The sequence below is a fragment of the Macrotis lagotis genome, chromosome X, assembly GCF_037893015.1.
Source record: "Macrotis lagotis isolate mMagLag1 chromosome X, bilby.v1.9.chrom.fasta, whole genome shotgun sequence".
Classification (NCBI taxonomy): domain Eukaryota; kingdom Metazoa; phylum Chordata; class Mammalia; order Peramelemorphia; family Peramelidae; genus Macrotis; species Macrotis lagotis.
The window spans coordinates 235758511-235999330 of NC_133666.1; the positions used below are offsets into that span (position 1 = coordinate 235758511).

Below are 240820 nucleotides of genomic sequence, written 5' to 3' on the forward strand. Positions count from 1 at the left end.
ATCCAGGAAAATATTTGTAAAATCTTTAGCACAGTATGTTGTACATAATAGGTGCTTAATAAAAGTAAACTATTATTATTATTATTATTATTATTATTGTTATTATTATTATTATTATTGTTATTATTATTAATTCTTATGGCAGGCATTGCTGTAAAGGTTGATTTAGTTCTTATGTTGCTACTTATGGGCTTGTTTGTTTGAGTTTCAAAAATTAAATGCTTTATCTCTCCCCAATATCTGCTAAGGGTAATAGCAACCTATAGGTACATGATACAAGAAGCACTTTATTCTTATTATTTCATCCTGAATAATTGAACCTAATCATCCCTTGAGGAGATATCAAGTAATAGGATCAGAGATGTGAGTTTTGCTCCAGTTCACCTGCCTAGTTAATGTGAGAAGGAGGAATCCAAGCACCCAGTTCAAGAATCTTCTATATATTGACCATGGCTTGTACCATTGAATCTTCCTCTAAATGTATAAATATTTTTAGGCTTCAAACAGAGCATCTTCCACAGTATAGGTATTCAATAGAAAAATGAATTGTATTGCCTGGTCCCTAGCCAACTAAAAAAGGGTAACCAAGAAGACCAGACATTTCTGTTAATTGACATTTCTTGAACGTCATTTCTCTGAATACTGGATATGTAAAATATGTATATCAATTGCAGTGTGCATGTGGTTCAAGCAAGAGGTGTAGCAATCCACATTTTATGTGATAGAGGTTCATCCCAGTATTTTTCTGATACTCTGACACTCCAATAGAACTTTGTTACTTTCCTATATTTCCTCTCCAGGAATTTATAGCACATGATGTGAAAAGGGAAATGAAGGATAGCATAAATAGAGGAAACCCATCTCCACAAGTAGGAAAGGGGAGCCTAATATAGATGAGATGATGGTCACGTGGAGTTGGAAGCCTGCTGACCATGTTCTGGAAGCCTTGGTTTATAAAAGGTTCATTTACATTTTTTCTTTTGTCCCAAAAATATCATGAAAAGAACAGAAATGTCTTGTCTTCTGGTGAGGCTAGCTCACTCTTGGGGAGTATAATCCCCCAGGTAAACTCATATGCTGCAGTATCTTCTGTTACTGCCCATCTTCTCATGGCAGTTTATATCACTGATGTTGCTGATGTGACTGCTGCTACTAATCTCCCTTAGGGAATCAGTGACTTCCAATTGCCTTTACTCTTTCTTTCCCTTAACTTCTGATAACCACAGCAATACTTAAATACACTTTTTTGTCCCCACCCATAAATCCTCCTCCTTCTTCAAAAACAAAAATAGAATGAGATACCCATTTGACACTTTTTGAAAGAAAAAAAGTTATAGTTGAAATTTCCAAGGCATATCTAGATTGGAAATTAAGCTAGACCTTCCAAGCAGTAGTCAGCAGGTTTCCAAGAGAGATTAATGAGTGGCCAACCAATTTATCCTCTCTGACTATGCTGAGAAATGGACTAGGTTTTTTTCATTTCCTTTTTTGAGGTGAGGAGGGGGTAAAACCTGACTAGGTTCTTTTTCTCATAAAGAAGCTCCAGGAGAGTTGAAGAGGGATTGGACTCATATACTTACATCCCTGGTGAGATAAGAGGAGATGAGATAGCTTGCTTGGTTATGAATACTGGAAGAGCTTGCTAATGATGTATTTAGTAATTCTTACAGTTTTATTAAATTGTTCTATCTTTGTAACACCCATCCTAGAGTCCCACTATGCTGATTGGTAAATGCGTCATATGACTCATTATATCAGACCACACTGGATATATTTATGCCTCACTATGCTCCCTGGTTTTTTCCTTGTCAATCACCTTGAATCTCTGTCCAACCTTTTCCACTGCTGGTCTTCCTTGGCATTTTTCCTATTTTCTGGTTCTGGAATTATGTTCATATCAATGTAGCCTTACTGCTATTTATTGTGTGTCAATCTACTTCTCTCTGGATCTAGTCATCAACCTTTCCAAACCAAGATATCTATTTGGAGGGCTTCTTGATTGACAGCTAAAAAGGGGCAACCAGAGGTGTAGGAGCTTTTGCTAAATGATCTAAAACCCCATGTGAAGAACATCTCTCTGCAGAGTGGTAGAGTACAACATACTGATTGCAAAGGGAGTTTGGGTAAGAAAGGACTATAGGAAATTATATGCCACCACTCCCTTTTAGGATTGTCATCATGGATTAGAATTCAAGTTCTTTGAGGCCAGGGACTGTCTTTACTTTTGAATTTGTGTCCCTGGCATTTCACTCAGTGCCTGGTTTATAATAAGCATTGAATATTTTTAATCCATTCAAATTCTTTACTTTTTGATATAAAACTCAACTAATTTGTTAGCATTAAACAATTTCCAAAAAGACTGAGTTGTCGTTGGGTGTAAACTGGGTCAGAGATTATATGGAATTTGAGGCTATAGAAATGATCCTTCCCATCCCATTCCATCCTGAGTCAATTGTGAAGTCAATGTGAAAGGAAAGGCTTTATGATACTTGATCACTTTGTAAATGACGTCACCTTTGTTCATTTAATATTACCATCTTGTTGTTAGATGATTCTGGGAAAGTTACTTGACTTTATCTGCCTCATTTTCTCCATATTTAAAATGAACTGGAGAAGGAAATAACAAACTACTCCAGTATTTTTACCAAGAAAACCTCATGTAGAATCACAGAGAGTCAGACAAAACCTAAACAACTGAACAACAAAAAGAAGAGATGATAGCTTTGCTTGAAGGGAAACTGAAAATGGAAACACAAGTATACCTTGATAAACAAAGATGAAACATTGTCAGACTTTGATATTAACTATGGAACATGAAATAAATATGGAATAAAAATAGCTACACTTGAAGATTGTGAGACAATTATGATGTACCATTTTTTCTTTGTTCCCAAGTTTTAACAAGTACTTTTCAGATGCTGGGAATGCCCCTGCATGGTCATGAGAAGCACTGTGAGCTTAGTCTAAGATGAAGATTCTCAATCAATAATTATTAGAGAGATAAGATTCTTCTAAGAATTATCAAGTGAAATTTCCAAATCATTTCCATTATTTAGCAAGTGAGGAATATAATTAAAGCAGGCAAACTTTTTTCTTCAAAGAGAAAGTTATTATGTTAATGTAAAATATACACCTTTGTATTTTCAATCTATTGATACAGGAATTTTCAAATGCTATTCTTAAATTAGTGGCAGCTAGGTAGCACAGTGGATAGAGCACCGGTCCTGGAGTCAGGAGTACCTGAGTTCAAATCCAGCCTCAGACACTTAATAATTGCCTAGCTGTTGACCTTGGGCAAGTCACTTAACCCCATTGCCTTGCAAAAAAAGTTTAAAAAATTCTATTCTCAAAGGACTAACTCAACTCATGTTATAGAAATGTACACTAGTTGATGTTCTCTATTAGCACTACATCTGGATACCCAGTCTAAAATTAGTCTTTTTTTTTTCTGGGGCATCATCATATTGATTGTGTCTTTTTTCCCCTAAAAGTATAATAAAAACACATGAATCGTATCCATACACCATTTCTTGGCTCAGTTTCATGCTTGAATGCAAAGAGAATGTCTTGGCACTACATCTCTGAACAATTACCAAGACCAAAGTGTCGTTCAAAGAACTCTTTATGTTCTTCCCTTTCAGATACACAAAAGATTAAGTAACAAAGAACTTTTATGGTATGTTAACATCTCTCATTTTAAAACATTTTAACTGATGTAGAAAAAAATCAGTTGCAGATTGCTCATTGCAAAAAATAAAATAGAAAGAACATGTATCACTACTAGATGAATTTGCATAAAATTATATATTTTTGGTGTGTAAAAAAGCAGCCCTATGACATTTTATAGTTGAATTATTCCCACCTAAAAACAGATCAGATCTCAATTTTCTAGAATAAATATTCCTTCTCTATTTCCAATCCTTTTTTTCAGTTGTCAAATTCCACAATCTTCACATACCTTCACATACCTTCAATGTTTTCACTTAAAACAATTTCCTGAACTTAAGAACAAGTCTTATCAAACCTAAAGGATGCATAGATTTTAAAAAGTTCTTGGAAAGTTCAATAGTGAACTTTTCTCCCTTTTATGCTTAGTTTTCAAAAAGCCTATTTGAAAACAATGTAACAGTATGGAATGACAAAAGAAGAAAAAAAATTGATCAAAGAATAGTAAAGAGACTAGAGTCACCTTGCCAAGACACAACTTCTCTAAGTATCCAATTCTACAATTTCAAAATTGGGTAATTTGCCTCTATGATGTCTGTGATCTTTGACCATTTCATATTTACTGTTCTATGATCCAATGAACTCTTTAGTTCTTCGTATTCCCAGAGATTTACTCATGTACTGATTCACCAAAGAAAAATGATGATGTAAATCTGCCACCCTCAGACAAGCACAGAAATTGGTTGGTCAAAAAGCACTTATTAAGTGTATATTTTATATTTCCAATGGTTAAGTTCTGGGGAAAAGCAGTCAGTGCAAAGAAAAGCAAAGGGTACTCCCTGCTCCAGATGGAGAAATAAATATAAACCTTATCTCTAAATAGTGTTTGTTTAAAAAAAGGCTCTTACTAATAAGTCAACAAGTATTTATACAATCTCTACTTGGTGCCTGCAGGCAATGACCCAAGCATTGGAGAGACAAGTAGAAAAGATAAAACAATTTCTACACATAGGACACTGACATTGTAGTGGGTGAGACAAGTAAATATATTCATATATGAATTTCATTTAAATATACACAAAATAGTTAAATAAAAGATAGTTTGGGGGGACCCAATATTTAGGAGAATTACAAAAAGTTTCACACACAAGATGATATCTGAGCAACGTCTTAAGGTAAGAGGAGGATTCCATGAGGCAGAAGTAGAGATGCGGTGCATTCCATGGATGGGAGATGGCAAAGGAATGGAGATCAGATGGAGTACGGTGTGTGTGAGGAAAGATGAGGAATAACAGTTTGGTTACAATGTACACATTGTGTAGATGTCAGTGATGAGTTAGGAAACATTCATGAACTGCTGTCTATATGCTAGGCACTATCTGTTCTAAGTGCTGGAGAGACAAAGAAGTAGGGGGGAAAATCCCTGCCTAAGGGAACAGGGATTGTTCTGCTACGAAATACAATATATAAATGACTTAAGCATGTAAAAAACATATACAGAGTGGATGAGGGTAATCTGAAAAGAGAAAGCACTAACCCCAGTGGAAAGAAGAAAGGACCACCCTATGGAAAGTAGGATTAAAGGAAACCACTGAAACTAAAGGAAATGAGGAGAGAAAACATTGCAGGTAAAACCTGGAGATGAGAGATGGTCATAATTGATTGAACATAATGTTTAGGGAAATACAAATAGGCCAGAGTAGCTGGGTTATGGCAGTTTATAGAAGAAAAGAAGGAAGCCAGTTGTAAAAAGACTCAAATTATTGAAAACAACAAAATGAAAATATGTCCAACAGAGGAGTTTAGGAAGGTAATAGAGACTAGAAGAGGATAGATTAAAGTAGGGACAGACTTGAAGCAGGGACAACAATTTAAAGACAGGTGAAAAGGGATGAGTGGAGTTGTATGAATGGAGCGATGTTCTGAAGATATAAATGACAAGATATGGCAAAGGATTAGATATGCAGGATGAATGAGAGTAATGAGTTGAGGATTTTATTGAGATTATAGGAGAAGGATAGTATTCTTGAAAGTAATTTGAAAGCTTGTGAGGTAAAAAATTTAGGGGGAAATGGCAAGTATTATTTTGGACATGTTGAATTTGATATTCTATGAAACATCCATTTCAAGACGGTTAAGAGACGTTTGGGGATATGTGACTATTTCTCCACAGAGAGACTAGGGTTGGATATATAGATCTGGGAATTATCTACATAGAAATAATTGAACCAATGGGAACTAATGAGATCACAGAATGAATGAGTATAGAGGAAAACGAGAAATCCCAGGGAGGAAGATTGGGGAGACTCAGTGAATGTGACATATATGCAGGACTAGCAAAGGAGATTAAGAAAGAGATGTTACATAAAAAACACATGAAAATCTAGAAAGGAAAGACTATCCAGAAAGAGAACAATAGAATCACATATTACCAAATATTTGGAAGATTAGGATTGAAAAAAAAACTATATCCAACAATTAAGAGAAAAACAGATTACTTTGGAGAAACAGTTGCAACTGAATGATGAGGACAGAAGATAAAACAGGAAGAGTTTAAGAAGAGTAGGAGAAGAGAAAGTATAAGAACTAATTTTCAATAGCTTTCTGAAGGAATTTACCCAGAAAAGAAAGGCAAGCTCTAAGGTGATAACTGGTGGGGATGGTCAGACGAAGGGAGGATTTTTTTTAATGTGGAAAAAATGAGTATGTTTATAAGTATCAAAGAATAGGCTAGTAGTTAGAGAGAATTTTAAGTTAAAAAGAGAGATTGGGGATGATAGTGAAAATAACTTGCTAGAGAAGTTGGTAGGCACTAAGCATATAAGTAATGGTTTGTTTTGGAAAGTATAAGGTCTATCTCTTAATCTGGAAAGGAAATCATGTCCAGTGAAAGTAGAAAGAAAGTGCAATTGTTATAATAGACTTTGTATAATAGACTTTAAAGGCTAAAAAGAACAATTTTTATTTTATTCTATAAGTAGTAGGCAGTCACTGGTGTTGGCTGACTAGAGAGTTATGTCTGAATTTAAGGAAAATTAGTTTAGAAGCAATATGCTTTTGTTGTCTAGTCATTTCATTTGTGTTTAACTCTCCATGACCCTATTTTCTTGGCAGAGATATTGGAGTGATTTGTCATATCCTTTTCCAGCTCATTTTATATATGAGGAGCGAAGATAAACAGGGTTAAGTGACTTGGGTAACACAACCAGAATGTGTCTGAGACCAGATTTGAACTCAGAAAGATGAGTCTTGCTGATTCCAGGCCTAGTGCTCTATCCACTGTGCCACTTAGTTGACTAGCATTATAATGAAGAAAGAGTTGAGGCTGGGAGATCAATTGGTAGGTTGTGGCAATAATCTAGGGAAGAAGTGATAAGACCTTGTACTAAAGTGGTAGCTATATAAATAGAGAAAAAAGATTAATGATGTTATGTTGTAGAGGTAGAAGTAAGATTTGCCGACTGAATGAAGATATGGAGTGAAAGATAGTGTTAAGAACTGAGGATAATGCTGAGCTCATAAACATTGGAGAATGAGAGACAATAAGTTCACTTTGGGATATGTTGAGTTTGATATGTCTTCATGACATTCAGTTTGAAATGTCTAAAATACTTTGGCAATACAAAGTTGATTCTAGGGTAAAGAATGACTCTATGAACTCCCAAAGAACAGAGACTAACTTTTGCTTCCTCCCCTTTTATTATCCCCAATCCTTAGCATAGTGCCTGGCCCTATGTTTAATAAATACTTCTTGACTTTTATATGTATATATATATATATATATATATATATATATATATATATATATGTGTGTGTGTGTGTGTGTGTGTGTGTGTGTGTATAGGGGATATACATGCATATATAAGCACATAAAATTGTTCTGGAGTTATCAGATATATATATATACATATATATGTATACAAATATGTATAGATATACCTTTATCAATATAGACATACTGTGAGTTTTTTATGTAGATGATAATTAAAGTTATCAGATTATTGAAAAGGTGTTTCAAGGAAAGAGAAAAGAAGTTCTAGAACAGAACCCTGTAGAAAATATATAATTAGGGGGCACAATATAGTTGATGAGCAAAGGTGACTCAGGATTGGTCAGACAGGTAGAAGGAAAAGAAGGAAAGATTGATGTAATATCAACCCAGATTGTAGAAAGTTTCTGGGAAGAGAGGGTGATCAAATATAAGAATTGTAAACACTATACTGAGAGATATGAACTTAGAAAAGTCCCTCAGATTTGATAATTAAGAGATCACTGGTAATTTTAAAGAGAAATGGTTTCATTAGAGTAATAAAATTGGGAGTTGAATTGCAAAGAGTTGTTAAACGAGTGAAAGAAGAGGAAGTAAAAAGAGAAAGTATATACAGTCCCCCCCCCAGAAGATTTAGCTGAGAATGGGATTGGAGTGTGAGAGAGAGTTAAGAATTGATAATAATGCTGAAGTTATAAACATTGCAGAATGAAAGATAACAAGTTCACTTTAGGATATGTTGAGAGGATTTTAGAACCTACTAAAGATGGGGAAGACTTGGGTATGTTTGAAGGCCTTAAAGGAGAAACCAATAAATAGAGAGGAGAGCTAAGGTCATACAAGATTCCTTGATGAATAAACCACAGAGAACATTATTTAATAAACTTCTAATTATAAAAATTAAACAAGCAATAAAATAAGGAGAAGTAAGCACACCAAAAGTATTCACCACTGTCATGGAAGATACCTTGTACAAGGATTAAATTGGGCAAAAAAATTATTCCCCATAAATCAAATCAAGTCCCACCATTATAAAATCTCAAGGATATCAAGATAAAGAATTCCCAAAAAAATCTTAGTCAAATTTTCTATTATTAAAAGTTTAATGCTGCAGTAAGACTTTTGGAATACCCTGCATAATATCCTAATAGCTCATATTGGAGAGTCAAAGTTGATGGAAAATGTCAATATTCCAATTTATGACATGCAGTTGGATAACTATTCCAATGAATTAGTATATCAGAATGTTTAACTAGCATAGTACATAGACCTAGAGTTTCAGTCTATGAATGAGTATGTCTCGAATTTAAAAGGAAGAAGAAAATGATTAAAGGACTCAGCTTTTCTAAATATCCAGTGGTGATAAATGGCTGAAAATTTTAGAAAACTATGATTTCCACAAGATCAAAAGTTGTCGAAAGGCAAAGGGTAATAGAGAGATACATGGTGGGTGCAAATAGACTGATATCTAGTTCCAATGGTGACTTATAGGCAAGAAGTGGCATAGGGAATATCACTAAGGAAATACATGAAGGGAAAAGGAGGTAGGCTGATTAAGTAATGAGAGTGCAAGATAAGTGGAAAACCAAGAACTCCATTAATTTTCAGGAAATATGAGAAGATGTGGGTGAAGGCCTCCAATATTGGAGAATCTCTGGAAGAGTGTACACAGGTTAAGAAGTCATGAATGAGTTGTACTTTGCACCAATGGAAGGAATACTCAAATCAATAAGATCTCTGATCCATTGCAGTATGGAGACATTGATCTACAAATAACATGCAGAACTAGGTGTAAAGATCCCAGAATCTGCCTAATACAGACTCTATCTGTACTAAAAAATCTACCATTTGTAAATAATGCTATAAGCCATATCACTGTATGAGAAATCCTTTTTAAAAATTCAAAATCAATAGAACCATTGGTTCTATCTTGAAATAATTAGAATAATTCTCAAGTGATTACTTCCAATGCCTAACTGCACAATGTTCTCAAAGCATGAGAGAATAATGGGCTCAAAACAGCAATTGTCAATGGAATTTAAATTATGGATAACTTTGTTTCAAAATAAGCTGATACCTTGATTTTGCATGTCCTTGTCTGTGGTCCTTAATAACATTCATTTTTTTTCCTGCTATCCATTTGAAGATTGGGTAATGTATCTGTAAATTGGTGCATTTTCTATTGCTAGCTGTCTACATGAAGATTTAAGGAGTCTTTACTCTTTGTTCCTCCTGTAAATTTTTCTTTTTTATTATTATGAACTCTGAACCTCTTTTAATAGAATGGAAAGTACATTTTGGGAATGAATATTTAGAGCAGTGTCATCTAGTTAGATCTATCCCATCTGTCAAAACCCATTTTCGATCACAGTTCTGTCACCCAATGAATCAGTCATCTTTCCCAAATTTCTGTCAGCTACAATGTCATAAGCATAGTCTCTATGCTTCCAGTAGAATAAAAGTTCCCTTAGTCCAGGAATTGTCTTTGTACTTGTATCTCCAAGTTAGTGGAGTGCCTCACATTCTGTAGGTATTTAATAAATTCTTATTGACTGATTCATCCAACTTCTTGATACAAATATTGAACAAGAAGACAGTTATGTGTAATTTAGAAATATGCATATGCATCTGCACGAATGTTGAAAAGCTTTCATAACATGTAATTGGAAAAAAGAAAAGAAAATATCAATTGGAGAAAAAAGAAGACAGCTGAGGACAAAGTTTTGCAACATGTGAGCAAACTTTTTTCCTCCCTCTCTTATTAGAGTGAATTGTCTTGTTAATAAATTTTAATTGATGTCAGTCAATTTCCCTTCACTGGGGATATCTAGGTTTTCCATAGACAACTTTCAGACCATAGCTTTGGGGGTGGTGGTAAAAGGGGGACAGATGCAAAAGTAAGAATTTTTCAATAATTTTCTTAAATCATAATTGTATGAAGACTGTATACAATCTTTGATCCATTGCAGTATGGAAATATTGATCTAAAATAACATGTAGAACTAAATGTAAAGATCCCAGGGAAAATTAACATAAAAGAATATATATATCACAGGTTATATCTGTACTAAGAAATCTTTGTTTCAAGACAGCAAGATGGCATTGTAAATAGAGTGCCTAGCCTAGAATCACTAGGATGTAAGGTCAAATCCAGTCTCAAAGACTTACAAGTTATGTGACCCTGAGCAAGTCACTGCACCCTGTTTTCCTTAGTTTTCTCATACGTAAAATGAGCTGGAGGAGGAAATGACAAATTACTCCAGTATCTCTACTAAGAAAACTCTAAATCACAAAAAAGTCAGACATGACTGCAAATGACAAAATAACAAAAATGATGACTAAACTGAGATTTCCTTGGATCTCTCTTAAAGACAATAAATTATTAGATCTCATTTCCATTTAGATTTCACCAATGATTTCAAGTTAATTTATTTTTGACCCTCTGTTTCTCAATCTTCAAAATGGGACTGGAAACATTTGGCTTACAAATACTTTGGTGCCATTTAAAGTATCTCATTCTCATAGCCAATTATACAGACACCTATGTAGAACTGCCTAGCACATCATGAAACATTTATGGTTTATGGATCAACATGACCAAAGAATTTCTCATCAAATGGTCAGCCTCCTGGTGCTTAGGCTCTCTGTGGTGAATTAGACTGACCTTCAGAAAGTAGATGAAATCTATTGTTGTACCCATACTCAAAGCCTGTGTAGCATTGCAGAACCTGGAAAAGCTGAAGCTCCCTTAGAAGAGCCTGCAAGTGAGCCAGGCTCATTTCTATGACACAATTATATATTTTAGTAGTTCTCTGGGGAGAGAGATTTTTATTATTGCTGTGTATTTCTATGGGATGTAGAAAGGAGACCTTTTTTTCAAGAAGACTAATACTTTAACAATGTTTTAGATTTTTTTTCCAAGTAGAAAAATTAAAGGCAATATAGATGTAGCCAAGGTAAGTGGAAAAATTACTGTCAATCTATATGACAGATATAAATAAACCCAAATCAGGTAAATAGATTACCTCAGTCTCTCCTTCACTTTTTAGAACATGTGGATTGTGTCACAATGACTCACATGTTGAGTTTCATTTAAGCTAATATTCAGAACACTAGTAATGACAACTGTGAATTTTAATATTGGGTTTCTTCCAGGTAGATCATAAAAGACTAATGAATGCCAAAGATAGCCAATTCTCATTTAACTTAGCAAGGAATATAAGATCAAAGGAAACTGGATTTTTTCTGAGCTTACATGTAATACATTTCCCTAACTTGTAATACTAGCACCTGGGACAAATTCATTTGAGCTGGACTACGAGTGGGCAGTTATACATATGTCAAGTTAGTCTATACCTCTCAGGAGGCCTCAGCTGAAACAGTCTGACTATGAGTCAGATGTTGGAAAAGTCATGACCTGAACTGATTCTTTCCTCTCCTGAACTCCCTCCCTTAGTCTCTCCCATTGGCTATCTTTCCCCTACTTTTCTCAGATGTATGGGCTTACACATCACCTATATAAAACATCTGACTGTCCCACATCACCTGTATAAAACTCCTGGCTTTCCCACCTTAGTTTTAACTCTGATGATCAGAATATTGGAAAGACAGGCCAACGTTGGATCTTTCTTTGAAGCTATTTTTTTAAAAAAGTTAACAAGCCAGGAAAAAGCTCTTGAAGCCATGAAAAAATTATTTTAATAATTCATTATTCCTCAGCAAAAGGTAATCTGTTTTGAGGAAAAGGCACCCCATTCCATTCTGAGGAATCTTTAGATTCACTTTTAATCAAGACAAGACAAAAATATTTCTATCTATCTAATAGAAATTAGGCCCTTAAATATGGTAAGTATTTATATGCCAATTTCTATAGGAAACCATGCTTTCAGAAGAGAATGACTGTTTTTTCTTTTCTTTTTTTTGGTTTTTGCAAGGCAATGGGGTTAAGTGACTTGCCCAAGGTCACATAACTTGGTAATTATTAAGTATCTGAGGTCAAATTTGAACTCAGGTCCTCCTGACTCCAGGACCAGTACTCTATCTATTACAGCACCTGGCTACCCCCTAGAGAATCATTGCTCTTAGTAGGCTGAGTAAGGTTTTGAAATGAATAATGAACCATTAGCTAACTCCTAGTTTTCACTTTTGTAAAGAAAGGGAAGAAATGCCATGGATGATTGCTTAGGAGATTAGTTCCTTCAGGGACCTATGAGGAAATGTGTTCCAGGTACTAGTTCTGAGAAGGGACATTTACATGTCACCATGGCAACCAAGAATAAATACCAACATCAAATTCCATCTAAAAAAGGCACATGGTTATGTGAATTCTCTTAGTAGGGGTGGGTAGGGAAGGGGAAGGAGAATCTAGGGGGGACCAAACCAGGATAATGTAGGTAAGAACAGTTGGTTAGGGGAACAGAGTGTGCAGAAAGGATAGTCCTAGATGTTTCATGTGGTTATCTGGTCCCTAGATATCTTTTCTTGGGCAATATGCTTTATTCTAAGGACAGAACTGAGGTTTGGCTTCTCCTGTTCCAAATCTAGAGGTTATGTGTTACCTAATAAAATCACTTACATTTGGTTCTTCAATTTTGAAACTTCAGATAATTTTAGTTTATATATCATTATATATCATAAAAAGCAAGGCGGAATCCACAAGACAATCGAAACTTCTTTATAACTAGAGAGAAAAAAAACCTGATTTTAAGGACCTGCAGCCTTTTCTCTTTATCTCTAATTGCTTAACTGCACTTAGATTTCTCCCTTCCCCCAGTAGATCTTAATTCACAGCAATGTAGCTCTTGATGACCAAGGGACTTGGGGAGGGGGCAAGATCAGATGCTATAGATAAAAAGGTTCTAAGTCTTATAGCTCTTCAAGTACCTGGGGGATGGCATTAAAGATGACAACCAGGACTGAATTCATCCCCCAAACATGAGGAATTCAGAGTTGCAGAAATGTTCCTTGGGAAGTTCCCAGTCCTTTCTGCTTGGTTGTTAGAAGCATGCACACCCTTTGTATACTTATGGAAGTTTGCGCAATAAACCCCCTGCCTTGATGCAAAATTCATCATTTTAATTGAGAACTGTCATTGCTGCAACAGGATCTGAAGAGTGAGAAGGAACATGTCAGCAGCACAAGGAGAAAGGAAAGTCAGCCTCCCCCGGACTCCACCTCCTTTTCTTTTTAAGTAACGCCTGCTTGGATCTTGCTCTTCTCTAATGACTCTTGTTTTCCTTTGGAAGGGACCCATCATCAAGTTTTCTGAAACAATACGTTCCTCCCAGTTATAATGAAAACCAAATGGCATGTTCTTTTAGGAAGGGATATGCTTTCTGTGAGGCCTGTGTTAGAAACCACCAAGTATTAATTCAGAAAGGAAGATTAAATTTTAATACAAGAGAGGGAGGAAGGGATTGTTTTCTCTTACACTGCTAGATTAAAGAGATTATGTTTGACTTTCTATCCTGAATACATGAGGAACCTGTAGGGTGACCAAATGCAAACAAATATATTAACCCATTATAATGAACACCAAATGGCAAATAATGGTAATAGATTGACAGGAGAGAAGTTTTCTTTGGGCTCAGATTAAATAACTACAAAATATCAAATCTTCTCTTCAATTTACATCACTTTTGTTTTAAATAATTGATGCTTAATAATGCAGAATACTTTAGAAAGATCCAAATACAACTCAGGTCTCAATTACCTGTCACTCCAAGCTTCAAGCAAAGATTGCCTTTGAATAATTAGCACCTTAGCATGTAATTAGCTATGGAAGAAAACCAAGTTGGTGGCATAGGAGGAAAAAGATCAATGTAGTCAGTGTTGGCACAGAAGGATCTCAATTTATGTAGCTTCTAATTTAGGACTATTCAGCTCATGCAAACTGAGAAATTTGTAAAAGCTATTTCTTGGAATAAAGTCATGGGGAGGAGTGATCTGTTTTCCAGTGAACTGGGGTGATGGATACAATGCATACTAAGCTACAGTTCAGGGTCTCCTATCAGGGCTCCCCAATTTGATGTCTAAGCTGGTGAAAAATATTTTAGGACTTAAAAAATGTTTTTTTACTCTTAAGTAAGCCTAGAAAAGGAGCATCTAGGTAACATAGGGGTCAAAGCTGAAGTCATCAAGACTCATCTTTGTGAAATCAAACCTGACCTAAGACATTTATTAAGCATGTGACCTTGGGCAAATCACTTATTGTTTTCCTCAGCTCCTCATCTGGAAAATGAAATAAAGAAGGAAATGATAAACCACTCTAGTATTTTTGCCAAAGAATCCTCAATTGAGATCATGAAGAGTCTGAAATATATACAATCACCAACATCTATAATCCCTTAAAAAGAAGAAATGCAAGACACAAAAAGTCCCTCATCTTTAATGCAAATAGACATTAAATGTTACTTATTTACAATTTTTTAGAGAATTCTACTGGGACAAGCACGAGGAAAAGGTATTATAATAATTGCCATTCTCATAACACTTAAAGATTACAAAATGATCTGTTTATAATAATGATGATAGCTAACAATTAGTGCCTTATAAAAATTATTTTTTTACCTTCACACCAATTCCATTTTACAAATGAGAATACTAAGGCAGACAGAAGTTAAGTGAGTTTTACAGGATCATACAGCAGATGTATTTCTAAGGTCAAATTTGAACTCCACCTTCCAGATTCCAGTTTAGGGTTCTATCTACTGCATCATCTAGCTGCCTCTTCAAGATCTCATTTTAGTTTCACAAATAATTGACAGTCAGGCAAAACAGATATCATTAACCCTATTTTAAAGATGGAGAAATTGAGACTCAGAAAAATTAAGTTACTTAGATGTGTGGTTAATGTTGGTGTTTAAACATTGGTTTTCTGAATTCCAGATCTATCACTCTACCCTGAATGCCCCTCTGAATATAAAGGGAGAGGAAAAATAAATAGGATAACCATAATCTTACTTGGATGTAGAGGTTAAAATGGGGGTGAATTGATGCAAGTTACAAAATGAATAAATAAAGGGAAAATACAATAAACATTTTCTAAGTGCAATTTATGGGAAAGGCACCATGTAATTAGTTTTGTGAAAAAGAAATGGCAAGGTCCCTGTCAATGGAAGTGTTCAAAGGACTTTAAAACTGCCAATTGGGTTCAGTTTTAAGCTTCATATTTGGGTGCTGTCAAAGGTCCCTTCAAATTCTAAAACACAGACCAATATTGGTATCATAGTACCAATTAAGAAATGTTCTCTGGTCTTTAGAAATCAGCAAAGTGGTCTCTAGGTTGCCTTTATCACTCACTGTTTGTTTCTTAACTTGAAAATGAATAACAGGTAGTTAAAAAAAAAAGCAATACCTCTCCCTCAAGAAGATAGTACTCACAAATAGAAACAAATATTTTGATAAAATATTTTTATTTTATCAAGAATATGCACTATTATCTAAGCCTATGTATTTGTAGAACATGTTATTTCTTTGAATAAAGAATCTAAATATATAATTTTTAAAATTCTGTAACATATGAAGTCTACATTGCTAAACAAATAATTAGCTTTTGCCTGAGCATACTAAGCAGATTTTGGGTGAAATGGAACCCAGTTCAAAATATACTTCAAATAAATCAAACTGTAGATATTAGATCTGACCAATTCAAGATACCATTAGGACAGTGGTTCATTAATTCCTTCTTCTTGAGTGATTATTGAACTGAGAACTGTAAATAGATCTGCCGGTTTCCTCTTTGCAAAAATCTTTCAAATGCCATCCCCAAACCTCTTCTTTCTTCTGATACTGCTTCTCATTACCTCATGCCTTGATTACTGCAATAGCCATTGTTGGGTCTACCAGTCTCAGATCTCTTTTTACAACAGTCCATTCTCCATTCAGTTGCCTAAATGATTCTCTTAAAACATAGGTCTGATCAGGTCAATCACTTCCTCTACCCCCTTCCATATACAGCTCTAGGGGCTTCCTATTATCCTCCAGGAGCAAAACCAAAATGCCTTGTTTAGCATTCAAAGCGATTCATAACTAGTCCACCCCCTCTTGTTTTACAGTCTTCTTACACTTTATTCTTTGATGCAACAACACTGATCTCCTGACTATTCCATGAATAAGGCAGTTCATTTCTCTATTCTAGGTATTTTCTCTGGCTGTCTTGAAATGTCCATTTACCAATCTGACTTCCTACTGTCCTGGCTTCCTTGAAGATTCAACTAAGTTTCATCTTCTACAAAAAAAAAAAAAAAACCCTCTCCAATCTCTCTTAATTCCAGTGCCTTGCTTCTGTTGCCTACACATATTATCATATCAATATTATGATATCGCCTAATCATACTATACATACATAGCTTCCTTTGTATTTGTTTGCATGTTGTCTCCCCCATTTGAAAGTTTCTTGAGGGCAAGAAATGTCGTTTGCCTCTTTTCTTTTATCCCCATTGCTTAGCATAGTGCTGACCCATAGTAGGTATCGAATAAATACTAATTGTTTGATTGATTGAATATGTAGGCAAGAAGCAAGAGATGAGATAGAAAAGTTAGATTGAAACTACATAGTGGTTGGCTTTAAATACTAAGCTAAGGAATTTGCATATGGTCTTCAAGGAGATGTAAATCCACTGAAGATTGTTAAACTATTATTATAAAGGAAAAAATACTCAGAACACACAATGTATTGTTGTTATATGTTGATATTATTACACCTTTACACCTGTAAAGATAATTTTGACAGCTGGGTAAAAGATAGATTGGACAACAGGAAGACTAGAGACAGGGCAACCAGTTTGGAGGCTATCATTATAGTCCTCAACAATAACTGTTTAATATAGAGGTGATGATGGGTGATATGAAGAGTCAAGGTAAAGACACATAGATTTTAAGTTTTCTGGAATATTTCAACATAGCATCAAATCTGACCCTTTGAATCTTCACCTTGTAATATACCTGTTAATAGAGGTGGGAGGGGAAGGTATGGTATGGTGACCCATGAGAATTAGTACATCTTTCAAATCAAAAACATGTTAACTAGTTGATAGAACTCCCACCAAATATGTATATCTCTTTGTCCTATCTTTGCATAAGACTTTCTATTTGAAAGTGGGCATTTAAGTGCTTCAGTGTAGTCTACATTTCTCGTAGGTTACTTGATAAATGTAGGATCCAAGTAAGTGGGTTATTGAATAATGTTGAATTGAAATGAGGAAGATCTAGATTTAAATCCTGCTAACTGCTTCACTGCTTGGGAAATCACTTAACTTGGCTCAGTCTCAGATTCTTCATGTCTAAAATGAAGACAATAATAGAATCTACATCATAAGATTATGGTGAGTGTAAAATAAGATATGTAAAAAGAACCCTACAAACCTAAATTTGCCAGCCAATATTATAAATATCAGGAATACCTAGAACAAATGATATAAGCCTGTCGGTGAACACTTAGAATATTACATCAAAGCTGTGATTTGAATTTGCTTAGAATTTCATGAAAATGATTGAACAAGCTAAAATGGTTTGATGGTGTGGTTTCCTCTCACACTTGGCTTTTAAAGCAGGGTTTTCCTGGTTTTTGAGCCCTTTATTGTAATGGATGAGATTTTTTAAAAGAATTATCCAGTCTGAAGTGACTGTGGAATAACCTGTACATACTGGTTTTATCTCTTCTACAGATCAAATATCTCTGACATTAACCCTCAATGCAATGCAGAAGAACTCTATACGTGTTTTGTTTATGTTTATCCTTGTAATGTCATAGAAATGCCAGTGGTCATTGTTTTGGTTTGTGTACCTAATTTTTCCACCTAGGTGACAGGTGAATATGACAGATTTGTTTATTTGTATAAATTCAATGAAAATTTAATAAAGTACCAGACTTGGAATCAAAAAGACCTAAGTTTAAATCTTGTCTTAGATATTAGGAAAAGCATTTAATCTCTTTGACCCATTTCCTCATACATAAAAGGATGATAATAATATCACCTGTCTTTTAGGGCTTAGTGAAAGTCAAATGAGATACAACACTAGATGCTATCTATTGACCCCTTTATTAGCCAGAAAGTTCTTTGAGTTCTTTGTGATCTGGTTTATTCAATTTTGGTTCACTCCCCCTATGAGTTAGTTGACTCATTTTTCTGGCCCCCAAAATGGTATCCAGGATGTAAATAAATGGGAAATTCTAGATGGCATTCCTCATAAGGGCTGGAGAGATTTTAGTTATGCAAACCTTAGTTTTAGTAGAGTAATATCAACATTATTGACAACCTTAAATGTTAACAAAAGACAGAGTACTAAATAGAGTGTTGGATTTGAAATCCAAATTTGAATCATGTCTCAAACAGGGTTCTTTCCATCTGACGCAGTTCAGCAATTCAGCACTCTGGCAAGTCTTATGCATTGAAACTAGCGACTTAATCAAGGTCTTTTGAAATTCTGTGGCATCATCCTTCACTATCCTAAAGCTTGTTCAGAAGTGATGAATCCAGCATAAACAGTTATGATGAGGGTCTCAAGTTCTCTGCCATGATTTATTTTCCAGTGTCAACATTATGGTTTATACTTGATTTTAGCACCTTTCATCTCTTTTGTCAGTATCCTCCTTACCTCATCCCTCCTTTCTCTTATGTCTTGGGTTGTTTTCAATCATTAGTAGGCATGTAAAAGGTTTTATTTTTAAAATTCATGTCTAATCCTGGAACTCCCAGTTGTGTTTCTGATATATTTTTAGATGAGTCTATGTCTCCTCAAATGTGATTATATTTCACATGATTCTTATATTTTCACTTAAACTGTCCTCTCTTTTTGCAATGATTACTTATCTGGCATTTCCACTCTCTTAATGCCCTTTCATGTTGTATCTCATTGTGCTATCAAATTCTCTTTTCACACCAGAGCATCTCCAAATCCCAATCCTATTTTTTTTAATGGCACATTTTTGGCTTCTCTTTCTGAATCTAATCAGTGTCCCTTTAGCTTGGACTATCTTAGTCCTTTGCCCTTCTTAAAGAACCATTTTTATTTTTCTGAGAGTACTATGATTTTCTCCTGCCAAAATTATAACCTTCTTCTGCACATTGGGAATAATGATAAAAAAAAATAAAACAAGTGATGGATGCACTTGTCAGAAAATCTGAGTTTGAATACCAACTATTATTTCCTGATTGTTCTGAGTTTTAAACATTGTAGTTTAGGAATATAGAGGTGGGGAGGTCCATGGTTTCTTTTCAGTCTTAGAGCTTGTAAAAAAGTCCTGGGTGGATTTCCACCTAAAGCCAAGGTAAATAGAAACCCAGTAACTCAGAGAAAGGTTTGCCTGCACCTTTTTTTCACAGTAATCAAACTTCCTTGGCCCCTAAACCTGCTAAGCCATCTTTTGTCTTGGAAAATCAGGGCTCTAAGATTATCTGGATGAATCCCCTTATTTTATAAATGAGGACATGGGTTAAATGATTTCCCCAAGGCCATATAGAAGTGAATGACTAAACAAAAATTTTAACTTGTCTCTTGACTCCAGATCCCATGTACGTATGACTCATCTTTCATATGTTTCTAATACATTAAGCATTTTGAGTATCATCATGGTCAATGATAATTTCATAAAGAACAAAGGAAAATGAAATAAAAATATTGTGTTCTAGAATTTCAAAAGTTACCGTACCTCTGAAAGAACTTTTAGATCAGCAATTCCCAAAAAACAATTTGAAGACATTTCATTCAGATATTCTATTATTTTCTCAAGGAAATGATGTGATTTTCTAAACTAAAAATTTCTATTAGTTTTAAATTAATTGTATGTCTTTGTGGCATAAGAAAATTGATCTTTTTTTCTGGTGGAGCAAGGGAGTCTAAAATCAAGCATAATAGATAAGTTGTAAAATCCAAAGTGTTTAGTAATCTATTTTCTAACTTTTTATTTATATAGAGAGCAGTTGGGTGGTAAAGTTGGATAGACTTTGGACTTGGAGTCCGGAAAGCATAAGTTCAAATGCTCCTTCAGACAACTGTGATTCTGGGTAAACCACAAAACCTGTCTACCTCCACTTCCACATCCATAAAATGGAATGATAATAATAGCACCAACCTCCCAGGATTGTGAAGATGAAATGAGACCATTTGCTATGTTTTTTACAAATACTAGATATCATATGTGATTTATGTAGCAGTTTTACCTGACAATATTTCTCATTATTTCTTCCATTTTCTCACAACCCAATTCATAAAAACCTACAACTAAAAAAAATTAATTGACTGATAGAGGTCTCTGCCATTAGATAATATTACATCCTAGGCAAGTGACAGTTCTCACAGTCAGGTAAAGCCTTAAGTATAAACCTTTAGAAATCAGTTCTGTTCTATGATAGCTCTCTGGAGCTTAGACTTAGAGAAAGGTGTTCTCTCCTTTTGGTTTCCTTCTGCTGTGGCTAATATATTGTGGGGTTTGGGCTTTATTTTTGTTTTTGAGGCAATCAGGGTTAGATGACTAGTCCAGGGTCACACAGCTAGTGTCTAAAGGTCAAATTTGAGCTCAGGTCCTCCTGACTCCAGGATTGGCATTCAAGCTACTGTGCCACCTAATTGCCCCTATTTTCTTAAACCATGTAAATTCAGTCTTCCAAATAAAACCCTTATAAATTCATGTAATTTAAACTTTGTTTGTTTTTTCAGTTTTAAGGGGAAAAATGATACTTCTAATTCCCTTGGTTAACTTCTTACCTTTTACCACCCCCCTGCCATAGTAGAATCTTCCATATTAGGGCTTGTGCAGGAAAGTGTTCTACTGAACAGATTTTGATCACAAAATATTTGAATCTGTCATTGAACCTACCAAGAGATTAGAATGACTGGATAAGTAAATGTCCTTCAATTGGGGAATGGCTTAGCAAACTGTGGTATATGTATGTCATGGAACACTACTGTTCTATTAGAAAACCAGGAGGGATGGGATTTCAGGGAAACCTGGAGGGATTTGCATGAATTGATGCTGAGTGAGATGAGCAGAACCAGAAAAACACTGTACAATCTAACAGCAACATGGGAGTGATGTTCAACCTTGAAGGACTTGCTCATCCCATCAATGCAACAATTGGGAACAATTTTGGGCTGTCTGCAAAGGAGCGTACCATCTGTATCCAGATAAAGAGCTGTGGAGTTTGAACAAAGTACAAGGATTATTCCCTTTAATTTGGAAAAAAAAAAACAGATATCTTATTGTCTGATCTTGTTACTCCTGAGAATTCTATTCTCTTTAATGATATGATTTCTCTCTCATCACACCCAAATTGGATCAAGGTAAAACATGGAAACAAAGTAAAGACTGACGGAGTGCTATCTGTGGGGTGGGGGTGGGGGAGGGAAGCAAGATTGGGGGAAAATTGTAAAACTCAAATAATATCTTTAATAAAAAAAAAGGATTTTGAAAATCAAAAAAAAAAAAGAATGACTGGATAAAATGTGAACTTTTGACATTTGCTAAGACTCAGTTGAGAGCTATGATCAGAACACTAGATTTTTGAATCAGAGACTGTGGGTTCAAATCCTACTTTTTTGATGACTACTTTGTGATTTTGTGAAAGTCAGTTCATCTCTGTGAGGTTCAGTTTTCTCATCTGTAAAATCAAGGAGTTGGGCAAGATGGTCTCATAGCTCCCTTCCAAGTCTAAGTCAATGTTTTCATGACTCAGGTCCAGACATCTGAATCAAGTTCCAATGAAAACCTGGGATCCGTTTATTCTGGACATACTTCAACAATAAGAATTCTCATACTGTTATGGAACTTTTCTTTCTAGCCCATTTGGAGTATAGAGAGATGAATAATAATGAGGAAATAAGGCAAATGATTCATTTATAAACCAGAAAATTTCAATTTAAGCTTGGTCTGTTTTAGAAAATAATTCAAGCATATTTTGATTTTCTTTTAATTTATTAACATTAATTTGTATATTATTTATATATATTTTCTTTCTTCCTTCTTCATTATTTTATGAGTAATTCAATTTTTTCTGATTTTCTTTGATTATTTTGGTTTCTTTAATTTTAGCTCTTGAGACATATATAAACTACAAAAACAAGCACAAAAATCAGAGACCTCCCCATTTCTGAGTACCCTTATGAGTACTTAGAAGTGAAACTTTTGCTATTTTTCTTCTTCTACAAGCATTTAATTATGTTACTATTAGAGACCAGAATAAAAAATACATTATGATTCTCTTTTGAAGAGATTCACAGGAGAACTAGTATCGGTAAATATTGTACCCATTCAATTCACTTTTGTTGATGTCACTGATGATAAGACAACATATTCACCAGCATCTATGCTTCTACTTGGTTTTAATATACTTCTTAAATGGTCGTGGTGGTCCCCTGCACTTTCTCATATTTATCTTGAATGTCTTATCTTCCCTCATCTCTCTTTCCCCTCCATGTACAAAAACCCAGATCAGTTGTGCTTCTGAGATCTTAAAAACAGAATGACTTTCACCATTAAGTTACTTCCTTGGTTTGCCTTCTTTCCATTGCCGAATTCCTAAAATCTGTTTCCATGATTTAATTCCCTTTGTAGTAGCATAGAGACAACTGAGTGACACAGTAGTCAGAACACTGAACCTAGTGTCACTTAATCTCTGCCTCAGATTCTTCAATATAAAATAAGTATAATCATAGCACCTACCTTACCTGATTGTTGTGAGGAACAAATGAGATAATATTCATAAAGCACTTCTCAGTTCATGACACATGTTATATGCTTCCTCTCCTTTCTCCATAGTAGTAATCATTTATTGGCAGATAGTGTGGTATAAATGGATAGAGGGCCAACCTCAGTTCATGCCCTGCTGGTGACATTAACTAGTGGTCTAGGCAGGGGTAGGGGCAAAATATTTAATCTTGGTGGTTTGGGCAAATCTTTAGAAATTATATGTATGTGTGTATGTATGTATACATATATATATATATATATATATATATATATATGTGAAATATGAATCACTATCTGCTTTGGTGTTGGAAATTTCCATACAATCAGGAATTACTACAGTGATGAAATCAAAAATTTAGATTTTTTTAAATCACCTGCAGAATATATTTTTGATTCTATTTGCCTGTTGAGAAATAATGATACTGACTCAAAAGAAATCCTGAAACAAACCCTATGGATCATAGTTTGTATTGTCCTAGCAAGTTGACCTGAATCATTGATTGATTGATTACCTTCACACTAATTGATCAGGCAGGATACTCAGGACTCTTTTCTCAGCTTGGAGATTAGAATGTCATGTATTATAGAACCCAAACAGTGAAAATTAAAATTATTTATACTGTATCTATTGTTGACTCTTTATGGAACTGAGATAAATGTGTGTTAAGGGAGAAAAGAGGAAGAATGTCTGAGAAAGTCCTGGAAAATATCTGTAGATTATCAGTTTTACACTGTGCTTTGCATTATCAAAGATATAAATTAAATCACCCCCTTTCCCAATTCCCTAAATAAGGGAATTTAATTAATCTCTTTTAGCTAATCAGTACCTTCTAGAAATGATTTAATGGCAATGCATCGTGAAGGCATTCACAATTGAATTCAGTCATGAAAGAACAAGACAAATCACAGTATAGCAAAACAAGATTTTTAGGTTTCTTTGGTGAAACAAAAGTAGATATAAAAGTTACAAAGATTTTAGATTTTCATTCACAAAAAAACAGACATTCACATTATACACTATACAAGTTATAATATAAATATAGGAAAGCATTATGTGCATTGTAATGGAAGAGAAAAGAAAACATACAGGTCAACACTAGTCGTATTGCCTTCTAGAACACCCAAAGGGTGTGAATACATTGAGTGCAGCAGCCAGTGGAAGTTCTTTAAAGATGATGCTTCATTGTAGCCACTGTACCCTCTCATAAGCCATGGTAGGTATTCTCTGTTGGAATTACTATCCTACTTCAACTTTTGTATTTGTTCTCTATTCTCACAGTCTTTGTACCCTAAAGGGAGGAAGATCCCATTGCCTTCTTTCCATTACAGGTTGTTTCTTTTTTAAAGGTTATATTTAGTGGGTGATGTTTCTAAGTCACCTTCAGCAGTTAACTACCCAGATAAAAGGGAGTGGACTGAAAGGGGAAGGATAAAGGGAAGAAGTCCTATGCTCACTCCACCTAACATGAAGAATTGCCTACACTATTTCTGAGTATATACTCTTCTTGCTTAGACTTGAACAATACCACCTTCTGTAAGCTATACACAGTTTTCACTCTTTTCATAATAAACAAATGATGTACTGTATTCATCACATTATTTTGTCAGGGACAAAGCACGCACATTACACGGAACCAAACCGGATGAGGGAAATGTGGGGACTAACACTGAAAAATAACCACTAAACTAGGTCAATTTTCTGATCATGGGGGAAAATAACATCCAATAAATTAAATCCATATGGCTTACTTCATTTATTTATGTATGTGTCACAGCTGCAGCATTCATACATAAACATTCATAACTTTATAAAAGATTAAAAATGGTTATATATACAAAATTATTTTCTGTATCTGTGTGTCGTTGTTGTTGCTGTTGTTTATAATCTTTAAAAAAGCTTCAGGTCTGTATCCATTTGAAATGCAAAAATCTGTAAATGAAAGCTAGTTAGTATTGTGAAAACCATTAGAAAGTGAACCTGGTTGAGTTAATAATTAGCACTTTGAGCCCTAAAAATGCTCTTGGCCATCGAAAAGTCCTTTCTGCAGTCCTTTCTTGTTAAGTAATGAAGATAGAATGCAGTCAAAAAATGTTCCATGTTTCAGTCCCTAGTTGAGCTTTTTGATTCCACTTCACGTGCTACTGTCCCTAGCTTCACAGGGAAGCAAACTGCACCTCTGGCGGAAACTGGTGCAGTCTCTTACAAGCTTGCTTAGCTGTGTCCAGTAATAGCCATTCTCAGGCTTGTTGACATATACAGGGTAATTGAAACCATTTCCAGCCTAAACAAACTACATAAAAGCAGCTGAGTCAATGATTAAAGACCTCTGAGGCCATATAATCATCATTAAATATGCCTGAACTTAGTGTGACTTTTCATTTTATATACAAGATTAAAAACATCATTAAATCATCTTATTTACATTGTCATTGGTGCTGAAATTAAGCTGTTTAAATAGTACAGTAGGCTGGTATACATTATAAAATGGTCCCCACTGGAGGCATATAGAAAACTAAAGAAATTGAATAGGCTGGAAATAGTTTATTCTTACCTCATTTTTCTTTTTTTTCTCTTTTTTGCCTTATTTTTTAAACTTTCCTGTTAAAACTCCAATACTTTCATTTGAAATGTATTGTGGGCACCATAGCCCAAAGTTATTGGATGCTGATCCAAAATTTCAGAATAATCTGATAATACTTCTAAAGGTGATAGGAAAGGCACAGTAAGTTAGGACTTTGGCAGAAATGATGAAAATCGATGTTCACTATTTGAGGGATCAGCGCCTTGAGTCCTGCCACCTCCTGCTCCAGCGATGATAGTGTTTCGGTGAATTTATTGAATTGTCCTTGGCTGATGAGGAATTTTTTAAATGTTTCTTAGAATAAGTCCTTTGGTATGTAGATGCTATATGAAAGGAAAAAAAGAAAGAGAACATAACAATATTACTTGCTCCGTACCTTAAACTACCGATACCGCAGGTGGAATATTGTGGGTGGCTAATAGTTGTTAAAGCAGGGCTGTCCATTCTTTCTAAATAACCACTTACGGTTCTGGCAGGTAATTTTAGGCAAAGCCCATCTTCCATTTCCTAGACACCGGATAGTTGGAAGGTGGCGTTGAATGAAACCATCTTTGCAATGGTATCTAATCAGAGAGTTGATTTCATAACGAGGTTTCATCTTTCCAAAGGTCTTGGCATTTTCTACAACAGGGGGTTGACCGCAAGCAACTAAAGAAAAATAAGAGTCATTTCCAAATATATTGTAAATACAATACTTCATATTATTTAATCTCAGAATTTTAGGCATCAAATCTAATAATCTATAAGTAAGAAAATCATTTGGAATTCAGAAATTTATGCTAGAAGGCTAGTTTGAATCATGAATTATATAATTTTTCATTCTGTTTTTGTGATGGGACCATAGGATTTCATGTTAATATAAGTTCATTCTATAAGAATGCTCTGAAAACATTTCAAATAAAAAAAGTATGGGATTTGAGCTTATATTGTAGATTTTTCCTAATGGAAGCGAAGGGGGAACATGGCAGAGGTCAACATAGTGTTGTCCTACAGAACACCCAAATGTGTGAGTTCAGTAGTCCATGGAATTTCCTTAAATTTCTTTTATTATCACACTTGTGATAATATCTCAAATTTGTGTAATGCTGGAGGATTCCCAGAGTACTTTTCTCACAGCTACCTTTTTTTCACTTCAGGTTATAAATGAGGAAACTGAGATTAGATATGTAATTTAACAATCCTCATATGGCTAGGATTTGAACCCTAGTCTCCGGATTCCAAGTCCAGTACTTTTTCCACTGCACTAATATAACCCATTTATGAGTATAACTACTGTTTTTCCTTAAAGACCACAGCAGATTTACTTTAAAGAGAAATCAGTTGAGGGCTAATCACTGTTTCTCATCACCATCAAAGACAGAGGCTTTCTTTATTTAATACCCACCTCCATATGGTACTAGATAAAGCAGGGTCAACTGTAATAGTGCTCACCCTCAAGGAACTTAGAATATAAAACAAGCCCATAGCTTCACAATCTGGAAGCCCTTTTTCATTTCTGATCAATAGCCCTTCTGCTTCAATTTAATTCCCCATTTCCTCTTGTTCTGTCCTTAATGGAGAGAGTGAACACTGGTCATCAAAATAATAAATAGCAATCCCAAACAAAGAGTTTTCAACTTCTGAGTCAACCAAAAGAAAAAAATGGACAAGGAAGCCTATAAACATTGGTTATGATTTTTCATTTTTAATATGAAATTCTACCCACCATCAATCTATATTAGCCAATAGTAACACAACAAATAAACTTTGCTAATTTGAAACTCTAGGGGCTGGAAAGGAAAAACAAAACAATTATTAAACTAACAGGATTTGAAATATGCAGTGAAAAACAAGCAAATACTTAGCTTGAAAATAAGTTTAAGTAGTTTTGAGTAGTTAAATTAATGACAGACAAGTGAATTGGATTTAAGTGAAGCTGACTGTGCAAAGTCAGCAGCCTCACATTTTCCTTAAGAAAGGAGATGGCACTGGATACAGTGGGAAAACCTTGACCTTTTTAACTGTTCTCAGTTTGACTGAGGCAACACCCATTTAATGATTTAGGCTAGGTAAGAAAGAAATGATGCAGAGAAAGTTCTCTTGAACCTAGACACACACACACACACACACACACACACACACACAAACACACCTGGAAGGGGAAGACTTCCTCAGGATTTCTAACCAGAACAGAAACAATTGTTATTTTCATTCACTCTCTGTCAATCAGAGCCCAAACAATGACCAAGTGGAACCTGACCAATGGATGAGAGTGAAAGATTTGAGGAGATATCTTAAGATCAAACCCCAAAATAAAAATTTACATTCTTTTGGCCACAGCACTCACAAGTAAGGATGTGATAACTTATGTGAACAGAAAGGAGGAAGAAGAGATCACTGTACTATTGAACTGTTGCTTGCCATTCATTAAACCTTATTTGTTATCTGTACTTTTATAATATGTCTACCTACAGATCAAAATCAGTTTATTTTCAGTGAAGTTTGGTTTGCTTGAATGTGTGTATCACACAAGAAAGGGAGAACAAGTAAAAGAGGATTCTCCCAACCCTGAAATTACAATGGTTCCCCTGCATTTACTTCTGGGTCCTATGGCCTCCCTTTCCTAAAAGAATACACATATACATAAACACATGCATACATACATACATACATACATACATAGTAGATAATGCTTAGCAAAGGAGTAAAAGAACAATTTAGCAAAAAGGACAGGGAAGGTAGTTCCTTCAAGAAGCGGAGGGAAGGAAGACCTTGTAACATTTTCTTAGTTTGAGGCATGAAACTTATCAATGAATGGTTGAATAAAAGATATCTGAGTACCAAAGTAGCTATATCCACTCTCCAAAAAAAGGGATAAAAATAATTGCATAATTATTGAATTTCAATTTAATATTCAGAAGGAATATGTTTGCTATATTTGTACAACAGTTGAAAACTGAACTTAACTAAAAAGTTAAGTTGGTCTAATTTGCCACACCCTTGATACAAGGGCTAGGAGAAATACTAGACCCACCACAATAAAAACCTCAATGATAACAAGTTTTATGGAAGGTTTTATGAAAAACAAATATGTCTGGGAAACAATTTTACTATGGAAATGGTCCATCATTAAAAATAAATCGGAGAATTAAAGAAACTAGAGTGAGAAATGAGTTTAAATGTAAGCTCTGCTTGAGTATCAAAAGAGTAAAGTAAAGGATATGAGGATGGAATAGTTTCCCAACTACATTCAATTTTGCTGAAGCCTTGAAAAATAAAGTGGCTAAGTCTCTCACCAGATATAAGTCGATTCAAATGCACATTAATTAAAAATGTTCTTTTTTCATGTAGGGAAAATTACCTGTTCCTTTCTTGCAGGTATAAGTAAGATGGTAATTGCAAGGGACATCATTCCACTGACCATTTTCATGCCAAATTATTACTACACAGTCTTCTCCAGAAGAAAAAAAGCTGTCTGGCTGATTTGGTCTCCAGTTCTCATATTGCTGTAAAATAGAGGGAGAAAACGTGACTTATCAGTTCAAAGATACTTACATTCTTTAAGAAACTCAAATAAATCTGAAATAGAAGGTATTCAGATACTCAACAGAACATGTAAGAACAATTGCTTATATTCCCATATCACTTTGTGACTACAATGTGTTTTCTTGTAATTGAGTTCATCAGATCCTTACAATAACCCTGAAGGATAGATAGTTCAAGGATCATCACCCCCACTTTGCAGATGTTAAAACTGAGGCTCAGTTTCATGACTACACAAGGTTATACATCTTTAATCTGCACAAAGTAGTTTACTTTCTCAGTGGGAGGAGTGGAGTGGTAAAAGGGAAAGAATTTAGAATACAGGGTTTTGAAAGTAAATGTTGAAATTTGCTTTTGCATATATCTGGGGTAAAAAAATTAAAAATAAAATTTGAAAAATTGAGGCTCAGAGGAGTAAAAAGATTTGAACTGGATCACATAGCTGCTGGTAGCAGAGGCTACCCACCTCTTCTGATGTCAAGTCCAGTGTTGTTTCCACTACATCATACAACCTCTAAAGACCTATTCATCATAAATTGATGTAGGGGTGTTGAAGAAAAAGAATTTTGAATATTTAATGGAAAATATATATTATATACCCCAAATTGCCTGTTCACTAAGTTTATATGCCCCTATAATAAAATTCCTTGTCTTTAGGGATATTTGTTATTATATATGGAATTTCTTTGGAATTTATAATGATTGCTGTTCATACACATGTTATGTCTCATTTCCTAGAGACCCAGTTGAAGTTGATTCCCAGATGTCTGAAAATGCCATGTTTAATCTTTTCTTACCTTTTGATTTTTAACTCAGAAAGAATATCTTTTATTCTTGTTCTTCTAGAAGCATTTTAGAGACAAATGCTGTTTCTATGGTAACTATATTCAGATATATAGACTGATAGAACATCATTCTGATGCTCTGATTTTCTCCTACTAAAACTGATACTATAGAAGGAAGTCTCACTAACAAGCAACCAGTGTGAATGATGTAGTAATCATCAATTTTAAGAAAAATTGACAATGATTAGTGCATCCAAGCATCTTGATTCTAACTGTTGGCATGATGCCATAAATTTGATGACAAATGAAAAATTCAATAAATCATTTATCTTTTTATCTATATAATATCAAACACTTGGCCACCAATAAATATCCTAATAACAGTTTTTTCCACCTTTCAAACTGATAGGCAGTATTGTATAGAGACCGGCCACAGCTCTATGCTACGTAAAATTATGATTTCTTTATTTTAACTTTAATTCATTTTTATTACAACTTAAGTTCTGAACTCTCTCTCTCTCTCTCTCTCTCTCTCTCTCTCTCTCTCTCTCTCTCTCTCTCTCCCTCCCTCACCACCCTGCACTATAGGTCACCATTTGACAAATGAATATAGATATTATATATATATATATAAAGATAGAAATATGGAGATAGAAATATAATAGGTAATTTAAATATAAACCTACACACAGTATGGTTTCACACACACACATGTGTGTGTGTATGTGTGTGTGTGTAAAACCATATTATGCATACTTCTATTTATCAGTATTGCTTTATAATAGACTAGTTGATATAGCTGTTTCCAGAAGAGGTATAGTCATTTAGGAGACCTGGTTTCTTGTTGCTGCTCTATAAGTAACTAATTATGTGACCTTAGACAAGAAATTATTTTTCCCTCCCTCAAGTTTCTTGCATCAAACACCAGGATATTTGATTTGATTAAATGTCCTCTAAGGCTTGTTCCCAATTCTAAAATTCTGAGTCAGTGCAAATTTACACACACATTTATTTTTGGTCTTGAAATGTGATATCATTAGTGCAGAGAATTGCCAGAGAGGAAATTCCCTCTTTAGAGTCCAAGAGAGCTGCCAAGGAACACTGAGAATTAAGTGACTTGCGCAAAATCACAGTCATTATTATTAGAACCCAGATCTTCTTGACTTTGAGGCCAACTCTACATGGACTACATCACATTGCACTTCCCATATTCATACATAAACTATAAGAAAATAGGAATTCTGGTTTGATTTTCTATGTGCCTTCAACAAAGGAAGGCTGTGGCATTGGACATTGCTTACCCAAGTTATTTTTAAAATGAGATATAGGGAAAGGCTTACTTTTTTGATAACCATCCTTGCCTATCACCTCATATCATGCTATTAATGATTTTTGCTTTTTTATATAAACACTATCCATTTGCATCAATGTGTGGTTTAGATCACAGAGTCAAAGGCAATTGACTATTTAAAAATGTCACCTTTTGAAAATGACAAATACATAAAATATTATTTGGGTTTTTTTAAAGTTGTGTAATCAGTTGTATTAGTGGGGCAGAATGATTCTTTTTTTTTTTTAGATTTTTTCAAGGCAATGGGGTTAAGTGGCTTGCCCAAGGCCACACAGCTAGGTAATTATTAAGCATCTGAGGTTGGATTTGAACCCAGGTACTCCTGACTCCAGGGCCGGTGCTTTATCCACTGCACCACCTAGCCGCCCCAAAATGATTCTTTAAAGACAAAGACTGAAGCTGAATTCAATACTAACTCCTGTGACTCTTTTGTCAATATGACCATGCATCACAAAAAAAGTTTGTCATTTGAAATTGTTAATAGATTCCTCATAGAAGAATAAGACAATCAAGGTACTCAGTAACTCATACCCTGTCACTGCCTGCCTGAAGAATGTATCTTTCTATCTGTCTCTCCTCTTCTCTCATTTCTCTTCTCTCCTTTATTTTTAAATGCAGTAAAACTACCCCAAATCATACACTTAAGCCAGAGACAAATAATTTCCATTATTCAAAAGATGATATAAATATCCAGAAGCAACAAGAAATCTCTTTAGAAGTACAGGTTTTAGCAACTATACCAGGAAGGATGAGTTTTCCTCTGTAGGCAGTCATTCTTTCCCTCCATCCTGTGCTTCCCCAAGGCCTGGGAATATTTGTCTAGCATTGCACTATGAGAACAGTTAATTTTAACTGCATTATGACAGAGCTCTTTTGTCCCTTCCCTCCCATTTCTTGTAATGGCAGATGTTATAGAACTCCTCCCTATCTTACCTCCCAGGCTGCCACAAGGGAAGGACCAAGAGGAAGGAATCTCTAATCAACATCTCTTCTCTCAGAAACCAACATTTTGAACTAACCTTTGTTACCTCTTAATTTCCACTATTTTCTTTTGTTGTGTTTACCCTTCTTCCCTCAACCCTAACCCAGACCCTCAGGCTTTGCTTTTAGTTTTTCTCCTTAAAAATAAAGTTAAGGAAAAACAACAACAAAATTTTTTTAAAGGTGGGAAAAATTATAACATAGCCATTTCCTGATATGTCATTATTATTAGAAAAATAACTTAGAACAATTAAGGATAAAGACCTTATCAGAAGTAGTTTTATCTAAAGACTGAGTATAAAGCCATAAAAAATACCATTCTCTAATCAAAGACTTATCTTTTCCAGAGAACTTATATTTTATCTGAAAATTCAGAGCCTATTTCAGACTAGAAAATGACCTTTTAGGTTGAGCAATTTTCCATCACCATAAAACTACTCCTATTGACCTTTGTATATACATTCTAGAAGAAATGAATCACAAAATCCAAGGCTTACCCTCTCTGATAATGATGAACTTATTAAGAAGATTTCATGTATATAGATATACATACATACATGCATATATATGTATATAAATATATATATATATATATATATATATTTCCCCTACATGACCTTTTCTTAGAACATATATCAGTTAATATGCCATCTAGTTATCATACTCAATGAACTTAGCTACATCACTCCTCCACTTCTTGATCTTCTTGAATAAGCAGGCCCAGTTCAAGCCTCTGGCTAAAGGTTTAATAGCCTTTGGTAGGAATTGTTCTTGGCACTAAAAGCTGATTGAAAACGTGTGTTCTGGGTTATTTGACAGAATTGTGGCCTTGTGGTACAAGACCAAATCTCAGCTTTGTGGTTTTTTTTCAAGAATGTCTGATATCCCCAGGCATGTCACATTGTTGTTACCTCCTCCCAGATAGCAGTATCACTCTGCAGATTGATCTTGGCTAGGTTGCATTGACTTTTCTTAGCAGCACTGCCAAGCTTGGAACCTTAGAAGTCCTGGCTGTCTAAGCAAATGACTTTCTTCTTTGTCTTTACCTGATCTTCTGAATTCATTAAAACTTCATTTATGTTACTTTTTGAGAAGAATAAGCATATAAAAACCCCTAATATGTGACTTAGCATAATAGAACCTATTTTTATGATAAAGTGAGCCTACTACTAAAATTCTGTCCTGAGGTATACTAGTGGCCTTGGGTTCTAAATGACTCTAGGAGCATCACAGATCCTACCAAATTAAGAGGTTAAAGATAAGAGGGATGACATGCTTATTGTCTGAAAGTGAGAGAAGCTTGTCACAAGGAAGAGTATAGGCATGCCCATTGCATTAAACCATCTACCTCAATATAGGAGAGTATTGATCCATCTCAGTGATGGAAAAACTTACACAGATTAAAACATGGACAATTTATGTATTCAAGTGCCTAAATAAAATTAATTGAGAATAAAACTAAGCCAAAGTAGGGTTCATAATATCTGTACCATCTATATCTCAAAATTTGGGTGAAAAAACAACCCACAAACACTGTTACATTATCTTTTCATTTTGTTTCAGGGAACATGTACTTCTTGGGAAGACCAGAATTCCTCCTCCACTTTGTTGTCTTTGTTTCTTCCCTTGGGAGAGAAATGATTGACTAAAGAGAAATCAGCACCTCTCCCACAAAAATCTCTTTTTCCCCTGGGAACAGAGCCAAAAGTTGTCTCCAGGTGGTGTCATATGGATCTACCCCCTCTTATCAAGCTACATGAATATGTTCACAATAATTCCAAAGCCTTTATTTATACATGGTAAATGTTGGGGTGTAGAGGTCTAATAAAATAGCAATGTTCATTCCTTCCATTAAACAGGTGCTTGCTGGCCATGCTTGGGCTGGATATAAAGACCTCAAAGCTTCTCCTTCCAAATGGAAGATTAGAATTAATTTATAATTATGTGCATAAAATTAAACCCCAAAATATAATTTTCTGTTAGCTCTTTTGCATAAGATAAGAGGAAAAATGGTCCCTTTAATCCAAAATCAACATAAATATAATATTTGTATAAATTGCATCCATTCTTTGAATGGGTAGTAATCCCAAAATGTGTTACAGAAGAAAACCAAATTTAGATGAAAAATTTGGTACAACTAATTAGACTAAATAATACACATGCAGGTTATTAAGAATTGACTTGGGTAAGTACATTTGTATATGAGTAAATATGTAAATTGCGTGTGCATGTATGTGTAAATGTAAAATGTTTTTGCAACTGATAATTGTTACCTAATCAAGTTAATTTATTTTGTAATCATTAATCTAATCTCCCATATTTCACTGATCAGGTCATTTCTTTCTGCTTACAAACTTTAGATTTCATTATACTCTATTAGTGATCAGATTCCTTTGCTTAGCTTCCCAAAACTTCACAATCTGACATATCATCTTCTTTCCTTCCTTGTCTCACTGAAACTTGCTTTAGTTTAGCCAAACTAAACTCTATACTTTCCTCCAAATACATGGTGTACTTTCCCACTTTCATGCCTAAAAATAAGACATAGGCTGACACATCCTTTTCCTTGCTCAAAAGTACTTCAGGGGCTCCCTATCACCGCAAGCATAATGTAAAAAAGGCTCCTCAGCCTGGAATTTGAGGACTTCCATCTACCTTTCCCACTTTCCCTCTCATTACTTTTCTGCATTCCAGCAAAGCTAGCAACTGTCCATTCCTCAGTCCCAGGTGCCATCTCTAGCTCTCACAGGTCATTCTGTGGGCTGGAAGTCATTTCCTCCTCACATTCATGGATTCATCCAAAGCTTAAGTCAGGTACAAACATGCTCTGTAAAACCATCCACAAAGCTCATTAGTTCCTTCTTTTCTCTTGAATATTTCTAGAAATCTGTAGATTTTCTCCTTTGTATCTTGCATTTTCTATTATATATTAAATTTACTTATATTTCAATATTTCCTCTATAGAAGACAATCTCCTGGAGGTCAGGAACTGTTTTGTGGTGAAGTTTTTTGTGTTGTTTTTTTTTAATTGTTGCTGTTCTTGCTTGTGTACCCTCCCAGCACCTAATCCAGAGTCTTGCATGTAAAAAGGTATTTTAGAAACATTTTTAAATTGGTTCAGTTAAAGCTATTTTATTATTCCCCATACTTGGTTATAAAGAGGTCCTGGTATCCATGATTTTGCCCTGTCTTCCATGACCAGAATGTTCTTCCTTTCTGCCTCTACATTTTGGAATCCCTGGGGTCCTTCAAAACTTTAAGTAGGGGTGGCTAGGTGGTGTAGTGGATAAAGCACCAGCCTTGGAGTCAGGAGTGCCTGGGTTCAAATCTGGCCTCAGATACTTAATAATTACCTAGCCGTGTGGCCTTGGGCAAGCCACTTAACCCCATTTGCCTTGCAAAATCCTTAAAAAAATGTTAAGTACCATCTTTGCAGAATGATTTTCCTGGTCCTCACAGCTGCTAAGGTCTTCTCTAAGGCTATTATCTTGTTCATCTGTCTGTCTGTCTGTCTATCTATCTATCTTTATATTTAATTTCTATTTATATTTAATTTATCATATTTATTATTATTATCATTATTATATTATAGTTAATTCCCTGTTATAATATAAGATCTTTGAGAGTAAGAGCTGGTTTTTTTCCCTTTGTATCACTAGAGCATTTATCAAAGTGTCTGGAACATAGGAAGAGCTTATGAAATTCTCCTTGATTAATTGATACATCTTTCCCTTTTCCCCACTGAATGCTTATCTACCTTTTTAAGTCCAAGTCAAATAGTACCTTCTTCAAAAAACCTGACCTGATCCCTCTATCTACCTTGGTGAATCATAATCCTCAGATCTCACATGTCACTTGATTTTTTTCTGAATCTTTCTACTATGTAGATCATGTATGACTATGTACTAAAGTTATGGATCTATGTCTCATTCTCCCATGAAGAAAAGAACTATGTCTTATCTAAACTTTGGGTTTCTTCTAGCCTAATACAGTCACCTTTATACAGTAAGTTACAAATGTTCACTAAACTGAATTCAACTTAGCTAAAAATGCTTTACTTATTCATCTAGAAGAATGATTTTTATCAGTGTAGATAAATGCTCTCTCCTCCCTCAATTGTAATTTATAGCCTTAGAGAATTGACTGGGGCACTAAGAGGTTAAATGAATTGGCCTACAATCTCATAGTTGGTATGAAAGAAGTAGGATTTGAACACAAGTCTTCTCACTTCAGACACAGCCCTCTATCAACTACATCATTGTACTTCTCTGCACAAATATGCTGTGCTCCAAAAAGATGATTATTTCAACTAAATTGGTTTCAGTCACTATTCATTTCCACCACTCTGCTTCCTTACATCTGTCCAAAAAGATCAGTTGCCAAATCATAAAGGATCCAAGAAACACTGGCCCAAATCCAATAGCTCTGCTATATAGTTATATCTTCATGTGAATTCTCCCTGCCTCTATAAACCAGGGAAATTATTACTGATTCCTATTCTGGACAACTCAAACCAGACTCAGGCTAGCTATCATCAAAGCTAGTCTTAAACTTGACAAATGTTTATACTCTCTTATTCCACAGGACCTGTTCCATGCTTCAGAGAAAACAAAAATAATACACTTGAGTTTCCCATTAACTTAAAAAGCAATAATAATCAAGAAGGTCTATCCACTGCAGAGATCACTTTTGTCCTGAATAACATTGTTCAAGGGTACTTTGAAGAGTACTCTACTCTAAGAAAGGAGCTTGAATGGCAAAAAAAAAAACAAACCCTTAAATAACCATCATAAATGAGATAATATGTAATTCTCATTCAAAAGTATCTCTCAATAAAGATTTTTTTTTTATTGTTGCTGTTCTTGCTTGTGCAAGATACTCCTTAGGAGTATCTTCAATCAGTATGTGAGATCTACTCCTAAAGATAATAAATAACCCCTTAAAACCAATCTGTGTTTGTATTCTATCAAAGTGAATTTGTGCTTCCTCAGTCTCCCATGTATCTGTTGGCTTTGAGAATTATTAATCATATTTTTATCCCTGAAATATATGATAAATGGATAATTGTGATAAGTGGCCAGGATTTTAAAATTTCAAAATGGTCAAAAGACAACCTGTGGGATTAATGTCAATAAAACAAACGGGTTGAAAAGAAAATTTTATCAGGGGATCTTTTCATTGAGCAAAGGTTCATGACTCTACCTTTAAGACAAAGAAATGATCCACCAGAAATAAGATTAGTAGCCAATCTTAATTTTCATATTTAAAAACTTATAGAAAGAAGGTCATTTGGGAAAAACATCAAGTAAGACTTTAGGAAACAGATATTCCTTTTTTGCCCATCTAAATATGAATCACTATTAAAACTCTTTTGCCCAGAGAATTCATTATATAATACAACTTTGTGGGAAATGAGGGAGCTTGGTGGTACAGGAGTTAGAGTTATATAGACTTGGAGTCAGGAAGATTCATCTTCCTCATTTCAAATCTAGTTTCATACACTTAGCAGCTAAATGACCCTGGTAAAGTCACTTAACTCTATTTGCTTCAGTTTCCTCATCTATAAATGAGTTGGAGAAAAAATTGGCAAATCCCTCTAGTATCTTTGCCAAGAAAACCCTAATAGGTGACAAAGAGGTAGATGTACCTGAAGAACAACTAAACAGTTAAAATGTAGGAAATAGCTTTTCATAGCTTGCAGAGTCTGAAAAAGGTAGAGTACAAATGAAAGATTGTCAGAAAACTCAAGAACTTTGTACTAAAAAGCACCTCCTACATTTCTCATTGCTTTGATGGATCTGCCATCTCATCAATAAAGCTCGTTTTGTGAGTGATGCAGATCTTAATTCAGTCCTTCTCTCTCAGCATATACAGCTTTTTATGTATATCAATACATGATTCACTGTATATCTTGCCAGAACAGATATTTAATAATTGTTCACTGAATTGAATTAGATGGAATATATATATATATATATATATATATATATATATACATGTCTGTATATACATTCACAAAAGTACACAGACCAATAGATACAAATATACACATATATTTATATATATAAAAATATATCAACAGACTTATATATACTTATACACAGGTGGTATGTATTTATATGTTTGTATTATATATGTATACATCTCTCTCTATTTCCAATGCAGCTAGCTAGCACAGTGAATAGTTATAGGGCTGGAATTAGGAAGACTCATCTTTTTGAGTATAAATATGTCCAGAGACACTTCTTAGTTGTGTGACCTTGGGCAAGTCACTAAACCCTGCTTGCCTTAGTTTCCTCATCTGTAAAATGAGAAGGAAATGGAAAACCACTCCAATATCTTTGCCAAGAAAACCCCAAATGGGATCAAGAGGAGTTGGACATGACTGAATATGATCAATAATCACAACTGGTATAGAGTAAGTACTCAATAAGTCTATATTTATAAAAGAGATGGGGTAGGAATATTAGTTTTGGAGTTATATAAAACCAGTGGTATTCACCCTAATGCAAAGGAGAAATACCTTAAGAAGTTTAATACACCTTTACTTACTTACCTACTTCAGAGAATGTTGAAGGAATGGAATTGCTAACACATCAATTAAATTAAACTTGCCTGCAGAACAAGAAGGGTTTATCATTCTCCAGTGGTATAAAGTAGTTTAGAGGACCAGCAGACTAAATAAACTTCCACAAACAACTAATCATTTCAAAATAAAATATTGAATATGAGAAAATGATAGGTTAATTGAAAATTAAGACCACCAATTTTCTTCCATTGTCTCTTTATTTGATTGTTTTTTTGGAGAAGCAATCGGGGTTAAGTGACTTGCATAGGGTCACACAGCTAATAAGTGTGAAGTGTCTGAGGTGGGATTTGAATTCAGGTCCTCCTGACTCCAAGGTCAATATTCTATCCACTATGCTACCTAGCTGCCCCTAAAGCCAATAATTTTGGTAATTGGTAGATTTTTGCTTTTCATTTAAAGTGATCAAAAGAATTGAAATGAAATGGAGATTTGAATTTCAGCAAAATAATTATTGTGGGATTTTTTTGGTTTGTTTTTCCAAGAAAATTACAACTTCAGGTAATATGTATGCATTAACATGGCATTTTTCTTGAATGGTTAGTTAAGCACCCTATATTGTAGAACTGAGAAAAGATTTCACTGAATAGTTAATCATTACAAATGATAGGATATCCATGTATTATACCATTAACTAAGAACAATAGAAGTATATATAAGTCTAGTACTGGACAGGGCTACAAAAGCAATTTAGTACAAGATGCCAATTTTACAAATGAGGAAACAGACCCTGATGTGACTTTCCTGATATGCTATAGGTAGTTAGTAGATATAGCTAGTGAAATAAACATATAGGATATATTATTAATAATATTTTTACAATCATCTAGTTAGTGAAGTGGATAGAGGCTTGCACTTGGAATTTGGGTGACTCTGGACAAATCACTTAACCTTTCCTAAGTAGGGTCAGTTTCCACATCTCTCAAATCAAAATAATGCAAACATTTACTTCCTAGGGTTGTTAAGAGGATCAAATGAGATGAGTGTAAACTCCTATCAATCCTAGACATTATTATAGTTAGCTGAAGTTTTGAGTCATAGTTTAAGTTCTAATCATTGTTTTCTTTTGAACAGAATGGCCTAGTTATTGATGTTTTCTTTATTTCTCCCACCACAGCACAGCTCCGCTCATTTATAACACTCTGAACCACTTTCACTATAAAACCACCAAGCCCTCCAGGCTCAACTGGTTTAGAGCCTGTCAAGGAATCTGGCCAAAGAAAGCTTTTCACTGTATCCAATTACAGCATCTGAGTTCAAGGAATAATAAAGTTATCGCTTAATTTCCCTCTATTGTCGAGGATTTTATCAACACTCATTGATTTCAATACATATTTGATAAATCCTTTGGCTTCGTACTGAATTTTTAGATTTATGATGATATAGAGAATCCATAGTGAGATTTCATAACCTGAAACAAAAGCAACTTAACTCATGATAAATGTCTCCAGAAAAATGTGAGACAGAATCAAAAAGGTGGCATTTTAATCAATAAAATTTGCAGGCTTGGTAAACTGTAGCATGACCACTAGGTGGTGGTGTCTGGCCATCATTAGGATAAATCTACTACTCAACCTCTGGATCACCTTGTTAGTCACAAAGAAATTAGGACTAAGAGAAAATATTAAGGTTTTGATTGGTACCAATGACCAAAGTGGATAAACAAAAGATTTCCATATTACTTATAGCAAGGAGTCATCAATTGATAACTCATAGAATGTGAGGAAGCATTGGGAGTGAATCTCTAGTTCTATCATTTAAACCCTCCAAGTTTAACAGATAGATCGTAAGTGAAACAATTTAGCTAGATTTTTGGTCATATGAAATTTAATCCATGGAGTCTCGGAGCAATTCTCCTCCATTTCGAATTAAAATGTCAGTGAATTTCCTCAATGACTTACTTCCTTATTTCCATATTGTTAAAAAGTCAAACATTTTTCTTTTCAATTGGAAGTAAAGCTATATTCTTAAGTCTTAACTTGCTGCTAGTTTATTTTTATATAAATCTTAATCACTTTGGACAAGAAACTATTCAAAATGATAGTAAGTAAAAAATAGGAACCCTTAATTTCAAAATCACAGCTCTGAGTGCTATTATCCATTGCCAATTTTGCATTTTTATGTGATGGGTGCTTGAGTCTAAATCCAAACAGAACAGAGTCCCAAAGAATGAGGTAGCCTTCACAATAAAAAAAAAAAGTAAAATGTAAGCTGAATTTTTTTTGTTCTTTTTTTCTAAAAACACTTTCTAACTTGAAACATTCTGAGATAAAACCGTATCTCTACCATTAAACAAGGTAGTTTGAATAATAACTCTGGGCTACCTCCAGCATTCTGAATATAATAAAGGTCAGATGGTTATCTTCAAGGGGGTTATAATGACTACTTATTGCTGAAATCAAAATATTTGGTGAGTTTGAAATCCCTTTCTCCCAAGAGGGCCATCACCATTGCACAATAGGCATGTTGTTTGCAGGCTGCCTATGGTATATTTTCGTTTGTTTTATTTAGCTTGTTCAGACAACTGGCCTCTCCCAAAAAGCAGCTATAGCCTCTTCTGATCCCTCTGCTCACTGAAAGAGATTTTTTTAAGAAAGGTTATAGTTTTTCTGCTGTCTTTTAATTGAACACTCCGATTCACTAACAACCTAAGGGAAAAAAGAAAGCACTATATTTGAAAGGAGAAAGAAACTTTTGTTTGGAGGTCACCACTGAATACCAGCAACCAAAGTCCAGTATTACAAACATGAAGCATAACAGTTCCTAGCTGAAAGGAAGAAAAACTATCTTGGGGTCTCCTGACAGTTGTTAAAAATGGCAATATGCCATTATTTTCCTAGCTGGCAGCCCCCTGTGCAGGAAAGACAATCTGGCCACAGACACTAGCCAGCTCTTTAGTATAGCACTAATCTTGTGTAATAGAGTGAGCTCACTGCCATACAAAGCACTAATTATCAACAGCATTTTCCAAAGGATATGAATAACTCCCACAGTGAGATGGAGGCCTCAGGCACAGCCTGAAGTAGCTCTATGCACTTAATCTATAACATGAAGGGTTCCAGTGGACCCTTTTACTGCTGTGCTTGTTTGCACAAGTAAGAATGGTGAAATGCTAGTGGGCCAAATTCAATGGAAAAACTGCCAAGAGCAACACCACATTTTCTGGTCTTTCCCATAGTTATGCTCTACACCAAACTAATTGCAGTATTTTAATCCTATGACAATTCAAAGTCCATAGAGCAGTCTTGGAAAGTCACTGTGGGTACCCACAGTTGGGTCAAGATGATTTTTAAAGAGTATCTGAATTACAAAATGCAGCTGCTCTACTTATCACTGGCCAACATATAATAAAAGGCTCTTCCAGATATATATCCCCTTAGAAATTCATATTTGGAACATTTTGGAATAAAGAATAATTTGTTTTGCTTTTTTTTTTTGCAATTTGCTAGATGACTCCTGCAACATATTTAAATATATATGCATAAAGAGAGAGGAGAAAGTAGGAGGAAATGGAGTAGGAGAAATAAGGGAGGGAAAGTGAAAGGGAGGGACAGAAACCCTCAGAGAAGAAGAAGGGAGGAAAGGAAAGACAGGGAGGAAGAAAAGAAGAGAGAAAAATTACATATATATATATATGTATATATATATATATATATATATATACATACTAGATGTTAATTCCTTTAACAATTATGTAAGTATATCTGTATGTATATAGATTTATAAAGATATGTGGGTGTTTGTGTGTATGTGTGTGTGTGTGTGTGTGTGTGTGCTTGAACTCATCCTTCACCCCTCAGACAAAATGGCTGACATCAGTTCATAATGGAATACTTAGCTTCAAGTCCTGACCCTGTACCTTCCTCTGACCAGGACAGGTTAGTTTACCTTTTCTGAGACTCAGTTTCTTCCATTATAGAATGAAGGAATCAGACTAGATTACATATATGATCTCCTGCACTCTAAAATGCTTTTCATATTATTGGACATGGATCAGAAAGGGAACAAAAAAACTCTATTATTATGTTTTGCCAAATTCTTGTTAAATGCCTATTCTACCTTAGTATGTCTATTAGATCGTGATATCTCATAATTGAATTAGCTTTCATTTGCAGTGAAATTAATTTACAGAAACTAGGACAGAACTTGAGCACTACAACCATGTGGTACAATATGTTAAAAAAAAAAAAGTCTGTATCACCTGACTGAAATATGTGGAAATCTTTAGGTAGTGTGTATTTAAGAAACTGTAAATATATTTTTGTCAGATAATATGACATTGCACCATTCTTTCAAAATAACAGAAGCTTATGGGTGTGGTGACATAGTAATCCCTGCTACTGAGGAGGTTAATGGCCTTTCTCTTGTTTTCTATGCTGTTTCTGGTTAAGTTGAGTGTCTGCACTAACTTTGACATTAATATGGTGAGCTCCCCCAGAGTGAGAGGTCCCCTAAGAGGGTCAATCTGGCCCAGATGGAAAATGGAGCACATCAAAGCTTCTTTGCTAGGATTGGGGATATGACTAATCCTGCATTCTTAGTCTAGGTGGGATGGTAAGACTAATTAAAGAGAGAGAATTACTAATAGTAGCCTACTTAAAGAGAACTATAATTCCAGGAATTTGACTCAAATTTAAGATATTCTACAACTTAATATCAAAAACTAGAATGCATATTGCTTCAATTTATCTTATTAGATATATTTAAACAGTAATTATTTAAAACAAGTGATTTTGGAGGGAAGGGGTAAGGACTGGAAGGTGAGATCAGAACCTTTGTTTTTATAAAAAGGAAATGATAATACATTCTTGAATGAAGGATAAAGGCTTATGGTTAGTGTGTTTCATTCCCTCCCTTTCTACTATCTTCATCCTGTAATAGATTATTTCTTCACTGCCTCTAATAAAATTGTTTTTTTTCCTCACTAAACTTTCCTTGGCAACAAATCAGTTTATCTCAGGAACAATAGAGTCTCTGGGTGGCAGCAGATAGTCCAGCTATCCTGTTTCCCCATCTTTCTACCAGACTATGAGCAAAGAAAGCATTTCTCCAACTTTGCTTTGTGTAAGCTTGCCAATACCAAATATTTTTCTTTTTAGTTTTTGCAAGGCAAACGGGGTTAAGTGGCTTGCCCAAGGCCACACAGCTAGGTAATTATTAAGTGTCTGAGACCGGATTTGAGCTCAGGTACTCCTGACTCCAAGGCCAGTGCTTTATCTACTATGCCACCTAGCCACCCCAATACCAAATAATTTTTACTGAAGAACAAAACTCCTATCATTTTCTAAGAATGTTATTTTAACTATTGGACTGTGTTACATAGTTATTGAATGCTATGAATCAAAAAGAATAAATACTCCAGTATCGTTGTAAAGGAAGCTACTCATCGATGAGGACTTCCAGCACTTTGATTCTACTACCAAGTACAAGAATATCAGTGTAGCGGTAGAATTGTAGAGTGAGGATGAGCAACAGAAACAGAGAAGCAGAGGTTAGAGCAAGAGGAGTAGAGAAGTGGGAGAAGTGAAGAAGGGTTAGAAGAGGAGAAGTAGAAGTAGAGGAGAAAGAGCAGAGGAGGAAGAGGTGTAGAGAGGCAGGAATGAGAGCAGAGTAGGGGCAGGAGGAGTAGAAGCTGAGTAGTGCAAGTGGGGGGGAGCTGAGTGAGAGGGTAGGTAGAATGGTATGCGTTAGGAGTAGAGCAGCAGTGGAGGAGGTGAGTACTGGGACTAAGAGTAGAAAGAGGAAGACTAGAGAGTAGGAGCAGTAAAAGAGTAGGAGGAATAGGACTAGAGGAAGAGAAAGAGGACTAGAATAGTACAAATAGGAATCGAGGGGCAGCTAGGTGGTGCAGTGGATAGAGCACCAACCCTGAAGTCAGGAGGACCGGGGTTCAAATCCGGCCTCAGACACTTAATAATTACCTAGCTGTGTGGCCTTGGGCAAGCCACTTAACCCCATCTGCCTTGCAAAAACCTAAAAAAAAAGAAGTAGGAGTAGAAGAGGAAGAATAGAGTAGGAAAATGAGTAGAGAAGTAGGAGCAGAGAGGTATAAGAAGAGTAGGAGGAGAGTAGTAGGAGTGGGAGTATAATAGTAGAAGTCAGAAGAGAGCAGAAACAGAGGAGGAAGAGTGGGAGTAGAGCAGGTGCAAAAGACCAGTAGAGTGGCAGGATAGAAGTGGCAGAAGAGTAGGAATAGGAGGAGTGGAGGAAGAAGAGGAATAGAATAATAATAGTGCTAGTATAGAAGAGTAACAAAGAAGGAAGAGGAGGAGGAGGAAGAGTAATAATTCACTTTTATATAAAGTTTTAAGTTTTGACAAGTGTTTTGCTCACAAAAAACCTGAGCAGCCAGTAGTGCAATTGATTTTATCTGTATTTTCCTGATAAGAATATTGAAGTTCAGAGGTAGTCATTTGTTATCTAAAGTCATATCACTAGTCAGTACCAATGCTGGTATTTAGGTCTGTGAATTATATTCCAATGTTTTCCCTAGACATGACTTCATAATTTGATTTATTTCTGAGACTTTTTTTTGCTTTTTTTATTATAAGAAATCAGGAGCATGATGTGGTCCTTCAGAAAAGAAGCATAGGCCTCTCTGTTCATTGCCTAGTTTACTTTATTACTTCAACTACCAAAGTCACCTTGGGGTAGCTATGACAACTTTCTGAAAGAGCACACACAGAGTAAGAGCCTAGCAGAGGGACAGCATCAAGTTCTTAGTCAGTTAAGGAGTTTAATATGAACAATTTATTTAAGGAGAAAAAAAGGTAAGGATAAAATTCTTTATTTGTTAATTATACCAAGCTTTCTAATGGATTTCATAAATCTTATGTATAGATATAGATACAGATACAGATATATAGACATAGACATAGACATAGACATAGATATAGATATAGATATAGATATAGATATAGATATAGATATAAATATATAAAAAATTATAAAAGTAAACTTGGGCTTTCAATTAAATTATTAGTCCTAGTCCTTCTATAGCAAGGATTTCTTATCTACTTCAGATATCCCCAAGAAACATGGAAAGACAGTGTGAAGATATATAGAATGAAAAATGCCAAACCAAGAAAATAATAATATAATAATAATTATAATCATAATAACAATTATAATTATAACTGGCATTTATATGTTGTTTTAAGGTTTGCAAAGCACTTTACATGAGCAGCTAGGTCACTCAGCAGACAGAGTGCTGGGGCAAGAGTCAGGAACACCAAGTTCAAATCTTGATCTTCCTAGACATTTACTAGCTGGATGACAATGGACAAGTCATTTAACTTTGTCTCAGTTTCCTCATCTGTAAAATTAGTTTGGAGAAGGAAATGGAGGTTATCTTTGTGAAGAGAATTCCAAATGGTGTCATAAAGAATCATACAAGACTGCAAAATGATTAGATAACACTTTACATGTGTTAAATATCACTTCGTCCTCATAACAACTTTGGGAAGCAGGTACTTTTATTATTACCATTTTATAAGTAAGAAAACTGAGACACACAGAGGTTAAGTGATTGTCCAGAGTCACATAACTGGTACATTTTTGAGGTAGTCCTTTGGACTCCAACTGTATCCATTGCCCCATCTACTAAATAAAAACACAAGATTTCAGAATTTAGATTAATTGAAATAATGGATCATTTTTTTCAGAAAATTAAAATAAAATATGTTTCTTTCCTGTTGACAGAGAGATTTTAGATCACAAGTACAAAATGTTGCACTGTATGTGTTCTCCGGGTTATTGATTGGTTTTCTTAACTATTTTTCTTTGTGATAAATTTTCTTTTTAGGATATTGGAAAGTTAACTGGGAACTTAGGATGCTGGGAAATTAGGTTGAAATTTTTTTTAAAGTTTCATTGAAAATCTTTTTTAAAAAAGAAAGCTTTATGATTCTTTTAGAGTAGTATCCTTTTCAAAAATAAAGAATGAACAGCAATTACACTACTCTAAAAGAATCATAAAGCTTTTTTTTTTAAAGTTTCAATAGGGGCAGCTAGGTGGCACAGTGGATAGTGCACCTGTCCTGAAATCAGGAGCACCTGAGTTCAAATCCTGCCCCCCCCCCCAGACTCTTAATAATTACCTAGCTGTGTGGCCTTGGGCAAGCCACTTAACCCCATTTGCCTTGCAAAAAACAAACAAACAAAAAACTTAAAAAAAAAAATTTCAATGAAATGTAAAAAAAAAATTTCAACCTAATCTCTTAATTTGCAAGTGAATTGAATTTAAGTGAGGTAGAGTTGCATAAAGTCATCAGTCTTAGTCTCTCCTTCAAAGTCATCAATCCATTAGCCAAGAACAAATCAGGACAACCAGAATGCAGCTGGAAACTTTTTAAGGTAATGTCTTTCTCCAGTATCAGTTTGTGTGAGGCAATTCCCATTTAATGAATAAGGGCTGGTAGTAAGAAATGAGACAAAAGATGGTCTCATTTGTCATCACAAAAGAGTGAGAGGGGAAATACTTTTAGTAAATTCTGGGACCTGCTGAAATCACCAGTTATCAAGAGAGAAAATAACAGCAACATCTGATTGAGAGAAAGACTTGGAAAACTACTGAAGAATTGTGACTGTGCTTTTGGGAGTGACCTGACTTATAGAGGAACATGACTTGCAGGTATCTGCTTATCAAAGCATTATAAAGAATGGGCTTTCCTTATAAAAAGAAAAATAGGTAAGCAAAACCATCAAACCAGTTTGAGAATCTATCTAATCAAAATTATTAGTATGATTCTGCCATCAGACACCCATATAGGCTTTAAAATGACCCCATTAATACCTTTGCTGTCTGGTTAACTCTGTCAATGGAAGAACCATGGGAACAAATAAATGATACTCTGAAACTGTGGCCTACAACTCCATCTTAACTGGGGTTCAAAAAGGAAACCATCTATTGCGGAATAATCTCGAAAAAAAAGACTTGGAAACATTTAGAAATTATTATTTGGGACACAAATAAAAAATGTATGATTGCTAACAGAATATGTTGTTTGTTCTTGCCAACAGGGGAAAATCTTCCTTCAACATATTAAGTAGTTGTTAAATGTTTCCTCCACTCCCCAGAAAAAGCGTACCCAAGTAACCCAAGCACAGAGATAGCTATGGTTTAATATTTTCTATTTTTCCTACTGGAAATAAAAGTATAATTCAGGCTAGACTAGTGATAATGTGGTCCACATGGTTTCCAACAGTGGTGCCCTTGGGACAGCTATTGATAAAACTGTGGTATCATTTCCGTGATGACTACTTTTTTCTGGTGAAAGAGTGGGAGAGGACATTAGAAAGCTTCAGAGGTAAACATTTATGCTGAACAGAAGCACTCTGTTTCAAGGAGTACATTTTCATTTTTTCCAATAAATTTGAAAATAAACTTTATTTTTACATTTGAAGTTGTTTATAATGGTGTATAGTGTTGGAATCTCAATATTTTCTCTATAATTAAAAAATAACAGCAAAAATTCCCTTCATTATGATGAATAAAAGATGTCAGAAAGAAAATAACCAAATGACAACCTTTGTAACTGAAAAAATATCAGTGAGCCAAACAATTCTATGAAGGTTAAAAGATCAAAGATATATTTAGCTATTAAGGATATTCTATGAAGTTTTCAAACTCTCAGAAAAGAGATTTTTTTTCTTAGAATTCTAGTGGTAATAATCAATACAAAATATACATGTATTTTTAAAACAGCCTACACTTATGTTAACTTTGCTAAATATCAATTAGGAACATTCCAAGAAGTAGCTCTCATCTAGTACCTTGTCTCAACTCAGCATCATTCACTCAAGTTGGAAATACATCTACAAAAATTATTTGGTTATATATTGTTAAACAATACAATAGAATCCATTAAAGAGGTAAAGGAATATGTATATGAGATGATAAGAGTTTGGTATTTTTTATTGCAAAGTATTTACATTTATTTATATTTTATTGTTTTAATCTGAATGACACTGTAATGTCTTACAGATAAGCAAAATGAGAGCAAAGGATATTGAGACCTTACTAATAAGTCAGAAGCAAAATGAGAATAAGAATTAGAAAAGTACTGGGAGGAGGGTAAAGTTGATAAAGGCTCAATAGCAGAATGAGTTGTTTTGCTATTTGCCTTTGCTATTGAAATGATCATCTGTATAGAAAACACTCATTGCCTTCATGTTTGTGAAGTAAAATTGTATGGATGGTGATGGAAAGCAGATTTCCATTCATTTCTGCTTAGGTAAGAATAGGGAAGGAGATGAAAAACTATTGCATGAAGCACTAAAAACAGAATCAAAATGAATGGTTCAAGAATGACTTCTTCCACTGGCATTGGAAATGTCTTCAAATTTCTCATATTTCAGATTTTTTTATCTATAAAAATGAGAATAATAATTGGCCTTTACCTACCTAAAAGTAATATTGTAAGGATAAATGAAATGAACTATGTGAAAATTCTTTGAGTTCTTATGAAGAAAGCTACAATGTATTGAAAGGAGGTAACTTGGGGAGTACTGATACTAATACTTATATGAAAAGTTAGATCAGCTTGCTTCCAGTCATGTTTTAGAGTAGAGCATTGCTATTAATGTTCAATTGTACCAGTCACATCCAAGTCTTCCTCATCCCACTTGGGGTTTTCTTGGCAAGGATACTAGAGTGATTTGCTATTCATATCTCCAGCTCATTTTACTAATGAGGAGTCAAACAGGGTCAAGTGACTCACTCAAGGTCACATAGTGAAATGTCAGAGGCCAGTTTTGAACTCAGGAAAATGAGTTTTCCTGATTCAAACTCAGTGCTCTATCCACTGTACACCTAGTTGCCCAGAGCTGAGATTTAGTCACCAACATTACCAAAAAATAGACTTATCCAGCCTCCACATTTGAGATTACATCAAACAAAATGTTTTGCATGCTCAAATGATGGAATTCCCATTAGGCAGCTCCCTCCCTCCACTTCACATTCGCATTACTAGGAAACAATCTTGTTCAAAAGAGTCATAAACTAGTGTATTATGATACAAAAGAGCTAAGAAGAACTTCATTTTAAGCTATTTAAAAGAAAAAAAGTAGTAGCTAACTTTCAAGGATCATTTTAGTTAAGTCCTGTTCAGGAGGATGTAAAGTACCAGGTAATAACTACTAGAATTTTATGAATCTTTTCCTCTTATTTCTTAAATTCTTATATTTAGTCTGCTTAAGCTTTTTATTTTGTAAATAATGTTAGATTTTAAGACATGTTGGTTGTGGATACCTGGTAGATAGTTTAGTAGCTAGAGTGCTGGTCTTGGAGCTGAGAAAATTGAGTTCAAATCTGTCTTCAGATACTTCTTACCAATTAAATTAAGTGTTATCTGCCTCAACTCTCCTACCTACTGTCCATGGTAGTTATGATGAAAAAAATGAAATAATACTTATTAGGCACTTTGTATATCTGAAAACACAATGTAAGTGCTAGCTATATCAAAATAATCTCTGCCATCAATTATGCCATTGTATATTATATTAAGAGAGGACAGGGAATAAGTATTTATATGCCTTCTACATACAAGGCACTGTGCTAAGCTGAGCTTTTTTTTTACAAATATTATCTCATTAAATAGACCTTTCATTATGTCTGTTATAAAAATGATATGATTGACATTTTAAAAATTCAATAACTTTAGAAAAGGCAATTTCTTTTTTAGATAAGTATCACAAAAGAGTTCAAACTGAAGAATTTTAACTAAAAATGGAATGAGGCAAATATTAGAGAGAGAGAGAGAGAGAGAGAGAGAGAGGGAGAAAGGGAGAAAGTCACCTGATAGAACAAAAGCTAGCTAAGTGAAGTGTGGTTAGGTTAGTCAAAAAGAATTCATATTTAACTGGCTAATTTAGTTTGATGAACTCTTTGAAAACATTATCACTGTGATAACTTAAGGCAATTCAGTGTAGACATTGTAAAAGTTATTTATTAGAGTTTACAATAAAGCATTAGCCAAGTTTCCCTGTTGGAGATTAATGGCTAAGTTAAAGAATAACAGGTTAAAAGAAAAAGTGACAGAAATGAAAATGCTTTAAGAAATAATAAGCCAAGTTGGCATTTCTCATTTTAATATTAATTACAAGGCAAGCTTGGAACTAATTTTATTCATGAGTGCTCTTTTGTGAAATGCCTGATGTGATCTACACCCCTCCAAAGAAAATAATTGGAAAGTTCCTTAAAAGTATAACAATAAGAGGTATATGATCTCTAAGCAATTTAAATGGTATTATCAATGATTAGACTTTAGAATTTGTCAATGATAATTTAATTAATGGACCAAAAATAAGGAACATGACAATCAAAAACAGAAGACTATGACTAATTTAGATAGCTTGGCCAGATGCTAGCAGATAGTTTAATACATACAAATATAATTTAATTAATATGGAAATGAACACATTTATTTATGGCAAGCAAGATACAATTCACTCTGCTTATCAGAAATGTAATTTGGAAATTTCTTTAAAAGAATTTACTGAAATTACGAATCCCTAACACAGCTGCATAGAGAGATAAACAAGGTTGCAGCAAGAATAAATATCACTGATACGTCATGGTTAATATGAAAGATACTCATTAATACTTTCCTCAGAAAAACAGTGCTGCCTTACCTCCAAAAAGGATGCTAAAGTAATTCTCCTACATTAATAAATAGGACAAAAAATCCAAAACAAATTAGGAGTGCTGTAAATAACACAATGAAGTTCTCATTCTAATAGAAAGCATATATTACTTTTTCCAGCAAAAGACTATTAAGAAGTGAGAGACAAATAGACAGACAGAAACAGAGAGAGAGAGAGAGAGAGAGAGAGAGAGAGAGAGAGAGAGAGAGAGAGAGAGACAGGGGGGGAGAAGGAAGGAAGGAAAAAGGGAAAAAAGCAAAGAAAGAAATGAGTACTATTTGCTACAAAGTCGTGTGTGTGTGTGTGTGTGTGTGTGTGTGTGTGTGTGTGTGTGTGTGTGTGTGTGTGTGTGGAATAAGTTATAAGGATTAGTCTAAGCTATAGAAATAGCTACAGATGAGTTCAAGAAACACCTAGGCTGTCTCTAAAGGAAGGAGAGGACGAGATATGTGACTAAAAAACAAGAATGTGAAACTGAGATCAGTCAAAAAAAAGGACAACAGTCTGCTGGGCAGATGGTCTTTTCTTGCTCCAAAATGTTCAAAGTTAAGGGACACTTCTTAATGAACTTTTATTTTTCACAAAGGAAGAATTAAAAGGAAAGTAAGTGTCTGTCAACTTTAACTTTTCTAAATAAGTTTGTAGGGTTTATTTGAGGGAATTTGATTTTGTGCATATTTCATTTGATGTTTCAGGGGATAAGTCAGTTTAAATACCTTGGAAAAGATGACAAAGAATCAATCTTTTACCTGAATTCCTTATTTGCTTCTCTACCACTTCTAAAACCATTCCCATTTAAAAAAAAATGTTCACAGTAATTTTTCTCTTTAATTAATAAAGTTAAATAAGACTTTACTAAGATTATAGCTATATGATTTAATTAGATAGAATTAAAATCAAATGTTTCAAGATAATCCATTTATCCTGTCTCACCTGCATCCTATTTCATATTTTTTTCCTAACACAAAGAATTTTCAACTACCTATGAAACTGATAATTTTGCTTTGAGCTAGTCATCTTGAGTAGAAAGCACATTTGTATGTTTATTTATAAATTTATATGAGTATCTGTGTACACATATAGACAATGCTGTATGTATGCACATGAATATATAAATAAGTGAATATGTGTACAGATGTGTAATATACATTTATGCATTTGAGGGGGAGAGATAGAATAAAAAAGATTTTTACTCTTTTCCTTCTAGATGAGAAAGAACTGCTAATGTTTCTATATGGAAATCCCATTGTACTGATTAAAGATCTGGAAGATTTCAAAACTTCTTAAGTAAGATCTATAAGCATTCTAAATGGTTTAACCTAATTATATGCACAGGAAAAACCAAGTAAATGAAGACGATCTATTTCCAGGTTATGAAATATAGTTGGATGAACAATTCATAAAGTTTATTCATATATTTGTAAGTGTGTATACACACACACACACACATACACACACCTCCATATATCCAGTCAGAGAAGAGTTATCCAATAGAAAGCTTCCTGAGGACAGGGAGTCTATGACCCAGAGACTAGTGTAGCACTTGACCCATAAACCTACTAGATGTTTAAGAATGAAATAAGTTAAATTAGCTTTTCTATAATTGTCTTACCAGGGTACTGCCATCTGTCCAACGGAAGTCATGCTCAAACATCTTATCATTGAGACCTATCCACTGATAATCATGGCCCACACCTGAGAGACAGGAAACACCACAGATATATTTTTTTAATCAACATTTCCATATATGGGAGAAAATTTATCAAAAGAAAATTATTTTTGGAATAAATCACATTTCCTCTTCTCTGACTGGAACTATTTTAGGGTTTCATAAAAAAGCACTCATGGGCTACCAGCCACTAGTCCAGTTATCTTTTTTACCACTGATCCATATGTTTTAAACTGGAAGGCTGGCTTAAAAACTCATTGTGGAATTCTATAAAGTCAGTCAGTTGCAATTAGTTGAGAGAAATCATTTCAACACTTGACTGAAATTAAATAAGTATTTTCTCTCAGTTAAAAATAGAAATTGTTCAGTGATGTTTTTAGTTAACATAGAGAAAAAACAGCACAAATATTAAAGTTGTATTCCAAATTCCATGCTAATCTGATCTGAGGAAGCAAAACATTTGTTCTCACCCAAATCAGAAAATGAACACCTAGAAAAGACATTTTCTGCCCATCAAAAATGTATCTATCAAACTTTTAACAAAGACCTTCCAGTCATCTGGAAGAAGAGTAAAATGGATTTTGTGTCAAGACACAAGGTCTGTCTGTACAGCTTGTAAAATATAATTAAAGGATCTTAGGCTAAGATCTGGAAGGAGCCTTGGAGGCTCTGTCTACTCCAACTTCCTCATTTTACACATGAGGAAACCAAGTACCAGAGAGACCAATTAATTTGTCTGAAGTCATATAGGTCAAAAATAGCAGAACCTGGTTTCAAATCCAGGATTTTTGACTTCAAATCTAGGACTCTGTATCTTGCCATAAGGTATCTGAGTGATGTCAGATATCTCTGGGAAGTTGCTAAGGAGAGCATGGAATCATATTGCAAACAAAACTACACCCATGATCCACCTAAAAAGCATTCTTTTTCTCTGCTATTTAATGAAGTGACCTGATGTTCATTTCATTTTCATGACTTTAAATCTGAGGAACATGAGACATGTCTAGAACATAATTTCATGCCCTTCAGGCTCAAATTATTTGTTTGATGTATACAGAGACTCTCCCTGGTTTAAAGGTATTAATAATTAATTCACACAAAGTAGAGTTTCTTAACCTTCTTTCATGGTCTGGACCTCCTTGATACTCTAGAAAAGTCCAGGGCCTCATCATATTTTTGGTTTTAAATAAATAGCATAAAACAATTATTGCAAAGGAAATCGGTGAAGCAAAAACATATTGATCCAATGTTTTTAAAGGTAAAAAAAGTTAATTAAAAATAAGATTAAGATCTCCAGGAACAGAGAATAAAAGCAAGATGTTTTCTTTTTCCTTTCAGTTGGAACTTAATCAGTGGAATAAATGAGATAAAAACTAAATGGACAAAATATTAGACATTTAAAAGGAATGTCATCAAGGATGTATATTTTAATATATATTGAATCAAGGTGCCCTCTCTAAATATCTAGCTGATACGTACGGTTCACAAACAGTTGCTCTTCATGGGACAGGATACTGGTCAGATGGGCACCTTGCAGCCGACACTCTCTTTCAGCAGCATCCCATGTTCGGCGATGGGCAAAGTATTTGTAACACTGACCTTGGAATTTATGCCAGCCATAATCACAAGTCTCTGTGTCTAGAGAAAAACAAAGTAGGGATTTATAAATCTCATTTCAGACATTCCCTGTATTCACACAATGTACCTCTCAATGTTAAGTTGTGAAGATTCAAGTTGTGTCTGAAAAGTGTCATTGAATCAAAGAGAATGAAAAAGTTCAGTCACCATCCTCACGTGTAGTGGTGAGATTCATATGATTTGGGGTAAAACTGCTACTGAATTGAGAGCACTGCTGATGGACATATGTTTAATCCTTTCATGCACAACCCCAGTACACATACAGACACACACAGAGACATGGACACAGATACACACACACACACACACACACACACACACACACACACACACACACACCATAGAGCATTTCTCAAAATTGGACAAGTATCAGATTGGGGCTACTTTTTGTAAAATAAATTATGAGATCTAATTCATGTATATGACAGGACAACAGGCAGTGTTTGTAGCAGAGAGAGAGAGAGAGAGAGAGAGAGAGAGAGAGAGAGAGAGAGAGAGAGGAGTCAACTACTTCTTTTGGAGTCAGAAGCATCCTGTATTTGAGTCCCAACTCTGATCCATACTGAATGAATTCCAGACAGGTAATTCTCTAAGCTGTCAAAGTGGAGAGCAGGTGCCAACATGTCTCATCGGAGGGAATTTCCTCACTAGGAATTCTAGACACCAATGAAATCAAAGGGCTCCACTCTCCCCCCCGGAACTCTAATGTAATGGGGGAACACAAGCCAATGAAGAGACTATCCTTCAAGAATAATCATTGTTTTGTCTGCTGTAATCCTCCTTGCAGAGTCTCCTTAAGACTGATAACAAGCATGAACTTCAGAATAAGCACAGGTATGCTATAACTGTTTCCTAACTACTTACTCTGTGGTAAGGAAAGGCTTTTGGATTGAATTCAATCTATTCTTTTCTCCCTGGCTGCATTCAAGTGAGAAAAATGAAATACTTGGAGCCTGCAGGTGAGGAGAAAGGTCTGATTCCATTAGTGCATTATCAGGATGAATCCTTAACCATTCCATCTTATGTATTAATAGCCCTGCCATTGCTTCTGTTTCTGCCGTATTTGTCCATTCTTTCATGATCTCTCATGAAAAAGTGTTGGGGGAACTTGTGACTTTTTCAGTTTTGAGACTTTTTCAGTTTTGAGAGATCAGAAGAGTGAACTGCCCCAGAATTTGCTTGTGGCTAAGCCTAATAAACCAGTGCAACTCTGATGAATTCTGGATTCAACCCTGTAGTACATCAACCTGTTGCTTGAAATACCATATTCTTCAGCAATGGGATGACTTGTCCGGGAGGTATTCTGAATGTGGAAGTGAGTTGGGGGGGGGGGGGGGAGGGATCTTTTACAACAAATACTTCAAGTTTAAGCACTTTCTATCTAGGTATCTGGGAGACAGGAGTGGGCTCCCAATTTGGAAGCTGTTCTGTACTTTGGTTCTTGCTATATCTTTTCAGCAAATTTTTTTTTTTGTAAATGCTGGGGTGATCTCACTAGAAAACAACCTCTCAGGGGTAGATGAACACAGAAGGGGAAATTTTGTTACCCAGCCTTCCGTGCAAGAAGGAATTAGGAAAAGGACCCTTTCATAAATCAATCAAAGATAAGGGAAAACACTATATATATGTATATATATATATATACATACATATATACATATATGTATGTATATATATATATATATCAGTATGAGTTACACACATAAAAACCTCAAGAGTCTAAATCTTCTTTTTTAAAGTCCCTAGCATGATAGCATGAGCTCACTGTTTCAAAGAGAATAACTATTCTCTTGAGTAAGAGGAATCTGGAAGATTACTATAAATATTTTGTCCTTTCTAAACTCGAGGATGTGAAAAAGGTGAATCTTTCTGAGATAATTCCAAGTCTTCATTCACTGAAATAAGTAAGAAGAAGGAAGACATTGATTTGTCACAGGTGAAATTACCAATTTTTATGCTAATCAATTAAGAATTAAAATAATTAAGAAACTTTGTGTTAAAATTTAATATGAAAATGTAGCCTCCAAGAAAAGGAGGAGAGTGATGTTCAGGATAAAAAAGATAAATAAAGCTAAATGTCTGCCCTTCAGACATTTCTGAAAGTCTGGGGAAGAAACAAATTCAGTGAAATAATATAAATAAATTTAATAATCCAGAAATTGTTCAGTATAAATAAAAATTACTCTCAATTTGTTTAATTAAAAAGACAATTTAAATTTGACTATAATGTTATATCATGGTGTATATTAAGACAACACACTTTTCTACCCATTCTGTTGAATATTTCAATTTTATCCTAATTTTTGGCATTTAATACAGCCCAAGAATGATATTTCTGAAATACAGTTATTAAATAACTAAAAAATGTTTAATTGAATAAATGAATGAAAATTAATAAATATAAGGAAAGTGAAAGAATATTTTTAGAGTTGATTTTAATTATATTAAAAAGGCATTAAGGAAATTATCAGAAGACTATTATGAAAATTTGATTTTAATAATCCTCCTTATGGGATAATATGAGCCAATATGAACAAGAATCAACAATATTGGAATGAGAAGGCATAGATAGATGTCAATCTTTAAAGTATAATAAAAAAGAAATAAATTTCACTTTTATTGATAATATCTCATGGAGTTTTACTTCTTCTTGAGTGAAAAATCCAATTCAGATGTGAGTTGAGACATCACCCCATGATGTCATTGACCCTCCTCAAAAAGATGAGCAACAGCTACAACACAGACATGAACTAATTGAGTTTCAAAAGTAATCAAACAGGATAATCATAGAATTGGAAGGAACATTAAGAATTATATTTTCTACCCCTTTTAACTATATAGATGAGGGAATCAAGCCCATTTAAGGTTATTTATGCCAGACATCAGGTCAGTTTTTTAATTGAAAAAATGGTTGTGAATCTCAGATACTGGACTCCCAGTTCAGTGTTTTTTCCACGACTGTGTGAAAATACTGTGAGGGATTTCACTTTTTAAGTGATTCATACTCTAATCTTGGAGCAGATATAGCTTATCTTTGTAGACCGACTTTTTCTTTTCAGTTTAGTATACCTTGTTATTGTTTGGATATAAGGACTAACTGCCCTGAGGACTGTGTGGTTGATATTTTGACTTTTATAATAATTCTTACTTGGATAACATCAAATCTCATAGAAAAAGAATTAAAAATGCAAGCAGATTTGATATAGAAACAATAGTCAGTGTTATAAGAATCAGAAGGAATTTTACGACTCTAATCCTTTAACTTCCCACTGGAGAAGTATATATAAAACTCTTAGAAGGAAACAAAACCATATATGTGGATGGTAGGCTGCGTAGGAGGAGAACAAGTTTTAGAAATTTGGATTTAATCACCTAAAGCACAGAGACAAGTGAGTAGCATACAAATTAATATTCCACTTTGACCTTAGAATTATGATTGATTTTGTAGACAATAGGGACTCATTTATTAAAAAAAAAAAAGAAGTCACCCTTTCTATCTCCTTGCTCCACAAAGAGCCCCAAATGCTTTCTTTTCATTTAATTTGATTTTATTTTGCCTATTATTGTTGTTCATTTGTTTCAGTTGTGTCTAACTCTTTGTAATCCCATTTGAGGGTTTCTTGGCAAAGACACTGGAGTGGCTTGTCATTTCCATCTTAAACTTATTTTATAGATGTGCAAACTGAGAAAAATGAAAAATGGGGTTCAGTGACTTGTCTAGGGTCACAGCTAGTAAGTGTCTGACACTAGTGATGTCAGAAAGATGAACCTTCCTGACTCTGGGTCAGGAACTCTCTCTATATTTTTTTCCTTTTGCCTATAACCATGTTATTTTGCTTCACCAGAAGATTACTTCACAAAGAAACAAACTATCTTAAATTTAATTTCTAAAGTGATAGTATTAAATTAAATTCAAATGGAAGGCCACTAAGCACTATCTCTCTCTCTAAGCTCTCTCCATATATGTGTATATATGTATATATATATATATATATATATATATATACATATATATATATAAAGCTTATTGACTTAGAAAGGTACATATTAACATTACCTATATTTCACAGTAATTTTATTTATTTTGTTAAATATTTCCCATTTATATTTTAATCTGGTTCCAGAATATTGCAGGAATGCTTGACTCTTCTGGCTTCTAGTATTCAAGCAATAGCCCTCCCCATCATGGTCTTAAATTGGTTTTAAATAATGTCAATGGAAATTACATTTCTAAATCCAACTAAAAATAGATTTAAAAGTAGAAAAAGGTCCTATTAAAACAAGATGTGACATCCAGTTTTCTTTGGCACACTATCTAAATACTCACATTTGCCTATATTTGGTGATTTAACATAGTTGCCCAGTGTAACTTGAATGCTTGCAATAGATACCATGGCTGTAATCACTTAGAAAATTTAACACTGATTCTGCAACCTTCACCCTAAACTCATAATGCCAATTGGACATGAGTTAAGCAAAAAATGCCATTCATTCTTTTTGCTAATCTGAAGAATTTTGAAATAAGTATCATTTGACTGAAACACAACTACTTTGGTTGTGAATTTCAAATAGACTATTGGAATTATAGAAAGTTTTTCTACACTTTAAACTCAATCTATGAGACTTTCAAGATGTCTTGATTAATTACTAAACTGGGTCACATATTTAGGTATATGGGTGGATTTACTAAGCCAGCTCCTGTTCATGACAAGAGCAGCAGATACAGCTCTCTAAAAATGTTTCCCCTAGGTACAGAAGAATAGTGGGGTGGCTTCTTCAGTGTCTTTACATAATGAATATTTTGTTTTCATTAGAAACTATAAAAAGCAGAACAAAAGGAGAGAATTTCATTGTTTCTTGAATGTTCCGTAACATTTCCTTAAATGCTCACTACTCAGTGGTCAGATGTATCTTTGACTTCAGATAATGCACAATTTCAAAAGTCCCAAGAGAATACATTTGAATGTGAAATTATCTCTTCTAAGTATTCTGAGAGATTCTCCCTACTTTGCTGTTTTTATTGTACCTATGTGCTCTTCTATTCCTGAGTTTCCCGGAGCTGAGTACATACTGATAACTGGGTGGCCTTAAGCAAGTCGCTTAGCTGGGATAACTGTTTCTCAGCTGTAAGAGGAGGCAATAAGATCAGATACCCTGTGGGTTCTTCTCCAGCTCTAGGTCTATGATCTTACAAAGTATTTGAAAAAGACTTCAGTGGACAGATGAACAAGTGAACTGGACCAAATCACAGACAAATTGCCCTAATATCTCAGACTATTTTCAAACAAAAACAAAACACAGTTGACCTAAGAGTTCTGATAAAAAAAAAAACTCTGCTTTAAAACCTGTGTTACTATTAATAAAGAAAACATTTTTTCTTAGAGCAACCTGGACAAAGCAGTATATTAATCCCCAATGTGCCAGCAATAAACTAGAAGATCATGGTTGGACTTGGTAAACAGTCTAGGATACCTATTCTTCAGAAACTGATTTGGATGAAGGTTAAACTTTGCCCCAAAACAAGACAGAACCAGATACCTGGGAAAGGGGAAAAAAGGGAAAGAAAAAATTACTACTATTTCTTAGATCTCAAAAAAAAGTCTCACTAAACTATATCTAAAAGCCTGACTGAGTATATTCCCACATACACACATCACCAGGTCCATATTCAAATAATTTCCTGCTAGGTAAGCCCTGCCAGGGTTTAAATTCCACAGATACAATCAGACATATGAGACGTATTGAGAGAAAATTGTAGAAGAGGGATTAAAAACGTTATTTTGACTATATCATAAATCAATTTATTTTCATAATTATTAAGGGATGGGGGATGACTCATGATTATTATATACTTATTACTATAGGGAACTTCCAGCAAGGAGATGAGAAGAGAGGAGAGAAAGGGAGGGGAGAGGGGAGGGGAGGGGAAGTGGAGAGAGGAAGGGAGGGGGGAAAAGAGAAAGAAAAGAGAAATGAAAGAGATTACCTAACAGAACTTTTCAACATTCTGATTATATAACCTGAAGTTTTGCATGCATATATGTAAATAAAAAGCTTCCTGTGATCCTTTCATTTCTTATTCATTATATTTCCATTCTCTTTAGTCCATGTAAACCATACATATAGACTCCTCCCCCCAAAACCTTTCACATATTCTTCCCCAGTACACTACTTGCTATTCTTCTTATTACATTCCATGTACTTTCCAACCTCACAGATGATGTCCTTGTGAGCAGAAATGTATGTTCCTTCCCTCTTTCTGCACCTTTTAAATATCTAACCATTGCTCAAAGCCTTACTCCAAAGTCACACTATTAACAATTCTTTATTGATTCCCTCCATTAGGTAATGGTGGGTCAAACTTTTGGCCTCTTAAAATATTTTGCTTGCCTTGCTAATACTTTTATTATGTATGTTGTTACTTTTCAGCTACTGACCTACTGACATACTCTATGACTCTATTTTCTGAATCTTCGTTAATTTATTTGGAATTTTCTTGGCAAAGATACTGGAGTGGTTTGAGGAGATGAGGAACTAAGGCAAGCAGAGTTAAGTGACTTTCCCAGGGTCACACAGCTAGTGTCTAAGGCTGCTTTTAACTCAGAAAGATGAGTTTTCCTGGTTCCAAGCCCAGTGCCCTCTCTACTGTGTCACCTAGCCACCCTTCTCATGCATAACATGATGAATAGAGTGAGAGACTTGGATTTCAGATGACCTAGATTCAATTTCTGACTCTTTTACTTCCAAACTATAGGAACTTGGGCAAGTCATGAAGTTTCCAAATGTCTCTGACAGCTTCTGAGAACTTTTCTTCTAAGCCATAGACAGGTTACAATATGTCTTACTATACAGAAGAAATCATAAATCTTTCTTATATTTGTACTTTGCAATTAACTATAATTATGAGGATTATATATGCTATTTCCCCTTATTAGACTTTAAGCTCCATAAGGACAAGGACCAGTCTCTTATCTACTTTTTATATTTAATACAATTCCTGAGTTCAGTGCTCTATCCATAACTGACTCTTTCAATCAGCTATGGAATTGGACTGAATAATATATGCTGAATCACTATCATCACTTGGTCTAAATAAAAGCCAGAATCCTGATAGTGATACAATTGGAATGCTTCACTCCTTGCTAATCCTCAACTAATGTCATCTTTCTCCAATTCTTTCTCCCAAGAGGAAGATCCTGTATCAGCCATGATTATATTTACGGTTTATTTTTTGAACAGTGCATGCCATGCAATGAAATAAAACAAGACCCAGACTCATCCCAGAAGGACATGCTCTGTTGTTGGGCTGCCCTTTAACTGTGTTAAAGTCAGGGCTGATGCTGAGAAAGAAAGAATGGTGCCAGATAACTTTGTCTGAATCTCTAATACATTTTCATTTTGTCTGGAATGGAAATTTGGCAGACCATGCTTTTCTCAGGTCCCAAAGCACTCCGTGACTTTACATGGAGGAAATTTAATTCCAAAGCCAAGTGTACAAAGAATGCAATCTGTTTTTGATTGATGAATGAAAACATGTTACCATTAACCACCTAACATGCACTCTCAGGTTGGTCATAAAATGCAAATAGTGTATCAGGTGCTGAAGTCATTATGAGCTTAGAATTTTCTGGAAGAAAATAGGCATTTCTTCTGTTTGTAAAATGTCATCGTGCATTCTGATTATCTTATATGCTTCAACCTAAGCCACACTAGTGAAATGATGAATTATGATAACATTTGTGGCAGGTTATTCCTCAGAAATTTTAATTAAAAAACAATCTATCTTTTAGCATTCCTTGTGAAAACAAAACAAAAATATCCAATAAGCCCTACTCTCCCAAGTATCCAAACCATATCCTGAACTTAAGGTAATTTTTACTTAAAATAATGGAAACTGTAGCTATAATACTATATTATTAGCTGGTGTTCTTTCAGCATCTCATTGTAGCTGTCTCAGTGCCTGTCTGTCAGGTAAAGAGTTATGAACAAGGCAGATGTGTTCATGAGGGTCTGAAAATGCATCACTTGAGCTCCTTAATATATTAGTTGCTTCATTTCACAGTGTAGTCTAATTGGTGAGGGGACAGAGAAAGATAAATTTTGTAAGCTGCTTTTAGGGAGTTAGGTGGTACATTAGATATGGATGTTAGATCTTCAGTCCAGAAGTGCCAAGTTCAAACCCTGTACTATATATGACTGAACAAATTACTTGCCCTTTCTCATCCTTGATTTCTTCTTTTATAAAATGGAGATAATACTAGAAACCCATAGAGTTGTTTTATCAAATGAGATAACCCTTTACAAAATTTAAGTACAATAGAAATGCTAGGTATTTATTATTATTATTTTAGTTACTATGCAGTCTTCATATAATCAGTCCATCAGTGATCTTAATTACACATTTACTATGTGAAGAACATTGTGCAATTTAAGGATTTGTTTTGTTTTATTTTCAAAAGTGAATCTAGATTTAGTAAGTCATTCTTCTAAGCAGCTGAAGATGAACCATAACTTAGCAATGTTAGAGCAGGGAAATAAATGAGGCTAAGAGCTGGGCCAGGAACAGGTGTCCACAGAAAATAGGCCCCAAGGGGAATGGCTATCATTTCATCTCTACCAGCTAGATGAAAGCAAATAGAGGTCCACATAAGGTCTTAGGGAAAGAACAAAGGAAATCCAGGCTAGTAAGAATATGAGGAAACCAAGTTCACAGAATGAGATAAATAGGATAAGGAAATGAGAAGACCTAATGTGTAACTGAAGCTTATGGTTTCCAGAGAGAAGAAGGTCCCTATATTCAGAGGACAACTTCATGAAGGTCAAGAAAGTCATTTTATCATTCAGATTTGTTTCAGATGACTCACTCGGAGAGAGAGGACATGCCCAAAATTAGATAAAGAAAATTTCCAGGGCTAGAACATCAAGATCCACAGGAGAGAGGATGACCACAAGATTAGGGACTGGATAAAAAACTGAAGAGTAAATATCATGAGAAAATAATTATAGTCAATGGAAGAAATCAGAAGAAAATCATTAAAGACAGGTCTTTCTCATGTAGGTAAAAACATTAAAATCAGCAACAAAAACAGAACTTCTGAATGCCCTTGACCAGAGAGTTGGAGGTGAAGCACCCTGCTGTAAAGAAAGTATTATAACAGCCCTGTCAATTGAAATCTACCAAGTCAATAAAATACAATAAAATAAAACAAAATATTTGGCACTATTTTCCAGAATGGAAAGGAAACATTCAACCCAGAGGGAAGTGGATTGGATTATTGACTAATATCCATCACATGGTACCACAGTAAACAAAGAAACTGAGGTACCCAGATGACCTGTGATTTCATTATTGAAAAGACTATGTGACTCTTTGATAAAAAACTGCTGGGATAATTGGAAGTTAGTCTGGAAGAAACTTAGATTAGAACAACACCTAACACCCTTTACCAAGATAAGATCCAAATAGTTACAGGATTTAGACATAAAAAACAATGCTATAAGCAAATTGAAATATCAAGGACTAGTTTACCTGTCAGATCTATGGAAAGGGGAGCAGTTTATGACTAAGGAAGAGTTGGAGAACATCACCAAAAACCAATTAGATGATTTTGATTACATTAAATTAAAAAGCTTTTGCATAGATAAAAACCACTGTAACCAAGATCAAAAGAAATGTAGTAAATTGGGAAACAATCTTTACAACTAATGATTCTGACAAAGGACTCATTTCTAAAATATACAGAGAACTGAATCATATTTTTAAAACAAAAAACCATTCCCCAATTGACAAATGGTCAAAGGTTATGCAAAGGCAATTTACAGATGAGGAGATCAAGCAATCCATAGCCATATGAAAAAATGCTCTAAATCATTAATTACTAGAGAAATGCAAATTAAAGTTTCTCTGAGGTACCACCTCATACCTCTCAGATTGGCCAATATGACCAGAAAGGATAATGATCATTGTTGGAAGGGTTGTGGGAAATCTGGGACACTATTACACTGTTGGTGGAACTGTGAACTCATCCAACCTTTCTGGAGAACTATTTAGAACTATGCCCAAAGGGCAACAAAAATGTGCATACCCTTTGACCCAGCAATAATACTACTGGGTCTATATCCTGAAGAGATGAGGGAAAAGGGTAAAAACATCACTTGTACAAAAATATTTATAGCAGCCCTGTTGGTGGTGGCAAAGAATTGGAAATCAAGTAAATGTCCTTCAATTGGGGAATGGCTTAGCAAACTGTGGTATATGTATGTCATGGAACACTATTGTTCTATTAGAAACCAGGAGGAATGGAAATTCAGGGAAGCTTGGAGGGATTTGCATGAACTGATGCTGAGTGAGATGAGCAGAACCAGAAAAACACTGTATACTCTAACAGCAACATGGGGGTGATGTTCAACCTTGATTGACTTGCTCGTTCCATGAGTGCAACAATCGGGATCAATTTTGGTCTGTCTGCAAAGGAGAATGCCATCTGTATCCAGATAAGGAGATGTGGAGTTTGAACAAAGTTCAAGGACTATTCCCTTTAATTTAGAAAAAAACAGATATCTTATTATCTGATCTTGTTACCTCTTAGACTTCTTGTCTCTTCTTTAAGGATATGATTTCTCTCTCATCACACCCAATTTGGATCAATGTACAACATGGAAAGAAACTAAAGACTGACAGATTGCTTTCCATGGGGCGGGGGAGGGAAGTAAGATTGGGGGGGGGAAATTGTAAAACTCAAATAATATCTTTAATAAAAATAAATTTTTTAAAAAAAAGAAAAGACTGTGAAATAAGGATAATATTGCCAAAAATACTCATTTTCCTTTAATAATCAGAAGAAACCTTTAAAACGTAATCATGAAAATGATCATTGTTAAAAATAATATAGTAGGACTTACCTTGTTCACAAAGAGCACCAACATAGCTTGGAAGGCAGAGACAAGTGAATGTATTAAAACCATCAACGCAGGTGGCTCCATTTCTGCAGGGATTGGACTGGCATTCATCAAAATCTACAGGAAGATCACAAAAACCCTCAAGAACACATTTACAAAATGGAGCACTGGGCAGGGGAGTTGGCAAAATTCATTTCTATTTAGTTAGAAAGGATATCATTAAACACCAGAGGATAGAATTGACTTCTTCATTGGTGAATCATCTGAGCTCTAATTGACCTGTAATCTAGCTTTTAAATAAGAATCAATCACCCTACAAATCCTGTATTGTAGGGAGCACATAAACTGCCAGAGAATCTCTTTGCCTAGCAAGCAACAAAGGCATCTTTTCTGAAAGTTACCTAAGGAAAATTATCTAATCTCCATGTGCTATGTAAGGAGATTATACATATACATAAATATATATGTGTATGTTGGTATGTATTCTCACAAAAGAGCTGAGCCTCTTCCCTCTTCCTTTACAAGTATGGAACATTTGATCCCAATCAAAGTAACTTTTGAATATGGTATTTTGAGGAAAATAAATATTACTCATGATTTACTAATACATAAATGAACTGGAAAATACATTTATATGTGTAAAATGCATGTAATATTTTATTTAATCAATACCATGGTTGAATATTCATTAGCAAAGTGAAATATTGGAATAATTGTACTATAATTCAAACAAAACAGTTGTTTCACCTGTAATTATGACTTAACTTCTGCACTTTGCTTTGTTAGTATCAATATTACCTCTATTTATTAGGATCTCTCTGATTCTCAGAAACCTTCATACTAAATGGTAACTTGTATCTGGCTTTAAGAAAACACTTTGAGTCAATGGCATCTTACCAAATTCACATTGGTCTCCACTGTATCCTGGTACACAGGTGCATATGTAAGTAGTATCTCTGGTATAACAAGTACCTCCATTAAGGCAAGGGTTAGTTTTGCAGAGATCACGCCCTATGATGTTTGGGGAAGAAGATAAATAATTAGTATCATCCTTAATATATTTACATTTTTTAGCATTCAAATATCATGATATTCCTAAAATAACAAAAATTTTGTGGTAGCAATTAGGAGATACTGCACAAGTAATGTTACTTTCTGGAGTGTTTTTTTTGCAATTTTATTTATTATAAATTATAATAAATGTTCTGAATAATTTTTCACTATTATTTTTAAATTAAATTTTGCACTATTTCTGACAACTGAAGTAGTCTATGGCAGATTTAGTTGGCATGATATGGCAATTGATTTTAGTCAAAAACAATTAAACATGTGCACAGTGAATGGAAATGTATTCTTTTAAACAGGGTTAGTTCATGTGGAATGGCTGGATACACAGAACATGCATTCTTTTTAGCAGATTGGCTTGTTACCATCATTTGAATTATTATTGCCTTTTACCACTTATTGCCCAGAAACTGTATTTCTTCGAAAGTGTGCACTGAAGTCTCTTCTGCTACATTAATATGCTTTTCCCAAAACACGTTCCAAATGTATTCCTTTAAACTATACTTGAAGAAAAGCAACACATGAATTAAACTCTAATTCAGGAGATTAAACCAAAATTCAAAAACCTCCCCTAAAAAATGAAAAGTCAACTTTTCAACTTTTAAATACAGTACCTTCCTCACTTAAAAACAAAACAAAACATGATTGACATGTTGCCCAAAATTCAACTTTTATCATATAAATAAAATGCAAAACCAAACATGTACTTATGAAGAGTCATCTTTTCTATAGACCATCAGCTTTTACTATATTTTCACAAGACATTTTGTTTAGTTAAAATAATTGGGCAAATAATTTATTTTCATAACTTGGATTTTTTTTATTAGCGTGTACTTGCATGTATTTCACCACAGTTGTTTAAGTTCAAAATGTTTACATGTCTAGATGGGAGATACAATACTTGCTGAAAATATTTAAATAATAAGTTAATAAATATGAAATACAAATGTAATCTAAGGATTTCTCAATTTGAAAATATTGGAGTAATTACACCTGAAAAGAAAAGGTTAAAATATTTGTAAAACTGTAAAGAAAGGGATATGTTAGGATTGAAAAAAAAAATCACAGTAGATGACATTAAGCCCTATCTAAAAAGGGAAATTAGTTAAAAACTAAACTCAAACTTTCTGAGTGTTAATTACATTCAGAAACCTAGGGGAAAACTTTTAGAGACATTGCATTAACTGGGGATTGTTAGGTTTATTGAGATGTATGTTTGAACTCCTAAATTACCCTAATTTTACTGAGTTTCTTTGTCTCACATCCCTAAAACTATTTTAAATATTATTTAGATCTTGTCTATTCCATTTAACTTTGCAGTTCTGCAGATTGCAAGAGGGAAACCAGGGCCATAAAGGCCATGTTCACAGTTTGAGTCTGGGTAATGGAATGTGCAGACTAGGGTTTGGCAGGGATGAGTACCTTTCTTTGAAAGTGAAGCAGATGAGACTCAAGTCAAGAACAAATGTTTATCATAAAAAAGTTCATAGAAAAAGAAAAATTCATATTAACCTACAGTCTATTTTACATGAGCTCAGCTAGCCAATTCAGATCTAAGAAAAAATTAGGTCTATTAAAAAACTCATTAAATCAAGGTGGTAAATTGATTTGGTGGCATCTAGACTTCATCTCTAATTCTTCATGAAAGTTGTGAAATAAATAATATAATCTATTTGGAAAGTAAAAAATACTTTTTCAACACATGAAGCATAATCACTTATAAAACTCAGCACCTGTTGTTTATAACAATTTTTTCTTCTAAATTTCTAGTCAAATATAAGGGAATCACTACTAATCAATTGAAGTATTTGGTGGTACATTATTAGACATAACCAAAAGACAATAAAATGAACCATTCAACTACCTTTGATCTAATTTATTTGCAGATTGTTATAGGCAGTTTTTAGGCTTCTGTTTTTGCTCTTGCATCTATGATTCCCACTGAGGAAACTTCCTCTCTCAATGCAAATAGCAACTGTTCTAAAATGTACAGGTTTGGCAAGCTCCCCTGGGCATACAGGAGTGTGATTTATCCAAAGTCGCACAGCCAGCATGTCTTAGAGGTTGAACTTGAAAACAACTCTTCCTGACTCCAAAACCAATTCTCTATTTGTTATGCCACACTGCCTATAGAAGAGTTTTGATTTAAAAATAAAAAAAAAAAGTTTCCATCTGACTGAAGCAAATAAATCTTATTCTCAAGGTCAAACTCAAAATGCAGTATTATTTATTAGAACAATAAAAATAATAAAAAGACAATATAATTCTACTAAAAATCATGAAATAAGTTAATTTGACTAGAGCAGTCAGTCTAATATTCATTTAAAAGGGACACTATTACAGGTGCTACTGTACAAGAATATTAAATTGTTCTAGTGTGTCAATTACAACTGGAGATAAAAATTGTTATTTAAATAACTACTTTCTCTAATAAGTATTGTAAACATAGATGCATATATACAGACATAGATAGATATACATATACTCAAAATGTAAGTCACCTGATTATGTGAGTAGTTTTTTTTTTTTTTGCTGTAGTGAACTATTTGCTATGTCTACCACTTATGCAAAACTAAATCTGACACTATGAACACCACATCGTCTATTGTTTAATAAGTGTTAAAACTTTTTTAAAAATACATTAATGACTATTGCTTATTGTTTTGATGATTTTTTAAATAACATGTATCTGAGGAAAAACACAACCCAGAAAATTTTAACAAAAAACTTCAATATCTATAGTGGCTATTAGGCAGAACCCATAAAAAGTCTGAATCTGTAATGTAGAAATTGTGAATGATTTCTCATGGTAGCTAGGTAGCTATTGTGCAAAATATAATTTTGTTCAAGATCTGATGGTGCCACAGTAGAATCTATAATAGAAAATAAAATCACAGGAAAGATTTCTCTACTTTCAAAATGAATGTGTGATTACAATATAGAAAATAAAGGGGTTTTTATTTACTGGAGACTGAAAATCAGTAAAATTTCATGAATTACTGTTATAATGGAATCCTCCTCTATATTTTATAAAGTCTTTTATCATTATTGCCCAAATGTAGGTGATATCATTTACTGTTACTAAATTTCATGTATGAGTCATGACCTGGACTAGTATAAGAAATATATACTCTTCAACTTTAAAACCACAATATTTCAATATTATGAAGGAAAAATATATGTATATACATAAATATAGAGACATATTTATATATGTATAGTATATGTACATATATACATACATATGTTATTGGATCAAAATGTATGTTCCTAGTTTTTTGGAACAAGTCTACAAGTGTTGTGTTCTTACCTGATAAATATACAGCCGTGCCTTCTACTGAATCTTCATTAGTGCCAATCAGGAAATCAGTTCCATTTGAAGTTTCCGGAAGAAGAAATGATGAAGTTATATGCTCGGTATTTAATTCCTCAGAGCTTATCATTGCCTGATCATCAGTATCAGGAGTTCTCACAGGTATCTGGTTGTTTGCTATTCCATTGTGACCTGATTGTGTTTCAGTGTTTATTTCTATCAATGCTAAGGGTGTAGTTGGGTTTTCAGTGGTCTGCAGGTCAGATTGAAATAGTACATCTTCTACAGCACCATGATTGCTAGAAGTGGGAATAGAAGGCAACCCCTGCAAAGTATCACCTTTAGCTTCTAGAGATATGCTATCTTCTGATAGATTAAACCCTGGAGGTGCTTTAGTTGTTTCTCCAGAAAATGTCAGATCAGTGAAGATTTGAGAATGTTGGGGAGCCTTAGTTTCTTCCTCAGTAATTAAAACCTCTGTGGCAGATGTTTCTGTCTCCTCTATCGCTAACCTAGAACCAGGGGAAGCCAAGAATGGAAAATCAGTTCTGTAAGATGATACTTCAACTGGTGGCTTGAAAGTTGCTTCAGTATTTGAATTAACTTTTTTAAAAGTTTGTTCAAGTGAAATTTGGTAAGTGTTGGAATCTGTAATTGAGGCAGAACTTGGGACTGTTACTTTAGGGTATTCAGATGCACTGTTAAGTAAATGGACAGTTGCTCCAGATGAAGGAGTTTGAGAATACAATTCTGCAGATGCTGAATCTGATGTTTCAATATACTCTGTGGGATTTGATCTTTCAGTCAGCTCAGGAGTTTCAGTCAAACTCTGAGCAATAAATTTGATGGTAGCAATATTCATGTCCACTGTGTCATTGATCAATTCCTCTTCTACTCCAGAGGATAACTCTGGCTTGAAAGAAGGACTTATGAATTTCATCCCATCATCCTCAGACTGTGTCCCTTCCAAATAACTCAAAGTGGAAATTTCTTCACTTTGATCTGCAACTGGCTGTCCATCTGACAATGTGCTTGATTCAAAGAGATCATCCTGGATACTCTCAGTGGAAACATATTTTGCTTCCAATTTTTGTTCTTTTGTGTCTTGATTGATTGTGGGAGACATACTAGGAATGGCCAAGGATGATGCTGTGGGGAGTAAAACACCTAATTCAGCTGCCATGCTAGGAATGGGGATTCCAGTTGTAAATTGTACACTATTCTTTGATATGTAGTCCTGATTTAATCTGATTCCATCCTCAGAAGCTGCTGATTCATTACTTATTGCCTGAGTGGGGCCAGTCCAAAGATTATCACCAGATCCCTCTGTTTTTCCTTCAGTGAAAGGAAGATTTAATGCTGCATCTTCTTTCTCTTCAACTTGCATACTTTCTTCATTACTGCCATATGGGACTGATTGTAGCTCTGGATCTGTCTCTGTTTGCACTCTTAATATGTCTTCATATACTGTTTTTGTGTGATCTATGTCTATGATAGTGTTTTTATCAGTTGTAATTTCAGGTAGTATTTCAAAAGCTGTGCTCTTGGTAGTGGGCAATATTAAATCACTGTCTTCTTTGTCGAGATCAAAAATAATGTTTTCTGTAAATTTTCTTGTTTCAGGTGTCCAAGTGATGTCTTCAGACTCCTTGGAACCATCTGGGGAGTAACTTGTAGAACTCTCAATTGTTATTGGATTAGTCTGGGTGCCAGGTAAGTCTTGGGAACTTTTATTTTGTTCTAGAAAAGTTGGTAACACCTTTGTTGGCAATTCATTTGTATCCAAAGTTTCTATACTTGGAAACGCAGAAGATTTTCCCTGATAGCTATTTGGAACTACTGTGGTAAATGCTACTGCTGTCTGAGCAATTCTGCTAGCATGAACTGAGTCTGTCCCATCTAACCACCCAGATCCTTCCCCAGAATTTTCATAAGACTGATCAGGAATTTGAGGTGCTGAAGATACAAATGCTTCAGCAGTTTCAAGACCTGAAGGTTTAGTGAAAAGTATAGTAGAAGAAGTTACTCCTCTAGTTTCTGACTGGGAAGAGTTTTCTTGAGATAATTTTTCAATGACAGCTTGATGTTTACTGGTCTGAGCTTCTTCTACCCCATTAAAAGTTTGGTTTTCAGGATCTTCTATTTTTAAGCTATGAGTTATATAGGACAAAGTAGATTCTTCATCATCATTGTCCCGAGAACTTTCAAATAATAATGCTACTGTGTGACTTGTTTCTGATGCACTATTTGTTTGAGAATCATGGTGTCTAACTTCTTCATGTGTTCTGTTGAACTCTTTTCCATGCTCTTCACTTTTTTCAGGTTTTAAACTTGATTCTAGACTTTCAGGCTGATGTGTGTCAGGAATTAAAATACTGGTATTTTCTTCTGTTCCGATGAAACTGGATGGAACTGTAGAATGACTAGGAGATATTTCATCCCCTGACCCCGCTCCAGAAAATATTGCCTCAGGTTGAAATTCTTGAACAGGTGGCCTTATACCTTCAGAACCATTGTTTCCTATAAGATCATTTTCAGCAAGGAAAATTCTTTGTTTTGTATTTTCTTCCTCTTTGTTTGCTGGCTCTGTATCTTTGTTTTCAGATACATGGGATTCAGTCACTGAGATACCATCAGAGGAAGAGGGTGATTCTTTGGTGGTCATTAAATGAGGAATAAAGATACCCAAACCCTTTTCTTCCAAATCTGGAATGATTGTACTAACAAAGGAAATGTCTCCTTCTGCGGGACTTAGTTCTTTGCTTTCAATAAAAGTCTCCTTTGTTGTTAAAATGGAATAGTCTGTGGTTTTTGGTTCACTTTCAGCAAATATTTCTGTGGCAGAAATTACTCCTGTTGTAACAGTGCTTTTTTCTGATTCAAAAGGTTTTTGTTCTGCCATCTTTTCTTCGATGGATCCTTTACTTTCAGTTCCTAATCCAGTGCTGTTGACTTCATGCCCAACACTTATTGCTAAATTGGCAGACAGCACAGTGAGAGAATCAGTCATAGAAACTGTACTGTTAATCTCTTCTTCAACTTTACCTACCGGTACTTCAGTACCTTCAGGGACTAACTGCAGTGAAGGAATGTGTCTTGCTTCAGATGGTGTGATAAAGTCCACATCTCCAGAACCTGAATAAACAAATGGTAAATCGGTACTGAATGTTTTTTCTGTGGTACTTGAAGGTATGTGATCTATGGAACTGTCCATTTTAATTGGTTCTTCTCCTGAACCCTCAGTCCCAAATGGGAATTTTTCTGGAAGGTGGACCGGAAAACTAACCATTGTACTCTGGGGCCCTTCAGAATCCATTCCTGATTGTGGTCTAGCTAAAGTAGTTGTTTTAAAAGGTAATATTATTCCCGGCTCCATTAATGTTTTTTCCCCAGAACCTTCTACCACTGCTGTTTCCACTTCAGTTATGAGATGAGCTACTGTTGAATAGTTTCTGAGTTGAGGAGTCACAGCTTCTCTTAAAGGAAATTCTGTGGCGATGTCACTTACTCCTGCATCATAATTTGGCTCTTGTGGTTTCTCTGTGCTTAAATTTCCCCTGGTCATTTGACTTACAATCTCAACATCTGATTCATCTGTGACAGAATTCAGAACTGAACCTGCTGTCTCCAAAGGCACAGTATGTGCTACATAGGATGGTAGAGTGACAGTTATTTGTTTTGCTTCAAATTCAGTTTGTACTTCATTACCATTAGTCACTTTCAAAATGACCGAAGCTAAAGGTTTAGCTGTAGGTTCCATGGCAGAACCAAATTCTCCTGAGCCTTCTTCAAGAATAAAAGATTCAGAGCTAACTCCCATGGACTCAGTAGGACTTCCTGGAATTTTGTATTGAATGGTGCTGCTCTTCTCTGTATATTCTTCCTCAGACTTCTTTGAGAACAGGGGTTTTGTGGGGATAGGATCAGATTTAGTGATGTCCCTCTCAGACTGTGTGGATCTGTTTTCAATGGTGGTGGAATCAAGATTGGTAGACTTGGAGTCATCAATATTCCTTGATTCAGAAGTGAAAACTAACCACTCCACTGTGGGCTGTGTAGATGGCACTCTCATAGATGTACCCAATACAATTGTGGTCCCTCTTTCCTCATCTAGATTCTTTTCATCACCAGATGTGTTTATGCTGTTTGTTGATGATGGTAATGTTGATTTGGGAAGTTCAGTTTGAGTTTCAGATTTGGTAGTCAGTATTTCTACAGAACTTTCTTCCCAAACTGGATAATTATCACTTGTAGAAACACCAAAAATACTTTCTGTGGGGATGACCTTGCTGGCATCTAAGGTAACACTTTTTAATGGTATCTCAACTGTGGGTGTATGATGTAATAGGCCAGCTACCACTGTGGAATTTTTATTACTATCTTCTTCTACAAATCCAGAACCTTCTGAATTTCCTAAAAACTCATCAATGGGTCTAGGAGTTGTTTCTTCCCAGCTTCCTACCATGGAGATTGTGTCAACCTGCTGATTTCCTGAAGGAACAGACAATCTCTCTTCTAGTGAGATGTGTACAGATACTGAATCAGGAGCAGTCACTGGAGCAAATGTGACCATAGAATCATGCCCAACTACTTCTTTAAAAGTCACTTCTGTAGTCCTTGAAAAGTCTGCTCCCTGCATTTCCTGATTAACAAGAACATCTCCTGAAGACTCCTCAGGAAATGAAGGTGTTGTTTCATTGTTTTCATCTGAGTGCTTGAGAAGTTCAGGGCCATTCTGTATCACTTGCTCAGTCACTTCAAATGATTCTCTCCTATTTAAGGCAGTTGCTGCATTCTGTTGGTCTATGGGGAAAATATCTGCCTCACCACCTGAAAAAGGTTCTGTTGTTTCAGGATATATGTCTGGCTTCCATGTAATTTCAAAAGACTTGATGCTTTCTTTGGATTCATTTGGTTGCAACATGGTAGAAGATTCGATTTCAGATAACCCCAAAGGGTCGGTTTCACTGCTGTGAGAAAAATCTGGAGAAGGTGCAACACTTTCAAACTGTCCCCTTCTGGCTTCGGCAGTTTCTGGGTCTTTGGGAAGAGTAGTGACAAGATGTTTTCCATTTATATATTGGACAGATGGTGTCGTTGTCACTTCAGTAGAATTTTCACAGTCATCATCTTCTTCATCTACAAAATATGGTTCTAATTCAATGAAGTCAGGTAAAAGTGTAAGAAAGTCAGCCTGATCTTCAGATTCTTCACTGCAAGGTTCATCTTCTTTTGAGTTTGAATCTAATGGTGGATCAATTATACTCAAATCACTCATTCGACCTGAAAAAAACAAAGAGTTTTTCACAATACTTACATAGAAGAGATGGCAGTGCACTACAGTGAATATGGCTAGCATTGATCACAAGAAAAGAAAAGAAAGAATTAAAAATCAAATAATTTCAGAACAGGTCTAGTTACCATTGAACATATGTTGGTCTTGGTCTTCAATAGTTTTCCCTTTTTCATGAGTCAGAAGGAAAAACAAGTGCAGTTCTAGTATGATAATAATAGCTTCTAGATCATGGCAACTATTAATAGACAACATTTTTCAGTGGACCAATCTATGTTTCACTAGAATAATTCCTTTAAAAATGAAATTTGAAGTCAAGTATAATATAACCTAAACCAAAAAACATACAACAATCAACTCAACCTTCTTTTGTCAGAAAAAAAATCACAGGGAAGACAATTATCTAGAGCTAAATCCTCTCATTCCCATTAAAATATGGCAACACCAGGAGCACACACATAGAAAGAAAATATTCTTCATAAGCAGATAACTAACTCTAAGAAAACTAAACATCCCACAATCAGAAATCAGCATAGAGAAATTTGGAAACCAACAACTTCTGCCAGTGAATTCAGGAAGCAATGGGTACACATCTGACAGAGCTCTTATGCATGCACCATTACTTATGAACCAAAAGCATACCACCTTGTTCAGGAGCATCCCAGTACTGAGAGAGGGGGTATGAGAATCTCTTCATGTAATTATAACATACTCTACCTTCTGAGGGACAGAGTGAAGCTGAGTCAAGATCAAAATTGTAGTTCTTATCATGATGTTCACTGAGTTCAAATTATTATCAAATAGTTTTCACAAAACTCAGAAATTATAATCAAATGATTCTGGAAGCATATCTCAAATAGTAAATGTTATCCAAAGATTTCTGAGATTATTAAAGTATATGATATTGAACACCCCTTCACTTCTTAGAGCTTTTATTCTTCTCTCTCTACTGCCCCAGAGAACAGTCACCCTTTTCCTTTCAGGCTGAAGTCACCCTTCTAGTTATACTGTAGTAAAAGAAGGGCAAGTCTGTATGTATATGTGGGTGAAGAAATATTCAAAGGACTAGGAAATAAGACAGAGGCTCTTGTGGTAAAATGGCTCCAGCACTGGCTTTACTGGAAAAAACATAAATAGCATGAGATGTCTAGGGCTTTGCCCCAGGCATTAAGAGTATTGAACTTGGTGAATTTGTGGCAAATCCTTCCTATCCTTGAGAGCATAGAGAATCATGAAATTTAGAGCTAAAATGAACCCTGCAAGCTATCATGTCAACATTTACTCTACATCTAAGGAAACTGAAGTACAAAGAGTTTAACAGATTTGACCAAATAGCTAGTAAATATATGATTTGAATTTGAATCTTCCTGAAATCAAACCTGGAGTCCCATCCTCTGTCCCATGTTCCTTTATCAACCAAAGGTCCAGAAATGGTGGCAGAAGGGAAAAGACCACTAGCACTGATTGATCATCTTCCACAAGTCTGACCCTCCCACAAGACATCACCACCTCTATATTAGGTACTGGTGAAGTCAGGGTCAGACATCTCCTCTTCTTCCAGGCTATCTTTGTTAGGGACTGTTGTGTGTGGGAATACTGTAAATTATCATCACCTTGTGCCTTTGAGCATCAGAACCTTGTTTCACTAAGTGCCACAAGAGTGGGAATGGATTAGGGTCTGGGAAGGATATTTAAGCACTTGTATTCTGGAGAATAAATGGAGCACTTGGAGATCTTGATGGAGTACTTGTCTCTTTTGTCCTCCTTGTCTCCCACCCCTCCAATGCTCACCTGGGGAAGATTGAGGGAGTCCAGAACTGGGACTCTACATACCTTGACCCCAATACCCTGGTCGACACCCATCAACTTCATGGTTAAATAGGGGGTTTGAAGATGTGAACAGCAGAGGATCCCTAATCTTTAAACCCCACATGAGACATATTAGATACCTGAGTGGGAGGAAAGTATGGGGTTTACTTATTCCCAAGTGGTAAGCTTGAGCAAATCCTAGGACACATGATATCCTTACCATCCTGGTCCCAGTGGACAGTCAGAGCATTCCCTCTGCAGTGGAAGAGAGGTCTGGACTACAATTGTGGGGATTGAAGCGAGAAGACTCAGAAGAAGCATTCTCAGATCATAGATGGCTTGCATGACTAAGATCCTCTCCTACCACTGCACGTTACTAACTCTTCCTTCTTTGATTTGAACTAGTGTCTCAGGTTCTCTGTGACTCCCTGCCATGTGAAGAATTTCATTGCCTCTTGCTCCAGAAATAAAGCAGTAAATGGAACACTAGACTTGACATCAGAAAAAACTGAGTTCAAATTCTTCCTCAGACAGTTATTTTCTATGTGAAAATTATTTAAACATCAAGGAAAGTTACTTATTAACTCCCAGCCTCATTTTTCTTATCTGAAAAAAATAATAAAAAAGTAACTACAGTTATTAACTCTAAACTACTAATTCTTTTGTTGAGGTCGCCTTACCCAATTAAAACATCCAAAAATTAGAAACTAGTTGTATCTGTCAAATTCTATTCCAAGGAATCCACAATTAATCTTTCAAGATAAATCACAAAGTTTATCTTCTAGACATTTAAAGACTACTGAATAAATTTATCATTTAAAAAATAAATTAAAAACTTTGAATCCAATTAGACTTTATCAAGAATATCCAATTTATTGAAAGGAGAAACAAGGTCTTTTTGTAGATAATAAAAATAAGATTTTAAGGAAAGAATATAAAGAGAAAAACCAGCCCACTGTTATGGGAGTCAAGTTTGTACAATAACTGAGCTCCTGAAGAAAAAACTTAAACTGACAGTGAGTGACTGGTTTCTACTCAATAAATGTGACAAATCAAACAAAACGCACTGATTAAAAAACTCAGTTTTCCTATAAAGTGCCTAATAGTTACATTAGAAAAGAAACTTTTTAATTCCCATTTGGGGTACTTAGATAACTAAGAACTGGTAAATTGTTCTTGCATTTTTCACAACAACTGGTTATAGTTAAATGGTAGTTGAAAATATTTTTACATCTATATTTAACTTCAAAATAATTGGATGCTGACATCATTTTCCCTTTAATATTTGTGTGTGATAAATAGGCTAAAAAGCTTTTCCCCTTAAATATTATAAAAAGTATCTTTTATACCATATAAAATTATATTTAGCATGGATGAATTTTAAAACCACATTCTGATTGTGGTTCACAAACAAGGGGGCTAAAAATAATCATGCTGAAATATGCACATACTTTTAAAATATGAAAAGCTATTTATACAAATTACCACAGTTGATCCTCACATCAACCCTGTAAACTAGGCATCATAGTTGTTTTTACTGTTGCTTTACAAATAAGGAAACTGAGGCCCAAAGATTAAATGGCTTGACTATGATCCATCAAAGGCAAAAATCTCAACTAGGGTTTCTCCTGACTTTGGGCTCAATAATCTTTCTACTGTGGAAGCATATTTTTTTTAAGGTTTACATAGTAAATAGATAATTCCTCTTTTCCCTAAACTCCAAACAAAGATTCAATAGGCAATATGTCAATAAAAACATTTACCTCAGAAGATGACCATAGCTGATTTGAGACTAAGAAAGAAATCTTAAAAGAGAATTAGGCTTTACTTCTTAGTCAAAGAAAAGAATTATTCTTTTTTCTTTTCTTTAACCTTCCATGCAAAGCAGAATGAATAGGTAACAAAGAAAACCAGATCTTATGAATCATGCCAAAATTTCTTTTCATTAAAAAAAATTATTGATTTCTCAAGTTTTGAATTCAGAATTGGTAGACCCTCAGAGCCTATCTAATTCAAACTTGGAAAAGGATCTCCATCATGATATACCTTTCTAAATGATCAGTTTAGTCTTTGCTTGATGCCCCCAATGGTGTTGGTATGTGAGCCAGGAAAGGAAAATCTACTACACTCCTGAGCAATTCCTTACATCAAGCCCAAATTTGACTCTTGGCAAATTCTACCCTTGGCTTTCTAACTTGGTCCTCTAAAATCAAACAAAATAAGCATAATTGCTCTTCCATTAGGTAGCCCTTCCAATATTTGAAGACAGATATCATGTCTCTCTAATGTATTCTCCAAAAAAGATTTGTGCACATATACTGTGCAAACCAAATACTTATCAGTCCTTTTTGTGAATAACTCCTCTGTCTATATGAAGATATTTATACTAATGAGAAAGGACCTAACTACAAAATCAACCATCATGACTAAAATATATTTCATTCAATTGAAATCATGATGTAAAAATAAATAAACAAAATGATGATGACTATGAAATTACACATGATTATACTAGACTGTTTCATGTATTCTTTGGTCAGGTCTTCACAAGTATGTCAAAGTACAAGTCAGAGCAAATTCTTTTGAATAATTATGTCCTTCAATAGACTTTGCAAACTATATTAACCATTGCCATTTTTGCATCTTCTAACTTTAAATATAGAACTTTTGCAATGTTACCATCGGAAGATAAATAAATAATAAAGTGGATTTGTTTTCAATTCTCCTAAAATCATTTCAAAGACATATTATGATTTGTCAAGATTAGGACCAAAAGATCTATCTTTTGATTATTCACTTCAAATAATTAATTTCAGCAGGGAGATACATAATGAGATAAAATGTGATCTATATTTACTCATCTCTATTGCAGTTTTTATTCCATATTTAAAAGTGATATATCATGATCTGTTTATATGAAATTCATTTTAGGACACTTTCTGCCAGAGTAAGAAAAAACTTTAACCACAGACCCTATGGAGAAAATCAAAAGCATAATCTTTCCATTTCTCCTGTTCTAGTTTAAAAGGATGTTAGTATACTTTTAAAAGCTAAATAAAGAAGACAATACTCATTTTTCTATTCTTCAGAGGGAAAAAAAAGTAAGTCCATCCATGACTTTAACAGAATTCAGACTGGAAGGGACCTTTGAGGTCATCTAGTTCATTCCATTTATTTTAGAGATAAGGAAACTAATTCCCAAAGAGAATTGCCCAAGGTCACAACACAAAGAATTCACAAAACTGGAACTAGAACCCAGATCTTTCCAGGCCAGAGCTTTAGTACTGCACCATGCTGCATCAAACAAATATATGGGAACTTCTTCTCTGCAGTTTTATATTATCTGAGTAAATTACTTCATCAAAAACTAAATTGTCAAATGCTAGCTATTGAAGCTGTTTTCTAATGTGCTTCCATCAAAACAATGTCACGCTAAAGAAAAAGAGCTTTTGTCATGATCCCTTTTTGATGTATTTATTAATTACTCTCCAATCTCTATTTTTTTAACATAAGGTAGAATGAATAGTTATGGATGCTTCCTAACACCATATCCCTCCCCCTATACTCCACAGATTTAAATTAGTAGTTCTAACTTTAATTTAGGAAAATAGATATTCATGAGCCCTTAAATATATATTGATACCTATATCTGACATAAATATTTAATAATTGGTCTCAGAAACTTCATTCTGATATTATTTTTAAAAAGAATCTGTAATTTCCTGATTTATACAACCAAAACATCTGAACCACAGAGGGAACTTTTATAGAACCCTGGAAAAGACCTCTAATTCTCAGTTAATGAATCATAAAGAGGCATCCTTCAGTCAATGAAACCTAGCTAGTAATACCCTAATGATTATGTTTCTTCTCCTTAAGACATGCCCTATTATATGGCCCTACATAAAGAGACAGCTATAACCTTGATTGGAATAGTCATCAAAACCATCAGACTCAGCAGATTACTTTCCCCCCTCCCCAGTAACTTCTAACTCCCTACTCCACCTATTTTCTCCACCATCACTGCTCCACACACAATTTTGATTTATAATCGATCATTAGACTGTGAATTTGTTGGCAGCAGGGATCTTGCTTTTTCCTTTTTTTTTATTCCTGTCCCTCACACAGTATCTAGCATTTAGTAGGTACTTTAAAATTTCTTATTGTCTTGTCTTGCCTTATTATTAGTCATTCTACAAGATTTCATTAAGCACTTACTATGGACCGGCTACTCAAGTGAACACTGAAAAGTCTTGCCTAATACATAATCTTAGTTCAGATCACATTCATTTATTAGCATTTACAATTTCAAAATTCACAACCCTAAAATCTGTGATAATGCTACCTAAAAAGCAGTGAGAAAAATTGTTTACTCATCAGTAATGTCTAGAAAGGACATATAGAACAAAGGAACAGGTAATTAGGTAAAAGCATATTTCCTCCTCTCCTGTCTCCACACCTTTACTCATACCAACCTTCAAGACTTCTATGAATGTCACCACCCAGCTCTGACTTGTGAAGCCTCTCCTACCCTTCAAAGTTCAACTCAGCTATTCTTTCTCATCTCACCATGGAAATGAAAATATCATGTCCCTCCTTATCATTCTTAGAACATTTTTCTTGAATTGAGGCAATCAGGGTCACTCAGGTAGTTACTGTCAAATGTCTGAGGTCAGACTCAAACTCCTGTCTTCCTGACTCCAAAGCCAGTGCTATATCCACTGCAACCTAGCTGCCTCACACCCAGGGCCATCTCCAGTCATCCTGATTCATATTTGATCACTGGACCCAGATGACTCTAGAGGAGAAAGTGAGGCTAGTGACTTAGAACAGCCTCCCCCCCCCACTCGAATTCAATTCATGTGTTTGTTATGGCATCACCTCCCTGATGTCATAGTCTTCTTTGAGAAGGAAAGACAACATCATCATGCTTGAATTGATGTACATTTCACTCACTCTCCCTTGAATCAGTTGTTTTTGCTTTTGTCTTGCTCCAATCTCACCCATTAGACTATTTGCTCCTTAAGAACAGGTCCCATAGCATGTTCTCTTTGTCCACCTTGCACAGAGTAAGCATTTTAATGAATTAAATTGTACAACAGAGATTCTTAATTGGAAGCAAAAATATAACTTTGCCTACCCTTTTCTTGGGCATCTAGGAGACAGTACATAGAATTTTGAGCCAGAAGACAGAAAGACTTTTCTAGATTTTAAAACTAGGTTTGAGATCCTAGGCAAGTCACTTAAGCTTATTTGCCTCTGTTTCCTCATCTTGTCAAATTAGCTGAAAAAGGAAATGGCAGAGCACAGTACCTCTGCCAATAAAATCCCCAATAAGGTCACAAAGAATTAGACATGACTGAAAAAACTGAACAACACCCTTTTCTATTTTCAGAATCTTTGTGGAACACAGTAAATGAAACCTTTGTGTTTAAATAAATGAACTTGTCCTTGATGAGATTAATTTGACTTCCAATGTTTTGACAAAAGGGAAAAGAATCATCATGCATTGGCTTTGAACAAAATTTACTTCTCAAAAGAGGGTGTTGGGTCTGTTTCTATACTGAGGAAGTTACTATCTATGCAAAATATACTTTCTATAAGTAAAAGAACCCTATGTAGCTAACATTAGCATGCATAATCATCTCACAGAAGAAACATCAAATCCCATGAAATAAATAGCTGCCTTGTTTTTGTTCATTACATAGCTAATTCCAATCACTTAGAGTCACTCCCAGATCCTTTATCTGAGCCTTTCATGTCTCTAAAAACAAGAGAGAAGGTTCGCAACCTTGTTACAAAGCAGATCAAGGCACTGAGGTGGTCCAGTAAATAAGAGTGCTGGACCTGGAATCAAGAAGACCTCAAATTAAAACCAATTTCATATACTTCCTAGTTGTGTGACCTTGGGCAAGTCACTAAACCTCTGTTTATTTCAAATTCCTTATCTTAATGGCAACCTACCTCCCAGGTTTGGTCATGAAGCTCAGATGAGATAATAATTTTAAAACACTTTACACATAATAAACACTATGTAAATGTTAACTATTATTATTAAATCAGTAGGGGATGAGGAAGTACACTGTGCTTGTGTGGAAATCTGAATTTTACTATTTGTGTAAAAATAAAATTCACTTCTGTAGAAATTTGTTGGAGGCAGCATGATTTAATGGAAAAACTAATGTCTATAAAATTGACTTTTTTTGTTTTCACACAAAAAGTAAAATACAGATTTCTACACAAGCATAGTGGCACCTTCCTTATCCCAAGTACAGTGAGTGCCCCTCATGAGACCTATATTCAAGTCACAATTCAGATATTTCAACTAGTTTTGTGGATAATTTGCTTAATGTCTAAGTTATAGTTAAGTCTTGTTAGTAACTAAAGTCTATGGCTTTCAAATGAAAAGAACACGTTATGAATACAAATGTATATCCCACATGTCTAACCTAGGTAAAGGATTTGCTGAGGGGTTGGGGAGGGGTTTTGCATCCATTACATAGTGATTAAAAATCATGTGCAAATTTACTCTAACACTTGAAGCCTTCAAGAGCTAAGAGAGAAATCAGATTAAAGATTCTGAAATTATCAGGTTCACTGGTCCATGTATCTCCATTAGCACTATTAGTTGTGCTTCACTTAATGGCATCCCTCTGGCTCTTTATCTTTCATTGACAGCCTACTCATGTTGAGGCCAAAAATCTGACATTCTCCAAGTCATGAATTTTACATCTAGAGGGTATATAATATGTGTGTAAAAATATGTGCCTCATTGATAAACTCTCTGTTAGAGATAGGCATGCACTGGACAGGAGAAGTGGAAAATCATCTGGTTTTTTTTAATAATCTCCATCTGATGCTGTTTTTTAGAGAAGGGAAAAGTAGTTTAGATAAAGTCCTCTGGTCTAAATCTGGCTTTGATTCTTATCTTCAAGTGTGGGCTCTTCTCACTTATAGAAATGACTCAAGACTCCAAAGCCCTCATTTAGGATGAATTAAATACTTTACTGCAGATTATAATCAAGCAGTTTTAGGTTCAGGAATTTGGTGAGTATCTGAAGAACAAATAAAAAGCTGAATGAAATAGGAAGACATCCAGGTTACTTCCATTTCTATAAGATTTGTTTAGGTATCAAGAGCAAAAGGAATTAACCAAAACTAAACTAAGATCTATACTAACATTTCCCTGTTTATCTGTGCTTTAAAAATGGCCTTAAGACAATTTTATGCTTAATTAAGCATCTTAAAATGCATAAAAAATGCCCTAGGCAAAGATAAGAATGTTAACAATAAAGAACAGGTCTAAACAAAAAAAAAAATGCTCAGGGAAGTATTTTCAGTAGATAAATTAAGAAATTGTTGGGATGATCTGACCACTAAATTGTTTCACTCATAAGTTTGTGTAAGTGGGGGAAAGAGTAACTTGTAAAATGTAAACTTATTATAATTATGGCAAAGCATTTCTAAGCCCTCACAGACACAACTAACAGGATAATCTCTCAAATATTGCTTTCATCATTATCCTTCCTTGCCTAGAAATCCACAGGGGTTCCAAATGACCTTTCTGACTTAAATGCCTCAAGTCCTATCATGTGAACTAGACTAGATGACCTGTTGTATGCTTCCAACTCAGAGATTCAGTGATTAATCTGCCCAACATCCAGCCTGATTACTCAGTAAAAATGAATAAATAAAATTAAAAGTACTAGACTGGGAGTCATTAAACTTACTGTGCTAGTTTGGAAAGCCACTCTGCTCTCTAGGACTTGGTTTCTCTGTTTGCAAAATGAGATAGGATTGGGGGATATTTAAAATCCCTGTCAGCACTTTCACTTGAAATTACTTTCATCCTTATGGTTCAATTCTCCCTGACCTATAACCCCACCCCCAATTTGCTCTTTCAATTTCTATGTCTTTGTTTACAGTATTCTGCCCTAGCTGGAAAGTCCTATGGTTCCTGAATCTTTCATTTCCCTTAAAGGCTTCATCTCCTTCCAGCAACAATGGTGTCTTTGACTTTCCAAACGTTAACATTCCTAGTTACCTATATGTTTGCCTTCCCTCCCTTTGAGGCAGGCATTCATGTTTATTTTATTTTTCTTTTAATACCCACTGATCATTTTCTGGTCTATAAAGGTAAGCATATTGTTTATAAATATATATGTACACTACATTGCCATGACATTATCCATCCATCAGTATAACAGTGTATAGTTTTTGTTGCCTACAATTTCATTGGGGCAGTCAATGCCAGATGAGGAAATTACCTTTTTAAGATCAGAATAGCAGCTATGCCTCAATTTAGATTTTTAGAGTTGTCTGGGGCACTGAGAAGTGAGCTGCCACAGGTCAGAGGTATGATTTTGGCAGAGATATGGGATTTGAACCCAGGTCTTCAGGAAACTGAGGCCAGTCCTCTGTCTCCTCTACAACATTACCTCCCTGGGTTTTAGACAACATTCAGTTAATCAGTTTGCTTGTTGTTGTTGTTTTTATTTAGGCTAGGCTGAATGGTGTAAATATTATTATTATTATTAGTGAGTCTGAATAAAGTCAAAAAAAAAATCACTGCATTCTGTTAGCCAATAAGAACACATGCACGATTAGATCGGATTCTTCTAGGATTCCCTACATCCTATAGGTAGTTCAAGAATTCATGAATTGTAGAAATCATTTACTTTGACTTGGTCTACACTTACTAGAGTATTGGGCCTGGAATCAGAAATATCTAAGTTCAAATATGGCCTCAAACACTTACTAGCTAAATGACCCTGGGCAAGTCACTTAACCTTGTTTAGATCAGTTTTCTCATCTGCAATGGGATAGAAAAGGAAATACTCCAACATCTCTGCCAAGAAAACTCCAAATGGAGTTATAAAGAATTGGACACAACTGAAAACAACCAAATAACACACTTTACTTAGTAAAATGTATAACTATGCAATTATTCCGATAATTCAGGCAAAAATGTTTCCTGGTCTGGAGAATTTAGGTAAATTATTCAGTTCTCCATTTCAACTATCATACAGTCTTCCTTTGGTTCATAATTGATTTTTTAAAAATTCATCAAATCTCATGAATTAAACAATTTTCTCTCCCTTCCCTTTGAATGAAGCTCTTATCAGCCCTCCCCCTTTAAGAAATCCTAAAAATGGCATTTGAACCTATGAATACTCTGTTTATTTGTAAGACTAATTTAAGAACTATTAAGCAAGAATAATATAACCACTTTGTCAAGAGCTGGGGAAGAAAAGTCAAGAGAATGCATATGCATTTTGTTTATATGTAATTTGAATCTATTTCTTTTTAATACCTGAGGAAATTTATAAAGAAATGAGAAAAAGAATCATTTTCCAGCAGAAATTAGATGAGTAGTTATCAAAGGCAAAAAAGAAAGTTCTTACATACATGAGGCACATTGAGCAAAACTAATGAATTTTATATTTGCGTTGCCTTGAATCAGAATTGCATTTGTATATTTTAACTTGCAGCTACAGTTGATTTCCCATTACATTGATTAAACTCAACATGATGAGGTGAACCTTTGATAAGATAATACCATTAAATGACTACTTCTGCTAATATAATGTTATTTGATTTTTAATAGGAGAAAGATCTTAATTTAAAAAAAAGAAAAGATTGCCTTTAGCTATATAACTAATGCAAAATCAGACCTAGATTTTCCTACTCTGAAGAGCTCAGCTTGAAATTACCCCTCAAGATTATACAAACAAGGTGTCCAACAAATGATTCAGTTCAAGTCAACATTTATTAAGGGACTAATATGAATTATCCATTTTCACAGGCATCTGAATAAGAGAAAATTGGCCAAATTATAGGAATACAGACTTAAGTTAAATGGACATGGCATTTTTTCTATGATATGAATTTATTAGTTAAAACAACCAAAACTAGCTTACAGTGGTAAGAAATCTTTTGAAGACTTTTGCTTCAGCATATGGAAGTTTGTTTTGCTTGCCTGCATGATTAGTATGGGAGTTTGATGTTTTGTTGTTGTTTGGTTTGGTTTTTCCCCAGTGGGGAAGGAACAAGAGGAAGGGAGGAAAAATAAATGTTTGATAATTGTGGGGGTGGGGAGGAAATGAGCCAAAATGACAATTGTCTTTGATATTTTTTGTTTGTGTTTCAGACCTGACCAAGGATTCCATCTGCAGAATAAAAACTCCACATAACAGAGCAGATCAGCATCTTCTCTACAATTTATTGGTTTAGAGAATAGTTGAAGCATTGAGGCTAAGTGGCTTGATCAGGGTCACATACTTTCAGAGGTAGGACCTAAATGACAATGAATTAGAGAGCTGAATGAACTTGAGCCAGGAAGACTGGAATTAAAATCCTACATCTGATGCCTCCGTGGCTTTGGATCAAATAATCGTCTAACCTCCCCAGTTTCCTCATCTATAATAGGGAAATAGTAATAGCAGTTATCCTAGTTTTGTTGTGAGGATCAAATGAGGTAATAAGTGTAAAGCCCTATATAAATGTTAGCTACATTATGATTGTTTTTATTGTTATTACTAATCCTGATTCTCAGTTAACCTGTCTCTCTGTCTCCAGTCCTATGCCTCTTTTATGCCTTAATATTTCTATGTTGAAATCAGAGTGAAATCCCTATGTCCAGGGAGTCCATGTAGAACTGTGGAAAGAACACAGAGAGGGTCTGAGTTCAGATATGGCCTCTGCTATTTATTACCTATATGACATGAATGGACAAATCACTTAACCTCTCTGAGGATCACTTTCCTCATCAGTAAAACAAGGAATTTGGGGAAATTACACTCATGGTTCCTTCCATCTCTAAATCTGTTATCCTCTTATACTTTCTCCAACTCCAAAGAGTCTCTATTAGCTGGTATGAGAAAAGTCAGAAGGCTCCTCTGCAATCTTGACTCTCCCATTCTCATACACCTCAAATAATCAAGACACATGGGACTATATCACTTTATCCTACTGTCTCATCTAGAGTCGGGTTGGGATGAACCACAATGTGTTTTGCCCTAAGCCTTCCAACTCAGGTCTGAGTTCCCTATAAGATGTGAAGGGGCAGTCATCCTACTGAGAGTTATTTAGGAGACTATATAATTATAGTCATTACATCCATTTTAGAAGCAACATTTCTGACAGAGAAATTAAGAACTTGCCGAGACCACCCGGCAAATAAGAGCAGAGTTTTGTTTTTGTTTGCTTTAACTTATAATTAAGCTTTGAGAGGATTATTAAGTATAAGCATTCTATGAAGATTGACTTAGGTCATTACTTCATTAGTGCAAAATTATGAACTGAAATAATAGATGTGAAAATATTTTGAAAACTTAAAGGCTCTTAAGAAGTATAAAAGGGCAGTATTATAAAGTATGAGAGAATTAAGTTTAAGTCATTTGCAAACTGATGCTAGAAAGAAGCATGGATTCATTAGGGACAATATCAAGATTATCTGGCTAGATTTGTTTAAGTCTTTTGTAATGATTAATTAAGCTAAAAGATAAGAGAAAGTTCCTCCTTTACTGTATTTCTAAAAGACTTGCTGGTTCCTGAGGGTCTAGGAGTAATTTTCTCTGACTCTATCAGTCACTCAATCAACTAGCACTTATTAAGAGTTTTTAATGTGCCAGGCAAAAACACAGTTCCTGCTCTCAATATTCTAATATGCTCTTGTATTCTCATAATAAAAATAACATTAAATAGCTATGCACACATATATGTGTTCATGTGTGTGTGTGTGCACTCTATAGATATAAGATGATCTCAGAGGAAAGGCAGGAGACAGGTAAAAGGAAGCAAGAATGGCTTCTCTATGAAGGTGGGATTTGAGCTAAGTCTTGAAGGGAGTCAGAGATGCCAAACAGCAGAGATGAGGTGCAAAGCACCCCCATCAGAGAGGACAATAAGTATAAAAGCATAAGGTTAGGAAATGGAGAAGAGCAAAAAGGTTAATGTCACTGTACTTTAGAGCAAGTAGGGGAGGAATAAAGTGAAAGAAGACAGAAAAAGTAGAGAGGAGCCAAGTTGGAAAAAGACTCCCATTTTGAACCTGGGGATAATTGAAAGACACTCTTCTTGTGAAAGAAATGCAGGAAGACAAGAAATAATGAGCTTCAGGACAGGCTCTCCCTTTCCCCATCACCATTCAGGAGAGTAGTTGATAAGAGATAAGATTCCAATTGTTCCATCTGACAGCTAGGCTTGAGAAGAACCAGAGATATATTTGCAGATCTACACTTGGAGAGCAAACTACTAATACTTTCCTCTTCTTTATTTCAATGCCTGTTCATTATTCAAAGACAAATTTCAAGTCAGTAAAGTTGATCTAACCCATTTTAATATCTCCTACTTCTGAATTGCTTTATATCTTCCAATCCCACAATTTGTGCTAAAGTATACAGGCTTGTATTATTCTTTGTCCTCTCCCTTTAATTGTAAGTTTTTTTGTTGTTATTATTGTTTTTTGCAGAGAGGTATTTTATGCTTCTTTGTTCCCTGACCCTTATTCTAAAAGAGTCCTGAATTTGCAGTTCATGCTTAAATATGTTCAGTTCAAATGATTATGCTTTAAGCAAGAAAGATTTTGCATCAATGTTTATGAAGCTGGCAAGGGAACCTTGCTTAGCAAATGTAAAGAATAGTTTCAGGGGGGCAGCTAGGTGGCGCAGTGAATAGAGCACTGGCCCTGGAGTCAGGAGTATCTGAGTTCAAATCTGACCTCAGACACTTAATAATTACCTAGCCCTGTAGCCTTGGGCAAGCCACTTAATCCCATTTGCCTTGCAGAAAACTAAAAAAAAAAAAAAAATAGTTTCAGGAAGAAGAGATTTTCCTGTGATGGAGGAAGAGAGGGCAGATATATCTATCTCTTTGCTAGGGGGCAGAGTTGAATTTCTCTTTTCATTTGTCTCTTCAAACTCCAATTCCATACTGTTAAAACTTGATCTTCTCCCTTCTAATTATAACGCTGTTTTCTAATAATTTCCTCTTTAATCTTTCCTTGTAGGTTCTGTATAATCACTAAGGTCACTCCCCTACATATGGTGTGAAGATTAATGAGGGAATAACTGGAAACTTTTTCAACAGAATATTACAATAAAATGATGGACATTCATTTATATGTACTTCACCAAAAAGTTAATAGATTTTCTGTCTGATAGAGTGACAAATTCAGGAAGTATGGATCCTAGAAGAGGCATAGATAGGAAATCTAGGGACGCAGTTATAGTGCCAGCTTAAATACTAAGATGCTGTTCAACTTTGGGCAAGTCATTTCAAAATTTCTAGCACAGGTGTTCTCAACTAGTGGCATATGTAAGCCCTAAGATTGAATTTTAAGGAGTTGGCAATCTTGGTTAAGAAAAAATTATATCTTTACTCTCATTCATCTATGGCTAAAATTTAGAATTCCTTTCAATTATAATTTTTAAAGTATTATTCTGAGAAAGGGAACCACATACCAGAATGTCAAAGGTTCTCTGACACATTAAAAAAAAAAGGTTAGAAACCCCTGCTCTGGCTAATCTGTTCCCACATATGGAACTCCCATTACTGACATTATTCTCCTATTTTAACAGATTTATGATTAATGGAAAGAAAATCTCTCCACAGTTATAAGTTATTATTAGAAAAAAGACTGTAAACAGAAGCAAAGGGAGAAACAGAGGCAGAAGAAAATGAGAGAAACAAATGAAGGAAGGAAGGAAGGAAGGAAGCAAAATAGAGAAACAAAGGGAAAAAAGAAGGGAGGAAAGGAGGGAAAGGGGAGGAAAGGAGGGAAAGGGGAGGAAAGGAGGACCAAGGGAGATAGAGTGAAAGTAAGCCACCCCAAAACAAATCCAAAAATGACATCACTGTATTTCTCTTCCCAAAGGGTAAGAAAAAGTTTTCCCAGAGAATGAAGCTACATTAGCTGCTACTGCTACTATTTACTACTGCTAATGCTGCAGCTGCAGTTTGCTGTTCATTTTGTTGTTGTTGATATTGTCAGAGGCAGGGACAAAATGCAAATCTTTCTCATTCTAAGTCTAGGATCCTATCTAGTATGTCACACTGCCTCCTGACTTCATTTTATGTATAAACAAAATGTTCATGAATACAAAATATTATGCTACAGCAATTCAAAAGACATAGTCATTATTTGAGTCCTACAAGGCTGGTTCATGTAAATATTACTTTAAAAAAAAATTAGACTACACAACACAATGTTTACATACTGGAACAAACCCAAACATTTCCTGTTCTTTTCTCTGAAAATGAAAACTTCAGTTAAGGTTACTTTCTATTCCTGAATCACCTCCCAAAAGCCACAATGTCAGAAGAAAAAAAACTTAGCTGTTTTACATTCTAGGGCACAGGAACCAAAATGTAGAAGCATAATAGTAATCAGAGGGAAATTGCTCCTGACTCTTGTAAGCAATTATTCCAATAAGCAACCTGAAAAAAGTTTTAACACATATAATTTCCTGTTCAAAATATACCCCAATAGAACAAGTTAAACTACCTTGAAATATTACCTCTATTTAACAACATATGTTGATTTTATTTAAAAATCTGTATATCTCCTGTCTTGGATCTTTGTTAATGGTTTCATACTTGCAGTGAAACCAGTAAAGTCACCACTCCATATCTAGTCCTCATTGGATTTGAAATTGCTTGCTGAACCTTGCCAAATTCTTTGATAAAGAAAGAGGCAACTAAGTCATATGCCTTAGACCACAGAATAATAATGAGCCTGATAATCTTCAAGTAGATAAGCAGCAGGCAATACAATTCTATTAACCAAATGAAAAGGGAAACAACTTTTAAAACTATCACTCATAGGGGCAGCTAGGTGATGCAGTGGATAGAGCAGCTGCCCTGGAGTCAGCAGTACCTGAGTTCAAATCTGACCTCAGACACTTAGTAATTACCTAGCTGCGTGGTCTTGGTCAATCTACTTAACCCCATTAACTTGAAAAAACCGTAAAAAGTAAATTTAAAAAAAAAACTGTCTCTCATAAGAAAAAATCCCAAGAAAGATAAGCCATCTAAGAAAAACCATAATCCACTGGGGAATTTCTGGTAGAGTCAGATTGTATCTGTAAAGTAAATGTTCACTATGCTTAAAAATTAATAATCACTGACAAATTACTGAGGAATAGTAGTGATCAATTCAACTAAACTCAATGCTTAGCAACTAGACAAATTATTCAAAACTGTTAAATGAATTGATTTATAAATATTTTCTCTCATCTTTAATGTCTTCATGAAAACCAATCTCATTTCTAATGAAATTTTTCTGAGCAAAAGAATGTATCAAGAGATTACCAAGACCAAAACAGAGCAAACATCAACACACTTATATGTTCTATTATAAAATACATTTATGTAAATTAATTCATATATACATTTAGTATGTTTATATTCATATATATATATATATATATATATATATATATATATATATGAACACATAAATACATACATTTTAATTTGGCCACATCATTGATTTCTCTGGCATGATAACTCCATTAACCACTGCAGACTTTAGTTTCAGAAAAGTTATTGGGGGGGGGGCAGCTAGGTGGTGCAGTGAATAGAGCTCCACACCTGGAATCAGGACAACCTGAGTTCAAATCTGACCTCAGACACTTAATACTTACTTAGCTGTGTAACCTTGGACAAGTCATTTAAACCCATTGCCTTGTTAAAAAAAAAAAAAAGTTGATTGAGACAATGAAAGGTTAAGGGACCTGCATGTGGCTGTGCAACCAATAAGTGTCAATACAAATAGGACTCAAACCCAGGTCTTCCTGACTCCTACCTGCTTCACATAAATACACCAAAAGAGAAAGCAAGGATATTTGTTCAAATGTGTGTATGTATGTGTCCACACACTCACACTCTTGTGATCTTGGTAATCTTGTTATCTCTCATTTCTTACTGAAAAAAATCCCATTAGAGGTGAGATTGTTGGTGAATGACACATATATCCTCAAGTCCTACTAACAACTCATTTCAGAATTCTACCATTATCCTATTATTATATTTGAAATTAATATCTATCTTTACTAATCAGATATAGCTAATATCAGTACATTTAAACACATTGTGACAACAATACATGCTAGCTGTCTGTAAGTGAGCGTGTGTGAATTTCTGTGCTAACCTGTAATTCAAAGAAGCCTAATGACAAAAACCCTTCACATAGAATGGGACTGACCGTAGAAACAGACTCCGATTATCTTCATATGTTCACAAAGAAAACCTTTCAATATTTTCTCAGAATGCAGGTGTGCAAATTACTCTCGCAATAGACAGAAGTCATGTTTTTAGTAACCCCCTGAACCTCTGTTAAACACCCCCTGTAGCATTTTTCAGCTCATAAAAGTTTTATGAGCTGAAAAGTTCCCTCAACCTTTTAAGCTGCTAACCACTGTTCCCATAGAGCCCCAGCAGCACCAACACCCAAACTTGTTATGATCCCTGGGAGTCAGGGTAACATAAAACTGTCTCAAGAAGCATGTTTTCTTTCATGGAAGTGAAAAAATAAGAATGGTGGTACTAAGAACAGTGAAAAATGACAAATTTCATCATAGTTCAAAATCACTCACATATAGTCCAGTATATCACTGTCTATTTTAGATGACATATAATGTTTAGACATTGATTATATTAAGATGATTTGTATTTCTACAGAGATTAATGAAATTCCCAGTGATTATACAGCTTGGGGTATAATCTTTTTTGAGTTTTTCTATTAAATAGGTTTTCCTGAAATGCTATATCCATCTACCCCATGCCCCTTAATAATGTGACATCTTCCTTAGACAGGAAATTAGATTCTTTCTTAATTTTTTAACTGTAAAATAAATGTAATGCTTTGCTTTTAATTTCATATCTGTTTTAAACTTTCGGGTGTGTGTGTGTGTGTGTGTGTGAATGTGTGTGTGTGAATGTGTGTATGTGTGTGTGTGTGTGTGTGAAAGATTGGTATGATTGAATAATTAGCTCAGGAAAAAAAGCTTGAAGTTTATACACTCAAACAGAAGAAGATATCTGAATAAACCCTCTCTTCTCAACAAAGGATCCCTGCTCTGTGTCAAGAAGAGCAGATCTGGGCAAAAAGACTAATCAAGTATTTTTTCCTGTTGGATGACCAGGTGCTTCTTGTTTTTCTGACATTTTGTCTCAATGCTATTTTCACAGTAATTTTCTATCCTTTTTAAAAAGAGAAAATGATTATTCCTCTTTCCCTGGGTTGAATTCTTCACTCACTATTCAATTCTAAATCCTCACCTTTTGGTGTAAGCTGCCTCAGGGCTGATTGGGATGCTCAAACATGCTATTCTGACTCCCCTTTTATCTCAAGTCTTAAAATCCTTCAATCATAGGAAAATTTTTTTTCCTTCCTCATTTTTGTAGTCTGGTCTTCCATCACAAGTTTGAGAGTTGTCAACTGGGACACATATTTACTTTTTTTTTCAGTTAGCTTAACTTAAAGGGACTTTTGTTTGTTTTGGTTCAATTCTTGTAATTTCATCCTAGTAGGGAAATCCATTTTCCAATGCAAGTTAGTACCTGTTTTGAAATTTAGGTCTTGGAGAGTGGCCTGAAAGAGTCTTGCCTAGAGTCACACTGTAATTATGCATTTGAGGCAGAATTTGAGAATTTGAGGCAGTTTTCCTGATTCTGACCCTACCTCTCTATCTGTACCTTGTAGACAGTCAGACTTAAAGAATACACTTGCAAATTAGTATAATAAATTAAGTAAGGGGATCTACATATGCTTCCAGGTCATAAATTAGATGATAATAACTCTCCATTCCCTTCCTGCCCAACAGATAGATTCTCACTTATATAGCAACCCTTGTTCAATCCTGAGTATTGAAGAGGTTGGCAAAAGGTAAGAAGTGTGAAGGGGAACAGGAATCAACATGATCCCTAGCAAAATCATATTTCCTATTTATGTTTCCTTTAAATAGTCATTCATTAAAGAAAAATCAAATAGAAAAAAATGTTCACTAAGAAATTATAGTCATATGATTCCTCTCCAGGTTGCTCTCCTGACTCTGACCTTTCTCTTTTGTGCTTCAGAAACTTTAACCCTAGAAAGTTTATTTTACTCCTGGACTTACCACACAAAAGTATCCCCTGGCCTGTGGCCTCTCCTGATGGACTAGTTCCTCCCCTAACCTTCATTTTAAGGCACAAAGCCAGACCAGTCATATTTTCTTTCCTCTCCAATAGACACTCCACTCAAACAGTACACTCAAACAGTTCATAGAGAACTTTTTTTTACCATGATCCAGATCAGGTACCTCCTTTTCCTCATTCTACCAACACACTTTTTAGCTGGTTTGTATATGTTGTCTTTCTCTATTAAAATGTAAACTCCTCAAGGGCAGGGACTTGTCTTTCTCTTTGCTAGTATTTGTATTCCTCACATTTAGTCCAGTTCTTAAAAAAAAATGCTTACTGATGTTATTCAAAAGTACAAGAAAAAGAGATAGTATGGATTTATGCCATTCTAAAAATAATGATTAATTTCACTGCATTCAATCTCTGCCTCTGTCCAAATGAAGATATAGATGTCTCACACACATACATATGCACACACATACATACATACACACATACACACACTTACACACATACACACATGGGAGCAGGAGAAGAGAGAGAGAGAGAGAGTTCTATAGTTTTCATTTCAAATAAATATTCATATTTACATATTCTTTTCTCATATGAAAAATGTAGAAGCAATTGGAAAGCTTGAAGAAATTTTGAACTATTTCTGCTTGAGATTTCTATCATCACCTTACGTGAAGAAACAACTGGTTCACTGATTCAGTTATCATTCACCTCACACAATTGGGAATCCTAGCCACTTTGTGAGCAAAGCATTGTTATTAAGAAATCAACCACTATCATCAACATCTCTAAGCAGCAAGTAGTTAGATTGTAATACATTTTCTAATACTGACATTCTTTCAATCTTCCAGATCAATATAGAAGTATTAATAATTATCTTAGTTCCTTGTTAAAATCTTTATCTGTAACCTGATCTAAAGAAAACTGGAAAAATATATAATACACTCACAGCTCGATTACTGACTGTAAATGCTATTGCATATTCTTCTTTTGATGAGGGTTTCACTTTCAATAATTGGACTTATAAATACTAGTCAATAGAAGGATATTTAAAGAATTATTTCTCAGAGAAAAAAACATATTCAATTGAAAAGTGTTACAAATATACATATAGAGAGAAGACAAAGTTTAAAATGTTCTTGGTTACCATTTGAATACCAGGTTATGAAGCATTAAAATCACTACCAGACTATCTAATTTAGGTTAATAAATAGAAATTATAATATTATAAATGGTCAGTACTGTATCCATTTCTGTTCTGTATACCCATTGAATAAAAAGCTACATACATAGGCATAAGGACATCAGCTAAAAAATGTGTTGAATTAGCATTTAAAAAATCACTTTTAAGCAACAATTTCTATATAGTACTTAATGATATGACCCAACACCGATTACAGTGAACCTGCAAAATCCCTCCTCCCTCCACAGAACACTCTGAAATGAGCTCCAGATTCTACCTTTGTATGTGTGTGCTCCATGAAGATCCAACACTTTTTTAGCTGTCCAAACTGTAAGTGCTGATGTTAATAATTACAGACTAATGGAATGTTAACACAGTCTAAATGCTACACTTAAGTAGTAATGATGGAAGGACACTGAAATTAAAACACTTGATTCCACATGTTTTGAAATGATGTATAATAGATGATTTGGTTATATTAGATGACAAAGCGAGTTTCTTATGACTTTCAAAATCAAATGCTATCAAATATTCTTCCAATGTACTAGCACCATCTTCCAACATACCACTTAGTACAACTTATATGCAGCTAAACATCATTTTCATGACATATTTTACACTCCAGTTATCTTCTAATGGCAGCATCTGATATGTTCATGTTTCAAAAAATAACTGTCATGATAAAAATGTTGATTGCCTTGAATGGCATGTGTAGAAAGGATAGACTTACCTGTCTCGTTGCCTGTGACTGTAATAACATATACATTTATATCAGGATGGATTGTTTCCCTTGCCTGAGGCTCTGAAGTAGAGACTTCCTGAGATCCTAATGCATCTTTGCCTTCTTCAGTTGTGGGTTGTCTTGTTGTCTGTGCAATGGAAGAAGTACTTGAGGTTGTAAAATATTCTCTATCAATATCTGTTTCTAATTCTTTAGTTACCATGTCATCAGAAGGAGTGGGTGTAAAATGATATGTTGATTCACCAATTATTACCATGTCACTAGTTGTTTCCTCACCAGGTTCCCTATCAATTATTGGTGGTTTTTCTTTAGTGACAAAATATTTGGAGGTTGAAGTGGAATGAATTTTATCTAGTGAGCCAAAGAGAGTAGTCATATCACTTTGCACTGTGGTTTTTACTGTTGCAACTTCAGTGAGCACTTCTGATTCAGTGCTTTTGGACTCTTCCAATAACCCAGAGCCAATCTCTGTATAATCATGGGAGGTTTCTTCTTTTCTTCCAGAAGTTGTTTCCTCTTTGCCCTGAAGTGTGCTTTCTGTAGTGAATAGGCTTAAAGGTGATCTGGATTCCCAAGTAGAAGGACTGCTAGCCCTTCTTTCAGGTTCCTTGTCAGGTCCAGGACTTAAGTGTCCTCCTGATGTAGGGCTGAGTGTCACCATTTCTACTTCCGTCTTCACTTGGTGCTCAGTCACAGACTTTGGATAAGATATACTAAGCTCTGTTGTTCCAACAGTAGTTTTAAAGACTGGAACTTGCTTAGAATCTGTCACTAACCCATATTCAATGGTTGGATATGCTGATCCATCAAAGTCATGTTCATCAGTGTCCTTTTCTTGTGGAGTTGTCAGAATCTCTGAAGAAATGGTGGTCACAGAGTCAGTGGCAAATCCTGGATGCTCAGTAAGTTGTTCTTTCTCAGAAACAGGGAGCTCAACAGAAGTTACTTCTGTACTTTTGCTTATTGCTTGAGTGGTCTCTAGAGAATGAGTTACTTCAAAAGGAGTCTGATCAATCAAGTGCATATCTTGGGTGGTTTTACCATCTGATGAAACAGGAGGAATTAAAGATACTGTTTGATCAGCTTCTACATGAGCAGGAGGCTCCTGGGTGCTGCTGCTATAATTAACAAACTCTGGTCCTTCCCCATAAACAGTTTGTGAAAATTGATGGACAGTAGTTACTGATTTTGGTGTGTCCAAATCTAACTTTTCATCAATAGCACTCCCTTCCATGGTTGTATCAACAACTCCTCTGGGGGGATATTTAACAGTTGGTTCTTCTTTAATGCTTGTTTTAGGAGTTGAACGTGAACTCACTGTGAATTCTTCTTTGTCTTTCCAAGATTCTTCTGTGAACTCTACCATTGGTCTCTGAGTAATATCTATTGTGAGAGGAAAAGTTCTTCCAGTTTCAAAATGCTTTTCAGTTGTTTCTATGGTTGTAAATAAGGCAGTAGGCAATGCTGTAGTGTCTATATGTTCCGTTGATACCAAAGGCTTGGATGTCATGTTATCTTCATCCAGTGGCCATTTGGATACTGTGATAACCTCCAGATTTAAAGTGCTGCTTGTGGGCTGAACTTCAGTTGTAATTTCTTCCAACTCTGTTGAATCAAGAATGCCATCTACTTCTAAGCTGACTGGTGTACTTAGAAATTTGTCTTCAACATCTTTTGTTTTTGACTCTAAGGTTATCTTTGTTGTAATTGTTGCTACAGAAGTATCAAAATACTTCGTCATTTCATCAGGCTTCATCCCAGAGAATTCTTCTTCCTCTGTTATCCCATTAAATGGATCTTTTGTCACATCTTTCTCTGTTTCTTCAGTGACATGAATTGTGGTTGTTTCTGGCTTAAGTATTTGTTCCCTTTCTCTGCTTTCTGTTTGTTGATCAGGGTAAATAAGTGTGGGTGTTCCCTCAACTGAACCCTGTGGTGAAGTAAGATCTTGGGAAGAAGCAAACATTTTTACTCCTGTATGATTTTCTAATGGCAAAGCTGTGGACATATGTTGACCAGAAAATTCTTCAGTCGACTTGCCACTGGTTTGTGTCTCTTCCCCACTGTCTATGGAGGAACTTTCCTTGGTAGACATCATTACAGGTAAGGTGACTGTTGTTATAGAATCAGTATGCTCCATCAAAGTGAGGTTATTCTCTTCTGAGATCTTTGACACTGTAACAACTTCTGGAATTTGGCTAAAAGCAAAGATGTTCTGATCAGTTTTAATAGTATGTGTTTCTTCTTCATCTTCACTTGGAGTGAATTCATAGTGATCTGTAGGCCCTAATCCAGAAAGAACAATGTTTGTTGACTCTTTTTCAGTTTTACTTTCCATTTCTGTTGATACAACCAGAGTCCCAAGTGTAAAGGACTCCTCCACTGGAGGATGCTCTGAAGCTTCTAGATATGTTACCAAGGGTCCCACCTCAATTTCTTCTGTCTGGGTAATCACTTCTTGTGTTTGAGTATCTTCTGTGTTCCTTTCCCACAAGACAGTGGCATGGTGAGAGGTGGTAGTTTCTAGTTGGAGTACTTCATTATCTGAAGAAGTTGGTGGCAATAAAGAAACTCCTTCTTCAGTTTCAAATGGATCTGGTTTCTCAAGCGGTCCTGATGCAGATGGTATATATTCCACATCCCCCAGGCTTTCCGTACTTCCAGCTGTTGAGCTGCCTATGGCAGCCTCAGGTTGAATTGTGACTTTTTCAAACTTCTCCTCAATTACTCCAGGTGGAAGAAATGTGCCTTTTTGTTCAATATTCACTATTTCTCCCATAGGAGGGATATTTGATTGAGTGACAGGTAATTCGGTGATTAAAGGGATGCTGGGTGTAACTTGGAGTGGAATTATTTGTGGTTCCTTGGACAAATTGGGCGGTGCAGTTTCCACAGGGATATTCAATTGGATGGTTGTTGTCTCTGATATGTTCTGTTTAGCTAGAAAGATAATTTCAAAAAGTAAATTAGATAAGCCACTGATTTTTCAAACAGGGTTTGCCCGTCCGGTGTTTGGGGTAGAGGGAACTAAAAACTACACCCCAGTTAATTCAAAAATAAATAATCATGCAGATGAATATTCCGTGCTCATAAATCAATCCATTGTTTTATTTGGCAAAGGATGATTTTATTATTGCCCCTGCAGTATGGCTAAGTTAAGAAAAATTGATAATTTTATGACTTTAAGTAATTGGGAGATCACAAAAAAAAAAAGAAAAATGTTTCAGGTATAAGTGTTTGTCTACACAGAGTAAAATCACATATTGGAAACAACAACAGTAATTAAAAATCTAGTTAGAGGGTTTTGTACTATCTTGCCAGGGTTGGGTTAAATTTTCAGGCCTAGACTTTGCACAATCCCCCACCCTGTGGCCCAAGCTGAGAGAACAGTGCAGGCAGCATGGAGCCTCCTGGGAGAGGGAGTGTCTAACATTACTGAAAAACAAAAAGCCACATCAAATGCAATTGAGTTACTAATAAATAGCTAGATTGTCCATAATTTGGAGATTTTGATAAAAACAGGATATGAAGTTATTATTTTTTTTAAAAAAGACTCTTTACTATATTCCAGGTGTTTAAACATTTATCTTCATCTTCCTGTGAACTGAAGCATGGCCTTGTAAATGGTCTTCTTGCATGTTAGTAAAATGTCTCTGGAACATTTTGCCTGACATTTGTTATGGCTCTGTCTTTGTTCTGCACTTAGTCTGAGTCACACTTGTGGGGGCTATTTCCAGGCTGACTTTAGCATAAAACGCAAATATAGAACAGGAAGTAAAATACCTACATGGTATATTTTCAGCCTATAATTGCAAATCACCAAAAGAAATCTTGAGAAGCAGTAGGAGTGTATTTAGGCCATAGAAAGTAACACATCATCATAAAATACTATATTACAATGCCTCAAGTTTTACCAGCAATTATCTGAACTTTCCAAAAGAATATAGTACAAATGTGAAAGTAATACTTTACATAGGATTCCATAGTATTACGGTAAACAAGGAGGCTTGAATTTGGAAAAATTAGAACTTTTAACAGTCAATGACTCATCATACCAAGGAAAGTCTAATATTGGGAAGTCAATGGTGCTCTTCAAATCTGTTGTAGAATTAAGGTCTAATGGTTTTATAAAATATCTCTTTCAGTGATAATAGTTGTAATATTATTGAACTTATTTTGTAATAGTCCCAAAACAATTTTATACAAATAAACATATATTACTATTATCTATCAAAGTTTAATAATGAACATAGCATATCTTCTCTGCCAAGGACAGAAATTTTAATGGGTTCTTCATTTTTGATGGGCTATATGGTTTCATTGACTATTTTTCTCCAGTGCATTCTAAAACTATAGATGCATTATTTTTACAATTACAAAAATTCCTCAAAGTCCATTTAAACAAATCTCTGTTTAAACATTATTGGATCCTGCCTATTTGTGTCTGTTAATATTGATATGAAAAAGATTAGGATTTTTTTAAACAAATTAAGCTAAAAGTTAATTGCTATTTTGTTTTCTTGTTTTCCTAGACAGTGTATTTAATTTCATCACACTAATTTCTGAGAAACTTTCAGACAACTTCTGGTTATATCTATTTACCTTATAATTTCTCATTTAACTCTATCTAGATTTGTCTTACGAGTTTTCATATGTCAACTATATTTTAGTTTCATGTCTCAAATTTATCTTTTTATAACTTTTGAAGGGAAAGTCTAAGAAAAATAGCTATGGCAAATTCCTATGAAAATATCATGATAAAATTTAGTGACTTTCCTAAGGATATATTTTTAAATGTTTAATGATATTTTAAATTAATCAATTATTAATAAATCAATGGTACTCTTCCCCTCCCCCCCAGTGCCATTTTTTTTCTTTGCTACTGAGATTAATTTAAGAGGCAGTAAATATAGGTTTAGAGTCAATTCAGAGGTCAGGAGTCAGATACTCCTGAATTCTCACTTTGACTACAATCCAATCTCTGGAGATATCTTTATGTCATAAGTCATATTCTAGGCTTTGACTGTGTCTTTTTCAACTTCTTTAGAATTTTGAAATAAAAATAATTCCTTCCAAGTATGCTCTAAATATAAGTCATTTCTTTTCTCTTCCCAAACAAGAAGCATCCATTGATTTTCAAGGCTATTCTAGCAAGTCTATACAAAACTTACATGAAGGCCATGCCTATAGGAGGAAAAACCCTTCATCTATGAGAGAGAGAGAGAGAGAGTTTGTGTGGTTGTCAACAACTGAGTCAGATCACAGTACAGTTTATCTGTTCTATCATACTACCTACGACAACCAAGAAACTAAATTAATTTTATTTGAAAAGACAGCATAAATTATCACATAAGGACATGGTGTAAGAAGATGCTTCATATCTAAGTTGATGCAGAATGTGAAAAGAGAAAAATAGTGAAATATAATTGCATACATTTCCCTTCCAAGGGGGAGTTTTGGTGGAAATGTGTTCTTTTAGAAAATAACCACCAGTATTCTCTCAATTTCTTTACTAATGAAGCTTATAAAAAGATAGCTTGCTTTTTTCTTGAAGGCTCCCTTCCAGCCTATATAGCCAGCCTTCCACACAGATGTTTCACATTACTGTACTTGTTGCTTTCTGTGTCCACCAGGCTATCTTGTTTTGTGCTTCTGATGGGAGACATGAAGCAGTGTTTCCTAATAAAATGTAAAACTTTATCAGCAATATGAGAGTAGATTAGCTTACCAGCAGCTGCCTCACATCAAAGGCAAATCTGTATTTTAAAAAATGAATTGTTTGTATTACTGACAAAGAATAAGGATTGTTTTCTGTTTATTTCTAATTGGGTTTCTCAACTTTTAGAGATGCCTTCTTATTCTCAATGATTATGTTAGGCTACATACAAATCAATCTCTTATTGCACAATGTTATTTAAATACTATTATTAGGAATAGTTGTGAAATACTATTATTAGGAGATATGTACAAAGGGTTCAGTAGAAATACATTTAGACCTATTACAGGTGAAGGTAGAAGCTCAAATAAACCTTGGATGTACAAATAATATGTCATTTAAAATTATTTGACAATTGAGAGAAGTTGTTAGAAATAAACAATTTCAATAAGTTCTAGAAAGACAAATATAAAGGAATAAACTTGGGATGAAAAGACAAACTCCCCACATAAGACAAATGAGTAAAGATCGGTCATGTAGACAAGTAGCATAAAAAGATCTGGGGTGGGGGGACAGTGGAAAATTAATTCACCATGGGTAAAAATTTAACACTATAGTTAAAAACACAGCAGGCAAATTACCAGGATACCTACATAGGTAATCTTTTTATTATGTACAGCACTGATTAGTCTTTTACTAGAGTACCATGTTCACTTCCCAAGGAGGTTGTGAAAAATTTGGAGACAGTTCAAAGAAAGATCATAAAGATGATTAAAGCCGTACAAAATAAGACATCAAAATAAAAGAACTTTTTAGCCAAAAGGCCGGAGGACAATTTAGGGAGGAACTTCAAATGTATGTAAGTTGGTCACCAATTATTCTCTACCCTCACTGAGGAGAAAACAAAATGAAAAAAAAAATGGGTTTAAACTACAGCATGAGTTTCCTAGGTTAGATCAGTGAAGACCTTTTCTGTTAATGGTGGGACTTATAAAAGTATCAAAATGTATTACCAGAGAAAAAATGTTATCTACTTTTCTGGAGACCTTCAAAAACTTTTAAAGATGTGACTCCCTAGTGTCAAAAGTAGTCTAAGGGTTAATCTGAAATTAGAGATATATGCTGAAGGACTTTTAAAGATCACTTGCAACACCTGAGTTTTATGATTCTTATTAAGATCTAATCACTATAGTGTATAGAAATAAATTGTCTGACTCAGGAACAACTTGCTAGACTGAGGTTTGCTTTATTTTATTTTTAATGAATATCTAAATTAACTCCTGGAGGGAAAATATTTAGGAAATCTATTTTATAAATATACTTATTAACATAATTACAAAATCCATTCAGTTTTTAGAGAGCAAGAAAAGTTTTAAAGTCCATGTATTATTAGTTATTCTGGATATTTTGTCCCATTCTTTCATAGAGAGAAAGAAGTTAGAAAAGTCATGCCTATCATTTTACAATCGTCAATGATATAACTTACCATATATTCTCAATGAAGTATATAATGCCAAGGGAGATAACATAGATTACTTTGCTTGAGAATTAGCTGTAAAAATCTGTGATCACTTTAGCTAAAGTCATTCTTGGCTGAAACAGATTATAACTGTGACTGAGGATCACAAACCAGACAGTAGTGTCTACCTTTTTTTTACCCCCCCACATTTGAGATTATAATCTCTCATTATTTAACAGCATGACTATTTGGGGAAAGTAGACAACAATTACCAAGGGTTTGAGACAATTGCCTGAATCTTTGAAATATATCAAAAGTTACTTCAAACAGTTCATATGAACTGGGGGGAAATAATTGACATTAGGGCAAGTCTTTCACTTCTATTTGTAGACAGTCTATTCTTCACTGAAAATGTTTGAAGATCATAGGTTAGCTGCACAAATCACAAAATGAGTTCAATGTTCCAATAATGAATATATTTCATCTACTATATTAAAAGAACCTGAGTGATGCTTCAAATGAAAATTGGGCTTAATATATCAAAGTTTATTGGGTTTTAGATTTGAAAGGAGTAGTTCTATCAGAAAGGAAGAAAATGTCTTTTTATTTCCATTTTTCTCTATCTATTATTAATATAAATTTCTTAGAAAATGGCAACTGTATTTATTCACAAATGGGCAGGGAACTGCTTTGATTTTAATTCACATTAGTTTTGTTTTGTTTTTGGGGGGAGTGGTTGCCTTGAAGAACGCATCCTAGTTATTTAACAAAAAAAAAAAACGCTTTCTAATGTCAGGTACAAATGGTACAAAATGTATTCAAGCAGTAAAGCCTGGGTAACTAAAGTCTGGGTAATTCTGTCCCTTCACCACTCTTGTCTTCACCCACAAACACACTCTCTCTGTCTTCCACCAATCCCAATCTGTTCTTTCCTTAATCGTATGAGTAATTCAATCTAAAGCAGGCTTTAGAGCCCAATGTACTTTGATAATCATTGTGTGAACCTAGTTTGAAAAAAGGGATGTCTTTCTCCTTTTATAAATACAGGGTTTGTTTTGAAAATAATTAAGAGTGACACCTTCTCTGGCAGAGCTCAGTTGCTTGAGTGCCTGTGAAAAATCTAGTCTTCCCATTGGCTCCGCGTTGATTGGCTGTCTTGCCTCAAGCTAAATATACAACATGTGGCTTTAACACTCAGAAAGTTTAGTCAGTGGGAACTGAACCAGCCTTTTGGCAAGAAGTGGAGGCAAACTTAGCTGGGATAGAGCAGCATGTGACATCACTCCTCTCCACTACGTGAACATCTGTTCTGCAGACTTTAGATTCTGGGGCTACCTAGTTATCTCAACTTGATTTCTTCCTAGTCATTGAGTAATGCTAATGTTTCCAATTTAAAAGATCACTGATGTCTCCAATTAATGAGCTGCATAATTCTTTATTTTTATTTTATTTCATTTCTCTGCAACAAGAAACATTGGAGCCTCAGTATATTAAAGCTAATGATAGTATGAAATGCAAATAGAACGGGGTTCTTTTTAGTTCTTCCCTACAGAGATAAGTTCTGAGATCAGCATTATAGCAAGGTGCTAATGTACTAATTTGTTCAATTAAGTCTTTATTTGCTTACCAAAGGATTTATTTTGGTAAGAATAGACCTAGAATACCTGAACTGAGAATCAATTAGAGTTTTTAGAAGATCTAGAAGCTCTAAGAAATTTGAATAATCACCTAATTAACATTGAAAATGTGTATTTGCAAGTAGTTTTCATAGACTAGAAGTCTAAGTATTAGATTTAGCCTATTTAGATAAGACAAAATATATATATAAAATCATATATACATATATATCAATGATATATATAACTATAGAATTGTTTATTGGAAGTCATTCTATTTTTATTAGTCATTTTCTATTTTAAGAAAGATAATTAGGTATTTACCTACTCAGTTTTGGTGAACTATAATAATATTTTATTTTAGGAAGTTCTAGTTATTCACCTAAAAATTACTTCCATTAAAAATGCTATGCAATTCAAGATAAATGATCAGTCCAGGAAATGACATAAACCAAAATGGAAAGGTTTTAACTTGGCCACAGTATGCCTCAGCATCACAGCACCAACAATTTCTCATCTCTTCCAACCTGGAGAGTTATTCAGAAACATGGGCTGAGATTGTAAGACATGATAGGGCACAATTGGGACCTGAAGTTGGCATTTTCTCCTGACTCTAACTTTGCTGTCCACTTAATTTTTAACTCAGTTACTGCTGTTTAACTATTTTCTTTTCCAAAACTATTATAGTGAATCATTTTCCTGAGCAGAAAACATGAAATGAAATCTACTACCATGGAGAAAAAAGTCTTCAATTCATAACTTTGACGCACTCTTCAAATTCATAATTTAATTTAAAAAATAGGAAAAGACTTACGTTTAAAGCAGTAGGCATCAAATTTGCTATCAGGTAAAGGGAAGCCTGTCTGGTTCTCAAAACGATACAGGGTTCTCACCCCAAGTAAGCCACCTCCACACTGGGCCCTGGCCACAGTCACAGGGTGGCGCACGCTGGCATCTGACAGCCAGCCATAATCACATTTGTCATAGCCATTCCTCCAAGCAGCATGCAGCTCTCCCACAGTAGCAAGTCGAGCATCCTGGTTGGTACACTCTTTTATTGCCTCTTCAAAGGTGAGTTTGTTGGGACCGGTGACATGGAAGACATCCCCTAGGAGAAAATTTGAGGGAAAAAAAATTTTTAACTAGGTTTTCATTTCTCTTTCCTATGTTGAGAATATAGTAGGAAAATATTAATTCTAAGGCAAGGGAGGGATACATTGGAAAAAGAAAGAAACAAAGTAACAAGGAAAGAAAGAAAGAAAGAAAGAAAGAAAGAAAGAAAGAAAGAAAGAAAGAAAGAAAGAAAGAAAGAAAGAGAAGAAAGAAAGAGAAGAAAGAAATTATATGACCACACATGAATAACAATGACCTGATATCATTAGGGCTAGAGAAAGAGTTGGGGGAAAGAAAGAGATAGAGAAAGGGACAAGGATAGGGATAGGATAGGGGTAGGGGTTGGAGTAGGGATAATGGTGGAGGTAAGGTTAGGACCTGGACCAGTAACTTCACTGGTAAAAGGAATTTTACAGTGCTTCCTTTAACAATTCAGGTTTCTATAATTTTTTTAATAGAGAGTTTCCTAGGACAGTAAGAGCTTAACTGACTTACTGAGGCTATATAACCAGCATTCTTCTGAGTTAGAAGTGGAATCCAGATCTTTCTGATGTTGAAACTAACTTTCTTGATATTATGCTTCCTCTCACTATTATAGAAATGCATTATTGTCAGAATTATTATTAAACCTTCAATAATAGTTCTACTTCTGGACTTCAGCATGATCTCCACATGTCCTTTCCAACTAAACTCAATTTCTAACAGATTCTCTTAAACTGGGAGGGCCTCAGGTACCATTCCATAGTGGATGACACATCTGTCCCTTGAGGAATAAATTAGCTGTTTTCCTCAAGGTTCCTCCCAAAAATTAGGCACCCAAGTTTGAATATCTTTGGTTACAGTAATTAATGAGAGTTTCTATTAGCATATGGGGAAATGTAATCTGAGTGACAAAAGTACTCACATATCTGATAGCATGGAAATTTGAAGTAGTATTAATAATATGTATAGATAATTTGGAATAATTAAATAATAGAAAACACTTTTGTCTATACAAAAATCCCACTGTGAAAATTTATGCACAAAGTTATTTCCATAGCCATAGAAGAAAAAAAAATCATCCATCTGGATATAGCAAATTTTGTTCAACAAGTAATACTCTATATGTACTTTCTCTGATTCCTGTTCATGTGAGCTATTCACTTCATGAAAGGGCTTTATATACTGCCAGCATTATAGAAAGGCAAAGAAGTGCTGACTTCAGTGTAGCTTATATTTTTATACTTTTGTCGTCTTCTTCCATCAAATAGTAATTATCTATCAGTTCCTGGTTTCACAATTCCCCACAACACCTCTGACATGTCAAGCATCCCAACCACTCAAACCAAATGGACCTAAACTCCCAATCTTTGGAGCAAAATAAAAGTGTAAGAAATTATCCCAGAGTTTGAAGAAAAAAAAAAGGATGAAGGTGGGGCTTAATAACAACTTCTTTTTCCTATGAAGTGAAAGCAATGGTTTTTAATTTCTTGATTCATTAAAAAGAAAATGGAAGTTACCTCTATTTTATCTTCAAGTTTTGCAGAATATGACTTCTGGCAACAACAATAACAGTGAATGACTTTAAATAGAATTTTTAAGTTTGCAAAATGACTGGTAGAAATCATTTCACATGAGCAACTTCAGTATAATTACTAAATCCTGCTACTATAAAATAATTTGAAATTTTTCTGGAGTTTCTGATGTTAACTTACATTTAATAAATAAATATTTAATCATAATTCAAATGAAAAATATATATTTCTTGAAAGAATGTGTTGCTGAAATATTAAATAAGATAAAATTGAGGACAACCACAGAAAAATTAAAAGAGAAGGGATGGTAAACAAAATAAAAATAATGGATGTTGAGGAAGAAAAAATATAAGACTCCATGTCTGGAACTCTCTATCACCTCTGCATTCCTGCTTCTTTGATTTCCTTCAAGTTCTTTGCTACAATACCCCCTTCTAAAAGAACCCTTTACTGATTTTTAATTTCTACTGCCCTCTTCTGATGATTATTTCCAATTTATCCTGTATAAAGCTTATAAATACATAGCTATTTATATGTTTCCTCCCCAATTGGACTGAGTTCCTTAAGAACAAAGACTTTCATTTATCTTTCATTGTATTCCAGATCTTAAGACAATGTTGATTATCAACTTATTGAAAAAGCTATCCAAGCTTTCCTTCTAATGCTGATGACACAGTTATTGATTATTATTGATTATCTCCAAATATGTAGTATAATAGACCTGATGAATTGCAGTGTAATTGGACTCAAACTATACTTGTCAACTGAAACGAACAAAGATTTCTATTTCTAAAGTAACTATTTAAGTTTTCAATGAAAAGTCTTCCCCTTCATCCATTTTATTGTAAGAAGATGGTAAGTAATATTGGGAAGGGGGAGGGGGAGGGGGAGGGGGAAGAGAAATGGTCCCAAACCTGCATATCAGCATATCAGCTTTAGTGTGATTGATCTCAGTATAAATCTCAAATTGTCCCTGATCAGACAGAAAACCTTGATTGTTGTCTGACATGGGAATAAATTGGGTATTCAATAAGATTTTTGACAATAAGTTATTCAGTTTGGACCCTAAATAATGAGTTATATTGTAAAAGCATATTGTGCTATATGAAACTGGAGTATGATTGTGTATAGAATTTGTGCATTAGTGTGACTCCTGGAGTAGTTAGGAGGCACCTAAGATATTTTTAATTGGTCCAGGAGGGCAGGCAGGGAAAATATTCCTAAAGTTTTTGCATAGCATCAGCAGCAGTGGCAGCATTGCTAGCAATAGTACCCACGCTGCAGGGCAAATTTTTGCATTTGATCCTTACAAGTCTGAGAGGTAAGTGCTATTATTTTACCCATTTTACAGATAGGAACAATCACCCACCAAGGATTCACAAAAGTGAAGCATTTTTTTTCCTCAAGGAGTTCTTTTTCTAACAAAGAGACAACATATACATATATAGGTATGCTTGTGTGTACACAAATATGGGTGTGCACATATAGAATATGTACAAATATATACAAACAATGAGTTTTAGAGGAAAGGTGGACATAACCATTGGGAGGATTTGAAAAAACATCTTATAGAATGTGGCTCTTGACCTTGGTATTTTTGTTTGGTTTTTGTGAGAAAATAGGGTTAAGTGACTCACGCAAGGTCACACAATTAGTAAGTATCATATGGCTGAAACTGAATTTGAACTCAGTTACTCCTGACTATAGGATCCAGCTGCTCCTTGGTCTTAGTTTTGAAGAAGGATATGAGGTAGAGGTTGGCAGGGAGTATATTTCAGACATAGATGAAAGGCTGTATAAACACTTGGAGATAAGAAATGAAGTATCATGTACAAAAAATGCAAGTAGACAAGCTTTCTTGGACCATGAAGTGTGTCAAAGAGAGTACCAACAATTGTGTAGAATTATTAAGGTCCTTAAATGCCAAACAGAACAGTTTATGTTTGACCCTAAAGGTAACAAGGATCAGTTGAGTTTATGGAGAAGTGACTTGGTAGGTTTGTGCTTTTAAGAACATTATGTTGTTAGCTTTACGGAGGATCATTGAAATAAGGAGAGACTAGGGTCAGGGCAACCAATTAGGAGTCTCAATAGCCTAGTTGAGAGGAAAGAAGGTCCTGAATTAGAGTGATGGTATTGTTAGAAAAGGAATGTGAGAGATGCTGTGAAACTAAAAATGATAATTGACTTATAACAAACTTATTGGTTCTACATGATGAGTGAGAATGAATCAAGAAATAACACTGTTAGGAATACCAAAAGTTATTATAATCCAAAAGTGGTAAAGAAAGCTAAAGACAACAAAAATGGGTGGGGGGAAGAAGCAACTGGGAGAGATGGAGGGATGCCACAAGACTGGAGAAGGGCAAATGTCATCATCATCATCTTCCTCCTCTCTTCCTCATTCTCATCCTCATCCTCATCATCAAAGAGAACCATTAAACTATCAACCAGTGAATTTGATTTTAATTACTGAGAAAATAAATTTATTTCTTTTTTGACAAGATTACTAAATTGTCAGTGAGGAAAACATTGATATTTTTTACTTAGATTTTTAACAAAAAGTCTTGCAAAATTTTTGACACTATTGGGAAAGAGGAATGATAAGGAGTAGATCAAATACAATCAAATGGATCCAAAATTGATTAGATGTCTAGACTCAAGAGTTATTAATGACTGAATGTCAACATGGCTAGTGGTCTCCAGGGGAGTACATCAGGGATCTGTACTAGACTCTGTGCTATATGGCACAGTGTCTTGATTAATTAATATCTTGAATCACATACAGGTGGCTTGCTTCTCAAATCTGAAGATGATATAAAGTTAGGAGGGTCAGCAAACACAGGGCAAAAAGAGTCATAATCCAAAAAATACTTGACTAGAGTACTGAACTAAATCTAAGAAGATGAAATTCAATCAAAATAAATGTACAGCCTTGCAATTAAGTTCTAAAATAAATCAATTTAAAATTGGTAGTATAGAATGGGAAAGTTACGGTTTATTCCATAAATTAAAAATAAAATTTAGAAATATATCTGTTATATATGTGGGTATGTTTATAAGCTCAATTTGAGTCTAAAATTTCAGAAAGTCAAAAAAGTTAACACAATCTTCTGTTTCATTAATAGGAGTATTTCTTCCAAAGGAAGGTCATCAGACCTCATCTAGAGAAGAGTGTTCAATTCTAGAGAGCAGAATCTGTGAAGAACATTCTGTAGAATCAAGACAAAGACAACTAGAATGGGAAACAGGCCTTGAGTCTTTGTCTTATGAAAATTAGTTGAAGGAACTGGCAATTTTTATCATGAAAGCAAGGGTCAAGGGGGACATGGTAACAGCCTTCAAATGTTTGACAGGCTATCATGAGGAAGAGTGGCATTGTTCTTCTTTGGCCTCAAAGGGCAAATCTAGAAATAATGGATGGAAGTTATAAAGAAATAAATTTAAGTTTAATATTAGGAAAAACTCTTACAATTAAGGCTGTTCAAAAGAGAAAGTGTGGGGTGTTTACCCTTCTGAGAACTCTTAAAGCAGAGGCTAGAAGATTACTTGGGTAATTAGAGTAGGAATTCTTTGTCTAGACATTAGAAGTCCCTTCCCAGTATCAGATTCTGTGATTCTGTAAATTAAAGATGACATTGAAATTTCTAATTTTTTAGCTGAAAATTGAAGTGATGACCTTAATAGAATTAAGGAAATTTGGAAGGGAGACAAGTTTTGGATATGTTGAGTTTGAAATGCCTACTAGACACCAAATTCAAAATAACTTGAGCTGGTCTAGATCCAAATAGGAATCAAAAGATGTCATTGCAAACACCAGGGTCTTTTATAAAGAAGTGAGCAACTGTTTCTCATCTCTCCTTCCTTGACAGAAAACAAAAGTTAGCTCTGGTTAGCTTTCTGGGACATGTGATCCATCTCACCAATGGACCTTTGCCGCAAGACTGCATGGCAGACTGAAAGACAGCATCACCTTGAACAGATCCATTCATATCAACATTACACTTGTTTTAGGTCTGAAAGGAATGTAAGTGTGAAAACAGGCAGCATGCCAGTATTTTTCCCCTCCTAGGTAGAACATTTGGGTTTGTTATTACAGCTGGAATATCAATTTCATTGCCTTCGTTTCCTTCATAGTAGGGAGTTTCTACTTTGTGGTAAAACTACTATACTTCCTAAATGCTAAGAGTATTCAACACATTCAAATACAGCAGAAAAATACAATTAGGAAGCAAGTCCTATTTCACCAAACAACACTGTTATTCTATATGCTGGAGAATAAACAGCATGTGCCTCTCAGTAGTTTTCTTAAGGAACCAGTATCCATGCTGAGCCAGACCAAAGAATTTACTTAGTAAAATAACCTAGTGGGATTTACTAAGTAACCAACCTCAAGTTTTATACAACAAACATTTTGTTTGAGATCCTGGCAGGTGTTTGTAAGGTTTAAAAAGGAATATATAATGGGTTTTTAATAAATACAAAACCATTTATATTATGTTGAAAGACTTCCTATACTTTTTCTTCCTTTAAAAATATCAATTATTTTCATTTGATTCATGTGTCATGTTTTCATTTATCCAATCAATCTGCCTAATAAAAGAAAAAGCTTATAGAAAAGTTATTTGTTTTAAGTATTCCTCTGTCAAAAAAAAAAACCTATTGATTCCTAATTCCAAATATATGAGCAGAGAACATTTCAAACACCACAAACCAAAGAAAAAAAATATATGAAAGGAAAAACACTATCAGGTTAAATGTGTTGCAAATGGAAAAAAGTGGGCCATTATTCTACTACCACTTCTCTGTTATTGCCTGAGTTTTCTTTTTAGAGAAAAGATTAAGATAATTCAAAAGGATGTCCCCAAATTCTATAAAGGTATTTTATTGTCTTTGCATTATATATTGTATGATGCCTTGTGGAACATCTATTGTAAGCAGAGGAGAAAAGGGTTACATGGAGGAAAATCCAACAAAGACATTAAGAAATGACTAAACAGATAGTTGAACTAAGTGTCATAAAAATCCAGAGAAAAGAGAATAGTAAAGTATTACATAGAAGTCAAGACGGATTATACCTGAAAAGAAGTATTAGTCTGAAGTGTCATCTCACATTTATCAGATTGGCTAACATAATAGAAAAAGAAAATAATAAATGCTGATGAGCATGTGGGAAAATAGATACATTAATGAACTGTTGGTGGAACTCTGGAGAACAATTTGAAACCATATCCTAAGGGCGATTAAAATTTGTGCATACCCTTTGACCCAGCAATACCACTATGAGATCTATGTCCCAAAGGGATCAAAGAAAAAAGAATTTGAGAGATTCCCATCACTTGGGGAATGGCTGAACTATTGTAGTTTATTATGTGAATGGAATATTATAATATTGTAAGAAATGATGAACAAGAATGGTTTCAGAAAAATGAAGCTTATATGAGATTATGCAAAATGAAGGGAGTGGAACTAGAACATTATCCACAGTATTAGCAATATTTTATTACAGTCAACTATGAAAGACTTAATTATTCTTATCAATACAATGATCTATGTGCAAAATGAAATATACTGGGTACAAAGTAACAGCAATATTGTAGGAAGATCAGCAATGAAAGACTTAGCTTTTCTCAATAATACTGTGACCCAAGACAACAAAGAATGCTGTGGATCCCCAGAGAAAGAAGTAAAATGGTGTCTGAAGGCAGATTGAAACATACTTTTTTTAAACTTCTTTTTCTTGAGAGTTTTTTCTTTTTTTTTTTTGTTGAAGGGGAGGGGACTGTTTTCTTTCCTAAGATGAATTTTATGGAAATGTTTTGCACAACTACACATTTGCTTGCTTTCTCAATGAGGGAAGAGTGGAGAAGAAGGGAAATAATTTAGAACTCAATGTTTTAAAAAAATCAATGTTAAAAATTCTTTTTATGTGTTAACTAGGGAAAAATAAAATACTAAATAAATGTAAATACAATTATCTATGACAGTTCCAAAGGATTCATTATGAAAAATGCTATCCACAACCAGAGAGAACTGAGGAATCCTGAATGTAGATTAAAGAATATTTTCTTTCCCTTTATTTTTCTTGCTTTTGATTTCTTTCACAATATGGCTAATGTGGAAATAAGCTTTGCCTGATTTCAGATATATAATGGGTATTGTATTCTTTTCCTTCTGAATGAGTTGGGGAGGGAATATGTGGGAGGTAGTGAATACAAAACTGAATTTTTTAAGAAGCCATTATATTTGTCAAACTGTAAAGAGAATAGTTTCAGTGAAATGATGAAGTTAGAAACTAGATTGCAGAGGATGTATAATTGAGTGAAAGGAAAAGCTATGTAGGAACGTAGTGAAGATGAATTTCTTAAGCTTTGCTAAGAATGAATGGGAGGGGAGATAATGTACTTGACTAAGAAGTATATTAGAACCTAGTGATAATTGCCTTTTGTTTTTGTTTGTTTTGTTCTGTTTTGTTTTTAAAGCTGGGGAGCCTTGGGTATATTTATAGAGTGGGGAAAACAATCATAGATCAGATAATAAGGACTGAAAGGCTGGAGGAGAGGAAATGATGACAATACATGAGAAATTGAATGATGAATGTAGGAAAAATCATTTATTAGATAGTTACTATTTGCCGAATACTGAACTAAGTTCTAGGGACACAAAGAAAATAGAAAGTCTCTGCTCACAAGGAGTTCATGTTCTAACTGGAGGAGATAGCATATATAAATAAGTTCAACTACAGGTTTTATGGGAAGTATCTATCTGTCCTAAGTGTCTATCAGTGGTACATATGGCAAGACCTAGGAGTCTTTTAAGAGATATCAGAACTGAAGATGTGCTCAGAATGGCAGTGACCACAGGTCTGGAGAGCGTAATGGTAAGAAATCAATTATGGCCTAGAGGATCTGAGGATACCAGACAAAGGACAGATGGTAAGGCCCTGGAGGTCTTCAATATCACTGGAAGGACTATGTAGTTGGTATCAAACTGATAGAGAAGAAGGAGTAAATCAAGTACGTGAAAAGATGTTGGCCTTGGGCTCATTATCAAAGACTATAGTAAAAGGAGACTTAATAAATGTAGATATCAAAGGAATATGAGATGAGAAGGAAAAAAGGAAGCTTATGATAAGTGGTCTAGTTTGGGTTTTGGGTTTTTTTAGTGAAGTCCTCATTTTAGATTGGGGACAATGAGGCTCAAGAGAAAGGGTTTGAAATAGCAACTGGGGTTATAGGATAAAGAATCAATTAGTGAAGAGAGAGATTATCTTGATACAGTGAAGATGGCTCAATTAAGATTAGAAAGCATAAATTTATAATGAATCTAGTCAGAAGTTTCATGGCTTCCTCTAGCTCCCTTCAGCAGCAAATGAGTAGGAGAAAAAGAAACAGAGGTTAAGAATAATCTGGCTAGGTGGCCTGGGGCGGCTAGGTGGCACAGTTGATAAAGCACCAGCCCTGGAGTCAGAAGTACCTGGATTCAAATGCAGATTCAGACACTTAATAATTACCTAGCTGTGTGGCCTTGGGCAAGTTACTTAACCCCATTTGCCTTGCAAAATCCTAAAAAAAAAAAAAAAAAAAAAAAAAAAAAAAAGAATAATCCACAGTTTGAGTTTCATAAAGTACAAGTGGCACAAGGACAAGAGAGTAAGAATAGTAGAGAATAATATAGAGTTGCACTAGTTCACCAAAGGCTCAAGATTGGGAAGCAAGAAAACTATTTCCAGACCAGGAATCCTCATATCACACCAATGATGTAAGCAGGACAGGTGGTATATTTCTTTTTTATACATTAGGAAACTGAGGCTCAGATAAATTAACTTGCCTGAAGTCATATAGCAAATAAATTGCAGAGATCAGATTCAAACCCAAATTTATCACTATTCCTACTTTACTACAGCTTCTCTACATAATGATGAAAAAAAAATAAAAATCCAAAGATTTAGGGGCATCTAGGTGGCACAGTGCATAGAGCACAGGCCCTAGAGTCAGGAGTACCTGAGTTCAAATCCAACCTCAGACACTTAATAATTACCTAGCTGTGTGGCCTTGAGCAAGCCACTTAACCCCATTGCCTTGCAAAAAAAAAAAAAAAACTAAAAAAAAAATCCAAAGATTTAGAATTTCAGAATGGGATTATCTAGTTCAATCTTGTCTTTTCTTGTGTGAGTAAATTTAAGCCCCTTCTGATAAAGTAGCCAAGTTAAGAACTTAGTAAACAGATCCTGAATTTGACTACAGGTCTTCTGACTTCTACATCAAACCTCTATTTTTTTAATCACCCCAAACAGCCCCATTACACTTGGTCATGTTTTTAAATCAGCAGTTTTCATCCAGGAATATTTCATCAAATGTTTTCACCAAAGTGATTCTGGAAAACTCTAAAACTCAGAAGCAGAGAATGCCTCTTAATGACTGATGTTTCACAATGACTAGTGGTTTAAAAAGAAATAAATTACATCCCATTAGCATTGTAAGATTCTTGACCAACTTTCCATAACAGAAAGCTAAAAGCATTTCCAAATTTGTTAAATTCTGTGTCTCCCCAAAATGAAGATAAGACCTTAGTGTCTCTTTTTTTCTTAAATATAGCATTATGATATGAAAGATTTCATCAGCCATTATCACACATTTAAAAGTCCACTTTCTATATGTTTTTATTTTGGGTTTACAAAGTACTTTGCTCTTAATCCCAATTTTAATGCTGTCATTCTACTTAAAGAAATAATCAGGGGCAGCTAGGTGGCATAGCGGATAAAGCACCGGCCCTGGAGTCAGGAGTACCTGGGTTCAAATCCGGTCTCAGACCTTAATAATTACCTAGCTGTGTGGCCTTGGGCAAGCCATTTAACCCCCTTTGCCGTGCAAAAACTTAAAAAAAAAAGAAAGAATCATCTACTTAAAGAAATAAACAAGCAATGTTTGAGGTACTCTACTGAGTACTCTACTATTTACTGATCTAAAAGGAGCTTACATTCTGATGGAGGAAATAATTATATTTTTGTCACAATTATTTGTCACAATTACATTTAAAAATATCTGTTTACTCATGGAATTTTACAATCTATGTAATCACATCTGTGTAAGGTGTAAATTGCATGTTATTTATAGTTTAGATGAAATGATATAGATAGATTATCATGCCATGAAATCATCTGGCATATATTTATGTATGAATTATTTATATGCTAATTTATGGTTATATATAAATGGATGGCTTTGTAGTCTATATGTGTTATGTTCATATCTTTATGTTGAATACATACATATAGATATACTCTGTATTTTCTATCATTTGATTTAATACTTATATGTACAAACACAAATATATCTCCAAACAATAGTTAGACGGAGAGACAGATAGACATACAGAATATATATGTATATATGCATATATATATATATATATACACATATTTATGTGTGTATCTGTATTTAGGCAATTGCATAGTACTATGATCTATAATAGCACATAATCTATGACTATGTATATATATATATATATACAAATATAGAATAAATATTAAATAACTTTCAAATTTCCTTAAAGAACTTGTTTTCTCTTCTTTTTAATTTGATTTTATTTAGATAAGAGAAAAACAATAGTAACAGGCATTTATATCATCTTTTAAAGTTTGCAAAGTATTTTAGGTAAGTTATCTCATTACAACCTCAAAGGAAACCTACTGTAGGTATCATGATCATCCATTTACAGATGAGGCCAGGGAAACCCAGGGAAGTGAAGTTATTTGCCCAGGATCATAGGACTAAGTTATCAGAGGCAGGAATTCAGACTTAGGTATCCATGACTGTAGTCAATCTACAATACTGGCCACTCATTTGTGAAAACAAATGCACATTCATCTCCAGAGACAATGGATCCCTCACTAGTGTATGCTGGTTAATTGTTAACAGAGCTCTATATAACCTTTTGAAGGGAACCACTTCAGTTATTCAAAAGCATGCATGTTATTCTAGTAATCTGAACCTTTAATCCTTAGGAAAACAAACATTGTATTAACTCTATCAGGAAAAACTCTGGTGCTGCCAAGGTAATTCCATTTCATTTCAGGACTAAAGATGACATTTGACTTGATTTATTTTGAATTTGCAGGTAAAGTAAATGAAAAGTCAGGTTAGAATCTTCTAAATTTCTCATTTTTTATGTTAAAGTAAGCAGCATAATATAACTTTCCTTAAAAAAAAAAAAGACAAAATTTAACCTAAAATTAACACTCATGTTAGTGAAACAACCTGCTGGTTCATTACATAATTTGCATATATTAAATCATATTTATGTGGAAATACATCAACATACTTGTTAGCAACTCATTGGACTACCTATACAAGTGTATCCAAGAAAAAGTCATTTAGCATATAATAGAAGATGTTCAGAACAAAATGATGTTGAAGAAATGTTACAAAGGATCTTTTATTTAAGAACTGTTATGTTTTAAATCAAGTGAAAAAATCTTCTAAAAAACAATTTGTGGGCTTCTGACTAGAAAAGACAGAGGGGAGGTAGTTAGGTAGTTCAATGGATGCAGAAATGAATCTTAGTGGGGGGAAACCTTCCTATCAATTGTTGTTCATCTTTAAGTCTTGGGTTGGTTTTTAAGGCAGGAGAGGAAAAGTGATCTCCCCAAGATTACAGAGACAATATATATCAGAAGTAGGACTTCACCCGTGTCTGTGTGATCCTGAGAAATTCACTTGATTTCTATTTATCTCAGGTTCCTCAACTTTAAAATGGGAATAAGAATAACACCTTATTTCCAGGATTGTTAGGAGGATAAAATGAAATTAGATTTGTAACATGAGAACCCTAAAGCTCTATGTAAATGCTAGTTATAACTATGATTGCTGTTCAGTTGTATCCAATTCTTCATGATCCCATCTGAGGTCTTCTTAGCAAAGACAATGGAGTGGTTTGCCATTTCATTTTCCAAATCATTTGACCTGCCTCTGGTTAACTCAGCTTGTAAGTGTCTGAGGCTGAATTTGAATTCAGGAAGATGAATTTTCCTGACTCCAGGACTGGTGCTCTGACCTTTATGCTACCAAGCAGCTGCTATGATTATGTGATACAGTGTGATAATAGGTCAGCAACAAAATTGTCCCTTTCCTTTTACATCTTGAGTAGTTCTACAGTTCAATATATGCATGTTTTCCTCTAAGATTCTTTTCAGTTCTAGGATATCTTCCATTATAATGAAAATTGGAACAATGTTTGAACCCAATGGAAAATTCAAGGGAAAGATTCTAATGATTGCTGTCATTCTAGTACTGCTAAAGGGATAATGCCTCTAATCTAGAGCACTCACCCTTTTTGATTTCATGACCTCTTTACACTCTTAAATATTACTAAAGTGCTCACACCATCAAGAATTTTTATTTATGTGGATTATATCTGTCAAAATTTACCCCAGAAATGGAAACATTTTCATATTATTATTATTAAAATAGTTTTGACCTTGTGGACCCCCTAAATGGGTCCCTTGACATTTGAGAACTACTACTCTGGCTTCTTGAATAGCAAAAATGAGAACAAACTTATTTAGAAAGGAAGTTCTAAAGTGTTCAGTGCTGATAATATTGGACAAGAAAGGTTCACAGATCTAGATGTCTCCTAAAATAAAATGTTAGATTGGAATACCTGATATGACAGTGGTTCTGACAGAATCTTGAACACAGTATAAACTACATTTGATAATTAATGTTTTTTAAACAAAGTTACTGAAATTTATTTTTCTTAATGGTAGAATACCAAGAAGTAGTTGGAGCAGACTTAAAGGTGAAGAACAGTTGATGGGATTTTTTTTCCCTAAGAGTATAGAAATGGAATATACAATGGCAATGAAATCACAGATCCAGGCAAAATAGATTTTTTTGGTTTAACCCCTCAATTCCCAAAATGTGCACTGCAAACACAAAGTGACAGTGCAATATGGGATGCTTAAATTTTTGATTTAACCAATTAATAAGCTGGGTATTTCCAAACTATTAGCTTGTTAGAGTTTGGGGGGGGTGATTTTGGTTTTGGCTTTTTTGCATATTAGGCACTTTGGAAACATTATTGAAACAACATAGATTCTTTAACTGAGAAAGTTTGGGGACCACTGGTTTAATCAAATGAACAGGAAGGCTGACTGGTTCCATCCAGCTCTAAGATTTTGTTAGTGGTCTACTTTGTAGAATTACTGGCAGAAGAGTTAATTTTTTCGATTGTGTGAAAAACCTGGAATTATTCCTATAGTATGTATAACAAAAGAGATAGAGTAGTGTAATAGATAGACCAAATAGTGAGACCTGGGTCCAAATCCTATCTTAAGTTATACTGACAAGTCGGTTACCTTCAGAGTTTCCTAGATAACTCTCTAAAATTCTAGGCTGTCAAGTAATTGCTAATCTGTCTTGGTACAAGTTTCCTCTTCAGGAGTTCCCTAATCCAATAAAATCATGGTTCAGTTCAGATAGAAAAGATATAGATACATTATATACATGAATAAATGTAAAAAATAACATAAAAAAGAATTGGAAGTGTGTTGTTGGACTTTTGAAAATCAGAAATTTAGATATCAGACTATACAAAGTTGTAGAGCCCTTTACATATTACTTTTCCATTAGACTATTATGTATATAAAGGCTGCTCTTTATGAATCTTTAGAGGCCAGTGATAAATTCCTGCAGTTATGCATTATTAACTTAACAGAACCAAAGGGGCTGTCTAGAAGTGTCTACTGGGATTACTATGAATTGTGTCTCTTAGAGGGACTGCTTGGGTGGTAAGCTCAGAACCCTCCCCCAACAAGCTCTTTAACAGACCTATAAGATTCCAGGGTCCTCCATTGACATATAACAGCCACTTTGGTTAAAAACATGAAATATCATTCAATCCTTATAAGGTATAGGATTGTAAGCAAATGCAATTATAAGCATCATGAACTATGACTTTCAGCTAGCTCAGTGAAAAGTAAATAACAGCACTGGGTTATCAGAAATCACCCATAATAATTATATCATTACAAACATATACACATGTATAGATGATAGATAGATAGATAGATAATAGATAGATAGATAGATGATGGATGGTAGATAGATAGATAGATAGATAGATAGATAGATAGATAGATAGATGATAGATGGTAGATAGATGATAGATAGATATAGATAGATATTGATAGATATTGATAGATATAGATAGATATTGCTCTAGTCAGTCAACAAGTTTACTATATGCTAAATGCTAAGGATACAAAAAAAATGTCACTGCAATTCTAGGCTATTTAAGGTATCTCTTAGAGCATAAAACAGAATTAAGACTTTTAAGACATCCTTCATTTAACCCTCCTCAATTTTACTGAAACCTCTGGTTCTGAGATTTAAAATCAATATTTAAATCAGAATTGGGTTAGTGATATGGGATAAATTCTTCTAAATGATTTATGTAAGCATTTTTGTATTGCATAAGTTAATTATGAAATCATATTAGCATTATCACAGTAATCACACTAGGGAGGAATCCACTATAGCCTTGAATTCAGTTTAAGTCAAAAGTCAGCCATAAAAGGGACTGGATAATACAAGACCTTTTTCCTGTGCTTTTGGCCCAACCTTAAACCTTCTAAATACCAGAGAAGTTTAAAATGAGTTCAACTGGAGTGGGGGGGGGATTTTTGGAAACAATAAACTATAACCAGGGAGAATGTTAAAAATAAAAGGTAGAAAACTCCCATAAATAAGGGAAAGGGACCAGATGAGAAAGACCCTGACCTCATTATACCTGTACTAAACTTAATAAGCATCTATTGGTAGTATCCATCAAAGGCTAAATTCATTGTAAGATTAGAAGTAGACCTTGCAGAGTGATATGATTATTATATGTTGATTACAGTAAAATGAGAGCTATTATGTCCTAACCTCTTTGAGATATTAGTGTATGAAAGCTAGAATTTTTCAGTTTAATTGAAAGAAAGTTACATTTATTTCTACAGGGAAAAATAACTCAATCAAGCTGCTAAATTCCCAAAGGATAAAAGGTGAGTGGAGGGTGTGAACTATGAAATTTTTTTGCACTCACTAGCCAAAACCAAAATGAATCAAAACTGTAAAAAAAAAAAAAAATCCCTAAATCCAGGCTCAGTGATTTTTCCTCTTTGATTAAAAAAGGCTATCAGCTGATAATGTCACAATTGAGGTTGTTTTTAGTCTTAAGGATGATAGTGGAACTTGGGAAATACTTCAGAAAAATCTTTTAAATAGTCAGCTATCCTGTATGACAAAGAAAGGCCTAGAAGCAAACTATATTTGGCTTCAATATTTAGAGTTTCACTAAGTTAGAAATGAAGAAAGAATTACTGGTAAGGAAAAAACATCTATCAACAAACATTTATCATGTGCTCACTCTACCCCTGGTCCTTGGCTATGCACTAGAGATACAAAAGTTGTAGTGAAACAGACCTCAGTCCTAAGGAACTTTTTGATCTTTTGGTTCAAAATAAATAAACACTAACCATAAGCAAAATGACTGCCAGATTTTGAGGAAAGTGCTAACACAAATTGGGGAAAGCAAGAAAAGTTTAAGGTTAAAGGCAGAGTGACCAGAGTTTTGAAAGAAATAAAAGATGGAAAGAGATAGAGGTGAGAGAACAAGGAGAGCAATGCAAACAAGAGACAGCCAGTGAAAACACAGTTAGAAGATGGAATTGCGTGAGGAACAGCAAGTTGGCCAAAATATGTAAAGGGGAAAAATATGTGACTGAAAAGGTAGTTAGAAAGAAGGTTTAGGGGGTGGCTAGGTGTCCCAGTGAATAGAGCACCGGCCCTGGAGTCAGGAGTGTCTGAGTTCAAATCCAGCGTCAGACACTTAATAATGATCTAGCTGTGTGGCCTTGGGCTAGCCACTTAACCCCATTGCCTTGCAAAAACTAAAAAAAAAAGGTTTAGAGTGGAGAGAGACTGTGGCTTAGGAAACTAAAGGGAGAGGCCAATAGTTCAGGTGAGATGTGATCAGGGTCTGAATCCCCAATTGTTAGTATCCCTTATTATAAATCTAAGCTCCCTAAAAGTAAGTACTGTTTTATTCTTTGTATTTGTTTATATAAGATTTAGGACAGTTCTTTGCACATTAAAAAGTATAAATCAATTTTTAAAGTATGTAATAAATTAATTAAAATTCATTGAGTGAACTAGAATGGTGATTGTGGGGGTGGGAAGAAGGGCATATAACTAAGAAATGACTGAGATAGAATTGACAAATTTGGCAATTGTTTAGATTTACAGCATGAGACAGAAGACTCTGAGGTTACAAACTTGGGCATTTCCCTTAATAATATTGGGAAGGTCAAAAGAGGCATGGATTTGGGAGGTGGGGGGAAGTAACAAGTTCTGTTTGGGAGATGATGAATTTGAGAGCTTTTACATATCATCCAAAAGGTCCAATAAGCAGTTCATGATATAGGACTAAGGTTCAGAGCTAGAAATACAGATTTAAGTGCTATTTGCATAGAGATGATGATCAAACTCATGGAAGCTTGTGATGTTTATCAGAGAGAAAAGAACATAGCATAGGAATCAATAGGAAGCAAAGGACAGAGTCTTAGGGGGACACCTACAATTTGTGTGTGTGTGGCATGGATGAGAATTCAGCAAAAGAAACTGAAAAGGAATAGGCATAAAGGTAGGAATTTACCCAAGAGAACAGAATGAGAATGCATTTAATGAATCGGGCAGGAAGGAAGGATATCACTGGCTTGGGGCAGAGGAGGGTCAGAAAAATAGTGCGGGGAAAATTGTAAGAAGACAAAGAAAAATTTCTTTGTCTGGCTTTTAAGCCCCTACATAAGCCATTTATACTTACATGAAAAGTGATATATTCTTATTTATGTATTTGACATAATGAAAATGGTGTTTAAAAGATTAGTCTAGCTGTCATACAAAGCAGATTCAATCTACATAAATTTTTAAAAGCCTACTATGTGCTACATGCACTGTTCAAGTATTGGAGAAACAAAGAGAAAGGTGAAGTAATCCTTCCCCCAATGATTGATTACTCTTCAGTTCAACCATGCAGGAGTACCATTTATAAATCCCTCTCCAGAGCTGACTTCTTAACAATAGTGCCTCATTGTTGAATCATGTCTAATGATCTACCATAACAGCACTTTTTTTCTCAACTATATCTGCCTGTTCTTAAATAATTGCCTGAGGAACTAATTATAATTGCTTTCCTTCTATCCTATTGTTTTTTAAACTGCTGTTGAGTGTTTGATTCATAATTATAACTGTTCTCTAATATCTGTGACTCTCCTAAGATTTTTTTATAGGACGCATATGGTTTTTATCCTATCTGGCTGAATTTAATTTAGTCCAATTGTTTGGACTTCATGGAAGAAACCATGTGCCAGGAGGAATACTTAACTATGATTTTATAATACAAGAAAGGATGAAAAAAGAAATTTGTAATGTTAACTAAATGACCATCTTTCTCAATAAATAACAAAATTAAAAACTATGAATTAATTACATCTTTGAACTACAATCCTCTTCATTCTTAGCTTTCTTATTTTATAAAACTATCTGGTAAAATATGACTTCTAATCCAAGGACAAGGTACTTTGTTCCCAACTACTGTCCAAATCATCTGGTGATATACATTCTAAAGATATCAATTTCTATAAAGATTGCCTCCTCCCACACACTCTTGGCTCCAAAGAATAATATTAGGATGAAAGCAAGGTGTGTGATACAATTGAATTTAATACTAAACTTAGAAAAAATTATGACCCACTTTCATGGGAATCTTCTATTATGCACAAGTAAAATCCTGGATGTAATTTTATTGTCTTAGCTTTACACATGAATTATAGTTTAGTAATTGGCATTTTCTTCCAAGGTAAGCATTCTACTTCAAGGGTGATATTATAAAATTTACATCATAAATTATCTTGCACCTCTTTCCTTCTTTACCTTAACTTGACATTTAGGTAAGGACTCTGAAACCATCCATTCCAAACCAAGAAAGTAAAGAATACATAGTAATTTGCAAAGATTTCCAACCAAGGAAGAATGGTCAGAACAATGTTACTGGGAACATTCTGCATTGTCTCAGCTATTACTCAGTCTTCTTTGGGAACAAGCAACAAGTCTCAGACTGATTTAAGTAGCTGGTTCATAGGATTTGCAACATGAAGACGTTCAGACAGTGTTTTAGAGCAGTGTTCAGACTGTTTTAATGCTCTTTACGATTTATAATGCCTTTGAACCCCAGAATCTTTCTTGATTCTCTATACTTTAGATATTAAAACCAAAGGTGAAAGTATTGGAAACAGATAACATTCTGCTGTTTTAGCAGAATTTTCTAATTTCAATTTTTCAAATTTATTTTGAGTTCTGTACTCCAAAATTTTCTTCATCACTTCATAGAAGCAATGATAGGACAAACAGCGTATTTATCAAGTGATCCAATCAAGAATTATAAAATTACTGACAAATAGTTAAACACATTGTGGTGTATGATTGTAATGGCATACACTGAAGAAGAGAGGATAAAATGCACCATTCTAATCTCTATGTAAAGTGAGGAATTGTGGGAATGCAACATTGTATACAAATAGGTTCAAACTGGATGTGTTGGTTAGCTTTATTGAACTGCTTTCTATTTTTATTGTTTGTTGTAAATACAAAGTATTTAATAAATATCAATTGAATAGATGAATGAACAAATAAATGGATGAATGACTGAGACTAGAGACATGATCCTCCTACTTCTACAGTCACCTCAGAATTCTCTTCTTATCTGGAGTCAATTTGGACAAGGCTAAGAACACAGTCCTACCATGGTAGAACTATTTATAATTTGATCTCTTAACAAATATATCAATGTAATTATTCCTTCATTATAAGGTCAAATTCTTAAATTCATCCTCTTATACTTAACATGCTGCTTCAGACCTTTAAGATATAGACACTATTTAAGCCATACTTTTTTAAATTAACACATTAGATATGAAAATGTGCTAATACTGCAGTTCTATTGTGAAGTAGAAATAATAACCCATTTTAAAGAGATTATTAAAGACTTGGAATCCCTAGTAACCTAGACCTGAGTAATGCCTCAGGCACCCTGGCTATGACCCTGACAAAGTCACTTGACTATATTGCAGAGCAAATGTTGACCTGCATTGGTTGAGGAGTTTGCTCACCAAAAGTTCCCTAAACCAATGAAATCATATGCAAGGTCCGAAAACAACAATGATGAAAGCAATAACAAATATACATACTTTATATATATAATATTACACCTAAGCATGATGAAGGCAATATTAAGGGAAAGTTCTCTTGAGCTAGACTAGAGTTTCTTGATTTGCTTTACAATGGACAAAATCCTTAACTGAGAGTCATTACACTTGAGTTCAAATGCTGACTTCACCACTTATTAGCTCCATGACTTTTTATTAGTCACTGGACATCTCCAAGTCTCAGTTTTCTCCTCTATAAAATGAAAGGGTCACTCATCTGCAAAACTAGATGACCTCTATGGTCTCTTCTAATCTCTAAAACTCTATTCTTCTGCTGAAAATCTCAGTATTGGACATGAGGGATAACATGACATCATCTAATTTTTCATCTCAAGTTGTGGGTATGGTGGATGCCAATATTCTTCTTTATGGCTATTATAATCTTCTGTTTAGGACATTCTAAATGTACTTTGGAAATTATTCAGGAATAGCTTTTCAGAAAGTACTGCCCTAAGTATAGAAATACCAAACCCGACTGGCCATTTTTAGGTTTCCTTCCTCCAGTTTTTAAGCTAATTTAAGTCAATTAAACCACATAACCATAGGGTTGTTTTGAACTAGTTCTTCCTAGTAAAAGAGCAGATTTGTTGGGATTTCACTTTCATAAAAGTTCAACAGCTTTTCAACAATATTATTTTTTTAACAATATTATTAACTATCAGAGAATTGAGGTTGCTTACCTTCTAAATGATCCACATAACAATATACATCATAAGTTTCATGAGGTGCACGGAAGCCATATGTTCTGACTCCTTCTTTTCCCATCATATCTCCATAACAGCCAGCTCGGGGTGCTCTGATGGGATATCTGAAGGAAAATAATTATGGTAAGTCAAAGTAGCATGGTGGAATAAACAGAGGAACAAATTTGGAGTCAAAGGACCTTGGTATGAGTTGTGGATCTACATTTATTACTTATGGTGTTGGACAAATCACTAGCCTCTCCAACTTTTAGTTTCTTTATATGTAAAAATGAGGGAGTTGGACCAGAAGAGCCTAAAGTTTTCTTTCAGTTCTAAATTCACTAGTAATTTCTTCTTAAATAAATAAATGAAGTATTTCAGTCAGAGAATTTTATGGTCTGGAAAGACATCAATGGTCATTTATTTCAATCTTTAAAAAAATACCCCCATAAGTTGCCTGATAAATGACCATCAAATTCTTGCTTAAAGACTCTTAATGGGGGAAGGGAGGGAATTTCAACTTTCTGAGGCAACCCATTTCACTTTGGGAAAGCTTGATCATTAACTAGAAATTTGCCTCTCTGCATCTTCTACCCTTTGCTCCTGGTTCAGTTTTTTTGGACCAAAAAAAAAAAAACCCTAATCTCTCTTCCACATGACAATGCTTTATTACTGACATATTTCCACTATTAAATACTTAAAGCTTACTGTCATGTCTCCCCCATCCAAGTCTTCTCTCTTCCAAGCTGAACATCCCCAATTAATCCAAATGATAGTCATATGGCATGAATTTGAAACCTTTTCCCAACTTGGTTGTCCTCCAGTTTCTTTGAATCTTTCCTAAACTATGGTATTGTGAACTAAAGAAAATAATCTAATTGTTTTCTAACTAGGGCAAAGTTCAATGGGAATGATCATTCTTTTATTCCTGGAGATTAGGCTTTGCTAAACTTGTACTAGGTTTCTTAACTGCTATGTCATACTGTTAACTGATTGAGCTTTCAATTGAACAAAAAAAATTCTTTTTCTGGCAAACTGTCCAGCTATGTCTCTTCCATCTTGTATTATGAAGTTGACTTTTTGAAGCCAAGTGAATCACTATTAAAGTTCATCTTACTCAATTCAATCTACCTATTACAAATTTTATCTCTTTCAAATGAACTGATACAAAGCAGAGCAAAAAGAACTAGGAGAACATCATCATAATAATAAAATCAACAGTAAAAGACTCAACTAATCTGATCAATATAATATTCCATGACAATTCCAAAGGACTCATGATGAAATTCTATCTAACCACTTTCGAGAGAGAGGACTGATGAACTCTGAGTGTATAATGAATCCCATTATTTTGCTTTCTTTTTTTCTTGGGTTTTTTTTTGTAATATTATTAATGTGCTAATGTTTTGCATGATTTCAAATGAAAAATGGACATTGTATTTCTTGTCTTCTTAAGCATGAAGGAGGGGTTGGAAGAAGAGAATTTTGAATAGAAAATTTAAAAATTTAATTAAAAAAACAAAATATTGTTTCCATCTGCCTATTAGCTATTCCATTCAGTTTTGTACTACCAGTATGTTTTATAGGAATGTCATCTTGACCTTTATACTTCTCATTGATTTAAAACAAAAGAAAACATCAGAGTAAGGCTAAGCAATTAACTTAGGCTAAGGCATAAGAGAAGATCTCTTTTAGTGTTGACTTCAATATCACCTATCATTGCCCCAAATCTATCATTTAGCCCAAATCAACCATCTTTTCCACAAAAATAACATGAAAGATTGTATCTATTACTTTGTTAAAAACAAAAATAAACTATAACAGCAACATTCTCTAAATCTTCCATGTTAATATCCTGTGTAGAAAAGAAGTTATTTTAGTGTAGATAATAATATATTCTTTTTTTTAGGTTTTTTTGCAAGGCAAATGGGGTTAAGTGGCTTGCCCAAGGCCACACAGCTAGGTAATTATTAAGTGTCTGAGACCGGATTTGAACTCAGGTACTCCTGACTCCAGGGTAGGTGCTTTATCCACTGTGCCACCTAGCCGCCAAAGGATAATAATATACTCTTAATGAAACTATGTTGATACCTTGTAAATTGTTTCCCATTCTAAATATTCACCTGTCATTGCTTTAAAAATATGCTAAAATTTCATCAAGAATTAAAATCAAGTTGAGACAGAGAAAAGGGGGGGGGGAAGGAAGAGAGAGAGAGAGAGAGAGAGAGAGAGAGAGAGAGAGAGAGAGAGAGAGAGAGAGAGATCCGGCAGATGTCTGGATATTTGAAGTCTGGACTGGCTACATTATATTTCTTACCTCACGGTTTGGTCAGATAACCAGCCTGCATCACACTGCTCAAATCCATCTTCATATGCAGCTTTTAGTTGCTCAGGGTTTGCAATTACAGCACCGTTGTTTAAGCAAGTTTGCTGAGCCCTCTCAAAATTCAGAGTATACCTACTGGTTGCAGCTCGATAATGAAAAACAACCCCTGTAAAGAGAGTAGAACACCATAAAGTGGTTAAAGCTACACTAAAGTTCCTCACCATAATATAGTTAAATTTCTCACTGGCATAAAATGCTTATATCTAATTAGATAGCAATCATAATATGGCAGCCTTATCACCTTAATTTCTTATACTTAAGTAAACCTAATTTAAAACAAGCAAGGTCACAGATGGGCTGAGTCAGCCCCATACATTAGAAATCACTTTTTAACTGTATAATTTAAAATCCCCAAGTGCCACAGTCACTGCAAGTCTACCATTAAATATTTATTCCTTTAGTTTAAACTCTGTTGTCCCCAGGCATCATTTTTTTTTAAGTAGAAACAAGAGGTAACTAGATGGTACAATGGATAAAGTATGGGTCTTGAGTCAGGAAGACCTGAATTCAAATTTAGCCTCAGATACTTACTACCTGAATTACCTCAGCAAGTCTCTTAACCTCCATATTCTTTACTTTCTCTGTTTGACTTTTAAAACCCTTAACAATTTGACTCTTCCAACCTTTCCAGTCTTCTTACACTCTGATTCAATAACATCAGACTGCTTGCTGTTCCTCAATGTACTCCATTTTCTGACTGTAGGCATCTTCTCTGACTCTTCTCCCATACCTGAATGTTCCCCTTACTCATCTCTCCCTCCTGGCTGCCTTGACTTCCTTCACTTAAAATCCAACCTATACAGGCTCCAACATCTCTTAATTTTAGTGACTTCTCTTTCCCCATATCTAGTTTATGATATATATATATATATATATATATATATATATATATATATATATACTCTGTTCATAATTATTTAAAAATTGTCTTCCCCATTATACTATGAACTTCTTGAAAGTAAGGATTTGTTTTTATCTGAAATAAACCTTTACCTACTTTACAATTTAGCTAAGAGCTGATTCAACAAATGGGTGTGAAATATCCTACCAAGCAGTATCCTGAACAATAGGTATTTCCTTTCATGGGAATACAGATATGATAGACAAAACTGAAATATCTACTATATATCTGGCATAAATGATGAGTTAATGTATACAGAATAAGCAGTTGTCATCTATAAGACTTTAACTTCACAACATTCTTCAAAGGAATATAGGCTACTATTCCACAGGATGAATATAGTACAGATCATAATTTATTGCCCTTAACTAAAGCAAAGCATTATTATTTCCCATATAGACTAGCACATAGTAAGGATTTAATAAACACCAATTGATGGGGCAGCTAAGTGGTGCAGTTAATAGTGAACAAGCTCAGGAATCAGGAGGACCTGAGTTCAAACCTGCTCTCAAACACTTAATAATTGCCTAGCTGTGTGACTTTGGGCAAGTCATTTAACTCCATTGCCTCAAATAAATAAAATTAAATAAATGCCAGTTGTTACCTTGAATTTATACTTGTTTTTCCCCTAACTTGTCACTTAGCTCCTGTACAGCCATATTCAATGAGGTGATATGTGGAAATCTAATTAGATTGTAATTACAATATGATACCTCATCACTTTAATTTCTGTTAAGCATTAGACATAAGAGATAGGATTGGGAATCTGTCTTGAGGAAAGCACCCTCAATAATAGCAAAGTGATACCTTTCCTGCAATTTATAATGGCAGAGATTTGCCTAGGGCACTGAAAGGCTAAGCAGTTTACCTAGGGTCACATAGCTTATGTCTGTGTATATGAAAGACAACTATACAAACACACAGAGATACACACACACACACACACACACAAATACACAGAGAGACTTTGAACCCAGGTGTGATCAGCTCTCTATTCATTATGCTCCACTAATTTTCATGCACAAGATAACATTTAAATTAGGAGAAAACAAAAAACAAAAAACAAGGTTGTAAAGAAGTCTTCCAAAAAAGATATGAAAACATTACACATTACTGATCATATGGTAATGATGAGGATGGGACACTGGAAAGGTCCTTGGGAAAGTCGTTAGGCATATATCTCCCTAGTTGAATTCTAGATCTATGATCTTTGTGTGTCCCTCCCAAGAAGTGTAGCAGATAACAGAATGATGAAGAATTAAGGTGGGTACTTAGGTAAAGAAATGTTGATTTCTTTTATATTTTCTGTGGGCAAATGGCATTTAAAGCAGACAAGATTCCACCAGCAGTCATTTTGCCTTGCCAGGGCTGTTCAGTCATTCAGTTGTGTCTGATTCTTTATGACCTTGGGGGGGGGGGGGTTGGCATAGATAATAGAGTGATTTGACATTTCCTTCTCAGTGGATTAAGGTAAACAGAGTTAAGTTACTTGCCCAGAGTCACACAGTCATCTAGCTGCCCCTGTGGGGCTAGCACTTATTTATTAAAACAATGGGTCATTTCATCTTCACTCCAGCTACCAATTTTTTGGAATTTCCAAGGACCTAGAAGTGGTCTGCTTCTTGAAGCCTAGTACCCAGATGTTGGTTAGACAGAAGGGGCAATCATTAAATACATAGCTCCTAGTGGCCCCAAGTGCCACAGTCACTGCAAGTCCACCATTAAAGATTTATTCCTTTAGTTTAAACTCTGAATACCTTCTATATTCATTATTTTGGTTTCCCAACATAGTTGAAATTAAGGCATTCAATTTTTTTTACTTTCTAATCTTAGAAATTCTTCAAAGGGACCAAAACTTCATAGAATAACCCAGGATTATTGTAGTTCTCTCTGAACCCTCCCTAATTCTTACCATTTTTTCATCCTTTCCCCCCCTTATAGAGAAGTTTGGAAAAATTGTGGTTTTCCTCATTTCCTCATTTAGGTTTGTTACTTATAATATTGTTTGCTCTTTTAATACTATGATCATTTATGCCCTAGTCTAAATCTATGGTATGTGACAGAGTGATTTCGATAAAGAGCTAACTTGCCAGCCCCAAGTGAAAAGTCTTCCATGGACAAAAAGGAGATGAACTGGGCATCCAAAATGGACTTTCAAGTTAGACCATCTTCAAAACATGAATGCATTTGCTATTATGAACTTCACTTCCTGCTAATGTTTTCTATCTCATGATCTTACATAAACCCTCCAAATGACACATTGAAAATAGGCATCTCAATACAATCTGTTCAAAAAAGTTCACATCACTGTCATTTTTTGAGTTTTTGTTTTTTTAGGATTTCAATATGTGGTCTCAAAAAAAAGTCATTTTAAGGTCTCAGAAAGAATTTAGGCAACTCTTTATTCTTCTTATTCTGACCTAAAAATTAAGCTTTGCTGTCTTTGCATTTAGAACTCTTATGTGCCTCTTATGTGAGGTGGACAAAAAAGGGGTATATGTGATGAATGAAGAATACACTAATTTGTTTAGGGCTATGCAATGACTGGAATAATTATAAGACCCCATAAGGTTACAGAAATTAAGCAAAAGATTTTCATTGTTTCAATAGGAAAAGAAACAAATCCATTGTTTGCTTTTTAATACTCAAAAACTTCTTTTGAGATTGTTCTTTGTGAAAAACAAAATAAAGCAAAAAACAACTAACTTGTGAGTAATTTGGGGGTAAATACCAATAAGCAAAAAAATTTGGAAAGACCTAAGCTTTTCAGTGAGCTTTTGGCAAGCACAAAAGCAGAATTATAGAGGAAGTAACTGAATCTGTAGGCAAAAGGATGTGCAAGATGATATTTTTCTGCATCTGAAATGCAAAGCATTTCCTTTCTGGCACCACAAGAAAGAGTTTTAATAAATACCCCCTATATTTTTCTAAAAGTTAAATATTTTATAGGAAAACTGATAGTTGGAAGAAAATCAATCTGCTACAACATGCCTCAGCATTACAATTCTGAGCAAACTTTGCCAAAATCTTCTGTTTCTAAGAACTATGCCACTCATTATAGACACAATAAATAGAATTAGGTCTATTTGGTTTATTAATTTAAATATTTAAATCATATACAAACTTTGACTGGGTAAGAGAAATTTCCCTTTGAAAGACATAAGAAGGAACAATTAATAAATTAACCTTTTCAGTTATTTTCTTTCTTCTGCTCTGCACCTATTTTCATATAATTCAAGTTCAATATTTATTGAGCTCCTGCTATGTGTGAGGTAGAGTGGTAGACACTACAGTGTTTAGTAAGGATTATAGTGAAAATCAAATGGAATAATACACATAAGTACTACAAAAATAGATATAACTCATTAGCACTTTAAAATTTGCAAAACAATTTACATTTGATCTTCACAATAATCCTACAAGGTCAATTCTATTATCATTATCATTTTGTAGTGATAAATAAATGTATGTAAAAGATCTAAAACTGTTTTGTCATGGGAGAGTAAATTCCCCAGCCCCAGAGATCATAACCAAAGAAAAATTTAGACTCTGAGAGTTTTAAGAAGTTACATTTAGGGGTGGCTAGGTGGCGCAGTGGATAGAGCACCAGCCCTGGAGTCAGAAGTACTTGAGTTCATATCTGACCTCAGACATTCAATAATTACCTAGCTGTGTGGCCTTGGGCAAGCCACTTAACCCCATTTGCCTTGCAAAAAAAATTTTTAAAAAGTTACATTTAACTGATTTTGTACAGTATGACAAATTTACTAAGTGGCAAAGGTAGGATTTAAATTCAGATCTTCCTGATTGCAAGAATGGTACTCTATCCTTTATATCAAACTGTGTTCCCCATAACATAAGATCTTATATTCACAGATCCAGAGATTCAAGGAATCATCCAGAGTTAGTCTAGAGTTCATTGGACTGAATTCCCTCATTTCATAGATAAGAATGGCCCAAGGTCATACAGGTGGCAAGTGACTGAGACAAGGTTCAAATTCAAGGGGTAATTCCAAGTTCAGCATACTGAACCAACTGTCCTTATTCTCAGTAAATGTAAGCTATTATCATCATGCCATTATAAAGTAAGATATTGTTTTATGAATTAATAATAATAGTAACAATTATTAATATAATCAATATTGCACCAACTGCTTTGTCTAGATAAGATATGACTGAAATTCTTTAATTTCATATTAAAGATATAAAGTGATTTTTGGAAAATAAGTGAGGAGAAGGAAGGAAGGAAGGGAAGGAACAAAGGAGGGGGAAGGAAGGAAAGAAGGAAGGAAGGAAGGAAGGAAGGAAGGAAGGAAGGAAGGAAGGAAGGAAGGAAGGAAGGAAGGAAGGAAGGAAGGGATATTTGTCCAGCTACCCAGAAAAAGTAGCAATTTATAACAAGAGAAGAATGGTGGATTTAATTCTTTTCTAGTATCACCAGAGTGACCCTAGAATAAGACTAACATGCAATACTGTTAACATAAACATTTCAAAAGAAACCTTACCTTCTACAGCCAATGACACAGTATCTTGTGTGTCTTCAATTCCATACATAACATCACAGCGATAAAGGCCTGCATCACTTGCACGCAATTTAACCATAGTAAGTGAAGCATCTCCCACATCCTCTGGATGAGTAGGCACTGAAACTCTCCCTTTGTAGCCCTGACTAATCTTGATATTCCCAGTTTGGGCCACAAGAACAGTAGTTTCTTTCAAATCTTTTCCACTTTTATCCTCCTCAATCTTTGACCATTTGATGCGAAGAAATTCACTTGTAGTATTGTAACTGGGTGGTAAGGTGGGCATGGTTGAAAAGTGGCAAGGTAAGCTGACTTTTCCAGAAAGGAATCCCTTTACAGGAGGACTTTTCTCCACTTTGACTAGAGTAAAAAAAAAAAAAAAAAAAAAATCATGTTATGATTGATAACAATTACATTGAATTCTACACATATGTAGTTAGAAGAAAAGAAGTAGTGCCCCCCAACATAAAAGAAAAGAAAAAGCCACCACATCATTCTGAGTAAAACAACACACAACAGTTTTAAATATATTAAATAATAATGACTGAAGGAATATGCATGCTGAACAAGATAGGACTCCATGATAAGATCGACCTATGGAGAATCCTCTTGATCTACATTCATTTTTTTCAGGTATAGTAATAAGATTTTTTGAAGGTTTTTCTAAAGATTCATATTTGCTGTGAAAATAATTCCTAAAGTAATATAAAGCAAAATTAGCCAAATACAGGAAAAATCCTTGAGGCTTGCAAGTGGAGGATACAAAAGGGTTATGGTAAATCTGAGATCAAAATGGGAAGGGTCAGATGAAAAGCTTAGAACAAGAGTGGTAGAGAGAAAAAATGTCAAGAAATTTTGAAAAGTTGAAATATTTGATCATAGAAAATTTGATAAAATAAAAGTATCGGGAGAAAGGAAGATTAAAGTAAAATGAACCATATCAGTAAGCTGGGGAAAAGCAATGTTTATCCTTTTTTTGGCTCCTGCTTTTGGCATTACTGAAACTTCAGCTGTAATCACTTTGCAGTAAGATGCTGCCACTCAGTTATCTCCTTAGGGGAAATTGACTTCTGGTTATCTGACATTTTTAAGATAGGCATTTAGAGAATAAATTTCTGTTCAAAAATTTTAGTCTCCAAACATTTAATCTGCAATATGTCAAATGAGTTTTGTTATATGCAAGGGGTAATTTAAAATCCCTGTTATTTCACTCTTCTTGTGTATTTTCTGACATAATATCTGAGATTAGTAATTTTGACAGCAGGAAAAAAAAATTAATAGTAAACTTGTCTCTGTTCTCCATTGTACTGATTTGAAGGATGAATTCAGGCAGTACATTGGGGGAACCTAGCAAATATTAGTAGGCAAAAGTGTTTTCTAATGACATTGTTGACCAAAGGCTGTGTTAGATTCTACATATCAAAATAGTGTTTGGAAACCTAAGAAATCATCTAATCCAACCTGTTGTTTCACAAATTAGGGAAGTAAGGATGAGTGAATGAATGAAAATGAGTCTACTGAGCATTTGCAAAATGCCAGACACTCTGGTAATCAGAACTTAATCTCTAGTTTATGATCCCTTAAGTATCAAGATTCAGAATCAGCATATGAATTGAGGCCTTCAGACTCCAAATCAGGAATCTTCCTCTCTGAACCACACTCCCAAAGAGTTCATTGCTTTATCACTGATCAAGTTGATAAAGATACAATTCCCTTCCAGATGACTCATTCTGTATTTAAAACAAAGCAAAACAATACAAAAAACTACCAGTTCCATGTAAATCCTAGGGCAGCCTTTTTAATATATTAGGCATTTAATACATGTTTATTGAATTGAATTGAAAATATTTCTACCACCCAAATTAAAATTCATCACTAAGGAACATGTTCTCCCCAAAATAAGCAGAATTTAGGAACTTGCCAAAAAAAAATTCATCACAGAAAAATTACTGATCTAATATAAACCTTAAAATATACTTTGTTTACTCTTGGCTTAAGAAATATAGCTTGGGGGCAGCTAGGTGGCACAGTGGGTAGAGCGCCGGCCCTGGAGTCAGGAGTACCTGAGTTGAAATCTGGTCTCAGACAGGTAATAATTACCTAGCTGTGTGACCTTGGGCAAGCCACTTAACCCCATTACCTAGCAAAACCTTAAAAAAAAAGAATTTAGATCTACAAGGGTATATAAAATGCTGCACAGTTGGTAGGAAAGCCTAGGTTCAAGTCTCACTTCTGACATTTACCAGCTGTTTTACCCTGGGCAACTCACTTAACCCCATTAAGACTCAGTTACTTTGTCTTAAAAATGACTGTAAGGGCAGCTGGGTGACACTGTGGATAGAGCATCAGCCCTGGATTCAGGAGGACCTGAGATCAAATCAAACCTCAGACACTTAAAAAAAATCACCTAGTTGTGTGACTTTGAGCAAGTCACTTAACCCATTAAGTTAAAAAAAAAAAACTAAATTAAAAAAATGACTATAACTGTCTGTAGTGCTAGTCTCACAGGGCTACTGTGGGATACAAATAAGATATTATATATAAGACTATATTTAATGTCAGATAGTATAAGTTTTAATATTAAGTAAAATGACATCAAGTTTTTTTTAATTTCAAAATCAAAATGTTCTTTTTTATAACTATCAATTGATTGGCTATCAAATTGTTTCTACAAATCTTAGTGCTGGATTTCTTTCTCCTATAAAGTTTGATGTAGAAAGAAAATTTGCTAGCATTAATACCTCAATGTTTATTATTTTAATCAGATTATTTTTCAATTTTCTGGTGATATTTTGGACACCCAATGAAATTTCTTCTTTTCACACACACACACACACACACACACACACACACACACACAGAGACACACAAACACAATCAGTTCTGTTCAATTTAGTTTTTTTTAAGTTTTTTTTGTTTTGGGGGTTTTTTGTTGTTTGTTTGTGTGTTTGTTTTTGCAAAGCAATGGGGTTAAGTGGCTTGCCCAAGGCCACACAGCTAGGTAATTATTAAGTGTCTGAGACCAGATTTCAACCCAGGTACTCCTGACTCCAGGGCCGGTGCTCTATCCACTGCGCCATCTAGCTGCCCCAGTTTTGTTCAATTTAAATGATGAAAAAATTAAAATTGCAGAATTACAATCCTCCAAAAATTGGAGAACTGATCATATTAGTACCCTTTCATTTACAGATGAGGAAACATAGACCTAGATAGTTTAAATGACTTGTCCTTGGTCACAAAATGTCTTTTCTAGTACATTCAGTCTTATAAAGTACAAGTAACTTCCAGTATTTCACGATGGATGCCCTTTGTATGTGGCCTTAATCTGTTTCTTATTCCCTTAATGACTTTGATTATTAGGTAGGTAACATTCTTCAATTTTTTAACCTGAGGATGTTTTAGAGATTTTTAAGTGACATGAAAATTATTGTTTTATACTTTGAATAATGATCTGTCTGTTTATATTTAATTAATTTTTTCATAGAATTAAATATTTGCTTCTCATAAAATATAGTTTCATCATAAATGTTATTAGTGTATAGAGTATAGGACCTTTCACTTCCTATCTCCCCCAAACTATTCCCTAAAAAGAGGATTAAGATGAAGAGCCTTCTTCCTTTAAATTTGTATCCTTGCTAGCCTGTATCTACCAGATTGTAAATTCCTTGATGACAAAAACCATATGATATTTAAACTTTTTATTATTCATATAACCTATCAGAGTGCTATGCAAGCAGTAGGTATATAATAAATGCTTTCTTCATTTGTATCCATAAACTATGAGGCATAGCTAATCAATTGTCTAGAGACAATGTTGATTAACAGATAGAAAGTTGACCTCTAAGTCAGAAAGATCTGGGTTCAATCCAAACCTCTGGTATATACTATTCTTATGACCCTGAATGTGTTAGCTATGCTCTGAGTGTCTCAAGTAACTTTTTAAGGATAAAAGATACAAAGTTGATACCAATTTGCATGAGTGGAATGAGTTCTTTATCAGGTGCCCCTTATATTGATGAAATTACAAGTCTAGTTTATTTTTTTAAGCTAGTCTTTCTTTGTAGGACAGAAAAGAGTAAGGTCCCAAATGACTAATGGATGTTTCTGGCATTGTGGGCAGTTGTATTGAAGAACATGCTGAAGTTGACTATTGAATGAAAATATATTTGCCAAAATATGTATTTTAATACAAGTTTATAGATATAGGATAATTAAAAGATTTTGTTGGATGTGCATGTGTAGTCTTCCAGAGTCCAAGTTTAAAAGCAACATTAACAAATATCTGTGTGGTCAAGCCTCATGTGTATTAAGTCTGGTGTAATGTACTGAGGCCAAAGAAATAGAGTCTCTAAATCTAAATATTTTAAGAAGGAAGTTTAGTCCTTTAGAATATAGTTTATAGACTGTAAAAAAAAAAAGCTACCTGTAGAAACTTGTATGAAACTTTGACAATGAAAATAATAAAATAAATCCTAACAAAAACTCACTGTTCTCACCAGATGGTTGTGGTGGAAGTGAGTGCAGTAAAGAAAAAGGATGTAAAGCAGCCTTAACTGAGGGATAAATTACTTCTTGGATTCTGGCAGTAAATCCAGCAAATGGGATGATGTGAATTCCATCTGTACAATGTGACCAAAGGACCCCCCCCCCCAAAAAAAATGGTCTTGGACATGGTGTCAGACAGTATGAAAATTTACTGTCCTGTTCAAACATATAGGCTTTTCTCCATAGCACACTCCCCCATGTTCTCCACCAGCTTAAGTGAACTCTTGTTTTAATCACTCACTAGGTCAGTTCTCAACAAAGAAGCTCTCCATGAGTAAACATAAAGTTAATGATCAGTAGACAATGTGTTCATTAATTTTAGTCATTAATCCCTTGAGTGGCTTAGAATAAACAGAGTAAAACCTAGTATGGAACTATTGGACCTGACTACCCAGATTAATGTTGTATATCTTGCTAGGGTTATACAAATACTTTTCTTATGCCTTATATTCTATTTCACCCGAAGAAACAAAATTTCCTTGAAATTAACCCAAAGGAAGAGTCAATATCTATCTAGTACAACCTTCCTGAATATGCCCAAAGTGTGTGTTCATGTTGAGTGGGAAATAATCTCTGGGAACTATTATTCCTGTGATTTGAAGTCATTACTTTATTTTGTTTTTAAATTAAGATATCCTGGTGTCTAGTGAGCCAGTTTTGAGACAAAGAAGATCTTGATTCAAGTTTTGCCTCTGAAAATACTGATTCTATGATCCTAGGTGAGTTGCTTAATCTTTGTGCTCTATTTTTATATATTACACAGAAGATGCCAATCTACATTGGCAGAGGAAATTCCTTTACCCAGAAATTCCTAACACCAGTGAAATATACATCCCATCCCAAATATCAGTACCCCATAATAATACCAGCCTCTATTGCTTTTATATCATATCCTTACATCACTTAATCTTGTGGCCATACTTATTCTCACCTACATTCTCTCTATATAAGTTTCATTTTTCACTTGACCTTGCAACTTATTGCAAGTTATTAAACAGCTTCTGGACTGTTTGTTAATTGACTATTAAGTGTATCTGGGCTCATCTCTGAGAGCAGACCAACAACCCAGGCTAATCTTCTAAATTTCCCTATTTCACCTTTGAATTCAAGTTAGTTGAAGCATCTTTGACCACAGAGAATGAATGTGCAAGAGAGGGCTGGATCTGTTATCACTGATACAACCCTGATGTTCAGATTTCAGCTAAGTGTACATTCTTTAGAAAGGAAGGTCATACAGAATCCCATTACACTAGGCTATGACTAAAAGTGAACAGAGAATTTTTGGGTCATGCCTTCTTTTGGGTCTAATCACTGATTATCAACTTAAGTGTCACAATAAAAGCAGACTAGACAATGGTTTACCAAGTTATTGCTGTCATTAGAATTGTCAGTAATGCCACTGGTATTACTGATACTTGATAATCAGTCAGTAACAATGAATTCAGGTCATAAATTCACATCGAAGGGACAGTCTGTTTAATCAGGATCAAGAATTTTACAAATAGATTCTAATCAGAACTTTTTCAAAAGTCCTAGCTTTGTCAATTAATTAGTGACATTGATGAATCACTTTGTTTCTCCATGTCTTAATTTCCCATATATAAAATGAGAATGATGACATTTGTACTATCCTACTTTATAGAGTTCTTGGAAGACTAAAAAGAAATAACATTTATAAAGTGTTTTATAAACTTTATAGTGCTAAATAAAAGTTGATGTAACTAAAAGCATAATTCCTTTACCTGGGTTACAATTAAAACTAGAATATATAACTTATATAAATTTAGAAGTATAAATTTTAAGTATAGATAACATAGTTAATATTAATTTTAATACTTAAATTATAAAGTCTCTAAGTTAAGATAAAGATCTGATTTCCTGTTTTCTCTTTATTTTTAATGTATCACAACTATATTATTTCTGGTCTAAACAGCATTTAATGAAGGATGGGGAAAATGAGAGGTTAAATAGGAAAAACAGTTTTCTTAAGTTAGATTTGAATATTTCATACTTTGTCCTTTTCTTTTTCACAGAAGAACTTGTTTGATTACATGATACATTTCAATACAACAGAATTTGGGGGAGGGGTTTGGCATTGCAAAGTTTGGTCTTTGTATCTTTGAAAATGATAGAGACCATTTGCCATGAGCTTGAAATTACCTTATGAATATGCTGAAAATGAACATGGTTTCCATGGAAAGTTTCTTCTCTTAAAAACATGGCTATGACCCCAGTGTTATTCAAAGGTTAACCTTATTATCTAGTAGTTCCCAGCAGCAGAGGTATGAAAAACCAGTCTTTACTTTTAGCAAATCCATATTTGCATCTCACTTCCAAGAACTCAAATTCTATATTCAGAAGTCACCTCTGGAAATTTATCATACTCACCTTCACGAACTGCATGTATTACAACCAACGCAGAGTACATCCATAAAATATTTTTTATACTTAATAACATCTTGACCTGGAAACAAAGTAAAATATGAAGTAAATTAAAAATATTCAAGTTTGTGAAGAGCTGTAAGGCATTATGAAGTCAAGAACAATCTTCCAGAAGCCCAGTTCATAATAGGAACTGGATTTGTGAAAATAGGAACATTGACATATTATGATTTGGCTCACCATCTTGACATTTTAGTGATCAGTTTGAATCTCACCCAAATCAGTAGTTACCAAATATCCTTTGCTAAACCAGTTCAGAGGATATATGACAATGTGGTTCTGTAGAATAACCACAGTTGGTCAGAGAAGCTACATAGACCACAGCTTGAACAATGAACAGCTGGGTAGCAGCATCACAGAGGGGTGACCACAAAGCTCTTTAGAAGCAGGAAGTTGATCAAGGATGAAGAAAGAGGAAGAGGGGGAGGCAACAGGATGGAGATGTTGAAAAAGGATAATTTATATCAAATAAGAGTGAAATTGGATAGAAACCTTTCTTGGAAAAGGAAAAATTGACTCCACCCTTTGTGACTCATGTCTCATGTATAGGGTATGAAATCAGAGAATAAGACTGTGGTCTAGTTTCTTATTAAAAAAAAAATGTAATTTGTAGATGGCCAGATGGCCAAAACCACAAGTTGTTCCTTAACAAAAGGGATTGGTATTTGCAATAAGTGTACCAGAATTGATTCAATAGTTCTGAGGTCTGAAGATAGGCAAAGAAGGAAAGAAATAATGGATGGAAGAAATATTTGATATTTTTATCAATGTCAATACTTACATTGGTATCTAGAGGTCAAATAGTAACTTTCAGAACAATATGTAAACTCCATTTTTTTTTTAGGTTTTTGCAAGGCAATGGGGTTAAGTGGCTTGCCAAAAGCCACACAGCTATTAAGTGTCTGTCTGAGGCCAGATTTGAATTCAGGTACTCCTGACTCTAGAGCCAGTGCTCTATCCACTGCACCACCTAACTGCCCCCTTAAAGCCCCCTTAAAGCCCATATATTTTTAAGGTTAGCCTACCTTGCTCCTTCCTGAGAACTTTGTTAAAGAATTCAATCTATATGTAAGTTTCTTGCTTTGTTTTTCTTTTTACATCCCCTGCACAGTGAATTGAACTGAATTAATATTACCTGATGTTCTTGGAAATAAATTTAAACCGAGTTTCAAAATGGATTCTCCCCTTTCTATGTGGGTATGCAGATATGTATGTGTAGGTAAAATTCTATTGATGGGGGTGGGGGGGATGGTTGGTGAGGAAATTCCTTTTAACAGTGCTTAGTTATATAGCTATTCTGCAACTTACAGTTTCAGAGTTGACTGGTGAGCAAAAAATATAAAATGACTTACCTAGGGTCATGCAGCCAATATGAATCAGAGGTGGGACCTAAGAGTCATTTTTATGCATTATGAATAATGTGCTAATTTCTCAGATTTTACTTAAAAATTTAAGACTAGCACATAGTTTCTATTTCTATGCTTTTGGTTGTTATAGTTGTTGTTGAGTTGTTTCATTTGTGTATGACTCTATGTGACCCCCTTTAAGTTTTTCTTGGCAAAGATATTGTAATGGTAGGCATTTCCTTCTCCAGTTCATTTTACAGATGAGGAAACTGAGTTAAAAAGGGTTTAAGTCACTTGCCCAGAATCACACAGCTAGTAACTATCATTAGATTTAAACTCAGGTCTTTCTGACTCCAGGCCTAACACTGTATTCGCTGGGCCACCTGGCGACCCATTTCTATGGTACCTGTTACCAGTATTTCACAACTGATTGGGATTGTTGGTGAACTCTGCTGAAATATTAAAGGTGCAGTAGGTCTCCTTTAGAGATCCAGCCTGGTTTTCTAGTTCTGGTTGTGCTACTAAATTGATCGCTCTGGGCCTTAGTGTCCTCAACCACAAAATAATGGAGTTAGACTAAATATTCTCTGATTGTTGAAGAAAAAGTACTCAAAATGTTCTGGATTTATTATAAGAATATTCTGGTTAGAGGATTTGTTTTGTCCATAAATTAATCTGGTACCTTGGGCAAATAAATGCTGAAATAAAGAATGAAAATAATTTAACATTTCTTGGGAAATAGGAAACCCAGTCCAACTTTCATAATATTTAAATATGAAGCCTTTGTAAAGAAACTGCAAAAAACAAGAACCTATATCTTTCTCTGTTAGACTATGAGAGAACTCTGAACTATGATCTCCCTCAAGGTTATTTGAGAGAACTGTATCTTGCTGTGCAATTAATGTACTGGTTTATTTTCAGCCACAAAGGATTTGGAAAATTTCAACCAAATGCTTAAGGACATGGGGAATGCTGAGGAAGTCTTTTGGAAGACCAGTGACAACAATTAGACAGAGTATTTCACGGGACCTCATATAATGTTAAACTGCTTGGAGGAGGACCACTGAGATATGGACCCTTTACTAATGATTCATGGGTGGAAAGAGACGAGGGTCTCCCCATATAGGAAAGTATAAATTAATTGACTTATTCCTTTGCAAGGTGAAGTCATGGTTCTACTGGAGTAATGACAGAAAACCTCTAGGAACAGTAGGGAATATTCCCTTGGGAAAAGATAGTGAACTTTAATTTTAAAAGCAGGAAATGCTTAGGAGAGGGGTGAGTTTAAAGTTACCCTATCCCCACCGGCCTTGGAGTCAGGAGTACCTGGGTTCAAATCCAGTATCAGACACTTAATAATTACCTAGCTGTGTAGCCTTGGGCAAGCCACTTAACCCCATTTGCCTTGCAAAAAAACCTAAAATAAACAAATAAATAAATAAATAAAGTTACCTTATCCACAAATAGCATCAGTGTCCCTCCCTTGTTCTTCTCTCTAGGGTACACAAACTCCCCTTCCTGGGTTAGTGGTCTTTAAGCATGCAAAGGTCACTGATTTTTAGACAAGGAAATATGTCCAATCTGACACCGATTGGCTAGAGCTGAACCTTCTGAAGGACAGAGCTATAGCCATTGACCAGACTAGGAGAGGGGTTGTTGTACTTTCTCTTCTTGAATGTACAGGAATCTAGAAAGGAAAATTGTAGATAGCCAGAAAAGCTGAATTATAAGAGTGAGAGGGGACCTTGTCATCAAGAGATAGGAGACAATGTCTATTTGGGGCAATAGATGAGACAGTGTGATGATGATGATGCCAAGAAAGAAGTCATGGCTCAAAAAACTCTTAATATTGCATTTGTAAGTAACAATGGGAAATATTCATTTGGAGACATACTCAGTTATTTCACTTTTCCTTTCAGGTCTTATAATAATGTAATAATAATAATTGGTTGTAATTACAATAATGGTTGTACTGGTAGTAAGGATTTACAAAGAACTTTATAAATATTATCTCGTTTTTATTTGTTCAATGGTCATGGGAGGAAGGTGCTATTATTATCTCCATTTATAAAAGCAGAAAATGAGGTAGACAGCAGTTAAGGGACCCACTCAAAGTCACACAGCTAGCTAGTGTCTAAAACTGGATTTGGACTTATGTCTTCCTGGTTCCAGGTCCCAGACCCATAATATCAATATCTGCTCTTTTTTTTTTTTTTTTTGGAGAGAGCAGAATGGTGATGGTGTGAAAATGCTGTATTTACCATTGCTACTTGAGCTGCTTCAAAAAAGGGACAATTCTATATTAGAAAGAGTTTAATATATGAGTTTAATATATGAGAAACAATCCCATGCTAGATCATCTTCCCATCTCCTGACATAAAATACCACAAACCTCAGATGCCCAGAGTCTAGTCTACCTAAAGGAATAGGACTCCTGCCCAAAGAAAGGAAAGACTATCAAGCTTTACAGTTTAGTTGTGGAAAGTTGGTGCATGCAAAAGATTATTTTACCTAGAAATCAAAAGATCTAAGTTCAAATCTTTACTCTGTCACTTACTTCACGTGCAAAATTCAGCAAGTTGTATAACCTCTTTAGTTAGTTTCCTCCTCTGAAAATCAGGGAATTGGACTCTCTATCTCTTCTTTATTTCTCCCCATTTCTCTGTCTCTCTCTGTCTCTCTGTTTCTGTCCTTTCTTCTCTGGTCTCTTAACTCTGATCTACTCCTGAATCTTCCTTATCTCTTATCATTGTGACTACTTCATGCTCTAGAGATCATAATGAACTTCTAAAGAAATGATTCTTTCTTGGCTATTTAGAAGTACCTCCTTTCCCATTCTCTTTTTATTTCCATATTTTAAAAAATTAAGTTCAAGTTCAAGAACAAGTGCAAGTTGGTGCTCTCAGGGTTTTTACATCAATTTGAGGAGTCAATCCTTGATAAGTCTAGGTATGTTAGGGGAAATACTTTTCTAGACAGGGTTTTCATAGGCTTGCTGAGAAAAAGTCAACATCCTTAGTCCTTTAAAATTGAAGTATTTAAAAATACATTGGCCTAAGATAAAGTAAAAGCCCAAATTTCAGTTTTTTGGAGCTTTTCTTTCATATTTCTATTTTAGCTTCATGACACAGATGGTTCATTAATTTTTTAAAATCCCAACTATTCAATAACAGGATAATCCATGTGATGGGGAAAATAAGTAAAAAATTTAACAATAAAATCATTGAAGAGTAATTGAAATATAAATGAAGATTTGGAAAGGAAAATCTGAGGATAAAGTCTGGAAGGGACAGAGGATTTGGGATGAAGCAATAGTGGAAGAACTTGCATTCCAAACTAGGTAAAATGCATTAGCAACCTTTTTTCCCAAACTGTATTTAAGACTGATTCTGAGAGGATTTCTTTTAAAAAGTATCAAGGACATAAGAATCGCTCATTGGTACACGTTTCATTGTTAGATACTACCAAACTGGCCAAATCATTCAATTTCATCAAGTCAAACTGGTGCAAAAAAAAATGGTCAAAAAGCATCATTGGCTCAGGTGTAATGCCTACTATTGTTTAGGACGTTTTTGGAGGAGGAGAAAAGACTGAGAAGGCAATGAAATGATATGTCAATTCAGTCAAAATGATTAGTTCAGTAGAAGATATCAAATGATCTCCACAATTCATTTAACAATTACTGACCCAATGCTCTTTGAGATGATGTGTGCTTTGGAGAGTATCTTTCTGTTCTACTTCCTCTTGTTGTGAACTTTAATGTCATGAACCTTCTACAAATCTTTTTCTCATTGTCCCTTCTCCCCAAATTGTTCTAGTCCTGTTCATCATCTGCAATTTAGTATTAACTTCAGTGGGTAACAAGACTGGCTTCATGGAAAGGACTTGGCAGATATCAATTGAGTCTTATTTTGAAACCAGCTGCTAAGTGGAGGGTTAAAAGAAGAGAAGTCATCAAAAGTCAACATTTGACTGGTCTTCTATGAAGACTGGGAAATTATATGGAGTGAGATCAACAGAATTTGGTGTGTGTGTGTGTATATATATATATATATATATATATATATATATATGAATATTAAAAGAAAGTTTCATGCTTCTAAGTATTACACAGGATTCCTATACCTAGAATCCAGACATAGGCAGCTTATCTAGGGTATTATTTCAGGGACAAAGGGAAGGGGAGAAACAAGGTATATTTTTATTACTTTTTAATAAATATTCCAGAGGATCAGATATCTGATCAATGCAGATATTACCTCCAATATGAATGCATATTATTTTGATGCCAGAAAATTGTGCTATGACCTATAAGTTTCATGGTGAACAGCAACACAGGGAGTATAATTTTCAAACCTCACCTTGGATACCTTTTTATAAGGATATAGGCAGTGTCTACATGAACTTTCCCCATCAAAATGTTTTCCCCTCTCCTAGAAGTCCCAGCTTTGTGTGGAGCAAATGAAAGTCAGAGACAAAGGAGTTTTTTTTCTTGCAACTTACTGAAACATTGGACTTCAAGTCAGGACTCCTACCTACAAATTAAAATTCTGTGGCTTCTAAAAAACCTCATCAATAAAACAGGGAAAGTAATACTAGTAATATTGATCTCACAGGATTATAGGACACTTTATAAATGTGGAGAATGATTAGTGACTCTGTAATTCAAGTTGTCACTTGACATTCTTTTAACTATACAATGGAAATGATCAGTCTCAGACTACAATGGAAGTGACTTCTCTCAGGAGGAGACAGTGGGAGGAGGAGAAGAGCTTTATGATGTGACCATGAATTCCCTTTCTGAGAAGAATCACTCACAGGGGGTATCTCCAATCCATTAATGTATTCATAGAATCAAAAGGAGATGTCATTTTTTTAGTGAGATCACTGAGTGTTGACTTGTCCTTCACCTTGAAAGGGATATGAAATGCCAGGATACATGTAAAAGATTTTTATTGTCCTTAGATACCAAGAGATGACAGAGAACATCATCTAGGCTGTGTTTATTCTGAGGACACTCCTGATATGGGACATCAGTCAATCAATCAATCAATCAATCAATCAGCATTTATTAAACTAATTCTGTACTAGAGGCTAAGGATGAAAGTTTTTTGTTTTTTTTTTAAGAGAGAAATAGCCCTTCTTTTCAAGGATCTTACTTTCCACTAGAATATAAGTTCAGGTCCCAATGACAGAATTAATGAGGTGGAAAAAGTGATTTTAAATTTTTATTTTGCCATCTTTCAAATGTATGCAATCTTTTTAAACCAATCTATCTGATTTTTATAGAGTTTTTAGGAAAGATATCTTTTCAGAAGTTCTCGGAATTTATTTAGATGGTAAATTTCATTCAAAAATACTTATTAGATATTTAATTACTATATTGTTTAGAAATAAGAGTATTTATCTCAATCTGCCCATGCTCTTATAAATATTGCAGATAAAGTAAATTTTAATATTCATTTATATACACACACCAGAAGATATTTTTAAACAATAATTGACTAACAAATTAAACAGAAATCACTTGCATCTACCAGTGAAATACAGCCTCTTCTGGCACATTTGGTGATAACAGCTTAGCAGTGTCCAGAAAACACTGGACTTCAAAATGAAAAAATAATTTATCCAGTCCAGACTCTAAGAGGAAACTGGCAGAATGCACTACCCAAAGTGGAATCTGGCCAAGACATTTATCTCTACTTCCCCTTGTTCTGCTTCCAAACCAGAGAAAGAGTGCAGGCTTTGTATTTTCTGGTGTGGTACAATCTGATGCAACAATCAGCATGTTTTCTCCAACCAAAGCTACTAAGCCCTAACAATACATATTAGTCAGTCTTAACCATTTCCTCTAGGTGGGTGGTGAAGTAATGGCCTCCTACAGGTCTTCATTCATTATTTTTCTCAAAAGAAATGTGTATCTGTGAAACAATACCCTGAAACAGGAAAATATTCGGTTTTAAGTATAATTTCTAGAGATGGTCTGTTCACAATAGAAAACATGAGTTTTAAATCTAACTTTGAAAGCTTCTTTGAGTTAAATGACTGTGGGAGAAGGAGTATGTTGACCTTGTGTTCTCTGTATATCCCTAGTGATCAATTAGTGTCCAATCATTAACCATGAAAGACCGAGATAAATCATTCAGGAAGGGAAGGAACAATAGATACAACTTTAATAATTAGAAAGTAGCCTGAGAGAAGTACACTTTCATGTTCTTTGGTGTTTATTTCTATTTATGAGTAAAAAACTCATGAGGCTATAATTTAAGAACTAGCTTAAACCTGCAAATGCCTACAGAACTTGTAGCAAACTTGTAAACTTTAACAAAGCAGAAACCATGCCAATCAACTATCTTTAAAGATTTTTTTTTGATACTGGGAAAAACAAAGCTTAGTCTAATATAAAAAAACTTCTCTAGGTCAGAAAACCTCTATTCTTAGTTTCTTCATCTGTTAAATGAGTAACAGAGTGTTGTGCTATCTCCACAAATTTTGGGGGGGGAATATCTTGCAACCTGTTATTATATTATGTAAATAAGTAATTATTATCACTGTGCTATATAAATGTGAGCTATTATGTACTTCAGGTATAGAGTTTGAGGATAGCTTACTAAGGGAAGTAATTTAGCCCTATGCTGCCCAGCAGCATACTTCTGTTGGGCCAGGGGAAATTTTCACAAAGAAGTCTAAAATATTATAAAATATTCCTTTCTTTTTTTCCAAAGGAATTGAATCCAAAGCAGAAGAATAAAAGTTGGATCTTTGAAGGCATTATTCATCATTGCTGCTCTAATCTCAAATTTAGGGACAGTATTTAGCTTGGAAAAGCACTTGTATTAGATATGTCCTCATGATTATATTTTTAACTAAGTCCATAGATTCCTCTTTTAGAACAAATTTAAATCAATATTTTCATGATAGTCTTTGCTGACAGTTGCCATAGGGTAGCTTGGGGGTTGGACTTAAAATCTTTGATGTGACTGCTTTAGAATTGGAGAATTCCTATTGGAAAGGCACTTTAAAAAAATCTCATTTTAAAAATAAGTTGAGGTCCAGAAAGGTTGTGCCATTTACCCAAAGCATCTAATTAATGTCAGAACCAAGGCAGAGCTAGGCTGTTAAACTCTTCTAGTTCCAGGTTCTATGCTCTTTTTTACTATCCTACAAGACTTAGAGATGAGCAACTCAAGTTTATGTTATATTTTAGATTTTCAAAAGTAGTTTCCTCACTTTTTATTGTTGTTTAGTCATGTCTGACTCTTCATGATCCCATTTGGGATTTTTAGGCAAAGACACTGGCGTGGTTTCCTATTTCCTTCTTCAGTCCATTTTACAGATGAGGTAACTGGGGGCAAACCGGATTAAGTGATTTGTTCAGGATTATACAGCTAAGAAGTGTCTGAGACCAGATGTGAACTCAGGTTTTCCTAACTCCGGATCAGGAACTATTATCTACTGTGCTATCTCTCTTTTTTCATAATAACTCTTTAAAGTACATATTGCAAGTATTATTATACAGATTTTACAATTCAGGATCAGAGATTAAATAGTTTATTCAGAGACACACTACTAATAAATGTATGAGGTAGGATTGTAATTCAGGGCTTCTGACTCCAAAGAAAATTCTGTCAATTGATGAAGTTTTGACAGGGTTCTCCCATAGAACAGTATGTCCTTAAAATCTCTGAATAGTAGAAAGAATAAACTTCATTTGACTACACTTCCTTCAAGGTCAGTAATCCTTCTTTAATCATCAGTATTTATATAAAACCTATATATATATGAATTTCTATTGTCCACTTATAGGAAAACACCACTATACATTCTCCTTCCCTAAAAATATTGCATTTTAAAATGTCTCCCTACTCCTGTTAGAAGACCCTCCTCAAAAAAAGAACAAATAAATAAATAAAGTCATCAACAAATATCCCCTTAGTGTAGTCCTTTTAACAGCATCTGGGTTCAAGGCTTTGAATGTCTGAACGTGCCACACCTGTCTGACTGCTGTTTGCACTTGATTCATACCCACTCTTGGGGTCTCCCTGCCTCCCTCCATCCCTCAGCCCTCCTTCCAAATGCGTTCATTGGCCTGTAGCATACTGGCACTCCATAGAAAACATATGTCTGTGGAGGAGGAGAAGGAGGAGTTCGGAGTTGGGCTGGCAGTTAGCTGGGGCTGGATGAGACTGACAGCCCCAACAGTACTTCAAAACCCCAGACAAACCCGAACGGCCTAGCAACTTTCTCCCGGGCCAGCTTTACAACACATGTTCAGAAAGCTCCATGAAACTGAGAAGGAGAAGCTTCAGTATGTCTCTGGCACTTCTCTGGATGGGCTAGGCTCGTTCCACGTGGCGGCGGGTGAAGCCCGGAGATGGGAGGGAGGCCAGGCCGGCTCCCTCTCCTGGGCTTGGGTAAAAGAGTGTGCCCTGCCGGCTGGGCGGGGAGAGAGCCAGCCAGCACTCTCAGTAATAGCTGCCTGCCTTTGTCCTTGGAGCCGGGCCACCTCTTAATGAAGATCAGTTACTACCTCCCCCACCCATTGTGAAGTGAAGCAGCTGGAACGGGAGAAATCTTAAAATAAGACATGGTCCCCAAACTTCAGTGTGCCGGCATTTACGAAATACCCCAGTCATTGCCCCGCAAGGAACTGAAAGCTTCCTTGCCTTCCTCCTCCTTGTCTAGAGTCTGTCACTCGTTTTGCACCTCCTCCTCCTCCTCCTCCTCCTTCCTTCCTTCCTTCTTCCTTCCTTCTCTCTCTCTCTCTCTCTCTCTCTCTCTCTCTCTCTCTCTCTCTCTCTCTCTCTCTCTCTCTCTCCCTCTCCCTCCCTCTCTCTCTCTCTCCTTTTCACATCCTTCAGCGCTTTTATTATCAAATGCATGTCGAGAAAAGGACCATAGGCCTTTTAAAAACTTGCAATCAGTTCAGTCAGTCATACTATTGACAACTAATCCAATCTTGCGGATTTTCTGATGAGAAAGATGCTACACACACACACACACACACACACACACACACACACACACACACACACATCTTGAAGTAAAATGAGACGAGATCCCTCTTTTCCCTGTAGATGGTCCAATAGTTCCTGAAGCCCTACCTACTTCCTTCCTCCATCCTCCTTGCCTAGCTAGAGAGAAATAAAAAACTGGAGACAAAACTCTTAGTCTATTAATGAATGGTTTGGAGGGCGGCTCCCTCCCGAAGGTTTAATCAATGGAAGATGTGGTCCAGCCTGGCCCGGCTTCTCCATCAGGGGGCGCCGCGGCTCTCTCTAAAGTAGGAGAGGATTCCTAGACATCTCGGCTTGCTAAAGGCGATAGCGAAGAGGAGGGCCAGATCTGTGGCTGCGCCCCGCCTCCTCCCTCCGGCTCCAGGAGGAAGGCAGTGATTTCACACAGCCCATTCATTTGTCAGCCGTGGGGGAGGGGAGAGGCACTGTCTAAAGAGCCCTAGCCAGAGACTGATAGAGGGGGAAGAGAGTGGCAGAGGGAGGAAAAAGAAAGACAAAGAGGCAAGGGAGGAAAGCCCGGGTGAGGCTCGAGGAGTGGGTGGGAGCGGGTGGGGATTTGTGATCTGGAAGGCTCAGGCATCCCGGGCTCAGGCTCCGTCTTTGCCTCTCTAGGAGCTTCCAGGGTCCCAGAGCCATCTCCCTCTTCCCGGTCTCCAGAGTCCGGGTGTGCGCTCAACAGCTGAATCCGAAAGCAAATAGTTTCAGCTATGACACGTATTTTTCTCTAACTCTCTCGCCTTTGCCTATCAGTGAGCACTCCACACCCTTTGATAGAGAGCGGGGCCAGATTCCCCTACGTAAGAGCACCCGAGCTGAGCTTTTGATTTCTTTATTACGTGGTTTTTCTGGGCAGGACAAGGAGAAACTCTTACTTGGAGCCTGCCCCCCACCCGAGCTCCCGTCTCTCTCTCTCTCTCTCTCTCTCTCTCTCTCTCTCTCTCTCTCTCTCTCTCTCTCTCTCTCTCTCTCTCTCTCCCCCCCCCCCCAGACTCTTTGACCCAGTAAGAAAAGTTGCTCAACTTCAGTTCAGTGCAAAGAAGTGGGAGGGACCAAAGAAAGAAAAGAAGGCAGAGAGAGGGATGCTTCGCAGGGGATGGGCACCCATCCCGAAGTTCTCGTTAAGATGCAGACTTTGGATTTCTGGTCCACCTTTGTCTAGAGAGCTCACATTGAGTCACACTTCCATTGGGTACAGAGGGGCTCCGGAGGGGCAGTGCGCCCCTCACCCCATTCAGGAAATGCTAGAGAAATTTCACTACAATTGCTACGACCACCACCACCACCACCCCACTCGTGAATCAGCTTCCCCTGGGGAGAAATGGTCGTTTTCAACTTTACTTGATCAGTTCCCGCCGTCTTCTCGTCTCCAAACCCACCCCCATCCCCAGGTCATTTCACACTGCTCCTCCTGTGTACCCGTAGGACAAAAGAACATAGGGGCGCGGGAGGAGAGAAGCCTTCACCCCTACCCCTTCCAAGCCGATGGGGATGGAAGGGTTTTGCTCCAGTGACCCTTGTTCTCTCTCTCTCTCTCTCTCTCTCTCTCTCTCTCTCTCTCTCTCTCTCTCTCTCTCTCTCTCTCTCTCTCCTCACCTTCCCCTAAACACCCCAGGTGACTGAAAAGATATCGCCTGCTCTTTAGTATCCTGCGACTACCGCAGCGAGAAGGGAAGGAAGGATGCAGCCTCCCGGTCACTTCCCAGTCACTTCCAGGGGCTGCTCAGAGAGTGGCTTTCCAGGAAAACTAACCACAAACTAGGGGCAAAACGACCCGGTGGCCAGCACTCACTCAGAGAGATTTCAGCCACTTTTCATAGGCAACAGTCTAATTCTTCAAACAGCCCCTGCATGGGAACAGGTTCCCCCCCACCCCTAAATCACGATAAAGTCACACCTTCCTAGAGATTCAAAATCCAGTTCCTTGGAGAGTTGTCTTTCACACCCCCTTTCCCCCAAATCTTTCTATCTCTCCCTTCCCACCCAGTTTTCTTTGTCCCGCTCTTTTCAGCACCACAGTTTCATCTGGATTCCTGACCATTGGATTTCTCCTGCAAAAGGCACTTTTAAAAGTTACCTGCAATCTGCTTAAGGCAAATCGTGCTTGCCCTTAACTTAACCTAAGTGCCGTTACTTTTATTCGTTTTGGAGGAAGGACGACCACAAATAGCTCAGTCCTCCTTTTTGTTCTTTAAAGCCCGCAAGTGATTCCTAGCAGCCAATTTTCTTAAAAAGAAAGGGGGTGGGAGGAGAGAACAAAAGAGACATAATTACCTTAAAGGTGGCTGACTGCAGAGTTTGGGGGGCAAAAGAAGGAAAAAAAGGACAGGAAAAAAATCCCAGTGTAGTGCTGAGGTTATTCCAGAGTTACTCGTGGTCACACGGAGCAGTAAATCCCTTGATTAATGCTCAAAGAAGCCTTGCAGGAGATGCTGAAGCCTGGAGGGTTCCTTGCTCCCAGAGCCTGCTGGAGAGCACCTGATTCCGAGCGTCTGCGCCCGAGAGGAGTTCCTCCTCGAAGAGGCTCCCAGGCAGCTTCGCCTGCAAGTTCAAATGCGGGCTGGGACACCCATCATTATTATATCATTGGACCGTCAGCGCTGAGGAGGAGACTCTACTCGAGGAGAAGGAGGAGGAGGAGGAGGAAGGAGAGGAGGAGGGTTCATTCACAGGCTCCAGAAGAGCTTTGCAGACACAGTCACAAGAGCCCAGGGCTTCTGGAGAGGCTGAAGGGGCAGGACAGGCAGCTCCAGGTTCCTGCAGCAGGGGCCGCCTGCCTTCCCAGGCACTCCCACCTCTCCCAGCTTTTCTTGACAAGAAGTACCAATAGGCTGGGGGAAAGAGCAGCTCTCCCCATTCAACAACTTAGTCAAACATCTTGCTTTGCACTGGGGGGGGGGGGGCAACTGCAAGCCTCTCTGTCCTCACAGCCTTCCCCCCCACACTGCTTAAGAGCCTTGCTGTTCCGGAGGTAGATTCTTCTAAACGATGTTGTAAGATGTGGAACAAAAAAATGAACTGGTCATTTTGACTCTGGAGATGGAGGATAGTGGAGTCGAAAAGAACTTGGTTACAGTGTGTTTACACTACAACAAAATCTGACTGCCTGTCCCATCTGCGGAAAGTGTCAGGCTTCTGGCTCCCGCCAACCCTAGAGGAACGCTGAGAAACTGATTATGGGAAAAGGAAAAAGAGGTTAGCAGAGAGACACAGACAGAGATACAGAGACAGAGACAAAGAAACAGAAAGACAGAGGGAGAGGGAGAGAGACAGACAGACACACAGAGAGACAGAGACAGAGAAACAGAGAGATAGAGTCAGAGACAGACAGAGATAGAGAGAAAAAGAAGAGACAGACAGAGATAGAGACATACAGAGACAGAGAGAAACAGACACAGAGACAGATAGAGACAGAGAGGCAGAGACAGAGAAACACAGAGAGAGACAGACAGAGAGAAACAGAGCTAAAAGACAGGCAGAGACAGAAAGAGAAACAGAGAGACAGACAGACAAGAGACGGACAGAGAATCCCAATTGTTAATGCTGCAATCTCAGAAAGTAGTATAAACCTGTATTGGGATTACTTGAAGCAAATTCACATAAGATTCAGTTTAAATACAACTTTGTTCTTTCTCAGAAACACACACTGTGTATTTTGTTTATAATTTTAGAGCATTAACTCATTATGATACAATCAATGATTTTCCTTATTTTCAAATAATGTACTGAAATTTAAGCAATTCTATTATATATAACTAATATATAGGAAGTAAAAGATGAATAGAGAAGGCAACATTTCTACCTAAAAAAATTCAAATAGGCCTAAAACAATTTAACAAATGATCAACTATCATGTGGCATATTGAATTACAGAACTTGGAAGATGTGGGGTTTGAATTTTTTACCCATTTTCTTTGAACCTTGTTCTGAATTAATGTAACCCTGCAACCAAGCTTCAACCAAGGTAAAACTAGAAATATTAGAATCAATGGGCAAAGTGCCCTTTATATGTCTGGGAGTTTGTGCTGTGTCTTTGGGCCACATTTATTATGATATTGGAGTCATTCATCCTCCATTCTGAGGCCCTAGTAAGAAAACCACATCTACAGCAATACCTCACCCCAGTGTTGATTAGAGGGAAAAGTTTCAGTTTTCACTCTAAATTTCTTTGCCTGTGTTGGTTTAAGCCAACACTTTAACCTTTCTGTAACATAGATTTTCTGTGTGCGCACACTTATAGGCATACCCTTTGGATGTTTCCTGGATACATGATTATAGATATAAAAAAAAAATCTAAAAAAACTTAAATGACAAACCCATATAAAATTTGCAAAGAAAATTCCAAGTCTCAGAATGTACTTGTTTCATTTGTTTCTAATACATCAGCTCATAAGACACAAGTATCTATCAGTTGTGTATGTGTTTTTCCACCAAGTTATCTTTCCTGGTGCAGCTGATAGATGAAAGAAAGTATTATACTAATATTCTTAACATTTAGTTTTTTTGGTATTATACCATACTTAATTACTACAAAATTAAATTGGCTTTACAAGCAAAAGAAGTATCTCCAACTATACAAAAGAAAATTAGATGAAGTAAATAGTTGGATAGAATTTGCCATTTCTAAAATGCAATTAGGAGTCATCATCAAGGGGTCATTGAGAATATCACAGATGGCAATTGTGGTTGCAAATGATTGAATATTACCAGTCAGACATCTTTTGGATCCTAGTCTACTTTTTTTGTGTGTATGTAAGCACTTTTTAAATTCTTTAACCTATAATTTAGCTCAATTTCCACCTTCTACAAGAATCCCCATTCTACCTCTTGAAGGCCCTGCAAGTACCTTCCCTCTAAGTTTACCTCTCATTTATACATGTTCTTTATGTGCATAATTGTTTGCATGCTATCTCCACCATTAGAATATAAACTTAAGAGTATAGGCATGTTTTTGCCTTTCATTGATTCCCAATGCTTGGCAAAGTTCTTGGCACTTAATTATTGCTTCTTAAGTATGATAAGTGTTGAATAAATACTTATTGATAATTTTTGTTATTCAGATGACAAACTCTGGACTATACTACAGAACAAAGTCATCTTCTTTAATAACTATCAACAGGGAGATTGGGAACCATATGTCATTTTTGCCATGTGTTTTAACTGGTTCTTTCTTTTTATTCAATTAGACATTAATTTTTGGGGGGGCAAGGCAATGGGGTTAAATGACTTACCCTAGGTCAAACAGCTAGGTAATTATTGAGGTCAGATTTGAATTCTGACTCCAGGGTTGTTGTTCTATCCACTGTGCCACCTAGCTGCCTCAACATTAATTCTTTAGAAGACCAAGCAGTAGGGCAGTGAAGTGGTGCAGTGGATAGAGTACCAACTCTGTGATCAAGAGGGCCCAAGTTCAAATCTAGTCTCAGAAACTTAATAACACACTAGGTGAGTGATCCCTGGATGTCTTAACTTCATTGTCATGCCAAAAAAAGACTTAGCAATTAGTCAAAGTTGCCAAAAAATTAAAATAAAATGGCATAACTGGCATAACTTTCCTTTCAGTGGTTTCTTTTTTTTTTTTTGGTTTTTTTGCAAGGCAATGGGGTCAAGTGGCTTGCCTAAGGCCACACAGCTAAGTAATTTTTAAGTGTCTGAGGCTGGATTTGAATTCAGGTACTCCTGACTTCAGGGCCAATGCTCTATCCACTGAGCCACATAGCTGCCCCTCTTTCAGTGGTTTCTTAAATTTGAAAACTAATTTTCTATATATATAAAATAGAAAAGGGAAAGATAATTATTTTCTAAATAACATACTACTTGTACAATGCAGATTCATTGAATTAGAAGTCAGTTTGGAGGCTGTATAATTCAATCTCATTTTACAGATGAAGAACCAGAATTCAAACTCTTATCTCTGACTCCAGGACATTTCTATTTTCATGACCCCATGAATCCTGTTAAATTCATTGTGAAATAAAAGCATAGTTTCAAAATCTATTGCACGCACTGGTCAAGACCACCATTTTCAGTGTCATCTTTTGTACATGAGACTTTTGATAAGAACTTCTTAAAAATTAAGAACAGTGATTACTGATTATCTCTCATGAAGATATTTTCCTAATTGGAAAAGGACTTTTTGCAGTTTTGTGACAAAAATTCCTTTGGACTTGTCTAATTGTATGAGTGTTCTTTCAACTCATGTCCTTTCACTGGAGCAATCTTTTTTTTTGGTAAACCACAGGATCTCAGATGTGGATAACTAGAGCAAGATCTTCATTCAGAGAGCTAATGTCTACATGAAACCACAAACCAGAGGCCACCCTCTTTTCTCCTTACTTCGATCTTACTCTGAGAATAAGCTGAGTAAGCAGGCAGTCTATGATTTGAGAAACAGGGTGTGGGATGCAGGTGGAGCTCACTGGAACTGTATTTTATGACTCTTTATGCTGCCTCTTTTTGTAGGTCTTGATGATAACACTTTAATCTCACCATTTTATTCTTTATTGAATAATCCTAACTATTATTCGAATGCATAATATTGTTTCTTCTGTAGTAGGGCTGCTGGAAGAGCCAGGATTCTACTAAACTCACATGCCTTAGAAGAAGAAAGACATTTCATTTCAAGTGTAATGGTGCTAGCTATACAAGTAGGTGTTTAATAAGTTCTTGCTGATTGATTGATAGCTCCAGGGGGCAAGATGCTTGAATGAGAACCTTTTTTTCCTCTAGATGGTCATAGAATCATGAATTAGAGTTGAATACTACTGCAGAGAGAATTTAGTCCACACCTTTATTTTGCAGATGAGGAAACTGAGACCCAAGGAAGTTAAATGACTTTCCCAATGTCACACAGATAGTCAGATCCTCTTACTCCAGAGCCAGTCCTTTTTTCTACTTTAACACAGGCTTCACATGAATATCTTTGCTATCTGGAAAAAATAGTCAGGAAAAAAGGAAGTCGACATTCTAAGATATCACCCAAGTTGACAAACTGATAAGAAATATTTTAACCTGCTTCCCAAATCTTCTAGGTACTCTAGGATTGATCACTCAACTATGTATTGGTAATGTATATACTTGTATCCATATAAGCAGAAACAAGGTGATATAATTCTTTGTTAACTTAAACTAAAGGAATACTCTAAGTAGTACAAAATGATAACAAGTAACTCATGGTCTCAAGAACGAAATCTGTAAACTGGAAAAATTAAACATGTGCAAGTTACTTTGGAAAACATAAAGAGTTCATAGCTGGTGAGATCTGTATGAAATACTGCAGAATAAAGTGAGCAGAACCAGGAGAAAACATTAACATAGAGACAAAGACATTGAAAGACTTAAGAACTCTGACCCATGCAATGACCAACCATGATTTCAGAGAATCAATGATGAAGCTTGTTATTCAACTACTGACAGAGAAGGGAAGGGTAGTATTTTAAACAAGACAAATACAGGAGTTTGTTTTATTTGACTAAGCATGTCAGTTACAATTTTCTTATTTTTCTTATTGTAAGCATTGGGACTGGCTTAATGAAGGGAGCAGAAAATAAAATTTTGCTCATTAAAAAATGAAACAATACAACTTGTTTTTCTCAGAAATAGGATACAGATTATTAGAGCATTCAAAAAAAAGAAAGAAATATCACACTAAAATATTTCATCCAATAAAATCTTTTCCTGCGTCATCAAGTTTCCTTCTCCTATCTGTTCAAGGCTTTCCAGAACTTAACGGGAAGTCTGTCCACATCACAGCAGATTTGTGCTAGCAAGAGCCAAGTTAAAACATGGAGTAATGTGAAAGACTGGGCATTGAAAAGGGGATGACTTCATCTGGGCTAAGTGAGGCAATGTGAGTCTCTCCACATAGCAGTCAGGCTCCTAAAGTAATCCATACCCACCTCATTTTGCTGTGTGCTGAGTAATGTCAGAAACTTTCCCATTTTGGACTGTGCCAAAAAAAAGAAAAGAAAAGAAAAGGCAAAAAAGATAAGACCAAATTGGAAGAAAAAATAATCAACCTTTATGCACTCAACCCTATTCTTCCAAATTCTGGCATTTTTTTTTCTCTTTAAATATAGGTGGTGATTTTAAAGCTTCTGTCTAACTGAGCTGGGATTGTCCCTGTGGTGCCTCCCTTCTGAACACAAGGAAGCAGCAGAGATCTTAAAACAGAGGAGCAAGCACTTTACAGAGAATGAGGAAGAGGAAGAGATTCTAGGGAGCTAAGAGTCTGTTGCAGCTGCTTATTCCAATGAGATTTATATGAGTCTTAGTGAAAGTAACTGTTGCACTAACTGAAAAAAAAAAAAGAGATTTGGAGATTTTTATGTAAAGAGCAATGCATGTAAAGAAAGAAGGTAAAATTTGAAACATGTAACAAAACTTCTACATAATGGGTGTACGTTGTCTATTATTCAACAGTAAAGTTTATAACAACCATTAAAGAAGTTCAGGATAGCTGCTGGATTCTAGACAGAAATTCACCTTTTATTTCATCAACAAATGACAAGTTAGTTCCAGATACAGAAGGCTCAGGACACAGTGTCAAAATTTCAAAACTAGATAAAATTTTAATCTTACAATTCATACAGAAAATCATCTATCTATGTGGTATAACTAGCCAAGCAAAAGGGGCCAGATAGGAGGTATGGTTGTCTGCAAAATGTAGCAGGCACTTCATCCAGTCTTATATCCACTTTAGTTTATTATCTTTGTCTGTGACTTTGTAGCATCTATGATGGCATGATCTTGGTATAATATATACAAAAGAACATATGTTTCTTAGTCATGCTTCCTTTTTATAATTCAATGGATTCCTGACTTCCATCAGTGTGGATACTTTCTCCATGGAAACAGAAAAATTCTTGTGTTTAGCTTTTAATGCCCTACACAGCCTGGCCCCAATTTATCTTTCTAGATTCATTGGATATTTCTCTGCCTCCAGCACTGTATGATCCAGTTAAAATAGGCTTCTTTCTGTTCTTCATGATATTCCATCATCCAGCTCCTGTTCCCTTTTAATGGTCATTCATTCCACATTCTTTGAAAGTACTCACTACCTTCACCTCACATGTTCCCCTCCTTTTTCCTTTGAATCTTAGCTCAACCACTAGCTTCTGCATAACATCTTTTTTATTCCCTCCCCCCATCAAAAAGGCTAATGCCCTCACTCCCTATATCATATTTAATTGCTTTGTAAGTATGTTTATTAACTTATTTACTCTGTATGTATTTTATATGAAACTGCCGCCCCCAAGCACTCACTCCCAATTCTGTTCTTACTCTTCCCACCATCACACCCCTCCCACCTGGCCCATGCAAATTCCTTTCAAGTAGATATCTCATTCTTTGTATCACCACTTCCTAGGATAGAGTCTGGTATATAGTAAATTCTTAACAAATACTTGCCGACTAATATAGTTTGATTGATTAAGACCTCTAGGATCCCATGTAATTCTTGGCCATGTCTGACCATGAAGGATTTATCTAATACATTTGGAGTTCTTCACCTCAGCCTTGTAATAGTTTATGGATACCAATACTTCATTCAGGTTAGAATTGAAAGTGAACTCAGAGACCATCTTATTCTATATCTGCAAAGGATCACCCCTATAGAGGTGGTCATCCACTCTTTCCTAATGAAAGCATATAGAGGAAAAAGAAGAAAGCCTAGAACAGAATCTTGGGCAATAGCCACAGATAAGGGTTATGGTATGCATAATGAGCTGGCAAAGTATTCTGAAAAGAAGAGGTCTTACAGGTGCAGGAATAATCAGGAAAGAATAATGTCACAAAAACCTGGTGAGATGTTTCCCAATTAAATTGCATCTTCTTAGATGTGTCCAATATTACAACTTGTCAAGATTTTTAAAAATCCTAAACTGTTCTTCTCCTTTCTAGTTATCCCTTCTAGTTTCATGTCATCTTCAACTTTTATAAATATGCTTCATTTTATCCAAGTAATCAAAATAAATGTTGAGTGTATGGGACCATGGCCAAATCATTGACTTGGGCACTCCCAGAAACCTTCTTCTTCAGTGATATTAATTCCCCAATTACCTTACGGTTCTGCTCTTTCAACCATTTGGAAATTCACCTACTTGTGTTACCATCTAGTCTATATAACTCCATCTTGGGCACAAGGATAGCATAAGATACTCTGCTAAATGCTTTGGAGGAGTCAGGCAGATCTGAGTTCAAATGAGCATTCCATAGTTGTGTGACCCAGGAAAAATCACTTAATCTCTATTTGCCTCAGTTTCCTTAACTGTAAAATAGGGAACATAATTGCACCTACCTCCCAGGATTGTTGCAATGATCAACTGAGATAATACTTGAAAATTACATATCAAGGGCAAATTGTCTCCTTAATTATTTTAGTTTTCAATTCTCTAATAGCCACTTCTCTTCTTCTAGTCTAACAATTATTCTTCTTGGCAGAGAAGTAAAAGCTTAAATATCTCTCTCTCTCTCTCTCTCTCTCTCTCTCTCTCTCTCTCTCTGTCTCTCTCTCTCTCTCTCTCTCTCTCTGTCTCTCTCTCTGCCTCTCTCTCTGTACCTCCCCTGACTCCCACTAGATTACACATTCTTAATAAGTGTTTCTTTCTCTTTTCTTCTCCTTTCTTCCCATTTCATCTACTCTTAGCAGCACCTTTTTCTGTCCATTATCCCTCACTCTTTCTACATAACCAACCCCCATATAAGAAATAATTGACTTTTTATAAACATAATTTTATTGTGATTATTTCAATGTGAGATCTTAACTCAATAGCTGAGTTGACAAACTAATTGAGTAGCAAAATCACACCCATATGTATATTCCTGCAAAAGCATTTAATAATATAACTGGGAGGACCAGAAATAGAGGTGAATAGAGAGATACATGCCAGTATTTTTATCATTTATGATAATGAATCTATGACTTTAGACTCAAGAATTTTGATAATAAAGCAGAAATGAGGATGTACAAATGGTAGTCAAGAAAAATGAAGTTGAGAAAATTCTGAAAAAAATAAGTTCATTATGTGCATACCCTTTGATCCAGCAATACCACTACTGGTTCTATACCCTGAAGAGATGATGAAAAAGGGTAAAAACATCACTTGTACAAAAATATTCATAGCAGCCCTGTTTGTGGTGGCAAAGAACTGGAAATCAAATAAATTTCCTTCAATTGGGGAATGGCTTAGCAAACTGTAGTATATGTATGTCATGGAATACTATTGTTCTATTAGAAACCAGGAGAGATGGGAATTCAGGGAAGCCTGGAAAGATCTGCATGAACTGATGCTGAGTGAGATGAGCAGAACCACTGTACACCCTAACAGCAACATGGGGGGCGATGATCAACCTTGATAGACTCCCTCGTTCCATCAGTGCAACAATCAGGGACAATTTGGGGCTATCTGCAATGGAGAATACCATCTGTATCCAGAGAAAGAACCATGGAATTTGAACAAAGAACAAGGACTATTAACTTTAATTTAGAAAAACAAAATAGATCTTACTGGCTGATCTTGCTACTTCTTATACTTTATGTTTCTTCCTTAAGGATATGATTTCTCTCTCATCACACTCAATTTGGATCAATGTATACCATGGAAACAATGTAAAGACTGACAAATTGCCTTCTGTGGTGGGGGAGGGAAGTAAGATTGGGGGGAAATTGTAAAACTCAAAATAAATAAAATCTTTAAGTAAAAAAAAGTTCATTATGCAGTAAAATAATGAAAGTCACAACATTAAAGATATTGGTGGATTTAAGAAAGCTCAAGAAAAGTGAATTCCAAAAGAATAGAAAAATCATGAATTTTGAATATCAAAAAATGCAATTGAAAAAAATCAGTAACACTCTGCCTCTTTTTCCCCTATAAATCTGTATAAGAATGTCCTATGCCTTCATCAAGGATATACTTAATTAAAATATAGGAAAAGACAAACTAGTTTTCACAGATGATTAAATACAGCAGAATTGACTGAATCAACATTTTTGAGTACAAGATCTCATTATATTCAATGTTTATTGTTTTAAAAATACTTATATTTATGCTTCCTTTAACAAGATGTTTCCTGAACAAGGTATTTTGCATATAAATAATAAAATCATACAAGTCAGACATGTAAGGTGATGATTATGGTGATAGTTCACTAGACAATGTGAAATTAGAGCACCGAAAATTTGATTACAGGACCTAAGTTCAAATCTTGGCTCTATCAATCAATCAACAAGTGTTTATTAAATGTCTGCTGTAGATCAGGTTCCATTCTAGGCATGATGGATACAAAACACAAAGATTGAAACAATCTCTCTTTGCAAAGAGCTCACATTTAAAAGGAAATGGGGGATAACAAATACATTGAAAAAATATATACAAGAAAGTATAAAGTAAATATAGACTAAATATTTAAATACAAAGTAGTTTGAGAGGGAGGGTACCACCTATATATGAAATCAGGAAAGATTTCTTGTAGAAAAGGGGGAGTAGAACCAGTCAAAAATCTATCATTATTAGGTATCTAATTAGAGGGTGTGAGATGGAGTCATGGATAGATGTTGAAATCAGAGTTAGAAAGATTTGAGTTTTAATCTTGCTTCATCATTTACTAGCTACCTGATTCTAGCCAAGGTATTTAACTTCTGAGGACAATTTCTTCATATATAAAAATCAAAAAGGTGGGGTGGGGGTGAGGACCATTCCTAAGGTCCCTTCCAGCTCTAAATCTAGAATCCTATACTAGGAGATTCTAATCCTCCTTTCCTAAATTTCAACCAGAGAAGAAGATTAAGAACTACTTGTAGTTTTTTTAGTACTATCTTTGTGCACATAATCATTTGCATTCATTAAGATGGAAATTGTACATCCAAATTTATATTTGCATGAGCAAATGCAGTAATTGCACTTCTAACTACTCCCCTGTGTACTCATAATTACCTGATTTGTGAACCAAATCTAAGGTCTGAAGATGGGAATAGGTACACAGAGATTGTGAGTCTCTGTTTGGGGATCCACATTACCCAAAACATCAAGAGAAGTATTCTTAAGAGGAGAGCAAAGATTACAGGAGTCTGTGGGTCTTATTTGTTAATGTCCTTTAGAGTTCACTGATTGAAAAATGATTTAAAGTGATTTAAGGCACAACTTTATAGTAATTATTATTATTTTTATAATAAGTACAAATGAGCCGTGTGATAAGTAAGTAGAGGGAAGAAGCAGGGCTCCTAACACCTATTGAATTCCTGGTTGTTAATTCATTTTACTGCAGCATAAACTGGAATTGAGAAAAAAAAATTTAAGTACCTACTATATGTTTAAATATGGGCTAAATGCTGAGGATGCCAAGACAAAAAAAATGAAAAAGATCACCTAACATCAAGGGACTTTCTACAAAAAAAGGGAATAACTCTATATGCCATCTTAGGCATTTTTTCTATCTAAGTTGCTTTGTAGATAACTTGGATTTAATCATAATCATAAAATATCTTTTGAATTTGATGACAAGAAATCATTTAGTAAAAGTTAATGAACATACTTGATCCTGAGTACATATGTGTGTATGCAATCATGCATGTATATATGTATATATATACAAATATTTATGTATGTGTATATTTTTTTTCAGCATTGTTGATAATACATAACAGAACATAGATCCAACCATATATCTCTTCATTGCCTTTTGGGTCACATGCAATTATATATACATAAGTATAGGCAAGGCTTGCATAGGGTTTAGGCTAGATATATTGGCATACACACTGGAGCAAACATTAGCAATTTAGGGCCCATATTACGTGGATACTTTTCTATAGATGTATATAGGCATACATGTATTATTGGACATCTATTATAGGAATGTCATAAACATATCATGTAATAATGAACTTGTTTTGAATAGATATATACAATACATACTTACAAACTTATGTTGATTTTTCAATATGATATAATTTTACCACTCTAGATATCTACTATAACCTATCTGTAATTAAATAGTTGACTTTTGAGAGTTGCTATGGTCAAAGAATTCATGACCTTGAATTCCAGCAATTCTCAAAGCATGGTCAGAATCCCCTTTCAGTCAGGCATTGAAGTCAAAACCATTTCATAATAATACTAATACATTTAAATTTCTATGTGATTCATTTCGATAGATATAATTCCCATAAGGAAAACTTCATGAAGAGAAGAAATTCTCAATAATTTTTAGGAATATAGAGGAATCTCAAGACCAAAAAGTTTGAGAACCACTGCTCTAGCCAATCTGATTATGAATCTCTCTGATTTGAGACTGGCTAGTTCTCAGACCATGGACCTAAATTCTATCACAGCACCTATATTAAAGGAATCTTGCCAGTTTGGTAGCTCATAAATTTGATTTATAAGTCAGAAGTCATTTATTATTACCAAGGCTAATGATTCATTGACATTGACTTATAATATGGCACAGAAAATAGAACACTGGTCCTGGAGTCAGAAACTTAAGCTATATTAAATATAGCTTTAAACACTTATTAGTTATGTGGCCCTGAGTAAGTCACTTAAACTCAGATTACCTCACTTCACACATTTGTAAAATGAGATTATCATAGCATCTAACTTACAGCGTTGTTGTGAGGGTCAAACAAGATAATATTTATACATTTGTAAATTTTAAAGCACTATATAGAATTACAGACTATTGACTTGCCCAGGGTCACAGTGAATAGAACATCAGCCCCGGAATCAGGAAGACCTGAGTTCAAATCCAGCCTCAGACACTTAATACTAGCTGTTTGGTCTTGGGCAAGTCACTTAATCCTAATTGTCTCTCAACCAGGGTCATCTCCAGTCATCTTTATTCCACTGGACCCAGATGGCTCTAGAAGTGAAAGTGAGATTGGTGACTTAGGACAGACTCCCACTCCCACCCCCCTGGCACCACTCAAATTTAATTCATAACTTGTTTGTCATAGCATCACTTCCCTGATATCTTCTTTGAGAACAAAGGACAAACATCATCCTTGTCATCATCATCATATAGACTATTACTATTAACTTATTATTTTTTGTTCAGTCATGTCTGACTCTTAATGACCCCACTTGGGGTTTTCTTGGCAAAGATATTAGAGTGATTTGCCATTTCCTTGTCCAGCTCATTTTACAGATTATTATTATTAATTCATGATGGTGCATTGAGGTAGTACTTTAGTGAAGGCGCTATATATATATACATATATATATATATATATGTATGTATGTATATGGATATGTATATAAACATAGAATAATATAGTGTGTGTCTTTATGAACACATATAAAATACATGTATACATATGTACATGCATACACACATACACTTTTCCTCCTTTGTTGAGACTGGGAATTCTCAGTGAGGAAAATTTAACTATTGAAGATTGGCACTTTTCTGTAATTTATATTACTAAGTAACATATATATGTGCTAAACATGCATATTACCTTTAAAATATAATTCATTTGAATGCAGGAATGTCTCTTTCCAAAAAAACAAAGCTAGAAATAAAAGAGATAATATCACTAGCTCTACCATATTTATAAACACAGTGAACAATAGGGCTATGGATGCATATGTATACATGCATACATATACATGTATACATATACATAGATACACACATACACATGCACATGCACATACATATACAAATACACATATACATACATATACACATACACATACACATACACATACACATACATATGTATATACATATGCATATGCATGTACATATACATATGCATATACATATACATATGCATATACATATACATATACATATACATATGCATATGCATATGCATATACATATGCATATACATATACATATACATATGCATATACATATACATATACATATACATATACATATACATATACATATACATATACATATACATATACATATACATATACATATACATATACATATACATATACATATACATATACATATACATATACAAGTAGTTCTCTGTTCTACTTCTACATCCTAAACTTGGATCCAGTTAGCAGGACAAGGATACTCTATTGAGTAGTTGGAACAGAATTTTAAAAGAATGAGGGTATTGTGACTTTCCAGGGGAGCTGCCTGTGTTTGGATAGGACGCCACTTTTTTTTTCCTCCACTGAGTTAAAACAGAACAGGGTCCAGGCTCCCCCTGCCCCCATTCCAGTCCTAAACAATGAAGAGTGGGAGGCAGAAAGACTTATCACATTCAAGTGGCCTCAGACTTCCCTAAGTGCCTTGTAAACCTGTGCTATCCTGGACATCCTGATAAACTCTGGACTGGAAACATATTATTTTGCTTTTGATAATGTGGTTTCTACATCATTCAATTTTTGTGCTATAGCACAATAATCAATTGAGGTTTTGTTCATTTGCTCTGACTCAGTAAAAGTTCTTCCTGGTTCTTTGCCCACCCTTCTTCATGTAGCATAGTAATGGACAGATCAGTCATGGATCTGGGTCTCCACTGACAGAAGATGCCTTCAAGTAGTTCAGTCGGATTTTTCTTAATACCTTTTCCCTAGGTTCCCAGACCCCTATCAGTCTCTGAGGTAGTCATAATAAACATGTATGCATTAGGGCTTCAAGAACTTAAGGAAATCCTGGTCTTTTTTTCTTTAAAAAAATATTGTCCATGGATGTTTCGCCTAACTTAAGTTAATTAGCCAGCAAGATATTGAAATAAAATTGAGAAGATAACCAAAACAATCTAGGCTCTTTTCCTATAGCACTACAAATTACAGACTTTTTCATTCCTAGTAAACACTTCTGAAGATTTTCTTTAAGGAAGGTGGAACATTTAAAACTCTGAATTCTCATGCTTTTACCAAAATTGTTTAATTTTCTTAATTGAAAGAAAAATTTAATTCAGGAGCTACATTTAACTTTGAAGTTATGAGAAAAGTAAGATGTTCCAAAATTTATCCCAACCAAAATAATTTTATTCTATCCAGATAAGTAATGCAACAATTCAATTAAATATAAATTTATTGATTACTGATATGATGCAAGACATTATGCTAGGTTCTAAGGAGGAAAACACCCCACAATGATTGTTTTCAAGATTACTGTCTATTAGAATGTCATATACTAGAAACAAAATATTGCATAGGGAAGAAAATGGACTTTTTCAGTTATTCCTATTTTCTTTAGTTAACTTACTCTGAAATATAGATTTTTCCCATTTGGACAATAATGTACCATGACATTAAGGCAAAAAAGTCTATTCCATATCTAGCTGTGTGACTTTGGACAAGTCAACCCCACTGCCTTGTCAAAAAAAAGTCTATTTCAAAACTTTATAAAACTCCCCAAGATATAGACTCTTATCTTTTGTACCATAAGTGACAGCAATATTATTCCAATAATCCTAACAGAACATTTACATTTTAATTATGTTTTAGAAATATTTTGCTTTTTTTTGAGAAGTAAGGTTATGTCTGGTTTCTGTAGCAGAAATATTTTTAATTCTTTATCCTACATCATTGTTAAAGAATTACGAATAAAGTCAGATACTTTCTCTTTATTGGAAATTTGTTTTTAAATAATAACAGTTAAAGTTTAACAACAGTCTAACTTTTAGCATTCACCTCAAAGGATAAAAACATAAAAATGAACGAGAAAAAGTCATAAATTCCCCACTCTTCACTTTTGCACCCCTGGGGAATAAACAGTTTAATTTACTGAATCTATCTGAAAAGGTACAAGAAAAAAAAAAACCAAGGTACAGTGATCACATATCTCAGGGATATAAGACCACAAGATTTAAAGCTGGAAAAGTCTTGACGGCATATCAAGGTCAATAGATGAGAAAAATAAAATCAAGAAAAAAATAAAGTCAACTTTCTCATTTTACAGATAAGGAGAGTTTAAAAGACAGCATGGTATGGTGGATGGAGTACTAGACATGAAGACAGAAAGACTTGGATAAAAATCCTACCTCTGACATGGAGTAGCTGTGTGACCCTGGCCAGTCATCTCATCTCTATGATGCTAATTTCCTCATTTGTAAAATTAAGGAGCTGGGACCAGATAACTCAAAAGTACCTTCCAGCTCTAATCTTCGATACTATGACTTTGTTAAGATTACCCAAGGAGAAAGTATTTCATCCCATTTCCCAAGACTTCAAATCTAGTGTATTCTGGACTTTACCATATTGCCTCACAAGTGAAGGGATTTGCCTAAGGTCACCCAGATAGTAAATAGGAATCAAACCACATTTTCTGACTAAAAATTCATTGTTCTTTCTCTTACATCACAATATCTGTCTTTCCCAAGTAGTTTTTTTAAATGTATAGTCTATGTTCATTTTAATAAACTTTAACTGCCTATTTCATTTATATTTTCCAGTAAAAAATTAACTCGGAAAATTATTAACTGTTTTCTCAGAATGAATATTTTATTAGAAATGAGTACTTTGAAATACATAGATAAATTCTAGTATTCACTGTGAACAGATACAAATGAATGAAATGAATGAATTCATAACACAGATTAGAACTTCAAAAACTAACGGAAACCCTGGACTCCTTTTTCTTCAAAAATCATTGCTAATGGAAGTCTTTCCAATATTAAGTTAATGTTGACAAAGGGCCACAACTATCCAGAAAAATAAATTAAGGAACTAGCCCAATGATTCTATAATCTCTCCTTCTAGAGTACTAGATAGGACAGTCTTTTCACTGAAAACAGAAAAAAATCCAGAGAGAATTCTGTTAAGATGGTGGAGTAGGCCAGAAAATTCCAAGTTCTCTAGATTTCCTTCAAGCACAAGACAAAATAGCAGCTCAGGGTGAATATAGAGCAGCAAAAATAAAGATTTGAAGCAGAGTGGTTCTCCTGGGACAATCAGAGGAAATCCAGGATGAAGTGCACTCAGCAAACTTTGAGCCTGAGGAGCAGCTGGGGTGGGAGGTAGAGTCAGCCTCAGTCACATCTACAGTTACAGGACTTTTCACCTCCTGGACAATTTGGCATGCCAGGCCCAGCTGTACTGCCCAAATGCAGTCCCAGGTGAGAAGGAATTAGTTCATACAAGGTAAGTGCAGAAGTAGTGACTGGGGAGGAGAAGATCATAGGAGAGCAGAGATCTTGGTCTTGATTCCGAGACAAAGAGGAGAACTTAAAGTCATTGGAGGGGTCTTTGAGAGCAAAAGCATTTCCAATATAATGTGCCGGGGACCCTAACTGTGACTTGGAGGGGATGAGGACTCCAGAGTTTGGGCACATGACAAAGCTCAAAACATAATGGTAAGAAGGACCTAAGGCCAGAGGCACCATCCCATATCTAGGATTAAAGGTGATTATAACAAGCTCCTAAATATTTTTCTTAAATTAGCAGACAAAAGGAGAAAGAACCCAACCATAAACATTTACTATGGGAATGGTGAAGAGCAGGCTTTGTCTTTCAGAGTAGGAAACTGGAGTTTAAAAAAAAAGTGTCTCCTACTCCGAAGAGTAAGGTCAAATAATCACCTGCCCTGAAAAATTCATAGAAGAACTAAAAAAAAGACTTCAAAAATTAAATAAAGAGATTGAGGAAAAATTTAAAAAAAAACAAGAAAAACAAGGTTCTGAAAAGAAAGATTAATCTTAAGAAATCTTAAGAATCTTAAGATTAATCTTAAGAAATCTTAAGAATCTTAAGAAAAAAAGACTTCTTAAAAATGGAATTAGGTGAGAGAAGTTAAGAGAAGTTATGATAGACCAGGAAATAATAAAACAAAATATAAAAATGAAAAAATAGAAGAGAATGTGGTACATAAAATAAGGGGAAAAAAACTAATCTGGGGAACAGATAAAGAGAACACATGAGAATAGTCAGACTACCTGAAAGCTATGATCAAAACAAAAAAGAATCTTGATACAATAGTACAAGAAATAAAGAAAATTGTCCTGAAGTGTTAGAACAGGAGGGGAAAGTAGAAATAGAAAAAAAATTCAGTGGTGATCACTTAAAAGAGATCCTAGGAAGAAAACCTACAGGAATATCATACCTAAAGTCCAAAACCCCCAGGTAAAGGAGAAAATATTATGAGCAATAAGAAAAAAACAATTCAAATATGGTAGTACTGCAAATAGAATTATACAAGACCTAGCAGCAGTTTTACTATAAGACCATAGGCCTTATATTTGGAAAAACAAAAGAACTGGGTTTGTGGCCAAAAGCATCTTGCTCACCAAAGTTAAGTATAATCCTGAATGAAGAAAAAAATTGGACATTCAAAGAATTGACATACTTTCAGGATTTTGCTGCAAAAGACCAAAATTTAATAGAAAATTTGACATAAGAATTTCAAGAGAAATATAAGTAAACATTAAAAACTAATTACAAGGAACTCAATAAGAGCAAATTGCCTCCTTTTTATATGTGGAAATGTAAACCAAATGTCTAAGATTATCATTAGCAATTAAGTATTTCAGAAGAAATATTGGGGTAGAGTTGAGTTTGATGTTATTACAAGAATAGGTATATCCTATAGGTAGGATAAGGTAAAAAGAGCAATTATCTCATACAAATGAGATATGAAAGAAAGAACTGATTAGATGAGGGAGAAGGACAGGTCGTTCAGGGATCCTACTCATATTTGGAATGGTTTAAAGAGGGAGTAATACATTATATACCTAGTAGGGTATAAAAGTCTTCTAAATTCAGAAAAAATACATGGGTTAGGGGTTAGGGAGTAGGGAGAGAATGAGGTAGGAATTCTTAGAGTGAACCCTACTCACATCTGGTCTGGGTTAAAGAGAGAAAAACAGATATATATATATATATATATATATATATATATATATATATATATATATATATATATATATATATTTCAAAAGTTTTTAAATTTATTAAGAAATAAGAGCATAAGGGAATAGGATAAGGAAGGGTATAGAAGGGTATGTAGATTAATAGGAATGGAACAGTAGAAGGAACAACTCTAGGTTATAAAAGTCTTCTGAATTCAAATAGGAACAAGAGGGCAAGGACATAGGTTGGGGTGGGGAAGATAAGGGAAGAATTCTTGAAGTAGGGTAGGAGGAATAGGAGGATAGGTAACAAGTAAAGATAAAGCAGGAGAATGAAGAGGGATAGAATAGATGAGGATGGTGAGAAAAATAGGTAGGAGGAAAATAAGCAACAAGTAATTGTAACTTAAGAATGTGAATGTTACAAATTCCACTCATAAAATGGAAATAGAAGATTAAAAAATTGAATTCAGGAGTGTGTTGCTTTCAGAAATGCCATAAAAATGAGAGATACAACAGAAGATAGAGGTCAGGAGTAGAATTTATTATGTAAAAATGGCAGGGATAGTAATCATGATCTCAGACAAAAAAAGGAAATTAGTTAAATCAAAATCTACGTTAATCAATATTGTTTTAGACTATTAGAATAACTAGACAGTACAATGTTGAATTGTATAATATTGTTGTGGTATAGGAAATGATGAGTTGATGAAGTTTTTAAAATACCAAAAGATTTGAATCTATGAAGAAAGATTCTATCCACTTTCAAAAAAACAGCATGCATGTAGAAATAAGGATAGTATGGTCATATATACATATATATATATATATATATATATATATATATACACCCATGAATATATATGTGTATATGTGTGTTTATATGTGTGTTATATATATGTATATATGTATATAAATGTGTGTGCATAGATATGTACATAAATTTATATATGTATATATATATATATGTATATATGTATATATGTATATTCTCCAAATTCTTTATAGACTTCTTGGGAAGTGGGAGATAGGAAGAAGGAGGAAAAATAAAGTAAAAGTCCATAGCAGGGAAAAAATCCTACAAGGAGGCAAAGAAAACATGGACAGCTTTGAACACAATATGCAGCATTTATAATATAGGTTTCTAATAATAAAAGTTTATTGCTTTATATTGAATCATCTCATGGTCTGCTGTGAAAAAATAACTTTTAAAAAATCTAACTAAAAAAAACAGGGTAAGGTTAGGGATGGAAATAAAAGAGGGAAAATTTTGCCTCTTTCTAATCAAATGGTTTCTCCTCATTTTAACTTTTCCCTGGAATTACTCAGGACTCTAAATTTGGTGGACTTTTGCACTAACTTACACAAATCCAAATTCCCTAAGACTGCCGACAAATGCTAGTTCCACCTCCACCAGTGATCTTCTCTCCCCTTTACTTTCCTACTACTTTGTATTATTTTAGCCCATTAGAATATAAACTCCATAAAGGTAAAGACTACTTTACCCTTAGAATAATGCCAGCCACATATTGGCACTGTGGAAAGAGTGCCAGGTCTGAAGTCAGGAAGACTCATCTTGAGTTCCAACCTGACCTAAAATGTGACCCAGGACAAGTCACTTACCTCTGTTTGACTCCATTTCCATATCTGGAAAATGAAGAAGAAATGGCAAACCATTCCTGGATTTTGCCAAGAAAATCCCAAATGGGAACAAATGACTGACTCAACTTTTTTTTAGGTTTTTGCAAGGCAAATGGGGTTAAGTGGTTTGCCCAAGGCCACACAGCTAGGTAATTATTAAGTGTCTGAGACCAGATTTGAACCCAGGTACTCCTGACTCCAAGGCCAGTGCTTTATCCACTTCGCCACCTAGCTGCCCCCTGACTGAATCAACTTGACAACAGCCACCCCATAGTAAATATTTAATGAATGTTCTGTCTACTGCTATATCTATCTATTCATCTATCTATCTATCTACCTACCTACCTACCTATATCATTCATGCTATAAAGTGCCCATATAAAGGAGTTTTCAAATTAGTATCAAAGTGGAAGATCAAGGACACAATGAATATTCCAGGTAGAAAGTTTCACATCATAGTATAGCAGAATCTGATCCTTAGCCCCACCAATATATAGAGATTATAAAACATCCATCCATTCATAACCATATGTTTAAGGTTGAACATCTGGATGTTACACCTTTTTCAATTTCTCCAACACATTTCTATATTTATTTTTTTTTGGTGGAATATTTCTGTCATTTTGTAGGGTCCTACTTCAATATCTCATCCTGGTGTGGAGGTGACCCAGGATTCTTTGAAGCTATCAGGAGAACACAGACTCTAAAATTGAAAAAAGACTTGCATAAACTACATACTGTATGCCTCCTTCATCTGGAGACCAGCCTTGTTAATTTCAGAAAGGCTAATGGCTAGAATTCTGGCCCTCTGGCTAGTCATCTGGCATCCTAAGCTGTTTGTGGTATTCAGATATAAATTCAGTGGATGGATGGAGCACCCAGAGATGAAACCATATACCTTTCACTTAACCTTTTGCAGTTCCAGTTTTCTCATCAGTGAAATGAAGAAATTAATTACAACTGCCATAAAAATCAAAATGAAATAATATATGTTTATAAAGCAATTTATACATAATATTATTTACTTATTTGCATGTGACAACTCATTATGGACTAGTTGTTTCAACAACTCACAAAAATAGGTTACAATCAAGGAGTGGGCATAGGCAGGTTAGTTGATTTGCTCAAAACCTTTGTCCACATTCACTGCCAATAAAGTCGGTGGAAGAATTAATGAGCTTTTGGATGTGTAGTACTATAATTTAATCCATTATGATGTTCTATTTCCATCACTCTTCTTGTGATGGTTCTTCCCTCCTGATGCTATTTCAAAGGAAAACCAACTGAGGTAAAGAAATTATTCTAGCCTTTGGGTGAAGCAATTGACATGCAGACATTTGAGGAGTTGGGGAGTGGAATAGAAAGTGGCAAATGTGTTAGTAAAGGGCACCCAGAGAGTTGAAAAATACCAGCATGTCTTTGTCATAGGTGGTGCATATCCCAAGGCAAAGAAGAAGGCTTTGTTTCATTATACTTTTTTGTAATACATTTCTTGAAAGCAAGTTCAAATGTAGGACACAACCTGGAGCAACCCAAAAAAACTCATTATTTAGATCAAACCTGCAATGGAATGCCCAAGAATTTTACAAAACTACTTCTCTCTATGCCCAAGACCCCAAAGTGAGGCACAACAAAAGCACAAAATGAAGAGGAAAAAAAGACAGTGGATAAAGACATTTTTTAGCTTTTTTTTGTAAGGCAAATGGGGTTAAGTGGCTTGCCCAAGGCCACACAGCTAGGTAATTATTAAGTGTCTGAGACCAGATTTGAACCCAGGTACCCCTGACTCCAGGGCTGGTGCTTTATCCACTATGCCACCTAGCCACCTGACAAAAACATTTTTAAAAAAGACTTTAAGGGACTAAAGATCAATATTTTGCTATCTTTTAATCCCTAAATAAAAACAATATGAATGAAAGCCAAGTTTCCATGCATAGTCCTAATAGTAGTCTTAGAAGATGAACTTTATTCTGAAATAAAGGACAGCATGAGATAAAGTGAATGCATCCCAAATTTGCCATATTCATTTAAATGTTCCCTTAATTCACAGACCTAGATACACCTTGCTGTGCCAGTTACCACACTGAAATCTCTGTATTGGAACTGTCATTACAAGGCTATTAAGGGCAAAGAAGATGTAGACAAAGATGTAGTATGTTAAAGATTAGAAGGGATTTTCCAGATTATCTAATCTAATCCCCTAATTTTATAAAGAAGCAAACTGAGCCCAAAGAAGATTTACCCAAAGTTATATTTTCAGACTTCAGCTAGAATTTAGATTTTCCAATTACTATATGGATCAATATCTTCTCTGAACTACAAATCACAAGCCTCCACAGATATGTTTTTATTAACCAGTCAGCCAGAAGAGATGTTAGTTAAAAACAAATACATTTATTTAAAGACAATAGCAGGATAAGAAAGATTTCTCTCAAATAAATAGGGATGTATCCCAGGGTATTGTGAAGTCTAAATGAGATAATGGAGGCAAAACACTTAGGAAATATTCACAATAAATGCTAGTTATTGTTATTAATAATAATTCCCAAACCCTAGGCTTCTAGTCTGGGAATGACTTCATTCTCTGAACCTTCTATTGCATTGCTATTGAGCTCAAGAAACATTTATAGAATTAATATACAAAGGTGTGCTAGAAAATGTCTCCCTGGAGCTTAAAAAGAAAAGAAAACTATAAACACATTATTTTAAATTTAATCAGCATTATTAATGCTTTTTAAAGTCTAGACAATCAATAAAACAGTTCATCAAACTCTGATTTGTAGTTGCGTTTTTTTCCTCAAGTGCAAATGGATACATTGAAAATTTAACAACTGGGGGTGGAGCCAAGATGGCAACAGGGGAATAGCCTCTCCTAGGTGTATTCTCCATAATATTTCAAAAATCTTAAAATTATGACTTTAACTAAATTTTCAAGACACAGAACCCACAGAAAGATCAAGTGAGGCAATTCTCCAGACCAAGATAACCTGGAAAATAGTGGAAAGGTTCCACTCCACGGGGTTAGAGGGGCAACTGGCCAGAATGAAGAAACTTCAGCCTCTTGGAGGCAGCCTCAGGGAACCTGGGAGCCAAGGCTCATGGCAGTGGGGGCAGTTTCCTGACCTACACCCTGGGGGGAGCACCAGACACAAATTGGAGGATCAGCAGAGGAGCCTGCGAAGCCCAGGTCCTCAGGGTGGTTACAGCAGTCAGTGCCATCAGCTCAGCAGCAGCAGTTGCAGCAGCCCAGATACAGGAAATAGAAGCAGGCATGGAGCCCCCAGCAGGAGCCCCCAGACAACTGAGCTTTGAGTGCTCAGCCCCCTGAAGGTAGGTGAGTGGAGAGAGACTTCCAAGGTCTGTCCTTCATAACTGGAACAGGACTCTGAGGCTCTGACCACATTCAGATCCTGATCACAGTCTAGCCCCCCCATAAACAGGACCCCCCCACCTCAGCCCTGTGGCAGAGGGGTGTGCTTGTGGTCATTCACAGCCAGGAGGGAAGTCAGAGCTTCACACACTGAGATCCTTGTGGGGGGGTATCCCAATAATACTCAAAAGCTCAGGAAGCACCCCAAGACAGCTACAGGCTAGAGAAATGAGTAAACAAAGAAAAAAGAGGAACACCATTGAGAAATACATTGTCTATGATCCCAACAAGGATCAATATACTCAATCTGAAGATGAGGTAATACAAGCTCCTGAATCTAAATACTCCAAGAAAAACGGAAATTGGGCTCAGGTTATGACAGAGCTCAAAAAAGATTTTGAACTGTACACCCTAACAGCAACATGGGAGTGATGTTCAACCTTGAAGGACTTGCTCATTCCATCAGTGCAACAATTGGGAACAAGTTTGGGCTGTCTGCAAAGGAGAGTACCATCTGTATCCAGATAAGGAGCTGTGGAGTTTGAACAAATTACAAGGACTATTCCCTTTAATTTTGGGGGAAAAACCAGATATCTTATTGTCTGATCTGGTTACCTCTGAGAATTCTGTTGTCTTTAAGGATATGATTTCTCTCTCATCACACCCAATTTGGAGCAAGGTACAACATGGAAACAAAGTAAAGACTGACGGAGTGCTATCTGTGGGGTGGGGGTAGGGGGGAGGGAAGCAAGATTGGGAGAAAACTGTAAAACTCAAATAATATCTTTAATTAAAAAAAGATTTTGAAAATCAAGTAAGGTGATATAGGAGGGCAAACACACTGAATGGGGTGGTATTCAGACACAAAAGACTGGGGAATATGGATAAAAGGGGGGAATGGGGGAAAAATACAAACAGAGGGAAGATAGCATGGAGGGCAATAAAGAATTAGTAATCATAACCTTGAATGTGAATGGGATGAACTCTCCCTTAAAACATAAGCAAATAGCAGAGTGGATTAAAAACCAGACTCCTACAATATGCTGCTTACAAGAAACTCATTTGAAGCAGAGAGATACATATAGAGTAAAGGTAAAAGGTTGGAGCAAAATATATTTTGCTTCAGCTGAAGTAAAAAAAGCAGGGGTAGCAATCCTTATCTCAGACAAAGCAGCAGCAAAAATAGATAGTGTTAAAAGAGATAAGGAAAGAAACTTTATCCTTCTAAAAGGTACCATAGACAATAAAGTCATTTCAATATTGAATATATATGCACCCAGTGGGACAGCACCCAAATTCTTAGAGGAGAAGCTGAAAGAACTACAGGAAGACATAGACAGCAAAACTCTACTAGTGGGAGACCTCAACCTCCCTCTATCAGATCTAGATAAATCGAAGCATAAAACAAACAAGAAAGAAATTAGGGAGGTAAATACATTGTTAGAAAAATTAGATATGGTAGAGTTATGGAGGAAACTGAATGGGGATAGAAAGGAATATACCTTTTGCTCTGCAGCACATGGAACTTATACAAAAATTAACCATGTACTAGGACATAAAAACCTAATGATCAACTGCAGAAAGGCAGAAATAATGAATACATCTTTCTCAGATCACAATGCAATAAAAGTTATATGCAATACGGGGCCAAGAAGATATAGACCCGGAACAAATTGGAAACTGAATAACCTCATTTTAAAAAATGAGTGGACCGAAAAACAAATTATAGAAAGAATTAACTATTTTATCCTAGATAATGATAATGAAACAACATACCAAAACCTATGGGATTCATTCAAAGTGACTCTCGGGGGATATATTATAGCTCTAAATACTTATATGAATAAATTGGAGAAAGAGGAAATCAATGAACTAAACATGCAACTAAAAAAATTAGAGAAAGAACAAATCAAAAATCCCCAATTAAATACCGAATTAGAAATTCTAAAAATTAAAGAAGAAATTAATAAAATTGAAAGCAAAAAATTATTGAATTAATAAATAAAACCAAAAGTTGGCATTATGAAAAAATCAATAAAATTGATAAGCCTCTGGTCAATTTAATTAAAAAAAGAAAGAAGAAAACCAAATTGCTAGTATCATAAATGAAAAAGGTGAACTCACCACCAATGAGGAGGAAATTAAAGTAATAATTTGAAACTATTTTGCCCAACTCTATGCCAATAAATCTGATAATCTAAGTGAAATGGATGAATATTTACAAAAATATAAGTTGCCCAGGTTAAATGACAAAGAGATTAAATACCTAAACAACCCTATCTCAGAAAAAGAAATTCAACAAGCCATTATTGAACTCCCTAAAAAAAATCTCCAGGGCCTGATGGATTCACAAGTGAATTCTACCAAACATTTAAGGAACAATTGGTTCAAATCCTATAAAAACTCTTTGGAAAAATAGGGAAAGATGGAACTCAGCCTAACTCTTTCTATGAAACCAATATGGTACCTAAACCAGGAAGAGTTAAAACAGAGAAAGAAAATTATAGACCTATTTCCCTGATAACTATAGATGCAAAAATCCTAAATAAAATCTTAGCAAAATGATTACAACAAGTCATCACTAGGATAATACATTATGATCAAGTAGGATTTATTCCAGGAATGCAGGGTTGGTTCAATATTAGGAAAACTGTTAGTATACTCGATTATATCAACAACAAACCTATCAGGAATCATATGATCATATCAATAGATGCTGAAAAAGATTTTGACAAAATACAGCATCCATTCCTATTAAAAACACTAGAGAGTGTAGGAATAAATGGACTATTCCTTAAAGTAATTAGCAGTATCTATCTGAAACTATCAACAAGCATTATATTCAATGGGGAGAGGCTAGAGGCATTCCCAATAAGAGCAAGGGTGAAACAAGGGTGCCCATTATCACCACTACTATTCAATATTGTATTAGAAATGTTAGCATCAGCAATTAGAGAAGAAAAAGAAATTGAAGGAATTAGAATTGGGAAGGAAGAGACAAAACTCTCACTCTTTGCAGATGACATGATGGTCTACCTAGAGAATCCCAAGAAATCATCTAAAAAATTACTGGAAACAATTAGCAATTTTAGCAAAGTTGCAGGTTATAAAATAAACCCTCATAAATCTTCAACTTTTCTATATATGTCTAGCAAGAAACAGCAGGAAGAGCTAGAAAGAGAAATCCCATTCAAAGTAAGCTCAGACAATATAAAATATTTGGGAGTCTATTTGCCAAGACAGACTCAGAATCTTTTTGAAAACAATTATAAAACACTTTTCATACAAATTAAATTAGATTTAAATAACTGGGCAAATATCAACTGCTCATGGATAGGTAGAGCTAATATAATAAAAATGACAATTCTACCAAAACTAAACTATCTGTTTAGTGCCCTACCAATCAAAATTCCAAAAAAATTACTTTAACGAGTTAGAAAAAAATTGTAAGTAAATTCATATGGAGAAATAAAAAGTCAAGAATTTCCAGGAGCTTAATGAAAAAAAGTGCAAAAGAAGGTGGCTTAGCCCTACCTGATGTAAAATTATATTATAAAGCATCAGTCATCAAAACTGTTTGGTATTGGCTAAGAAATAGAGTGGTGGACCAGTGGAATAGACTAGGTGTAAAAGCAGGAGAGGATTATAGTAATCTGCTGTTTGATAAACCCAAAGAGTCAGGCCATGGGGATAAAAATTCTCTCTTTGATAAAAACTCCTGGGATAATTGGAAGTTAGTATGGAAGAAACTTAGATTAGACCAACACCTCACACCCTTTATCAAGATAAGATCCAAATGGTTACAGGACATAGACATAAAAAAAACAATACTATAAGCAAATTAGAATACTTCACCAAAAGAATGAAAAATTAGAAGAAAATGTAAAACATCTCATTGAAAAAAACAACTGATCTGGAAAACAGATTCAGGAAAGATAATTTAAAAATTATTGGGATACCTGAAAGTCATGATCAGGAAAAGAGCCTTGACCTCATTTTTAAAAAACTCCTTGCCCTGATATCCTAGAAGTAGAGGGAAAAAATAGAAATTGAGAGAATCCATCAATCTCCCCCAGAAAGAGATCCAAAACAAAATCCCCAGGAATATTATGGCCAAGTTCCAGAACTCCCAAGTCAAAGAGAAAATATTAACAAGCAGCCAGAAGGATACAATTCAAATATCATGGAGCTGCAGTCAGGACCACACTGGATTTAGCAGCAACTACATTAAGGGCTCATAGGACTTGAAATATAATATTCTGGAAGGCAAAAGAGCTTGGTATGCTACTGAGAATCAACAACCCAGCAAAACTGAACATCCTCTTCCGGGGGAAAAGATGGAATTTCATTGAAACAGGGGAATTTCAAATGTTCCTGTTAAAATGACCAGAGCTGAACAGAAAGTTTGACCTTCAAATACAGGACTCAGGTGGAGCATAGAGAGTGGAGGAGAAGGGTAAATTATGAGGGGTTGAATGATGATGAATGGCATGTATTCCTGCATAGAAAAATGATGCTGATAATGCATATATGAGCCTCCTAATTTCATAGAACAGGTAGAAGGAGCTTTTATAGATGAAGCACAGGAGAGAGCTGAATTTGAAGATATATATTGTAAAAATGGAGTCAATGGCTAAAAGGGAAATGTACTGGGAGTAAGAGAAAGGAGAGGTGGAATAGGCTAAGATATTTCAAATAATAAGTTTTTTTATTGCAATGAGCTATTGCAATGGTATGGAAGGGGGAAGGGGAGGAGCAATGAAGGAGTCTTCATTCTCATCAAAGGTGGCTCAGAGAGGAAACAGCATATATATACATATATACATATACATATATACATATACATATATATACTCAATGGGGTATAGACATGTAGAGTAAAAAGGATAGAAGGGGTATGGGGGGAGGGGGATGTGGGTGATGGATTAGAGGGTGGATTGTGGGGGGGAGTGGTCAGATATAACACATTTTCTTGCTTACTTCTTGCAAGGAGCTGGGATTGGGTGGCTTGTCCAGGACCATGGGTCCTGGTAGTTTCTGGGCCTTAGGGGTGGTAATGTTGATAAATTGATGTATATGTATACATATACATGCATATATATAATATATATATATATATACTATATATATATATGAATATGTGATTTTTATAAGTCAATCTATGGGTCACATCCATATGTAAGGACAAATGGTCTATTTAAGCATGACACCACTGACTTAGACCAATGAAATCATAAGTCTGAATAGAAAAAAATTTTTCAGGTGATCTTTTTACAAATCTTCATTATTAATAACACTCTAATATAAAATCATTATGTTCCATGCAATGATGTTTCCTATGAACAAGGGATAACACAAGCTCCACCCACTCCCTTATTTCTTTATAGAAAATCTTTATAATTGTGAAACTTCTATTTGTCTCTAGGCTTCATTTATGTTGAGAATGTCAAGATTGTTATATCAACTCACTGATTGTTAGACTAGGATCTAACATTTAGAATACCAAAAGTTAATATTTATAGGCAATCTCAAAGCTGTGAGATTATATAGCCTCTGCCCTCTTTTCCATAATTTCACTGCTGTCATGGAAAAAGTAGAAAGGATCTGTAGAAAGCTGAGAACAACTTTGTGGTTTTCTTGGTTTCATGAGTTTTCAAAACCAAATAATTAATCACCAATCTACTGGTGATGATCATTTCTGTGCTTGGCTAGGTTGGTCTTCCAAAAAACAGATGTAGTCTGAAGACAGGTCCATATTCACAGTCATTCTAACATGTAAGGATCTCAAGATGTTGACTCTGCTGGTGAACTTAATATTCTAACTATACCCTAAAATTAGGTCTTTCTTGAATGTTTCACATCTAACTTCAGTAGGATTCTTTGTAACTTCTACCTCTTATCTATGGTTTTGTTTTGGGGAGCAAGTAGAATAGATATGATTCTTTCTCAATTTGATAGAACTTCAAATATTTGAAGACAATTATTTTGTTATATACTTTCAAAATCTTTCATCTTCAATCTAAAAATTCCTAACTTTTTATGTGGCAAGATCTCTAGCCTCCTCAACTTGAACACCTTCTGTAGAAATTATCTTATCAATGTAGCAACCACAATTGATGGCAATGTCCCAGATATAATCTGATCAAAGCAGAATGCTGTGAGTATATCACATCCTTCTTTATTGACATGATACCTCTCTTAATGCCAACCAAGTTTTCAACAGCTTTTTTGGAATACCATTTTGATTAATAATATGATTTCAGTTCACTAACTACCAAAATGTGTACATTAGATATGCATCTCCATATATAGTACTTGTGAAAATAGTCTTTTGAAATCTAATGTAGAATTTTAGAGTAATGGATTAAATTTTACCCCTTTAGATTAGAATTTAGTTCATTATTCTAGCTTACTGATATCTTTTTGGATCAAAAAATATTGATTATGCCTCCTAGGTTTGTGTATTCTGCAGATTTAAGGTGGGTTTTTTTGCAAGGCAAATGGGGTTAAGTGGCTTGCCCAAGGCCACACAGCTAAGTAATTATTAAGTGTCTGAGACCAGATTTGAACCCAGGTACTCCTGACTCCAGGGCCTGTGCTTTATCCACTGAGCCACCTAGGCACCCCGTATTCTGCAGATTTAATAAGAATATTATCAGTTTCTCAATTCATGTCATTGATAAAACACTAAACAACAATAGGCCAAGGCAGATGCTTGAGCACTACCATGGAGAGACACTTATAAGAACATATTTATTTTTTGAAGTTGGAGGAGGAAGTAATTGAGGTTACGTGACTGACCCAAGGAAACACAGCTAGTTAGTGATTGAGGCCAGATTTAAACTAGTTCCTCCTAACTCCAGGGCCAGTGCTCTATCGACTCTGCCACCTAACTATCCCATTTTAAGATGCTATTGACCAATTAATGATCACTCTTTAGGACTAGTCATTTAATCATTTCCTAATCTTCATAATTTTATTAGCATCTTATCCAGTTCTTACCATCTTTTTTTTTTTGCAAGGGTTAAGTGACTTGCTCAAGGTCACAAGGTAGGTAATAAGAAGTATCTGAGGTCAAATTTGAACTCAGGTCCTCCTGACTCCTGGGCCAGTGCTCTATCTACTGCACTACCTAGCTGCCCCTTACCATCTTTTCTAAAAGGATATCTTTGCAACATCATTAAATGATTTGCTAAAATCTAGAAATAGTATTTTTATGCTATTATCCTAATCTAGTAATCTTGTATTAAAAAAAAGGAAATTAAATTAGTTTTACATGACCAAGTAGAAACTGATGATTGACTTACAAAGGTGGCTTATTTGTAAATTCACTGCTAGGCATCCAACTTAACAACTGTCACAAAATGCTAAGAAGTGGAACTCCACCAAATTCCCTTAATTCTTTCTCAGTCTATGCATATTTCCCTCTGATAATGCCATCTAACAGATATTTTCTCCTTTCCTTTATTCTTTCATTCCATTAATTGCTCAGAAATGTCTTTGAGTGGGAGATGTCTTGCCTTACTATTTCCAATGTCACCAATGAAAATTTATTTCATGGGGACAGGAAGCCTAGGGTCAGGACTAAATCAGTTAGGTTATCATTCAGTATATGGTATTTAATAATAATAATAAGTGACATAATAATGCTCAAATAAAAACACCCTCAGCTGCAGAATAAACACCTATCCTAGGATGTTATTCTTATTACCTCTATTTTATCCTGGCACAAGTTTTGTGTTTTCAAAGAAATCTAAGGAATCAACTTTTTTATCTCTAAAACAATCTATATTTTTGGATTCTGGAGATGTTCTGACTCAGACTTCTCCCCCTCTATTTCATATTCTCCTTTTTCTTCTTTGACCTCTGTTCACTAACTTAAAGAATTTTAATAAATGTCTGTGTTGACCAATGAGAGATTAAGAACAAAAAATGCTGTATTTTGCTTTAAAGGTTAGAGCGAATAATTTTTATTGAAGACTTGATGTCTTTCAGAAAGCTTTTAAGGTTATTGTGTTGGAAAGCAATTCTATTATGTCTTGGTCTTAGAATCTGTTGACTTTTTTCCTCTACCTTTTTCCTAACAATAGGATAGGACTCCAGGCTCATTCAAATCTATCATTCTCTCTTGTATTCAAAATTCAGTCATAGGATTAGGTCTGTTATATTATCCTTTAAAAAATCAAAAGACAGAAACTTATTCTATCACATTAAAGGGGGAAACAAAGGATCATTTGAGATTTATTGTAGTGACAGAACAATAGTGACATAGGTTAATTTCTTTCAGGTTGAGTACACTTAATGATATTAGAAAGTGTAGAAAGAATAATGGATTTGAAGTGAAAAAGACTTGAAATCAAATTCTAACCCTGCTACTTTCTAGTCTTGTGACCTTAGATGAATCACTTCTCTAAGAATTATTTTAAAATCTCTTGAAAATAGGATTATGATAGCACCAATTTCTCAGGATTTTTGTGAGAATCAAATGAAATCATGTACCATATGTAAATCTTAGAACACTATGTAAATGTCAGCTATTATTATTTTAATTTTCTGAATCTCAGTTTCTTAGTCTATAAAATTAGAAGCTTCTACCAGATGACCTCTTAGGTACCCTTAAGTTTTAAATCTATGACTTTATGACCCAAGAGAATATTTATTGACTAGTACTTTCCCTTTCACCTCTAAGGTCAAGAATTTTATATATTTGTGTAAGCAGAACACTATCTAAAGAAGATTCATACTAGCCTAATTATTTATACTTGAAGCTTTTTGTTCAGCTCAGCTGCCCACTCACTCTTCTTTAAAAAGAAATTGTCTGGGAGTTCAATTTTAGGACAGATGGCATAGTACAATGGAAAGGTCACTGAACCTGAGGTCAGAACTATTAACCTTGGACAAGTCACTTGGCTCCCCTGAGCTTCAGTTGGCTCATCTGTAAAACAGAGGAGTTGAAATAAATGGACTCTTAACATCTCTTCTAGCTCTAAGTGTCTATGATTTAGACTTCCAGCAACACAGATTGGCTATAAGGTATGGGGAAGATATTGCTCTTAAATATCATATACATGATGACAACATCATGTGTTTAACATATGAATTGCTCAATATCAGTATGAATAAGAGCTTGAGCAAATGTATGTTTAATGCCTTGAATTCCCAATAGTTGGGGGAAAGGGATTTTCAGACAAGACAACATAAGGAGCAATAAGGAGCAATTTTTATGACTTTAAGTGGCCAGGAAGCTGTATCCAAGAAGTCAGGGACCCATCAAGTTCCAGAGATAAATTTTAGGAAAAACAAATTCCTATTGTGAAAAAATAGGGAATTATGATCCTATCACACTGGTTGGTCTCCCTCTCCTCTGAACTCCTACAGCACTTAGAATCTGTACTATGTTAGTTAACACTTAATTATGGATCCTGCCTTGAATTGTTCAACATAGGCAATCCTCAATTTATGTTGATTCAGTTTCTGGCACTCATATTTCCAGGGCTTAGTCAGTGTTATCAACTCACAGTGTTTAGTGAAGACAGACAAAACCAAAACTTAGTCTACTTCCTGGGGAGAAGGCTAATACCACATATAGTTCCCTCTGGCTTCCAGTTGTGAGTGTGGTCCTTGGTTCTCTCTTCTACACTCTATAGCTCTCTTTTTACATGATTTCTATAGCACTAGTTATAGGGTCAAGGGACAGAGGAAGGAAAAAGGAAAAAAAATAGAAGTGGAAATGCAAGAGAAGTATCACCTAAGACAAGGAAAATAAGAAGAATAAAGAAAAGGAAGGAAAGAAATGTATAGGACTAAGAAACAGAGAAACTGCCTTGATACTATAAAGCAAAGAGATAGATCATTTTCCAGGACTCCATTACTGTAGGAGATCCCACAGTAGGTTGTCCTTTGGTATTCCTTTGCATTTTCAATCATTCATTCATTCATTCATTCATCAACATTAAAGGACAAGCTAGTATAGGGTTTTTCCTTTAAAAACCTGCTCCAGATGTCACATCCTCCTGGAAACAAGTCCTTATACCTTATACCACTAGGTATAAGTGATCTTTCTCATCTTGAATCTCTCATACCATTCTATTTGGATCTCTCATGTACTTAGTCAAGTAGTATAATTTGTAATATTGTTTGCATATTTATTTGTATATCTTCCACAAAACCATAAACTTCTTGAGGGCAGGAGGTATGTCTCATTTCATCTTTTTTTATATACCCATTGTCCTGTACATTTCACTGGTGCTTAGTAAATATTTGTTGATTGAATTACCAATTATGTGTGGAACACTATACCAGCCACTGTGGAAAATACAAAAAAAGAAAAAAGATCATTCTTTTCTTTATGAAGTTTATAATTTAGGAAATGAAATAAAGCAAAAATTCATAAATAGTTCCCATATAAGATATTAAATGATGAGCATTGCACGAGTGGTTCAAACAAAGAGACAGAAGAGTTTGAGAGAGTGAATCACCCTCTTTTGGATAGAAGGTGATCAGTTATTGAGTCAGTTGACAAAAATTTATTAAGTTCTTAGTATATACTAAATACTTTGCTAAGCAGAAGGGATAGGATACAAAGAAAATATTACCCCTGCCCTCAAGAAACTTACAGTCTAATGGAAGAGAAAATCTGCAAAAACCAAGTTCCTCAAAGATAGCTACAATGTAAATGAAAGCTAATCTCAAAAGGAAGTGAGGAGAGAGTAGAGAAAATGAGAGGTTTAGAGATAAGGTAAATCAGTCATAAAGTAGATTTGAGCTGAGTCTTGAAGGAAGTCAGGAAAGCAAAAAGGTGCAGGTGAGAAGGGAGAGCATTCTAGGATAGTGAGCGTAAAGGTACTAAAATGGGTAATGTGGTTTTGTGTGGAAGGAATAGTAGGAAGTCCTAGTATAGCAAGAAGAATGAGAAAATTGGGAAGAAACCAAGTGGTAAAGACCTTTACATACCAAACAGATAATTTTGCATTTGATCCTAGAGGTAATAGGGAGCCACTGGAGGGAAGTGGCATGATCAAACCTATGTTATATTTTTGGCAGCCAAGTGAAGGATATACTGGCATGAGAAGAAATTTGAGGCAAGAAGATCAGCCAGAAAGCTCTTGCAATAATCCAGGAGTGAAGTGAAGTGATGAGAGTTTGCACCAGGATGATGACTATATTAGTGGTGAAATTTAAAAAAAAAAAAGATGTTTAAAAGCAGAAATGAAGATATGTCAACTTATTGGAGATGTAGAACACAAGTAATTTGATATAGGTTATACATATATAGTCATGAAAAACACTTTTTCTTGTTAATCATGTTGTAAAATAAAACAGACCAAAAGACTAAAAAAAAAAAATAAGATAAAGAAAAAGTATGGTTTCATCTTCAATCATACTCTATCAGATCTTTATCTGGAGATGGATAAATCCTTCAAAATTATCTTGTTTCATTGTATTGCTGAGAATAAGTCAATTATAATTGATCAACAAGTTACACAGCATTGTTGTTATTCTATACAATATTCTACTCATTCTGCTCACTTAACTTTGCATCAGTTTATGTAAGCCTTTCCAAGTTTTTCTGAGAACACATGACATATAATCCTGAGACAGACCATGTCACTTTGGAACAGCTCTAACTTTTCAGAAGAGTGGGTTTTCTTTTCTCCATCAAAGCTTAAATTTACCTTTTTATAATTTCCATCTCTTATCCCTATTTTTGGCCTATATGAGGCCAATCAAAACAAATATAATCCTTCTTCTTCATAACAGCCTTTAAAGATAGTTATCATACTTTATCTTCATCAATTTCTTCTCCAGACAATGCATCCCCGATTCCTTCAACTATTCATCTTGTTAAAAACTTGAAGCACTTCACTATTTTAGTTGATCTTCTCTAGTCTTAACTTTATTACTAGCTCACAGAATTTCCACTGTGTAGGAAGAAAGGCACTCAGGAACCAAGTTTCTGAAGAGTATTAAAATATTACAGACAACACTTTTGCCCTTAAGGAAGAGGGGTCTGGAAAAAGAGAGGGAGTGAGACCATGAAGACAATAGCAAGTATTGATCCAGATGTCTATCTCATTGATATAAAAATCTTTATGACAGTAGTATAAGGGTTATCAAAAAATTCAACACACTCTAAAGATGCAAAAATAAACTGAACCAGAACTAAAAGAAGGAAATCATCTTGGATCCTTTTTGGGAAGTTTTGCAATGATTCATATTCTTTCAGTGATTCATAATTGCTTTCTTGGCTCTGATAAGCTTATTTTTGCTTTATCTTGTTCAAACACAACATTTCCATGTCATTTCTGTACTGACCATCAACTTCCTCTCTTCTGCCAATGGAAACCTGGACTCCTGGGCTTTATTCAGTGTTTGCCTAATGTTGCAGGGGCCATTCCTTCATCATGCTTTTCAGACTTGTTCTATGGAAATGCTCCATAACTGGCCAGCTCATGAACATGATGCTCCACACACTTTTTAGCTCCCTTTTATATTTCCTCTTCCCTTCCTCCATTCATGCCCCCTTAGAATATCAGCTCTTTTTAGGCAGGAGTCATCTTATTCACATATGTTTGCATTCCTAGTGCTCATCACAGTCTCTAGCACATAGTAAACACTTAATAGATACGTATCTACTTCAATTGTCTTAGTTGTGCCCAACTCTTCCTGACCCTATTTGGGGCAAAAATATTAGAGTAGTTTGCCATTTCCTTCTCCAGTTTATTTTACAAATAAGGAAACTGAGGCAAACAGTTTAGTGACTTGTCCAGGTTCACAATCTAATAATACCACTTGTTGCATATGTGTGTGTGTGTGTGTGTGTGTGTGTGTGTGTGTGTGTATTTAGTATTGATATTACTTCATTGTCTATGGAATATTTTAGGAAGATGCAGCTACTTTATCTCTTTTAATGAGATTTGTTTTTGCTTTTACTTTATCTGAGAAAAGACTGCTATCTCTGCTTTTTTAACTCCAGCTAAAACATAATATATTCTGTTCTTCCCTTACAGACTGCAACTAGACGAAAAGAGGTCAAATAGTGTAATCTAAGACAGTGAGATGGTAGCAAATGAGGATTTGAACTCAGGTCTTTTTATCTCCAAGTCTTACTCTCTATCCATTGTGCCACCTAGCTGCAGCCCTATCTTCATATTAGTATTTTATTAATGATTCTGTATGGTTACAAATGATAGAACAACGTTGTCTCAAAAGTATAAAAATTTTCAATTGTTGAACAACAGTTCAACAGTTCCTTGAGGAACAAGGAAATTTTCAGGGAAAGAGTAGGTTGGAAGGACATTTTTAGTGGTGGGGAGGGAATAGGATAGAACAAGAATTTATTAAATGCCTAATATTTGCATTCCACTCTACTAAGTACTTTACAAATATTATCCCATTTGATCCTGAAAACATTCTTGTGAAATAGGTGCCATTATCATCCCCTTTACAGTATAGGAAACTCAGACAGACAAAGGTAATTGCCTAAGATCATATGGTGTCTGTGGCTAGACTTGAATAGGGTGATGCCTTCAGAACTAAAGCTATATCTATTGTACCACGTAGCTGCCTCTAAGGTAGAGGAGAGTGAACCAAAAAATGAAGCAATTATGTTAATAGTAGAGATTGAAAGATGGACTCATCTTAACATCCTTACTGGAATGTACTAGGGTTGAAGTGAGCTGTTAATCTACCTCCTTTTGGTTATAAGCTGAAATGTGTAAGCAGGAGGTCCCTTCAGCAGTTACAGTGGAGGAGGGCAAAGTTTGGTATGTTGGGGGTGGGGGCTGAGTCATTGGATTACACATCCCTGCTGTGATGCTAAGACTTACACGTAAAGAAGATGACAGTTCTCAAATAAGTATGGAGTAATCTCATGGAGTAATCTTGTGATTTTAGTGGATTTCTATCTATAAATCTTACTTATATCATGTTGCTGGTCTCAGATTTTGGTCAGAAATCAAGACTTGCATTTAAGGACCTACTATATTCTGGCACTGTGACAAATAAGAAAGGTAAAAGATAGCCCCTGCTTTTGAGGAGCTTACAGTCTAATGAAAGGAGACTAGATACAAACAACCATGTACCAACAAGTTATATACAGGATAAGCTAGAGATAATCAACAGAGGGAAGGCCCTAGCATTAAGAGGGATTTGGGGGGGGGGGCGGTTAGGTGGGGCAGTGGATAGAGCACTGCCCTGGAGTCAGGAGTGCCTGAGTTCAAACCCGACCTAGCTGTGGGGCCTTGGGCAAGCCACTTAACCCCATTGCCTTGCAAAAACTTTAAAAAAAGGGGGGAGGGGGATTGGGAAAGACATCCTATAAGGTAAAGTTGTAGCTGGGACTTGAAGGAAGCCAGGAAGGCAAGAAGCAGAGGTGAGGAGGGAAAGGGAAAAAAAGAGCCTTTGAGCTATTGAGTCAATCCAAATCTTATTGCCAAGCAGCCAGAGAAAGGCATCTTTATCACTTTTGTGGTCAGAACTAATTTGATATGTTCCCCAGTTGGGAGAAAAACAACTTTTTTCCACTCATTTTAAGTGAATATTGTTTAGTTCCAACTGGCACTGAAATGACCGTCTTTGAACCTCACAAGGTGAACAAGATAAATTGTAAAAGTGTGCGGCCTTCAGTTAAGAACCAGACTAAAGGTTCAAAGATATACACTTATTCTGCACAAGTGAAATATGAACTCATACTCATTGTCTAGTCAAGGAGGCACCAAAAACTCATGGACTGTTTTCAAAATCAAACTGATAAGTAATGAAAAAGGTCCAATTTGTGGTTTCTGAAAACCTTGCCTATGAAGCCTTGTTCTTTAGACAGTCTACCAGAGATTCTCTAAACAAATACATGGAACATTAAGACATACCAAAGATCATTTTGGAGGCTATGTACAAATAAAAATCAATAGCTCTCAGACATAGGAATGAGAAATTACAATTGCCCTCCTCCTCACTACTGTCACCCAGTTTCCAGGAATGTGTATTTCTAAAATTCCAGAAAATAATTTGAAAAGAAAGGTGTGATATTGTCAGAATTAGATTGGAGGATGGGGGAGTAGAGTTTTCTGCTGTCATAAATGACCTACTTGAGGAAAATAAAATTAAGGGGTTGGGGGAGGGGAGGAATTTAGGGAGAAGGGGGCACAGGATGGTCCAGGCATCTGTCCACAAGGTGGAGCTCTTACAAAAGTTTCCTAATGGACCTTCCCACCCATTTCTTCTAGTCCAGTCAGTCCTTCACATTCCAGACTTTTATCTCTGTTATGCATAGAGCAGAGTTTTGACAGGACCTTAATATGAAGGGTGGTAATGAAAAGGATAATTATTTAAATAACTTTTTTATTTTAATTTTTATAAAGGTCTGAACTTAAGCACCAATAAATATATAAATAAATGAAATGCGATTTCCATATAAATTGAAAAACACAAAAGGATCTCTAGAAATCTAATTTGCTATTTCACACTGCTTATTTTTAATATATACTTGCAAACATATGTGTATATGCATGTATATACATACATATAGAAATATTTATTTATGTGAGTATGTGTATATACATATATGTATGTATACATATATATGTAATAAATTGTACACATTACTTTCAAAACTGTCCTTCTTGTTTGTGCTTCCTTCTGAACTTCCTCTGTTCTCTTCTGTGCATTTAAAAAAGTGCTTCAAATGGTTCTCTTATTTTTGGAATACTGTTTCCAATTCTTCTTCCCCCTCTCCTGGTTCTCCTTTTGAGAGAGAGAGAGAGAGAGAGAGAGAGAGAGAGAGAGAGAGAGATAATGAGAAAGCAGAAACAAAGTAAAACATGTCCACATGATAGTTATGCTAAAAATTGAATAACTTTTCCTGCACATTGTGTCCATTACATCTCTGTCAGGACATGGATGACATGCTTTGCCATAGATCTTAAGGGGACAAAGTTGGTCATTACTTTGATCAGATTTAAGTCTTTCAAAGTTGTTTTTCTTTATAAGGTAGGTATACTTGCATAAACTTCTTCTCCTGGATCTGTTCATTTCATTTTGCATCCATTCATACTTCCTAGGATTCTATGAAATTGTCTCCATAATTTTTATGACATAAAAACATTCAATAACATTCATTTACCAAAATTTGTGACTGAACAAATTTTGATACATATGCTTTTCAGAGAGAGTTATTATATACAAAAGAAAAATGAAATTTGTGAGATATTGCATTCCAAGATCTCCTCTCATTTTTAGTAGTAGTTACTGGGTCCTGTGTAATTTTGAGTATGGTCCCTTGATACTTGAAACTACTTATTCCTGGATCCTTATAGCAATGATATCAAACTCAAATAGAAATGGGAGCTATTACAGGATCCCTACAGGTCATTTATTAATTTAATTTTGTAATGCAATATTACCTAAACTTTAAATTATTTTTATTTATTTTGCTTTAAATATTTCCAATTATATTTTAACTTGGTTCAGGCCATACTTGGTAGTGTTGTATGTTGCATTTGGTCTGTGGAATGTATGTTTGACGCCTTTGATCTAAGATAAAAATTTCTTTTTCAGGTAACTCTGGACTTCTGACTATAACATTACTGAGACATTTCAACATTGTTTTCAGTTTTTCTGATCTCTTTTTTGATTTTCATGTTAATTTATGAATTTCAATTTATTGTTTTGTTAAGTTTTTGTTTGCATAATCTATGCTCCAATTTCTTCTTTTTTCTCATTGAGAAAAGTACTTAAACAAATTTTCCTTAAAAGTATTTTTCTAGTTTTCAGTCTCTTCCATTGACTCCTTCTCATCTGCTTATAACTAAAAATTAGCTAAGCTTTTTCTAAATCATTTGAAATCTACTCATTCAAATTTGATATTTTGATTTCTTCTTTCCTTCTCTATCATGAATATAGTGTGCTCACATCTTTAACAGCCATTTCTTCCTTACTGTTCAGAACCAGCTTTTTCACTCAACAGAGAGCAGTGATTAAAACAAATCACCTACTTGTACCAGTCATCTGCAATTCCTCCCCTCTGGATGTCATAATGGCATATATCAAAAATGTGGACTCATTATTGAATTTCACCAGTTAAGTTGCAGGCATAAAGTGAAAAAATTAAGTTTTTCTAAATCTACTGTTTATTCTACTAAACTTACTCATTATTTCCTGATTTTTTTTCCCTAGAGAAAATGAAATTTTCTTTTTTGTACAAATTTTCGTATTCAACTTTGGCAAAATTATCTACAATTTACCACATAGAGCCAAATATAACATAGTCTATGGTTGCCTTAACATTCTCTTTATTGATCAAATTAATCTGGACTGCTTTATCTTCTTGGGCTATTAACTTTTAAAGATAAAATGTCTAATCTCAATTCATCTTCAGAAAAACATGGGTCTTTAATTTTTTACCCAAATAAATCTACAAATATCTTTAATGATCAAATTAAGGAAATATTTCCATTCACATTTTGCAATCAGTATAACACTTTAAGGCTTATTAAGAACTATTTATTATATCAATAATGTTTCCCAGTGAATTTGGTCTACCTAAGTTATGCTTGCATAGCATTTTTTTCTGAGTGCTTTGAAAGCATCCACAAAGACCATCTTCTTGGTTCTAAAACAATTTCCATGGGTAGGAAACCATACTGGTCTTACAACATAGTACGTTGGACATTTGGGAATGTTTATTATACTGATACAATTATCCTACTATATACAAGAAGAAATTGAGTAATATTTTTCTTGAGTCTTATGCCAAGAGTCCTTTTTCTTTAGCTTTAGCTTCCAAGTTCTCATTGAAAGCTGTATACATGACATACTCAATTTCACCACTCCAGTAAAAATGAATTAACTTGCCCTCCAATACCCGACCCAATGTTGACTTGCCTCCGGTACGTTAGAGTCAGGAAGTAAGAAAATTCAGGTGTTCCAAATCCATTGTTCAATCCACTGACTTAGGTTGTTTATTTTGACCCTGATTTCTTACCAGTTGAAACAGGACTCCTTATATTGTCTGGCTTTAGGGCTTCCTATGTATATTTAATGGTTCTGTAACTTACAAGAAATGGTTCATTCAATTTTGACACTGCCAGTTTTAGTACCAATCAACGTTTGTGGTTGCTGCTGCAAACTGACCTTGAACCTTTTGGCATGTGGACTTGTTTAATCTTGGCAGAACTTTGCTTCCTGTTTCTAAGAACAGAGGCTGTTATTAGCCTCTGAATGCTTCATGCCCATCTAATAGTTCTTAGAAAGCAAGAATCTGATTGTACAAGTGAACCTAGCAGATTAAGTATCCATTGTAAGGAAGAAAAGTTTAGTAAAGTCTTGTTGGAAAGGAAAGAGAAAGTGTTTCACCAAATGCATTTTGCATCCTAAAGAATTTAAAATGTTTGTACAATGCTTTGAAAAACTCTACACCAAAATGACAAAAAATCAAAAAAAAAGCAAATCTGAATTCCCGAAAGGTTTCTTTCTGATCTAATGAAATAAATTAAACCAAGAAGTCATAAAATTCAACTTTAATTTCATCTCTACCTCTAACAAACTGTTGGCTTAGCTGTTGGTGCCCTCTCTTTCCTCATGTGAACTAGATTATGAGGTTCTTTTATTTTATTTTATTTTATTTTATTTTATTTTATTTTATTTTATTTTATTTTATTTTATTTATTTAAAGCAGTGGGATTAAAAGTGATTTGCCCAAGGTCACATAGCCAGGCAAATATTAAGTATCAGAGGCTATATTTGAACTCAGGTCCTCCTAACTCCAGGATCAGTCCTCTATCCACTGTGCCACCTAACTGCCCCCAATTGTAAGGTTCTTAACAAGTTAAATGAAACAGATAAAATTTATTTGAAATTAATTTTGTTATTTTTTATAATCTATTAGATGTTTATAGGAGGTTCTTATTATCTAAAGATAATTAGTACTTGAAAGAAGTGATTTAAAGGGAAGCCATCTAAAATGAGGAGCAATATTCCAAAGTATGTAAATAGTTTTAAAAAATGTTTGATTATGACTTCACCTTGAGAAAAACAACTAAAATTATAAAAATAATTTGATTTTATGCTGGGTTTAAAAATTTTAGCTTATATTTCCTGATATATTGACTTGATTTAACTATAGCAATACATATAATTGTAGCAAATATAACAGTAATAATAATAATAGCAGACATTTAGAAAGTACCTACTATGTGCCAAGCTATATGCTAAGTACCTTATAAATAATATCTCAAGTTACAATATACTTCAATTCTTGTTTGACTTTTGAAACCCAATAATAAAGACAAAAATCAAGATGCCTACAAAGGTCCATGATGCAGTGGGTGAACTTAGTGTGTTCAGTTTCTAGCCAAGTTCTAAATGCTTCACAGTGCCTGCATGAGCCATCTTCATGGTTTTTACAATAAATTGCTCTCATCTGCCCATTTTATTAGGGGAACAATAACAGCAACAACAACAACTACTACTATTACCACCACAGCCAATATTACTACCACCACCACTACCATTATTACTATCACTACTGCTATTGTTACTACTGCTACTATTGCTACTGCTATTACCATTACTACTACCACCTCTACTACCACTACCACTACCTCTAACACTACAATTACTACTACCACTACTGCTACTATTTCTGCTACTACTGCTACTACTACTACTACTACTACTACTACTACTACTACTACTACTACTACTACCACTACTACTACTACTACCAACCAACAACTTCTACTACCACCACCACTACTCATTAATGGTTCTTGTCCCCCATTATTGAAGATCAAAATGACATCACTATGTTTGAGACAAATCACACTGTGGCTAATCAGACCAATATGAACTTGGAATGTTCTTCCACAGGTCGGGCACAAATAATACATGTGAACACCTGAGGTGTTCATATATCTCATGCTTCCTTTGATCTCCTTCAATTTTTCCTTCATCATAGAGTGTAGTACCCTCACTGATGAGGTCATGCCATATTGGAAGGTCCTGTGCCAGTGTCTCCCATGCTGTACAATCAATTCTAAAGTTCTTAAGAGAGACATTTAGGGTGTCCAAGCATTGTTTTTTCTGACCCCCTTAGTGATCACTTGCCTTTCATGAGTTCTCCATAAAATTCTTTTTGGAAAGCATATTTCTGGCATTCTAACAACATGCCCAGTCCATTATAGTTGCAATCTGTGTAGTAATGTCTGAATGCTTGGCAGTTTAGTGTCTGGTATCTCTCCTGCCAGGTGATCTTCAGAATCTTCCTAAAACAATTTAAATGGAAGTGATTCAGTTTCCCGATATCACACTGGTGTACTGTCCAGATTTCATAGGCGTGTAGCAATGAGGTCAGCATAATGGCTCTTCAGTTTGGTAATTAGTTTAGTTTAATGCCGTTTCTTTCCCCACACTTCATTTGGAGCCTCCCAAATATGGAGTTTGATCTGGCAATGCGAGTGTCAACCTCATTATCAATGTCTATCTTCCTGAAAAGGACACTGTTAAGGTAAATGTACTTATTCACAGTATTCAAAACTTCTCCATTTGCTGTAATCAATGATTCCACATTTGGATCAGGACAATCTATTCCCTTACCTTTATAGAGATGGACTATGGAAGCATCCCTGAATTCTTGGGGAATTAACCTCTTCATGCCATACAACCTAGAAAATTTCAGTTAACTTTTGGATTAGCAATGCCCCCCCCCCCCCCCACCTTGGAGATCTCAGCTGGAATAGAATCAGCATCAGGTGCTTTATCACTTGAAAGGAGCCTAATGGCACTCAAAACCACTTCTTCAGTTGGAACTTCAGGTAGGGAACTGATTACTTCAACTTGAGGTAAATAATGAATGGCTTCTGCATTGATTGATGATGGTCTGATAAGGACATTAAGGAAGTGTTCAGTCCATCTATCTAGGATCATATCCCTATTGTTAATCAGTGTGACTCCATCAGCACTGAGTAGTTGGGATGTTCCATAGGTCTTTGGCTCATAAATAGCCTTCAGGGCATAATAAAAGCACTTTGGATTGTGACTATTTGCATAAAACTGAATTTCATCTGCATTCTTCCTGAGACAAGAGCCCTGCATCTCTATAAGCTTCATTTGTACTCTTGATGGAATTAAATTCTGCCTTCTTAGAAATGAATGAATGATCCTGCTGGTAAACCCTGTGAAGTTCTCATTTTTCATTTAGCAGCTTCTGTATTTCCCCATCATTTTCATAAACCAGTCCTGATGTTTGTGAGTATTCTTACCCAGATGAGCAAATGTAGTGCTATATACCAGATCTCTGAAAGCTGCCCACTCTTCTGCTACTCTGTTGCCAGTTATGTGTTGACTCAGTTTTCCCTCCAAGTTAGCAACAAACTGTTCCCTCTCAGAGAGAAACTAATATTTTGATATTAATTCTTCTACTGTTCATTTTGCCTTCAGGCTGCCACCTTGGTTGAATGTGAATATTTAGCTTGGAGAGGATGAGTCTGTGATCAGTCCAACACTCTGTACCACACATTGCCTTTGTTACTCTCCCATCATGTTTCCTTCTCCTTCCAATCATTTGCTCTATTAGATGCCAATGTTTGCTACAAGGGTGCAGCTATGAAGTTTAATTGTGTTTAGCTAAATGCAAGACACTGTGATGAGAAAGTCATGAGATGCACAAGTCTTCAGTAATAGGTGACAATTGTCACCTGTTTCTGACTCCCTTCCTCCCAAGATCTCCCTGTCATGTCTGATAGACTGAGTCTTTTCTAGCATTAAAATCACCCAGAATTATAAGCTTGTCCTCTCTTGGTATATTGGTGATAAGGGTCTCCAGGACTTCATAAAATTTTTCTTTGACTTCATCAGGGTTCACCATTGTAGGAGCATAGGCATAGGCATTGATAATGGTAGCATAATGTTTTTCTGGAAGTGGCAATCTCATGGTCATGACTTTGCCATTCACTCCTTCAACCACTACTACCATCATTACTACTACTACTACTACCACTACTGCTACTGCCATTGTTGCTGTTACTGCTGCTACTATTACCACTACTACTACCACCACAATTACTGCTACCACTACTGCTAGTGCTACTACAACTACTGCTACTTTTGCTGCTACTAATACTACCACTATTACCACCACTATCATTACTATTGCTATTACAAATGTACTACTACTCCTACTTTTCTGTTATGGTGATTGAGCTTTTCTTTGTGTTTGTGTTTGTGTGTGTGTGTGTGTGTGTGTGTGTGTGTGTGTGTGTGTGTGATGAATAGAGAGCCGGACATAGAGTTGGGAGTCAGTTTTTCTTTGAAATATACCAGCAAGGGCACCTAGATGGCGCAGTGGATAAAGCACTGGCCCTGAAGTCAGGAGTACCTGGGTTCAAATCCGATTTCAGACACTTAATAATTACCTAGCTGTGTGTCCTTGGGCAAGCCACTTAACCCCATTAGCCTTACAAAAACCTAAAAAAAAATACCAGCAAGTCCCCCAGGTATCTCTCTAAAGACTCTTATATTGAAGAACAATATTAATTTGCATTGATAGACTCTCCTTATCAGAATGAAATCACAAGTCTATACCAAAATAAAATTCAACATTATAACTGTGAGGATTCAGATTATTAATATTGATGGTGAGACACCCTCCCTCACTCCCACACCCACCCACTTCCAACAATGGTATCTTACTTTAAGAAAGCAAAAAAACCTGAATTTACAAAACAGATACTCTAGGAAGTGATTATTCATGTCACACACAGAGATGACTTTTAAAAAATGTTTTACCAAAGAGGATTCTTAAGATAACATGCTCCCTTAAAGTGATTTTATTTACAAAATTTTTCAAGGACATAACTGTTCATAGGCAAAACTCTTCTTTTCCATAATCATTTAAACTAGTCAAGTCACCATACTCTTGCTCTGGAAAATTTATAACAAAATATATTTTTTTAATATTTGACTGTGACATCTGAATCTGCACAGATCAAAAAGAAATAGTTGGTAGTGGGGGAAAAGCTTATAAAAGAGCTAAACCATATGCTTGATAAATGCCCTGTGGAGAGAATTTGTGGGCATTTATATCATCAGGCTGCTCTACCAATGCAGAGAAAAGTATAGTTGTCTCTAAGTGATGTGACACCTTTGATCCAACTGGCACGAATTAAGGGATATAGAAATGCCATCCATTCTTCTTCCATCATTACTAATGATGTAAAAATTGGGTCTGCAAGTTTACCTCAAGACAAAGACCAAAGAGACTTTCCCTGAGGAATTTAAATCAATACTTGGAGGTTCAGAAAATTTTAGGAGTAATTCACAAGTTACAATTTGGAAATGGCCAATTCTCATGATTAATAGACAGCTTTTGCAGATGAGTAATGGGAAGTCACAAGAGATATTTTTGGCCTGGGTCATGAAATTAACAGAGATGACTGGTTTTTATTTGTAACGTAACAGCCTATATCTTTTGGGGATTGGAAGTTGAGGGGTAGGGGAGAGGGGAAGGAGTGAGATAAGAAAGAGGCCTGAAATTTGGGTATCTAAAAAATTGTTCCTACTTAATAAAAGAAAGCTTTGTGCCCCAAGAATTCTTCTAAAACCTTACAGAGCAGTCTATTCTTTAATGGATTTAGATTTTAAAACTTTATACAAAATAATTTTTGAATAATAAATGGGTTTCTTATACTTTTTCCCCTTAGTAGAAAACTGGGGGATTAAAGGGGCAGAATGTTGTAGACATTGATAAATGTACTCTCCATCTATTTTTGCGAAATTATTTTTTTTCCCAATAAGGATGGGGGGAGGATTCTATTAGTGGGTAGAGGGGGTACATCTAAAATAATTGTAGTATAAAATTAAAAGGCATCAATAATTTTTTTAAAAAGAAAGTAAAAAATAAATGTCAATTTATGAGTGATTTGGCCTTTTTATATGCTAAATATCCAGAAAGGAAGCTTAGTATAATAGATAGGGAGCCAGTCTTGGAGTTACAAAAACATAAGTTCAAACCCTGACTCTGATATATATATATATATATATATATATATATATATATATATATATATATATATATATATTAGTGGAAGCAAACAATGGGCTAGTCACTTTTCAGAGCTCCTAGACAATTTTCTAAGACTCTAAAAAAAATTGTCAGTCTGAATTAGAAAAAGGCAGTTTTCAAATTGGGAGTGATGAAATCATGCCTCTGGACCTCCTCCATTACCCGCCTTCCAAAAAAAGCATACTACCTACCATACCTAGGAATCATTAGGTATGGTATCACTGAGGATTACTGTACATATAGTGATTTGCATATTTAGCAAATTGTGTATCCTTCATACTCACTGAATAGTTATCAGGTGAGAGTCTAAACTGGATAATAAATAAAAAAAAAAAAAATATCTCCATTACTCCCAGGAAAGGAAGAACCTTTTGCCTTCATTTATAAGTTCGAATTCAAATCAATAAGTCTATCAGATTTCTTTTATGAGCTGTCACTGAAGCATTTTCAGCAATTAATAAGCAATATATTTCCAAACTTAAGTAACATATGCTTTAGAGTTTGTCTTTAATGAGAAAAACAGAAATAATTTTGTTTGAACAGAGCAAAACCACTCACTTTCTATGAAGAGGGAGACAAGACTGAGCAATAAGTGATAGGGAAAAAAAGAGATAGGGCAAGAGCATGCTAGGCTTTGAATTCATATACCCAGAAAATGGTTTAAGGAAACCTCAATAAGAAGATTATAAATAGTCCTTCCCAGTCATTACTTTTTAATTTAGATTTCTGTTTTAGACAGCAAGATTCAAGTAGGACTCAGTTTAACTTTAACTCTAGGGTCCTTATTATACATTATTATTCCCATTACCTTACTTTGACCTAACATTTAACATGAACATTCACCTTTAAAAATTAAATGTAAAAATTAAAAAGATTCCTGTTGAAAATGTTTTTGATTTTTATATATTTACTAAAAAGACAATAGTAAATCATCTTCCAATAAAAAAAGACATAAATACATTAACAAAGACTGTTTCAATGAGATCTTCAGGGTGTTGGACTAAGAGATCGATTCTTTTATTTAATTGCTTTTCTGCTAGGATGAACAAAGAAGACTAACAAATAGGAACCCTTTTTCATCTCTTAAAAACAACCCTTGAAATAGGATTATGGCTTCCTACTAAAATACAGGATGCCAAAATATTGCACTCTCAAAAAAATAATTGCCATTATTACACAGTGTCTAATATTCCATTTAGAATATTAGACATTGGAGGGTTCAGTGACAACTTTATGATTTTCTGGTCACTTTTCTCAACTTCATGACTTTCTGGTCACAATTCTCTCATAGTCCTTAAGAAAAGCCCAGAAAATAGATCTCATGTTTCTTTATCTCCAATTTTCTCTAAAGAATAGAGATGTCAAGTTGACACAGAAGAAAAAAATCATCAAGGATTTGATTTTTGAGAATCAGGGTTCAAATTCCTTTTCTGCTATTTACTTATCTGTATGCCCTTAGACATAAGCTCATAAGTATCTGAGACCAGATTTGAACTCAGGAAGATGAACCTGGCACTCTATTCTCTGTGCTACCTAGCTGTCATTAGCAAGATTCCAACTTCAAGAGAGTCACATCTTTTGAACTGATCATATTAAAGGAATTATGGTCATTTAAATATTGATATAGTGGAAATGCAGCAGACAATGGAATCAATAGACAAGGGTTAGAAGTGCCTTGCAGTTTCTGGATGTACTGAAGCAAGTCATTTTCATTATCTGTGCCTCAGTTTCCTCCTTTAGAAACTAAGCTGCTTGTTATAATGTTGAAGATTATGGAAAGCATATTACAAAATGAATGGTTGAAAGAACTGGGAAATAGACTCAAAGGACTGTCATAAGGAAAAAAGTTTAGCTGATCTCTGCTCATTCCCAGTGAGAAACTAAGAAAAGGAGTCTAAGTTGAGGAAAAGTAGATTTAAGTTTGATATAAGATTGAGCTTCTGAACAATTAATGTTGTCCAAAAATGGGACAGAATGATGTGGGAGGTCATGAATTTCCATCAAACAGAGGTTTAGCAGAGCCCGACTGGCCATCACTGGTCACTAAGTATGTTAAAGTGGGGAGGGTTTTATCAGATTTAATGACTTCTGGAGTCCCTTCTAGCTCAGAGATTTGGTGATTCTGTGAAATACTCTTCTTTTCACAACTGGAAGTATTTTGTAGTTTTTACTTCCATGTACTTCAAGTACCCAAAAGTAAAGCCTTTCAGATTATCATTGTTTATGAAGAGAAAGGAGTTATTTATCTATGTTACAGATTCTGTGCTAAGGGCTATGGATAGAAAAGGAGGGGAAAGATAGTCCTAGCCTTTAAGGATTTTTACAAATTAATGGGAGAGATATCATACAAATATATACAAATAAGCTTTATATAGGAAAAATAGTAAATGATTAACAGCGGGGTGGGAAAATATTTCTATGGAACATCCAGATGATAAATGTCATTAGATCAGGAAATTCATGACAAGAGTAAGGTATAAGAAGACTGGAAGGGTGTTAGGGAGAAGCTTATAAAGGACTTTGAATGCCAACAGAGGATTTTACATTTGATGCTGGGAACAATAAGGAAGGCCCTGGAGTTTACTGATAGAGATGTATGGTTAGTACATGTATTTTAGGAACATGGTTGGTTCTGCACTTTAGGAAAAACACTTTGGTGACAGAACAGAGACTGGATTAAAGTGGGGAGACACTTGAGACAGGCAGTCTCTCCAGCAGCCTGTTGTAATAGTCCTGGTGTGAAAAGATGAGGACCTGTGCTAGAGTCGGGGTTGTTTCAGAGAAGAGAAGGGACGGAATTCGAGAGATGTTGCAAAGGTGAATGCAATAGATCTTTGATGTGGGGGGGGGGGCAAATAGCTGAGGAGGTAAGGATAATGAGGAATTCAGTCTGATTCCTAGTGTGGGAGCCTGACAGATTGGGAGAATGACATTGTTCATCTTACTAATAATGAAAATGGGAATGAAAAGGTTTTTATTTAGGGTGAAAAATAATGAGTTTTAGTTTGGACCTGTTTAATTTCTCTTTTGGACATTCAGTTCAAGATGTCTTATGCTACACTTTTAGTCATAATTCTTTTTTTCCTTGGTAAATAGTCATTTTTTTCCAATTACATGTAAAGGGAGTTTTTATCATTCATCTTTATAAGATTTTTGACTTCCAAATATTTCTATCTCCTTCTTTCCCTTCCTTCCTTTCGAAGATAGCAAGCAATCTGATATAGATTATAATATGTGTGCAATCTTATTTTTTGCTGATGAACCCTTTATTTGGGCAAGAGAAAAATTTGCACACTGTTTTCTTTTATATAGAAAGTGAGACATTTCAAATATATTAGTTTTTCTTTTTTCAATAGAATTTAATTCAGTCAGGAATTGCTTCTCGTTTTTAGAATTCACATTTCAGTAACACATATGCACCCATTACAGCCAGTTGGATAATCATTCATGATTATGGTAACCATCCCAACATATAGCAAAAACCCTCTTGCTCTTCCTACAACATCCTTTTCTAGTCAGTTTTGACCTTCTTTGTACAACCCTCTATTATCAACTTCATTATTATCTCCTTTAGTCAGCAGTTTGACATTACCATTGTCTTTTTTTTGGACTCAATGACTCTGTGAACTATAGGAATATTTCTTCCTTCAACTTTAAAAACACTATTTTACCAGCTCTAATAGGATCTTCCCTGAAATTTGTTAAAAACAGAAGATCTCCTCTATGAAATGCTGTCTCCAAATTGCCACTCAGAATCCTCACAATAGGGCTTTCACTCCTAGTGACAACTATCAAGCCTTTCCATCTCATAAGAGCAGAAGATACAATCATGTCAAAGTTTAAAACTTCTTTGCACCAAGAAAAGAGCTCAGAGGGGCAGCTAGGTGGTGCAATGAATAAAGCACCAGTCCTGAAGTCAGGAGCACCCCGGGTTCTAATCTAACCTCAGACGCTCTAGCTGTGTGACTTTGGGCAAGTCACTGAACCCCATTGCCTGGAGCTTGTTCATCTTTCTTAAGTCCCCGAAGATGTCCATGGTGGCCACTGAAAGCCAGTTCCCAGGGACATGGCATATCACAGGCAGGAAGAAGGGGGCCCTGAGCAGGCAAGTGGGCTCCGGGCAAGATGCTGTTACCTAAGCAATGTCAACACACCTGCCTGGTGCCCCCTTCTCCTTCCCTTCCTGCTTCCTCATCATGCATGTGCAATCTTGTTAAACCTATGCATGAGAAAGAAGAAAAAAAAACAAAAAGAAAAAACATGAAAAAATACAATAAATAAAAAAGTGAAAGTGAAGCAGTATCCTTCAATCTGCATTGAGACTTTATAGTTCTTTCTCTAGATGTAGCATTTTCCCATCATGAGCCTTTTGGAACTGTCTCAGATCACTGTATTTCTGAAGAGATAAGTCTATCATAGCTGATCATCACACAATGTTGCTACTGTGTACAATGTTCTCCTGGTTCTGTTCACTTCATTCAGGATCAGTTCATGTAAGTTTTTACAGGTTTTTATGAAATCTTTCTTCAGTCACAATTCTTTAGTAACATACTATTGAAATGATCCCTGAAATAATAATCTTACTTGTTTCTTTTAATTTTATTTAGTTGCTATGTCAACACTTCAAAACTATGATTTTGCAAGAATAGAGACCATCTTTGTCAGTGCAGATCACAACTCATTCTATCTTAACAAATATTTTTCATGACTGAAAAAAATCATCACACAAACATTGTGTGATAAATCTCTCCTCACTTAATCAGACTGGTCCTCAGACTACAGATGTGTAATTTCTCACCAGCACATATTAGAAGCTTTTATAATTTGTAGGTTCTGCCAAAGTTTTTCCCCTATTGATATAGTTTTGAAGAACACAAAGTCATCTCCTGCTCACACACCACAAGGACAGATTGGAAAACTTTAGAGATTATATATTATGGAAAATGACTCAAAGCTTATATAGCTCAGTGGTTATTGAGAATTCTTTTTACAGCTGTCTCATACTATTTATCTTTATCAGTCACTATTATAAACTATCTTTGGGTTGTTTAGCATTGTCTTTTTCATGTTTTTTTCCTCAGATCACCAAAGAAGAGAGTTTTATAATTTGTTTTCATCTATCTATATAGAAAAAGATGTGATGTATTCTCAGACTTCTCAAATTAAATAGCTAAAGACATTTTCATATATTACTGAGAAGACTCCTAAAATGGATTAATAGAGAGGAAGCTTGAAATGAAAACCAAACAAAATAATGTTGAAAATTTGACTTATGGCATAAAAATGGATACAACCGTTTGCCTTTATGTATATTATCTCCTCTGATTTTGTGAATTATTACTCACATATAGATAATAAGCCTCCTAGGGTCTGCTCAATATCAGTGTGGCTGTCAATAGGAAAATAAGTAATAGTCTTCTTATAGCTATAAAGGATGATAAAAATAAATGTAAAGTTAGCTAGATAATGTCATGTTTGTGCAGAATGGTGAGGAATAAAGATCTCTTATTAAGAGCACTGTGGGTAACTACTGCAGGCAGTATAATATGAAAAGTTGTATAATCATATGAAAAGGTTGAAATCTAGATGGTAATACATGTAAAAGAAACATTAGCAAACATCCCTGCTATCTCTCACAGTCAAAAGGTAAGAAATCAGAAGACTTGCTTTTTGCAAACTCTGATCTGTTACATGCTATCTGGGTAACCTTGAACAAATCACTGGACATACAATGGATATATAATGAATATTTGGATTCATTTGGGAACTTTCTTTCTATGTCTGATCTTTTAAAGGGATACACCCAGTTGAATCATTCTCCTTATTTCAGTGTTGAACTAAACTCAAGATTAGCTATTTATGCAAATACTTTTATTCCAATTTTTTTGGATCTGTAATCCAATCAGAAGAAATAGATAGAATAAAACCTGCATTTTTAATTGAAATCTAATTTTATTGCCTAAATTCTCTAAAAATACAAAAATAGGATATCGATAATGTGTATCAATTCCTCACATTGGCTTACTAGGAGCAGAATTTATCTGAAATGTAATCTGAGGGATTGCTTCTTTTTCCCCCCTTTTTCTTGTCCCCACATTATTATTTACCATCATAGGTCCTTCAGTCAAGAGGTAGAAAGGAACCCTAAATTATCTAATACAATTCAGTCATTTCACAGTTAGGGAAACTGAGAACCAAAGAGGCTTGCCCTGGGGTCACATTGATTAATAAGTGATAAAGGCTGAATTCCTTAACAAAAAATAATTACATTTTATTTATTATTTATCAACTATATTTTCTCTCAAATTCTCCACCCCTCCAAAAATAGAAGGAAAAACAAAACAAAATCTTCTTAACAAATAAATATAAGCAACAAAAAGGTCATATCTAGGCATGAAAATTTCATTCTAGAAATTAGTCCATCTTTCTCTCTCAAGAGGCAGGTTGCACATATCATCATTGGTCCATGATTGGTCATTGTACTGATCAGAGTTCTTAAAGCTTTTAAAATTTTCTTTTTTTAATCTTTTTATCATTTTATAGTATAAATTGCTCTCTTGATTCTTTTTGTATTAGTATGTACAAGTCTTCCCAGTTTCTCTGAACCCATCCCTTTCATTATTCCTTATAGACAACAGTTTTCCATTTCCCCACTGATGGATACTCTTTAGTTTCCAATTCTTTGGGACTAGAAAAAAGAGCTGCTTTAATTTCATTTTTTTACATTTTTACATTTTTCTTCTTTCTTTGATTACTTTGGAGTATAGGCCTATTAGTGATAGCTCTAAGACAAAAGTCACACATAATTTGGCAATTTGGGGGGGGGAGGTGTAGAATTATAAACTTCTTTTCATAATGACTGGACCAATTCACTTTGCCAACAGTGCATCAATGTGCTTATTTTATAGCCACTTGAGTGTGTTTCACTCTTTTTGCCACCTTGATAAATCTGAGGTATAATCTCAGAGTTGCTTTCATTTCCATTTCATAGAGTATGGATTTGAATTTAATTCCTGACTCTAAATCAGTAATTTTTCCCATTTTTCATGCTGATTTTAACAGATTCTAGTCTCAGCATAGTGCATTGCACAAAATATACATGTATATACATGTAAAAAGATGAACAGACAGATAGTGATATATATATATACATACTATATATATATATATATGTATATATATATATATACATATATATATATATATATAAATAACAGCTCTACCCTGTTAACTGATAAGATGGAGAGTAGGGGCAATGGGATAAAGAGAAGATAAATTTAAGCTTTTATTAAAAACAGAAAGTTTACCAAAATAAATAGACACCATGATCTGGTGAATAGAACACTGAATTGACAGCCAAAAGACCTACATTCGTGTCCTGGCTCTGCCTCTGCGTCTTAAGAAATGTAGGGTCTCTAGTAAATCATTTCATCTCTCTAGATCTCAGCTTCTTCTATTAAGCAGATTCATATAGAAGTAAGGCAAACAAATTAATACTGATTTTTAAAGTGCTTTCTAGTCACAAAATGCAATAGAAATGCAAAGAGTTATTATTATTGATAATAATGATAAATTATTTAGTCCCACTAAAATTTATACTAAGAGGGTGAGGGGAGTTCTGGTTATTGAAATGGGATAGTGGGTTAAAGCTCAACTTATGCTTAGAAGAAAATGGACAAATTGTTCACTTTTCTTTGAAATATATTTTATTTGTTTCACTAAATATTTCCCAATCACATTTTTAAAAATTTTAACATTCATTTTTTAAAATTTTAAATTCTAAAGTCTCTCTGCATCCCTCCTTTCCCCTACCCCTTGAGAATGCAAGTACTATGATACATGTGAGATAATGCAAAACATTTTCCTGTATTAGCAATGTTGCAAAAGAAAACACACACACACACACACACACAAACCCAGAAAAATAAAAATGAAAAAACTATGTTTCAAACTGTTCATCAGATCTCTCACTGGAGGTGAATAGTATTTTCATCATGGACTCTTTGGAATTGTTGTTTTGGACCACTGTCTTGATTCGTAGTAGCTATATCTTTCAGTTAATCCCTTGACAATATTGCTGTTTACTGTGTAAAATCTTCCCCTGGTTCTACTCACTTCACTTTGTATCAGTTCATATAATACTTCTCATGTTTTTCTGAAACCATCTTGCTCATCTTTTTAATTGCAGAATAGTATTCCATCACAATCATATACCACAACTTGTTGAGCTGGTCCCCCATTGATAGGCATCCTCTCAGTTTTCAACTCTTTGCCATCATAAAAAACCTGCTATAAATATTTTTTGTACAAATATGTCTTTTGATCTCTTTGTGATATTATTGAGTCAAAGATAGAAAGTTTAATAACCCTTTGGACATAGTTCCAAATCTTTCTCCAGAATGATTTCTCTAGTTCACAATTCCACCAATAGTACCTTAGGATACCTATTTTTCCACATCCCCTCTAGTATTGATCATTTTCCTTTTCTGTTATGTTAGTCAATCTGATAGATGTCAGTTGTTTTAATTTGCATTTCTTTAATCAATAGTAATTTAGAATATTTTTTCATGTGACTATTGGTCACTTTGATTTTTTTCCTTCCCCAAACTGCCTTTTCATATACTTTGACCATGTATCAGTTGGAGTTAGGGAAATTTTCAGTGGCAGATTTAAACTTAGATTACTTTCTTCACCAGAATTTGGATTTCAGGTTATTGTTGAGGTGTTTTTAGCTTGATAAAATGACACATTTTGTGATGTTCCTTTGGTATCAAGATTTTTGTGGTAAAAATATGTTAAAAAATATATATATATGTATACATATATTCACATATACACATGTATATATCTGTACACATACACACATATGTGAATATATAGCTATGCTTTTCTAAGAACCCTTAATAAGAATAGTTGCATAATAGGCTATTAGGTAGAGAATAGAATTGCCAACACTGACACAATCTATAAATTTGCTTATCGTTGATGGACGTTAGCCAGTTGATAGAACTTTATAGCACAACAGTAGAGTAGAATATATTTGGCTGAACCTCGCAGTTTTACATGGCAACAGAGTGATTCTGACATTTATGGTAAAATTCTTTTGCAAAACATTTGGTTACAATAATCTTAAAAGTCTTATACTTTAACTCCTTAATGCCAGGTTTAAGAATATATCATTGGGCTAAAGTCATTTAAAATAAAAGAGAAATGGTTAATCAGCTTCTATCTCCACGAAATGATGAGATCCCAGGTCATAGGCCAAAGGGCCAGAAGGATCTAATGGAGACAAAGACAAACATACATAAAACAGTCATGACTCAGGGTACCCAAGAATCAAGATAAAGCTGTTGCAACACAAAGCTAAGATGTCAACATACCCCAGACCTTGCAATTCTGTCTGAGGCAATCTTTCTTTCTTCCTTCCCCCTTTTCCTCTCATTTTCCCAGCCTCCACCTCCGGGTTTCAATTCTCTAGGGCTCAGGAAATTCGCAAGAAAGGACCAAGTTTCTGAGACTGAGGGAAAGCAAGAAAGGAATTTCCAACTTGGATGCAAACTGGTGAATTATGTTTAATTCAACTCTTCCAGGATATGGACATAGGATAAGAATCTCCAGACATCTGCTACACACCACATAGGGTCTGCATTCAGAGCATTGAAACTTTCTGCAAGATCTAGAAATGGCTGACATGGGTGGTTTGGAGTTTATGAACAGCTCAAGGACAGGAAGTCCTAATGGAACTTTGAAATTGGACCTGCAGTTCTTGTGTTTGAGCCATGGAAGGGAAATGTTCCATGAGGAGAGGCAACCTGTGACAACAGTTAAGTAGTTCATTCCAAATGTCCGTAAATAGTCCAAGCAGAACTGTAGAGTGAAAGTTCTTTTGCGGGTGTCTGCTTTTGGTATTTGAAAAGGAAAGATTCTTCTGGCTCCCTAGAAAAACAAAAATTCCCCCAAATAAATCAAATTCACTCTGAGGCCACAATTATTATACCATGAGTCAGAGAAAAGCTTTGTCTTACAAATGGACATGTGATTTAAAGTCAACTCCCAGTTTCCCAGCTTAGTAATTCAATGGAAAATGTTGCCACCTGGCTATACAGGGAAATCAGAGTTGCTTTGTATATGATGTGCTCCCAACTGTAGGGTTGAAAGCAGAAAACAAATATATATGCAATAACAAAGTCCTAAAAGAAAAAAAAAAAGATATTCTGTTTTCCCCAGTCTGGGAAATAGTGGAATTGTAGACTTCACAGGAAACATATGGAAAAAGGAAAATCTTGTCACAGATTTGGGCAGATGACTTGCATTGACATCATTTGGCCATAACTAATTCTATTATATCAATCAAACATTCAACAATTATTTCTTAAAAGTCTAAGCAATTTCCACGATATAGAGGAAACAAAAAAACAATAACCATATGGTCCCTGTCCTCAAGGAGCTTACATTTTGAGGCAGGAGAAAGGAGAGGAACACAACATGCACTTCCATAGGTAGCAAAAGGAATTCAAGCAGATCTAAGCAGTCTTAAGAGGAAAGGCCCTAGTAGTTAAGAAGATCAGGTGGAAGTAATGGGATAGCAATTGCAAATGTATGGAGATGAGAGTGCCTATGAGAAGCAAACACCAGTAGGGCAGGATCACAGAGACTATGGAAGAGAGTAATAAATGCTGGGGCAGCTAGATGATGCAGTAGATAGAGTGCCTGGTCTGGAATCCAGAAAACGCATCATCCTTTCTTCTTTGACTCATTTTACAGATGAGGGAACTGAGGCAGACAAGATTAAATGACCTGCCCGGGGATACACAGATAGTAACTGCCTGAGTTTGGATTTGAACTCAGATCTTCTTGTCTCCAGGCCCAGCATTCCATCTAACTGCTAGGGAGCATGCATATTGTTCTTTTAAAAAAAAAGCAACAACTCTAGATAGGTCATACACATCTTCCCATGTGTCCTTGAATCCCTCAGTTATCATTTCTTACTGCACAATCAATTCCTAATGTATTCTCATAGCAACATTTCTTCAACCAATTCTGTTACCTATCTGATCTTGGGCAAATCTATGCCTCAATTTCCTTATCAGTAAAGGAAGGGAGTTGAATTAGATGGCAATTGAGCTCTCTTCCAGTGCTAGATCTATCGTTCCATATCTGTTCTCCCAGGGGATGATACTGTTTCTAGGTCCATGTGTGAACATTTTGGCCCTAATTGTTCTTTATCAATACATTCTGTACCATTCCTATATAGTGTTCTGTGGATCCTTACACACAGGGAAGCAATAGTTTTTCTAATTAACTGGAAATTTAGTTTGTCCCTGATGCTATGTGATTTTAGGCAAATCATTTCACACTCTAGACCTTGGTTTATTCATCTATCAAATTATGGACCTCAACTAAGGTCTCTTCGAGTGTTAAAATCCTATGATTTTCTATAGATCCTTCTCCATATACAATATACAAACAAGCTATTATGGGATGCCAAGAAGATTTGGCTTCATAAAAAGGACAAATCAGTGCTTGGATGGAGCTCAAATGTCTGGTGAGAGCTAGGGTGGAGTAGAAGCTTCTGCCAAACCTAAAAATAGGGCCAAGTAAGGATTACCATTAGAATCATTTCATTTCAATTTAGATCTAGCCTTAGAACAAAAATGGAAGAAACAAGAGGGATGCAGACTTGTAAACATTTTTCATGATGATGCTGACCCACAGAAGTGATAGGCAGCCCTAAGGGCTGGGTCTAAAGAATTGCACATAATTCCTCTGAATGCCTCCTTCAGTTGACCTTTTATGATCCTAATTCATCAAGTTTAGGTAACTCTGATAAAATAATAGAAGGTAAAACTGAGAGGTAAGCCATTTGGGTCAGAAAGATTTCTGGGCAATCTATTTCACTTTTATTATTTCACTTCTTCACTGGTAGGAGATAAATTCTTTGAGGGTGGGATTTTTGATTTTTTAATTCTTAGCACTAAATACTGTATTCGCATAATGGTTTGTTAGTCATTAAATTCATGTTTGACTCTTTTGGGGTTTTCTTGGCAAAGATTTTGGAATGATTTGCCATTTCCTTCTCCAGTTCATTTTACAGATGAAGAAACTTAACAGGGTTAAGTGACCTGTCCAAGATCACATGGCCAGTAAAAGTCTGAGGCTAGATTTGAACTCAGGAAACTGAGTCTTCCTGACTCCAGGCCCAGCACTGTCTCCACTGAAGCCACCTAGCTGCCCTATGTTTGCTCTTAGTAGTATCTTTTTTTAATTATTAATTTTTCCAACAACATGCAAAGATAGTTTTCAGCAATCATTTTTGGTAAGGTTTTGAATTCCACATTGTTCTCCCTTCCTCCCTTCCCTCTCCCTGAAAAACAGCAATCTAATATGATGTGATGTTTGTTCTTCATTATGGAAGACCATCAGAAGGTGATGCCCATGATAAGCACATGAATTAGATTTGAGTGAGGGGGTGCTGTGCTAAGTTGCCAGCCTCACTTTTTCTTCCAGGGTCATCTGAGACCAGATATGGATCAGGATGATTAGAGAAGGTCCTGAATGAAAGTTAGTTAGGGTCAAGTGACTTGACCAAGGTCACACATATAGTAAGGGTCAAATATCTGAGGCTGAGTCTGAACTCCCATCCTCCTGACTCCAAGGTCAGTGCTTTATCCACTTAAGTTATACATGTAGAACTAAATTAAATATGTTTCCATATTAATCATTTTGTGAAAGAAGAATCAGAACAAAAAGAAAAAGACAATGAGAGGGGGAAAAATAGAAAAATAATTTAAAATTTCAAAATAATTACATTTTTGTCAGCATTCAAAATTCATAGTTCCTTGTCTGGATGTGGAGGGCAATTTCCATCACAGGTCCTTTAGAATTGTCTTTGATTATTTTACTGCTGAGATGAACAAGTCTATTATATTTGATCATCATATAAAGTTGCTGTTAATATGTACAATGTTCTCCTGATTCTGGTCACTTCACTCATCATCATGCACCAAGTAGGAACTTAATAAATATTGTGCTTATCAGAGACTAATGTGACATCATTTGTCTTTTTTTGTAAATGATGATGGAGATTTTATAAAAATAAAGGAGCTTTAAATCAATTTAATTTTTTCATTTCTTCTAAGAGATGGGATAAAAATATCACATATTTGGTCAGAACACCTCTAAATTTTATTTGATCTCTAGAAAGTGCTAGTCTTTGAATGTGCTTTTTATATTCCCTCAGATCCCTAGAGTACAATTGAACAAATGACTTCTGAATGAAATGATAGCTAATGACTGAAAAAGTGGGTGCCATGTGTTTCCTGCTAACTATTAGGATCAGACTTGATAATGAGTTAATCTGTCATCTTCCTATCCTTAGCTGCCTACACAGTAAGACTTTTCCCTTCTTTTCCCTTACTCATCATAGTTTCTTCACAACAGAACCCATTTTGTGCCAGTAGACAAGGAAAATGAGTATTAAGTATCATCTTTCTCTGCTCCTGTCACTCCTAATACACACCTCCATCTCTTGAAAGTCGAGTGTAGAGGTTGGCAAAACAGGGAGGTACAGCATAATAATAGCCAGTATTTTAAGATTTATGAAATGCTTTACATATCTTACAATATTTGATCCTTAAAATAAGCCCATAAAAAGATGCTTATTATCCCCATTTTGCAAGTGAGAAAACTGAATCTGAAAGAGGTTAAATGATTTGCCTGGGATCATACAATTAGTCAGTGTCTGAGGCAGGATTTTCCCTCAGGTTTTCCCCAACCTTGGCTAGCACCCCACCCATTTTACTGCTATAACATGTAGGGGGAAGTGTACAGTGGAAGAAAAACACATTTTTTTTAAACAAGTGCACATAATTTAATAACAGAAATTATCTCCATGTTTTATAGGTATTTATTTTTGATAATCCAAGTTATACATATTATAGAGAAGACTGGAAGTTTTCGTTAAACAATGATACACAGAGCAGTTGGTTTTCAGCCTTTACCTCAGACTCACAAATGTCTCTTTTAGTCTGTGTATCTGTTTCATACTCATGGTTTGTTATGGCACAAAAATATATTTCTTTGTGATTTTAGCAGCAGTCTGTTATAGTGCTCATTAATGTAGTTTGAAAAACAAGTCATCCTGATGTATATCTTGCACTGAACTTAAATGATTCTTCAGCCTTCCTTCATTTAAATCCAGTTAACTTCAAATAATGGTATCACTTTTCCTATGTCATAGTCTTTGAGAACCAAGGACAAACAACAAAATCAGCCTGAGAGATGAACAGTGTTGCCCCATTTTTAAGAAGTATTGTTAGGGGGCGGCTAGGTGGCACAGTGGATAAAGCACCGGCCCTGGAGTCAGGAGTACCTGGGTTCAAATCTGGTCTCAGACACTTAATAATTACCTAGCTGTGTGGCCTTGGGCAAGTCACTTAACCCCATTGCCTAGCAAAAACCTAAAAAAAAAAGTATTGCTAGAAATCTAGATCTCAAAGCAAAAGTTTCAGAAAAGGATCCCTTTCCTCATTATCACTTGCTATTCAGGTGGTGTTTATAAGGCGGGAACAATGAGAGATGAAACAGACCTTGTTCCTAATTCAGTTTAGCTCATTTCAGAAAGGTGAATAATAAAGCAATTCTAGGAAATGAATTATTTTCCTTCCAGAGCAACTTTTGAAGCCTGTTTGCTAATTTATAGGGGACTTGCCATGGACATTGATAGAGGGAATCCCCATCCTATTGACATTCCTTTTTCTCATAACATTAAAATGTGAAAATAGGGGGGAAAAAGAGATCACTGTGCAAAGAGTATTGAAATTTGAGTCAGGAAAATGTGGGTTCAATTCCCACATTCCCATATTTACTAGCTTTATGACCCTGGACAAGCTAACCTCTTTATGTTTTAGTTTTCTCATCTGTAGAATGAGGGTGAGAAAAATAATAAATAATAATAGGTAACATGTATGTTGTACTTTAAAGTTTGTAAAGCATTTGATATATTTGATCCACACAAAAATTCTGATACAGGTACTTTTATAAGTCCTTTTTTATAAATGAGTAACTTAGGCAGACAGAGGTAAGTGACTTGCTCAGGGTTACACAAATAATAAATGGTCTGAGGCAGGATTCCAACTCAGGGCTTTCTGACTTCATGTCAAACACTCCATTATGATGCACTTAGTAACAACTGTGACTTTTACCTGCCAAGGTGGTGGTAAAGCTCAAAGTAGAAAGCACTTCACAAATCTAATAGCATTACATCAAAACCAGAAATTATTATTACTTTTCCAGGTAACTGACCCATCAGTCTTTGTTGATCTTTGGGCTTTATTTACAGAATATGTTACATGTGAATACATGAGAATGTAAATGTTTCTTGTTGAATTAGGAAAAAACCTTGAAAGATTGAACTGCAGGGACTCTTACCCTGAGTACCAAGGATCTCTGGAGAAATTTCAGTGGGTCTAGAAATTTGGATAGAGATAAAATGCAATATTCCAATATAGTTGGTTCCCTTTGTTGTTCTTTGTTGTTCAGTTGTTTCAGTCAAGTCCAATTTTTCATGACCTCCTTTGGGGTTTTCTTTGCAAAGACACTGAAGTGGTTTGCCATTTCCCTCTCTGGCTAATATGATAGATGAGGAAACTGAAATACACAGAATTAAGTGACTTGCCCAGGGTCACACAGCTGCTAAGTATCTGAGGTCGGATTTTTAACTCAGAAGAGTGAATCTTCCTGATTCCAGGTTTGGCATTCCATCCACTGTACCACCTGGCTGCCCCATAGTTAATTTGTTCCACTATATAGCTAATTTTATATGTCTAAAAATATTCTGAGAAGAGTTTCATAGGTTTTACAAGATTGCCAAAGGGGTCCCCAACCCAGAAAGGTTAGGAATCACTATTCTAGGAATTGATTGAACAACAGCTGTGGTCAAACTGATGTCTGATTCCCAGGGATTACTGGAGTTGACAAGGATCTTATGGATCATCAAATCCAGTCCCACTCAAGGAAAAGACAAGGAAACTCTAGCTATGAAAAAAAGATATAGTTTGGCTAGTTGGATTATCTGAGAACCAGGACAACAAAGCATTGGGAAACCAGTAGAACCATGAAGAACTAAGTGACTCAAAAATTTCCTCCAACTTTTCAGACAGAGAGAAGGTGCATGACAGGAATGTCACTTATTTCTCTGGCAGTTTCTTTGGAAAATGTTTTCAGTCAATAGTAAGAGATATTTTTTCCCCTTTCCCCTTCCCTTTCAGATGTCATCTAGTCATCATAAAATGGTTGGTGTGGAGTCAATCTTTTTGGGCAACCACACCCTAGGGCAAGAGGGAGAGTCAGAATTATCTCACATACAAATACAACTGAACAACAAGTCTTACACCCAGTGGCTTTAAAGGAGAGCCAGTTCCCTGGGCCTGGTATCAACCTTGTGATAACTGACCTTAGCTGAATAAAGTACTTGGGAAATTGCTTTACTAACTTCTCAGAATTTAATCACTAGCTTTTTTTCCCCAGTGAATCTAATGAAAACAAAGCAAGAGAAGAATAAATAATGAATAAATTATGAATATGAGACTGGGTTGTGGAAGCTGTCTCCTTCCAACTTGCTAACTACAGACAAACCCTTTAAGAGATTAGAGAACTTAAGTTGTCTCTAGATACTAGGAACCATGGAATCAACCTTCAAAATGGAATTTTAGGTTGTTTAATTTTACAAAAGCTCCTGTTGAATACTCCTTTCCCCTGTGGCTGTAATACATCACCCATTAGTCTCCCAATACCTTACTCTCCAATCACTGTCACCCACACGTTACATTGTAAGGACATGTCCCATCCTCTATTGCCCTTCCACCATTCTCATCTGTATTCACTCAGTCTTTCTTCCTCTCCAAGTCTCTTTATTATCCTGTTCACCCCTTTCATAGACAATCCCTAATCATGTTAATAAATTATTCATCCTTGCTCACTTCTCCTTACTGTCCATCCACTTCCTGAAATTTACCCAAACTTGATTTTTCCCCTGCAGACATCTCTGGTAGCCCACCCCAATCGTGGCCCCCATTTCCCACTCCCTGAATTCATAAGACCCAGAGGTGGAGTCAGCATATTCCTCCTGTTCCTACTCAATAACCTCTTCTGCTTTGAAGTACACGTTGATGACTTGTTGCTGGTCATCTACTAAGGCCAGATACTCCTCTGAACCTTTTTCAATGACTTTGACACTTGATGCACAATCTTATTCTTCATTTATCCTTTCATCAGTCCAACCCAATCAACATTTATTAATTAATATTGATTAATATTGTACCAAGAATTGTACTAAAGATAAATTTAATAAAAAGAAAGACAGTCTATGCCCTCCAGGAGCTTACAATTTAAAGGGGAGGGAGACAACTCACCAAAAAAAGCAGTCAACAGAAGGGTGGCCTGGGAGGCATTTTTTGTCTGTGGAATTGAAACTAGGCAGACTAACTGATGCAAAGTGCAATGGAGAGGGAACTGGGCCTGCAGTCAGGAAGACTGGTTGTCTTCAGTTCAAATCTGGTTTCAGACATTTACTAACTGTGTGACCTGGGCAAGTCACTTAATTCTGTTTGCTTCAGTTTCCTCATCTGTAATATGAGCTACAGAAAGAAATGGCAAATCACCTCAGTATCTGTCATGAAAACCTCAAAAAGAGTAACAAAGAGCTGGAAGTGATTGAAATATGAGTAAACAACAAGAAGTAGTGATATACTTTGTAAGACTTTACCCTGGGAAAGTTCAATAGAAACAAGTGTCTGAGATGGCCTCTTCCCTGACTTGTTCATATTGAATACATCAGCTTCCTTCTAGGTATCCTGAGGGCCTAATGACAGATTGTATCTGACTTCAAAGGAACACTCCATTGAGTATTCAGAGTCTCCTTCTTCACTAAACAATGATGATTCAGATAATAGCAAATCATGAAACCAACTAGTGTGGCCCAAGAGGAGTTTTGGTCTATGTTGCTGGAGGGAATATTCAAACTGACAAAATAATATAGTTTCCAAGTATCTAAGTATTAACAGAACATCTTTTTTCCTAAACAGAATTTGATTCAAACATTCATCATGATGTGGGACATGCATTTTGATGTAGTACATTCAATAAATTGAGCTTTGAATATAGTATTCTTCATTGGTCTTGTGTGATAGATCCTTCTGGCAGTCTAGGGAAGTCTACATTACTTTGGACTATTTTTTTTTTAATGAATAAGATACATAGGACAACAAAGGAACCATCCTATTGAAAAACAATTATCACAATAATTTAAAAGGAAAACAAATTCAGAGACCCCCAAGTTAAGAACTACTGATAGGCTAGGCACTGTATTAAGTAAATTAAAATGCAGGTTCCTTGATGTATATTGGCAGACATTCATTTGTCATGATGTGTTTTTGGTGTCTTTCCTTAAACCATGGGTCTTCTGTTAAATTTGGGCACTGTAAAACTCTCTCTAGGAATTTCAACAAGTTATCAATGAATATCAGTGTCAGGAATACTATACTTTAAAAAAACCAACAACTAGATCTCAATATGTATTTTGGCCTGGGAACCCACATTTGTCAGAGGACAATTTTATTTTTATTAATTAATAATTAATAATTCAATTATAATTAACTAGTTATTAATGACCTATAATTCAATGACTTATTAATAACTTATTAATAAAAGGATGGTCATTTGGCCATCTCTCTCTTTTAGACCAGACCAGTTTATATACTCTTCATAGAACAGGTATACTTGAGGTGTGGTGATCAACTCTGATTGGCTAACACAATGGGAGGTGAGGTATATTAAACTAAATGAGGTGAACTATATTAAACTAAAATGAGAGTGACATCATCTCACCCTTGAATGGAGAGACTCTATACCAAACTACCCACAGCTTGGGCTATCTACTTAGAGAATTACACCCTAACCAGTTCTAAGCAGAGAATAATAGCTTCCACCAGAGAACGTTCATTTTTAAATGAAAGTTTGAGTATCTAGTCAGAAATAGCATAAATGAGTCCATTTCTTTGTATTAGCACACAAGTCTAGAAAAAAATTGAATGGTCAACAAAATAATTGTCTGAGAACGATGTGTCTTGAAAAAGTCATGTTTCTTTTTTTGAAAAATGCACACATCTGTTAGGTACATTATCAGTAAAATTGGTCAGAATTTACTACCAAGAAGAAAGACATTCGTGATTGCTTAATACTGTTTTCCTAAAGCATTTTATATCATAGCAGAAATAACCTCTTCATTCTCTTCAGTGCAGAAACTTAAATGATATCAGAATGGATGGGGGAGAGACAGATTCTTGCCTTATTCAGTTTTGCTCTCAGGGAAAAAGAAGTCATCAGGATTTAAAGAATAGAGAGAAAACTGATAAGAATAAGATCATGCAGGGAGGAAAATAGGAAATGAAAGGCAAGATATTTGGGGACACAATAGCAAAGCTTTTGTAGAGATAAGTCCTAATTTTTTCCTCCTCTTAAATGTCTAGGTCATCAGACTTGCTTGGCTGAATGTCCTGGGTGGAGACCATTCATATGTGACTCACCAGGAGGGATTAAAGCACCCTGCATCTCAAGTCATGGAGTAAAAGGACAATTGGGAAATGATGGAGGAGAGTAATACTAGGATGGATGGGAAAGGAGTTACCCACAGAATTCCCAAATATAGGGTGATTTTTCCCCATCAATCTTCAATCCAAGAATGTCATTCTTAGGTTGGAAGTAGATATTTTTAAATTGAAAAATTTCTGATTAGTTCCAAGTTAAATATGATGCTTTATAAACCATCTCCAAATTCTCAGTTCCCAACCATTTCCCATGAGTCTTTGGAATAGATGAGTGTTCTGGAATTTTCTGGGTTTCCTATCAAACACAATTACTGTCAATTCTTTTTTACCAGATAGTAAAAGAAGACTTCATTGGGTTTTCAGTCTGTAATTAGTTATGCCATTTAGACCTAAGAATTTAGTAAATCCAGTAGAAACAAGGACCAATCTAAAGATTATTTAATAGAAAGATAATTCTGCATTTTGTTTCAAAAAATCTATTTCCAAAAATTATTAATTAGTAAGAAAATCTATATTCATAGTATAATAGCTAAGCCTAATGAATAGAAGATTTGGGGGAGGAGGGCTGGCAGAATGCTTTAAGTATTGGAAGAGCTACCAGTCAATTAAAAAACAATTAAACATTTTGTGAAGCTGTCAAGCACAGGGTCAAGGTCCATGGATAGAAATTATAGGGGAAAAATTTTGACACAATATACAAAACATCCTGAGCATTAGAACTAGATAACAATGTAATGTTCTGCCATGAGGGCTGGTAAGTTCAGATGAGCACCTGTCATTAAAGAAAAACTTTCTGTCCTGGGTCAGAAGTTAGATTTAAAGGTTCTCTCCACTATTCTCTGATTACAAAAGGACAACTGAGAAGTGTAGAAGACACTTTGTCAATTTTTTTTTCTGTAATTTATCCCAATTCCATTTTTTTTAACCTAAACTGCCAAGTTTATTTTCCACTTCTTCAGGTATTTCTTTGTTTCTCATCCAGGTTGATGCATTCAATTAAATTAAATCAATGTTCACTGTCAACTCTGAGCAAGCTATATCAAGGGATGGGACTACAAAGATGAAAACTATCCCAATTCATGCCTTTAGGGAATTTATAACCTAAGCAGAGAAAGGAGATGAGCTAGGTTGAAGGGAAAAGTCCATATTTCTCTTGTGTACTAGGAAGGTTGCCCCCTGTTCCAAGGAACCAGGGAGCAATAGCCGGCACTTCTCTACATGTCTCTGGGACCATTCCTCAGCCTTTCAGAGAATTTTCAGGGGATACATATGATCATTTGTTGAAAGGGAGAAAAAAATGGTCCCATGGAAAGTTTCTTTAATTCCTACCAGAAGAAACTTCTCTTTGCAGACTTATGAATAAGGTCTCCCATTTATGAACAGAGACCAAGACCAGAGAGAATCAAACCCACTGAGTTAGAAATATGTGATTAAGAGGCAGCTAGGTGGCCCAGTGGATAGAGCCTTTGAGTCAGGAGGACCTGAGTTCAAATCCAACCTCAGACACTTAATTATCTAACTGTATGACCTTGGGCAAGTCACTAAATGCCATTGCCTTGCAAGAACAACAACAAAAAATATGTGATTAAGGCTGTTGAGTCTTAGGGACAAAAATCCAGCAACCATACTGTCAGTGATTCACCCCCTAACAATAGTAGTGTTAATACTGTAGGTAGATAGCCATCCTTAGAACCAGGAAGAGCTGGAAGCAAGTTCTATCTCAGATACATGCTGATTATGTGACCTTGAGGAAGGCATTTAAACTCACAATGCCCCAAATGATTCTCTATAACTCTAAAATCTGTATTTGTAGAGTGAGCTTCCTCACAGAGAATTTCACACCAGTGAAATCATGGGTCTGAACTTTTTAGTTTTTACAAAACAAAACATATGCCTAAAGAAAAACAAATTAACAATTAACAACAACAAAACCCATAAGCTCTTAGTAACTGGAAAGAGGAGGGGAAGCCTCAGTCATACAACCTTCTGGGATGATCCAAAGTCCTGAGAGTATATTGGTCATGAGTTCTCGTGGCTTGTATCTGCTAGGTAAGATAAAATGGATACAGGTCTACAAAAAAAAAAAAAGGCAGATAATGGTGATTTTCCTCCCATCTCACTTACCCATCTGTCCTGATTGAAAATCTTTTGGTGAAGAAGCACAATCTATAAAGTTTGGTATCCTGTTACTTCTGGAGGTTTTCAAAGGCAAAAATGAGATATGATAACACAAGGGGGAATGGATTTCAAGAATGTCTCAAAAGCTGTACAGGTTGCTTTTGAGACATTTTAATAAAAGACGCCAAGTGAGCTCTTCATTGACACTGCCACTGTTACTGATGCTCATAACAAGGAAAGATTTGAGTATTACTTTCACCAATTTTCTGTCCCATAAAAATGAAGTGTCTCAGTGGATAGAGCACTGGGTCTGACATCAGGAAGACCAATGGTCAAATCCTGCATTTTTTTTAGTAAATAGTCTTTAAAAATTGTTGTAGCTGGGGTGGCTAGGTGGTGTAGTGGATAAAGCACCGGCCTTGGAGTCAGGAGTATCTGGGTTCAAATCCGGTCTCAGACGCTTAATAATTACCTAGCTGTGTGGCTTGGGCAAGCCACTTAACCCCATTTGCCTTGCAAAACCTAAAAAAAAAAAAAAAACCTAAGAAAAAATTGTTGTAGCAGGAAAAATAATTATCTTTCCACTGTTCCAGTTTTATCTTTTTTCTTAGATTAGTGAAACTGGAACAAGGATCAAATAAGATAATATTTATGAGTGCTTAGCACAGGGTCTGACAAACAGTAGGCACATAACAGATGCATATTGTCTTACCCTGCTATTACCAGGCTGTTATGATTGGTATGAGTTCCCAGCAAACAATATCTAATGATCTCTAAATTAAAGTAGTTGATTTTCTGTAAATCAATTCCTTTTTTCTAAACTAGGAAAACTTACTGCAAAGATCTACTCATCAGTGATTTGCAGTTCGGCAGCATTTTTTCCACTCATTCCACAATCTCTGTAAAATGGAAATTATTTAAGATACTTCCTCTGTTAGCTTCCATTTATATCAGGGGGAATGAATACATAGAGCTTTGTTCAAATCTACAAAGTGGTTATCATTCTGATGCCCCTGAGGTAGGAAGGTGAGAGAGATGATTATTAATAACTAGTGATTGGGGGGGGATTTTCTATTTTTCTTTTGTCCCCTTTTTACTGTTCTCATTTTAAAAACTCAGTCTCACAAGACAGAATTTTATCCTCCATCAGACACCCACTCAACCTTACAAGGAATCTCCAGTCTAAGGAGAATTTCATTCACTCAAGTTTGGGTGGAAGTAGATGCTTTGTCTACATTGCCCAAGTCTGGGGTTGGTCTGGATAGTCTCTCTATCCAAAAGTCACATGATGTTTCTCATAGCCCTCATTAGAATGAGATCATTTTTTTCTTTGTAAAGCCCATCTCTCATTAATTACTAACCACTCAGAGTTAACCACTCAGAGTTGATTGCCATCTGTTGGAATACCTCTTGTCCAAGGACAAATAGACCCCAAGAAGTAGTCATGCTTTGATCTTAGAGAGTTCAATGAGTCTTTTTTGTCAATCATTTGCTGGCCATGATTGATAAAATTGATTATAACTTACCCCAAAACTTTTAAATTGGCTGTTGGCATTCTAAATATGAGGTTTTTGATCAGTGATCTGGAAGACCTAAGTTATTTTTAAATGCCATAGAGATTAAGAGATAGAGAGCTGCTAAAGCAAACTGTGGCTGCCACTCTGATAAGCTTTGACTAAGAGGTAGTGGCAGGAATAGCTTAGGGACTAGGTTTAAACAACCGCTCAGGTGATATGATGGAGAGATACCCAGGAGTATTTCCTCCACAGGTTGCCTATATGGCCTAAAATTCCCATATCTATTACTTTATCAAGGTATAGAAAAGTTTTCTTTTTAAATATTTCAAACAACATTAATAATGCTGTTCCTAAATAATGAAATCATCATTGTTCATTTAGATCATGGAAGGAATTAGAATATTAGGCTAGTCAGCCAATCAATTAGCAGGATCCAGGACTCCTAGTAGGTAAGTTTTGATGGTGAGAAGAACTCAAGACAACTCTGCTACAGAGGGACCACAGAAGAAGAGTAAATCGTTAACACATACGAGGAACTCAGTATTGTTAGAGATTAGCATGAGGCCTGGATCCTGAGAGGTTCAGGCAAAAACAAGTCTCAACTCCTTCACAATTTTGTTGTGGATTAACTTTGAATAGCAGCTTCAGGAGTTGATGTGAGAATTTTAAGCAATAAATTCTTACCTTTTATATGAAATTGATCTCTATACTGTATCCCATGCTGGACAAATGCTCAAACACATTTGGTGAACATATTTCTTTTAGTTTTATGTTTAACTTGAGAGTAATGAATAGAGGGTTAGTAAACAAAGTTATCTATGTTGTTTTATCACGTTAAACATTTTACATGGTTATAACATTGGCATGGGAGAGACCTTGTGGGAGCAGGGAACTTAAATCCAGATTTTATTCTGCCAAATCAAGGCATTTTAAATAGGGATAAAACAAAGTCTAATGGAATAGTGTATTTACAACATTACTCAGTCAACTGAATGACAAAAGATGGGGTTTTAGAGTAGAATATCATTTGTAATAGTTTTGCTGTTTCCTTTTTATACTTTCATTTAAAATATCTTCAGTATGTATATATAAATTGCTCTTATAAAGATTTTGTAGGGATGGGAAAGTAAACATATCAAATAGAAGCTGCTGAGATTTTGGTATTCAAAATTATATAAGATAGAGCCCAAATCTTCTATGTTTATATTTAGTCTGATACAACTGTTCTTCCTATCTCTGTTTTCTTTAATGTTATTTTTAATTTCTCCAAGCAGCACATCAGAATTTGGGGCATTTTAATCCAAATGTAGTATTTCCAATGTCAATGATAGACAAAACTCTTTCTTATTGCAATATTCTGCATTTTTTTACTTCTTTCCTATTCTCTCCATTACTCCCAGGAAAGGAAGAACCTTTTGCCTTCATTTATAAGTTCGAATTCAAATCAATAAGTCTATCAGATTTCTTTTATGAGCTGTCACTGAAGCATTTTCAGCAATTAATAAGCAATATATTTCCAAACTTAAGTAACATATGCTTTAGAGTTTGTCTTTAATGAGAAAAACAGAAATAATTTTGTTTGAACAGAGCAAAACCACTCACTTTCTATGAAGAGGGAGACAAGACTGAGCAATAAGTGATAGGGAAAAAAAGAGATAGGGCAAGAGCATGCTAGGCTTTGAATTCATATACCCAGAAAATGGTTTAAGGAAACCTCAATAAGAAGATTATAAATAGTCCTTCCCAGTCATTACTTTTTAATTTAGATTTCTGTTTTAGACAGCAAGATTCAAGTAGGACTCAGTTTAACTTTAACTCTAGGGTCCTTATTATACATTATTATTCCCATTACCTTACTTTGACCTAACATTTAACATGAACATTCACCTTTAAAAATTAAATGTAAAAATTAAAAAGATTCCTGTTGAAAATGTTTTTGATTTTTATATATTTACTAAAAAGACAATAGTAAATCATCTTCCAATAAAAAAAGACATAAATACATTAACAAAGACTGTTTCAATGAGATCTTCAGGGTGTTGGACTAAGAGATCGATTCTTTTATTTAATTGCTTTTCTGCTAGGATGAACAAAGAAGACTAACAAATAGGAACCCTTTTTCATCTCTTAAAAACAACCCTTGAAATAGGATTATGGCTTCCTACTAAAATACAGGATGCCAAAATATTGCACTCTCAAAAAAATAATTGCCATTATTACACAGTGTCTAATATTCCATTTAGAATATTAGACATTGGAGGGTTCAGTGACAACTTTATGATTTTCTGGTCACTTTTCTCAACTTCATGACTTTCTGGTCACAATTCTCTCATAGTCCTTAAGAAAAGCCCAGAAAATAGATCTCATGTTTCTTTATCTCCAATTTTCTCTAAAGAATAGAGATGTCAAGTTGACACAGAAGAAAAAAATCATCAAGGATTTGATTTTTGAGAATCAGGGTTCAAATTCCTTTTCTGCTATTTACTTATCTGTATGCCCTTAGACATAAGCTCATAAGTATCTGAGACCAGATTTGAACTCAGGAAGATGAACCTGGCACTCTATTCTCTGTGCTACCTAGCTGTCATTAGCAAGATTCCAACTTCAAGAGAGTCACATCTTTTGAACTGATCATATTAAAGGAATTATGGTCATTTAAATATTGATATAGTGGAAATGCAGCAGACAATGGAATCAATAGACAAGGGTTAGAAGTGCCTTGCAGTTTCTGGATGTACTGAAGCAAGTCATTTTCATTATCTGTGCCTCAGTTTCCTCCTTTAGAAACTAAGCTGCTGGTTATAATGTTGAAGATTATGGAAAGCATATTACAAAATGAATGGTTGAAAGAACTGGGAAATAGACTCAAAGGACTGTCATAAGGAAAAAAGTTTAGCTGATCTCTGCTCATTCCCAGTGAGAAACTAAGAAAAGGAGTCTAAGTTGAGGAAAAGTAGATTTAAGTTTGATATAAGATTGAGCTTCTGAACAATTAATGTTGTCCAAAAATGGGACAGAATGATGTGGGAGGTCATGAATTTCCATCAAACAGAGGTTTAGCAGAGCCCGACTGGCCATCACTGGTCACTAAAGTATGTTAAAGTGGGGAGGGTTTTATCAGATTTAATGACTTCTGGAGTCCCTTCTAGCTCAGAGATTTGGTGATTCTGTGAAATACTCTTCTTTTCACAACTGGAAGTATTTTGTAGTTTTTACTTCCATGTACTTCAAGTACCCAAAAGTAAAGCCTTTCAGATTATCATTGTTTATGAAGAGAAAGGAGTTATTTATCTATGTTACAGATTCTGTGCTAAGGGCTATGGATAGAAAAGGAGGGGAAAGATAGTCCTAGCCTTTAAGGATTTTTACAAATTAATGGGAGAGATATCATACAAATATATACAAATAAGCTTTATATAGGAAAAATAGTAAATGATTAACAGCGGGGTGGGAAAATATTTCTATGGAACATCCAGATGATAAATGTCATTAGATCAGGAAATTCATGACAAGAGTAAGGTATAAGAAGACTGGAAGGGTGTTAGGGAGAAGCTTATAAAGGACTTTGAATGCCAACAGAGGATTTTACATTTGATGCTGGGAACAATAAGGAAGGCCCTGGAGTTTACTGATAGAGATGTATGGTTAGTACATGTATTTTAGGAACATGGTTGGTTCTGCACTTTAGGAAAAACACTTTGGTGACAGAACAGAGACTGGATTAAAGTGGGGAGACACTTGAGACAGGCAGTCTCTCCAGCAGCCTGTTGTAATAGTCCTGGTGTGAAAAGATGAGGACCTGTGCTAGAGTCGGGGTTGTTTCAGAGAAGAGAAGGGACGGAATTCGAGAGATGTTGCAAAGGTGAATGCAATAGATCTTTGATGTGGGGGGGGGGGCAAATAGCTGAGGAGGTAAGGATAATGAGGAATTCAGTCTGATTCCTAGTGTGGGAGCCTGACAGATTGGGAGAATGACATTGTTCATCTTACTAATAATGAAAATGGGAATGAAAAGGTTTTTATTTAGGGTGAAAAATAATGAGTTTTAGTTTGGACCTGTTTAATTTCTCTTTTGGACATTCAGTTCAAGATGTCTTATGCTACACTTTTAGTCATAATTCTTTTTTTCCTTGGTAAATAGTCATTTTTTTCCAATTACATGTAAAGGGAGTTTTTATCATTCATCTTTATAAGATTTTTGACTTCCAAATATTTCTATCTCCTTCTTTCCCTTCCTTCCTTTCGAAGATAGCAAGCAATCTGATATAGATTATAATATGTGTGCAATCTTATTTTTTGCTGATGAACCCTTTATTTGGGCAAGAGAAAAATTTGCACACTGTTTTCTTTTATATAGAAAGTGAGACATTTCAAATATATTAGTTTTTCTTTTTTTCAATAGAATTTAATTCAGTCAGGAATTGCTTCTCGTTTTTAGAATTAACATTTCAGTAACACATATGCACCCATTACAGCCAGTTGGATAATCATTCATGATTATGGTAACCATCCCAACATATAGCAAAAACCCTCTTGCTCTTCCTACAACATCCTTTTCTAGTCAGTTTTGACCTTCTTTGTACAACCCTCTATTATCAACTTCATTATTATCTCCTTAGTCAGCAGTTTGACATTACCATTGTCTTTTTTTTGGACTCAATGACTCTGTGAACTATAGGAATATTTCTTCCTTCAACTTTAAAAACACTATTTTACCAGCTCTAATAGGATCTTCCCTGAAATTTGTTAAAAACAGAAGATCTCCTCTATGAAATGCTGTCTCCAAATTGCCACTCAGAATCCTCACAATAGGGCTTTCACTCCTAGTGACAACTATCAAGCCTTTCCATCTCATAAGAGCAGAAGATACAATCATGTCAAAGTTTAAAACTTCTTTGCACCAAGAAAAGAGCTCAGAGGGGCAGCTAGGTGGTGCAATGAATAAAGCACCAGTCCTGAAGTCAGGAGCACCCAGGGTTCTAATCTAACCTCAGACGCTCTAGCTGTGTGACTTTGGGCAAGTCACTGAACCCCATTGCCTGGAGCTTGTTCATCTTTCTTAAGTCCCCGAAGATGTCCATGGTGGCCACTGAAAGCCAGTTCCCAGGGACATGGCATATCACAGGCAGGAAGAAGGGGGCCCTGAGCAGGCAAGTGGGCTCCGGGCAAGATGCTGTTACCTAAGCAATGTCAACACACCTGCCTGGTGCCCCCTTCTCCTTCCCTTCCTGCTTCCTCATCATGCATGTGCAATCTTGTTAAACATATGCATGAGAAAGAAGAAAAAAAACAAAAAGAAAAAACATGAAAAAATACAATAAATAAAAAAGTGAAAGTGAAGCAGTATCCTTCAATCTGCATTGAGACTTTATAGTTCTTTCTCTAGATGTAGCATTTTCCCATCATGAGCCTTTTGGAACTGTCTCAGATCACTGTATTTCTGAAGAGATAAGTCTATCATAGCTGATCATCACACAATGTTGCTACTGTGTACAATGTTCTCCTGGTTCTGTTCACTTCATTCAGGATCAGTTCATGTAAGTTTTTACAGGTTTTTATGAAATCTTTCTTCAGTCACAATTCTTTAGTAACATACTATTGAAATGATCCCTGAAATAATAATCTTACTTGTTTCTTTTAATTTTATTTAGTTGCTATGTCAACACTTCAAAACTATGATTTTGCAAGAATAGAGACCATCTTTGTCAGTGCAGATCACAACTCATTCTATCTTAACAAATATTTTTCATGACTGAAAAAAATCATCACACAAACATTGTGTGATAAATCTCTCCTCACTTAATCAGACTGGTCCTCAGACTACAGATGTGTAATTTCTCACCAGCACATATTAGAAGCTTTTATAATTTGTAGGTTCTGCCAAAGTTTTTCCCCTATTGATATAGTTTTGAAGAACACAAAGTCATCTCCTGCTCACACACCACAAGGACAGATTGGAAAACTTTAGAGATTATATATTATGGAAAATGACTCAAAGCTTATATAGCTCAGTGGTTATTGAGAATTCTTTTTACAGCTGTCTCATACTATTTATCTTTATCAGTCACTATTATAAACTATCTTTGGGTTGTTTAGCATTGTCTTTTTCATGTTTTTTTCCTCAGATCACCAAAGAAGAGAGTTTTATAATTTGTTTTCATCTATCTATATAGAAAAAGATGTGATGTATTCTCAGACTTCTCAAATTAAATAGCTAAAGACATTTTCATATATTACTGAGAAGACTCCTAAAATGGATTAATAGAGAGGAAGCTTGAAATGAAAACCAAACAAAATAATGTTGAAAATTTGACTTATGGCATAAAAATGGATACAACCGTTTGCCTTTATGTATATTATCTCCTCTGATTTTGTGAATTATTACTCACATATAGATAACAAGCCTCCTAGGGTCTGCTCAATATCAGTGTGGCTGTCAATAGGAAAATAAGTAATAGTCTTCTTATAGCTATAAAGGATGATAAAAATAAATGTAAAGTTAGCTAGATAATGTCATGTTTGTGCAGAATGGTGAGGAATAAAGATCTCTTATTAAGAGCACTGTGGGTAACTACTGCAGGCAGTATAATATGAAAAATTGTATAATCATATGAAAAGGTTGAAATCTAGATGGTAATACATGTAAAAGAAACATTAGCAAACATCCCTGCTATCTCTCACAGTCAAAAGGTAAGAAATCAGAAGACTTGCTTTTTGCAAACTCTGATCTGTTACATGCTATCTGGGTAACCTTGAACAAATCACTGGACATACAATGGATATATAATGAATATTTGGATTCATTTGGGAACTTTCTTTCTATGTCTGATCTTTTAAAGGGATACACCCAGTTGAATCATTCTCCTTATTTCAGGGTTGAACTAAACTCAAGATTAGCTATTTATGCAAATACTTTTATTCCAATTTTTTTGGATCTGTAATCCAATCAGAAGAAATAGATAGAATAAAACCTGCATTTTTAATTGAAATCTAATTTTATTGCCTAAATTCTCTAAAAATACAAAAATAGGATATCGATAATGTGTATCAATTCCTCACATTGGCTTACTAGGAGCAGAATTTATCTGAAATGTAATCTGAGGGATTGCTTCTTTTTCCCCCCTTTTTCTTGTCCCCACATTATTATTTACCATCATAGGTCCTTCAGTCAAGAGGTAGAAAGGAACCCTAAATTATCTAATACAATTCAGTCATTTCACAGTTAGGGAAACTGAGAACCAAAGAGGCTTGCCCTGGGGTCACATTGATTAATAAGTGATAAAGGCTGAATTCCTTAACAAAAAATAATTACATTTTATTTATTATTTATCAACTATATTTTCTCTCAAATTCTCCACCCCTCCAAAAATAGAAGGAAAAACAAAACAAAATCTTCTTAACAAATAAATATAAGCAACAAAAAGGTCATATCTAGGCATGAAAATTTCATTCTAGAAATTAGTCCATCTTTCTCTCTCAAGAGGCAGGTTGCACATATCATCATTGGTCCATGATTGGTCATTGTACTGATCAGAGTTCTTAAAGCTTTTAAAATTTTCTTTTTTTAATCTTTTTAACATTTTATAGTATAAATTGCTCTCTTGATTCTTTTTGTATTAGTATGTACAAGTCTTCCCAGTTTCTCTGAACCCATCCCTTTCATTATTCCTTATAGACAACAGTTTTCCATTTCCCCACTGATGGATACTCTTTAGTTTCCAATTCTTTGGGACTAGAAAAAAGAGCTGCTTTAATTTCATTTTTTTACATTTTTACATTTTTCTTCTTTCTTTGATTACTTTGGAGTATAGGCCTATTAGTGATAGCTCTAAGACAAAAGTCACACATAATTTGGCAATTTGGGGGGAGAGGTGTAGAATTATAAACTTCTTTTCATAATGACTGGACCAATTCACTTTGCCAACAGTGCATCAATGTGCTTATTTTATAGCCACTTGAGTGTGTTTCACTCTTTTTGCCACCTTGATAAATCTGAGGTATAATCTCAGAGTTGCTTTCATTTCCATTTCATAGAGTATGGATTTGAATTTAATTCCTGACTCTAAATCAGTAATTTTTCCCATTTTTCATGCTGATTTTAACAGATTCTAGTCTCAGCATAGTGCATTGCACAAAATATACATGTATATACATGTAAAAAGATGAACAGACAGATAGTGATATATATATACATACTATACATATATATATATATATATATATATATATTTATATAAATAACAGCTCTACCCTGTTAACTGATAAGATGGAGAGTAGGGGCAATGGGATAAAGAGAAGATAAATTTAAGCTTTTATTAAAAACAGAAAGTTTACCAAAATAAATAGACACCATGATCTGGTGAATAGAACACTGAATTGACAGCCAAAAGACCTACATTCGTGTCCTGGCTCTGCCTCTGCGTCTTAAGAAATGTAGGGTCTCTAGTAAATCATTTCATCTCTCTAGATCTCAGCTTCTTCTATTAAGCAGATTCATATAGAAGTAAGGCAAACAAATTAATACTGATTTTTAAAGTGCTTTCTAGTCACAAAGTGCAATAGAAATGCAAAGAGTTATTATTATTGATAATAATGATAAATTATTTAGTCCCACTAAAATTTATACTAAGAGGGTGAGGGGAGTTCTGGTTATTGAAATGGGATAGTGGGTTAAAGCTCAACTTATGCTTAGAAGAAAATGGACAAATTGTTCACTTTTCTTTGAAATATATTTTATTTGTTTCACTAAATATTTCCCAATCACATTTTTAAAAATTTTAACATTCATTTTTTAAAATTTTAAATTCTAAAGTCTCTCTGCATCCCTCCTTTCCCCTACCCCTTGAGAATTCAAGTACTATGATACATGTGAGATAATGCAAAACATTTTCCTGTATTAGCAATGTTGCAAAAGAAAACACACACACACACACACACACACACACACACACACACACACACACAAACCCAGAAAAATAAAAATGAAAAAACTATGTTTCAAACTGTTCATCAGATCTCTCACTGGAGGTGAATAGTATTTTCATCATGGACTCTTTGGAATTGTTGTTTTGGACCACTGTCTTGATTCGTAGTAGCTATATCTTTCAGTTAATCCCTTGACAATATTGCTGTTTACTGTGTAAAATCTTCCCCTGGTTCTACTCACTTCACTTTGTATCAGTTCATATAATACTTCTCATGTTTTTCTGAAACCATCTTGCTCATCTTTTTAATTGCAGAATAGTATTCCATCACAATCATATACCACAACTTGTTGAGCTGGTCCCCCATTGATAGGCATCCTCTCAGTTTTCAACTCTTTGCCATCATAAAAAACCCTGCTATAAATATTTTTTGTACAAATATGTCTTTTGATCTCTTTGTGATATTATTGAGTCAAAGATAGAAAGTTTAATAACCCTTTGGACATAGTTCCAAATCTTTCTCCAGAATGATTTCTCTAGTTCACAATTCCACCAATAGTACCTTAGGATACCTATTTTTCCACATCCCCTCTAGTATTGATCATTTTCCTTTTCTGTTATGTTAGTCAATCTGATAGATGTCAGTTGTTTTAATTTGCATTTCTTTAATCAATAGTAATTTAGAATATTTTTTCATGTGACTATTGGTCACTTTGATTTTTTTCCTTCCCCAAACTGCCTTTTCATATACTTTGACCATGTATCAGTTGGAGTTAGGGAAATTTTCAGTGGCAGATTTAAACTTAGATTACTTTCTTCACCAGAATTTGGATTTCAGGTTATTGTTGAGGTGTTTTTAGCTTGATAAAATGACACATTTTGTGATGTTCCTTTGGTATCAAGATTTTTGTGGTAAAAATATGTTAAAATATATATATATGTATACATATATTCACATATACACATGTATATATCTGTACACATACACACATATGTGAATATATAGCTATGCTTTTCTAAGAACCCTTAATAAGAATAGTTGCATAATAGGCTATTAGGTAGAGAATAGAATTGCCAACACTGACACAATCTATAAATTTGCTTATCGTTGATGGATGTTAGCCAGTTGATAGAACTTTATAGCACAACAGTAGAGTAGAATATATTTGGCTGAACCTCGCAGTTTTACATGGCAGCAGAGTGATTCTGACATTTATGGTAAAATTCTTTTGCAAAACATTTGGTTACAATAATCTTAAAAGTCTTATACTTTAACTCCTTAATGCCAGGTTTAAGAATATATCATTGGGCTAAAGTCATTTAAAATAAAAGAGAAATGGTTAATCAGCTTCTATCTCCACGAAATGATGAGATCCCAGGTCATAGGCCAAAGGGCCAGAAGGATCTAATGGAGACAAAGACAAACATACATAAAACAGTCATGACTCAGGGTACCCAAGAATCAAGATAAAGCTGTTGCAACACAAAGCTAAGATGTCAACATACCCCAGACCTTGCAATTCTGTCTGAGGCAATCTTTCTTTCTTCCTTCCCCCTTTTCCTCTCATTTTCCCAGCCTCCACCTCCGGGTTTCAATTCTCTAGGGCTCAGGAAATTCGCAAGAAAGGACCAAGTTTCTGAGACTGAGGGAAAGCAAGAAAGGAATTTCCAACTTGGATGCAAAGTGGTGAATTATGTTTAATTCAACTCTTCCAGGATATGGACATAGGATAAGAATCTCCAGACATCTGCTACACACCACATAGGGTCTGCATTCAGAGCATTGAAACTTTCTGCAAGATCTAGAAATGGCTGACATGGGTGGTTTGGAGTTTATGAACAGCTCAAGGACAGGAAGTCCTAATGGAACTTTGAAATTGGACCTGCAGTTCTTGTGTTTGAGCCATGGAAGGGAAATGTTCCATGAGGAGAGGCAACCTGTGACAACAGCTAAGTAGTTCATTCCAAATGTCCGTAAATAGTCCAAGCAGAACTGTAGAGTGAAAGTTCTTTTGCGGGTGTCTGCTTTTGGTATTTGAAAAGGAAAGATTCTTCTGGCTCCCTAGAAAAAACAAAAATTCCCCCAAATAAATCAAATTCACTCTGAGGCCACAATTATTATACCATGAGTCAGAGAAAAGCTTTGTCTTACAAATGGACATGTGATTTAAAGTCAACTCCCAGTTTCCCAGCTTAGTAATTCAATGGAAAATGTTGCCACCTGGCTATACAGGGAAATCAGAGTTGCTTTGTATATGATGTGCTCCCAACTGTAGGGTTGAAAGCAGAAAACAAATATATATGCAATAACAAAGTCCTAAAAGAAAAAAAAAAGATATTCTGTTTTCCCCAGTCTGGGAAATAGTGGAATTGTAGACTTCACAGGAAACATATGGAAAAAGGAAAATCTTGTCACAGATTTGGGCAGATGACTTGCATTGACATCATTTGGCCATAACTAATTCTATTATATCAATCAAACATTCAACAATTATTTCTTAAAAGTCTAAGCAATTTCCACGATATAGAGGAAACAAAAAAACAATAACCATATGGTCCCTGTCCTCAAGGAGCTTACATTTTGAGGCAGGAGAAAGGAGAGGAACACAACATGCACTTCCATAGGTAGCAAAAGGAATTCAAGCAGATCTAAGCAGTCTTAAGAGGAAAGGCCCTAGTAGTTAAGAAGATCAGGTGGAAGTAATGGGATAGCAATTGCAAATGTATGGAGATGAGAGTGCCTATGAGAAGCAAACACCAGTAGGGCAGGATCACAGAGACTATGGAAGAGAGTAATAAATGCTGGGGCAGCTAGATGATGCAGTAGATAGAGTGCCTGGTCTGGAATCCAGAAAACGCATCATCCTTTCTTCTTTGACTCATTTTACAGATGAGGGAACTGAGGCAGACAAGATTAAATGACCTGCCCGGGGATACACAGATAGTAACTGCCTGAGTTTGGATTTGAACTCAGATCTTCTTGTCTCCAGGCCCAGCATTCCATCTAACTGCTAGGGAGCATGCATATTGTTCTTTTAAAAAAAAAGCAACAACTCTAGATAGGTCATACACATCTTCCCATGTGTCCTTGAATCCCTCAGTTATCATTTCTTACTGCACAATCAATTCCTAATGTATTCTCATAGCAACATTTCTTCAACCAATTCTGTTACCTATCTGATCTTGGGCAAATCTATGCCTCAATTTCCTTATCAGTAAAGGAAGGGAGTTGAATTAGATGGCAATTGAGCTCTCTTCCAGTGCTAGATCTATCGTTCCATATCTGTTCTCCCAGGGGATGATACTGTTTCTAGGTCCATGTGTGAACATTTTGGCCCTAATTGTTCTTTATCAACACATTCTGTACCATTCCTATATAGTGTTCTGTGGATCCTTACACACAGGGAAGCAATAGTTTTTCTAATTAACTGGAAATTTAGTTTGTCCCTGATGCTATGTGATTTTAGGCAAATCATTTCACACTCTAGACCTTGGTTTATTCATCTATCAAATTATGGACCTCAACTAAGGTCTCTTCGAGTGTTAAAATCCTATGATTTTCTATAGATCCTTCTCCATATACAATATACAAACAAGCTATTATGGGATGCCAAGAAGATTTGGCTTCATAAAAAGGACAAATCAGTGCTTGGATGGAGCTCAAATGTCTGGTGAGAGCTAGGGTGGAGTAGAAGCTTCTGCCAAACCTAAAAATAGGGCCAAGTAAGGATTACCATTAGAATCATTTCATTTCAATTTAGATCTAGCCTTAGAACAAAAATGGAAGAAACAAGAGGGATGCAGACTTGTAAACATTTTTCATGATGATGCTGACCCACAGAAGTGATAGGCAGCCCTAAGGGCTGGGTCTAAAGAATTGCACATAATTCCTCTGAATGCCTCCTTCAGTTGACCTTTTATGATCCTAATTCATCAAGTTTAGGTAACTCTGATAAAATAATAGAAGGTAAAACTGAGAGGTAAGCCATTTGGGTCAGAAAGATTTCTGGGCAATCTATTTCACTTTTATTATTTCACTTCTTCACTGGTAGGAGATAAATTCTTTGAGGGTGGGATTTTTGATTTTTTAATTCTTAGCACTAAATACTGTATTCGCATAATGGTTTGTTAGTCATTAAATTCATGTTTGACTCTTTTGGGGTTTTCTTGGCAAAGATTTTGGAATGATTTGCCATTTCCTTCTCCAGTTCATTTTACAGATGAAGAAACTTAACAGGGTTAAGTGACTTGTCCAAGATCACATGGCCAGTAAAAGTCTGAGGCTAGATTTGAACTCAGGAAACTGAGTCTTCCTGACTCCAGGCCCAGCACTGTCTCCACTGAAGCCACCTAGCTGCCCTATGTTTGCTCTTAGTAGTATCTTTTTTTAATTATTAATTTTTCCAACAACATGCAAAGATAGTTTTCAGCAATCATTTTTGGTAAGGTTTTGAATTCCACATTGTTCTCCCTTCCTCCCTTCCCTCTCCCTGAAAAACAGCAATCTAATATGATGTGATGTTTGTTCTTCATTATGGAAGACCATCAGAAGGTGATGCCCATGATAAGCACATGAATTAGATTTGAGTGAGGGGGTGCTGTGCTAAGTTGCCAGCCTCACTTTTTCTTCCAGGGTCATCTGAGACCAGATATGGATCAGGATGATTAGAGAAGGTCCTGAATGAAAGTTAGTTAGGGTCAAGTGACTTGACCAAGGTCACACATATAGTAAGGGTCAAATATCTGAGGCTGAGTCTGAACTCCCATCCTCCTGACTCCAAGGTCAGTGCTTTATCCACTTAAGTTATACATGTAGAACTAAATTAAATATGTTTCCATATTAATCATTTTGTGAAAGAAGAATCAGAACAAAAAGAAAAAGACAATGAGAGGGGGAAAAATAGAAAAATAATTTAAAATTTCAAAATAATTACATTTTTGTCAGCATTCAAAATTCATAGTTCCTTGTCTGGATGTGGAGGGCAATTTCCATCACAGGTCCTTTAGAATTGTCTTTGATTATTTTACTGCTGAGATGAACAAGTCTATTATATTTGATCATCATATAAAGTTGCTGTTAATATGTACAATGTTCTCCTGATTCTGGTCACTTCACTCATCATCATGCACCAAGTAGGAACTTAATAAATATTGTGCTTATCAGAGACTAATGTGGCATCATTTGTCTTTTTTTGTAAATGATGATGGAGATTTTATAAAAATAAAGGAGCTTTAAATCAATTTAATTTTTTCATTTCTTCTAAGAGATGGGATAAAAATATCACATATTTGGTCAGAACACCTCTAAATTTTATTTGATCTCTAGAAAGTGCTAGTCTTTGAATGTGCTTTTTATATTCCCTCAGATCCCTAGAGTACAATTGAACAAATGACTTCTGAATGAAATGATAGCTAATGACTGAAAAAGTGGGTGCCATGTGTTTCCTGCTAACTATTAGGATCAGACTTGATAATGAGTTAATCTGTCATCTTCCTATCCTTAGCTGCCTACACAGTAAGACTTTTCCCTTCTTTTCCCTTACTCATCATAGTTTCTTCACAACAGAACCCATTTTGTGCCAGTAGACAAGGAAAATGAGTATTAAGTATCATCTTTCTCTGCTCCTGTCACTCCTAATACACACCTCCATCTCTTGAAAGTCGAGTGTAGAGGTTGGCAAAACAGGGAGGTACAGCATAATAATAGCCAGTATTTTAAGATTTATGAAATGCTTTACATATCTTACAATATTTGATCCTTAAAATAAGCCCATAAAAAGATGCTTATTATCCCCATTTTGCAAGTGAGAAAACTGAATCTGAAAGAGGTTAAATGATTTGCCTGGGATCATACAATTAGTCAGTGTCTGAGGCAGGATTTTCCCTCAGGTTTTCCCCAACCTTGGCTAGCACCCCACCCATTTTACTGCTATAACATGTAGGGGGAAGTGTACAGTGGAAGAAAAACACATTTTTTTTAAACAAGTGCACA

General features: G+C 35.1%; 1 protein-coding gene and 2 pseudogenes across 3 annotated transcripts; all 3 read right to left on the bottom strand.

Moving 5' to 3' along the window:
• Nucleotides 1-22445: 22445 nt before the first annotated feature.
• VCAN (versican) lies at nt 22446-155571 on the bottom strand. Of its 3 annotated transcripts, XM_074204537.1 has the most exons (15): nt 155104-155563; nt 142416-142491; nt 135465-135842; nt 129990-130164; nt 127670-127797; nt 106870-107163; nt 97313-100264; nt 70157-75442; nt 66679-66792; nt 65785-65898; nt 54724-54882; nt 53188-53270; nt 29046-29190; nt 26171-26353; nt 22464-26028 (listed from the first exon to the last, which is right to left on the bottom strand). In XM_074204537.1, the coding sequence occupies exons 2-15, from the start codon at nt 142483-142485 to the stop codon at nt 25901-25903; spliced, it is 10209 nt and encodes a 3402-aa protein (XP_074060638.1). In that variant the 5' UTR covers nt 142486-142491; nt 155104-155563; the 3' UTR covers nt 22464-25900. The 3 variants fall into 3 exon arrangements, with proteins under 3 accessions (XP_074060640.1, XP_074060638.1, XP_074060639.1); XM_074204539.1 differs by lacking the exon at nt 70157-75442 and having other exon boundaries at nt 22446-26028; nt 155104-155571; XM_074204538.1 differs by lacking the exon at nt 97313-100264 and having other exon boundaries at nt 22472-26028; nt 155104-155558.
• A 50482-nt stretch (nt 155572-206053) lies between these two features.
• On the bottom strand, nt 206054-206704 carry LOC141498991 (signal peptidase complex catalytic subunit SEC11C pseudogene; annotated as a pseudogene).
• A 23640-nt stretch (nt 206705-230344) lies between these two features.
• LOC141498992 (signal peptidase complex catalytic subunit SEC11C pseudogene) lies at nt 230345-230988 on the bottom strand (annotated as a pseudogene).
• Between the last annotated feature and the right edge of the window lie 9832 nt (nt 230989-240820).

Coding starts and splice junctions, on each gene's coding strand:
- VCAN (XM_074204537.1), bottom strand. CDS start 142,485: ATGTTATTAAGTATAAAAAATATTTTATGGATGTACTCTGCGTTGGTT. Junction 135,843..142,415: donor AATACATGCAGTTCGTGAAG/GTGAGTATGATA, acceptor TTTTTACTCTAG/TCAAAGTGGAGAAAAGTCCT. Junction 54,883..65,784: donor TGGTGCTCTTTGTGAACAAG/GTAAGTCCTACT, acceptor GTTTTTCTCTAG/ACACAGAGACTTGTGATTAT.